Source organism: Elephas maximus, chromosome 5, assembly GCF_024166365.1.
Source record: "Elephas maximus indicus isolate mEleMax1 chromosome 5, mEleMax1 primary haplotype, whole genome shotgun sequence".
Lineage (NCBI taxonomy): Eukaryota > Metazoa > Chordata > Mammalia > Proboscidea > Elephantidae > Elephas > Elephas maximus.
The window spans coordinates 46497002-46785359 of record NC_064823.1 but is presented as its reverse complement, the minus strand read 5'-3'; the positions used below and the strand labels follow the sequence as shown (position 1 = coordinate 46785359).

The window sequence follows — 288358 nt, the reverse complement described above, 5'->3', positions numbered from 1 at the left end:
GTCATGGATTAAATTATATCCCCCCAAAAATGTGTGTATCAGTTTGGTTAGGCCATGATTCCCAGTATTGTGAGTTTGTCTTCCATTTTGTGATTATAATTTTATGTCAAGAGGATTAGGGTGGGATTGTAATACCACTCTCACTCAGGTCGCCTCCCTGATCCAATATAAAGGGAGCTTCCCTGGGGTGTGGTCTGCACCAACGTTTTATCTTTCAAGAGATAAAAGGAAAGGGGAGCAAGCAAAGAGTTGGCGACCTCATACCACCAAGAAAGCAGCATCGGGAGCAAAGCACATCCTTTGGACCCAGGTTTTCTGCACCTGAGAAGTTCCTCAGCCATGGGAAGATTGAGGACATGAACCTTCTTCCAGAGCTGACAGAGAGAAAGAAAGCCTTCCCCTGGAGCTGACGCCCTAAATTTGGACTTTTAGCCTACTTTACTGTGAGAAAATAAGCTCCTCTTTGTTAAAGCCATCCACTTGTGGTATTTACGTTATAGCAGCACTAGATAACTAAGACAGAAACCATCTTAAGAATAGATTTGACACATTGAACACTAATGACTGAAGACCAGACAAGTTGTGGAATGACATCAAGGACATTATACATGAAGAAAGCAAAAGGTCATTAAAAAGACAGAAGAGAAAAAAAAGACCTAAATGGATGTCAGAAGAGACTCTGAAACTTGCTCTTGAACTTCAAGTACCTAAAGCAAAAGGAAAAAATGATGAAGTAAAAGAGCTGAACAGAACATTTCAAAGGGCAACTGAGAAGACAAAGTATTACAATGTACAAAGATATGGAGTTAGAAAACCAAAACATAAGAACATGCTCAGCATTTCTCAAGCTGAAAAAACTGAAGAAAAAAATTAAGCCTTGAGTTGCAATAGTGAAGGATTCTATAGGCAAAATTTGAACGATTCAGGAAGCATCAAAAGAAGATGGAAGAAAGACACAGAATCACTGTACCAAAAAGAACTGGTCAACGTTCAACCATTTCAGGAGGAAGCATATGATCAAAACGGACAGTACTGAAGGGAGAAGTCCAATCTGCACTGAAGACATTATCAAAACACAAGGCTCCAGGAATTGACAGAACACTAATTGAGATGTTTCAACAAACTGATGCAGGCTGGAAGTGCTCACTCATCTATGCCAAGAAATCTGGAAGACAGCCACCTGGCCAGCTGACTGGAAGATATCTATATTTATGCCTATTCCCAAGAAAGGTGATCCAACTGAATGTGGAAATTATGGAGCAATATCATTAATATCACATGCAAGTAAAATTTTGCTGAAGATCATTCAAAAGCAGCTGCAGCAGTATAATGACAGGGAACTGACAGAAACTCAAGCCAGGTTCAGAACAGGAAGTGGAATGGGGGATATCATTGCTGATGTCAGATGAACCCTGGCTGAAAGCAGAGAATACCAGAAGATGTTTCCCTGTGTTTTATTGACTAAGCAAAGGCATCTGACTGTATGGATCATAAGAAATTATGGATAATATTGTGAAGAATGGGAATTCCAGAACACTTAATTGTGCTTATGAGGAACCTGTACATAGATCAAGAGGCAGTCATTTGAACAGAACAAGGAAAAGTGTGTGTCAGGATTGTATCCTTTCACCATACTTATTCGATCTGTATTCTGAGCTAATAATCCAAGAAGCTGAACTATATGAGGTAGAATGTGGCATCAGGCTTGGAGGAAGACTCATTAACAATCTGTGATATGCGGATGATACAACCTTGCTTGCTGTAAGTGAAGAGGACTTTAAGTATTTACCGATGAAGATCAAAGACTGTGCCCTTCAGTATAAATTATACCTCAACATAAAGAGAACAAAAATTCTCACCACTGGACCAATAAGCAACATAACGATAAATGGAGAAAAGGTTGAAGTTGTCAAGGACTTCATTTTACTTGGGTCCACAATCAACACCCATGGAAACAGCAATCAAGAAAACAAACAATGCATTGCATTGGGCAACAGACCTCTTTAAAGTGTCAAAAAGCACAATGTCACCTTGAGAACTAAGGTGTGCCTAACCCAAGCCATTGTGTTTTCAATTCCCTCATATGCATGTGAAAGCTGGACAATAAATAAGGAAGACCAACAAAGAATTGCCAAAAGAATGAATAAATCTGACTTGGAAGAAGTACAGCCAGGATGCTTCTTAGAAGCAAGGATGGCGAGACTTCTTCTCACACATTTTGGACATGTTAAAAGGAGGGATCAGTCCCTGAAGAAGGACATCATGCTTAGTAAAGTCAGTGAAAAAGAGGAAGACCCTCAACAAGATGCAACAATGGGCTCAAGCATAACAACGATTGAGAGGATGGCACAGGACCGGGCAGTGTTTCTTTCTGTTATGCGTAGAGTCACTATGAGTCTGAACTGATTCGTTGGCACCTAACAACAATAACAAACCTGCTAACCTCTAGGGTCATTTACCTAGAGAAATCTTGGGTTTCAAGATCCTAGGTTTTCTCAACCAAGGCCCATAATAGAACTGCTTTTGCTGAGCACTTAAATATCCTGGAGCTCTAGGTATAGAGTTAGGAGTGAAAGGACAGTGGAGTTAGCTGGTTGTTCCTAAACTGTATTGATGTCCTGCAGCAAGATAAAGAGAAACCGAAGGCCGTTAACAAATAGATAGTAGAGCCAGAGAACCTCTTTGTTAGCTTATAAAGAGGCTCTAAACTCCTGCAGTAGAAGAGTGAAGAGCTGAAGAGCAGACTCAGGACTTGATAGGTAGATTTCTAGAAAAGCTCCAAAAAAACCAAAACCAAACCCGTTGCCATCGAGTCAATTCCGATTCACAGCAACCGTATAAGACAGAGTAAAACTGTCCCATAGGGTTTCCAAGGAGCATCTGGTGGATTCAAACTGCAGACCTTTTGGTCAGCAGCTATAGCACTTTACCACTATGCCACCAGGGTTTCCCTATATCTTTAAAATCCCTGAATCATCACACCTGCAAGAGTATTCTCTACAGGCCACCATGAGCAAAATGTTCAGCAATTGGACTGCTGCCTTTTACTGGAACTATCCATGCCCTATGTTTCTCTCAGGACAGGGTCCACCTACAGGCCACTGAGTGAGCCAGGCCTCAAACCTTATCTTACCACCTGATTTGTCAGGACACTTCTGGTGTCAACTATGTCAGTTTAGGCCAGCCCAGAAGCAAATGCCAGGACAGGGTTACACATGCAAGATATTCATTGAGGGAAACACCTGTGAAGAATAAAGCAGAAGGGAGCAGGAGTAGTAAGATCCTTCGGACTACCATGAGGAACTGACACCTGTGAAAAGAGAAACGCAAGGTTTGCCATACTGGTTTAAAGATCTATAACTCTGTAACTCTGGCTTCGATTTCTACATCTCTTAGTCGTGAAGTTGTTGGAAGTAGATGTACATAGAAAGGCCTAACTCAGGGTTAACAGTGAGTGAGTCCTAAGCAACTATTAAACTGTGAGTTCACAGTAAGAAAAAAAAAAAAAAGGGAGAATAATAAGCAGAGCCCCTGAGTGCCCTTCAAAGAAATGTGGTCCCCCTTATTTCATGTGTAGATGGGCAAACATGAAGCTGCCTGTCTAGACATTTATAACAACTCCTCATTCTCATTTAAATGAATGTTAAGCTTAAAATCCATTATGTTGCCCTCTATACTTGAAATAGTACAAGGAAGAAAACAGGATGCACTTATATGCACATGAACTAAAATTGTGTTCTATTTTATTACTTACTAAAATACAAGTCTTCTATTGTTTAATCAGAAAGAAGAAAAATAGAGCTTGTGATAGGAGGTAGGGTAAGGGAAACATATATTGAGCTCTGGCATATGTTAAGTACTACTTTAGGCACTTTACAATTTTTTTGTAATCCTTAACAACAACTCTGTGGAATAGGAATTATTATCCACATCTTATATATAAGAAAATTGAGAATGATAGAGGTAAAACACCTTGTCCATAGTAACCCAGTTAGTTACCAGAAATGATTAGTCATTGACTCCAGAGCCTTGTATATGTCATTAACAAAAAATTAAAAACCTTTACCTCTAAAGATAAACAATGCGAGGATCAGGGAAAGAATTTTTTTAATTGAAATAATTTTATTTCATATATAAAAGAACTATTTTTCCCATTTTGTATGTTCATATATTTAAAAATCTATAATCAATTTTGTTCCTATCCCTGTTAACATCACATTGTTTTAAATAGTTAACTGCTTATATATCTGCTCCTCTCACGTAATGATAAACTCCTCAAGGACAGCCATCTTGTCCAATTTATCTCATGGCCAACCAACTAGAGCGAGGCCTAAATATCATACGTAATTAACATATGTATGTTGAACCAAACAAGAATGGTCAGACAACTTAGGTAATTTTTCTGGTTTATAATTCTCCAGCCATTCTGATATAACAGCTTAGAATATTAGAAAAACGCATCCTCCTTTCCTCCCTGAGACCCACATTGGAGTGGAAAGGCCCTCTCAGAAAGTCCTAAACTCTGTATTCCTTGAGAACACAAAGTTGTTTCACTAACCTTTTTCTTTGCTAGAACAAATACGTGGGTTTGGAGAATCACCAGAGAATCCTCAACCCAAGTACTCATCCCCTAAATTTTCCTCACTAATGGGGTTAAAAAAAGTTAGGGATGCATAAATATGACCGATCAGAAACATAAATGTGAAGAGTGCATGTGATTTGGGAACAGAACATGAAAAGCAACTTCAGAAAATATAACTTTGACCCTGAATTTATAAGCTTACATCATGGTTAAGAACACAGGCTTTGGAGACAAACCAGCCTTAGTTTGAGTCCTGTCTTTGACACTGAGCTGTGTGACCTTGGATAAGTTGCTTAACGTCTCTAATCACTATTTCCTTGTGGGTAAAATGGAGATAATAATAGTATTGTCATGAGAATTAAAAGGAAGAGTAAACATGGCCAGCACATGATAAATACTCATTAAACAGGAAGTTATACTCATTATTATCTTTACTATGCATGCAAATAGCAGCTTCATGTGTCTGAGCCGAATGGTAACAACACATTCGAAACTCACAATTTTAATAGGTCTTTGCATTTTCTCAGCACTTTTCATCTCAGACCACTAAAGCCCTAACTAAAAAAAAAAAAAAAAAACAGTGCTGTCACGTCGATTCCAACTTATAACAACCCAATAGGACAGAGTAGAACTGCCCCATAGAGTTTCCAAAGAGCACCTGGTGGATTTGAACTGCTGACCCTTTGGTTAACAGCCATAGCACTTAACCACTACGCCACCAGGGTTTCCACTAAAAAAAAAAAAAAAAAAAAAATTTTTTTTTTTTTTTTAAAGCCCTAGAAAATATTAATTCTTGTCTATATTATACTAGTAAAGGCAGGAGCACATACCATGGCCTAGTCATTTAACAGAACTATCTTATAGAGAGCTAACCCTATATCTCTCAAATCACAGATAGAACTAAGTAAAACCTTTGCAGAACCTAGGCCTCTCATCTTCTAGGATTCCTCTTTAAATGGATCAGGTTATTTGTTTCCGGTGGCTAAATATTACTTACTGGCAGTGTCAGTCAATGCTGCTGATGTATTACTTTTGGGGGGAGTGTTTGTTTTTTGAAAACTGCTCTCAAGTTTTCTAAATATGAATTTAAAAATCTGTCAGTCTATGTGCCGATAACACAAAACAGATTGTAAATGCAACGGGATGCAATCAAGTCAAACAAATCCAATGAGAGCACCAGAAGGCTTAATATTAGGACTGCTCCTGTTCACAGGCTTTGCTAATGATGGAACAATTGTTTGTGCTGATTTGTAGCTGGCATTGATATGCAGACAGCAACACTTTCATCTACAATCCAGCTCCAAATTTTTTTAATCCTGTCAATGAATTTGCTGTGTCTGCAAAGAGCAACTCCAAAGAACCTTTCTAGATAATAAGAAATGGGAATAGGCAAGCATAGTCTTTAATTTTAAATTCAGGCTGTTAGTTGGAATATACAGTGATTTTTCTCTTTGTCATTGTTTTGTCATCTACTGGGAGGCCCACATCTTAACAACTGGCGTAATTTATACCTAAACGGAGCTTTAAAATACCAGCATCAGTCAATGTTGAAGGGTGGTGGGCGCTAAACTGCAGAAAGATTTTGCAAGGTTCCAAACTTATCTAATATTTCTTTCAGAAAATTAAAAAAAAAAATGCAAATGTGCTCTGACTATTGTTCACATTTACTGTGCAGACTGGGGTTTTTTTTTTTTATATCAAACAGCACCTGCCTCTCTATTCAGAGATGTCTGCGTGAGAGGATAACTGCAAACAACAAAGGCTTCCACTGTGGCAGTGGCTGCGTCATTTTCTTGGAACTTGCCATTATGTTTTAGGTCAGAGATTGAGGTTTGGAGCAGCCAACGGAGCTTTTAATATCAGGTGAATGGATTTTTATAAGAGGTTGGGAAGCTTTGGGTCTTAGAGAGAAAAATGGTGCTTTAAAAGTAGTCACACTTCTTTTGTATTATAATTATCAGTGCATGACGAATCATTTTTTATTCTGTTACATGTGGGCAAGAGGAAATATCCTCTACCTATCTCTGTGGGCTGGCCATTTTAGGGAGTCAAAATGTTCCCATATTTAATCAGTTTCTTCAGAATATGTAATTTACCTAGAAAATCAATCCTGAAACATCACTTTAAAGGGAAGGTGAACAAATGGTACCAATTCATTAATTCGTCCAAGAAGTCATTGCCACATTTTCAATGTTTAAACAGATAATGTTGAGTAATTGGTGATTTTTCCATAATTGCTGTGGGAAAGAGGCTCATGTTGTATAAGTGACCTAACTTCTGAAATAGGAACAAATCAGCCTTTTGTTAAAAATAGAAAGAATGATAAAAATATTGAAAGAGTAGAACAATGGCCTAAATTAAGCTCCAGCTCTGACACCGTGGGTGAGAGTCCAGGTAAATCATTTAATTCCTGAGTTCTGTTTCCTCATCTATAAAGTGGAAATGGTAAGACAGATCCTAACAGGGATGTTGTGAGCAGGAAATGGGAAAATGTTTGGGAAGAGCTTTGCAAATGATAAAACATTGTAAGGACATCAGGAGGAAAAGGAGGAGGAAGGGGAATAATAGTATTAATAATATTTATTAGTATTTGTAGTATATATAACAATGATCAGATTAGTAAATATAATAAAAACTATTATTATTGAAAACAGTAAATCTTGCCTGAAAGTGCTGAAAATTTATTGTTGTTACAGCTTAGGCTATGTCCTTCTTGTGCTCTGGACTAGAAGAAGAGGAGACACACAGGTGCTATACTCCTGTATTTAAAAAAGTGAAGTCTATGATTCTTACCAAAGTGGACCATAGACTACACTAACACAAGTTCTTTGAAAGAAACCACACAGACCTTAAATTAAAGTCACATCTTTCTGAGAAACTTTTTCAAAATCAAAAGGTAGGTTGACAGAGGATCCAATTCTTCAATGAACTTGCGGGATTTCAAATACCTTTGCCCACAGAAACGAGGTCAAGTTAACTTGTCAGGGTCATGTTTCTCTTTCACTGGGTCAGTTGCCCAACAAATCTGAGTAGCTTTACATGAAGTCACGAGAGATTTCATTTCATATATTTTGAACATGTTATCAGGAGGGATCAGCCCCTGAAGAAGGACATCATGCATGGTAAAGTAGCGGGTCACGGAAAAAGGAAGACCCTCAACAAGATGGATTGACACAGTGGCTACAACAAATGAGCTCAAACATAACAATGATTGTGAGGATGGTGCAGGACCAGACAGTGTTTCATTCTGCTGTACATAGGGTCGCTATGAGTTTGAACCGAATCAATAACACCTAACAACAACAACAACATGAAGTCACCAGCCAGTGGCAAGCATTCATTACTATATCTCTGCACAGCTTTCCATTGTTACAGCAAATAAAAATTTTTAAATAATATCCTTAAAAATTTGCAGTAACTGTGGATGCAAAATTATTGTACATTTTTTTTTTTCTGAACCCAACACTCTAGGAAAATAAATATACTTTTAACATTAGATGCACCATACAGACAATTGCCCACACTCACTCTATGGTAAGAAGGCAAGGCAGCTGGAGGACACTTATCAAGAGTCTACAAGATACTGTTCCCTAGTCAGGGTTGGGAAAAAGATGCCACTAGCACATGTAGGTTGCAATTTTTTCCCCACCTTGTGGTGGTTGTGTATTGTGACGGCTTAGATAAGCTGGAGCTACATTTCCCAGAACCCCTTTCCTTGTCCAGTCCTTGGATAGAGTTTGCCACAAGAGAAATTTGCATGAGATTTGAGAGGAGGAAGCGAAGCAGCAGCCATTATACTCAGAAGGTCATTGTTGTTCAAGGCAGGGAGGGACAGACCCAGAGGTACCAGTGGGTTCCAGTTTGTCCTGCTCTCCATATCCAGCTCCCCTACCTGACTATCACAAGACCCAACAGAAATACCAGGCTGCCACCAGACTCCTTTGCAGTGAGCTCACAGAGGCATTAGTCACAAAGAACCAACAACCTTCCAACTTTCCATAGACTTCTATCTCAGCCCCATTCCTGGTCCCACTTTAGCACCTTTACATACCTGGCTTCCTCTAAGCTCTAACTTGTTTACCTACTCTAGAGCTCATTTAAGTCAGGTTCATAAATCAGTCAATTCAAATCATTTAAAAGGGAAAAGCATGGACATCAAAGTCCTACAAATACATGTGTATACCCTCTTTCCCTTTCTAGCTGTATGACTTTAACCTTTTTAAGCCTCCGTCTCCATCTTCAGGGGAAATTGTAGGAAATCCTGCCTTGGTCTTGGGTGAAGAAAACAAAAAGTTTTCCCAAGAGAATTCCTAACTACAACCTAGTCTTCACATGGATTTGGGGCTAGGATTCACTCTACTTGTGTAAGCCTTAAAAACTCCAAGCTGGGAATTAAAGTGGTCCATGGTTGTTAGTACTCCCAGAGCATTTGGAAAGAACAATACAGTTAGCCTTCCAAAGGAAAGCACCTTAAACTGAGGGTACAAAATTTTCCCAAATAAAGTACCAAAAAATAAGACTGCCCAATTAAAAAAAAATCACAAAACATGAAAGAAAATAAGTCACCATTAGTAAGAGTCAACAGAAACAATAAACATCAGATTCTGACCTGCAAAGATTGTGTCTTAGTCATTTAGTGCTGCTATAACAGAAATACCACAAGTGGATGGTTTTAACAAAGAGAAATTTATTTTCACACAGTCTAGTAGGCTACAAGTCCAAATTCAGGGCATCAGCTCCAGGGGAAGGCTTTCTCTCTCTGTCAGCTCTGGAGGAAGGTCCTTGTCATCAATCTTCCCCTGGACTAGGAAATTCTCCATGCACAAAGCCTGAGTCCAAAGGACACAATCTGCTCCCAGCACAGCTTTCTTGGTGGCTTGAGGTCCACCCTCTCTGCTTGCTTCCCTTTCCTTTTATCTCTTGTAAGATAAAAGGTGGTGTAGGCCACACCCCAGGGAAACGCCCTTTACATTGGATCAGGGATGTGACCTGAGCAAGGGGGTTACATCCCACCCTAATCCTCTTTAACCTCAGGCAGAGATTATGATTTATAACACATAGGAAAGTCACAAAATGGAGGACAAGCACACAATACTGAAAATTACGGTCTAACCAAGTTGACACATATTTCGGGGGACCCAATTCAATCCAAGACAGATAGCAAATATTGGAATTTTAGAAGAAATATTTATTGATTCTCTACCTTGTGCCAAACATTACTCTAGGTGCCTGGGATCAACCACATCAATGAGCGAAACTGAATTTCTGCCACTTTGGATAGTGATATTTATTATTTATGTTTAAAAGTTAAATAATGTTTGTTTAAACATTTTAAAGAAATACAAGAGGGTGTCAAAATTATCAGACAGAATTGATGAAGAAACAAAAAGAATTCAAGGAAATAAAAAAATGAATAAATCATTGAAATTAGATTCTCAATGGACAGGATAAGCCAGAAGTAAAAAAAACAACTTAAGAGAGATCTGAAGTGATTATCTAGAGTGTGGATTAAAACAATGGAGAATATGAACAAGAGGTTAAAAGACCTGAAGAATAGATTGAGAAATTCTAAATATATCCAATCAGTGTTTCAAAAGAAGAAAATTGGAGCTGGGGAAGAGGTAATATTCTAAGAGACAATGGTTGTTTTTCCAGAATTGAAAGACATCATTCTTCACACTCAAGAATCATAACAAATTCCAAAAAATCACAATAGGATTTAAAAAACAAAAAAAAGTTTCATTTGTCAAAAAATATAGTTAAATAGAAACTTATTTCATAGCATTTGGTTTAGGTACTGAATTTATTTTTAAAAAGGATGAATTTTAGAAGGTGGAACTAAGATGGCGGAATAGAGACTCTTCTGACGCGAGCCCTCTTTACGACAAAGACCTGAAAAAACAAGTGAAACGAGTATATTTGTGACAAGCTGGGAGCCCTGAGCATCAAAAGCAAGCTTAGACAACGAACTGAGGGGCAGGGGTAGAAAGAGATCATTCAGAAAGGAGAGGAGTTACCAGAACTGACTCACAGGGAACACTCAGGCACCATTCCCGGAGTGGCGGCAGCGGCGGGCTAGTACTAGCATTCGACCGCAGTTTCCTCAGGCAGAAGCAGCCAGCCACACAGCCTACTCACACCTCTGGAATCTGAGGAGAACGGCGCTCTCGGCAAAAGCTAAGTATTTGCATATATTTTACCGCTTACCTCCAACCCCCAAGCCGGGTTCAGTGGCTGAATCCCTGGGCCAGAGATACACCTTGCTGAGTGCCTAGAGCCATCAAACCGGCCTTAGGGAAGGAAAAAATTTGCAACTGGGGAGAAAAGATAATTTGGTAGCTGCATTAACCAGGGGAGCTCAGGACAGAAGCAACTCCTGTCCAGGCATAAACCGTCTGTGGACCTTGAGTACCTTTCCCTTCTGCATGGACCTGTGTGGGCCCACTTTGGGAGAATAGGCCCTTGTTGACAAACTCCAACCATTTCAGCTGTGCGGTGGAGAGGTGGGTGTTTGACGTTTGACATTCCTTTGCCTATTAAACAGGGTCCTCAAATACCCAATCAGGGACCTAAGGACTGGTAACTCCTCTCAGGTCACACAGCCACCTGTGACAGGGGTCCAAAGATATGTGGTACCTCCCAGTCCTTACCACCAAAACCTTTGGGTGCCCATAGTCCCTCTGCAGAACCCACTTACCAGCACTCTCTAGGGAACAGAGATGGGTTTTCCTCAGAGACACTTGGGGGTCAGTTCTCAGCCCCCTGCCTTGTTCAGAGCATGACCCCCAGCTGCAATCAGATACCAGTATATATGCCAATCACACCTACCCCTCTAAGACTGTAGGACAGAGCCTATATCATATACTTGATGATCAGCTACCTGGAAACCTCAGGTGAATTCATACGAGAAAACTGAATGGACTCCTAGACTGATATACCTGATAACAACTCTAGCCACCTGGGGACAGGACACCAGAGCTCCAAAGGTGAAAATAATCAAGCTAGCTCACTCAAGCAACCCATAGGGGTATACCAAAATGAAACAAAGCAAGCAGCCACGACACAGTAAGCAAGCATAAACTAATACAATAACTTACAGATAGCTCAGAGACAACAGTCAATATCAAGTCACGTAAAGAAACAGACCATGATCACCTCAACAGACTCTCAAAACAAAGAATCCAGGGATCTTTTAGATGAAAGTGCATTCCTGGAATTACCAGATGCAGAATACACAAGTTTAATATACAAAACCCTTCAAGACATCAGGAAGGAAATGAGGCAATACGCAGAACAAGCCAAGGAACACACAGATAAAGCAACTGAAGAAATTAGAAAGATTATTCAGGAACATAATGAAAAGTTTAATAAGCTGGACAAATCCATAGACAGACAACAATCAGAAATTCAGAAGATTAACAATAAAATTACAAAATTAGACAACTCAATAAAAAGTCAGAGGAGCAGAATTGAGCAAGTAGAAGCTAGAATTTCTGAACTCAAAGATAAATCACTTGGCACTAATACATTTGAAGAAAAAACAGATAAAAGAATTCAAACAAATGAAGAAAACTTAAGAATCATGTGAGTCTCTATCAAGAGAAATAACCTGCAAGTGATTGGAGTACCAGAACAGGGAGGGATAACAGAAAATATAGAGAAAATTGTTGAAGATTTGTTGTCAGAAAACTTCCCTGATATTATGAAAGATGAGAAGATAGCTATCCAAGATGCTCATCAAACTCCACATAAGGTGGATCTTAAAAGAGAGTCACTAAGAAATATTGTAATCAAACTTGCCAAAACCAAAGATAAAGAAAGAATTATAAGAGCAGCGAGGGAGAAACAAAAAGTCAACTACAAAGGAGAGCCAATAAGAATAAGCTCAGACTACTTGGCAGAAACCAAGCAGGCAAGAAAGCAATGGGATGACATTTTTAAAAAATTGAAAAATTGTCAGCCAGGAATCATATATCCAGCAAAACTGTCTCTTAAATATGAAGGTGAAATTAAGACATTTCCAGATAAACACAAATTGAGGGAATTCATAAAAACTAAACCAAAACTACAAGAAATACTAAAGGGAGTTCTTTAGTTAGAAAATCAATAATATCAGGTATCTACCCAAGACTAGAACACTGGGCAGAACAACCAGAAGTCAACCAGACAGGGAAATCCAAAAAAAACAAAGCAAGATTTAAAAAAAAAAAAAAAAAAAAGCCCAAAACAGGGTAACAGTGATGTTATTATATAAAAGAAGACAAGAATAAAATAATAAAGAGGGACTAAGAAATGTAAGCATACACCTTCCATATGGAGAGGAAGATACAGCAATACAGAGAAATAAAAGTTCGTTTTAAATGTAGAAAAATAAGGGTAAATAATAAGGTAACCACAAAGGAGACAAACTATCCTACTCATCAAAATAAAATACAAGAGAAAAATACAGACTCAGCAGAAACAAAATCAACAACAACAAACAAGAAGAAAGGACAACATCTAAAGAAAATCTACTCAGCACATAAAATCAAGAGGGAAAAAGAAACTGTCAACAACACACAAAAAAAGACATCAAAATGATAGCAATAAATTCAAACGTATTCATAATCACCCTGAATATAAATGGACTAAATGCACCAATAAAGAGACAGAGAGTGGCAGAATGGATTAAAAAACAAGATCCGTCTATATGCTGCCTACAAGAGACACACCTTAGACTTAGAGACACAAACAAACTAAAACTCAAAGGATGGAAAAAAAAATATATCAAGCAAACAACAATCAAAAAAGAACAGAATTGGCAATATTAATTTCTGACAAAACAGACTTTAAAGTTAAATCCATCAGAAAGGATAACGAAGGACACTATACAATGATTAAAGGGACAATACACCAAGAAGATATAACCATATTAAATATTTATGCACCCAATGACAGGGCTGCAAGATATATAAAACAAACCCTATCAGCATTGAAAAGTGAGATAGACAGCTCCACAATAATAGTAGGAGACCTCAACACACCATTTTCGGTGAAGGACAGGACATCCAAAAAGAAGCTCAATAAAGACACAGAAGATCTAAATGCCACAATCAACCAACTTGACCTCATAGACATATACAGAACACTCCACCCAACAGCAACCAACTATACTTTCTTTTCTAGTGCACATGGAACATTCTCTAGAATAGACCACATATTAGGTCATAAAGCAAGCCTTAGCAGAATCCAAAACATTGAAATATTACAAAGCATCTCCTCTGACCATAAGGTCATAAAAGTGAAAATCAATAAAAGGAAAAGCAGGGAAAAGAAATCGAACCCTTGGAAACTGAACAAAAACCTACTCGAAAAAGACTGGATTATAGAAGACATTAAGGATGGAATGAAGAAAATCAGAGAATCCAATGAGAATGAAAACACTTCCTATCAGAACCTTTGGAACACAGCAAAAGCAGTGCTCAGAGGCCAATTTATATCAATAAAGGCACACATCCAAAAAGAACAAAGGGCCAAAATCAAAGAATTATCCCTACAACTTGAACAAATAGAAAGAGAGCAACAAAAGAAACGCACAAGCACCAGAAGAAAACAAATAGTAAAAATTAGAGCTGAACTAAATGAAACAGAAAAACAATTGAAAGACTTAACAAGAACAAAAGCTGGTTTTTTGAAAAAATCAACAAAAGTGATAAACCACTGGCCAAAGTGACAAAACAAAAACAGGAGAGGAAGCAAATAACCCGAATGAGAAATGAGAAGGGCAGTATTACAACAGACCCAACTGAAATTAAAAGAATCATACCGGATTACTATGAAAAACTATACTCAAACCCATTTGAAAACCTAGAAGAAATGGATGAATTCCTAGAAACACACTACCTACCTAAACTAACACAAACAGAGGTAGAACAACTAAATAGACCTGTAACAAAAGAAAAGATTGAAAAGGTAATCAAAAAACTCCCAACAAAAAAAAAGCCCTGGTCCTGATGGCTTCACTGCAGAGTTCTACCAAACTTTCAGAGAAGAGTTAACACCATTACTACTAAAGGTATTTCAGAGCATAGTGAAGGACGGAATACTACCAAACTCATTCTATGAAGTCACCATATCCCTGATACCAAAACCAGGTAAAGACACCACAAGAAAAGAAAATTATAGACCTATATCCCTCAGAATGTAGATGCAAAACTCCTCAACAAAATTCTAGCCAATAGAATTCAACAACATATCAAAAAAATAATTCACCATGACCAAGTGGGATTCATACCAGGTATGCAGGGATGGTTCAACATTAGAAAAACAATTAATGTAATCCACCACATAAATAAAACAAAAGACAAGAATCATAATTTTATCAATTGATGCAGAAAAGACATTTGACAAAGTTCAATACCCATTCATGATAAAAACTCTCAGCAAAATAGGAATAGAAGGAAAATTTCTCAACATAATAAAGGGCATTTATACAAAGCCAACAGCCAACATCACCCTAAATGGAGAGAGTCTGAAAACGTTCCCACTGAGATCGGGAACCAGACAAGGATGCCCTTTAACACCACTCTTATTCAACATTGTGCTGGAAGTCCTAGCCAGAGCAATTAGGCTAGATAAAGAAATAAAGGGCATCCGGATTGGCAAGGAAGAAGTAAAAGTATCTCTATTTGCAGATGATATGATCTTATACACAGAAAACCCTAAGGAATCCTCCAGAAAACTACTGAAACTAATAGAAGAGTTGAGCAGAGTACCCAGATACGAGATAAACATACAAAAATCAGTTGGATTCCTCTACACCAACAAAATGAACATCAAGGAGGAAATCACCAAATCAATGCCATTCACAGTAGCTCCCAAGAAGATAAAATACTTAGGAATAAATCTTACCAGAGATGTAAAAGACTTATACAAAGAAAACTGCAGTACACTTCTGCAAGAAACCAAAAGAGACTTACATAAGTGGAAGAACAGACCTTGCTCATGGATAGGAAGACTTAACATTATAAAAATGTCTATTCTACCATAAGCGATCTATACATTTAATGCAATTCTGATCCAAATCCCAACGACATTCTTTAAGGAGATGGAGAAACAAATCACCAACTTCATATGGAAGGGAAAGGGGCCCCGGGTAAATAAGACATTACTGAAAAAGAAGAACAAAGTGGGAGGCCTTACTTTACCTGATTTTAGAACCTATTATACCACCACAGCCTGGTACTGGTACAACAACAGATACATGGACCAATGGAACAGAATTGAGAATCCAGACATAAATCCATTCAGATATGAGCAGTTGATATTTGACAAAGGCCCCAAAACAGTTAAATGGGGAAAAGACAGTCTTTTTAACAAATGGTGCTGGCATAACTGGGTATCCATCTGCAAAAAAATGAAACAAGACCCATACCTCACTCCATACACAAAACTAACTCAAAATGGATCAAAGACCTAAATATAAAATCTAAAACAATAAAGATCATGGAAGAAAACATAGGGACAACATTAGGAGCCCTAATACATGGCATGAACAGTATAGAAAACATTATAAAGAATGCAGAAGAAAAACTAGATAACTGGGAGCTCCGAAAATTCAAACACCTATGCTCATCCAAAGACTTCACCAAAAGTGTAAAAAGACTACCTACAGACTGGGAAAAAGTTTTCAGCTATGACATTTCTGATCAGCACCTGATCTCTAAAATCTACATGATACTGCAAAAACTCAACTGCAGAAAGACAAATAGCCCAATTAAAAAATGGGCAAAAGATATGAATAGACACTTCACTAAAGAAGACATTCAGGTAGCTAACAGATATATGTGGAAATGTTCATGATCATTAGCTATCAGAGAAATGCAGATCAAAACTACAATGAGATTTCATCTCACTCCAACAAGGCTGGCATTAATCCAAAAAACACAAAATAATAAATGTTGGAGAGGCTTTGGGGAGATTGGAACACTTCTATACTGCTGGTGGGAATGTCAAATGGTATAACCACTTTGGAAATCGATTTGGCACTTCCTTAAAAAGCTAGAAATAAAACTTCCATAGGATCCAGCAATCCCACTCCTTGGAATATCTCCTAGAGAAATAAGAGCCTTTGCACGAACAGATATATGCACACCCATGTTTATTGCAGCACTGTTTACAATAGCAAATTGATGGGAAGCAACCAAGGTGCCCATCAACCAATGAATGGATAAACAAATTATGGTATATTCACACAATGAAATACTACACATCGATAAAGAACAGTGAGGAACCTGTGAAACATTTCATAACATGGAGGAAGCTGGAAGGCATTATGCTGAGTGAAATTAGTCAGTTGCAAAAGGACAAATATTGTATAAGACCACTATTACAAGAACTTGAGAAATAGTTTAAACTGAGAAGAAAACATTCTTTTGTGGTTACGAGAGGGGGGAGGGAGAGAGGGAGGGAAGGTGGGAGAGGGGCATTCACTAATTAGATTGTAGATAGGAACTACTTTAGGTGAAGGGAAAGACAGCACACAATACAGGGGAGGTCAGCACAACTGGACTAAACCAAAAGCAAAGAAGTTTCCTGAATAAACTGAATTCTTTGAAGGCCAGTGTAGCAGGGGCAGGGGTCTGGGGACCATGGTTTTAGGGGACATTTTTTTTTTTAAGTCAATCGGCATAATAAAATCTATTAAGAAAACATTCTGCATCTCACTTTGAAGAGTGGCGTCTGGGGTCATAAACACTAGCAAGCAGCCATCTAAGATGCATCAAATGGTCTCAACCCACCTGGATCAAAGGACAATGAAGGACACCAAGGACACAAGGTGATTACGAGCCCAAGAGACAGAAAGGGCCACATGAACCAGAGATTACATCATCCTGAGACCAGAAGAGCTAGATGGTGCCCAGCTACAACCAATGACTGCCCTAACAGAGAACCCCAGAGGAAGCAGAGAGCACTGGGATGCAGACCCCAAATTCTCATATGACCAGACTTAATGGTCTGGCTGAGACTATAAGGACCCCGGTGGTCATGGCCCCCAGACCTTCTGTTGGCCCAGGAGAGGAACAATTCCCAAAGGCAACTCTTCAGACATGGATTGGACCAGACAATGGGTTGGAGAGGGATGCTGGTGAGGAGTGAGCTTCTTGGATCAGGTGGACACTTGAGACTATGTTGGCATCTCCTGCCTGGAGGGGAGATGAGAGGGTGGAGGGGGTTAGAAGCTGGTGAAATGGATACGAAAAGAGAGAGTGGAGGGAGAGAGCAGGAGAGTAATTGGGAATGTGTAGCAAGGTATATATGGGTTTTTGTGTGAGACACTGACTTGATTTGTAAACTTTCACTTAAAGCACAATAAAAATTATTTTTAAAAAATGAATTTTAACTTCTTTAAAAAAAAAAAAAAAACCAAACCCTTTGCCATTGAGTCAATTTCGATTCATAGCCACCCTATAGGACAGAGTAGAACTGACCCATAGAGCTTCCGGAGCGCCTGGTGGATTTGAACTGCTGACTTTTTGGTTAGCAGCCATAGCACTTAAACACTACACCACCAGAGTTTCCAACTTCTATTAAGTCATCAAAAAGGGTTTGGCAACCTAGGCAGGTTGTTTTTGTTGGCAGGTGCCCTTGAGTCAGTGACAACCCCATGTGGCTTGAATTGTTTTCTAGGCTATAATTTTTACTGGAACAAATCACCAGGTCTTTCTCCTGAAGACCTTCTGGGTGGGTTTGAATTACCAGCCTTTTTTTAGCAGCTGAGTTTTTAACTATTGTACCATCAGAGCTCCTTTAGACACACCTGCGAAGCAATCGTTAAGAAATCATTTCACTCTCAGGGTTGTTCGAGTGCAGGGCTGGCCCTTAAATTTTGCTCCATAGGTGCCTCACTTACCTCATCTTGATCCTGAGCCTGACAGACAAAAATCTGCTTTGGTGGCCTAATAGAATGATCTAGTTGAATATCTAAAAAATAAACTGAGTTATTTTGAGAAATTTTCATACTGTTTTTCTTTCTTTTTTTTTTTTCTTGTTTTGTTGTTATTTTGGTGAAAATTTACAAAGCAAATTAGTTTCTCATTCAACAGTTAGTACACAAATTGTTTTGTGACATTGACTGCCAACGCTGAGATGTGTCAACATTCTCCTCTCTGTTTTTATTTTTAACACCCTGATCCAATGTAAAAAGAGTTTCTCTGGGGTATAGCCTGCATGACCTTTTATCTTACAAGAAATAAAAGGAAAAGGAAGGGAGCGCAGAGTTGGGGGACCTTATACAACCAAGAAAGAAGTGCCAGGATGTCATGGATTGAACTGTGTCCCCCCAAAATATCTGTCAACTTGGCTAAGTCATGCTTCCCTTGTATGATTGTATAATTGTCTACCATTTTACCTTCTGATGTGATTCCCCTATGTGCTGTAAATCCTATCACTATGATGTAGTAAAATGGATTAGCGGCAATTATACTGATGACGTGTACAAGATTAGGTAGTGTCTTAAGCCAATCTCTTGAGATACAAAACAGAAAAGTGAGCAGAGCGACATGGGGGACCTCATACCACCAAGGAAGCAGCACCAGGAGCAGAATGTGTCCTCTGGACCTGAGGTTCCTGCACTGAGATGCTCCCAGACCAAGGGAAGACTGACGACAAAGACCTTCCTCCAGAGCCGACAGAGAGAGAAAGTCTTCCCCTGGAGCCGATGCCCTGAATTTGGACTTGTAGCCTACTGGACTGTGAGAGAATAAACTTCTCTTTGTTAAATCTATCCACTTGTGGTGTTTCTGTTATAGCAGCACTAGATGACTAACACATGGGAGCAGAGTGCATCCTTTGGACTCAGGGTTCCTACATGGAGAACCTTCCAGTGCAGGGGAAGATAGATGACAAGGACCTTCCTCCAGAGCCGACAGAGAAAAAGAAAGACTTTCCCTGGAGCTGATGCCCTGAATTTGGACTTGTAGCCTACTAAACTGTGAGAAAATAAATTTCTCTTTGTTAAAACCATCCACTTGTGGTATTTTTGTTACAGCAGCACTAGATGTCTAAGACAGAATTTGGTACCAAGAGAGTAGGGTGCTGCTCTAACAGATACCTACAATGTGGAAGCGGTTTTGAAACTGTGAATGGAGAGAAGACTGGTCAGGAAGTGAGAAGAACTGTTAACACCAGAGAAGGCACAGATGATGAGAAACAACAGCAGAGGACTGGCAGCAGCAGAACCAGGAAACCAGCACCAGTAAGCGCTGGAGCCAACCCACAGAGCAAGAGAGCTGAGTGACTTCCCGCCAAAGTTTACTGGCAGAGTAGGGTGCTTCCAGACACTTATTGGTGGAGCTACAGGGCTTTGGAACACTTGCCTCAGCAGGGCAGATACAGGCCTGAGGCCTGAAGGCCAAGGAACCAAGGAACCAGGAAGCAGAAGCTGAAGAGACAAGGAACACAGGACGTAAAGCTGCCTCAGTCTCAAAAGGTATGGCCATGACCTCTGGAGTTTCAAAGGATGGAGCCACGATCTCTAGTGTTTCTAATGGTGGAGTTGCCACTCAGATGGACTAGGAGAATGGTGTATCTAAAGCCAAGGGAATGGATTTGCCATGCCAGTGAGCCTGGAAGGCAGAGCTGAAGCCAAGAGCTGAGGGGCCTCCACTCAGAATCCAGAGAGTGTGGTCAATACCTAGAGTCTAGAGGGCAGGGCCATTGTGTAAATTATCTCAGAGAACAGAGGATTATTTTCAAAGCCTTGAGAGCAAATATAATGTGTTCTGATAACTTGCTTGGTGCCTGCTATGCCTTCTTTCCCTCCAATTTCTCCCATTTGTAATGGAAATGTCTAGCTTGTGCCTGTTCTGCCATTGTACTTTGGAAGCAGATAACTTGTATTCTAGATTTCACAGATGAAGGGGTAGTTTTGAATTTTGGACTTAGAGTTGACTTAAGACTTTTGCTATGATATGATTGGATAAATGTGTCTTACATGTAGCAAGGCAATGAATTTTGGGGAGCCAAAGGGTAGAATGTCATGTATTGAATTGTGTCCCCCCCAAAATATGCATCAACTTGGTTAGGTCATGATTCCCAGTATTGTGTGGTTGCCCTCCATTTTGTGATTGTAATTTTATGTTAAAGAGGATTAGGGAGGATGTAACACCCTTGCTCAGGGTGTTGGATCCCTGATCCAATGTAAAAGGAGTTTCCCTGGGGTGTAGCCTGCATCACTTTTTATCTTACAAGAGATGAAATAGAAGGAAGCCCAGAATTGGGGGACCTCATACAACCAGAAAGCTGTGCCAGGAGCAGAGCGCCTCTTTTGGACCTGGGGTTCCCATGCAAAGAAGCTCCTAGTCCAGGGGAAGATTGATGACAAGGACCTTCCTCCAGAGCCGACGGAGAGAGAAAGTCTTCCCCTGGAGCTGATGCCCTGAATTTGGATTTGTAGCCTACTAGACTGTGAGAAAATAAATTTCTCTTTGTTGAAACCATCCACTTGTGGTATTTCTGTTATAGCAGCACTAGATGACTAAGGCAGCCACCAACAGTTTTTGTAAATCAAGTTGTATTGGAACAGGGCCATGCTCATTTATTTGTGCTACAATGGCAGGACTGAGTGTTGCAACAGAAACTGTGTGGCCTACAAAGTTTAAAATATAAACTATCTGGCCCCTTTACACAAAAATTTTCCAAGCCCTGTTGTAAGCCTCCATTGTGCTATTTCTAATCATTCTTGCCTCTTCATGAAAACCAGAATTGTGAACACTTCAATCGCTTCACTTTGGCTTCTTGAGAATAACTGACTGTTTCTGATCAGAAAACACCCTTAGATACCAATAAACAGGTACTTCCTAAACCCAGACAAACTATGACCTTGGACCAAGTCCAAAGGAATAGTCCCGTATTAATGAAGGTAGGGAAAAATGTTATGTGGGATGGGAGAGAGATACAGCCAGAATAAGAAATTAAGAGCGGCAAATAAGATGATGGGGTGAGGTTTTTAAGGACTAAGTTTCCACTATAGTAATAGGGTGCTGCTTGATGTTTTGAAATGGCTACACAGTGCCTGCATTTGGCACTCTTTTGTTTTCTAAAAATTCTCAGTTAAAGCAAGTGTGTTTGTAAGAGTAGTCTGGGCTAAAGCATACAAGGAAAATTATGAGAATCTATTTTCTGTCATCCACCACCTACCTGTGAGTTTGTTGTACTGCAGTGGCTTGTGTGTTGCTGTAACGCTAAAAGCTATGCCACCAGGTGGACAGGTTTCAGTGGAGCTTCCAGGCTAAAACAGACTAGGAAGAAAGTCCTGGCCATCTACTTCTAAAAAATAGCCAATGAAAACCTTACATTTGACTTGCTTGCTGTAGACTGACCATTAGGAAGGGCCAATCGCTGGAGGAGGGCATCAAGTTTGGTGAAGCAGAGAGCCAGCAAAAGGGAGGGAGACCCTATTTATCTATGTTTCTAGCTATCCATCAGTCTATGTATCTATCATCTATTTGCTGTTATATGTCCACAAAAGGAAAAATACTTCTACACTCTCTTCTAGGGTTCAGAAGCAAAAATTAATTGTTAGTACAAGTTTACACTTCCCTTAGGGAATGTCCAGTGAATTAGATAATTTTCAAAATTTGCAAGCAGAAATAAATACCCAAGAACATGAAGGAGAAAAGTAAAAGACAATAACAAATTGTCAGTTATCTGTCATAAACGGCAGCTGCTGGGTCTTGTGAGTAGGAGAGGAAAGTGTACAGACTAATTAGGGAGTGTCTTTCCAGAATACCAATGACTTCCCCAATGTTCTACTTAGCTTGCCATGGACAATTGTCTTTCTCCGTAAATCTACATTAGCGTCTGTAGCCACTGTGCTAGAAATAAAGACTTCAGATATGTGCTTCGTTCTGAACACTCACCGATTTTGAATTAAATTTGAATCATGAATGGTGTATTATTTAAAGGTTGAAAATCTTCATGCAACTTCACTTCAGCAATGAAACTAAAACCCCTTGAACAAAATTCCCGCTTTATAGCCAAGAGTGTCACAGTTTGGTTCCAGTTTAATAAAATTGTCTGGCATTTGTATCTTTAAATGCCTTTAAGCATTTTTTTCTCAAGGGGATATTGTAGTCTATTAATCTATACAACATTGAACATGAAGTGATTAAACAATAGAACCTTGAGCTAATTTGTAAGTGGGGATGGGATATACAGTCCCCAAGGAAGTGTCATGGTTCTGCCCAAACTGAGGAGGAGGGGTACCTCTTTTATCTGTTCATCTTTAATGTCAAATAAGTAACTCTTTTGTCCCAAAAGGGTTTTTAAACCTCCACCCCAAAGAAAATGCCAAATTCACTGAGAAAATTCACTACCCAGTGAGATCACAGAACCAGAAGTATGCATATTAAGGAACATTCCAAAGTGATGATTTTGTTACTAACAAGTTAACACCTTTGTTATGTCTGTGACATCTAGAAGACCTTGTGGGAACAGTTTGTGGTGAGGTGGCGGGGTGTGGTTGGTGGCAGGGGAGGGAGGGCTATCTTAAACAATCATAAATGTGCACAGCCCAGAGATGGTGCAGACCTTCTTTCTTATGTTTCAGTCTGTAGGTATTGTCCCCAGTTCCATCCCAGGGAGCCAAGGCAGGTCCTAGCAGTGCTTTGTCCCAGAAGAAGTTTTTAAAACCTACAGACTCCTCAGCTAATGATGAGAACATGGACTGTGATGTTTTTCACTTGTAATTATGCTTTTGTACAGTGACAGAGTAAAAAAGGGGATCTGAAGAAAGAGCATCCTACCTGTCAACCTAGCGTAGAATAATAACTACCTAGGGAAGTCAAGGAGGACTTAACAGATGCAGTTTGCACTTCATTTCTTTTTTCTTTTTTTCATTTGAATATTTAGCCAGAAATGACCATATTCATAAATACCCTGCACCCAACTCAAATCCAATCAGTGCATAAGTCAAAGGTAATTTCTCTGAAGGAGGATACAAGCATATCAATGTAGTCTAGACCTGGAATGAATACAGATGGGGTAGACAAACAAGGGGTGTCCACCTGGCAAGTTTCGGCCAAGCTTCCACATGTCCTGGATTGAGAACCTACCACCAATGGCCCAAATGTCCACTTGAGCAATTCTAGCATCTTCCAGGAGATCTATAATGTATAAACCACCTTGGCTTTTTATCTATATTCTAATAGGTGGTAGTACCAAATAATAAAACTATATTACATCATATATTGTAATACTGATGCCTTTCTCACTGAATGATTAGAAATATATGAAAGTAGCTACTATGACCTCAGAAGGTGAAGAAGTTTTGGATGCTCTGATAGTTCTCAACTTCAGGAAAACCAGGGCTTCCAACTGGTTTTCTGTGGTTTGAACAACATCTGAGAATTTGCATTTCCCAGGTATACTAAATCAGAATCTACATTTTAACAAGGTCCCCAGGTGATTCTTATGTATAATAAATTTTGAGAACCATGGCTCTACTAGTGGTTCTCAGAACTGGTCCCTGCCAGCAGCATTACCACCTCCTAGGAACTTCTTGTGTTGTTAAGTGCTGCCAAGTCAGTTCTGACTCATAGTGACCCTATGTTCAACAGAACAAAACACTGCCCAATCCTGTGCCGTTCTCACAATCATTGCTATGCTTGAGTCCATTGTTGCAGCCTCTGTGTCAACCCATCTTGTTGAGGGTCTTCCTCTTTTTTGCAACCCTTTACTTTACCAAGCATGGTGTCCTTCTCCAGGAGCTGATTATTCCTGATAATATGGCCAAAGTATGTGAGACATAGTCTTGCCCTCCTTGCTTCTAAGGAGCATACTGGTTGTACTTCTTCCAAGACAGATTTGTTCATTCTTTTGGCAGTCCATAGTATATTCAATACTCTTTGCCAGCACCACAACTTGAAGGTGTCAATTCTTCTTCAGTCTTCCCTATTCATTGTCCAGCTTTTGTATGCATATGAGGCAATTGAAAACACCATGGCTAGGGTCAGGCGCACCTTAGTCTTCAAGGTGACATCTTTGCTTTTTAACCGTTTAAAGAGATCTTTTGCAGCAGATTTGCCCAATGCAAGGCACCATTTGATTTCTTGACTTGTTAGAAACGCAAATTCTCTGCAGGGGTTAGAACCAGAACTAACTGGTTCAAAGCCCTGAGGAAGACAGACCAGTCCATTCTGCCAAAAACAAGGCTGACATGTAGAAGAAAGATGAGACCAAGAAGATCTCATCAAACTCTGCAAATGGCTGTGGCAGCAACTTACAGTAAACAATTTGAGAAGCCCAATGTAATTTATGACTAATAATCCTAAAATACTTGCTATTTCCATACAACTACATATAAGTATAAATTTTTTTAAAAATACAGAAGGCCTGCTATGGGTAGAATTGAGACAAAAGTATTACTGCTGCTATTAACCAATTAATTACAAAAAAAAATGACAAGCCCACTAGCATTTCTACTTCACTTTCATGTGTGGGGTAGAAAGAAATATTCACGAGTCCAATGCTGTGTTTCCATCAGTGACATCATCTTTGATCTTCATTTCAAAATAGCACAAGAATGATGGTTATAATCACAGAACAATACCATAGAGCTTTAGGAAATTTAAAATATTTTTCTATGTGTTATTTAATTTCATGATAACCTTGCAAGAAAGGCAGGCTATCAGGGAAGACATAAAAGCATTAGAAAGGAGAGAGAATGGGGAAAAAAAAAATAAGAAAGGAAGGGATGAGAAGGGGAAGGGAGAGGAGGAAGAAAAAAGGAGGACGTGGGGAAAGACAGGGAAGCTGCATACTCAGCTCTTCCTGTAAGCTGATCACAGTCTTAATCCTAATAAACTTTTTGTACCTCCTAACAGGTGTCGCTCTGAGTTGTAATCGACTCGATGGCAACGGATTTGGTTTGGTTTTTTTTTTTTTAAGAGGTGTTCCAAGGGTAAGATCCATATAGTTCTTTGCATTCTTTAATAATTGTTACACAAATTTTAAGTATTATTATCATCATCACCAATCTTAGCTCTAAAATTTTTATAAACTCCTATGTTAAGTTTGAGGAAACTTCAAAAGTACACCAGTGAGAACACAAGAAAGCACATAGTTGAGAAAGAAACCAAGAACCAACAAGCATTGACTTTCTCTATAGGCCTAATAATCTTTGTTGATGAAGCACTGTGTAGCCAAGTAGTCAGTTTACATTAAAAACAGGGTGTATAAAGAATGAGTTTGCCTCAAAACACCTTTCAGAGACCAGCCAAGGGAAGGGAAATCCCTCCCGTTTTGTCCTCAGTTCAACTCCCAAGATTCCCAACCTCCTCCGTGTGAGTCACACTGCAATTGCATATGATATGCATCTGCATGGATCCCTTCTGTTTCAGCAGGGAATTCAAGCTCCTGCCTGCCTATAATAAGGGGGGGAAATCAGTGCAACAATGTGTCCGGATGCTGAAAAGCTGACAATCAGCAAAAACAGTAGTGCATTTGGCTAATTTTCTTTCTCAGGGCTTTTTACTGTAAAGAAGGTTGGCTTTTCCATGGATTAAGAGAAATTCAACATTTGCATCCTTTCTTGAATTTGATCTCTTTGTTTCCATTTTAGTATGTCGTGGGAAGTTTCCTGTGAATATGTAGACAAGCTTTGTGTTTATTTTAATCAGTTTTTCCTTTTGTTCCCTGCTCTTGACAACCTTAGCCCTCACTCAGATTCTGGTAGAGTAGAACACAACCAAGTTGTAACTCAAGGTTCTCATTTTGTAAGAGGAAGTAGTGGGATAAATTAAGGGATGGCATTTCCTAAAGCAGTCGAGACTCCTATTAACTGGCTAAAAAATGAACTCCTCAAAAAAGAATCAGTCAGTAGAACTTGCTTAGGAAAGAAAAGAAACCCTTTGAGGTGACTAACTCACAGCTTTGGAGCCTCTATATCCACCCAAGTAAAAGTCTCTCCCTTTCCTGTAAATCTTAAATATGGTACTCTACTTTGCTTCTCAGTGAATCACTTTCTAGGTGTTGCCTTATGCAGTGTCTCTACTCCCTCTTACCTGATTTAACCCCAATTTTTTTTTTTTGTTTAATCTAGCTTCTGTCCTTACAACCTTACTGAAACTTACGATGGAAAAAAAAAAAAAAACCAAGGCCGTTACAATGACAGTGGTCACCAATGCCTACTTATTGATACATGTAGTGGATGTTTCTTGGTACTTACTTCACTAAGTTCCTCGGTGTTTATTTTACTGAGTTCCTCTGTGGTATTTGAAGACACTGATCACACTCTCCTTCAAGGAATTTCTCTTCTTTTTATTTTTCATTACACCATGCTCTCCTGATTCCCCTTCTGACAGACCACCAATTCTTAGTGTTCTCCCTATTCTCTTAAATGTAGGTGTTCTTTTACATTCTCCACTTCTTCTTCAATAATCTCAGTAATCCTCATCTCTCCAACATCACCTTTACATGATTTTTACATCTTCATCTCTAGCCTAGACCTCCTTCTTTTTAAGTCCTTACATTTTCACCTGCTCACCTTGATTTTAGAAGCAGCTGTGGTGGACTTCGGGGTAGTAGTTAAGTGCTATGGCTGCTAACCAAAAGGCCAGCAGTTCGAATCCACCAGGTGCTCCTTGGAAACCCTATATGGCAGTTCTACTCTTTCCTATAGGGTCGCTATGAGTTGGAATCAACTTGATGGCAATGGGTTTGGTTTGGTTTTTGGTGGTGGACAGTTCCAACTCACCTCCTGCTGCATATCTGTCTGTGTTCTACTTCAGGGTCTTCTATAATGCCTTATGAGCTGGCTTGCCCCCTTAAATAAGGCCAGCCCACATTGAGATCAAGAGCCAGTGAATAAATACCCTGGACTCCCAACTTATAGGTAGACAATTCTGGGGGACATTCATTGTTCTTTTCAAAGGACCCCTGTTGCCTAGATCATTGATCTCAATAAAATATCCTTGCATTGGCTTTTTCTCTTTCCCTATCTCAGTCCCCAACTTGGTCACACATGCTTTGTGGAACACTTCCCGAATAAACTGCCTGTAGCCAGGTTCTTGTCTCAGACACTGCTTTTTGGGAAACCCAAACAAAGACAATTTGGTGTGGGGGGAAGGGGGGCTACCAAAATAGCCCTGGAAATCTGACTCTCAAATTGAGATTCTGTAACTGGATTATTTTCCATTCGGATGATGCCAATAATCCCATCACTGGTAGTAAGCAGGATGGTGATAACACCTAGCATGCTATATCATTCAATTACTGAGTCTCTCACCAGTAGTGGATGTGATGAAATACAGGTGAAAGGAAACACACTGCACTGAATAATATGGGACATTGCTAATTATAAGGATTATGAAGTTGGTTGGTTTTTGTTAACTGTCTTAAAAGCCTTGAAAAAACATAATCAAATACAGAATAGAAATAGAATACCTGGCTCAAGTCAACTATCAACTCAGTGTACACTGTGAAGATCTGAAGGCCTCCATGAAGGTCAGAGAGGCCTTCAATTCTCACCATCAGAGGGTAGTCTATGTAGAAAATCAGGTGAAGTGTTTAGAACTTGTGAAGAGATTGAACATGTAGCCTTAAGAAGTTTCCAAAACTGAAGTTATGGCCATAGTAGTAAAATCCCGAGACCTGATATGGAGATATTTGGGTGGATTCATTTGGAAGCTTGAGCCCCCAAGTTCTCCTGGACTTTCCAGACTGGTAGAAGCCTCATCCCCCTACTAGAGAAGAAGAAACCTCCCGCCCTTTCCTGATGACCTTGCAAAGACCTTACCTGAGGCAAATTCCTATTAAGATTCACCATTACCTCTCCTCAAACTTTCCAAACCAATAACTAAAGTCATGACTCAATGGGAAAATAGAGCCTCTGCTGCAGAAGGAAATAGCTTACTCACAGAAAATGTAGTACTGGCTTATATGTACTGGCAGGATTGGGAAGAATATGCGTGGGAGTCAATTTTGAGGATCAGGATAGTGAGGCAGTTTATTGACATTGGAATGCTCTTCCATGACTCAGGATTTAACGTCCTTACAAGAACACCTGGACTTAGTCCTAAAACAGAGCTGGGACGCCTTCTTGAAGCTTAGTCACAATTATGGCCTGTAGTAATAAAGATGGAGAAAATGGAAGTGCCTTATCAGAATACCAGTGAAGGATTTGGAAGGCTCGAGGAAGTAAGAGAGGGAACTCACATTCTAACTGTGTTCCTTAGGAGGGGCCAGTAGATATTCCCTTTACTAAGAGAGTAAGGAATAAGTGTTTTATGGTGAGGACAGCTGCTTATATCTTTGAAAATTTTGGCGGCCACGCTTCTCTGTAGGCCAAGGTAGATAGTAAGAAATGATGCCATGGTGGAACTCATCTCCATTGTGTTGGTGAGAATGAGAGTATTCAAAAAAAATCAGAGGCTGGGTTGTAGTTATTTAACAGTCGCAGACAAGGTGTGAGTGATTATCATAACAGGCAGCAAATCTAGAATGGCAATCAAAGTACTTTGACCATAGTGTTCCAAGGGGTGAGACAGATGTGCAGCTGACTACAGACAAAAATCAAGCGCTAGTGTGAGTACAAAGCCAAAGTCAACTTCCACAAAGGAAAATTACAATTATTTGCTCAGTTTTAAGATCCAGTTCTCATACAAAGAGCCAGTCATTAAAGGGAAGGCTTGGTCCCCTTAATAAAAGATTCTTAAAGGTCCCCTTACTTACCACATCAAGTATATACAATAAACATTCCCCCCAATAACCTCAAATCAGTATCAGAAGGGCCTGTGACCATTTTCCAGAGGAAATTGTACACTGTGGAAAGGGGAACACTCTTAACATTTTAAGGACTATTAGATACCCTTCTGAGCTGACAGATACAAGGAGACATGAAATGCCATCATGCCCCGACCTCAGTTAGAATGGAGCTTTGGAAGGCTAGATGAATCCTGGCCAAAGATTATCTTGCAGTGGATCCATAGACCCTTTCTATTGTTATCTCCCTTGTCTCAGAGGGTGTAATTGGCATGGATGTACTTAGTAGCTAACAGAGCACTCCTATGGTTCCCTAAACCTCATAAAGAGAGCCATTATGATACGAAAGGACAAGGAGAAGGCTTTGAAACTGCCTCTAGCCAGCCAAGACAGTAAAACAAAGCAAAAACCATATCCCATGTGGAAATACAAGTTTAATGCTACACTCAAGACCTAAAGGACAACAGGTATTGTGGTTCTCATGAAATCTCTGTCTAGTTAACCCTCTGCAGATGATGGTGAACTACCATGAAATTACCAAATAAGAAGTATAATAACAATGGGGTGATGAAAATGTTCTAAAGCTAGATTACAGTGATAGTTGCACGGCTCTATAAATATACTAAAAATCATTGAATTATACACTTTAAAAGGGGGGATTTTATGACATGTAAATTATATCTCGATAAAGCAGTTTTGTTTTGTTTTAAGTAAAAAAACAAATCCTTTATTGGCTTCCTTTCCTTTTGTCTCACGTTCCTATTTTTCTTTCATTGTTTTCTGGGATCACCTCCCAAACAAACTACTCATACATAGATCCTATTTTCATGTTATATTCTGTGGAAATTAAAACTATAATAGTAGGCGTTTTGGGATTTTGTAAGTAGCATGTACTATACTTTAGAATACTGCTCTGACTCATTTTGGGGTACCTATTTTTTTTTTTTTTTAAGAAGACTGAGGAACCCTGGTAGTACAGTGGTTAAGAGCTATGGCAAGGTACAGCTGCTAACCAAAAGGTCTGCAGTTCAAATCCACCAGCCACTCCTTGGAAACCTATGGGATAGTTCTACTCTGTACCATGGGGTCGCTATGAGTCGAAATCAACTTGACAGCAACAAGTTTGGTTTGGTAAGAAGACTGAAAACTTTAAGTGGGCTCAGAACAAGAGAGGGTTCAGCAATCGGTCCAGGCTATGATTCAAACCTCCAAACCACTCAGACCATAAGTCCTAGAAGACCCAATGGTGATAGTGGTATATATAATGGTAGAAAATTATGCTTTGTGGGGGTTGATGGCAAGCCTCAATAGGAAACTCTCAGCACAGAGTCCTATAATTTTAAAAGGAGGCCATATCTTTTGCAGTAGAGTTTGAGTCACTCACCATGGCACATCAATTGCTATGCAACTTGATCTGCCCATTATGAGCTGGATATTGTGAGATCCACCAGATTTTGTGCTTGTATATTGATTTCACAGTGCCAATTAATCATATAATGAAAATAGTATATACAGGGTCAGGTGTTAGCAGGTCTAGCAGACATGAAAAAATTACATGGATATGTGCCCGTGATCCCCATAGCACTTACCATTATTGTACCAATGCACCAATGACTTGCCCTCAACACACAACTATGTCCTCAGTGAGTTCTCCTTCTCACAGAGAAGAAAAATCTTGGGCCTGTTCACAGTCAGCTCAATGTATGATGTGTGACAAAAATGGGCTGCTGTAAGCACTCGGCTGCTACCTGCAAGGTTGGAGGTGTGAACCCACCCAGCAGCTCCACTGGAGAAAGACCTGGTGATCTCCTGTAAAGATTACAGCCTAGAAAACCCTATAGGGCAATTCCACTCCATCACATAGGGTCTCTATGAGTCAAAATCAACTCAACAGCACCTAACAGCAACAAGTCACGCTGTAGTTCCATTCATGATTGTCCCTCAGGGACAATAACAAGGAAAAATCCTTCCAGTTTGGTGGAGCTTTGAGCAGTATACTTGGTTGTTTACTTTTTATGGAGGATGAAGTGATCAGAGGTTAGGATATACACAGAGTCCTGTGCAGTGGAAAAGGGCTTAGCTGCATGGGCAAGGTCCTCTAAGTAGCAAAATTGAAAGAATGGAGACAAGAATGTCTAGTGAAGAAAAATGGATAAATCTATGAGAAATAGGCACAAAGAGTATGGATCATGTTAATGACCACCAGATAACATCTACCACACTGAAGGCATTCAAAAGCCAGTTGGGAAGAATGACTCATTCTGTGACTGTGAGCCAGCTTCTGCCTATCACCATTTCAGTGCCTGTGCAATAGACTCATGAATAGAATGAACATGATGGCGAGGATGGAGATTAGGAATGTACCAAATACCATAGGCTTTTTTCTCTCCAAGACTGATCTAGTTACTGCTGCAGGTGAGTGTCTGACATGTCAGCAACAGAGACCAAAGTGAAAAATTAGCATGGTACCATCCCCAAGGAGATCAGCCACCACTTAGTAGAAAGTTGAGTATATCCAACCTCTTCAATTTTAGACAGGACTGCAACTCATTTTTACCAGATTTGACACGTATTCTGGCTACCTACTCTGCCCATCATTCCTTTGATATCATCAAAGTCTGAGGGCTTATAGAATTTTGATTTTTTTGCATAGGAAACTACATAACACAGCTTCAGGCCAAGTGTACCAACTTATGATAAAAGAGTAGATTAAACTTCCAGATATCCTGTAATAATTCTACCGTATACTACATTATCCAGAAATATTTGGCATAATAGAATAATAGAATGGCCTTTTAAAAGCCTACGGAAAGTATTAGCTCAGGCTTGACACACTATGAAGGTGGAATACTATGCTCCAGAATGTAGCGTATCTACCAAAATAACAGTCACGATGTGGTATTGCCTTCACAATAGCTAGAATACGTGGGTCAAGGAAGCAAGAGGTAATAGTAGGATTGGCTCTTCACCATCACTGACAATGATGTACTCACAACATTTGTGCTCCCTTTCCCCTCAGTCTTAGGTTCTGCTGGATTAGAGGGCCTAACTCTAGAAAGGGAGAGGACAGGAAAGGAATAGTTACACTAGAAAATATTGCAAGTATTCCACTGAACCTAAAGATATAGCACCTCGTACAAATAACCAACACACAAAAAAAGGAACCCTTTTGCTGACGGGAATGTTCAACCCTGATTCTCGTGAGAAGTTAGAGTTATTATAAAATATGAGTAAAGATGAGTATTCACCATAGTGTACTGTGATGCTTCCATGTCCAGTGGCAACTGGAGCACACACAAGGGCAAAGAAACCAAGGGTTCCAACCCTCAACCCTACCAGAAAAGCAACCTAGATCAGCTTAAGCTGGCCAAGGGTGAGAATTATCTAGTATGTACAATATGTATAGTTGATATATAGGTCTTCTTCACTAGACTATGAGTTTCTTGAAGAAAGGGAATTTTTTTTTTTCAACTAGCCCAATGACAGACACACAGTAAATAGTTTTTTGGTTATGTGTTGTTGCATAACAAGTTTTCCCAAAATTTAGTGGCTTAATAAAATAAAAATTTATAATTCCTCATGACTCTATGCTTTTACTGGTAGTTTTTTTGCTCGTGTAGTATCATGTGAGGCACAATGACAATTGGAAGATTCAAAATTGTTTCACTCAGTTGATATCTAGGAGCTCAGCTTGGGATTTCAGACAGGGATCTTGATCCTCCTTAACACGGGCCTTCCCATACTGCTATTTGGGCTTCCTTACAATGTGGTGAATGGTTGCAAGAAATAGTTTTCCAAGCAAAAAAAAAAGGCAGAAGCTACAGATCTTCCAGGGTCCAGCCTCAGAAGCTACACACTATAACACTATAACTTCTGCCAGTATTGTTGGTCAAAATTATCACAAGCCCAGCCAGTATTCAAAAGGAAAAGAACTATACCTACTCCTCACTTATTGACTATCGTGTTATCTGACATTTCACATTTAGGCATTAACAATGTACAACTGGCAGTAAAATGAACACTGAGGTGTTACACTGGCTGTGATGGGTAAGGTTATGTGTCAACTCGTCTGGGCCATGAATCTCAGGGGTTTGACAGTTATGTAATGATGTAATCTGGCAGTTACATAATGATGCATTCATTCTCTATTTTGTTATCTTAAGTGGTCAGCCTCCATTTTTGCATATTGCTAACTTTTGCATAACGACCTGATCTTTGGAACCTAACCACGTAGATAAGTGAGAAGTGGGTGTAAGCTCCATTTCTTGTAGAGTACATAACCAGATTATATTGCAAAAGAGCATGCAAGGAGGCAGGGCCAAGATGGCGGACTAGGTGGACGCTACCACGGATCCCTCTTGCAACACAGACACGGAAAAACAAGTGAATTGATCACATACATAACAATCTACGAACCCTGAACAACAAACACAGATTTAGAGACGGAGAACGAACAAATACGGGGAGGCAGCAATTGTTTTCAGAGCCTGGAGCCAGCGTACCAGTCAGGTGACCTTTGGCACCCGATTTGGGGCAGAGCCCAGGGGGGCAGATGGCACAAACAAGGGGCCCAGCCCTGGCCCCCGAAATCATTCCGGGAGGGGGCCCAGCCAGTTCGCGCAGGCGGCGTGGCAGCACAGCCAGTGGGAGAAGTCCCAGGGAGGCAGTGACTGGTCTTGGAGCAGGGAGAGCAGTGTCCCAGCCGGGGAGCCATCCCACTGGGATTTTGGCGGGGCACGGGCACGGCATAAGCGCGGGGAGCAGCTCCACCCCCTGAACTGACCCCGGGGGGGGGCCCAGCCGGTTGGCTCGGGCGGCGTGGCGACGCAGCTGGTGGGGGAGGTCCCCGGGAGACAGTGACGGGTCTCGGAGTGGGGAGAGCAGCGTCCCAGCTGGGGAACCGTCCCGCCGGAATTTTGACTGGGTGCAGGTACGGCATAGGAGCGGAGAGCTGCTCTACCCCCCTGAACTAGCCCGGGGGAGCCCAGCCGGTTCGCGCGAGCGGCGTGGCGACGCAGCCGGTGGGGGAGGTCCCCGGGGGGCAGCGACTGGTCTTGGAGCGGGGAGAGTGGCATCCCAGCCGGGATGCGTGGTCGCGGCGCAGGCGCGGGGAGCTGCTCCGCTCGCCTGAGCTGACCTGGGGGGGAGCCCAGCTGGTTCACGGGGGCGGTGCAGCAACGCGGCTGGCGGGATGGGGAGTCCCCAGGAGGCAGCGACTGATTTTGGAGTCGGGAGTGCACCGTCCCAGTAGGGAAACCTTGACGTTGGGCGTGGGGCTGGCAGCGGAGGATCTGACCGTGACTCCAGTGGGCCAGACCCCCCGGGGGCAATCTCCACACAGCCAGCACACATAGGCGATGCGCCTCGCGGAAATCTCAGATATAATAGTCATTCCAAGCAAGACAAGCAACTCTGGCTATATTCTGAGGTGCTACTCTCCTATCTCTCTGATCCCTCCCCCACCCTCCCCAGGCGGCTTCATTAACATCCGAATAGCCTGAGCCAGAGGGAGAACTCTGATAGGGATCTGACTGCATTTTTTTTTAGCGGATTTTCTGGAAAAACTAGTTTCCCAGTGATGGCTCAGAGACAGCAGTCCATATCAAACCACATAAAGAAGCAGACCATGACAGCTTCTACAACCCCCCCAAACAAAAGAATCAAAATCTTTCCCAAATGAAGATACAATCCTGGAATTATCAGATACAGAATATAAAAACTAATTTACGGAATGCTTCAAGACTTCACAAACGAAATAAGGCAAACTGCAGAAAAAGCCAAGGAACACACTGATAAAACTGTTGAAGAACTCAAAAACATTATTCAAGAACATAGTGGAAAAATTAATAAGTTGCAAGAATCCATAGAGAGACAGCATGTAGAAATCCAAAAGATTAACAATAAAATTACAGAATTAGACAACGCAATAGGAAGTCAGAGGAGCAGACTCGAGCAATTAGAATGCAGACTGGGACATCTGGAGGACCAGGGAGTCAACACCAACATAGCTGAAAAAAAATCAGATAAAAGAATTTAAAAAAATGAAGAAACCCTAAGAATCATGTGGGACTCTATCAAGAAGGATAACTTGCGAGTGATTGGAGTCCCAGAACAGGGAGGGGGGACAGAAAACACAGAGAAAATAGTTGAAGAACTCCTGACACAAAACTTCCCTGACATCATGAAAGACGAAAGGATATCTATCCAAGATGCTCATCGAACCCCATTTAAGATTGATCCAAAAAGAAAAACACCAAGACATATTATCATCAAACTCACCAAAACCAAAGATAAACAGAAAATTTTAAAAGCAGCCAGGGAGAAAAGAAAGGTTTCCTTCAAGGGAGAATCAATACGAATAAGTTCAGACTACTCAGCAGAAACCATGCAGGCAAGAAGGGAATGGGATGACATATACAGAGCACTGAAGGAGAAAAACTGCCAGCCAAGGATCATATATCCAGGAAAACTCTCTCTGAAATATGAAAGAGAAATTAAGATATTTACAGATAAACACAAGTTTAGAGAATTTGCAAAAACCAAACCAAAGCTACAAGAAATACTAAAGGATATTGTTTGGTCAGAAAACCAATAATATCAGGTACCAGCACAATACAAGGTCACAAAACAGAACGTCCTGATATCAGCTCAAATAGGGAAATCACAAAAACAAACAAATTAAGATTAATTAAAAAAAATAAAAATAATACACATAACACGGAATCATGGAAGTCAATAGGTAAAAGATCATAATAATCAAAAAGAGGGACTAAATACAGGAGGCATTGAACTGCCAGATGGAGAGTGATACAAGGCGATATAGAACGATACAAGTTAGGTTTTTACTTAGAAAAATAGGGGTAAATAATAAGTTAACCACAAAAAGGTACAACAACTCCATAACTCAGGATAAAAGCCAAGAAAAACATAACGACTCAATTAACATAAAGTCAAACACTATGAAAATAAGGATCTCACAATTTACTAAGAAAAACGTCTCAGCACAAAAAAGTATGTGGAAAAATGAAATGGCCAACAACACGCATGAAAAGGCATCAAAATGACAGCACTAAAAACTTATTTATCTATAATTACGCTGAATGTAAATGGACTAAATGCACCAATAAAGAGACAGAGAGTCACGGACTGGATAAAGAAACACGATCCATCTATATGCTGCCTACAAGTGACACACCTTAGACTTAGAGACACAAACAAACTAAAACTCAAAGGATGGAAAAAAAATATATCAAGCAAACAATAAGCAAAAAAGAAGAGGAGTAGCAATATTAATTTCTGACAAAATAGACTTTAGACTTAAATCCACCACAAAGGATAAAGAAGGACACTACATAATGATAAAAGGGACAATTGATCAGGAAGACATAACCATATTAAATATTTATGCACCCAATGACAGGGCTGCAAGATACATAAATCAAATTTTAACAGAATTGAAAAGTGAGATAGGCACCTCCACAATTATAGTAGGAGACTTCAACACACCACTTTCGGAGAAGGACAGGACATCCAGTAAGAAGCTCAATAGAGACATGGAAGACCTACTTACAACAATCAACCAACTTAACCTCATTGACTTATACAGAACTCTCCATCCAACTGCTGCAAAATATACTTTTTCTTCTAGCGCACATGGAACATTCTCTAGAATAGACCACATATTAGGTCATAAAACAAACCTTTGCAGAGTCCAAAACATCGAAATATTACAAAGCATCTTCTCAGACCACAAGGCAATGAAGCTAGAAATCAATAACAGAAAAACTAGGGAAAAGAAATCAAATACTTGGAAACTGAACAATACCCTCCTGAAAAAAGACTGGGTTATAGAAGACATCAAGGAGGGAATAAGGAAATTCATAGAATGCAACGAGAATGAAAATACTTCCTATCAAAACTTCTGGGACACAGCAAAAGCAGTGCTCAGAGGCCAATTTATATCGATAAATGCACACATACAAAAAGAAGAAAGAGCCAAAATCAGAGAACTGTCCCGACAACTTGAACAAATAGAAAGTGAGCAACAAAAGAATCCATCAGGCACCAGAAGAAAACAAATAATAAAAATTAGAGCTGAACTAAATGAATTAGAGAACAGAAAAACAATTGAAAGAATTAACAAAGCCAAAAGCTGGTTCTTTGAAAAAATTAACAAAATTGATAAACCATTGGCTAGACTGACTAAAGAAATACAGGAAAGGAAAAAATTACCCAAATAAGAAACAAGAAGGACCACATCACAACAGAACCAAATGAAATTAAAAGAATCATTTCAGATTACTACAAAAAATTGTACTCTAACAAATTTGAAAACCTAGAAGAAATGGATAAATTCTTGGAAAAATACTACCTACCTAAACTAACACATTCAGAAGTAGAACAACTAAATAGACCCATAACAAAAAAAGAGATTGAAACAGTAATCAAAAAACTTCCAACAAAAAAAAGTCCTGGCCCAGACGGCTTCACTGCAGAGTTCTACCAAACCTTCAGAGAAGACTTAACACCACTACTACTGAAGGTATTTCAAAGCATAGTAAAAGACGGAATACTACCCAACTCATTCTATGAAGCTACCATCTCCCTGATACCAAAACCAGGTAAAGACATTACAAAAAAAGAAAATTTTAGACCTATATCCCTCATGAACATAGATGCAAAAATCCTCAACAAAATTCTAGCCAATAGAATCCAACAACACATCAAAAAAATAATTCACCATGATCAAGTGGGATTTATACCAGGTATGCAAGGCTGGTTTAATATCAGAAAAACCATTAATGTAATCCATCACATAAACAAAACAAAAGACAAAAACCACATGATCTTATCAATTGATGCAGAAAAGGCATTTGACAAAGTCCAACACCCATTTATGATAAAAACTCTTACCAAAATAGGAATTGAAGGAAAATTCCTCAACATAATAAAGGGCATCTATGCAAAGCCAACAGCCAATATCACTCTAAATGGAGAGAACCTGAAAGCATTTCCCTTGAGAACGGGAACCAGACAAGGACGTCCTTTATCACCGCTCTTATTCAACATCGTACTTGAAGTCCTAGCCAGGGCAATTAGGCTAGACAAAGAAATAAAGGGTATCCGGATTGGCAAGGAGGAAGTAAAGCTATCACTATTTGCAGATGACATGATCTTATACACAGAAAACCCTAAGGAATCCTCCAGAAACTACTGAAACTAATAGAAGAGTTTGGCAGAGTCTCAGGTTATAAAATAAACATACAAAAATCACTTGGATTCCTCTACATCAACAAAAAGAATACTGAAGAGGAAATAACCAAATCAATACCATTCACAGTAGCCACCAAGAAGATAAAATACTTAGGAATAAATCTTACCAAGGATGTAAAAGACCTATACAAAGAAAACTACAAAGCTCTACTACAAGAAATTCAAAAGGACATACTTAAGTGGAAAAACATACCTTGCTCATGGATAGGAAGACTTAACATAGTAAAAATGTCTATTCTACCAAAAGCTATCTATACATATAACGCACTTCCGATCCAAATTCCAATGTCATATTTTAAGGGGATAGAGAAACAAATCACCAATTTCATATGGAAGGGAAAGAAGCCCCGGATAAGCAAAGCATTACTGAAAAAGAAGAAGAAAGTGGGAGGCCTCACTCTACCTAATTTCAGAAGCTATTATACAGCCACAGTAGTCAAAACAGCCTGGTACTGGTACAACAACAGACACATAGACCAATGGAACAGAATTGAGAACCCAGATATAAATCCATCCATGTATGAGCAGCTGATATTTGACAAAGGACCAGTGTCAGTTAATTGGGGAAAAGATAGTCTTTTTAACAAATGGTGCCGGCAAAACTGGATATCCATTTGCAAAAGAATGAAACAGGACCCATACCTCACACCATGCATAAAAACTAACTCCAAGTGGATCAAAGACCTAAACATAAAGACTAAAACGATAAAGATCATGGAAGAAAAAATAGGGACAACCCTAGGAGCCCTAATACAAGGCATAAACAGAATACAAAACATTACCAAAAATGATGAAGAGAAACCCGATAACTGGGAACTCCTAAAAATCAAACACCTATGCTCATCTAAAGACTTCACCAAAAGAGTAAAAAGACCACCTACAGACTGGGAAAGAATTTTCAGCTATGACATCTCCGACCAGCGCCTGATCTCTAAAATCTACATGATTCTGTCAAAACTCAACCACAAAAAGACAAACAACCCAATCAAGAAGTGGGCAAAGGATATGAACACACATTTCACTAAAGAAGATATTCAGGCAGCCAACAGATACATGAGAAAATGCTCTCGATCATTAGCCATTACAGAAATGCAAATTAAAACTACGATGAGATTCCATCTCACTCCAACAAGGCTGGCATTAATCCAAAAAACACAAAATAATAAATGTTGGAGAGGCTGCAGAGAGATTGGAACTCTTATACACTGCTGGTGGGAATGTAAAATGGTACAACCATTTTGGAAATCTATCTGGCGTTATCTTAAACAGTTAGAAATAGAACTACCATACAACCCAGAAATCCCACTCCTCGGAATATACCCTAGAGATACAAGAGCCTTCACACAAACAGATATATGCACACCCATGTTTATTGCAGCTCTGTTTACAATAGCAAAAAGCTGGAAGCAACCAAGGCGTCCATCAACGGATGAATGGGTAAATAAATTGTGGTATATTCACACAGTGGAATACTACGCATCGACAAAGAACAGTGACGAATCTCTGAAACATTTCATAACATGGAGGAACCTGGAAGGCATTATGCTGAGCGAAATTAGTCAGAGGCAAAAGGACAAATATTGTATAAGACCACTATTATAAGATCTTGAGAAATAGTAAAAACTGAGAAGAACACATACTTTTGTGGTTACGAAGGGGGGAGGGAGGGAGGGAGGGAGAGGGTTTTTTATTGATTAATCAGTAGATAAGAACTGCTTTGGGTGAAGGGAAAGACAACACTCAATACATGGAAGGTCAGCTCAATTGGACTGGACCAAAAGCAAAGAAGTTTCCGGGATAAAATGAATGCTTCAAAGGTCAGCGGAGCAGGGGCGGGGGTCTGGGGAACATGGTTTGAGGGGACTTCTAAGTCAATTGGCAAAATAATTCTATTATGAAAACGTTCTGCATCCCACTTTGAAATGTGGCGTCTGGGGTCTTAAATGCTAACGAGCGGCCATCTAAGATGCATCAATTGGTCTCAACCCACCTGGAGCAAAGGAGAATGAAGAACACCAAGGTCACACGACAACTAAGAGCCCAAGAGACAGAAAGGGCCACATGAACCAGAGACCTACATCATCCTGAGACCAGAAGAACTAGTTGGTGCCCGGCCACAATCGATGACTGCCCTGACAGGGAGCACAACAGAGAACTCCTGAGGGAACAGGAGATCAGCGGGATACAGACCCCAAATTCTCATAAAAAGACCATACTTAATGGTCTGACTGAGACTAGAGGAATCCCGGTGGACATGCTCCCCAGACCTTCTGTTGGCACAGGACAGGAACCATCCCCAAAGACAACTCATCAGACATGAAAGGGACTGGTCAGCGGGTGGGAGAGAGATGCTGATGAAGAGTGAGCTAATTATATCAGGTGGACACTTGAGATTGTGTTGGCAACTCTTGTCTGGAGGGGGGATGGGAGGATAGAGTGAGAGGGAAGCTGGCAAAATTGTCACGAAAGGAGAGACTGAAAGGGCTGACTCAATAGGGGGAGAGCAAGTGGGAGTACGGAGTAAGATGTATGTAAACTTATATGTGACAGACTGATTGGATTTGTAAATGTTCACTTGAAGCTTAATAAAAGTTAATAAAAAAAAAAAAAGAGCATGCAAGATGTGAGATAATGTTGCAGCCATCTTTGAAAACATAATGAAGCAATCTACTGCAGCACTAAATAATCTCTTAAAGAATGTATAAGCAAATGACTGAAGCATTGTAATTCCTTATTTCTGTTACTCTTCTCATTCCACTTTTCTCTTTAAGACTATTGCTGTCAATATCTTCTTGTTTGAATACTCACATTTTCTCTTAAGAGCTACTAAAAGTTTAAGCTAATAGGATTGAGACTTAGGTCAGTTCATATAATTTTACTGTGATATTTCTCTTGGTAACAAATAAATGTTTTTTAAGACTGTGCCTCAGGACCACTTTTTTTTTTCTGCTAATTGTTAGGTGAATAAAATACACATCATCACACAAATTAGTTTAAAAAACAAAAACCTGGTTTAGCTCATCAGTGAATATGTGTATTTGCTCACTCTATTTCTTCCACACTCCTAGAATATTTTAATATTCTGACTCAAATTTTAAATTCCTGAAGTTCCAAGGCCCGTGGCTAGTTTTATCACTTTATCATAATATTCAATAAATGTTAACAAGATGATAATTTGGCTTGAGGGTTTAGAAGCTAGGTAAAGGAGTTTATTTACCCTGCTTCCAAGTGTATGCTACAATACTCCTCATAAAGAGTAAAAATGACTAACATGCCTAGATCAACATTGTTTTTTCATGCATAATGAACAGACACACATCGAAAACACTTAGTTTTTGAAGATACATGTGCATTCTTAAAGTTCCCACAAGTCCCTTCTATCCAGGAAGCAGTTTCTTTTAAGACCAGATGGAACCAGTCAAAGGGCCTTTGGTTCAATTAGTCATTTCCTGAGGATACATCTCTATGGTTTCTCTTTTAGAGAACAGTTCCTCTTATTCCCCTTCCTTTTCTTGTTTACTAGAGTTTGTTCTAACTTCTGCCCTTTGACTTGAGTGTTCCAAGGCCTCGTCCCATCTTGCTTGCAGCCTATCTTTGTAAGTAGCCCACTTGTGTTTTTGCCGTAGTCTCCCCCCATCCCAACTCAGCTCTATCTTGATCTTCTTTTTCCTTTCTCCTAGTTTTTACTCATAAACCAAGCCCCAAGCTTAATAGCAAGTTCTCTGTTCCCAAAGTCCTTGAATCAGAAACATCAGCAACTATGTGCACCATCTCTTTGAGTCCACCAAATGACATTCTAATTCCTGCAGCGAAGTTTCTGGATCCATTTATTTGGAACTTGGAACATATCATTATAAAAGTGGAAAAGATTGAAGTTATCAGGGATTTATTTTACTTGAATCCACAGTCAATGCCCATGGAAGCAGTAGTCAAGAAATTAAACGATGCATTACACTTTTCTTTTTTTTATTACACTGGCAAATCTGCTGCAAAACACTCCTTTAAAGTGTTAAAAAGCAAAGACGTCACTTTAGAGACTAAAGTGCACCTGACCCAAGCCATGGTGTTTTCAATTACCTCATATGCGTATGAAAGCTGGGCAATGAATAAGAAAAGCCGAAGAATTGATGCCTTTGAATTATGGTGTTGGAAAAGAATATTGAATATACCTTGAACTGTCAAAAGAATGAACAAATCTATCTTGGAAGTACAGCCAAAATGCTCCTTAGAAGCGAGAATGGCGAGTCTTCGTCTCACATACTTTGGACATGTTATCAGGTGGGATTGGTCTTTGGAAAAGGGCATCATGCTTGGTAAGGTAGAGGGTCAGCAAAAAAGAGGAAGACCCTCAACAAGATGGATTGACACAGTGGCTGCGACAATGGGCTCAAGCATAACAATGATTGGAGGATGGCACAGGACCAGGCAGTATTTTGTTCTGATGTACATAGGGTCACTATGAGTCAGAACCAACTCAACAGCATCTAACAACAACAACATGGTTAGGTTCTTTGATCACAGAAATTCTAATCAACCCATGATATAGCTAAAAACCTGCTATCCAAGAATTGCATTCTAGTAGCAGGGATCTTTGAGTCTTGAGTTATTGGGAACTCTGAAGGTGAGAAGCCAGAAATGCAGCTTTTATAGTGGCCCAGGAAGATGGTTCTCATGACAACATCCATCCATATTCCATGTGTAGTGGCCAAAAAAGCATGTTTCAAGTACAAGCTAGAATTTTTCTGAATACTCAAAATGTCATACCTACTCTTTATTTGCCTTGGTAGTTGACCTTTTGTAACCAGGGGGACGTGCTAGTTCCTTGCTTCAGAAATTTTTTAAAAACTATCTTATTGTATATAAGGAACAAAGGCTTATTATCTATCCCAGGCTCCTGGTCTATAGAATAATATCTGGAATCTGTGTTTCTTAATCTCTATCCCCGCTTTAGATGCCAAACAAAGTAACAGTGGTCGATGCTGAATATGGCCTTCTGGACGCTGCCTAAAACACAGCCAAATATGATTCTACCTCTTCTTTTTCATCTGCTGGCCATTGGAATATTGATTATAGATCCTGTTCTAACCAGTTAATGAATAAAGGGAGGAAGAAACAAAGGACTGTTTTGAATGACAACCCTTTTATAAGCTTGCCAAAACTAAAAAAATCTGAGGTTCACAAGGATATTGATTGAAGTCCCCAATACCCACAAAAAACCCAAATTCACAGCCGTTGAGTCGATTCCAATGCATAGTGACACTATAGGACAGAGTAGAACTGTCCAATAGAGTTTCCAAGGAGTGCCTGGCAGATTTGAACTGTCAGCCCTTGGTTAGCAGCCATAGCCTTAGCCACTACACCACCAGGATTTCCTGAAGTCCCCAATATCAAGGAATAAATTGTATGCCATCAGGGTGTCAGCAGAGCATCAATTCCCATTCCTGAAAGCACAATGTGGAAATCAGTGCTGGCCCTAGTATGGCTGAGTGTTAGTAACAGGTTAAGAAGTGTCTGGGGAGACTTGGATGGCTAAGAGAGCTCTTAGGCCTTTCCCTTATCTTTTAAGAGACAAATCTCATCATTAAATTACAAGTAGTTGTAAAGTTTTCTTTTAGCAAATTCATAAATATGAAAATTGATTCGCATGATCCAAAAGGGAAGTAATAAGACAAATGCCAGGATTGAGATCTAATTCCTTAGGAGCCAGCCAAGAGTTAGAGAAGAAGGCTTATGTTTTAAATAAACACCCCTCCATGGGCCCTAAAATGGGCGCATCTACTGTTCAAAAAATGTTCATACTTGTTAGAGAACAACACATTACATGTCTTTCTTAAGGAAAGTTTTAGAAGCATTTAGATTACAAACAAAATGTGTTCCAAAAAGCATTCATAAATCAGTTGACTGGAGTTAGAACTTTTTTTTTTTTTGCTAAATCCACAGTTAAGGTTCCCAAGTGAACCATAAAAATTCTACTTAAACCATGTGCAGTTGAAAATCCGGACCACCTAACTGTTGAGTACCAAGTCCCAAGTTCTTTGAATCTAAGTCACTGTGAACTCTGAACACAAGGACCAGAGAAAGAATAGCTTTTGCAGTAGCCCAGGAAGATAGTTCCCATGGCAACAAATGTGTGTGTGTATATATGTATATATATATATATATATACACACACACCCTGGTGGCATAGTGATTAAGTGCTATGGCTACTAACCAAAAGGTTGGCAGTTCAAATCTACCAGGCACTCCTTGAAAGCTCCATGGAGCAGTTCTACTCTGTCCTATAGGGTCGCTATGAGTCAGAATCAACTTGATGGCAGTGGGACTCAATGGCACTGGGTTTTTTTTGGATATACACACACACACATATGTGTGTGCATATATATATACACACGTGTGTGTGCTATTCATAAGTCAAGAATCATCAAGATGTATAGCAGAGTATACATGTTATCAAAATCTCCATATGACATACATTAAGTTAAACTTTTTCTATTTCATTAAAAAAAAAGTTTTCCAACTCTATTTGAAATAAAGCTACTTCATATTCAGAGTTTTTTTTCTCTCAGTCCTTATTTTCCCTTCTAAAACTAAAATACAGTTTTTATTCCAATAGTACTTTTCTCCCAGCCCCCTAATAAAACCTATGTCACCCTTTAAACTTAAGAAATCATTCCCCTTAGTCTACCTCTTCCTCAAGGACATTAGTGGTTCTGTAGTAGAATTCTTGCCTTAGAAAGGGAACAGTGGTGGTTGGAATTCTTACCTTCCATGTGTGAGAGCCAGTTTCAATTCCGAGCCAGTGCACCTAAAGCGTAGCCACCACCTGTCTGTCAGTGCTGGCTTGTGTGGTGCTATGATACTGAACAGGTTTCAGCAGAATTTCCAGACTAAGATGGACTAGAAAGAAAGGCCTGGAAATCTACTTTAAAAAGGTTTGTTTGTTTGTTTTTACTTCCAAAGAGACAGCCAATGAGAACCCTATGGATCACAACAGCATGAGAAAACCAGTCATGAAGATAGAGCAGGACTGGGCAGGGTTTTGTCTGTAGTACATAGGGTAGCCTTGAGTGAAGAGCCTACCTACACAAGGGCAGCTAATGACAACAGCCTCTTCCTCACAACGGTTGTCCGTGCTTTCTCCGTTATCAACTTTCCTTTGAGAAACATTTCTGATGACTAGAAACCACTCATTCAAATGTAGTGATCTTCCTAATGCTCCTGTTTGGGTATATCCCAGACCTCTGCCACTAAAAACAAACTCGTATTTTGATGTCCTTCAGAAATAAGTCCTCTTCAACAAAAATGTGGCATCCCTCACATGTTTAGACTCACTCAAGAGATTCCCTATAGAATTTGTTTTTAAGATGGAGTATAAAATGGGGTATAATGTTCTGGAATGTTATGTAGTATCTAGAAGACCAAAATGGAAGGCTATGTTTGTGGTTCTCCTTTCCTATTGCCCCCTATTCCTCTCTATATCCAAGTCTTTTCCCCAGAAAACTTGCTCAGCCATGTACTCTTCCCGAGTTAAATTTTTACACCATATTTTTTAATATGTATTATTGAGATAAGGCCTTGGAAGACTTACATTCTGGCCTAGCAGTGATCTCTTCCTTTGTTGGTTGTCCCCTAAAAGAGCAGGGGGGATTTTATTAGAGTTTCCAGTGGTTTTCATACAAGTCATCATTCCAAGGTGTTAACGGCTATTCTCATTTTCCAGACTTTCAGGATGAGTTATGTTTTAGTGTCAGACCTAGATCAAGGTAAGTCCTCAGTCCTCAGTCCCTAGCCAGTCTCAGGAGGCCCTACATGTCTTCTCATTTCATTTCGTCAGTGTTTGAAGTGTCAGCTGATACATAGCAGAGGAGGCAGACAGAAGCACAACCTCATGAAATGGAGCCTAAGTCTTCCAACTTTTTAGATATCATTTCCTTACTGCCTTAAATTTCATACAGGGCTGCTGTGGTAGTGTACATTATTCCTCAAGCACAGAATACAGCAGTTCTCCCTTCCCACAGTGTCTAAAATATTTAAGATGTGGGCCATCAGCTGAAAATTTATTCCATTCTTTGGTGAACACTGACTGATAATTTAGTTCATATGTAAGATGAACAAAAATTCAATTTTCTATTTTCCATTTAGTCACTGACATATATTAAGTTCTCTCTAGTCTTGGTGCCCTTTTAAAACGTTATTTTTATAGCAATAGCCATCCTGACATTGTTAGCACACTACTGAGAATTATAATTAAAATAATCATAAAAGAGGTATGCAGAGTTTAATTTAGTGATGTTTGCTATTTTTAAAAGGAGAATGCTAATTGGTTATAAATATCTTGCCTGTGGCAGATACAAGTGACAGTTCTGCATAGAGAAAAACAATTCCATAATCATAGACAATATAACATTACCTGAGGACAGCCATCTTGCCTATTCACATTGGCAAGAAGAAACAATGTGACAAACAGTTTAGCTGTAAATAAATTTTCAGGTAGAAGTCTCACCAGCAATGGCCATGCTCTTAGAATAGTAACTATTATGGATTTAATTGTATCCCCTAAAGAAGTTATGTTGAAGTCCTAACCCCTGGTACCTGCCAACATGACCTTGACTGGAAATAAGGTCTTTGCAAATGTAATTTATTACATTAAACATGAAGTTATACTGAATTAGGATGGGTCCTAAGCCAATCATAGCAGTTTTCCTATAAGAAAGAGGAGACACAGAGAGAGACAGAGGGAAAAACGCCAGGAGAGAACAGAGGTGTGCTGTGGCTACAAGCCAGAGAAAGCCTGGTGCTACCAGAAACCAGGAGAGATAGGAAAGGATCATCCCCTAGAGCCTTCAGAGAGAATATGGCTCAGCCGACTGCCCAAATTCAGGCTACTGGCCTCCATAACTGTGAGACAATAAATTTCTATTGTTTAAAGTCATCTACTTCACGGTAGTTTACGGCAGCTGTAGAAAACTAATACAGTCACTATGGACATTTGGGATATTGAGGAATTCCCTTTTTAAGACAAAGGTAGTTTTGGACAGCTGTTGACATTTCATTGACTGGGTAACCATGACGAAATCATTCAAGCATATCTATGCCTTAGTTTTTACTTCTGTAAAAGAGAAAGAGGGGCACCAAAAGAACTAGATGGTGCCCAGCAACCACTACCAATCATTCAAATCAGGGCCACAGTAGATGGACCCTGATAGAATGGAAGAAAATTTAGAACAGAACTTCAGATTACTTAAAAAAAAAAAAAAAAAAACCTTACTGGATCAATTGAGACTAGAGGACTCCCTAAGACTATTGCCCTGCGATACTCTTTAAACCTTGAAATGAAACTAACCCACCAGGTGACCTTGTAGCTAAATAACAGATTGGTTCACAAAATAATATCATTCATAAGTACTGTGCTCCTTTAAAAAATCAACCATATGAGACCAAATGATCAACAATTACTTAAAAAATGAGACTGTAAAGGGGCAGGGAAACTGGATTAATGGAAACAAAACAACCAGAATGAAAATAATGAGAATGTTCATACTTGAAGAATGTAACCAATTTCACTGAACAATTTGTGTAGATTGAATAGGAACTTAAACTGCTGTGTAAACTTTCACCGAAAACACAATAAAATATTATTTAAAAAGAGAGAGAGAAAGAATGAGTGGCATTTGCATTTGAAGCTCTTAAGATCAAGACAGACAGTGTATTATAACAGGTGCACAAGCCTGGAAACCCGTTGCCTGAGTTTGCAGCTGACACTTACTGTCAATAAATTACCTTAAGATATCTTACTCAAGCTCTCTGGGCCTCGTTTTTGACATTTGTAAAATGGGGATGACAATACAACTAAATAAACAAAATTTTAATAAAAGTAAACTTCTGGGAGCCAAGATGGTGAAATAGACGCTTCCGGGAGCCCTCTTTAAAACAGAGACCCGAAAAAACAGGTGAAATGAGTATATTTGTGACAAGTTGGGAGACCTGAGCATCAAAGGAAAGCTTAGACAATGAACTGAGGGACAGAGGGAGGAAAAGACTATTCAGACCTGGAGAGGAGTTACCGGACCTGAATTACAGGGAGCCCTCAAGCACCATTCCCGGAGCAGCGGTGGCGGCGGGCTGGTACTAGCGTTTGACTGCAGTTTCCTTAGGGAGAAGGAGCAAGCCACACAGCTTACTCACATTTCTGGAACCTGAGAAGAATGGCGCTCTCAGCAAAAGCTAAGTACTTGCATATATTTTACCCCACCCCCCTTCACACCGAAGCCGAAGCCGGCTTCAGCAGCTGAATCCCTGGGCCAGAGATATACCTTGGTGAGCACCTAGAGCCATCAACCCGGCATCGGGGAAGGAAAAAATTTGCAACTGGGGGGAAAAGATAATTTGGTAGCTCCATAAACGAGGGGAGCTCAGGACAGAAGCGGCTCCTATCCAGGCATAAACCGTCCATAGACCTTGAGTGACTTTCCCCTCTGTGTGGACCTGTGTGGGCCTATTTCAGAAGAATAGGCCCTTGTTGGCAAACTCCAACCATTTCAGCTGTGCGGTGGAGAGGTGGGTGTTTGACGTTTGACATTGCTTTGCCTATTAAACAAGTTCCTCAAATACCCAATCAGGGACCTAAGGACTGGTAGCTCCACTCAGGTCACCCAGCCACCCGTGACTGGGGTCCAAAGATAAGTGGTACCTCCCCGTACTTACAACCAAAAACTTTGGGTGCCCATGGTCCCTCTGCAGAACCCACCTACCAGCATGCTCTAGGGAACAGAGACGTGTTTTCCTCAGAGACACCTGGGGGTCAGTTCTCAGCCCCCTGCCTTGTTCAGAGCGTGACCCCCAGCTGCAATCAGATATCGGTATATACGTCAATCACGCCTGCCCCTCTAAGACTGTAGGATAGAGCCTATACAACACACTTGATGATCAGCTACCTGGAAATCTGAGTTGAATTCACACAAGAAAACTGAATGGACTCCTAGACTGATATACCTGATAACAACTCTAGCCACCTGGGGACAGGACACCAGAGCTCCAAAGGTGAAAATAATCAAGCTAGCTCACTCATGCAACCCATAGGGGAATACCAAAATGAAACAAAGCAAGCAGCTACGACACAGTAAGCAAGCATAAACTAATACAATAACTTATAGATAGCTCAGAGACAACAGTCAATATCAAGTCGCGTAAAGAAACAGACCATGATCACCTCAACAGACTCTCAAAACAAAGAATCCAGGGATCTTCTAGATGAAAGTGCATTCCTGGAATTCCCAGATGCAGAATACAAAAGTTTAATATACAGAACCCTTCAAGACAGCAGGAAAAAATGAGGCAATATGCAGAACAAGCCAAGGAACACAAGGATTAAGGATCTGAAGAAATTAGAAAGATTATTCAGGAACATAATGAAAAGTTTAACAAGCTAGAAACAATCAGAAATTCAGAAGATTAACAATAAAATTACAGAATTGGACAACTCAGTAGAAAGTCAGAGGACCAGATTGAGCAAGTAGAAGCTGGAATTTCTGAACTCGAAGATAAATCACTTGGCACTAATATATTTGAAGAAAAATCAGATGAAAGAATTCAAACAAATGAAGAAACCTTAAGAATCATGTTGGACTGTATTAAGAGAAATAACCTACGAGTGACTGGAGTACCAGAACAGGGAGGCATAACAGAGAAAACAGAGAAAATTGTTGAAGATTTGTTGTCAGAAAACTTCCCTGATATTGTGAAAGATGAGAAGATATCTATCCAAGATGCTCATTGAACTCCACATAAAGTAGATGTTAAGAGAAAGTCACCAAGACATATTATAATCAAACTTGCCAAAACCAAAGATAAAGAGAGAATTATAAGAGCAGCGAGGGAGAAACAAAAAGTCACCTACAAAGGAGAGCCAATAAGAATAAGCTCGGACTACTCGGCAAAAACCATGCAGGCAAAAAGGCAAAGGGATGACATTCTTAAAAAATTGAAGGAAAAAAAATTCCTACCAAGAATCATATATCCAGCAAAACTGTCTCTAAAATATGAAGGTGAAATTAAGACATTTCCAGATAAACACAAGTTGAGGGAATTCGTACAAACCAAACCAAAACTAAAAGAAATACCAAAGGGACTTCTTTGGTTAGAAAATCAATAATATCAGGTATCAACCCAAGAGTAGAACACTGGGCAGAGCAACCAGAAGTCAACCCAGACAGGAAAATCAAAAAAAACAAAGCAAGATTTAAAAAAAAAAAAGCCCAAAACAGGTTAACAGCGATGTTATTATAAAAAAGAGGACAACATTGAAATAATAAAGAGGGACTAAGAAATGCAATCATACACCTTCCATATGGAGAGGAAGATACAGCAATACAAAGAAATAAAAGTTAGTTTTAAATTTAGAAAAATAGGGGTAAATAATAAGGTAACCACAAAGGAGACAAACTATCCTACTCATCAAAATAAAATACAAGGGAAAAATACAGACTCAGCAGAAACAAAATCAACAACAACAAACATGAAGAAAGGACAATATCTAAAGAAAATCTACTCAGCACATAAAATCAAGTGGGAAAAAGAAACTGTCAACAACACACAAAAAAAGACAGCAAAATGATAGCAATAAATTCATGCCTATCCATAATTACCCTGAATGTAAATGGACTAAATGCACCAATAAAGAGACAGAGAGTGGCAGAATAGATTAAAGAACAAGATCCGTCTATATGCTGCCTACGAGAGACACACCTTAGACTTAGAGACACAAACAAACTAAAACTCAAAGGATGGAAAAAAATATATCAAGCAAACAACAATCAAAAAAGAGCAGAAGTGGCAATATTAATTTCTGACAAAACAGACTTTAAAGTTAAATCCATCAGAAAGGATAACGAAGGACACTATACAATGATTAAAGGGACAATACACCAAGAAGATATAACCATATTAAATATTTATGCACCCAATGACAGGGCTGCAAGATACATAAAACAAACTCTATCAGCATTGAAAAGTGAGATAGACAGCTCCACAATAATAGTAGGAGACCTCAACACACCACTTTCGGTGAAGGACAGGACATCCAGAAAGAAGCTCAATAAAGACACAGAAGATCTAAATGTCACAATCAACCAACTTGACCTCATAGACATGTACAAAATGCTCCGCCCAACAGCAACCAACTATACTTTCTTTTCTAGTGCACATGGAACATTCTCTAGAATAGACCACATATTAGGTCATAAAGCAAGCCTTAGCAGAATCCAAAACATTGAAATATTACAAAGCATCTCCTCTGACCATAAGGCCGCAAAAGTGGAAATCAATAAAAGGAAAAGCAGGGAAAAGAAATCAAACCCTTGGAAACTGAACAATAACCTACTCAAAAAGGACTGGATTATAGAAGATATTAAGGATGGAATAAAGAAATTCAGAGAATCCAATGAGAATAAAAACACTTCCTATCAGAACCTTGGGACACAGCAAAAGCGGTGCTCAGAGGCCAATTTATACCAATAAATGCAAACATCCAAAAAGAAGAAAGGGCCAAAATCGAAGAATTATCCCTACAACTTGAACAAATAGAAAGAGAGCAACAAAAGAAATCCACAGGCACCAGTAGAAAACAAATAAGAAAAATTAGAGCTGAACTAAATGAAATAGAAAACTGAAAAACAATTGAAAGAATTAACAAGACCAAAAGCTCGTTTTTTGAAAAAATCGACAAAATTGATAAACCACTGGCCAAAGTGACAAAAGAAAAACAGGAGAGGAAGCAAATAACCCGAATAAGAAATGAGAGGGGTGATATTACAACAGACCCAACCGAAATTAAAAGAATCATATCAGATTACTATGAAAAACTATACTCAAATTTGAAAACCTAGAAGAAATGGATGAATTCCTAGAAACACACTACCTACCTAAACTAAGACAAACAGAGGTAGAACAACTAAACAGACCCATAACAAAAGAAGAGATTGAAAAGGAAATCAAAAAACTCCCCAAAAAATAAAAGCCCTGTTCGGTCCGGATGGCTTCACTGCAGAGTTCTACCAAACTTTCAGAGAGGAGTTAACACCACTACTACTAAAGGTATTTCAGAGCATAGAAGAGGACGGAATACTACCAAACTCATTCTATGAAGTCACCATATTCCTGATACCAAAACCAGGTAAAGACACCACAAGAAAAGAGAATTATAGACCTATATCTCTCATGAATGCACATGCAAAAATCCTAGCCAATAGAATTCATCAACATATCAAAAAAATAATTCACCATGACCAAGTGGGATTCATACCAGGTATGCAGGGATGGTTCAACATTAGAAAAACAATTAATGTAATCCACCACATAAATAAAACAAAAGACAAGAATCACATGATTTTATCAATTGATGCAGAAAAGACATTTGAAAAAGTTCAATACCCATTCATGATAAAAACTCTCAGCAAAATAGGAATAGAAGGAAAATTTCTCAACATAATAAAGGGCATTTATACAAAGCGAACAGCCAACATCACCCTAAATGGAGAGAGCCTGAAAACGTTCCCACTGAGATCGGGAACCAGACAAGGATGCCCTTTAACACCACTCTTATTCTACATTGTGCTGGAAGTCCTAGCCAGAGCAATTAGGCTAGATAAAGAAATAAAGGGCATCTGGATTGGCAAGGAAGAAGTAAAAGTATCTCTATTTGCAGATGACATGATCTTATACACAGAAAACCCTAAGGAATCTTCCAGAAAACTACTGAAACTAACAGAAGAGTTCAGCCAGAGTATCAGGATACACACAAAAATCAGTTGGATTCCTCTACACCAACAAAATGAACATCGAAGAGGAAACACCAAATCAATGCCATTCACAGTAGCCCCCAAGAAGATAAACTACTTAGGAATAAATCTTACAGAGATGTAAAAGACTTATACAAGGAAAGCTACGGTACATTTCTGCAAGAAACCAAAAGAGACTTACATAAGTGGAAGAACAGACCTTGCTCGTGGATAGGAAGACTTAACATTACAAAAATGTCTGTTCTACCAAAAGCGATCTATACGTTTAATACAATTCTGATCCAAATCCCAACGACATTCTTTAAGGAGATGGAGAAACAAATCACCAACTTCATATGTAAGGGAAAGAGGCCCTGGATAAATAAGCCATTGCTGAAAAAGAAGAACAAAGTGGGAGGCCTTACTTTACCTGATTTTAGAACCTATTATAACGCCACAGTAGTCAAGACAGCCTGCTACTGGTACAACAGATGCATGGACCAATGGAACAGAATGAGAATCCAGACATAAATCCACCCAGTTATGAGCAGTTGATATTTCACAAAGGCCCCAAAACAGTTAAATGGGCGAAAAGACAGTGTTTTTAACAAATGGTGCTGGCATAACTGGATATCCATCTGCAAAAAAATGAAACAAGACCCATACCTCACTCCACGCACAAAAACTAACTCTAAATGGATCAAAGACCTAAACATAAAATCTAAAACAATAAAGATCATGGAAGAAAACATAGGGACAATGTTAGGAGCCCTAATACATGGCATAAACAGTATATAAAACATTATAAAGAATGCAGAAGAAAAACTAGATAACTGGGAACTCATAAAATTCAAACACCTATGCTCATCCAAAGACTTCACCAAAAGAGTAAAAAGACTACCTACAGACTGGGAAAAAGTTTTCAGCTATGACCTTTCTGGTCACCACCTGATCTCTAAAATCTACATGATATTGCAAAAACTCAACAGCAAAAGGACAAATAACCCAATTAAAAAATGGGCAGAAAATATGAATAGACACTTCACTAAAGAAAACATTCAGGTAGCTAACAGATACATGAGGAAATGTTCATGATCATTAGCTATTAGAGAAATGCAGATCAAAACTACAATGAGATTTCATCTCCAACAAGGCTAGCATTAATCCTAAAAAACACAAAATAATACATGTTGGAGAGGTTGTGGGGAGATTGGAACACTTCTACACTGCTGGTGGGAATATCAAATGGTATAACCACTTTGGAAATCGATTTGGCACTTCCTTAAAAAGCTAGAAATAGAACTACCATAGGATCAGCAATCCCACTCCTTGGAAAATATCCTAGAGAAATAAGAGCCTTTACACGAACAGATATATGCACACCCATGTTTATTGCAGCACTGTTTATAACAGCAAAAACATGGAAGCAACCAAGGTGCCCATCAACCAATGAATGGATAAATAAATTATGGTATATTCACCCAATGGAACACTGCGCATCAATAAAGAACAGCGAGGAATCTGTGAAACATTTCATAACATGGAGGAAGCTGGAAGGCATTATGCTGAGTGAAATTAGTCAGTTGCAAAAGGACAAATATTGTACAAGACCACTATTATAAGAACTTGAGAAATAGTTTAAACTGAGAAGAAAACATTCTTTTTGTGGTTATGAGAGTGGGGAGGGAGAGAGGGAGGGAGAGTGGGAGGGGGCATTCACTAATTAGATAGTAGATAAGAACTACTTTAGGTGAAGGGAAAGACAGCACACAATACAGGAGAGGTCAGCACAATTGGACTAAACCAAAAGCAAAGAAGTTTCCTGAATAAACTGAATTCTTTGAAGGCCAGCGTAGCAGAGGCAGGGGTCTAGGGACCATGGTTTCAGGAGACATCTAAGTCAACTGGCATAATAAAATCTATTAAGAAAACATTCTGCATCTCACTTTGGAGAGTGGCGTCTGGGGTCTTAAACGTTTGCAAGCAGCCATCTAAGATGCATCAAATGGTCTCAACCCACCTGGATCAACGGACAGTGAAGAACACCAAGGACACAAGGTAATTATGAGCCCAAGAGACAGAAAGGGCCACAGAACCAGAGACTACATCATCCTGAGACCAGAAGAACTAGATGGTGCCCAGCTACAACCGATGACTTCCCTGACAGGGAACACAACAGAGAACACCTGAGGGAGCAGGAGAGCAGTGGGATGCAGACCCCAAATTCTCGTATGACCAGACTTAATGGTCTGATTGAGACTGGAAGGACCCAGGTGGTCATGGCCCCCAGACCTTCTGTTGGCCCAGGACAGGAACCATTCCCGAAGCCAACTCTTCAGGCATGGATTGGACTGGACAATGTGTTAGAGAGGGATGCTGGTGAGAAGTGAGCTTTTTGGATCAGATGGACACTTGAGACTATGTTGGCATCTCCTGCCTGGAGGGGAGATGAGAGGGTGGAGGGGGTTAGAAGCTGGTGAAATGGACACGAAAAGAAAGAGAGGAGGGAGAGAGTGGGCTGTCTCATTAGGAGGAAAGTAATTGGGAGTGTGTAGCAAGGTGTATATGTGTTTTTGTGTGAGAGACTGACTTGATTTGTAAAATTTCACTTAAAGCACAATAAAAATTATTTAAAAAAAAGCAAACTTCTGGTTTAGGGCAACTTGAAAAAAGAGAAGAGAGGAAGATGAAAGTGAGCAAGTAAAACTCTTAGAGGAGAATTTAAATTATACGTTGAAAATAGTCGTAAAAACAAAGTTTTCTTTACAGGTTGTATATAATCTTGAAAAAAATGCTGAAGAGTCAGAAACAAATAACAACTAGCCAGTTACAAATTTCAAAAATAGGATTATCTCAAGGAAACAGACGAGCACCTACAGGGAAGGGAAAAGATGGGTAAGAAAAGAAAAAAAAAAAATGTGAAAGTAAAAATCACAAAAATTTATGAAAAAGAGAATAAAATGGCTTTCTAGAGAAATGAAGGGGTAGCACAGAGATATAGAGATGAGACCCAAAAGACACAAACTGAGAAATGATGTCAAAAGTAGTTTGACCAAACAATCAGAAAGACATCTTCCATGTTCTAAAAAATAGTGGAAGAGACCTGACCATGAAAGACCAAAAAAAAAAAAAAAAAAAAAGCCAAAAGTCCTGGAACCTGTTGAAACTGCTCTGGATTAAAGTAGACTAAAAAGAATGCATAATCCTTGATATGACCCTAAACTTTTTTTGAAAGTTCAAAAGGCATTGGAACCGCACTGGACACTTGGATATGGACTATGTATTAGACGATAGTATTGTGTCAATGATAAATCTCCTGAGTGTGGGTAATGGTATTGTGGTTGTGTAGGGGAATATTTTATTATTAGGAGATATATACTGAAGTATTTTAGGGTAAGTAAAGTGAAATGATGCCTGAAATTTATGAAGTATTTCGGGGTAAAGTGATAAGATGACTGCAACTTATTATTAACAGGCTCAGGTTAAAAAAATGTGATATAAGGGAAAGCAGATAAAATAAATGTGGCAAATTGTTGACAACTAGTGAATGTAGATGAAGAATATACACATGTTTATTATATTATTGTTGTAATATGTCTATAGGTTTAAAGTTTTTCAAAATAAAATTTCTCAAAATTAAAAGTAAAACATCATTCACATATAACCTTTGAATAAAAATTTGTGATAAAAAAGGAATGTAACATAATGACCTTTCAGATATGCTCATCATCAACCCAGGGTCCTCCCCACCTAAAACATCAAGAAAAGGAGAATGTGTGAAACTGAATCAGTACTACTTGTTGATTAGTTCTGCAAATAAGAACACCCGGTTCTTTGGAGGTTAGTGCTCTTCTTGTAATGTGAGCCGCAAGGTTTCTCTACAGCCAGTCTGGACAAGAGCAGTTACTCTGTGGTATCTATTGGGAAACCTCGAGAGAAAGAAAATGGGAACTTCTACATGCAAATTTAACTATGGTTAGAATAAACTAGCCCTTGACTGATGTAGCAGCCTAATGCCTTGACCAGACAAGTGAGGGGATAATCAGGCTGATACAGAGAGGTGTCTCATGGCTCCTGAGCAGATATCGTGGTCTTGGTAGTCTACTATATCTCTTAAAAGTGAAGTTCAGATAATTGAGCATTTTTTAATTTTCAAGAGGCTAACTTCTCTAATAAGATGAAAAACATTTAAAGGAACCATCCCCAAAAGGGGTAATTTTTGCTTATGAGGAAACATCCTACCATTAAATTAAAATGATAATGGACAACAGTTCTGGCAAGGACATAAAGAAATGGTACTTCAATACATTTCTGATTTTGTTGTAAATTGGCACAACTTTTGGTAAATAGTTTGGCAAGATGTTTCAAGAGTTGCAGAAATATTCTTGTTTTTGAATCACTTCTCACAATTTATAAGAAAGTAAGAAACAAAGGAGGAAGAAGTAAGCAAGAAAAAAAGGGAGAGAGGGAGAAAGGATGACCTACATAAAATAAGAAGGCCATTTCAGAATATTTATAAAAGCATAAAGGAAGAAAGTGGAGGGACAAAGGGAGACAGAGAAAGAAGAAACAGAATGTTCAAAAATGTTGGAATGTTTAATTTATGACACAGAACATTAAGTACATGTAATATTTTGCAAGCCTGAAGACTATGTAGCCAGAAGGAGAAAGGCTAACCTATAGTATCAATCGAAGCCTAGAGAATTAAAAATTGCATCTACATTGTATTTCAACTATGTAAAATCATGTAAGGCAGGAGAATATGATATGTTGGTTTATGAATAGGATGGGAATGGGGTTTATCCTTTTAAAACCCCCATTGTTATTGTTATAAGAGTAGACTTAAGTTCAGTGATATCTAAATGTGATATGGCATGGCCTAGGGTTCAGCAAAGACTACTAAGTTGAGGAATCAATAAATAGAAATTCTTCACTTCTACTGCAGACTATCTGCATGGAATTATATTACATTCCCCATTACTCCTCAATCTATTCTGCTATAAAGATTTTCATCAGAAATGAAAATAATATTTTCCAGATTAGAAAAAGTATGTCAGTTCGAAAATTTTTTCTTTTTTCTTTTAGATTCGCACCCTTGCAGTATGATTTTTGGAACTGACAACATTTCTATTTCTACTCGTCATTTGGAGTAAGCTCCATTCAGAAGGGTCACCCACTGTACTAGACTTAGGGTAGATGTGAATTTGAATCCCTTTGTGCCTACTAGTTGAGTATCCTTGGGCAAATTTCTTAATATCTCTGCACTTCAGTTTTCCCATCTACAAAATAGGTACAAAAATTATAGCTACCTTTTAGGATTAACATGAAGATTAAATGAGTTGCTGTATATAAAGTTCTTTACATAGTGCCTGGCATGCAACGATGCTCAGTGAACATCAGGGTTCCCTTTAATCCATCACTTTTACATAACAAGCATGAGTCTCAGGGGCTGTCAGATTAAGATGCAACTTTATATACGGTAGGGTTTGCTTCTATATTTAGACCTATTTTGATTATATCTGGAATATTCAATGGGTGATATCCCCTGAAGACATCTTCAGTGTCCTAGTTATATCACCACACAAGATATTACATTAAGCAATATGATAAAGGGTTTTGGAATGTTTTTCAGGAAAAAAAACTATCTGAAATTATATTCAGACAGGTTGCTTCTTGAATCCCACAGAATTTATGTGATTGAGGGTGACTGGAGGGTAAATTGATGAAGCCCTGGTTGCATAGTGGTTAAGAGGTCAGCAGTTCGAATCCAGCAGCTGATTCTTGGAAACCCTGTGGGGCAGTTCTACTCTATCCTGTAGGGTCACTATGAGTCAGAATAGACTCAACGGCAATGAGTTTGGATTTTTTGGTTTGGAGAATAAATTGTGGCCTTCCTGAAACCAATGCTGAAAGGAGTTCACTTCCCTAATACCCCTTGCTATGTTCCCAATACCAACATTCAGGGTTTGGATTGCCCTAGAAGATATTCAGACATTTTAACTATTCTGCACTTTTTTTATGTTTCTAGATAAATCAGTTGTGCAATCAGGGGGGATTCACACAAACTGCTTTAAAAGGCTGGGCCAATTTTCTAATCTAGCCATAATCAGGAAAGTAAGAAGTGGGTCAAGAAAACCCCTTTAGAATAAGCAGAGAATTTGGTGCTAAGAAAGGAAATAAGCATGCAGGTTGGCACATCGTGTTTATTCCTTAGCACAGGCATTCTATTTCAATAAGCAGCCTGAGCATTTATGATGGATAAAACCATATCCAGCCTCAGTGGAGAAACAGGGCTGAAGATGGCACCATCTTTGCTCTCCAGTAGCTTGAACATGCATGAATAAATAAATTACAGTGAACTAGTAAATGAATGCAAAACAAGGTCCTACCAAAGCATGATTGTGAACAAGCTTTAAATCCTAAAGGCTTTATTCCAGTAAGCAGAATTCTTTTGGTTCTCGTTAGTTCCACCAATAACTTAGGCCTTGAACTTTCAACACTTCATTAACTGAAAGAGGCTGGGGCAAACCACTGTTGCAATACCATGACTGCTATTTTTTCACTCTCACAGCCACCAACCGATAGTTACAGAGCTGCACCTCTTGGAGATGTGTTGAGAGAGGTCCAGAGCTCAGCAACGCTCATCCTTTGCTGTCAGGACTGCAATTAGACATTTGAAGTATCTTGCGGATAACTAAATGCTGAGGTCGCTGCCCTTGCAGTGAGGAATAGCAACACTGAATAATTCAGCTTAGTCTTTCTGGTTGACACTCAGCAATACTAGTTATTTGGCAGGTCACCCTAACCTGGGTTGTATCACAAAAGGCCACATGGAACAGCTGTGGAAGCCAATCAGTGATCCTAACACCGGGGTCCCACACGTATTCTGTGCACATTTTACAAGCTCAAGCACCATACACCATAGGCTGGTTTTCTCCTGTGCACTAAAGTAAACATGTTTTCCACTTGTTTAATGGATGAAATATTTTGTATTGGAATAATATTTCACGAAAATGATCTCCAAAACGATTTCTAAATTCTAGGAACTTTAACGATATGCTGATAGAGTAGAAGAGCCTGATTCCTGGAAAATGTCTTCAAATATACATAATCTATTTCTGAAGCAGATTAGAAAGCAATTCTGCTTGGAAGCATCAAAAGTGACTTCCAAATAAGCACAAATGTGGCACGTCATTTTATTACAAAAATAGAAATGACTGTACAAATGTCATATTTTCCTTTCCTAGAACAATACCTGGCATATTGTAAGCTCTTAATAAATATTTGTTGAAAAAATGAATAAATTTTGTCTGGCCTAGGGAAGTAGAATTCATTTGTCCTTTATACCTAACATTAATTTCCTGGTGATATCCACAGATATATTAGGTACAAGTTTTGCTAGCCCAATGAACTATTTCCTTATTACCCAAAATGAGTTCCACAGGTGAGCATCATTGACATCACTTGGGGGTTAGGAGAAATGCAAAATCTCTGACCATGCCTACTGAATCGGAATCTGCACATTGTAGTTTAAGAAGCCCTGATTTAACACAGATGAAATAGTTTCAAAATAAACATCAAAGCCTGTCTTAAAGAGAGACATAAGGAATGTTGTTGATATTGTTAGCTGCTGTCAGTCAAGTTAGCCCAGACTCATGGCAACGCCATGCACAACAGAACAAAAACACTGCCCAGTCCTGCACCATTGCCATGATTCGTTGTTGATTGGACCATTGTAATCCGTAGGGTTTTCACTGGCTGATTTTTTTGGTTGTAGATCACCAGGCCTTTCTTTCTAGTCTGTCTTAAGCTGGAAGCTCTGCTGAAACCTGGTTAGCATCTTAGTCACACACATGTAAGCCTCCACTGACAGACAGGTGGTAGCTGGGCTTCAGGTATATTGTCCAGGAATGGATCCCAAGTCCCCATTATGTAACACAAGAATTCTACCACTGAATCACCTCTGCCCCATAAGGGAAGTGGGTGTCATAAATAGCAAGTCAAAACCAGAAGGGATGTTTGGAAAGCCCAGAATACTACTTTCATATGTGGTATGGTAGATACATGAAGTCAAGTGGCTTTACCCAAGTAACTAGGAGACTTGGGTAAGTTTCTTAACCTCTTTTGGAATTATCTGAAATAGAGGGCCCAGATAGAGGACATCTAATCCTAATGTGACTTTTCTCTTGTCCACAAGTGACTTGGATCTTGTTTCTCACAAATTAACAGGGACATCTCTTTCACTTTAGGTCATTCCAGTTTGACCACTGCATGTGCCTCATGTCCCCCCCTCTTCCGCTCCTCCTGTCTACTTCTCCAGGCACCTGAGACATATGCTAAAAGTATTCTGAATATACTCTCAGCCCATGAAATGTGAAAACAATATTTATTCTGGGAAGCCCTTGCTATTTCAGATAGAAAAGCATTTAGTGCCAATCAATTGGGCACAATAAAATAAATGCCTAATCTTTGTAATAAGGAGCCCTGGTGGTACAACAGTTAAGCATTCAGCTGCCAACTAAAAGATTGGCAGTTCGAACCCACCCACTGGGGTCCCATGGGAAAAAGACCTCATGATCTGCTCCCATAAAGATTACAAACTAGAATCCCTGTGGAGCAATTCTACTTTGTCACATGGGTTCTCTACGAGTCAGAGTCAACTCAATGGCACCCAACAGCAACAATCCTCGTACTATTCCCTCTTCATCCTATTATGTCTCATATTATCAATGGTGAAACAGCCGGATGACTTTTTTTCTCCTCTGTACAAATTTTTAAAGAAATCTTTCATAAAAATAATATTTTTTAGTTTTATAATTTTTTTTCTTTAAACTTAATAAGAGTTTTAAAATACTTTTAAAGGTGATAGCATGGATAAATACTCACTGAGCTTTAAGTAAAGTGAAATTCCTTATTTATTCTCCTAATCTAGAGAGATTTTATATATGTGGCACGCTTTAAGCAAAACATTGATAATAAGTAGAGTGATTGCCTGCAGATTATGACTTAAGGGGCATTGAAAAAAACCCACTCTCACCACCGCCTCCAAAAATATCTGTTGTCCGATGGGATCCTCTGTTTGCATGGTATAAAAACTCTGAACTGGAAAGCCATATTGCTCTAAGCTAACCCTGGTGTGGTGACTTAAAGATGTCTTCAAATTCTTGTTAGTCCTCTCATCAAGAGGTGAGGTCTATGTTCACTCTCTTGAATCTAGGCTGGACCAATCACAGTCATTGACCAGTAGAATATGGTAGAAGTAAGTTTGTGCCAGACTTTTAGAGACCTGTAGCTTCCACTTCCACCTTTCTTGCAACACTCTCTCTTGGAAGCCAGCTGCCATGTAAGAAATATAGCTACCCTGATACCACCATGCTGTGTGGAAGTCCAAGTTAACCATGTGGAAAGGAAGAATCCATACAGAGGCGTGCTCAAATGGCAAATGCATTAGTAAAGCCTTCTTGAAACTTGGAACAGCCCACCTCAATCACCAGGGGAGTAAAACTGAGGGAATGATGCCACCCAATGCCGAATGGAACAGAACTACCCAGCCAAGATCTGTCCAAACTGCTTACCCACAGGATCATGAGCAAATAAAATTGTTGTTCTTTAAAATACTAAGTTTTATGGTAATTTTTTACACAGCAGTAAATAACCAAACACCTGGTGACCAGCTACTTTCTATTTTATTACCTATGGTATCTCTGTTTTTCCTGACTGGCCTGCTCATCCTGCTCTTGCTCCTTTGCTGGGCAATTCTCCTAGGAATCGCCAGTAAAAATTCTAGAAGGAGATAGGCTGACTGGCTTACTTCGTTATCTTACCTCTCTTGAGCAAAACTTTTTGTTTCAATCCATCTCAAGGATCATCAGCTTTTTACGGATAGGCCTTAGTTGCACCAGGAGCCCCGGTGGCACAGTAGTTAAAGTGCTTGGCTGCAAATCAAAAAGTCGCCTGTTTGAAACCACCAGCTGCTCCTTGGAAGAAAGATGTGGCAGTCTGCTTCTGTAAAGATTTACAGCCTTGGAGACCCTATGGGGAAATTCTACTCTGTCCTGTAGGGTCACTGTCTTAGTTATCTAGTGCTGCTTGATTTAGAGAGTAATATTGGAATTATTATTCCCTGTCCTTGAGCAAAGAGAAGGACTCACAGGGATACATCAATGGGGCTCTGAGATAAAGACAATAGATGGGACAATCTTAGAAATTATTTTTTAGGGAAGAAGAATATCTTTTAGGAAACTTTTCACATAAAGCCAACCAAACAAAACACAAAATACTTTCCACTCTTATCTTTTTCTATTAACATTTAGTGGGTAGAGGTTTGTTGGACCAGTGAAGACCCTCCTGACTGTCAGTTACTGAAACCTGTACCAATGAGTCTTAGAAAAGGCCATTCAAAATATAAGACCACAGTTTCTAGCAAATCCTTGAAAAGGTGAAGCTTTTAATAATTCTACCCATTTTTGTGATGTTAATATATGCTGATGATTCTGTAGCCTTCCTCAGATTCGGGCAGACATTAGCTCTGGCAGCATGTTTGTCCACTTCCCATTTTTGTCTTTTTGAATATATCCTGAATGAAACTTTCTTTTTGCTTTACTAAACTTTGTGATGTTTTTTCCCCTACCGCATGCTATAACAGAAATACCACAAGTGGATGGCTTTGACAAAGAGAAATTTATTCTCTCATAGTCCAGTAGGCTACAAGTCCAAATTCAGGGCGTCAGCTCCAGGGGAAGGCTTTCTCTCTCTGTCGACTGGAAAAAAGTCCCTGTCATCAGTCTTCCCTTGGCGTGGGAGCACCTCAGGGCAGCAACCTCAGGTCCAAAGGACACCCTCTGCCCCCAGTGCTGCTTTCTTGGTGGTATGAGGTTCCCAGCCCTCTGCTTGCTTCTCTTAAGAGATAAAAAGTGGTGCAGACCACACCCCAGGGAAACTCCCTTTACATTGGATCAGAGAGGTAACCTGAGTAAGGGTGGTGTTACGATCCCACCCTAATCCTCTCAACATAAAATTACAATCACAAAAGGGAGGACAACCATACAATACTGGGAATCATGGCCTAACCAAGTTGGTACACACATTTTTGGAGGGACATAATTCAATCCATGACAGTCACTATGAGTCAGAATTGACTCAAAGGCAGTGGGTTTGGTTTGGTTACATCAGGTGCCCATTCTGGTCAAATTAGCAGCTGACTTTACACAAAGCATACACAAAGAGCCTGGTGCTTCTTTCCTTAGCAGTACAGTTTATAAGGATGTTTTTTTAGCATGGTAGGCACCTAACCTGACTGTTCTGAATATTTCATAATTAAGGTCTCAGTTCTTTGAATTAACCAACTGTCCAATATTAAAATGCAGACACTTTCTGCCTTTTGTTTACTGGCTTAAGAGAATAGATAAAAGATAGTATTTTTTTTCTAGATATCGATCTGAAAGGCTGTACAAAGACATAAATAGCATAATATGGTGAGGAACACCATATAACAGTACAGGAAGAGGAAGACGGAATGAGCAGGTACATGAAGAATGTAAACAAGAAAGTAGTCTCTAGAAAAAGAGGAATTGAGTAGAAATTTTGGAAAGCATAGAAAGTATAAGGCCATAAGCAGGTTGTTCATTTTATATCATTCTCTGGTAAATTCTAATACTTAAAATCAGCATTTGCACACAAAAAAAATATGCCTATAGAGCCATTTAAGCATTTCATAGACTGTATGCTTCCAGAGTTTTGGAAATGATATTTTCTCTATAGTTTTTAAAGGAATTCCTACTTTAAAATGTATATCATCTTAAATATCAGTGCTATTTGCATACTGTGTAGATGATCCAACACGTTGGGCACAGAAAAGAAAGAGAAACTCACTCAAGTGGAAAAAAATCAATGAACGTGGCCTCTTGCACCAATAAATTTCAAAATCTAGATAAAGCATACGTATTTCTCCTGTGAGAGAAAAGCTGAGGTGTTACCACAAGCTTATATAAAAGCTTTTAAAGAACAATTTCTCTAATGTTAGCTGAATTGATCTTCACTTTATCAAAAATTATACAATTAGGAAATTTAAAACTTTAATTTTTAATGTCTTTTTGATCATATTTGGTTAATTTTATCCATTTTATAAAACTATAATCAGTACTGTATTATACATCCAAAACTATAAAAGCAAGTTTAGTGAAATAGATTTCAAATACAAACCTTGCATTCATGAAAAGAAGAACCCAAGCATCTGATTTCTGTGTGATATAACACCACGGAGACACCAGGATCCTTATACCAGGATTCGGCCTCATCTGCATTTCAATAAGGGCTCTACAGCAAATAAGAGATCTTCTTTAGTCGCTTTTAAGGTTTCCCTCTCTTGTTTAAACCTTCCAATGGCTCTCATTGCACTTAGAATAAATTCCAAATTCCTTCCCATGGTCTACAATTCTTCTGCTTACTTATCTGGCCTCATTTTTTAATATTCTCCACACTACACACTAATCACGCTGGTGTCTTTCTGTTCCTTGAATATGCTAATCTCTTTCTTGCCTCAGGGTCTTGCTTCTTGTTCTTCTTTCTGCCAATAATATTTCCCCCCAGATCTTCATATTACTGGTTTCTTCTCATCATTCAGGACTCAAATGGCAACTCCTCAGAGAGAACTTTTCTTTCCTAACCATCTGTGGGTAGGAGCCTCTGTGGCACAGTGGTTAAGAGCTTGGCTGCTAACCAAAATGCCGGCAGTTCAAACCCAATTTTAACAATTTTCTGAACATTTTAAATTTTCTAGTAGTCACATTTTAAAAATTAAAACACAGGTGAAATTAATTGTAATAATATACCCTACATATTATTTATGTATAACTTATTACATATATTGATAAATATATATTTAATAATATATTTACTAATGTATGCATTGGATATATATGTCCTAATTATCCTTTCTATATGCAATTAATACAAAACTTTAACATATATTTTACATGCTATTTTTATACTAAGTCTTTGAAATTTGGTGTATACTTTATACTTGCAATCATATTTCAAGTGCTCAATAACCCATCTGTGCCTAGCAGCTACCATATTGAATAGTGAATTTCGATAGTGGGAAGCCCAGGTGGTAAATCACAAAGAGCGCAAAGAGTGAATTTGGGAAACAATCCACTGACTCTCTCTGTCAGATCACTTCAGGCAGACTGTCTTACAAATTAAGCTCCTCTCAAGGTAGCCTAAACCCCCGAAAAACCAAACCCATTGCCATCGAGTCAATTCCGACTCATTGTGACCCCATAAGGATAGAGCAGAACTGCCCCATAGAGTTTCCAAGGAGCACCTGGTAGATTTGAACTGTTGACCTTTTGCTTAGCAGCCATAGCACTTAACCACTGTGCTACCAGGGTTTCTACACAAACCTCTCCTCCTGTATTCTGTTAGCCATTCCCTTCCCTTACCCGTTCAAGTGTAGGGGTAATAATAGTGCTATCTCTTGTGATTTCCCTAAACCCTTTCCAAACTTCTATAATAATCTCTTTATAAAACCCTTCTCAAATTACCATAATTTGAGTGTGCCATCTGTTTCCTCCTGGGGACCTGACTGATTCATAGCTCTTTTATTGGGATTTTTCTAAAGCATTTGAGGGCTATGTTCATTTTAAGAATGACCAATTCTAACTGTATGCCTATCAAAAGATAGGGTGATATACCTAAAGTGCCCTACCAAGAAAAAAAAAAATTGCAAAATGATTAATTAGTATTTGATAAACTAAATAATAGCTTAATGTAATTTACAAAGGTACCTAGCCTTCTCTATTTAATGACTCTTGTTCAATAAAATATTAGTATCATAGAAAAGTTGCTAAGTTTTTAAAAGTTGAAACAATCTAAAAACTTTAAGTGTCAGTGTTCTCCCATGTTCTAGACTTCAGTACACAGTATTCTAAAAAGAATAAAAACTCTGGAAGTCCTGACAGGTTTTACACTTTATGAATCAAAATGTCCTCCTTCAAAAAGAGTGTGATACATAAAAAGATCTAGGTAAGTAAAATAAATATTTGGTTTATTTACCTTACATTATTGATTTCTAAGGTTTATCTTGATTGAAAAAGACTGCTAGTTCTAAGAAGGAAATTATACATAAATTTCTTTCTAAGTGGTAAATAATATGTATATGGTGTCATGGATTGAATTATGTCCCCCCAGAAACGTGTGTATCAGTTTGGCTGGGCCATGATTTCCAGCATTGTGTGGTTATCCTCCATTTTATGATCGTGATTAGTGATCATAAAGGGTGGGATTGTAACACCACCCTTACTCATGTCACATCCCTGATCCAATGTAAATGGAGTTTCCCTGGGGTGTGGCCTGCACCACCTTTTATCTCTCAAGAGATAAAACGGAAAAAGAAGCAAGCAAAGAGTTGGGGACCTCATACCACCAAGAAAGTAGAGTACCTTCCCTTGGAGCTGGCACCCTGAATTCAGAATTCTAGCCTATTGGACTGTGTGAGAATAAACTTCTTTGTAAAATCCACCCACTTGTGGTATTTCTGTTATAGCAGCACTAGATAACTAAGACTTATAGAAAAATACATTTGGCAGTTTTTTTTTTTTAATAAAAAATGTTATTCTGTTCTCATTTGTGGAAGAAAAATAATCTATCAATTGTATATGTAAGCCATTTGGGGACCATTTCTAAATACTCTTTTGTGAGCTAAGGAAATGTCTCTTTTATCACAAAGTATAATAATTTCTAATTTTTTATGAAACAGATTTTAATTGTTGATTCTTTTTTAGATAAAACCAGATTTTTTTTTTTTTAATGTTGCCATTGTAGATATTCTCCTTGGCTAAAGAAGTTGTTCCTGGGACAGGTGGAAAAATCTATGCCAAAAATGAAAAGTATTTGGGGTTCATAAATTGACCTTAACCTAAAGTAATGAAAATATTTTCTCCTCTAAATAAATAAAATGGTTGTCTTTTTTCAGTGATCAATATGGTAGTAACCACAGTATGCAAAACATATTTGAATGAGATCCCAAGTGGCATAGTAGAAACAAAAACACAAAACCCATTTTCAAAGCTAACTTCTATATTTCTCCTGATGCCAACCAATACCCTCTATGTTTCTGAAACAGTTGGCAGATATCCCTAGCACCATGGCATCATGGGGGTAGCCAATATTCTTGTGGCTAAACTCAAACTGAGATATTGGTTAAAATAGAATGGGGTATGCAGAGGTTACTCCTTAAAGCTGTAGTTTTCACTGAGCATATGTGGATTCATCTGAAGGAACTCAGATTTTAAGGACAATCACTTGTGAAACCACAAGAAAGTTACTCCAAACCTCAGCCCCTTAGAATTGGCCACAAAAGCCCAGTTTTGAATAACAGGTTTCTGTCAAACAGTAAATCAGGCTTCATGTCTTCTACCATCTTCTGCTTCTGCTCAGAGGGAAACATTAGTTTAGAATGTTAAGAGATTAGCTTGTTGAATAAACTGTCTCAAGAGTATTTCTACACTGCATTTACAATTCATTTTCTTTTCTGGGAACGGGTCCAGTGAATTACCCAAAATACTCTCAAAACTGTTTATGCAAATATAGCTTGGTCAAACATTAAGCAAAATTTCACCTAGCAAATGCAGTGACCTAGATTTTTAGGTCACCCTTCCTCAGTAAAATACGTTGACAATTACGGAGGAAAAGAGCTTTGTTACAAAGAAGGAAATCTTATGGCACAGAACTTTTGGGGCTGGAAATTAAGTAACAAATAAAAATATATGTATAGCTAGTATCTCCATACTAGAAGACTACAATGGGAAGTCAAGACAGGCATGATACCATCAGAACTTTCTAAATGTTTCTAATGATAAAGACGTCATGTGGTTTGGCAACTATTTTTATAAATATTAGAACTAATATTGATGTTGATGATAAAATCATGTGGTTTAATAACTACTCTTATAAATATAAGACCTAAAGTGTTCAGGACCTCAGAAGAATAGAAGAGCTTGAATGTGACAAATACTGTAAGGTGACTATTTACTTATCATTTTTAATGTGCATTTCATTTTATGTCTGCAATAGTGAGGACTGTAAAATATACATGAAACCTCCAGGAAGAATAATTCCAGTAGAAATTTATTCTAAGAAAGAAAATTTTGTTAGTTATAAACTGAGGTAGAAATTTTTTGTAATAATTCCAAGGGAAAAAAATACAATTACGAGAGTTGTATGAATCTACTTAAAGAAGTGTGGTGACTTTTCCAAAAATTGAGCAGTAACTACAAAGTGGTAAAGTCAGAGTGACACTGAACAGGAGGCAAGCTGCTATTCACTTTCAGGTTAAAAAATCATATCAACAGAATTTATTCAAAAAATCATACAAAAAGCCACTAAAAAGGTTGAATTATTTTTCCTCAAAATTATCTTTCCTAAAATCCTTCAATAAGAAACATGTTATTGGCATTATTTGTTGTTGTTGTTGTTAGGTGCTGTCAAGTCGGTTTCAACTCATAGGGACCCTATGTACAACAGAAGGAAACACTGCCTGGTTCTGTGCCTTTCTCACAATCATTGTTATGCTTGAACTCATTATTGCAGCCACTGTGTCAGTCCATCTCCTTGAGAGTCTTCCTCTTTTTTGCTGACCTACTTTGGTGGCGTAGTGGTTAAGCGCTATGGCTGCTAACCAAGAGGTCAGCAGTTCAAATCCTCCAGGCGATCCTTGGAAACTCTTTGGGGCAGTGCTACTCTGTCCTATAGGGTTGCTATAAATCAGAATCGACTGGACGGCAGCTGGTTTGGTTTTTTGGGGGTTTTCTACTTTACTAGGACACCCTGGTGGTATCGTAGCTAAGTGCTACAGCTGCTAACCAAAAGGTTGGCAGTTTGAATCCACTAGGAGCTCCTTGGAAACTCCACCAGCCAGTTCTACTCGGTCCTATAGGGTCACTTTGAGTCATAATCGACTCGATGGCAATGGGTTTTTTTTTGTTTGTTTTTCTACTTTACTAAGCATGATGTCCTTCTCTGAGGACTGATCCCTCCTGATAACATGTCCAAAGTATGTAATATAGTTGGCATTATATTACACAATTATTCCTCATAGTGATGTTAACACTGTATCTTTAAGTATTTAATTTCAATTTTTGCAATAAAAAAAAATAGATCCACAACAAGTTATCAAGAAATTAATATTGTTGTTGATTGGTGGTTACTTTCTTTTATATTTATACCAAATAAGATTTCAGGTTCCAGAAATCTGCTTATACAAACCAAATCTTGAGTCTCTTTGGGAAAAGGGTGTGTACTCAGTAATAATGTTAATATCAGAGTGTGAAGTACATTCTTTCTTCTGGAATGAAAACACTTAAGGAGTGCATTTTAAAATGTTCGTAAAAGGCAAACTGCTTGCCCATTTGAAAAACTCACTGAAGAAATTAACATGCGAATAGTTTTAGCTCTTTATTTTTAAGTTCCATTGTGTGAAGTCTGACTTTGTTCCTCGTTTGAGGGAGAGAGACATTTCAAACGACTTGTTTGGAAGAGAAACATGCTTCTCTGTTGCCGCTCAGGCCTGGCGGTGTCAGCTGCTTCCCGTCAAGAAATGAAATGTTGTTACCTTGAGGGAAAATCTGCTTTAGGTCATAATTTTCCTGTTTTAGTATTTGTTCTGAGTCCTGAGGAAGTAGAGTAAGTTCTCAGCTAAAAAGTAAGCCTCTTTTCTTCACAGCAAATATATATTAAAAGATACATAATTCAACAGAAATGAAGAAAATAGCCTTAAAGTTTAGTTTTATTTTGTTTCAGGTTAGCTCTTGCTTTCCAACAAGCCATAATCAAATAGTGTTTTTTTTTTTTTAATATTTTTTACATTTTACACTTTGGAGTCAGAGGAGGCCATACTTAGTATTTCTTTACATACTTCCTATCTGTTTTCTTACCTCTTGCTGCTCCAGAAAATTGTTGCTCCCACCCCCCTCCAAAAAAAGGCTAAGCTTATCATTCTATCTACAAATTTATGTTTGCCTAATTTAAAGTTCAGAACTTCTGTTTTTTTCCATACAGAATTAATGATTTCACTCAGCAAATATTCTGTCTTGCTTTATATTTTCTGACATAAATTTCAGATTCTTAGTAACTTTCTATAATACAATCATTATTTATGATATTAGCATATTTCGTCCCCATTTTTAGAGCATGCAGAATTAAATGTTTTGGGCTGTTTGTATTTTTAAAAAAAAAACAACCATTGCTGTTAAGTCAATTCCAACTCATAGCAGCCCTGTAGGACAGAGTGGAACTGCCCCATAGGGTTTCCAAGGAGTGGCTGGTGGATTCCAACTGCTGACCTTTCAGTCAGCAGCTGATCTCTTAACAACTGTGCCACCAGGTCTCTGATACCTTAAAAAAAAACTTAAATTCAAACTAACTTTAAAATAATAGCTGATTATAAGAACCATATTACTTATAAACTGCTAAATAAAATTCAGCATTTTTTTATCAAGAAAAATTTGTGAGTTGTTAAACATTCCTTGTTATTCTGTTATAGATCCCTACTTTTCATAAAACTAACACATAATTAGTTTTTCATGGACAGTGTGGCCAGATCGTCTACTCATAAAGTTTCTCATACCACCTAAATATCAGAATTATCTGGGATTCTCATTTAAAAATGCAAACTAAATCACACTCCAGCTATAGGAGGTGAGCATCTCTTAGAGTAGAATCAAAAGCCATCTTTTTAAATAAGTTTCCCAGGAAATTCTTATACATTCTAAAGTCACCGTCATTGAGGCAGCTCCCTCCATATCATGAGAATAAGGGGAAAGTTGAGTTTTGTTTAGTAGTGTTGGTCATCTAATCTGATATAGATATAAATATGGATACACATACACACCTGAAAATTTATTTGAAAATAATTATTATATTTGATGGATATGTTAGTTAGGGTACCAACTAAACTGATATAATACAGAGTTTCCAAAATACAATGCTTTAGACAAAAGAGAAATTTCGTTCTTTTTCATATGTGGTCCAGGGTGAGTAGATGGCTTCAATCCAGGAGGTCATTAAGGATACAAGTTCCTTCCACCTTGTTGCTCTAACATTCTCTAGGGTATAATCCTTATCTCCGTGGCTAACACTGGCTCATACCATCATGTCCACAGCCAGCTCAGAGGAAGGGGAAGGAGATAAAGTGGAGGACAATAAAACTCCTTTTAAAATGTGATCTAGAAGTTGTATACATTACTTTTACCCATTGACTAAAACTAAAAGAGGAATTAAAAACAAAAAAAAAAGTTTGTAGGAAAAATAAAAGGTTGTTAGTTTGTAGAAAATACATACAAACAGTAAGAGCCCTTCCACTTTCACCAGAAACTTAAAAGAAACAGAACATTGCTTAGTCTTAATTAATATATGCATATGTGCCACAGTCAATACTAATAAATCTTAACATTGCTATAAATAATTAGGTATAGCTATTTCTGAGCCTATCCTCTTCCATCTTTTCATGAAAAATGTTTGATATATTCCTATCTTGGAAAAGAAAAAAAAAGTTCCACTAACTGCCTGCTCAAATTTTCAATTCACAACCAGAGAATGAACCAGAAATTTAGCCATTTGATCCATGAAATGCTAACTGGTTAGCTAAAGTGGCAGGGGATTTGACTTGCATAACAAAAAATTCCGAGAATAGATTATTCTCAGGGTCAGCTAGATTGAGGTACTCAAATGATGTCACCAGGGCTCACTCTCTATCATCCAACTTTTTTTTTTCTACTTTAGATCCATTGTCACCTAGGTCCGTCACTCATGATAGCTGATAGAAACTCCAGGCTTACATTCTATCCTTAGAGCAATTCCAACAGAAAAAATATACCTCTTCCCAGTCCCAGAACTGAGTGTTATTGCCTTTGATTTATCTGGCTTACGTATGAACATGTAGTTCATCTCAGAATCAGTCACTAAAGTCAGGGGGATACAATGTTTGATTGGCTAGGTCTGTGTCAATGTCAAACTTCTGAAGCTGGGAGCAAAGTCAGATTCACCTAAATCACCTGTAATGACAGAAGGAGGGAGGATAGTTCCCCTGGGAAAACCAGGGAGTGGACCTAGAAGGAATGGATTCTGGATAGGCCAAAACACAGATGTTTGGCTGTACAACATGTGCAAATCTTTATTCCTATACATAAAAATGCAGAATTGTCCAAGCCTGTATTAAGCAACAATATCATTCAGAATAAAAAACATATGCACCACTCAAATTTTATCCAGTTACTATATCCAGCCTGAGTTCAGACTCTATTGTTAATGTGCATTCCTCATGGTTCAGGAACCTATTGTAAAATGACACATTTGAACATTTCCAAAAAACATACACAATATTCATTTGTAGGGAGGAAACAGAATAACCTCCATAAAAACACCTACTTTGAAGCAAACGGGGAAGGGAGGGCCATACAATTGTAATCAGTCTTTAGCATTTATCTTGGACAGTGGAGTAACAAGAAACCCCTGTCTTTCTTTTGAGAGAATTCCTTGGTCAGCTTTTCTGTCTCCTCTTGGGTCTGTCTTCTGGGATGATTTCCCTTGTTATTTGTCCTTTATGGCCATAGGTGAGGAAGACATTGGGGAGGATTTACTTGCTGGTTATCATACCCTAGTAAGAGCCTTGTTTCTGTTGATGCTGGTTTAGGATTCTGCCTGCGTATTGCCTTGGGAACTGAACAATCACAGCCTTCATTTTTGGGTGTTTGAGTTTCTCTGGAAACTCCAGTTCTTTAAAAGCTTAGTAAGCACAATAATCTATTTGTTTCCAGTAAATTCAGTGAGTTAGCAAAAAAAAAAAAAAAAAAAGCCGGAGATATTATTGAGTCCTAATCCTTGCCAGGTGCTCCTTGGAAACTCTATGGGGGCAGTTCTACTCTGTCCTATAGGGTCACTATGAGTCGAAATCAATTCGATGGCACTGGGTTTTGTTTTTTTTTTTAATCCTTGATTCTGTATTCTAAACTGGTTGTTTCTGTCTTCTAACAACTGACCTTATTGTTCCATCTACCTGAGTAAGTGGGACACCTGGGTCTCTGTCTTCCACTTTCTCTCCACTCTCTCCACATTTGCTAGCACTAAGTTTAGATTGGGACAGACAATTCACTTTTTCAAAGTTAATGAGTAAAAAATATGTTAGACTCTTGGTTGTCTTGGATTTGAAGACAAGAGCTACAAGGGTTGCTCTTAGTGTTTTCACCGCTTCTAGACAAGTCAACTTCAACCGCAGTTTGTCCCTTTCTTAGAGGATCTCACCTAATTTCACAAAAAGGAACAAATGCCTTTCTGATTTTTATCCAAACAAGTCCTCTCATCCTTAGCCTCAACAAGCACATGATCTTAGTTTTAGATAGAACAGAAAGCTGGTTAATCAACTGTTGTGCCAATTTCTCAGTCAAAAAAAGAGGTCCATAAATTAGCCTTATTGGTTTTGATTGGCCTGGCTTGGGTATACATTTCCCTATCTTAATAATTCCTGGGGGGTGTTATTCTCTGATTAGCTAAGAATAGATTACCACAAGTCCACCCTTGAAGCTGAAGGTATACTTGCTCCATCCAAACCTTGTGGTTTAAAGATTTATTTTCCAAGGACAAATCCCAGTGTTACTACCTGACAAAAGGAGGAGTGGATCCTGAGCAGATGAAACAGTAATCATAAGAAAACTGAATACTTAGTGTGTCTGACAAGGCTCTGTATAACCTGGCCCCATCTACTTTACCTACTTACCCTTAGGGCTAAGGCCACACTGGCTTTATATTATCTGTCTTTCTGCTTCTGGACCTCCCAGTAGGCAATTTCTTCTACCTGGAATGAAGTTCCTCTCCTTGTGTCCCATTTGATTGGTTAATGTGTACTTATTCAGCTCAATTATCACTTCCTCAAGGAAACATTAACTCCTAAACTAGGTTTTATCCCTCCATTTGTATTTCCCTACAACCCCCAAACTTCTTTAATTGTGTAATTAATTTTAGCTCTATGAGGACAGAATATCTCTGTTTGTAGGTGAGAAAATAGTATTCGGTGAATGAACAAATGAAGTGCGTGGATGAGTGCATGAAGGAATGGGTGAGATGAAGGAATACGTGGTGTTAGAATAGTTTTGTTCATCCCATTAACCTCTGTATTTCTTGATCTGGTTTTCCTTCAGCTCACTCTCAGTTGTACACCAAAACTAATGTCTTCCCATCTTGGATGCTGACTATTGCCTAACAGAGAAGATGATTTAGTTGCCTAACAAGCCTTGACTATGAAGGAAATTTGGAGTAAAAATAATTTCCAATCAGATACTTGTGAAGATATACCAGGCTACTTAGTGCAAAGTGCTCATACTCTGAAAGAGACAGACCTCAGTTCTAGTGCTAGCCCAGCAATTTTTGCTCTTTGATTGTAGGAATTTATTTACTCTTTCCCAGCCTTTACCTGTCTATAAACTGAAGATAATAATCTCTCCCTTGCAAGCTTATTTTAAGAATATAACAGTAATGTATGCTTTATGCCTAGCACACAGTAGAATACAAATCAATATTTGAAATGTATTGTTATGGTTATTTTTGGATCACAAAATTGTCTTTATATTAATAAGCGTGGATTAGAGGCCATAACCATCATTACACATCACTCAGATGAAGATTCTCTTAGTACTATAGAATACCTTCATTTTGTGTTTCACAAAACACCCTTGTGTGTTAGAGGAAAGTTGCACCAAATTTTATACAACAGACAGCACTCCAGCCTTGTCTGAAACACCAGTGTTTAATTTGTAATACACTTTACGGACCCCATTCCTCACTCTCTAAGGCAATGGTACCAATGTCCTAGGGTAAAAACATCACAAAGTTTAGTAAGGCAAAAAGAAAGTTCTATTCAGCATATATTCAAAGAGGCAAAAGTGGGAAGTGGTCTTCCCAAATCCAAGGAAATTACAGAATAGACAAAAGTGGGAAAATGGACAACAATGCTGCCAGAGCCATGTCTACCTGAGTCCAAGGAGGGTTACAGAGTCATCAGTATATATTAACGTTACAAATGGGCAAAACCATTGAAAGCGTCACCTTTTCACAGATTGGCTAGAAAATATGACCCTACATTTTGAATTATCTTTCTTAACAATCTTTTGTACAAGTTTTAGTAAAGACAATCAGGAGAGTCTTCATTGGTCCAACAAATCTTACTATTCACTAAAGGCTAACAGAAAAAGATAAGAGTGGAGAGTATGTAGGTCTTTTGTGCTCTGTTTTATTATTTGTTTATGTGAAAGATTATCCCAGCTATTGTCTTTATACCTTAGGGCCCAGTTGATATGTCCCTGTGAGTCCAGCTCCAGCGGGGTTACATTCTCTATGTTCAAAGACAGGGAATAATGACTCCAGTATTATTTCCTAAATCACCAGTAAATCAGTTGCCTTCCAGTCAATTCTGACTCATGGAGAAGACTCCATGTGTGTCAGAATAGAACTGTACTCCACAGGGTTTTCACCGGCTGATTGTTTGAAAGCAGATCACTAGGCCTTTCTTTTGAGGCATCTATGGGTAGACTTGAACCTCCTAACCTTTGGGTTAGCAGCCAATCACATTAACTGTTTGTACTATGCGGAGACTCCAAGAAGTCTAAAGGGCCACTAGAGGAGAAAGATGGAGAGGGACAAAATAAAATTAAGTATTTTAGTTTGTGTCAGTAAATACAGACTATAGCCTGATTTCGCAGAGATATATGGTAACAATTCTCTCAATTCTTGGGACTAAATCCACAAATTTACCTTCACTGTAAGAAATGTAATGAGAAATTTACATTGAACAAATTGATCCTTCTCCTTTATAAGACCAATCCTCCACCTCTGCTTGTTAGCAGAGTGATATTTCTAAAAGAGTCCACCTTTCAGAGACCTAGTTCAGTAAGTGTCTTTTCTTCCTTGTACCTTTAACCATCCCCCTCAGCTGGCTTTCTCCCATTAGCATTTAAACAAGCGCAACTCTATCCCATCTTAAAAAATGTTTTCCTCAACACCATACCCCCTGTAGCTACCTTGCTATCTCCTTCCTCTTTAAACTTCTTTAAATAGTTGTCTGCATTCATTATCTTTGTGTCTTCACTTTCTGTTTATCCTTCAACCTCAGGCAATCTGGCCTCTGGTACCATAAAAAAAAAAAAAAAAAAAAAAACCCCTATGCCATCATACTCTATTGAAATTCACTTTGTCAAGGATTGCAATGAATACACCACTGTTATATCCAAGGGACACCTCTCATTACTTGTCTCAGGTGACAGCTCAATAGTATGTGGCTCCGCTGACCAGGTTATACTGTTCTTCATGAAACCTCCCTTAATTGATTCCCACAACACCGCACACCTCTTCTTTCTCTCTAACATTAAGGCTGATGTTCCTCAATTTTTCTCCTGAAACTCCACTTTTCTTCTCACTCTGCACACTTTGTGGGTAAGGTTATCCCTTCTCAACTGCCATCTTTATGCAATGAGTCACAAATTTATAACTCAATTTTCTGGGATGTGCTCGGGTGCCTCAAACTTAACTTTTTATTATTGAATTTTTTTTCTTTCTTTTTAATTTCCCACAACCTGCCATCTCCCATTCCCAGGCTCCTTCTCTTCCTGTGAACTCTGTTTCTAGTGAAAATCACCACAAACTATCTCAGCCAGGCCAGAAGTCATGGTGACAACTTTGAGAAACTCACCTCTTGATTCACTCCTTACTATGCTTCATTTCTTCTACCTCTGCATCTCTTTATCTATCCATTTCTCTCCATCCCTCCTGCCTAATCTCTATTCCAGGCCATTCTAATTTTCTAAAGAACTTCCACTGTCTCCTCACCAGTGTCCTAGCCTCTGCTACTGTATTCTCCCAAGCTATTCTCGCTGCAGCTACAGAGAAATTTCCAAAGTCCAATGCAGATCATTTCATTTATCTTTTAAATCCCTAATTGATTTCCCATTGTACTTAGGTTATAATCCAAACTCTTTCCCATGGTTTGTAGTGTCCCTCATAACCTGCTCCCTGCAAACTGCTGCAGCCTAATATTTTGCAGTCTCCCTCTTGATTTTCTATACATGTCATTTGGAATTTTTCATTTCTTCAAACATGTCATGCTCTCTCATCCCCCTGTTCTTCATACAGTCTTTTATCTCCACCAAGAACAAATACTCTGACTTCTCACTTGGCCTGAATAATTCTTATTCATCCTTAAGATCTCAGCTGAAATTTAACTTCCATGGGAAGTTTTCTCTGAGCCTTCAAGTCTGAGTTAAGTACTGTTCCTATTGCACACCTGACATACTTTTCTTCATACACTTATGTTTTATAATTGTCTGTTTACATGTCTGTTTTCCCACTATAAGCTCTGTGAGGGCAGAGGACACATCTCTCTTGTTTACTATTATATCCTGGAATGAGAGAATGAATGAATGATTAAGAAGTATAATGAAGTAAGAACAGTGCAGTGAGCCATCGCCACATAAATTTAATTTTAAACATAGAATAAGTCTGGGAAAGCATAGCATAAGAAATGTTACCACTAATGTGATGGTGCAAATGGCTAAGCTTAGCTACTGACTGAAATATTCATGATTTGAATCCACCCAGAGGTGCCTCGGAAGAAAGGCCTGCTTCCGTAAAGTCATGGCCTTTGAAAACCCTATGGAGCACATTTCTGTTCTGAAACATGTGGGGTTATCAAGAATGAGAATCAACATGACAGCAACTGGTTTAATATGAAACATCTCTAAGTATTAAAAGCTGATATGTCATTCTTATAACACCCTATTGTGATATGTTCTATGGCAGTATTTCCATCTATTTGTGATACTTCTGTGTCTTGAGCATTTCTGAGCAGCCTCCATGACGATGCACTTCGACTCTGTATGGTTATGGTCTGGCACTGATTAAAATGTCTCAGGAATGTGAAAATTGAAAGACACATGATGCATTAGTCTCTCAAAGCATCTCAATAAACTATAAGTTAGAAATTCAAACTTGAGCAACCATTTATGGGTGGAAAATTAGAACAGCAGTCCTTCAATTCTAATATTATATATATGTATTGCTATTTGAGATAAATGGTATTTGATTGGAGCCCTGGTGGTGCAGTGGTTAAAAGCTGTGGCAACCTACAGCTGCTAACCAAAAGGTTGGCAGTTTGAAGCCACCAGCCACTCCTTGGAAACCATATGGGGTAGTTCCACTCTGATCTGTAGGGTTACTATCAGTCTGACTTCACACAACATCCTACTGAGGAGCAAGGTAATTTGAAAAGTCAAAACAAAAAAGTGGAACCTATTAATTTCCTTGTCTCCCCAAAGTTCTGCTTTTGAATGTATGTATTACCAAAACCCACACCCCCTTCACATGGGCTACCACCTACAGAGTCTCTAAAATTTCAAAAGAGAGAGAGAGAGAGAGAGAGAAAGCAGACTACAGTACTACAGTATAAAATAATTATTGACACCTATACTTAACAATTCTATAATAAATGTATTCTGTATTAGCCTTTTTTTCCTAAATACATAGGATATATGTGTTTAGATAAAGCATTATTGCTTGGTAAGCAGCCCTGTTAGAGAGCATTGTTATTGGCAGAATAGTATAGAACTTGTCTTTTCATGAAACTGTTTAGAGCAAAATATTTCATTCACTCCAGATTTTGTGCATGAAGTTTCATTCTGAGTTTTGGTTTCATTAGAAAATCTGTGGGTTTGAAACTCTGACTTAAAGTCAATCCACCAGCCCCACCCCCTTCAATCTTACTCAATAAAGGGGAATTATTTAAATTAATTTCAGATATTTTTTTAAAAATTGTTTTCTCTTTATGAAAATGTGAATGTATGTCTTATTGTCCTAAGAATTGGCTTCATTAAAAATGCATATGCACACACTCTAGTCATTCACTCTCACATCCACATGTCTTTGTGGCTTGAGAGGGGAGAGAGCAAAGAAGAGCTTTAATATTTTATCTTTCATGTTTTTGAGTAACTCGTTCTTCATTCCTTCACAACTGTGTTAAGGGAATAGATTAACTTTCACCTCCCCACATTTGAAATGAGCAGAATTCTTACTGCAGTGGGTGTTGTTGTTAGGTGCTGTCTAGCTGGTTCCCACTCCTAGTGACTGTATATACCACAGGATGAAACACTGCCTGGCCCTGCACCACCCTCATAATCTACCAGTTTTACCCCAACCTTACAATCCTACAAATATTCCCCTTCGTGTAGAGTTCTCCTCTGTATCTGTGTAAGCATAGACAAGCAATCAAAATGTATCAGCATAAGATAAATTCTTGCAAGTTGATTAGAGCTTCTTTTCTGCCCCAATGAAGGTATTAAAGTTGGCTCATTTGTTTCCCTTTTGCATATGGAGAAACTACTGAAGTTTTGAGGCTTGAGAATTTATCACGTACTCTGTGACCCTGGGTAAGTTACTTAGCCTCTCTAACATGTCCCCTCATGTGTTACAACAAATAGAATAGGGATTATAACTGTTTTACCTACTTCTCAAGATTATTATAAATATAAAATAACATGTGTTTTTGTAGATTTTTAATGGCAGAGTCTAGACTAAAATCCTAGGCCCTGTAACTTACATCAGACTGAATTTAACATTTTTAGTAAGTTTGCTTTTACTAGTTCCTATTTCTAAATTTCTTGAATACCTTATTTTCTGAATTCACACTACCTTGACTTTTAATGGCAATCTTTATCCATAAAAATTATGACTTTACCCTTTTCTGAGTTTTAGATTTAGAGAAAGATTCTAGTTCATGTTCACTAGTAGACAGTGCCTATTGGCCTTTTACAATTTAAGGGGATTCAGGAAAGGTTTCCTCATTAAAATATGGCATCATGACTACTAGGATCAGCACCCATTTAATGACTACCACCCTATGACGCTCCTACCCTTCCCCCATACAACCATACATAGCCCTTCGTGCTTGAAAGTTCTGAGATTAAATCTCTGAAGACCTCTGTTTAACATGTAATTGTTATCTGTTGGTGTGTGCCATCCAGTTGATTCAGACTCATAGGGACCCTATATGACAGAGTAGAACTGCCCCATAGGGTTTCCAAGGAGTGGCTGGTAGATGTAAACTGCCAACATTTTGGTTAGCAGCCTGAGCTCTTAACCACTATGCCACCAGGGTTTCAATTGCTATCTAGATTGGGGTAAAACTTTGACCTATTATTAATCCTTAACTTGACCCAAATGAAGAGATCAGAGTTCTAAGGGAATCGGGGCAGAGATTGAACAGAAGGCAAAGAAACTGAGAACACACATTCAGAGCTGACTAGTCAAGAAGAACCTGAGGGGAGGCATATCTTGAGGTGCTGGTTGTTTTAAATAGTAGAAGTGCACCTAGCAAGAAAGTTAGGAGACAGTGAGATTAAGACTGTAAGGAGAATGGCTTCCTTGAAGAATGGGTATTAGTGAGTTCTCTTGCATTATACCTGCACCTGTGGGTTGACTTTATTACATTTAGTGATTTTTTTTTCATGAGGGGGCACCCCTAATGTCTTCCTACTCCCATTCAGCAAAAATGTATTAAATGACTGCTACCATCTCAAAAAAAAAAAAAAAAAAAATTTTTTTTTTTTTTTTTTATAACCATCTCCAACCCCGTAATTTTGCCTCTCCTTGGTTTACCCCATAACTGAATAGTGTTCCTGGAACATTTTAGGACAGTACTCTTCACATGTAAAGTTTCAATATGATGAATCTCAACGTCTTATCTGGTCAATCTACAAGCTCTTGCTGTTATCCTACTTTCCTCTTTGTGGTAATGAAGCTTCTCCAATAGCCCTTGTTTCCTTACTTCTCTCCACCCAATCTAACTAGGGTCAGTGATCATAAGATTTCAGAGAAATAAAATTTAGGGATCCCCAATGAAATGCTATTTTAGGACTTGTTTTTGATGTTCTGATTTAGTGTGTGAGTGTGGTCTTGTGTGTTTCTTTTCACCTTGTACCTCATCCTCTCTTTCAGAAAACCATTGCTTTGTGGGCATTGCTTGGATATAATTTATTCTCTGGGGGATAGAAGTTATTGTAAAATACAAAACAGTTGTCTGGCAATCAACCTATGTTGAACTTAGAGGCATGCCTAATTACTGACAGATCAAGGAGGTTCTCTGCCAAATAGTAATAATATTGTACACTGAGATGTAAAATAAGAAAACAAATTAAACAGAGGTTAGTAGTGCAGCACTTTACGGGAGACTACTCTTCCCCTCATGATCAACAGGATCTGAGCTGGCACTGAGTCAGATTTCATTAGCTTTTCTCACATATCTCTGGAAAATATGAAAATACACCTTAGAAGATTTGAAGAAAATTGGGCATCAAATAATGGTTACTCTACTTCCTTTTTAAAATTGTATCTTTCTTCTCCATACAAAGTATCTATAGAAAAGGGAATAATTTAGCTCATGGGGGGCGTAAAATTAGTTTAATCAATACAGCCCTTCCTTTCAGGAAGAATTACACTAATAGTTAGCATGATAACTTACAGTACACTCGCAAACTAGTCCATGGCCATTATTTTGGAAAAAGAGAAAAAAAATCAATTTGTCTAATTGCCAAGAATACAGGAATGGTTTTAAAACTTTAGACAAAACTGACAAAACTCAACCAAAAAAATTTCTCCATGAGAACCAAAACCCCAAAATAGTCTTCACAAATTGAACTCAGTCAACTTCTAATACTTTTACCCCACCCCACTCCTGGCATCAGGAGATAAATCCTATCACTTATACTTTTTCCTAATTCTTCCTTTTCACTACTGATAATCTGAGTGTTCTTAGACTGCTGATTATCTCTTCCACAAAAGAGATTTATTGTTTGCCTGCCACAAGACAACTCAGAAGGAGATGGATTTAATCAACCTTAAACACAGACAAGGAGTAACATGCTGGGTCTGTGCAAAGGTGTTTGGGCTGCACCTGACTGCAGAGAGATACACAATGCACAATGTTTGGTCTTCATCATGGGATGCTATATGAATGATAATGATATGTGTCTATTAGCTATTAATACTATGTGTAAACGTTTTCATTGTATTTTCACATATTAGGCTATACCAGTGATTTTCAAGCAGAGCTGTATACCTGATTGCCTGTGGATCTTTTGAAAAGTATTATTACCCAGCTGCACTCTAGACCTCATTAATCAGAATCCCCAAGAGGCTGGTGGAGGCAGAGGAATGGAACCTGCTCATGTGTATTTTTCAAAAGCTCCGGAGGTGATCCTGGTTTGTTTTCCCAGATGAAAGCCTTGGTGCCATCACGTTCTGAGTATTTATCCCTAAAGACCCACTTCATATGAAGGATTTCAGTAGATGGCGCTCTTTCCACCTGCCAGTTTCCTTGCTTGGCGGGAATGAACCCTAAATCATTCATGAAGTCAGGAGCAGATCAAAGATGAAATTCCCTCTTTGCCACATCAATAATGAAAACATATGGTAGAACTTATCTTTACGAATAACTTGTTATGTTTAAGTGGTTGTGGATGGTATCGCAATTGTAATCATGTTTCCAAAGAACTCAAGCATGCCAACTTTCTAGCATAAAACTGGAAACTAAAGAAACAGAGGAGAGCACAAGTGATTAGAAAAAACAAATAGAGATTTATGTAGAAGATATTTTGTTATATGGGGGAAGACATGGAGGATACTAGAGTTATTGCTTAAAAAACTAATTGTGTGAAAAAGTTATCATGGGACAAACATAGATGTCTGTATGTACTAAATTGGGGGACAGCACAGTATACCCTGTCAGAACATAAGCTTTAGATTCAGACAAACCTAGACTTAAACTGGGTCCAGTTCTTTAACTCTGATCAAGTATAAAACAATTAAGTCTCAATAAGATATTACCTACCTCATTTGGCTTTAAAATAAGCATTAAATTCAAAGAGATAATAAAGCATCCCAATGCTTGTTACATAGCAAGGCCCTAGGTGGTGCAAACTGTTAATGCACTCGGCTGCTAACTGAAAGGTTGGAGGTTTGAGTCCACCCAGAGGCACCTTGGAAGAAAGCCCTGGAGATCTACTTCCGAAAAATCAGCCACTGAAAATGCTCTGGGGTCACAATGAGTCAGAATTGACTTGATGGCACCTGGTTATTGGTGGTGGTACACAGCAAGTATTTAACAAGTAATAATTTTTTTTTTAATACCTTTAGAGTGCTAAGAAATAAGTAAATGCAGCTGCGGAGATTTTTTTCCCTACAATAACCATGAATAATAGAAAATAATTCTGGTTTCCAAGGAAGATTTCTGTAGCAGCCAGTACTATTGATGATGAGGAAAATTTAGAGGTTGATGAGTAGGAAAAAAATAAAAGGATATCTTTGGTATAATGAAAAAGCCTGAACTTAGATTCACAAACCTTGGGTTTTACAGGATGTGTGACCTTGAGAAAGCTATTTAACCTCCCTTTTCTCATTTATAAGATGGGAATTATATTAATGGTCATTTTGACCATGGCATGTGATTTTGAATATTAAATCAAACTGGTGTACAGGAAATGCTTTAAAAACTATAAAACCCTATATAAATGCAAAGTGGTGCAGCAGTAATTAAAACCCACTGCTGTCAAATCCATTCAGGCTCATATTGACCCTATAGGGCAGAGTAGAACTGCCCCCATAGGGTTTCCAATGCTGTAAATCTTCACAGACGTGGATTGCCACATCTTTCTCCCACAGAGCAGCTGGTGGGTTTGAACAGCCAACCTTTTGGTTAGCAGCTGAGCGCTTAACCATTGTACCACCAGGGCTCCTGTGGAGGCAGTTACTAGCTGTAAGTTAAAATTTATTTGATTGTTGAAGTTAGTCATTAAAGTTTAAAAATTAGTCTCTCAAAAGAGAGTGGGATACTAAGTCACCAAATTTGATATGAATAAGAGTAATTACTAGAATGTGAAGTTAGAATTTATGAAGAAAAGAGAGGCTCCCCAGATTGTTAGAGACTGATACTATCAACACATCTGCAATACCTCTGCAAGAATTTGGAAGAGTGTTGTCCCACTAACAATCCTGGTATTCTTTTTATAATGCCTTTGACAATACTTTAACAGAACTTGACTTTAGAGTTTCATTTCTAGGAATCCTCTGATATTTCACTTTATCCCCATTAAATTAGCATATTGGGTAGCTCTTGCTTTGAACAATTTAGGAGTATTTCATTTGTAACTGCTTTTTTTTTTTTTTTAATTTCCAAATCAAATTATATAAAGAGAAATCAACCAGATAAAACAAGATCAGAATAAAGTAAGTAGAAATTACATTAAAGAAAGAGAATCTATCAGGACTCTTTAGATAACAAATGGTTTTTACTATTAATAATAATTTATATTTATAAAAGGCTTGTTTTTTATGTTTAAATTTTCCATCTTTCTTTCTCTGTTAAATAGGTACCTTCACATGGTGTGAAGTAAATGTGACCAGAAAAAAGAAATGAGAAAGGGCCCTTTACAGCAGTGATTGCTGTGCTTCTAAACACACACAGAATCCTTACCATGTCCTGTTTCAGAAACAGGTTTTCAGATAGAAAACAATAGGCAACAACTTAATGATTTTGTTAAACTACTATAATTCTTTCAAAGTAGTATGTAGCACAACATTTTCTCTCTGTTAAAAAGAAAATCAAGTCCTCAAAGAAAATTTCCAATTCTGCAGGTGGAGAGGAAATTTAAAAGGCACCTATGATTTTTACTGTTTGTATAACACAAGATTTTTTTTTATAACACAAGAAATTTGCATTGTAAAGCAAGCTACTGTGGTCAGCTCTTTAATGGACAGCAGCAGACAGGGAGCTGACTCCACCCTAAGCAGCTTAGAGACTGAGCAACTGAATTAGACAGCAGGTGCCCAGGCCAATCAAACCAATTTTCTAACACAGAAATAGCATGTAGTGGAACTTGTTCTATTAGTCTTTTTTTCTCCATTAAGGAAGAAAGGATTTCTCTGTGTGGAAGCAGTGCTACTATTTCTAGTTTGTGAAAAATGGTAAGGAATTTGTTGACAATTGACTGTTGTTAAAACAGCAAATTATCTTTTAAAACTAGATTAGCCACACCTATAGGAGGAGGAATCTCAAGAATGCATACACTTTATAAAAGCTGGCTCTGAATTACCCATACAGACGTGCACTAACGTCCAGTAAACATCTGATTACGCACACTAGATCCTTTCTGTCTCAGAAATCACAGCCAAGAAAATGGTTTCAAAAAACCAACAACAAAATAAAATCTGACTAAAACATTTTGCACTTGAAGCTCTTCATTGTTTTACTTCCTTTTGCTGTTAAAAAGTCACAATAACCAAGAAGGGTAATGTATTTTCTTTTAAATTAACAAATGTCATGGTGGTTAAGAGTGAGGTGGGGTATAGAGAAGGAGTTGGCAAGGTTCAGGGCCTGTTGCAAAACCAACTGCAAGTCAAACATGATCCCAGGTAGACAACCACTTGTTACAATGGGGGAGGACAAAGGAGGGTGTTTAAAAGATGAAATGAGAAGGAGGCAACCTTAAAGATCATTTTACTAATTATAAATAACTGCAGATACTTATACCAAACACAGGTGAGCATAGTATTTTCCATGTTATTAAGTGTAAAATATATGGATTCTCTTGGCGGTGTGAATGGTTAAAGCACTTGGCTGCTAACGGAAAGGCTGGAGGTTTCAGTCCACCCAGAGGCACCTCAGAAAGAAAGGCCTGGAGATCAACTTCTGAAAAATCAGTCACTGAAAGCTGTGTGAAGCACTGTTGTACTCTGACACACATGGGGTCCTCATGAATTGGAGTTGACTTGATGGCAATTTTTTTGTGTGTGTAAAATATATAAGTACTTATATATTTCTAGTTGGTCAAGAAAAACTACTGGAAGTAGGCTGTTTATTATTGGTAATAGTAATAACTACTGGAGCATTTGCCTGGTGTTCTATTTGATCCTTGCTACAACTCTGCAGTTTTACAGGGCATCTAACAGATGAGAAAACTGATACAACGAGTTCAGAAACATGCTCAGGTTTACAAGTTAGCAAGCCACGGAGTCAGGACTCACTCAGGTCTAACTCCAAAGCTGATGCTTCTACAAGTGTGCTGTACTGTGCACCAGATACATGTATGTCACAGTTTCAAGGAGCAGTAACAATTGCCAAGACCTCAATGTCACATTAGTGTACAGCTAGAAAAGATGAAAACGTATTAGGAAATACTTCGGAAAAAGTGAATGATTTTGCTTAGCCGGTGCGAAATCACAAATCCGATTCAACTTTGTTTCAGAATGGAACAATGTTTCCATAGAACATACTTAAAAGGTTTTTCTTAGTAACAATGTGACCCATGTGAAGAGTTCCTTTTTTAATCCTTTTCAAGAAGGAAATCGTCCAATTTCATAAAATTAGAGGAAGATTTCACTTGTAATTTCAGAGCAAATGGGCTTCGACTTAAGGACACTTGTCACTACAACGCAATAGTCCCATAAAAGATGTACTCAAAATATCTATTTAAATTTTGGAGTCAATTATGCGAGAATCTTGAAGATGGAGGGGACCCCCCCCCCCCGCCAAACTACTATCTGAAATAATATGACCAACATGGGCTTTGGAGCCCTGGTGGCGCAATGTTTAAGAGCTCAAAAGGTTAGCAGTAGGATCCACCGGCTGCTCCTTAGAGACACTATCAGGCAGTTCTACTCTGTCCTATAGGGTCGCTATGAATCGGAATCAAGTGCACAGCGAGGGGCTTAGTTTTTTCTTTTCTTTCTTTATATGGACTTTGTTCTTAATCATATCTCCAAAAGAAAGTTTATGATCAGAAAAAAAAAGTATTAGAAAAGAGAAGTAAAACCACTCTGTAAGATAAAAAGTTACTGTTCATGGAAGGGTGTAGTTAGAGAGTCTAGAACGTCAGTGAAAACTGGCTGTCCGTTATTCATAACTGAGTTCTTTATGGGTCATTTCTTCATTACTTAATTGTACGGGTGGAACTTTCTTCAAAATAGGGGCTCTTGTGGGAGTAAGCTTAGGCTTTTGAAAATGCAGGTTTATTTCTTACAACCGAATTAAGCGAAATGTGGAGAGGTCACTGAGAAGAAAGTCTTCTGGGATCTGACAGAATCCCTGTCCTTCCCAGCCCACGTGGCCAAAGTAAACAGAAGGTGGGCGGGGGCGGAGAGAATCAGGACCCCGTGTGTTTCCTAAGTTGTCCTGTCTTTAAAAATACAGACCCCTAAAGCACTAAGTGCACGCCTTTTGCGAAAGTGAGGAGGGCTTCTGCCGAACAAGATTAAAGCTACAGACAAGCGAGGACGCCTGAGTGAGGGCGGGGCGGGGGCACCTGGACCCACAGGGAGTGGGGTGCCGGCTTGTGCCGGGGCGCGGACGGAAGCGGGCGCACCCGGGGGCGTGTGCGATGTTACCTGTCAAAAGGTGGTGGTGATGGCTAAGTTCGAGAACGCGGGGGCGTGGGCCGAGTGGGTGCGGCGGAGCCTTGGGGGGGAATACCCGCAACGGGACGGTGTGCCGGCCTGTGCGGGGGCGCGGACGAAGGTGGGTGCGCGCGGGTGTGTGTGCGCGGGTATCTGTCAGGTGGTGGGGAGTGCGAGATCAACAAAAAGTTCAAAGACAAATCCACCGTCTCACACCACTGTTCCGATACCCACATGCTCGCTCCCCTCCTCGCCTGTCCTGCTCTTTCTCCCGGGAGCGAAGACCCGTTCGGGGGTCCCGGGTTTCTGGGGTCTCGCCGCGGCGGCCGCGCCCGAGCCGCGGAGCCCGGGGGGCTGGACCCTCCCCGCGCTCCTCCTCGCTCGCCCCCGCCCCGCGCTCATCCGGGCGCGCCGCTCCCCCCGAGCCGCTCCAAGCTTGAGGGCAGCCCCGGCCTGACTGCTCGCCCTGTGGTCCGGCCCCCCAGGTACCGCCGGCCTTTGTGCGGGGAGCCCCGCGGCGGGGGGCTGAGAGCCCGGGAGCCGGCGCCGAGGCTCCCAGGGCTGCGGCGGCGGCAGAAGCCCGGGCGGAGGAGGAGGCCCGGGCGGCAGCGGACGAGACCCGGCGGCAGAGAGCTCGGGCGCCGCCGCCGCCTCCTCGCGAGCGCCGCGCGCCCAGGCCCCGCTCGCATGCGAGTCACGTCCGCCCCCTCGGCGCGGCCGCCCCGAGACGCCGGCCCCGCCGAGTGATGAGAACAGACGTCAAACTGCCTTATGAATATTGATGCGGAGGCTAGGCTGCTTTCGTAGAGAAGCAGAAGGAAGCAAGATGGCTGCCCTTTAGGATTTGTTAGAAAGGAGACCCGACTGCAACTGCTGGATTGCTGCAAGGCTGAGGGACGAGAACGAGGTCAGAGCGCTTCTCTTATGCCGCGAAACTCTCCCTTTCCTCTCCCCCTCGTTTTCTCTCGGGCTTCCAGGGACCGGGGAGCAAACCTTGAAGTGTCACCCACAAATACCAAGAGGGAAGAGGGAAGCTTCACAAATTACTGGAGCCTCTTCAACATGGCTGACAAATATAGTTTTAATTTCTATCCCCCCCCCAACTTTAAATCTGCAGTTCTGTGTTCTCTCTTCTCTCCTGCTAATGCCCCTCTCCTCCTACCCAGGAAACTTACACTGTGTCTCCCATGGGCTGTTTTCCCGGCCTTTTATCCTCTGGAAAGTGGTTTTTCTTTGCTTTCTAAAATAGTTGCGCTTGGGGGGGGGGGGGGCACTACTTTTCCCATTAATCCTCTCCCCTCGTTTCCTTCGTGTGAGTCAACCGAGTCTCTTGTTTATCCTAAACCACCCCGGAGACAACACTAACCGGGGGTTTTTCTACCCTTTTATCTTCTGTAGGGTCTGGGTCTAGGGCTGCCTCTGACCTTTCCTACCCCCGTGTTCCCTTCTTCGGGGGTGCACTAAGCGAATGTCACCGGGAGTGGAATTGGAATGCACTAAGTGGGGTTTTGTTTTTTTCTTAAGTCCGCGCATTTTGTGCTGAGCGAGGAGGAGAAAGAATAGTTTCTCCGGTCCCGAAACAACACCAGAACCCACTTTCTGAAGGTCCACCAGCCCTGCGCTGGACTGTACCTTCTAGCCTAGGGAATATGTGTAAGAGAATCTATGGGCAAGTGTGTGTCCTGGCTTTGTGCTTCTCCCAAATCAGCTTCGTTTGGTTCCCTGGTAAGTGACAGGCAGACACAAAGGCAGGCGCAGTCCGGGGGAGGGGGCGGCGGGCGGGGGGAGCTTAGCGTTTGAGAGTTGGAAGACTGCAAGGTCAGGGGCGCCGAAAGAAATGAAACCCAATCCCAGCGAAGAAACGGAGAAGTGGAGAGCAGATTTGTAACAGTCCCATCCAAATTTCTTTTTCTCTCTTGGCTTCCCTTTTCTTTGGTCTGTTCTTATCTTTCTGTGTCTCTTCTCTTCTCTCACAGGCTAACACTCGCATCTTGCTGAATCTTTGCACGGGGCTGATTGTCTAGTGTTTTTAAGCTCACAGGGTTTCTATGGAGAGTTTTCTACCTATGACAAAATAAAGTGTGGCCTGGATAGACTCCTGGACAGGTGAAATATGAAATATGTGTTATTTGCTGGTTATTGCCCTCACCATATACTTTTAATTGCAGTCAGTGATTCCCCCCCGCCTCGGTCTAGTTAATTTTAGGAATCGGAAAAAAAAAAAAAAAAGTTATTTTTCAGCTGTATCCCTAAAAGGTAGTAAAATTTTTATATTTGCCTGTCTGGGGAGTAGAATACATCCCTGAGTGTAAAATCTCAAATTGCACATTGTGCTTTTCCCATTCCAATTAGGGGTAATAATGGCAAATCTAAATCCAAAAAAAAGAAAAAAAATCAACAAAAGACCCAAAATAGGAATAAAAGTGTATCTTTGAGGAAGTTGTGAATTACACTTTTTTTTTTTTTCCTTAACAGTGGGTATGATTGCCTGGCTAATGAAATCATTACACTTGCATTCTAATGGAAAGCTGAAATACTGGAGGGGAGTTATATTCCTTTATATGTTTGCATGTATGTTTCAGAATAGTTTTGGAGTAGGATCTAAATTTCAACACAATACTGTTAATTTTTAATTCTGTTAAGCAGAGAAGTATTAGTAAAGTGTAGGAGAGTCAAACAAGTTTAGAAAGCATGTGTATGATTAAAAGATGGCTGGGGGAAAAACTACAATAAATGCACGTTACTCCATAAATCAGATTTCTAAAACCATTTGTCCTCGTATTTCACTTTGTAACTCTGTGTTGATTTCTACAAGAGCAGTTAAGTTTGCTTAAATCATTGCTACTAGAGGTTCTTTCACATGATTGCAAGGGAGGAGCATTACTCATCTCTGTGGAATAGAGAACTCATTAGTTAGTTAATATTTGCCCCAATATAATAAAGAAAACATTTTTTACCGTTTGTTGAAAAAACTATAGTTATTCTAGGAATTCAGAATTAAAAATAAATTCCATTTGCTAATAGGCTAGTATCTAAATACTGTTTGGTGACAACTTTCACATGTGTGTATTTGAGCTGTTCAGCTAATAATAGGTATAATATTTTCCACTCAAATCGGTACATGCAAATACTTATATTTGTTAACGATTTTTATGTGACCATAATGGCTTGTTCTTTCCTTTCATCAAATATAGGTTCTTTTGTTGTTTTATGCATCCTGTTTTTATGTTAAAAGTAGCCATTAATTAATACCCTATAAGGGATTACTAAGGATCCAGTGATTATCAGGAGGAGATGTGTGTTAAAAAATTCACCAATTTGAATAAACGTAACACTTTTTCCTTTGTTAGAAAAGAGAAATTATTTGGCTCAGTATGGGATAGTTTACAATACAAGGCATAACCTTAGTTCTTCTTTATTGTATGTGTGATAGTCAATATATATTCTTTTATTTTTTGCATACCTGGATGTTCCAAAAATATCATAGATAGAACTGTCTTTGTTGAAAGGCTATTGATAATTGAATTTTAGGGGAGTGATAGTAGACAGTGACAAGATAGTTTTTCTTCTTCTTATTTTTTTTTATGACATAGTTTTGCTTATCTCCTTATTGAACTAATGATTAATGGGAAATAAACTTGGAATGAGGGAAATCCCTTGCTTTGGTTGAATTCACACATTTGCCAAAGTTTCTTAAGACTTTAACTAGGCCTACCATTATTCTGGCCCATACCAGGAACCAGAGGGACTGATATGATTTCCATGCAGTGTCACATGGTCCTAGACATTAGCATGTCAACATAATTTCTAGAACAAGTGAAATGCACTTGCTGAGGAGTTGTTATGACAGATTTACAAAGTCCTGTGTTGGCACAGGACTTGTATTAGGTAACAAAACCTGGAGTCAGTGTTTTGGTTTCACTTGCTGAAGTTAAAATTTCTCTGTCTATCCCTCCAAGACTCCACCCCTACACAGTGTGTAAGCCAAATGTCACCAGTGAAATGTATTTCCTTATATGCTAACCTTGTTTAAAAGCCTGTATGATTCATAGAGACACACCTAGCAGAAACTCTATTTACCATCCTGTCCTTACCCAAATTCAAGTTAGTAAATTCTTATGTATTCTTATTAATTTACCTTGAAATAAAATAAGTCATCAAAAGCCATTGGTGTTTGATATTAAAAAAAAAAAATTCAGATCCAGTTTTGTTGCTTTAATTTCTCATACTGCTAGTTCAGTTATTGTTTTTCTTTTTTTAAATAGCATTTGTCTTACCTAGTCATCTCAACTGCTAGAAGGAATTATCTTTATTTTGTAAATAACCATGTATACTCTTTTACTATAATTTAAATATTGTAAGTTAATGTAATTTTTCCTATCATGGGGACAAGTTAAAACTTTGGACCAGCTGTTAGTGTTAGTTTATCAAAATAACATCTTTTTCAACTATTATGCTACCACTGCACAGTTGTTCTTAGCGTAGTAATAGCATCAAAGCCAGCAGCAGGAAAATAACTCACAAGCCAACCTTACATTTGGAGCCTTAACTGTGAGAGAGTTGAATTGCCAGTAGCGCTGGTGGTTATCTTGGAAACTGTGCTGAAGAACAGAACCACAAATGATTTTGCCAAATATACAGTATTTACTTGGTCTAGAGCGCCAATTTCTATTTTGACTCGCTGCCAAAACTCAGTGAGTAGTCTAATATTATTTAAGGAGGTTGTAACAGTACATCTGTTGATTTGGTATATGGTAGGAGACAAGGATTCTAGAAGGGGAAAGAGTAAAATGAGAACACATGAATCATTGTGACTGCAAGCCAAAAAGAATCGTGCGTAACTGCGTTTCCAGTGTTATTCTGACTCTGTATTGCACATTGCAGAAAATCCCTGACTTAATATGGACATATAGACTTTCCTCAATAAAATGGATATGGGTTGCCCATTTCAAAGTAGCAAATTCTATTAGCTTTAATTTATGCTTTTTCCACTTCTCATGAAATGAGTAGTTAAATGTGCCAGGTTTCAAGAAGTAGATAGTAGGAGGATTTTCAATACTTTATGTAAAAGTAAATTCAATGATAATGTTATCCTACCTGCAGTAGTGGTGTTCTATTCAGAATCAAGATTAAATGCATGACATAGAAGTAGTTAAAAACAATGTCATTTAGGTGCATAAGAGAAAAATAACGTAAGAGGTCTTGGTGATGGCGATGATAGTAATGACGATGATGGTGTTTTTTCTTTAAATATAACTGCTACAGTCTATGGCAATGGTAGAATGTTACTCCAGTGGTAACATTTTGCAAAAAGATAGTATAATAGCTCAGCCAGGATATTGACATGGATATAGTCCACCCATCTTTTCCAGATTTCCTCAATTTCACTTGTACTAATTTTATCTGTGTATTTAGTTATTTAGAATTTTATCACATAATCATGTATTTCTAAACCTTTTTTTTTTTCTTGAAAACAGAAAAAAATTAACACTTTTACTCCATGTGATTGTGCTGTCATGACTTATCAGAGGGTATCTCAGAATATAATTTTTTTTTTTTTGCCTAAAAGTTCTTTGCATAGAATGGCCTTTGTGTTCAAATTTTTACAAGTTGTTTTAATGCCTTGTGAAACTATAAGTTGGTGTCATTTAATTCTTATAAAACCTCTAGAGGTAGGTACTATTATTATTATTATTTTTACTTCAGGATGAGAAAATCGAAGCTTAATGATGTTAAATAACTTGCCCAAGTTGATACAGACAGTATATGGCTTAGCCAGAATTTGAACTTGGGCAGTCTATCTTACTGCCTCATTGACATTAATAGTTAACAGTGTAGCTCTAATATAGGTTGCTATGAAAAATCATGAAAGAAAGCTTAAAATGCATATGATTGTCCAGTTAGAACTTGCATGTAAATGTTCATAGTAACAGTATTAATAATTGTTAAAAAGTGGAAATGATACAGATTAACTCATGAGTGGATAAACAAAATGTATATCCATACAATGGAACGTTATTTGGCAATAAAAAGGAATGGAGTACTGATGCATGCTACAACATGGATGAACCTCGAAAACATTATGCTAAATAAAAGAAGCCAGTCACAAAAGGAGACATATGGGATGGTACCATTTATATGAAAATGTCCTGAATAGGCAAATCTAGAGACAGAAAGTAGATTGGTTATACTAGGGATTGTGGGAAGGGGTTTCTTTTGGGGTTGATAAAAAATGTTCCAAAATTACATGATAATGGTTTCACAACTCTATGAATATACTAAAAACCACGTGTACGTGAATTATGTCTTAAAGCTCTTATCAAAATGCATATAATTTGCTTTAGATATTTGGTTTGAGGAAGTATCTCATGTATCATGCAAAAGAAATGTAGATATATTTCTATCTTAGCATGTATTTCTAAGAAAATGGCATCAGTGAGTTGTATGTGACTAAAATGCCTGTTTATCATTAATGAGAAGGATACTTAATCACAGAGGAGTTCACCAGTGTGCTTAGTGGTGAAAAAGAGTCTTCAAAACTTATATGGAATTATGTATTTGACAGGCAATGGGTTAGGCGGCTTGGTGAACAGAGCTTAATATGTAATTGCAAGAAACTTTTGAGAGTGTATCTAATCATCCAGCCATTTTCCAATTAATTCAGAGGATGTTACCCAAATGTTAAAAGGTATATCTACAAACTGATGGAGGGACAACCCTCCCTCCCCACTGTGGAAAAACTAGTTTTGCCTCCAATTTCATACTCATTCAATAGTCCTGATCTATAAACGTTTCTGTTCTTTGGATTTTCCCTTGAACTGGTTGTAACACCTTACTGGTTTTCTCATTGAATTAAATAATATTTTAACAATGTGTTCCTTTAAAAAAAAAAAGTATGTCTACAAAAATTACCATTCTTTTTTAAACTGCTGCAAAATGTGTAGTTTAATCTAGAAATCAAGAGAAGTCTCTAGATTGCATGTTTCAGTAGCAAATTCCTAGAAGATCTTTTGGCATTAAAATTTCTTGTCTATGTGAAAACAGGAGGGCACTGAAGGACATATAGAGTAGGTTTTAAAAACTTTGATTTTGTTAACTGTTTATATTTCCACTCGGCTATTACCATATCTTCGAAACCCTGGTAGCGTAGTGGTTGAGAGTTTGGCTGCTAACCAATAGGTTGGCAGTTCAAATCCACTAGGTGCTCCTAAGAAACCCCATGGGGCAGTTCTTTTCTGTCCTATAGGGTCGCTATGAGTTGGAATCGACTCAACAGCAATTTTTTTTTTAATTATATCTCAGATTTTAAAATAAAAATGACAAAGCATCTCACAGGGTTTAAGGATACAGTTCTGTTCCTGTCTGCTGGCAAAATAAAGGTGAGAAGAGAATTGCTCTACAGCAGTCATTGTGATGCCAGGACTAAGTGGGAAATAGCTGGGGTCAGAATGATGATGGCTCTCTCCATGAGTTGCTACACATGGCCACAGTATATACAAATACCAGCAGGATTTTTACAGAATTGTTAATGGCAAAATGAGTGCATATTTTTAGGACTACTCCCTATGAAATGAAGACTTTTAGTTTTGGACCCACAGGGTAAAATACTTTGGATTGGTTGTGTTTGAATTTCTGATCTTATGTAATTTTAGATACCAGTCATTTTTGTTGAGCAAAGCTTCTCTCCCTTTTTATTCTGAATGTTAGATTGCTGCCCATTTGATCCCATAGCGTGGTGACTGGTAACCAGGTTGGAAGGGATTCACTGATCTAGAAGCATCAGCTATGAGGTTCAGAGACAAATCTAGTGTATACATGTTATATTCAATAGGAAAATGTCTTGGTTCCATATAATTTCTATTATGATCACTTTTTCAAGACATGGTTGTAGAAATCACCCAGAATTTTTTTTTTTTTTTAATTTTAGTGTGCTTAAGGTGAAAGTTTACAGTGTAAATTACTTTCTCATTCAAAAAATTATACACAAATTGTTTTGTGACATTGGTTGCAATCCATGCACTGTGTCAGCAGTCTCTTTCCACCCGGGGTTTCTTGTGTCCATTCCTTAAGTTTTCTTGTCCCTTCCTGCCTTCTTGTCTTGACTTTTAGGAAGTTGTTGTTCATTTGGTCTTATAGCCCATTTGGTCTCATAGGCTTTATTGAACTAAGAAGCACGTTCCTTATGTGTGTTACTGTTTGTTTTATAAGCCGAATTTTTGCCTAGGAGCCACAGTGGTTAGGAGCTATCAGATGCTCCTCAGAAACCCTATGGGGCAGTTCTGCTCTGTCCTGTAGGGTCACTATGAGTCGGAATCGACAGCAACGAGTTTGGTTTTTCGGTTTAACCTTAGGCTGAGAGGTGGACTTCAGGAGTGGCGTTAGTTCTGAGTTATCAGGGTGTCCAGGGGCCATAATCTCAGGGGTTCCACCAGTCTCTATCAGACCATTAAGTCTGATATTTTTATGTGCATTTGAATTTTGTTCTACCTTTTTCTCCTGCTCTGTCTGGGACTCTCTATAGTGATCCCTGTAGAGCCATAGGTGGTGGTAGCTGGGCACAGTCTAGTTTTTCTGGGCTCAGGCTGGTGGAGGCTGTGGTTTATGTGATCCATTAGTCCTCTGAAATAATATTTTCTTTGTATCGTTGTTTTTTGTTTTGTTTTTTTTTCATTCTCCTTTACTCCAGCTGGGATGGGACCAATAGATGTTTCTTAGATGGCTCCTCGCAGGCTTTTAAGACTGAAGACGCTACTTACTAAAGTAGGATGTAGAACATTTTGTTTATGAACTATGTAATGCTGGTTGACCTACATGTCCCGTGAGACCAAGGTCCCCAACCTCAGCCCCAGTAACTCTGTCCCTCAAGGTGTTTGGACATGTCTGGGAAGCTTCTACAACTTTGTCTTGGTCAAGTTGTGCTGACTTCCCCTATATTGTATGTTCTTTCTCTTCACCAAAGTTATCACTTGTCTACTATCTAGTTAGTGATTTCTCCTCCTCAAGCCTCCCCTCGTAACCATCAAAAAAATTTTTTTGTGTGTGTTCGTAAACCTATTCTTCAGTTTTTATAATAGTGGTCTTATACAATATTTGCTATTTTGTGATTGACTTATTTCAGTCAGCATAATGTCCTTCAGATTCATCCATGTTGTGAGATGCTTCTCAGATTCATCATTGTTGTCATTGTGTAGTATTCCATTGTGTGTATTACCATAATTTGTTTAGCCATTCATCCACTGATGGGGCAGTTAGGTTGTTTCCATCTTTTTGCGGTTGTGAATAATGCTGCAATGAACATGGGTGTGCATATGTCTATTCGTGTGACAGCTCTTATTTCTCTAGGATGTATTCCTAAGAGTGGGATTGCTGGATCGTATGATATTTCTATTTCTGGCTTTTTTAGGAGGCACCATATTGTTTTCCATAGTGGTTTACCATTTAAATTCCCACCAGCAGCACATAAGAGTTCTAATCTCCCCACAACCTCTCCAATATTTGTTGTTTTCTGGTTTATTATTATTATTATTGTTCCAGTAACATTGGGGTGAGATGGTATCTCATTGTAGTTTTGATTTGCATTTCTTTAATGGCTAATGATCATGAGCATTTCCTCATGCATCTGTTAGCTGCCTGAATTTCTTCTTTGGTGAAGTGACCTTCTACTTTTTAAGAGTACTGGCATAGCACCTGCTTATAGGTTTGTTTTATATTTGTGGCAGACACAAACTAGACACTTGCATTAGAACGTTTAACCCATCAGGATCTTGATACAGTGATTATTTTGGAAAGCAATAATGTAGAATTGTAGATTCTTATCTTAATAATGTAAAATTGTAGGTTCTCATCTTGACTAGAGAAATAAGTAGCTCGTTTGCTTTTACTCTCTCTTGTTTTCTCTTAAAAATTTTGAACCACCTTAGCCAGCAATAAATTTTTGTACTGGAAAACTTGTACTTTTCAAAAAGTTGTTCATTAGGTTTGAGTGTAGTATTCCAACTTTGCTTTTTAAATGCACTACCAAGAATTGTAAACCTTTCAAACAAGCATATTTTGATTTGTTAATATTTTTGTCTTTACTTTTTATAAATAATTAGTATGGAGGATATACTGTATTCAAAGGGGAAAATAATAGGACTGTGAATTTTTGCTAATGGGCCATTCTCTTGAAGGGAAGGAATTGCCTATGGTCAGGCATTGACATAGGTAGGGGATCTGACATTAAGGTATGCCATAAGTAGTATTGATGTTTTTCATTTGTTACTTTTACTATTTTGAGATTTGTCAAAGTTTGTTCAGTGGGTGCTTGAAAGTAATGATAATTTTAGTTGCTCTTGTCATTTCTTATTAGCCATTGCTAAAACCTGTCTTGTTAAATCTTACTTTTCTTGATAGAGTATTAAGTCAAGTACATGTCCAGATTACATTTTAATGGAAGCTATTCACCCACTTCACAAAAAAAAAAAAAAAAAAAATTAATGTAGGTTTTTATAACAGTAGCTGAAAAACAAACCTGTTGCTATTGAGTCGATTCTGACTCATACTGAGCCTATAGGACAAAGTACAACTGCTCCATAGGATTTCCAAGACTGTAAGCCTTATGGAAGCACACTGCCACATCTTTCTCCCATGGAGCAGCTGGTGGGTTCGAACCACTGACCTTTTGGTTAGCAGTCACGTGTTTAACTACTTTGCCACTAGGGTGTCTTTTTATTACAGTATTTTCTCTTCAAATTAGTATAATTTTTGTCTTGCAGGATAGAATAATAAAGGCTTAAATAATGACAGTGAAAATCAGATGATACAACATGGTCTCTGAGTAATTTCTCCTGTTTTTCTTCTATGTCTGCACTAAAGAACAAGAGCACCCATAGAAAATACCTTAATTATTCCTTGTGCTGGGTTTAAAGTACCTCAATTTGAAAATAATACAATGATACCACACCCCCAGTCCATCTCTAACTTAGCCTTATTCTTATTAGTTTTTAAAATCTGTTCTTTTAGCACTTTCTCATTTTTGTTTGAAGTCTCTTACTTTGAAGTTATAGAATTTTCATATTTGCCATTGACTATAAAGCCCTCTCAGCTCTTTTATAACCTTTCATGATTTTTGCATTAAAAGGATCTTAATTAATTTGGATGATTATTAGCTTTTTGTTTGTTTTACTGCATACATCAGAACAAGAAATGCCTGATAGTTCATAAAATTATGGGGATCATCTTAAAAAGTAAATTTAGTTACTAAAATGTTTATTTACATTCATAATATATCAAACATAACTGGAGACAGGAAAAATACCACTTAGAAAGTAAAGGAACAAAGAAAGGAAAGAAATCTGGGGATGAGAGGAGGTAGAAAGTGCATTCAGAATGTATTGTTGCAATTATACAATTTGCCCTAAATTGAATTACCTGAACTAGGCAGTTAATTTTGACACTGTCCTCCTGTCAGGAGTTAGTTAAAGACGGAAAGGAATGAGGTGGAGAGTGAAATTTTTGGTTATTCCAATTCTACGTCCCATTAGTGTTAAAAAAAAAAAAAAAAAGAGAGAGACATGAAGACAAAAAAAAAGAAAGATTACCCTAGAGATAATTTCTTGACGCCAACATGATTATTTTAGGGCCAGAGAAGTAGGTTTCTTTTTGGAGGCTATGACTCTATTTTGCCTTCCAATTACGCGCGGTCACATCAACATTTGACACGTGGGCACTGCGCGCATGGCCGCGCTATTTACAAACACCATCCTAGGATTTCAGAGACTCTTATGTAACAGCTGAGAGAGTACGGCTTTGTGTGTCCGTGGGCGGAGGAATCGGCACAGTTCAATTCATAGTCAGGGAGCCCTTGCCTGGCCCTAACGGGGTCATGAACAAGGTGTCTAGGTCAGGATCCGCTTAATGCGCGGTTTTCCCACTGAAGTGTCAAAGTTTGTGCCTAAATACAGGAGTAATTTTTTTTTCCTTTTTTCCTGCAGCGAATGGAACCAGTCATGCCAAACTTTTTTATGATTTTGGGAAACGGGGACATTTACGGGCATGCCTTGATTCTGATTGTAATTTACCGTGCCACTGTGACTGAAGTGCGCATGCCTGCCGCGCAGTCTCCCACATGCTTTTTTTTTTTAACTGTATTTTGATATTTTAAGTGTCTTATTTGAGAAGTAAGAGAATTCATAATCTGTCATCCAGAACTGTACACTCTGACCACAGAAATCTCAGGAAAATGCTTTGTTGATCGTTCTCTGCATCCCATCCTATACCCACCTCTCCCAACTTCTCTAGCCCCTCCCACCCCCGCTTCCCTCAACCCTTGGCCATTATTAATTCCACATCCACACTTGGGGGTTTTAAATAAAATTTAGGGAATTCTTTCTTTCCAGATAAATTTTTAGAGTTTTTATTTGTATTTACCAATAAAAAGTAAGTCTTGGGAGTAAAAAAAAATCAAAGTACGAAGAATTTAAGTGTCTTATTCTGTGTACCTGGTATTTTTTACTGGTGCTATTCATGGGGTCGCCATGAGCGGGGGAGCACGACTTGATGGCTGCTAACAACAATATTCCTTGGAAATTGTCGTTAGGTGCCCTGGAATCGGTTCCGACTTATGGCAATCCTACGTACAGCAGAGTGAAACACTGCCCAGTCCTGCACCATCCTCACTGAAAATTAGAGTATTTAAAATATAAGCAAACTTTGAGTTCTTTCGGGTTGTATCTAAGGATGATTCTATATGGATGTTATCACTGAACACCCAAAAATAGAAGCCTTCATGCCTCACAAAGAATTAAAATTAGATCCTCAAAAGAATTTATAGTTAACTGAAGTTGGTTTCTATGAACTATTCTTTCATAGAATTAAAAAAATTTTAATTACATTACCGTTCTAAAAAGATCAGAATCTCTGAAATGTGGTATTATAAATGAAAGAAATTTGTTTAATTTTTTAATAAGGGGTTCTTTCCCAAGAGATAAACTAAGTACCAAATCTGTTTTGGTTTAAGTGATGTTTGGTAAAAGAGAATTTTAGATCTAGAATAATTTAGAGATTATCTGTCCAATTCCATTATTTACAAATGAATCTCAGAAGTTAACTTTTAGCCACTTAACATCTGAATCTGCTCTCATTTGGAAGAAATTACTAAAAGAGTGACTCATTTAATAAGTACAGTGAAATCCAAGGATGGGAGTTTTTCGCCTTTGTTGTTGAGTAAAAAGTCCTTCTGGATTTCAAAAGATATAACTTATTTAATGTTTACCAAAAAAAACCCACTGTGATTCTGACTCATAGCGACCCCATAGGGTTTCCAAGGCTGTAAACCTTTACAGAAGCCGGCTGCCACATGTTTTCTCCAGCGGAGTCACTGATGGTTTCAAACTGCCAGCCTTTCGGTTAGCAACCGATTGCTTTACCCACTGCACCACCAAGGCTCCTATTTGATGTTTAGCAATTTTAAATTATTATTGTATATTTATGATGCAATGAATTAAGATATGATAAAAGGTTATAGACTTAAGAAAATTCTTTTTTGTTTGTTTTATTTGCTTGCTTTTCATTGTTTAGGCCTGGAGATGATGTATTTCTCGTTATCACTTTAGGTCCAAATAGTGAAAGCATGTGTGACATTACTTATGAGTAAACTTTCCATGCCTGAGCACTCTTGAGCTTTTACAAGAATTACCTAGGGCAATAATATTCCTCCCTCTTTTTATTTGTTGAAAGTAAATAGTACATGGGTACAAACTAAAGTGCTCAGGATGTAATAAAGGCTACAAATTCATGTATTTCTGCTAAGAATGGGATTTAAGTATGACTTTCATTTAACTGTACTTCAGTTTCACTTGAAGTGGCAAGCATGCAGTAAGCATTGATTTATTTGATGAATGGATTGCCTTCATAAAAAACAAGACTGAGTGGTAACTATCTCTGTATTATAAAATATCAGACTGGTAGGTTGAGTGTGAAAGATGCATACCAAGGAGCACTGTGGACATTTTAGGCCATTTATCCCTTTTCAATTACTCCTGAGTGTGTGTGTATGTATAGATGTGTGTGTTGAGCTTCTGATACACGAAATATGTCTTCATTGGTAGAAATAGTTAATTAAACAGACCATAGTACAAGTCTCTATCTATGAACATAAAATGAAAACATACTGATATCGTGCATTTTTTTTTCAAATATCATGAAGGAGCACAAAATCCTGAGGGTCTTTGTATAAACTACCTGTATGTGGTCCTTTAGAAAAAAGTCGAGGCATCAGATACATGCTGACACACAGAAACAGACAGCTGGTATGGTGATGTTATGATTGGTGCCAGGGTGCTCCCTCTTGCGTAGGAGTTCTAGGTCATCCTGACAACTTGCCATGTGCTCAAGCACACGTGGCTTTAATGTTTACAAACACTGTTCCAGAATTCTGAAGAACAGTGATGTAACAATGGGGTAGGGGACAAGCGGTCAGTATCTCACAAACTGTTTAATGACCTGGATCATGAATATCGATAGAGGAAGAGAAATCACCCATTATAGTAAAGCTTGACTGGAAGGGAAACATGGGAGATGCCTGAAGCAGGCTTTCCCCCAACCCTCACATTATTTATTTTAAGTTATCATCACCACTACCCGAAAGGCACTTTCTACTTTGAACTTAAAATAGTAGCTTTTAACCCGGACAAGTGAGTAAGCACTTTAGTATCCAAGGACTGGAGGTGGGTGACAAAGCTCTTAAGAGTGTCACTCTCTTTCAAAACCTAGCTGACTCAGACTCTTTTAGAAGTTAATGTAGTAACTTAACCATCTCTAGTAATGTTGCTACATACCTACATGGAAACAGACAATTGGAGTTAAGTCTGCCATTTTCTGTTGTTTTAACATTGTTTCCTACCCATTATGTATTTGTTTTGTTTCTGAAAATATGCCATTTCTACTACATAAAGAAATGGCCTCCAAAATCACTGAATACGTTTGTGTAGAACCGCTTTGCTTAACCTTAGATTTCTGCTTAAGAGCCTATACCTGCAGTAACAGAGGGGGGATGACCCCTCTTATCTGACAGAATCATGAGAAAGAGAAGGAAAAGGTAAGTGGTAATTTTGGAAAATATGTAATAATAAAGTGGTGCTATTCATAGTTGGCACAGTGGTTAAGAGCTTGACTTAAGAGCTCGGCTGCTTACCAAAAGGTCAGCAGTTTGAATCCACTAGCCGCTCCTTGGAAACCCTATAGGGCAGTTCTACTTTGTCCTATAGTGTCGTTATGAGTTGGAATCAACTTGATGGCAATGGGTTTCATTTTTTTGTTTTTATTTGTTCAGCTAAATGCCAGCAACTGTGTTTAACATAAAAAAGTTTCTAAAAGGGTGAGAGGAAAATGTGAAAATAAGTGAAATATGAAGAGTTTTCAATAAAGAATGGTCTGTCACAAAATATGAACATTTTAAAAAGATCTGTTTCAAACTGTCTTTCATACTTGCAACAAATTATCAAAGATTTTTTCATTTGCTTTCTCTTGAACTTTTAACAGCTTTTCCTGGACTATAAGTTTAATTTTGTGTGGGTATATGGATGTGTGTGTTTGAGTATGTTTGCATATTTTAGATTTAGATGTGTATAAACTAGAGATATTTCCAACTACCTACAAGACATTATCACTCAGATTCCCTCCACCTTCACTTCAACGTTAAAAAAAAATCATCAAGTTTGCAAAAAGCAATTTATTTCTAAACATAGCATCATAGAATTTTTTGTTTTGGAGGGGTGATGGGGGGCGGGGGGAAAGAACATTAAACCAAAACCAAACCAGTTGATGTTGAGTTAATTCCAACTCATGACAACCCCATATGTTACACAGTAGACCTGTTCTGTACAGTTTTCTTGGCTGTGATCTTTATGGAAGCTGATTGCCAGGCCTTTTTTCCATGGCACCACTGGGTGGGTTTGAACTGCCAGCCTTTACGTTAATAATTGAGCACAAATTATTTGAATCACCCAGGGACCTTAAAAACTCCGTTACCCATCCATTGCATTTACAAATGAGAAAAATGCAAGCATGGGAAGGTGTAGACACTGGATTCCAATTGCATGACTGGCTATTTATAATTTCAATATTAGCCAATATTTACTTAGTTCTTTGTGTTACGCACCATACTAAGCACTTTCCAGAGATTATCTCATTTAATTTTCATAACATCTCTATTTCAGGTCGTATTATTATTCCCATTTAACTGAGGAAGAAACTAGGACATAGAGTTAAGTAGCTTCCCTACAGATTCTGAATTATCTTTCACATGCCCGTATTACAAGTTTATCACTAAGCCCTATAAAGTATTTTACTGTGTTAGTTTGCTTTGCCCCTTCTTTTCTATTCCTACTTCCCTCCCCCATTCTTTCCGCTGCATTTCTTTATGGCTGTAATTTCTCCATTGGCCTTCTCACCTGTGTTACCTTTCTTTCCCACCTCTTCCAGCTCTTTCTGCTTCTCACATTTTCCTTCCAGAGGAGTTTACAACTGGGTGGTGTCAAACAGCCTGGGCTTTAGAGTTCGGAAGATCTTGATTTGAATACTGACTTTTCTTATAGACTGTGTATGTCTCATTCAAGTTGCTTCAGCCTCCCCGAATCTGCTCCCCAAACTGTAAAATGGGAATTGCTCATAACTCTTATCTAATGGCTTGCTGAGTGGATCAGATGAGTTAACATAAAACATTACTTGGCAAAATTGCAGTAACAGAATAAATATTTGCTTGCCCTCCAAGCATTTATTGAAGCTCTATGTATCAGGAAAGAAGAGTGCCATCATTTTTGCCCTTATAGAGAATATCTATATTTATAGGAGAGAATCAATGCTGCAATCACTTTTATCACAATGAGATTGGAATTATCAGAACGCTCAGATTGGTCAATTTAGGAATTTCCCAGACTGCTTCCAGCCCTCTACTCAAAGATGTGCTTCCTCAATTGCCTGAGTGCTCCAAGGCACTAGAGTTGACATTGCTTTCTTGACAGTGGAGCCCAACTGAGAGACTGCATGAGTCTAACAGCATAGTCTCTGAAGAATGCCCCAAGGGGAAAGAGCTGAAGGATTATTTCCATCCCTTTATTTTTTCAACCAGAATACAAATCATGAGCCTATAAGTATCATCTGTTCACCATTTTCTTTTACTTTCCCTATTAAATACAATGAAAGGATACAAGCTTCTCCTTAGAAATGTAAAACAGCAGCATATATGATTTTAAATCTACCAAGAATCACAGATGCTACTTGTTCTTCCCCTATTTCATATCCCAATTTTAGGAACAGGAATAGATACCTTGAAATACCTTGCTTAAAGATAGATGACAGATTGCCTCCATGTGCTAATCCCAGGAGCTTCCCATGAGAATGGGTAACCCTTGCATTGTGGTGTCAGAGAATTTTGTGCCCCATGTGAAAGATGCTTTGAGATGTGCTGGTCTCTCAAAATAGTTAGCAGTTTAAAATATATTTGCCATTTATGTGTCAGAAACTGTCTTTCTTAACCAAGATCGTAGTTTTCCCGAGAGCCAGGATCACATCCTATGTGTCTATTTAATCCCCCACGGTAATTGGCATGCAACAAAGCACATAGCAGACCCTCAGTAATACTTACTTACAGACTGGTTGCTGTGTATAGGTTGGGGATGTTCTTGAGTACCATTCTAAGTCTGAACTATCATTTTTGGGAAATAAGGAACACACATAGGGACCACTGTCTTCCAAACCACTGTCATATCACACTTTGAATATGGCAGTATCCTTCTACCTTTAATTTCTCCCCCACCTTTCCTTAGTCTTTTACCCAAACAGCAACTTAGGAGACCCTTTTAAAAAATGAAGACAGGTCATACCTCTTTTCTGCTCAAACCATTGATGGATCCCCATCTCACTCACAGGAAAAGACAATACCCTTTCCCTGGCTTTCAAGGTCTCAAATGAGCTGGCCACTGTTTACATTTCTGATTCCATTTATTACTGTTCTTTTCCCTCACTCTACTCTAATCTCAGTGACCTACTTGCTGTCTTGGCAACAATGAGCATCTTCTTACCTCTAGGGGTTTGTATTTGCTGTTCCCTCTCCCTGGAACACCCTTCCTTCAGATATCTACATGGGTTGCTCCTTCTCCTCCTTGTCATTTCTCCTTATGTTACTTTTTCAGGGAGCCCATCCTATATAATTCTTTACCTTGCTTTATTTTCTTTTGTAAGTTTTATTATCATGGGGCAGAGTTTTTTTTGTTATTGTTCCTGGTTTTTTTTTTGTAAATTTATTTGTTGTCAGCTCCCCTAGTGTATATGAGTTCATTGACATTGTTTGAGTCACTGACATATAGACTTGGCACATAGAACAGTAGCTAGCACATGGTAGTTACTCAGTAAATATTAGTTGAGTGCATAAATGAATGAAATGTTAAAAAAAAAAGGCAGTTATATACATTTATTTTTACTGATTTTCTCTTTAAGGCTACCATGTTGTGTTTTCTGTTTCCCCTCATCAGAAATTAATCATAGATAAAATAGCCATTGAGCACATACAGGTGAAATTAGACATTCCCATCAAGGTGTCTTAAAGGAGACAAGTGCCCAGGAGCTTCTGGGGCCAAAGAAACATATGTAGCTAAAATGTCATACATATTGGTAACTGTATTATTTTCTGATGTTATTATAATTGGATATTTCAGTTACATTGTGTGTTTAAAAGGTTTTTGTGGCTACTACAAAATATAAACATGATTTGCTATACTATTTCAATAGGAAATACATTCCAAGTTTTAAAACAACTGATTTATAGACTGTTAGAGCCCAAGCCTTCTGCAAGGTGAGCACTGCCTGTATTTTTTCTTCTGGTTACTTCCTTTCATTGTGTGGATACCAGCTTCCTTTTAGGCTGGGAGAAATAGCACTGTTTCCAGTATCACCTAGCATCTACTATCATGATAAGATAATATCTTTCAACTAGTTCTTTAACTCAGAGTTGGGGTGTCATTGACATTTATTTCATAGTGAAAAGTACTTGTATGTAGATGTTTCTTCATATCCCAGTTTTCTACTTGTTTGAAATAATTTATTCATTTGAAAAGTGGCCAAAATTAATCCACAATGTTTTATGTGGGCTTTTCTGCTCAAAATCCAGTAGAATTTGTGTGATTTGTAAGTCCGACGATAGGAGTTCAATTTCTGCTTTGTTCAGAATGTTATCTCCCGTGTCTGGTACAGTGCCTGACATAATAAGCCCACAATCAACATTTGTTAAATGAAGGTCAATACTTCTAGAGAATTCTTATTCCAAAGATTTGGTAGCATGAAATGCCAAAATAGACCAGACGCTTTCTTCCAGATGACACCATTTATTTTCATATGTTTGCATTTATGTCTTTTAGAAGTCTCTCCTTATCTTTATCCAAGTCTTATCTCCTTCATTTGTCCATAGCACATGCATTCCTTGGACAGGCCAAACAGGACTGTCATCATTCTTGGTATTGCAAAGCACTGTTGTCCTTAAATGAGATCTTTATCTTTTCACAGGCATAGCCTATGCTATAAAACGAGGGATTTACACAATTTCTTTTTAAACATTTAATTTCAGATTCATATATATGTATATCTACATACACACACAAACACACATAAAGAGAGAGAACAAGCAAACACATGTCTCAAACATTAAACAAATATTTGTTACACTGCATTTTGCAAGTGGCCTTGTAATTTTAAGAAAAAAAAAGTAGTGTTACATTCAAATATCTGTTTATGGGAAACATTTCAGAAAGATGAAGATTGAATTTAGGGCTTCTTATAGATTGTCTTTATATCTTTTGTAATAGTTTCTCATAATATGAGAATATGAGTGGCCTTAAAACTTGAAGCTGATTAACCCTTCACCCAATTTAAAAAGCACATCTTTCAGTGAGAAAACAAGTAATCATCAGAAGTGTTCTAGTAGACCATTTTTGGTAATGGAATTAATATGGGCGATTAAGAACTTTTTCAAAGTTGGCTACATTGCACCTGTTATGCAATGATTCTGCTTTTTGGACAGAGCAGAAAGCAAGGTCCCATAAACCAAACTTTAAATACCCATCTGGAATAGTGATGTGAAAAGGAATCCTGCTTCTCAGAGTTCTGAAGTATATAAATTTTGTTCTTAAGAGAAAGTGTACTCCTGAATGCCAGTATAAAGGATAAAAGGTATAACTGTCTTTAATTACTAAGATAAAAATGTGTATTAAAGTACCATTTACTATGTGCGCTTTACCAAAGTGATAAATTCCTAGATTAATCTTTTAAGAAAAACTCAAGCTTCTTAAAAAAAACTTGAGATAATAATGAGTCATTTTAGTAAGTATAGGAAATAAAGAAAGTTTGGTTTTGAAAACGACAGACTTGCTACCAGAATGTGAAGTTGATGAGACTAGGAAATTGAAAAGCATTTGTTGGTTTCTTTTACTTCCTTACCTACTTAGTGAATACATGCTAAGTTTCCATTTATTTAGATACTCATATAAACCAAATGAAACCTGTTGCCAGCAAGTCGATTCTGACTGAAGTAAATTAAAATGTATATGAAATCAGGTTAATATTCTTAGGAGAATTCATGTTAACAAACTGATGTATAAACAAGTCATACTTTTAACAGAGATTAGTATTGATTTGAGATTTCTTTGGGATTTAAATTTAATAAAATATTGCTTATGGTTGGATGTGTAGAACCATAAAACATTCTACCTGTATCTGTAAAAATAGCATATATCATTTCTTAATAGAAGGTAGCAGTGACTTAAATAAGAATAAACAGTCTCTGTCAACAAATTGGCAAAATAAACATGAACTCAATATGCTAATTCTGTTTTCACCAAGAGCTTCAAATTGTTCTATAACTGTAGTACATATATGAATACAATTTTATGAGTATCAAAGAGAGTTGGAAAAGGGCAAATATCTATATCTTGATATATGTGTTCATGTGTGTATATATACTGTGTGTGTGTGTGTGTGTGTGTGTGTGTGCATAGAGAGAGAGAGAGCACTGGTGGTGCAATGATTAAATGCTCAGCTGCTAACCAAAGGTGAGCAGTTCAAGAGCTAATCAGCTGTTCTGTGGGAGTAAAGACCTGGCCATCTGCTCTTGTAAAGATTTCGGCCTAGGAAACCCTATCGGGGCAGTTCTGCTCTGTCCTGTAGGGTCGCTGTGAGTTGGAATCAACTCAATAGAACAACACACACAAACACACACACACATATATATATATATGTATATATACGACATTACTTGATAAGCTTTAAAAGATATTTCACCAGTGCTTTCTTCTAAAGAAATCTATTTCTACATTGTAAAAACCCTTTTTTGGAAGCAACTCACCAGGATCACAGAATTTCTAGTCACTAGTGTCTCCTTAGAAAGCTCTTTAGAATGCTTCTTAGAAGTGAGGATGGGAAGAACTTCAGCTTGCCTACTTTGGAGATGTCATCAGGAAAGACCAGCTGCTAGAAAAGGATATCATGTTTGGCAAAGTTGAGGGAAAATGAGGATAACCTCCTTTGGATTGAAACAATAGTTGAAACAATGGACTAAACACATCAAGATCATGAAGATGGCACCAGGACTAGGCAACATTTTGTTCTGTTATACATAAGGTCACCATGAGTAGGAGCTGACTCAAGGGCAACTAACAATATCAGCAAGTGTCTCCTAAGGTATGTTTGGGAAAGAAGACTTGGTATATTACTAGGATTAAATATGGTAAAAAATTAAAAATAATTTATTTAATTAAAAAACATAAACTAGGTAAAAAAAAAAAAAAGTGTGCCTTATGGGTACCTATAGTGTTTTCATTCAGGTCCTCTTTCTGTCACTCCATTTTTCAACCTGAAGAAAGAAAAATAACCTAGTCTCCGTAATTGACCCACAGTCTTTCTTGCAATAATTAACACCAATCTTTTGAAAAAGGTCTGAGGGGTGGAATTGGGAGGCCTAGGAGGTAGCTAATAGATGCAATCCTATTGGCTTCACGCGATGCCCATGATACCTCAAAAGCAACAAGCATAATACACTATTTACAGATTCCATATTTTTTCTCAGGGTATTCAAGATTAAAAAAAAAAAAGAAAAAGTCTTGTTTTCTTTCATGTGAGGATTTCGCCCCTCATCTCTTCTCAAAAAAAATAAAGGTGCATCCTCTTCATTTGGGAAATGACTGCTTATAATAGAAAGCTGTTTGCAGTCAGCTGTTCCACTTAGATGATTTATGTCACCTCTGACCTGCTTTCTGATAACACTTTACTTCATTCATGGCTCTGGAGGTGACCTGTGTCCCCTGACCTGGCGTAAACCTGGAGTGTGAAGTCATTTCAGTGGCACTTGCTGGAGGGAAGGTTGATATTCCACTGTAACTGTCTACAGTGAGGACTGTAGAGCAGCTGCTTTCCTAGTGAGACCTGATGTAAGTTCATCTCCCTGCTAAGCTCTTCAATATTGGTAGTCTGTCCCAAGATTAAAGAGAGTTTTCTAGCATGCATGAGACTTTTCTGGCTTGTAATGGCTCCTGAGTTGAAATAACATGTAGATATTAAAACAAAACAACAAACAAAAAACCCAAATCAGTCGTCATCTAGTCGATTCCACCTCATAAAGATCCCACGTGTGTAGAATAGAGCTGTGCTCCATAAGGGTTTCAATGGCTGATTTTTAGGAAGTAGGTCACTAGGCCTTCTGGGTAAAGTTGAACTACCAACCTTTTGGTTAGTAGTCAAGCGCTTAACCATTTGCACCACCCAAGACTCCATATGCAAATACTAATAGTTGTTTGTTTCCCATCCCTTGTACTGACACCTTTTTGGGCATTAGCATAGTTTGTACATTTCTGGTCTGCTGACAATAGTGATCACTCTTAGTAATGACCCTTTCACATGAGAATAACGTGTTCCAGCTGTCTAGGTTCTCATTCACTCCAGGTCAGTAACCACTGAGACACTCAGTATTGATTGTCCATGCCTGATAAACCCGAGTGAATTTGGCATAAACGCCTTTTCTCAGACAAGCTCCTTTAAAGGCAAAGTCAGTGGGTCTTTTTTTCCAAACTCCACTTTGTTCAAATGATTTTAAAATGTTGGTTTTGTTTTTTGACTGTCTAAAAATGCTTTCCCAGATTTCAAAACCTCAGTCATTATACATGGAGAAAAGTAAAAATTCTCACATGTCTGTTCTTCTATGCCCCTATGCTTGCACATGTATAAAATATATGCAGGCATGTTCTGTGATTATTACGCTCTTTTTTTTTTTTTTTCTGTTTCCCAAGTGTTTTCTTCTTTTTTAAAAAGAGTTTTTTATTGTACTTTAGATGAAGGTGTACAAAGCAAATGAATTTCTCATAAAAAATCAATACACATATTGTTTTTTGACATTGATTGTCAACCCCATGACATGTCAACACTCTCCCCTTCTCAACCTTGGATTCCCAGTCACCAGCTTTCCTATCCCTTCATGCCTTCCAGCCCTTGTCCCTGAGCTGCTGTGCCCATTTAGTCTCATTTTGTTTTATGGGCCTCTCTAATCTTTGGGTGAACCTCAGGAGTGACATCATTACTTAGCTATAAGTGTGTCCTGGGCTGTACTCTTGGATTTCTCCAGTCTTAGTCTAGTAAGTCTGGTCTTTTTTTTTTTTTTTTTTAATAGTTTTTATTGTGCTTTAAGTGAAAGTTTAGAAATCAAGTCATTCCCTCACACAAAAACTTACATACACCTTGCTAAAAACACACTCCCAATTAATCTCCCCCTAATGAGGCTTTTTTTTTTTTAATGAGGCAGCCCGCTCTCTCCCTCCACTCTCTCTTTTCATGTCCATTTTGCCAGCTTCTAACCCGTTCCACCCTCTTCTCCCCTCTAGGTAGGAGATGCCAACATAATCTCAAGTGTCCACCTGATCCTAGAAGCTCACTCCTCACCAGCATCCTTCTCCAACCCATTGTCCGGTCCAAACCATGTCTGAAGAGTTGGCTTCGGGAATGGTTCTTGTCCTGGGCCAACAGAAGGTCTGGGGGCCATGACCACTGGGGTCCTTCCAGTCTGAGTCACACCATTAAGTCTGGCCTTTTTATGAGAATTTGGGGTCTGCATCCCACTGCTCTTCTGCTCCCTCAGGGGTTCTCTGTTGTGTTCCCTGTCAGGGAAGTCATCGGTTGTAGCTGGGCACCATCCAGTTCTTCCGGTCTCAGGATGATGTAGTCCCTGGTTCATGTGGCCCTTTCTGTCTCTTGGGCTCATAATTAATTACCTTGTGTCTTTGGTGTTCTTCATTCTCCTTTGATCCAGGTGGGTTGAGACCAATTGATGCATCTTAGATGGCTGCTTGCTAGCATTTAAGACCCCAGACGCCACTCTGCAAAGTGGGATGCAGAATGTTTTCTTAATAGATTTTATTACACCAGTTGACTTAGATGTCCCCTGAAACCATGGTCCCCAGACCCCTGCCCCTACTATGCTGGCCTTCAAAGCATTCAGTTTATTCAGGAAACTTCTTTGCTTTTGGTTTAGTCCAGTTGTGCTGACCTCTCCTGTATTGTGTGCTGTCTTTCCCTTCACCTAAAGTAGTTCCTATCTACTACCTAATTAGTGAATGCCCCTCTCCCACTCTCCCTCCCTCTCTCCCTCCCCCCTCTCATAACCACAAAAGAATGTTTTCTTCTCAGTGTAAACTATTTCTGAAGTTCTTATAATTGTGGTCTTATACAATATTTGTCCCTTTGCAACTGACTAATTTCACTCAGCATAATGCCTTCCAGGTTCGTCCATGTTATGAAATGTGTGAATTCACAGATTCCTCACTGTTCTTTATCGATGCATAGTATTCCATTGTGTGAATATACCACGATTTATTTATCCATTCATCCATTGATGGGCACCGTGTTTGCTTCCATTTTTTTGCTATTGTAAACAGTGCTGCAGTAAACATGGGTGTGCATATATCTGTTCGTGTAAAGGCTCTTATTTCTCTAGGATATTTTCCGAGGAGTGGGATTGCTGGGTCGTATGGTAGTTCTATTTCTAGCTTTTTAAGGAAGCACCAAATAGATTTCCAAAGTGATTGTACCATTTGACATTCCCACCAGCAGTGTAGAAGCGTTCCAATCTCTCCACAGCCTCTCCAACATTTATTGTGTTTTTTGCATAATGCCAGCCTTGTTGGAGTAAGATAAAATCTCATTGTAGTTTTGATCTGCATTTCTCTAATGGCTAGTGATCGTGAACATTTCCTCATGTATCTGTTAGCTACCTGAATGTCTTCTTTAGTGAAGTGTCTATTCATATCTTTCGCCTATTTTTTAATAGGGTTATTTGTATTTCTGTAGTTGAGTTTTTGCAGTATCGTGTAGATTTTAGAGATCAGACGCTGATCAGAAATGTCATAGCTGAAAACTTTTTCCCAGTATGTAGGTAGTCTTTTTACTCTTTTGGTGAAGTCTTTGGATGAGCATAGGTGTTTGATTTTTAGGAGTTCCCAGTTATCTAGTTTTCTTCTACATTCTTTATAATGTTTTCTATACTGTCCCTATGTTTTCTTCTATGATCTTTATCGTTTTAGATTTTATATTTAGGTCTTTGATCCATTTTGAGTAAGCTTTTGTGTATGGAGTGAGGTATGGGTCTTGTTTTCATATTTTTGCAGATGGATATTCAGTTATGCCAGCACGACTTGTTAAAAAGACTGTCTTTTCCCCCATTTAACTGTTTTGGGGCCTTTGTCAAATATCAACTGCTCATATCTGGATGGATTTATGTCAGGATTCTCAATTCTGTTCCATTGGTCTATGTATCTGTTGTTGTACCAGTAGCAGGCTGTTTTGACTACTGTGGCGATATAATAGGTTCTAAAATCAGGTAAAGTAAGGCCTCCCACTTTGTTCTTCTTTTTCAGCAATGGCTTATTTATCTGGGGCCTCTTTCCCTTACATATGAAGTTGGTGATTTGTTTCTCCATCTCCTTAAAGAATGTTGTTGGGATTTGGATCGGAATTGCATTAAATGTATAGATCGCTTCTGGTAGAATAGACATTTTTATAATGTTAAGTCTTCCTATCTGTGAGCAAGGTACGTTTTTCCACTTATATAAGTCTCTTTTGGTTTCTTGCAGAAGTGTACTGTAGTTTCTTCGTATAAGTCTTCTACGTCTCTGGTAAGATTATTCCTAAGTAGTTTATCTTCTTGGGGGCTACTGTAAATGGCATTGATTTGGTGATTTCTTCTTCAATGTTCTTTTTGTTGGTGTAGAGGAATCGAACTGATTTTTGTATGTTTATCTTGTATCCCTATACTCTGCTGAACTCTTCTATTAGTTTCAGTAGTTTTCTGGAGGATTCCCTAGGGTTTTCTGTGTATAAGATCATGTCATCTGCAAATAGAGATACTTTTACTTCTTCCTTGCCAATCCGGATGCCCTTTATTTCTTTATCTAGCCTAATTGCTCTGGCTAGGACTTCCAGCACAATGTTGAATAAGAGTGGTGAAGAAGGGCATCCTTGTCTGGTTCCCAATCTCAGTGGGAATGCTTTCAGGGTCTCTCCATTTGGGGTGATGTTGGCTATTCCTATTTTGCTGAGAGTTTTTATCATGAATGGGTGTTGACCTTTGTCAAATGCCTTTTCTGCATCAATTGATAAAATCATGTGATTCATTTGTTTTATTTATGTGATACATTACATTAATTGTTTTTCTAGTGTTGAACCATCCCTGCATACCTAGGTGTATGAATCCCACTTGGCCATGGTGAATTTTTTTTTTTGATATGTTGTTGAATTCTATTGGCTAGAATTTTGTTGAGGATTTTTGCATCTACGTTCATGAGGGATATTGGTCTATAATTTTCTTTTCTTGTGGTGTCTTTACCTGGTTTTGGTATCAGGGATATGGTAGCTTCATAGAATGAGTTTGGTAGTAGTCCGTCCTTTTCTATGCTCTGAAATACTTTTAGTAGTAGTGGTGTTAACTCTTCTCTGAAAGTTAGGTAGAACTCTGTGGTGAAGCCGTCCGGACCAGGACTTTTTTTGTTGGGAGTTTTTTGATTGCCTTTCCTATCACTTCTTTTGTTATGGGTCGATTTAGTTGTTCTACCTCTGTTTGTGTTAGTTTAGGTAGGTAGTATGTTTCTAAGAATTCATCCATTTCTTCTGGGTTTTCAAATTTCTTAGAGTACAATTTTTCATGGTAATCTGATACGATTCTTTTTTAATTTCAGTTGGGTCTGTTGTAATATCGCCCATCTCATTTCTTCTTTGGGTTATTTGCTTCCTCTCCTGTTTTCTTTTTGTCAGTTTGGCCAATGGTGTATCATTTTGTTGATTTTTTAAAAAAACAGCTCTTGGTCTTGTTCTTTCAATTGTTTTTCTGTTTTCTAGTTCATTTAGTTCAGCTCTAATTTTTATTATTTGTTTTCTTCTGGTGCCTGTGGATTTCTTTTGTTGCTCTCTCTCTATTTCTTCAAGTTGTAGGGATAATTCTTTGCATTTTGGCGCTATCTTCTTTTTGTATGTGTGCTTTTATTGATATAAATTGGCCTCTGAGCACCACCTTTACTGTGTCCCAAAGATTCTGATAGGAAGTGTTTTCACTCTCATTGGATTCTCTGAATTTCTTTATTCCATCCTTAATGTCTTCTATAATCCAGTCTTTTTTGAGCAGGGTATTGTTCAGTTTCCAAGTGTTTGATTTCTTTTCCCTGCTTTTCCTGTTATTGATTGCCACTTTCATGGCCTTATGGTCAGGGAAGATGCTTTGTAATATTTCAATGTTTTGGATTCTGCTAAGGCTTGCTTTATGACCTAATCTGTGGTCAATTCTAGAGAATGTTCCATGTACACTAGAAAAAAAAGTATAGTTGGTTGCTGTTGGGTGGAGTGTTCTGTATATGTCTACGAGGTCAAGTTGGTTGATTGTGGCTTTTAGATCTTCCGTGTCTTTATTGAGCTTCTTTCTGGATGTCCTGTCCTTCACCGAAAGTGGTGCGTTGAAGTCTCCTACTATTATTGTGGAGCTGTCTATCTCACTTTTCAATGCTGATGAGTTTGTTTTATGTATCTTGCAGCCCTGTCATTGGGTGCGTAAATATTTAATATGGCTATATCTTCTTGGTGTACTCTCCCTTTAGTCATTCTATAGTGTCCTTCCTTATCCTTTCTGATGGATTTAACTTTAAAGTCTATTTTGTCAGAAATTAATATTGGCACTCCTGCTTTTTTTTGATTGTTGTTTGCTTGATATATTTTTTTCCATCCTTTGAGTTTTAGTTTGTTTGTGTCTCTAAGTCTAAGGTGTGTCTCTCGTAGGCAGCATATAGACGGATCTTGTTTTTTGATCCATTCTGCCACTCTCTGTCGCTTTATTGGTGCATTTAGTCCATTTACATTCAGGGTAATTATGGATAGGTATGAATTTAGTGCTATCATTTTGATGTCTTTTTTTGTGTGTTGTTGACAGTTTCTTTTTCCCACTTGATTTTATGTGCTGAGTAGATTATATATTGTCCTTTCCTCATATTTGTTATTCTTGATTTTGTTTCTATTGAGTCTGTACTTTTCCCTTGTATTTTATTTTGATGAGTAGGATAGTTTGTCTCCTTTGTGATTACCCTATTATTTACCCCTGTTTTTCTAAATTTAAAACTAATTTTTATTTCTTTGTATTATATCTTCCTCTCCATATAGAAGGTGTATGATTACATTTCATCGTCCCTCCTTATTATTTTAATGTTTTCTTCTTTTATATAACATCAGTGTTACCCTATTTTGGGCTTTTATTATTATTATTTATAATCTTGCTTTGTTTCTTAGGATTTCCTTGTCTGAGTTGGCTTCTGGGTGCTCTGCCCAGTGTTCTAGTCTTGGGTAGATACCTGATATTATTAATTTTCTAACCAAAGAACTCCCTTTAGTATTTCTTGTACTTTTGGCTTGATTTTTATGAATTCCCTCAACTTGTGTTTATCTGGAAATATCTTAATTTCACCTTCATATTTTAGAGACAGTTTTGCTGGATATATGATTCTTAGCAGGCAATTTTTTTCCTTCAATTTTTAAAAAATGTCATCCCATTGCCTTTTTGCCTGCATGATTTCTGCCGAGTAGTCCGAGCTTATTCTTATTGGCTCTCCTTTGTAGGTGACTTTTTGTTTATCCCTCACTGCTCTTGTAATTCTCTCTTTATCTTTGGTTTTGGCAAGTTTGATTATAATATATATTGGTGACTTTCTTTTAACATCTACCTTATGTGGAGTTCGATGAGGCTCTTGGATATATATCTTCTCATTTTTCATGATATCAGGGAAGTTTTCTGTAAACAAATCTTCAGCAATTCTCTCTGTATTTTCTGTTCTTCCTCCCTGTTCTGGTACTCCAATCACTCATAGGTTGTTTCTCTTGATAGAGTCCCACGTGATTCTTAAGTTTTCTTCATTTTTTTAAATTCTTTTATCTGATTTTTCTTCAAATATATTAGTGCCAAGTGATTTATCTTCGAGTTCAGAAATTCTAGCTTCTACTTGCTCAATTCTGCTCCTCTGACTTTCTATTGAGTTGTCCAATTCTGTAATTTTATTGTTAATCTTCTGAATTTCGGATTGCTGTCTATGGATTTTTCCAGCTTATTAAACTTTTCATTATTTTCCTGAATAATCTTTCTAATTTCTTCAGGTGCTTTATCTGTTTGTTCCTTGGCTTTTCCTGTGTATTGTCTCATTTCCTTCCTGATGTCTTGAAGGGTTCTGTATATTAGACTTTCGTATTCTGCATCTGGGAATTCCAGGAATGCACTTTCATCTAGAAGATCCCTGGGTTCTTTGTTTTGAGAGTCTGTTGAGGTGATCATGGTCTGTTTCTTTACGTGACTTGATATTGACTGTTGTCTCTGAGCCATCTATAAGTTATTGTATTAGTTTATGCTTGCTTACTGTGTCATAGCTAATTGCTTTGTTTTGTTTTTGTATACCCCTATGGGTTGCTTGAGTGAGCCAGCTTGATTATTTTCACCTTTGGAGTTCTGACGTTCTGTCCCCAGCTGGCTAGAACTGTTATCAGGTATATCAGTCTAGGAGTCCATTCAGTTTTCTTGTATGAATTCAACTCAGGCATCCAGGTAGCTGATCATCAAGTGTGTGGTACAGGCTCTGTCCTACAGTCTTAGAGGGACAGGGGTGATTGGCGTATATACCGGTATATGATTGCAGCAGGGGTCATGCTGTGAACAAGGCAGGGGGCTGAGAACCGACCTCCGAGTGTCTCTGAGGAAATCGCATCCCTGTCCCCTAGCGCATGCAGTTGGGTGGATTCTGTAGATGGACCATGGGCACCTAAAGTTTTTGGTTGTAAGGACTGGGAGGTACCAGTTATCTTTGGACCCCTGTTGCGGGTGTCTGGGTTACCGGAGTGGAGCTACCAGACCTTAGGTCCATGATGTGGGTAGGTGGGGACCTTGTTTAATAGGGAAAGCAATATCAAACATCAAACACCCAGCTCTCCACCACACAGCTGAAATGGTTGGAGTCTGCCAACAAGGGCCTATTCTCCCAAAATAGGCCCACACAGGTCCATACAGAATGGAAAGGTGCTCAAAGTCCACAGACAATTTATGCCTGGACAGGAGCAGATTCTCTCCTGAGCTCCCCTGTTTGGTGGAGCTAGCATATTACCTTTTCCCCTGAATGTAAATTTTTTCCTTCCCCAAGGCCAGGAGGATGGCTCTAGGTGCTCAACAGTGGCTATTTCTGGCCCAGGGAATTCGGCCGCTGAAGCCTGTTTGGGGGGGGCGGGGCGTGTTAAAATACACACAAGTACTTAGCTTTTGCCGAAAGCGCCGTTCTCCTCAGGTTCCGGAGATGTGTGTGGGCTGTGTGGCTGGCTGCTTCTCCCTGAGGAAACTGCAGCTGATCGCTAGCACCAGCCCACCGCCACCACCGCCGCTGCTCTGGGTATGGTGCCTGGGGGCTCCCTGCGATTCAGGTCCAGTAACTCCTCTTCGCTTCTGAATGGCCTGTTCCTCCCCTTGCCCCTCAGTTCATTTTCTAAGCCTCCCTTTGAAGCTCAGGGTTCCCAGCGTGTCACAAATACACTCATTTTATTTGTTTTTTCGGGTCTTTGTTGTAAAGAGGGCTCACTGGAAGCGTCTGTTTATTGTGCCATCTTGGCTCTGCCTCCCCTAAGCTCTTCTTTTTAAGCCATATAGTTTCTTTGTTTTACTAAGGAGTTAAATTATTGTTTATTTCAGAGCTTATTTTCTGTGCTCTGAAAAGATCATGACACTCTACTTTCTGAAATATAAATATATCATCTACTACTTACCTCTTCCTATCCCATCATCGCAAAGAATATTTCACATTCTCATTGATTAGCCCTTTTATAATTCTTTTCTAAGAATTCTTCCATTTCTTCTAGGTTTTCAAATTTGTTAGAATACAATTTTTCATAGTAATCTGATATGATTCTTTTAATTTCAGTTGGGTCTGTTCATTACATTGCACCCATCTCATTTCTTCTTTGGGTTATTTGCTTCCTCTCCTGTTTTTCTTTTGTCAGTTTGGCCAGTGGTTTATCAATTTTGTTGATTTTTTTTCAAAGACCCAGCTTTTGGTCTTTGCTAACTCTTTATCAATTGTTTTTCTGTTCTGTATTTCATTTAATTCTGATCTAATTTTTATTATTTGCTTTCTTCTGGTGTCTGAGGGTTTCTTTGTTGCTTTCTATTTGTTCAAGTTGTAGGTATAATTCTTTGATTTTGGCGCTTTCTTCTTTTTGTATGTGTGTATTTGTAGATAAAAATTGGCCTCTGACCACTGCTTTTGCTCTGTCCCAAAGGTTCTGATAGGAAGTGTTTTCATTCTCATTGGATTCTTTGAATTTCTTTATTGGATGCTTGATGTCTTAAAAAATAAAGAAATAAATAACCCAGTCATTTTTGAATAGGGTATTGTTCAGTTTCCATGGGTTTGATTTCTTTTCCCTGCTTTTCTGTTACTGATTTCTACTTTTATGGCATTATGATCAGAGAAGATGCTTTGTAATATTTTGATGTTTTAGATTCTGCTAGGCTTGCTTTATGACCTAGTATGTGGCCTATTCTAGAGAATGTTCCATGTGTGTTGGAAAAGAAAGTAAACTTGGCTGCTGTTGGGTGGAGTGTTCTGTATAGGTCTATGAGGTCAGGTTGGTTGATTGTGGCATTTAGATCTTATGTGTCTTTATTCAGGTTCTTTCTGGATGTCCTGTCCTTCACCAAAAGTGGTGTGTTGAAGTCTCATATTATAACTGTGGCACTGTCTATCTCACTTTTTAATGCTCTTTGAGTTTGTTTTATGTATCTTACAGCCCTGTCATTGGGTGCATAAATATTTAATATGGTTATATCCTCCTGGTATATTGTCCCTTTAGTCATTAATAATGTCCTTCCTTATCCTTTGTGGTGGATTTAACTTTAAATTCTATTTTGTCAGAAATGAATATTGCCACTCCTACTCCTTTTTGATTGTTGTTTGCTTGATATATTTTTTTTCCAATACTTTGAGTTTTAGTATGTTTGTGTCTGTAAGTCTAAGGTGTGTCTCTTGTAGGCAGCATATAGACGGATCGTGTTTTTTAGTCCATTCTGCCACTCTCTGTCTCTTTATTGGTGCATTTAATCCATTCAGCGTAATTATGGGTAGGTATTAGTTTAGTGCTGTCATTTTGATGTCTTTTTTTGTGTGTTGTTGACAGTTTCTTTTTCCCACTTAATTTTTTTGTGCTGAGTAGTTTATATATTCTTTTCCTCTTTTTCGTTGTAGTTGACTTTGTTTCTGCTGAGTCTCTTTTTTTTCTTGTATTTTATTTTAATAAATAAGATCGTTAGTCTCCTTTGTGCTTACCTTAATACTTACCCCTGTTTTTCTAAGTTTAAACCTAACTTTTATTTCTTTATATCACCTTGGCTTCCTCTCCATATGAAAGATCTATGACTACCTTTCTTAGTCCCTCTTTTTTGTTTTAATGTTGTCTTCTTTTACATAATGACATTGCTGTTTCCTTGTTTTGAGCTTTTTTTTTATCTTGATTTATTTTTGTGATTTCCCTATCTGGGTTGTCATCTGATTGCTCTGTTCAGTATTATAGTCTTGGGTTGATATCTGATATTATTGATTTTCTAAGCAGAGAACTCCCTTTAGTATTTCTTGTAGTTTTGGTTTGGTTTTTACAAATTCCCTAAACTTCTGTTTATCTGGAGATGTCCTAATTTCACCTTCATATTTGAGAGACAGTTTTCCTGGATATATGATTCTTGGCTGGCAGTTTTTTTTCCTTCAGTGCTTTATATAAGTCACCCCATTCTTGCCTGCATAGTTGCTGCCAAGTAGTCCAAGCTTATTATTGACTTCCTTTGTAGGTGACTTTTTGTTTATCCCTAGCCGCTCTTAAAATTCTCTTTTTAGCTTTGGTTTTGGCAAGTTTGATTATAATATGTCTTGGTGACTTTCCCAATTGTGAATTTATTCCTTCTCCAAGGCTGGGAGAATGGCTCCAGACATGCAACAGGACCTACCTCAGGCCCAGGGAAATCGACATCCACTGAAGCCGGCTTGGGGGCTTAAAATATATGCAAGTACTTAGCTTTTTCCAAGAGTGCCATTCTTCTTTGGTTCCGGAGGTGTGAGTACGCTTTGCAATTGGCTGTTTCTCCCTGAGGAAATTGCAGCCAGATGCTACCACTGGCCCACCAAAGCCTGAGGGTTCCTGGTGATTCAGATCTGGCAACTCCTGTCTGCTTCTGAACTGTCTCTCCCTCCCCCTACTGCTCAGTCCATTTTGTAACTTTGCCTTTGATATTTAGGGCTTCTAGCTTGTCATAAATATAGTTATTTTACTTGTTTTTTTGGGTCTTTGTTGTAAGAGCATTCACCAGAAGTGTCTGACTACTCTGCCATCTTGGCTCTGCCTCCTTATAATTCTTTATAATTCAAATCCTCATGTTTATTTCAACTTAAAGTTTACTTTCCCTAACCACCTCCTGTCCTAGTTTAATCTTTATTCCTTGTTTCCCTCTATAGCCAGTTTTAAGGTAAAGTTTATGATTGTATAAATCATTACTATTATGCTCATTGGAAACCCTGGTGGTGTAGTGGTTAAGTGCTACAGCTGCCAACCAAAGGGTTGGCGGTTCGAATCCACCAGGCGCTCCTTGGAAACTCTATGGGGTAGTTCTGCTCTGTCCTATAGGGTCGCTATGAGTCAGAATCAACTTGACGGCACTGGGTTTGGTTTTTTTGGTTTATTATGCTCATTTATATTTTATATTCATATTTATATTTATACCTAGCGTATTTTAAAATTTATATTTATACCTAGCATATTTTAAAACCCTTAAAGTTTCCAGCACCCACAAGCAATGATCTATATATACTCTTTGGCCAAGTCTTTTGTTATTTTATATTTTTGGTGTATATGTGCATGCATTTGTATGTGTAGCTATGGTGGTGGTGATGGTGATGGTGATTTGTAAACAAAATCAGAATTATATAGTTTTAGAATAGTTTTCTTTTTCGGGAATTTCTTAATTATATCTGCTTTTTCGTGTTATAAGTAATGTATATCAAAGCACAGATAGCACTTTTCCCCATTTCTTTGCACTCTTACATTTTAGAATATCTGGTAGTAGACAGCCAGCACTTTTTTTATTTTGGTTTCTACAACACCGAGGTTGCTAGGTGACTTTAATCCCTTCCAACAAGAGGACAATCAACAGTGACAAATGCCTGTTCTCTTCAGATGTGTATATCCCACCTAGAAGAGATGGCAAATAAAAAATGATTTAAAACATTTTTTTTAATGTGCAGTTCTGCATATACCGTCTCCCTAAATTTCTGTAAAATGGCACTGTCTTGGTTATCTAGTGCTGCTATAACAGAAATACCACAAGTGGATGTCTTTAACAAACCAACTTATTTGCTCACAGTTTAGGGGGCTAAAAGTTTAAATTCAGGGTGCCAACTCTAGGGGATGGCTTCTTCTCTCTGTTGGCTCTGGAGGAAGGTCCTTGTCTCTTCTGAGCTTCTGCTCCTAGGGGATCTTCAGGTGGCTTGATGTGTCCCTTCCCCAATCTCTGCCTAGTCTGTTGTTTTTATCTCTTGTGAGAGATTAATTTAAGACACACCCTACACTAATCTTGCCTCATTAACATAACATAAAATTTATTCCCAAATGGGATTATAAACCAAAACGTGTTGCCATGAGTCGATTCCCACTCAATGCGATTCCAACTCATAGTGTAACACTATAGGACAGAGTAGAACTGCCCCATAGAGTTTCCGAGGAGCACCTGGTAGATTCAAACTGCAGACCTCTTGGTTAACAGCTGTAGCACTTAACCACTACACCACCAGGGTTTCCAATGGGATTATAGCCACAGGCAAAAAAGCCCAAAAAACCTTGCTATTGAATGGATTCTGAATCATGGTGACCCTATAGGACAGAGTACAACTGCCCCACAGGTACTTGTGCTGATTTCCAGGGAATTTAATATATAAAATTTTAACTTATGAAAATGATAATTACCTTTTCATAATATGTGCCAAAATTTTGGTATAAAAATATTAATTTGTATTACTCATTTATATAAGATTATTGAGTCTTAACTGTGATAGAATTTACAGCTTTTTATATTAAATGTCTTCTTAGGGATATATATATATATATATATTTTGTCCTGGGCATTATATGAAGTTTAGCCTAATATTTTAATTTTTATATGATTTGATAATCTTGTAAAAACATATAATTTTGAAAATATTAAAATTTTTCTATCTTTAAATTTGTATTTCTTCTACCAAATTTCCCCCATCATGTTGCTTTCTAGTTACTGTCAAAGTTAAATATTACATACTTTCCAGTAACAAGTGGTAAATTTGCAAAGACTGTCCACAGTTGTTTAATACCTTTTTTTAAATTTCTTATTTAAGAATCAAACATACAGCCAGAGCTGTTATGCAGCAGGTGCACATGAGTGTGACTGTGCTGGTGGTTACTGAAAGACTTCCAAGGTAGCTCGTGAATTCTGCCACCCTAAGGTACCACTGCTCCTTCCTCGTGACTCCCTGGATATCCCCTACAGTCCTGCAACTAAAATAATACCTGGCACTGTAGGAGGCCTCTGGGACCCTCCTCCAACACTGTGACTATACCAAGGTTAAATATTTTGATTATCATCCCTGTATATGGCAAGAGAATCATTATTTATTTGTCTTTAACTTGATGTTTGTTAAACTGTTTTTAAGAATGCTTTCTTATAGAAGTACTTTATGCCATGTTAATGACACTTTCAGTTTTGCAAAATGCATAAATGTTTTAAACAATCCCGGTAAACATAATTCAAGAGTTTTTCTCTGTGTTTTGAAATTATTCAGTGTAAACGTTCCTTTTTTTCTCTTCTTAAAAGAAATTTTTATTCTTGCCCTAAATGTTCCCTGAAACCATGGTCCCCAGACCCCCGTCCCAGCTACTCTGTCCCTCAGGGTGTTCGAGTGTGTTCAGGAAACTTCTTAGTTTTTGGTTTAGTCTAGTTTAAACATTCCTTTTTAATGAACTAGGTAAAATGAGAATGTTTGAGCAATTTTTGGAGTTTTTCACTCTGACTTCTTTGCCTTTTTAAGGGAAATAAGATTTGATGAAATTTCCTTGTTTAAATGTTTAGAATAAAAAATGTAGGCAGTGTTGTTACTGAAGTAGGGCTGCATTTTAAAATGGTGACAAATCAAATGTCAGCAGTTTTATAGTAGAGTAACAGTTCTATTTTATATGCATTTTGCCATCTCATCAAACACTGAAATTTTTCTCATTGATCCTTTGATGTTTGTATTGATGATAGTAATGACTTTAAGCCTTAGGTCATATAGCTCATATAACTTAGGATACCCTTGCACGGGTATATTCTCTGGGCTATGAAGAATTTATAATATATAATAAATAATTTAAAATTTCATCATTTTGCTTCCCGTCTGTTTTTAAGAAAGTATGATGGCGAGGTCAATTTGAACTTACATACTGTCATGGATTGAATTATGTTCCCCCAAAAATGGATGTATCAGTTTGGCTGGGCCATGATTCCTGGTATTGTGTAATTTTCTTGTATATTGTAAATCCTGCCTCTATGATGTTAATGAGGGAGGATGGGCGGCAGTTGTGTTGGTGAGGCAGGACTCAGTCTACAAGATTGGATTGTGTTTTGAGGCAATCTCTTGAGATATAAAAGAGAGAAGCTAGCAGAGAGACAGGGGGACCTCATACCACCAAGACAGCAGCACCAGGAGTAGAGTGCCTCTTTGGACCCAGGGTCCCTGCTTCGCTTGAGAAGCTCATCAACCAGACGAAGATTGAGGTCAAGGACCTTCTTCCAGAGCTGACCAAGAAAGAAAGCTATCCCCTGGAGCTGACACCTTGAATTTGGACTCTAGCCTCCTTTACTGTGTGGAAATAAATTTCTCTTTGTTGAAGCCATCCACTTGTGGTATTTCTAGATGACTAAGACATATACTTTCCTAAAAAAGTAGGAAAATGAACTGAATTTTTAAGATCTATGTTAACGCTATAGATTTCAGACAGTTTTAAAAAAGCATTTAGTCTATCAGTTTATTGATCCTCAAGCTATGGCTGTTATAAATGAATATAATTAGCAATTCAGTCTAAATAAACCATGCCTCATTACACTGAAGAATCCATTATGTTACTTTATAATATGAAATCAGGAAATCTAAATAGAACATACTTTTAAAAAATGTCTTTGGAATCAATAATTAAGTATTGTGACTATCAAATACAGTTATATATTGCAATTTAAAAGACTAGTCATTGTAAAGTTTTAATATATGTGTATTTAAATTGGGATAATTCTGCCAAAATAATTCTGCCCATGCTTGTATGCTCTATACATTTGCACAGTGCCTTTTTTTCTTAATATATGTATTTTTTTACCTATGTCAAATTAGACAGTGTCTAAGCCATAGAGTCATAAAGCTTTAAAGCTAGATTGAAACAGACATAATTCAATTCAATGCTTTACACACTTCTCTAGCCCTCAGTTTTCTTAAGTGATTGACTGAAGATCATGAAGTTAAGGAGTCTTGAAGTCAGAACTTCAGTTTGATTTATATTTTGGTGGTGCAAGTAGTTAACACACTCATCTGTGAACCAAAAGGTTGGAGGTTTACGTTTGCCCAGAGGTGCCTCAGAAGAAAGGTCTGGCTATCTACTTCCAAAAAATCAGCCATTGACAAGCCTATGGACTGGCATAACGGGATCACCATCTGCAAAAAAAGGAAACAAAACCCATATCTCACACCATGTACAAAAACTAACTCAAAATGGATCGAAGACCTAAATATAAAATCTAAAATGATAAAGATCATAGAAGAAAATATAGGGACAATGCTAGAAGCCCTAATACATGGCATAAACAGAATACAAAACATAACAAACTGCACAAATACCAGAAAAGAAACTAGATAACTGGGAGCTCCTAAAAATCAAACACTTAATGCTCATCAAAAGACTTGACCAAAAGAGGAAAAAGTCACCCTACAGATTGGGAAAAAATTTTGGCTATGACATATCCAATCAGCATCTAATCTCCCAAATCTACAAGATACTTCAAAACCTCAACAACAAAAAGACAACCCAATTAAAAAATGGGCAAAGTATTATGAACAGGCACTTCACCAAAGAAAACATTCAGGTGGCTAACAGATACATGAGGAAATGCTCACAATCCTTAACCGTTAGAGAAATGCAAATCAAAACTACCCCAAGCAGGCTAGCATTAATCCAAAAAACACAAAATAATAAATGTCAGAGAGGTTGTGGAGAAACTGGAACACTTATACACTGCTGGTGGGAAGGTAAAATGGTACAACCGCTTTGGAAATCAATTTGGTGCTTCTTTAAAAAGCTAGAAATACAAATACCATTTGATCCCACAACCCCACTCTTTGGAATATATCCTCAAAAAATAAGAGCCATCACACAAATAGATATATGCACACCCATGTTCATTGCAGCACTGTTCACAGTAGCAAAAAGATGGAAACAACCTAGGTGCCCATCAACAGATCAATGGATAAACAAATTATGGTGTATTCATACAATGGATAAAGAACAATAATGAATCTGTGAAATATCTCACAACATGGATAAATCTGAAAGGCATTATGCTGAATGAAATTAGTTGCAAAAGGACAAATATTGAATGAGACCACTATTATGAGAACTCAGGAAAAGGTTTAAACACAGAAGAAAACATTCTTTCATGGTTACGAGGGTGGGGAGGGAGGGAGGGAGGGGGAATTCACTAACTAGATCAAAAACCAACCCAAACCCATTGCCATGAGTGGATTCTGACTCAGAGCAACCCTATAGGACAGAGTAGAACTGCCCTATAGAGTTTCCAAGGAGTGCTTGGTGGATTTGAACTGCTGACCTTTTGGTTAGCAGCCATAGCATTTAACTGCTATGCTACCAGGGTTTCCTAGATAGGTATTAAACAAGAATTATCTTAGATGAAGGGAAGGACACACGGAATACAGGGGAAGTCAGCCCAACTGGACTAAACCAAAAGCTAAGAAGTTTCCTGAATACAACCAAACACCTCAAGGGACAGAGTAGGAGGGGCGGGGGTCTGGGGACCATGGTTTCAGGGGACATCTAGGTCAACTGGCATAACAAAGTTGATTAAGAAAATGTTCTGCATCCCACTTTGGTGAGTGGCATCTGGGGTCTTAAAACCTTGCGAGTGGCCATCTAAAATGCATTAATTGCTCCCAACCCACCTGGAGCCAAGGAGCATGAAGAACACCAAAGATACAAGGAAAATATTAGCCCAAGAGACAAAAGGGCCACATAAACCAGAGACTCCATCAGCCTGAGACCAGAAAAACTAGATGGTGCCTGGCTACCACCAATGACTGCCCTGACAGGGAATACCACAGAGAGTCCCTGATGGAGCAGGAGAAAAGTAGGGTGCAGAACTCAAATTCACGTAAAAAGACCAGACTTAATGGTCTGCTTGAGACTAGAGGAACCCCAGAAGACATGGCCCCCAGACTTTTTGTTAACACAGAACTAAAACCATTTCTGAAACCAACTCCTCAGGCAAAGATTAGACTGGACTATAAGACATAAAATGATACTTGTGAAGAGTGTGCTGCTTAGTTCAAGTAGGTACACGAGAGTAAATGGGCAGCTCCTATCCAGAAGCGGGATGAGAAGGCAGAAAGGGACAGGAACTGGTTGACTGGACTTGGGAAACATGGAGTGGAAAGGGGGAGTGTGCTGTCACATTTAGGGATTGCAGCTAGGGTGACATAACAATATGTGTGCAAATTTTTGTATGAGAAATTAACTTGAGCTGTAAACTTTTACCTAAAGCACAATTGAAAAAAAAAAAAAAGAAAACACAGTGGAGCATAGTTCTATTCTGATGTGCATGGATGGGGACACCATGAGTCAGAATCGACTTGCTGGCAACAGGTGGTGGTATGATGATCCCTTCTGCCAGCCCACTTCAGTTTGTTTATGGAGTTATGGGAGAGAAATTTATTATGGGGTTAAGGTCAAAACTAAGCTCCCACTGGAATTACTGTCCCACAGTTAACTGTATAAATACAAATGCCAAAGCTTAAAGTTCTCTGGAGGAAATGGAAATGACAGATGAACCATTGAAGTCAATGAACACCCTCTCTTTCTTTACCCCTTTTCTACCCTTTACCCTTTTCTTTCACTCCACTCTATAGAATTTCCAGAGGAGGTCTCCATAATGCCTGGAAGTTGAAATGGCGATTCTGTTGTAGAGAATTATATTTTCTATTTTAGGGGGTGAAAAATAAACCGTATCCTCCCTGGCTTTCCAGATTAAGATTTTGGGGATATCCTCCATTGGTTTACGCTAGCCCAGTCTCTGACCAAAGAGGCCAAGTATCAAAAGTGTCAAAGAAATATTTAAGTGTTTCAGATGCAGAGAATTTGTATATGCTTTTTCGACTTGATGTATTACTCAGTGTTTTCTTCTAATGTGGATTTTTCATCTTGTTTTATAAAAATATTTAATACTTCAGTTTTTTCTTTTTTGTTTGTAAGAGTAATATAAATTGATCTGATAATCTTCATACAATGTCAAGGGAATTTATACCCATACCTCTGCAGTCCTGTGTTGGGTTCTTAAAATTCTCTGTGCATTGGCAATACTATGTCACATGGTTTATAACTGCGACTTAATATCTCAGCTTTGTTTGGCAATTTTATTTCCATAAAGATTAATGATTAGGAATAACCTTATGGGGTGTATATTTGTTTGTTACTTAGTGGAATTTGTTCTGTAAATGCTTATTGAATTCTTCCTGGGAGTCACCACTTGGTCCATGTTAGGAGTGCCAAAAAAAAAAATGTTGCCATCGAGTCAATTGTGACTCAAAGTGACCCTATAGGACAGAGTAGAACTGCTCCACAGGGTTTCCAAGGAGTGCCTGGTTAGCAGCCAGCTCTTTACCATTATGCCACCAGGGCTCCAGGGAGTAAATATACACAAACTCTTTCTCTAGTTTTCTTCTTAGAGCTTTAACAACTGGGTAATGATTTTTTTTTTAAGCATTAGTAGGACAGCCATTGCTGCCAAGTAGCTGATACTCTGAAATAGCACTTCCGTTTGCATATCATACAGTTGGGATCATTTACTCAAAGAAAGGTGTGTGTGTTGTGTATAGGGGGAGAAGAACTATTTTGTGGTTATATCTTGCTTAGGTCAGTAACCTGCTGTTCAATGAACTCCATTCTGACCCCATTTAGACCTGGAGGAGGATTGCATCAAGAGGGGAAGCAGCCTAGGCAGCATTAAAACAGGAAGGAAACACCTATTGCTGGTAAGCTTTAAAGCAGCAAGGGTGGACTAGTAGCACAAAGGGGAAAGGAAGGACTAAATCCAGGAGGATAAATGTAGTTCCCTCTTTGTAATGGAAGTATTTGATAACTTCTGATTGATGATGGATCCATCCATTGAAAGGAGAATGAACTTAAGCCCAAAGAGAAAGATTCCTATATGAAGTATATGGCTTTGTTGGTATATACATGTTAATAGACAGAGTGAGTGATTCGTAGAGAAGAGATTATTTTTTTGAGAGAGAGAAAAATGTCAGCTTCTAGGGTTTGAAGTACAGCATGATTTACCTTTCACCAAAATGAAATGTTTTCCTCATTGCATATCCTATGAACCAAAGAAGGTCGTGATGGTGGCTCAGAACATAGGTTCTGACCGCCCAGCCACCTACTAGGTGTACAAGAAGGTACACAGCTGATGGTATTGTGAAGATGAAATGACTTACTATCCATTCAATACATTTTAGCTATTTCTGTTGTTATTGTTGTTTGCTCATCTACATCTGGAAAATATTGCAGAAAGTAGATATCATTAGTTTTTAGAACACTGACTAGTTGATAAAGACAAAAGATACTCGAATAGGCTTTTATTTAGGGAAACTAAAAGAAATCTGTCTAAGAATCACATTATTCTCAGAAAGAAATCTACTTTGACTATGAAGTTTATTCATTCAATTAAAAATGTAGACGTGTGTGGGAGTGAGAGCATTGGAAGTGTACTCATACATAGGCTTTCATTCTTAAATTTCTTTTTTTCTCACCATGGCTCTGACTTCACCAGTTACGTTTCATGTGTTTAGTCTGTTTTGATTTCTATGTGATTTTTTTTTAACATTTAATATATCAGAAGGGGAGAGCTCAGCGTGTAAGCTGACTGACAATGTTTTGCATTTTCTTTGAGAATATTTACTTGAGCATCCTAAGTAGTGTCATTAAGCTTCTCTTTCCAAACCACCCAAGCACGTTAGTCATCATTGTGTTCATCCTTGAACGTTACCATATTGAAGACTTTACAAAGCTGAACAAAGCCAGGCTAATTGACCTTTGAGGCGCTGTTTCTATAACAAAAGACTATGGTCTCTCAAGGGTATATATTGTATTTGTTTGGGCTAGCCTCTTTTTTACTAAGGGCCAGTTTTACACATAGAAAACTGGAACTTCATGTTTCTCCTTGATGGTTTGCCAGCTTGGTTTCCAGCCAACCAGATAACAGCTTGTAGTGACACTCAGTCCTCTAGGACTCCCAGTATTGCGCCAGCCCTTAGGGGGCAGTCCCACAAGTCTGCTTGCACTATTCTATGAGCCAAGGATGCCGCTGGTCTGCATATCCTGAAGTAGAGATAAAAATCTGATACCAACCCAAGGGAATTACCACTAGTGTTCTGATTCAAGTTTAATGAATATATTGTTTTTACTGTTCAAGGTTTGATTTACTGTCTTAAACAGAAAAGGAAAAATCTGCTCTGTCTTCCTCAGTGTTTGACCCAATGAGTTGCTAAATCCAGCCTTAGGAGTCTAAGCATATTCAGGGAATGCCCCTCTTCTAATCTTAGCAATAGTTATTCGATCATTTCTAAAAAAGTGAGATATTCAGTATCTCCGGCCCGGACCTCCTGAACTTCTGTGCCAGATATTCACCTGCCTGATGATTATTTGAATACGTAGATTTCCTCAAATACATTATGTCAAGAATTTATTTAGCCATTTCAGATTTCTTTCTGGAATTATCTTTTTCTCATTAATACCATCCTTCGTCCAGGCAGCCATTCTCATCACTGTTTCTTCTTCCTCTCTACATGTAGGATGTTACTGAATTCTGTTCACTTCTTAATCAGTAATGTTTCTCCACTTGATGATTTTATTTGTGTTTTCTCTGCCATTTTTTTGCTCAGACTCTTATCATTTTACACCTGAAGTACTGCAATAAGCCAATATCTTGTATAGGATAATTTATAAAATTTAAATCATCTACCACTTCACATCTACTAAGATACCTATAATCAAAACAACAGACAATAATAACAAATGTTGTTGAGGATGTAGAGAAATTGAAACTCATACATTGCTGATAGGAATGTAAATGGTGTAGTCACTCTGGAAAACAATTTGGCAGTTCCTCAAAATATTAAACATAGAGTTACCATGTGACCTAGAAGTTCTACTCCTAGGTGTATATCCAAGATAACTGAAAACAGATGTCCACACAAAAATGTCCTCGTAGTAGCAGTATTCATAATAAGCAAGATGTAGAAACAGTCCGAATGCCCATCAACCGATGAGTGGATAAAGAAAATGTGGTCTATTTATACAATGGAATAAAAAACAATGATGTACTCATACATGTTACAACATCAGTGAATCTTAAAAACATGATGCTGAGTGAAAGAAGCCAGACACAGAAGGCCAGATATTGTATAATTCCATTTATATTAAATGTTCAGAATGGGAAATCTATAAAGACAAAAAGTCAGTTTTCAAGGGCCAGGGGAGGGCAGGAATGGGGACTAAATGTTAATGATTACTGGATTTCATCTGAGGGGATGAAAATGTTCTGGAATTACATAGCAGTTATGGTGACACAACCTTTAAATATAGGAAAAACCAACGGGGTGAATTTTATGTTCCGAATTATATCTCAATTAAAAAAAAAAATCCCTAAATCTTAAAACCTGACATTTATGCTGCCATGCTTCTAAAGAAACAGCATGTCCCAGTCTCAGTTAACTATTTCTAGCTATGAGACTCTCGGAAAGTTAAGTGACTTCCCTTCTTGATTTGTAAAATAGGGATAGTATTACCTACCTCACCAGATTTTTGTGACTATTAAATGATATAACATATATAGTGCATTTAGCATTAAAAAAAAAAAAAAAAAAAAGGTTGCCATCAAGTCGATTGCGACTCATAGCAACCCTGTAGGACAGAGCAGAACTGCCCCATAGGATTACCACGGAGCAGGCTGGGAGATTCAAACTGCCAACCTTTTGGTTAGCAGCCAAGCTTTTAACCACTGTGCCACCAGGCTCTGTGTCTAGCATAGTTTCTAGCATTTACTAGCCAGATGTCCATTGCCATCGAGTCGCTTCCAACTGTTAACCACCCTATAAGACAGAGTAGAACTGCCTCATAGGGTTTCCAAGGCTGTAATCTTTACAGAGGGGCCTTGGTGGCACAGTGGTTAAAAGCTTGGCTGCTAACCAAAAACGTCCATAGTTCAAATTCACCTGCTGCTCCTTGGGAACACTGTGGGGCAGTCCTACCTTGTCCTGTAGGCTCCCTATGAGTCACAGTCGACTTGACAGCAATGAGTTCAATCTTTACAGAAGCAGACTGCCACATCTTTCTCCTGTGGAGCAGCTGGTAGGTTCGAACCACCAATCTTTTGGGTAGCAGCCAAGCACTTTTAACCACTGTGCCCCCAGGGCTCGTTGGCATTTTCTAAATACCCAGTAAATGTTACTGCTCTTCCTTTGGCATGTGTGCCTTTAACAGCTCCCAATACCATTCCAGGTACAGCCCCAGCTCCTTTAACCCTTTACCAGCACTCTCTACATTCTGGCTCAAATCTGCCTTTCCAATTTTTAATGCTCCTTGGTAGAAATGCTTCAGGCAGAAAGGGCTTTTTTGTTTCCCGCAATTTGCTATGCATATTCCTGCCACCTTATCTTTGCCTGAAAACAGTGCTGTGCCTGTTCTTCTGTCTTTCTCTGGATTTCACCAAGTCCTTAAAACTCATCAGAAGATGTTCCTCATGCTTTAAGCTTTCTCCCTTGTTTCAGCTCATGGTCATCTCTACCTTTTGTAGCCCCAAGGTTTTCTCTACATCTTTGTCCAATGAAGCCTTATTTAGATTATATCTTAAAGTATGTCTTATTAGTCAATCTTTTTGAAAGTGTATCTCCAATCTCTCCAGCTAAATTAAAGCCCCCAAGCAAAAGGAACATACGTTACGCTGCTTTACCTTTTCCATAGGACTTCAGCACCACCTTGACATTGCGTATACTGAATATTTACCATTAATAAGTTGGAGTCCCTGATTGGTGCACACGGTTAACCCACTCTACTGCCAACCAAAAGGCTGGAGGTTCAAGTCTACCCACAGGTACCTCAGAAGAAAGACCTGGAAATCTACTTCCCAAGAATCACCCATTGAAAACTCTATGAAGCAAGTTCTACTTTGACACATATGGGGTCACTGTGAATTGGAATTGACTCGACAGCAACTGATACTTATGTGTTGTTAGTGCTAAATCTCAACAAGCACAAAGGCTTTAAACTAATGATTCCCAATCCTGGCTGTACCTTAGAATCACCTGGGGAATAAGTAAAAATGCTAATGCTTAGGCTTCATCTTAGCCCAGCAAATCAGGATCTCTGAGGGTGATGTTCAATCTTCACACCTGGATAATACTGTTACAACCAAGGTTGGGAACCATTGGATTCAACAGATGAAGTAATATAAGCCAGTGTTTCCCAGCCTGATTGATTGTCACAATCAAGATGGAGAGAGCACTGGTGTGGGTAAAGATGCTTTGTGCATTGCAAAGTGCTCTACAAATATCAGACAATGTTATTATGGTACATTTGGAAGTGTCAGTGCTTTGAGGAAGATTCTCTAACCCTAAATTGTTTAATAGCTAACAAAAGAGCTTACCCGTAATAGCTTTCTGAATAATAGCTTTCATACCAGATGCGTAAGCCTTGTTCCTTTTGCTAACTTAAAAATATTCGAACTCTGTGTCTTTTCCAGGTTAGCAAACATTCAGCAGCAGACCCTCTCAAGATTGTCTACTTGCCCTTCTTCTTGTTGAGCTGCCACACTTGGAAGCAGGAGATGGGCTCAGCAGCAGCCAACAGGCCATGATCCAGAAGGAGCAGTGAGGGATAGAGCTGCTGGTAAGACACAGGCATGAGAAGTTTACAAAAGCTTGGCTCGTTTGTGAGGAGTATAAATTTACTCCCAATTTAACATTTGACTTCTTTTCCATCCTTCAAGTCTAAGTTACTCAGTACTCTCTCAAATACCTTTATCTATACCTGGGACACTTGGCTTTTAAGATCTGTGAATCCCCTAAAATCATGTACTCAGTTGTATGTATATGTACATTTTTCTGGGGAAAGGGACAATTTTTATCATATTCTCCATGTCTATGCATTTTAAAAAGAGAGGTAAGAACTATTCAAATATAGCTACCTGCATGGAGAAATATATCTATAACCACTTGTCACAACATTGCTCTCCTCTATTTTTACCTCACTTATGGAGACCTAGTGGCACAGTGGTTAAGAGCTACAGCTGCCAACAAAAAGGCCGGCAGTTTGAATCTACCAGCCACTCCTTGGAAACCCTGTTGGGCAGTTCTACTCTGTTCTGTAGGGTTGCTATGAGTTGGAACTAACTCAGCACACCTAATAACAACAACAACATGGCCACTTCTGTCTCCATCTTGCTAAGGACCAAAAATTTGGTATTTGTGGCTCTTCACAGGTCTGAAAAGTGAGTACCCACCAGGCCTATATAGCCAGGCCTCACGACAGTTTGGCCCCGTGGAAGTAGCTGAGACCTAAAGCATGAAACGCATGCTTTAGGAGTGCCTTTGTCATTCTTTACACAATTTTCTGAAAATATAAATAAAGACACAGAAAGGATATACCAAATTCTTTTTTTTTTTAAATCATTTTCTTATAGTTGGTCTTAATAAAGTTTCCAAGTTATGGGATAATTCTTGTTTATTCCTTCCTGTTCTCTGTCTCACCTCCCAAACCCGACTTCTAATTTGTTCTAAATGCCATTGACCTGCTAGTGAGTGTAACAACCTAAGGGTTATTTATCAGACCGTTATAGTTTATGGGGATGCACAAAAGTAGAGAACTGTTTTTTTATTCCAAAATATTTATGATGAAGACTAGAACAAATTTACTATCTTACCTGTGTTTGTACCATAAGCCAATTAAAACCGTAGAGATATTATGGGAAAGAAAATGGAGGTTGGGCAGAGGAAAGGAAGAATTTGGAATTTTCTTTCTTCTGTAACTTTTAGCAGGTAGTTTAGCTTCAGATTCACTATTTCTTGTTTGTGCATTCAGCATAACAGATCTTCTAAAAAGCCTGTGTAGCAATAATCTCTGCCATCACTCCAGAAGCCTGAGGATATAAGTATCCACTCTGCCACCTGATACTTCTTAGAGACTGACCCAGTGCTGGGAAATTCTTTCCAGTGTGTCCTCAATTAAACTCCCATGATTCCTGGATGTTGCCATTTTCAAGTCATACGGCAAGTGCCTCTGCCTAGATTACCTCTCTGAGCTGGGAATTTGAAGTCACTATGAGAGAAAGAGAGCTCAGCACAGTAGTGACTCTCAGAATGAAAATTTTCCCCTTGCATGTTAATGTTTTTAGAGTAATCATTGTCACTGAAAATAGACTTCCTCTTTCCCCTCTCTTGCTGGAAAATCTTAGGTAATTATGAATAAAGCATTCTTTACTTTTCCCTTCCTCCCTTGATGAATGTTTTACCTTGCACTGTGAGGACTGTGGCCACTCATTCTGTACTTGTCTTTTACGTGAGAACTAAGAAAGCATTTCTAAGATGGAATTTTTATCTCGTTAGTGGTCATTACATTAGTCAGAGATTTTTTTCTTCTTGGAGGTGAAGGGTGGGTAAGCAAGGAAATATGAAAGTTTAGGAAAAAGTTTAAGATAAATCACTAACAAGAGAAGAGGACAAGGCATGAAAATATTAGTTTTTTTTTTTTTGTGTAAGAAAGAAGATTTTACAAGTTAAGTCCCTCAGAAGTTATTACCTCTTATCCAAAAGGAATCTTATTTTGTATTGAGATTTTTACAATTGGATAAACTGAGGAATTATTTCCAGTAGGAAATAAGCCTAGGACCTTATTTTCAGTAATATTTACCAGCAGTGTTTATGAGAAAAATCACTTAATCTTCGTTTTATTTGGCAAGGAGGAAAACAGGTAATAATGGATGATAATGATGAGATTTTCTTATAGATTAGAGTCTGGCACATAGTAAGTTTCCAATTTTATATTAGTATTTTTTTTAATTATCATTACTATTATTGTTATTTAACACTATTATTCATGTTACTATCCATTTTTTTAAATAGTGAACTCAGTAAAAATATATTTATTGGGTACTTATCAAATACTGAACACTATTCTAAGAGCTGGGAATGCACTCATGAGCAAAACAGACAAAAATCTCTGTTCTTACAGAGCTTAGAATCTAGACTGACTGCCGTAAACAAGATAAATAAATAAAACTTTGTAATATATTAAATTCCCAAAAGTGCTAAGCATAAAAAAATTAAGCAAGAAAAGAAAACTGGGGGCATAACAAGGTAGAAATAGAAGATGGAGTTGTCAAGGAAGGCCTCATGAGAAGAATTTTTTTTTGAGTAAAAACCTGAAAACAAACCATGAAGTTATGTGGGAGAGACCATCCCAACGAGTGCAGAAAAGCATTTGTAAAAGTAAGTATGGACCTAGAGTAGTAAAAGGTTTTCACAGGGTGACTCAAAGAGAATCAGAAAATCTTACACATCTTAATTTTATACCACCAATCAGATTTACACATATGCCCAAGTAAGTGCTACAATGAAGAACTTTGGAAGTTCAAGTAATGGCAAGGTCAGTCTGGACTGAAACAGAGGGGACTTCATAAGGGAAGGTGACAGGGTGTGGCCTGGACCTTGAAGAATAGGAAGAATTTGGATAGATAATAAGGAATGACATTCTAGTGGAGAGAAGTAGAGGGGAAACAGCATGAGATGGAGTGAAATAAGAATGTTAGCTCTTAGGGCAGGGATGGCGCAGAGGTCAGAGGGTGGGGTGGCAGAGGAGAAGCTGCCCTACCCTGAAAAGAGTTCATGTTGGCAAATAGAGAGAAGATGGAAAAGAAGGGTGTGGCCAAATTTTGTAAAACCCTAAATCTAAGATAAAGATTGCATGTTATCCTACAACTACTGGGGAGCAATCGAAGCAGGTGAGTAGCAAGATGAATTCATGTTTTTAGCAGTGCTATTTTTTAGATAAGGTTTAGAAAAGTAACAAGAGATGGAGGAAGTCATTGCAAAATGCAGTAATTTGAGAGTGAGATTAAGAATATGGATTCTGATAGAGATAAGAATGGAAAGGGAGGATATAGATTTGATATATTTTAAGAAAATCGTGAGGATTAAATTATTTGCACGTGGGAGATAAAGGAGAAGAAACTTGGCCTTAGAGTTTTAAAATGCCCAATTAAGTGTTGACACTAAACTAAACAGGCAAAATAGAGTATATTGAGTGTTTGAATTCAAGATCAGTGAGGGTGAGACAATTCAATATAGATATTCTAAAGACTACTGAAGATAAAGTTTTCTAGTATTTTACATTTAAAATTCATGTAAATAGTAACATAGTACCAAAATTCTTTGAGAATATATGTATCCAATTTTTATTTTTTAAATACAGTTTGAGTAACAGAATCATAACATAATTTCTCAAAAAGCGACCCTTAGGCATTATCTAGTCCAACTGGCTCATTTTGTGGAAAAATAAAAAGGGTATCCAGAAATGTTATGTGATTCCCCTAAGGTCGTGTCATTATCTATTGGCAGAGCCTGGATTAGACCCAGGCCTCCACATATTTAGAGCTTTCTCCCAGCTCTCCATGCTATCTATAAAAAGTGTTATTGATTTGTATTTTGCCCGTTTTCTTGTGGAGACAATGGTTAGAAGTTTTGGATTTGCCAATTAGCAGTATCTTATTGCCATTCTTCTAATTAATGGAATTTTTACCCTCTGGCATGGAACAGAAAGGTAGAAATGTAATTTATTTAGAAGCTTCACTTTTCTTGACTGACTTAATAATTTTCTCCTGCTTATACCAAAAAAACCTATTGTCAATTTCGACTCTTACTGACCTTTATAAGACAGAGTAGAACTGCTTCATAGGGTTTTCGAGAAGCAGCTCATGGATTTGAACTGCCAACCTTTTGGTTAGCAGCTGAGCTTTTAACCACTGTGCCATCAGGGCTCCTTTCCTATTTGTAGTCATTGTTAATGTTTTATGACTTAAAATGTCATCTTTCTTTCTCTTCAATAGTTTGAGAAGGAGTAAGTATTTCTAATGCTATATATTTTTTTCTGATTGTTATTCAGAAGGGAAAAGAAAACTTATCTCAAATTTAAACCATCATCTGGACTTTAAAACTAAAATTGCAAATGTTCCTCCCTTACAGACCATTCTTACGAATTAAAATCCATTGTCATTGTTTTAGCAAACCAGATCAAGTTATGCTTTGTGAGTCACAGGTTTTTAAAATCAAAATTGACCCTAAAGATCATCTACTGTAGTGCTCTTCAAACTGAACTTTCAGACTATTATTCTGCTACCCAGCTGTTATTTAATGTTTTCTTATTTTAAATAATTATCAAGAGAGTTGAAATATATTTAAAATAGAAAATATTTTTCTGTTTATAATAGCTCTGCAATTCTGTCTTTGTACATGTCTTTACTTTCTCCATTGCAGGTGCTACAATATGATACAAATCATGACTGAACTGTGTGGGAACTTTGGTTGTATATAGTGTCTTACATATATGTTAAGGCCCAGTAGTCGCTAAATTCTAAGAGACTGAATTAGAAAAGACCATTGGTATTCTCATGGGATTGAGCTGAAAATTTTGGCAATCCCTAAATTCACAAATAGCACTATGGCATTTTTTGCATTAATGCATGTCCACATCTGACTTGTACTTTGAGTTTAGAACAAGTAAGCCATATTAAAATAGACTGTACCCAGTGAAAGTCATTTTCACCATTCTTGTGTTTCAGTTTCCCCATCAAAAGGTGAAGTATCAGTTGCCTTTATTGATCTCATAGGATATTTTAAGCAGAAGTGAGAGTCTCGGTGAAAACACTTTGTATTCTAAAAGAAAGTTGCAATGCAAAGAAAGGCCTAGAGATGTTTACCCATCTTTACAGGTATTAATCTGACCCTACCTTTTTCTCAAAATGTGCAAATAATGTGAGGTGTCTTAGCTGAGACGGTCAAGAGACAAGTAATGATTTTCTGGGAGAATCCGTGATCATATGGTACATCTTGTGTATTTGTATAAGACTTTCATAATTTTCCTGCCAAGGGCACATAACCAAAACAAACAAACAAACTCGTTGCCATTGAGTTGATTCCAACTCATAGCGACCCTATAGGACAGAGTAGAGTTGCCCCATAGAGTTTCCAAGGAGCACCTGGTGGATTTGAACTGCTGACCTTTTGGTTAGCAGCCATAGCACTTAACCACTATGCTGCACATACTCTCCTAAAATTTTGTTGGTGGTCTTAAAAAAGGACTTAAAAAAAAAATCTTAGCCATTATTCTTCTCAAGATCTTGAATCCTCATCCACATTTGCATGTGTGTGCATACACACACACACACCCTTCCCTAAATCACCCCCAAAGTTGCTTCCTGCTTCTTAAAAAAACATTGAACTTGTTCAGTATGAACTTCTTTTGAGTTCTTTTCTACCCACACCCCCAAATTCAGCTTATCCACATAGCTACGTTTCTTACCATTCCTCAGAATCTTTTCACTTTTCCATGAATTAATAATTTCCTAATGGATTCCTCTGCTTGCATTCTTACATTTTTTCTGAAGGTCATTTCAAAGTGCCGCAGTGTGCCGGTTCTTCAATGCAGATATGACTTTGTATACCCCTCCTTAATACCCTGTGAAGGATACCCATTGTCATACTTGTTATAGCAGCAGAAGCTCACCCTTCCTCCAAAGTTTTTGCAATTAAAATAGAGTTTATCTGGTGAATGCAGAGCTGGGGGGAGGGAGCTTTTGGAGCCAGCTATCTATCCCCTCTTCAGTCAGTATGGTCTTGAGCAGCTTTGTCAACCCCAACGTCAGGCCCCAGTGGTCAAAATGGTGAAGCAGGTGTAGGGCAAGGAAGATTTTCAGGTAGCCTTGAACAATGCTAGAGATAAACTTGTAGTATTTGACTTCTCAGCCACATGGTGTGGGCCTTGCAAAATGATCAAGCCTTTCTATCACTCCCTCTCTGAAAAGTATGTCATTGTGGTGTTCCTTGAAGTTGATGTGGATCACTGTCAGGATGTTGCTTCAGAGTGTGAATTCAAATGCATGTCAACGTCTCAGTTTTATAAAAAGGGATGAAAGGTGGGTGAATTTCCTGGCACTTAATAGGAAAAACTTGAAGCTACCACTAATGACTTAAGCTAATGATGTTTTCTGAAAACATAATCATAATTTAACATAATCATAGTAACTTTTATTTATAAAAAAGAAAGATCAAGTGCAAAGATTATATGCTCAAATGCCATCTTATTATAAATGACAATAAAATATTCATTCTACCCTTTAACAACAACAACAAAAAGCACCCTAGGAATCTTAAAAACTCAGTTTTGAAAACTGCTGGTCTGCAGGAAATAGAGGTCAATCTCTGTGCTTGACATTCCTGATCTAGCTTCTGATTATTCTTCAGCCTCCTCTGTCACCATGTTGTCTCAGAAATTCTGTGGTGTAATAATTCATAACTCATTTTTAATAGATCGTGAACATTACATTATTTTCTCATACTTTCAAGCCTTTATACCAGTTTTTCCTCCTCTTGTGAACTGTTTTTTTCACCTAAAGACTCAGTTCAGATTCCATACCAGGAAAGCCTCAGGTTTGTGGCACTCATGTTCCTCAAACAGCACACTATAGTCTTTTGTTTGTGCCTGTCCTCTCTAAAAACTATGAAATACCTAGGACAAAGACTGTCTTAGCTTCTTATTCCTAATGTCTTACACAGTGTCTGGTTACATAATAGGCACTCAGTTACACCCTTCAAAAGAACCAGTTAACTTCATGATCTTTTTTATATCTTTTATTTATCTTTAACCCCAATTAGCTCCTTCTCAGAATAGATGCAGCACCCGGCCTTTAAGGAGGGTGGGGAGGTGGGAGTGAGTAGTTGGAACTTCAAGTGTTGAGGCTTGCAAAGTTAAATTATTTCAGAACTTGAATCTCAGAGATCTCTAATTGTATCTAATGGTTGTGGAATATTTGATACTTTTTTTTTAAGTCTATTATGGTAAACTATAGCATAAAATTTGACATTTCATTCCTTTTTATGTGTACAGTTCAGTAGCATTAATTACAGCCATCACCACCATCTATTTCCAAAACATTTTAATCACCTCAAACAGAAACTCTGTACCATTAAGTAATAATTCTTCCTTCTCCCTTCCTCATCCCCTAGTAACCTGTAATTTACTTTGTCTCTATGAATTTTCCTATTCTAGATAATTCATATAAGCGCAATCATACCATATTTGCCCTTCTGTGTTTGGCTTGTTTTGCTTAGCATGTTTTCAAGATTCATCCATATAATAGAATTCATTCCTTTTTATAGATGAATAACATTCACTGTATATGAATATATCACATTTTGTTTATCCATTCACCTGTTGATGGACACCTGGAATGTTTCTGCCTTTTGGCTATTGTAAATTGCCATTCCAGTGCTGCCACGAACATTGGTATTACAATTATCTGCTTGAGTCCCTGCTTTCAAGCCTTTTAGGTATATATCTAGGAGTGGAATTGCTAGATCATTTGGTAGTTCTATGTTTAACTTTTTGAAGAACTGCCAAACTGTTTTCCAAGCAGTTGTACCGTTGTACATTCCCGCAAGCAGTGGTTAAGGGTTTTAATTTCTCTGTATATTCACCAACACTTTTTACCTCCTGATTTTTTGTTAATAGCCACCCTAGTGAGCGTGAAGTAGTATGTCATTGTGTTTTGATTTACATTTCCCTAATCAACTCCACAAGGAGCCCTAGTGACACAATGGTTAAACACTGGACTACTAACATAAAGGTCAGTGGTTCGAACCTGCCAGTTGCTCTGAGGGAAGAAGACCTGGTGATCTGCTCCCGTAAAGACTACAGCATAGGAAACCCCATAGGGCAGTTTTGATCTGTTCTACAGGGTCAGTATGAGTCAGAATTGACACGATGGCACGCAACAATAACAATCGACTTCGTGGTAACGGACAACAGTGACTAATGATGTTGTACATCTTTCATGTGTTTATTGGCCATTTGTATATCTTTTTTGAAGAAATGTCTGTTCAAATCCTTTGCCAATTTCTTAATTGTCTTTTTGTTGTTGAGTTGTAGGATGTTTTTGTTTGTATATTCTAGATATTAAACCCTTACCAGAAATATAGTTCATGGTTCCCAAATATTTTCTCCCATTCTGTAGGTTGTCTTTTCACTTTCTTGATGACTTTTTTTTTTTAATTATACTTAGATGAAGGTTTACAGAACAAACTAGGTTTTCATTAAGCAATTAGTGAACATATTGTTTTGTGGCATTGGTTACCAACCCTACAACATGTCAGTACTCTCCCCTTCTCAACCTTGGGTTCCCTATTAACCAGTTTTCCTGTCTTCTCCTGCCTTCTAGTCCTTGCCCCTGGGCTGGTGTGCACCTTTAGTCTCTTTTTGTTTTATGGGCCTGCCTAATCTTTGGCTGAAAGGTGAACCTCAGGAGTGACATCATTACTGAGCTAAAAGGGTTTCCAATGTACATACTCTTGGGTTTCTCCAGTCTCTGTCAGACCAGTAAGCCTGGTATTTTTTTGTGAGTTAGAATTTTGTTCTACATTTTTCTCCAGCTCTGTCTAGGACCCTCTATTGTGACCCTGTCAGAGCAGTCAGTGGTGGTAGCTGGGCACCATCTTGTTGTGCTGCTCTCAGTCTAGTGGAGGCTGCAGTAGTTGTGGTCCATTAGTCCTTTGGACTAATCTTTCCCTTGTAGCTTTGGTTTTTTTCATTCTTCCTTGCTCCAGATGGGGTGAGACCAGTGGAGTATCTTAGATGGCCACTCACAAGCTTTTAAAACCCCAGACACTACTCATCAAAGTAGAATGCAGAACATTTTCTTTATAAATTATGTTATGCCAGTTGAGCTAGATGTTCCCTGAGACCATGGTCCCCACAACCCCTATCCCAGCAGTTCGGTCCCTCAGAGAGTTTGGATGTGTCTGTGGAGCTTCCATGACCTTGCCTTGGACAACTTTTGATCACAAAATTTTTTAATTTTGAGTAAGTCCAATTTATGTTTTCTTTTGTCACTCATCCTTCTGATGTCATATTTAAGAATCCATTGCTGAATAAGAGGTCTTAAAGATTTACTCCTATGTTTTCTTCCAAAAATTTTATTATTGTAGCTATTTATGCCATTGATCCATTTTGACTTAATTTTTGAGAGGTAGGGGGTCCAGCTTCTTTCATTTGCATGTGGAAAACCGGTTGCCCTAGCACTGGTTCTTTCCCCCGCTGAATGAAATTGGTACCTTTATAAAAAATTATTGACCAGAGACATATGTATTTATTTCTGGACTCTCAGTTCTATTCCATTGGTCTGTGTATCAAACCTTATTGCCAGTAACACCCTGTAGCTTTGTAGGAAGTTTTAAAATTAGGAAATGTCAGTCTTTCAACTTTCTTCATCTTTCTCAAGATTGTTCTGATTACTTGAGGTCCCTTGCCATTCTGCTGGCATGGTGGTTGTTAACCAAAAGCTTGGCAGTTTGAATCCACCTGGTGCTCCTTGGAAACCCTATGGGGCAGTTCTCCTGTGTCCTGTAGGGTCACTGTGAGTCAGAATTGATTTGACAGCAATGGGTTTTTGTCATTCCATATGAATTTGAGAATTGGCTTTTCCATTTTTGCAAAGGGGTTTTGGGATTTTGATAGGGACCACTTTGTGTATTGACATAATATTAACAATATTGTCTTCCAGTCAATGGACATGATGTGTCTTTTCATTTATTTAGATCTTCTTTAATTTCTTTCAGCAACATTTTATAGTTTTCAGTGTCTAAGTCTTTCACGTCCTTGAATTATTCCTAGTTATTTTATTTTTTTAGATGCTATTATAAGTGGAATTGTGTTCTTAATTTCATTTTTAGATTATTTATTACTGTTATGTAGGAACACAACTGATTTTTGTGTGTTGATCTAGTACCCAGCAACTTTGCTGAATTGTTTATTAGCTCTAGTAGCTTTTTTGTGGATTCTTTGGGATCTTCTATATATGGGATCATGTCATCTGTAAGTAAAAAAAAAAAACAAGATAGTTTTATCTCTTCCTTTCTGATTTGGATGCTGTTTATTTATTTTTCTTGCCTAATTGCTCTGACTAGAACTTTCAGTACTATGTTAAATAGCAGTATTTAAAGCAAGCAATCTTATCTTCTTCTTGCTCTTAGGGAGAAAACTTTCAGTCTTTTACTGGTGGATAGCTGTGGGTTTTTTATAAATGCCCAGCATTGATGGTTCAGTGGAAGAATTTTCACCTTCTGTGTGGGAGATCTGGCTTCTATTCCTGGCCAATGCACTCATGTACAGCCTCTATCTCTCCCTCGATGTATAAGAAGGGTAACAAGCACCCAGGAGGAATCTCTAAATTTGCATCCCCCCGTTTCATTGATGGAGGGAGGTGGGAGGTGGATGATCCCCAGCCAGCCTTATCTGGTGCTCCTTGGACTGTGCTTGGGAGCAAATGCCCTCCCCAACTAATATCACACACAAGTAAAATTTTGCTGAAGATCATTCAAAAATGGTCGCAGCAGTACATCGATGGGGAACTGCCAGAAATTCAAGCCAGATTCAGAAGAGGACATGTAACAAGGAATATCATTGCTTACGTCAGGTGGATTTTGGCTGAAAGCAGAGAATGCCAGAGAAGTGTCTACCTGTGTTTGATTGACTATGCAAAGGCATTCAACTGTGTAGATCATAACAAATTATGGATAACATTGAGAAGAACGGGAATTCCCGAACATTTCATTATGCTCATGCAGAACCTGTACATAGATCAAGAGGCATTCGTTCAAACAGAACAAGGGGATACTGTGTGGTTTAAAATCAGAAAAGGTGGGCTTCAAGATTGTATTCTTTCACCATACTTATTCAATCTGTATGCTGAGCAAATAATCTGAGAAGCTGGACTATATGAAGAACAATGCATCAGGATTGGAGGAAGACTAACAACCTGTGATATGCAGATGACATAACCTTGCTTGTTGAAAGTGAAAAAGACTTGAATCACTTACTTCAGTATGGATTACACCTCAACATAAAGAAAACAAAAATCCTTATAACTGGACCAATAAGCAACATCATAATAAATGGAGATAAGATTGAAGTCAAGGGTTTCATTTTATTTGGATCCACAGTCAAGACCCATGAAAGCAGCAGTCAAGAAATCAAATGATGCATTGCATTGGGCAAATCTGCTGCAAAAGACCTCTTTAAAGTGTTGAAAAGTAGATATCACTTTGAAGACTAAGGTGCACTTGACTCAAGCCATGATATTTTCAGTTGCCTCATATGCATGCAAAAGCTGAACAGCGAATAAGGAAGACAGAAGAATAACTGATGCCTTGAATTACGGTGTTGGTGAAGAATATTGAATATACCATAAACTGCGAGAAGAATGAACAAATCTGTCTTAGAAGAAGTACAACCAGAGTGCTCCTTAGAAATGAGGGTGGAGAGACTTCATCTCACATACTTTGCACGTGTTATCTGGAGGGACCAATTCCTGAAGATGGACATCATGCTTGGTAAAGTAGACGCACTGCCGTCGAGTCAATTCCGAATCATAGCGACCCTATATGACAGAGTAGAACTGCCCAGTAGAGTTTCCAAGGAGCAAAGTAGGAGGTCATCAAAAAAGGAAAATCCTCAGTGAGATAGACTGACACAGTGGATGCAAAAATGGGCTCCAACATAGCAGCAGTTGTGAGTATGACACAGGATCAGGCAGTGTTTCTTTTGGTTGTACATAGGGTCACTATGAGTGGGAACCAACTCAACAGCACCTAACAACAACAAACTCCCCTTGCTACATCTGTGTCTTAATGGATGCTTATGTATTTCTTTGATGCAGAACAGGTTTCAGCAGAGTCTCCAGAGCAAGGTAGACTAGGAATAAAGGCCTGATGGCCTACTTCCAAAAATCAGCCAGTGAAAACCCTATGGATCACAACAGCCCAATATGCAGCCAATCATGCGGATTGTTCAGGACCAGGCAACATTTTGTTCCTTTGTGCATGGGATTGCCATAAATTGGGAGGCTACTTGACAGCAGATACAACAGTATCATGTTGAGGAATTTCCCTTATATTCGTAGTTTGTTGAGTGTTTTTAATCATGACAAGTTGATGAATTTTGTCATTCTTTTCTGCATTGACTGAAATGCTTATGTGTGTGTGTGTTTTCCCCCTTTGTTCTGTTAATGTGGTGTGTTACACTGATTGATTTTCTTATGTTGAACCACCATTGCATTCCTGGGATAAATCTCACTTGGTCATGATGTATAATCACTTTAACATGCCCTTGGATTCAGTTTTCTAGTATCTTGCTGAGGATTTTTGTACCTGTATTAATAAGGAGTATTGATCTGTAATTTTCTTTTCTTCTAGTGTCTTGATTTGCTTTTGATGTCAGTGTAATGCTGGCCACATAGAATGAGTTAGGAAGTGTTAACTCCTGTTTCTTTTAAAGAGTTTAAGATGGGTTGCTGAACTTTTCATCCAATGTTGAACTTTTCTTTTTTGGGAGGTTTTGGTTACTGATTCAGTCTCTTTACTTGTTATAGGCCTATTGAGATTTTTTATGTCTTCTTTAGTATCAGTAGTTGTTTCTTCTAGGATTTTGTCCATTTCATCTAGTTTATTTTAATTTATTGGCATACTGTTACTTTTAATTTTTTTCCCTAAAGTATCTACCCAAATTCAGTTGGTTATTGTTGGGGTTTGTGTTTTGTTGGCTGTTTTGTGAGACTTTATCTAAGGATGCATTCAGGGTTCTAATTCCAATAATATTGATGACAATAAATACCTCAGTATACAAAAATAAAAACACAACAGTTGCCTTAGAGTCAATTCCAACTCATGGCGACCCCATGTATGTCAGAGTAGAACTATGCTCCATAGGATTTGCAGAAGGCTTTTCTTCCAAGGTATCTCTGGGTGAGCTCCAACTACCAACCTTTCAGATGGCAGCCAAGTGCATTAACTGTTTGTACCACCCACAGACCTGTCTCACCATAGAAAGAGAAATTTGAGAGATATGTGGATGATGATGATATTTGATAGCTCTTGCTCTTGTTGTTAATTGCCATCAAGTTGATTCCAACTCATGGCGACCCCATGTGTAGAATTTCTCCATAGGGTTTTCAAGGCTGTGACCTTTTAGAAGCAGTTCACCAAGTCTGTCTTCCGAGGTACCTCTGGGAGGGTTCAAACCACCAACCTTTCAGCTAGTAGTAGAGTGCTTAATCATCATTTATGCCACCTAAAAAACTCCTAAATTTTTTGATGTCTATTAGGTTTTTTGTTTTTTTTTTTGATGAATAAACTTGCTCAAGACGTTGTTTAGGAAGACATGAACACAGGAGATGTTTTTAAAATTACAGAAAGTTAGTTGATGCTATCTTTTCTTACTAGCAGTGTTTTTTGTGGTGTTCTACTTTTCACTTTTAGGGAAGATGATGAAAGTGGTTAAGTGTACTTTCAAATGGAGGCTCTTGTGGGAGGCCAAGTATTTCCCATTGCTGTCCAGGTGCTTTGTGATATTGTAGTGGGAAGATATGCAAACTTGCAGGGCTCAGTCAATATGCTAGATCTCTAAAGAACATTTTAGAAAAGACTTCTGAGCTCCCAGTTCCCTACCCAAATAATAAAGTGATTATTAAAATCCATAGCTATATGGGAGGGCAAAACAAACTTCTCACGTCAAATGCAGAATTGAAGATAAACATTTAAAATGTATTTTACTGAGAACAAAAAAAAATTTATAGACTTTTGTCACATATTTATTAACATGTATACAACCAGATGATCGCGAAAAGTTTTCTCTTATTCAGTTTCAGACTTTTTTTTTAAGATAGAAGATATTTTTATTTGTTTGATTTGTATTATAGTTGCCTCTTCTCCTTTTTTCAAAAATTCTACTTTCGAAAAGTCAGTCACTTTTAAGACATTTTAAGAATTGAAATTACTATGATACTTATTCTCTTAGTTTCTCTAGAGTAACAAGGTGGAAATACCTGCCTAAATGTATTTAATAAATATTTCTTTTCATTGAGTGAAGGGACCATTGTCCCGTACAGAGAAAAATATCAAAATGTTTTTTATACTTAGTTTTTATTATGATGTAGTAGATACTTCTCGTCATTAATATGGGTCATACAACTGAAATATATCATAAAATGCTACGTTCAAATCTTTATTGAGGCTAGTTAAAGGATACAGAAAGAGGAAATAGGGAGAAAGAAGTAGCCAGGAAATTAAAAGGAGAACAGAATGTTTCCTACATCCATAAGAATCTAAGTGTTTATAAAAAAATTGCTATTCCTATCATCTGGGAGGAATTTTAAAGTTCTTAAAATGTATTTTATTTTAATTCTTCAAATACATTTTAAAGTTTGAAGAAACGAATTCCCTTTCCATACATGCAGAAATGCTCTTTTCAGTCTTTGTAAAAAGTAAGATGTCTAGCCCCTTCTTCGATTCTTCAAAAATGGGAAACTCACTAATTCAGTACATTTTTAGAAGGTTCTATAGTTGAGTATCATGGTGATCTAGAATATGCTACCCTAGGTCTTTTGCTGCATCCCTTTTCACTTGTTTTTATTAGGTGCTGTTGAGTCAATTCTGACTCATAGTAACTCCATGTGACAGAGTAGAACTGCTTCACAGGGTTTGTCAGCTGTAATCCTTATGGTAGCAGATGGCCAGGTCTTTCTCCCTCAAAGCTGCTGGGTGAGTTTCAACCGCCAGCCTTTCAGTCAGCAGCTAAGCACTTAACCGTTGTGCCACCAGTCTTCCTTCTTTTTCAGTTACTGGTCCCTTAAATATTAAAATTTGGTATTTGGTATTTTAGACATGATTAGATCATCGTAGAGTCCCTCTCTGGATACTGCAAATCTATTAATATAGTCCCAGAGTACACTTCCTTTTTTTCACAGCAAGACCATATTGTTTAATCACATTGAAGTTTCAGTCCCCAAACTCTTGTTTGTGGTTTTTTTTTTTTTTTCACATAACCAGCCGATCACTCAGTGATCATAATTTTCTAGTGTTCAAAGATTCCATATTTAGTGTGTTAAATTCCATGTTGCTACTTTTGGCCTGCTCTCCTTTAAGCCTAATGGAATTTATGAAAATCTTTTTTCCATTCAATGTCTTAGTTTATACACATATACCTTCTCCTTCTCTCTCTCATTTCCTCTATAGATTTTGCAACATGACTTTTATGTTTTCTTTGATATTACTGATTAAAATGTTGATATAATTTCTTTTTAAAACGTGGGTTATCACTGAGAGAACAAGTCATAATTTTTTAATTAAAATCCCACCTAAAACTTAGAACAACTTCCATTTGTGAAGTACTGTATTTTCTCTATTTTTAACTTTCTCCTCTGGAAGGTGAAGTCATTTCATATCTTACTTTGTAAAAGAAAAGGATCCACTCTCAAGATACAATGCCATAGTTTTAGAACTTTTAAAAGCTGGTTTTATATTTGCAACTGGTAGCCCTGGGATTTTTGCACTTTAAGGTAGGCAACTGAAGAAGGTTACAACGCAATCCTTAACCATTTCCAAAAAAAAAGACAAACATTGAACTATTGAACTGGCCTGGTCTTGCCAAACTTAAATTTTTTGAAGGCATTTGCTCAGTGATTGGACACTGTGATGAATCATGGACTTAAGCATGTATTAGAAGGTAGGCTTGAATGTGTAGAAGCAATTTTCTCACTTAGGAATTTGTGGTTACTTTTGCCTTTACTTAAGGAAGAGAAAACACTGTCCCACTGGATCTGCAGATAATCCACTTTTCATCTCTGGCCCATTGGTAGACTTATTTTCCACATAATCAATTTATCGGGAATAATAGATAATAGAAACACGAGAATGTCTGGTCCAAACCAAAAACCAAACCCATTGCTGTCGAGTGGATTCCAACTCTTAGCAAACCTATAGGACAGCGTAGAACTGCTCCATAGAGTTTCCAGGGAGCACCTGGTAGATTCAAACTGCTGACCTTTTGGTTAGCAGCCGTAGCATTTAACCACTGTGCCACCAGGGTTTTCATGTTTGGTCTAATGAGGGTCAAAAGATATAAGGGCACAGTGGTTAAGGGCTTGGCTACTAACAGAAAAGTCAGCAGTTCAAATCCAACAGCAGCTCTGTGGGGGAGAAAGATGTGGCAGTCTGCTTCTGTAAAGATTTATAGCCTTGAAACCCTTACAGGGACAGTTTTATTCTGTTCTGCAGAGTCCTGGTGGTACAGTGGTTAAGCATTCAGCTGCTAACCAAAAGTTGGCAGTTCCAATCCACCACCTGCTCCTTGGAAACCCTGTGGGGCAGTTCTACCCTGTCCTATTGGATTGCTGTGAGTCGGAATCAACTTGACAGAAATTGGTTATAAGGTTGCTATGAGTTGGAATCAATTTGATGGGAATGGATTTGGTTTTGGTTTCGATATTGGTAGGAGGAGCTGTGAATTTGTTTTAAAAGAACTTTAGAGAAAAATGGAGCCCTGGTGGTGCAGTAGTTAAGAACTCGGCTGCTAACCAAAAGGTCAACAGTTCAAATTCACCAGCCGCTCCTTCGAAACCCTATAGAGCAGTTCTGCTTTGTCCTATAGGGCTGCTATAGTTCGCAATGAGTTGGAATCAACTCCACTACAATGGGTTTTTTTTTTTTTTTGAGAAAAAAAAAATGTGAATAAATTTTAAAATTCCACTATTGTTTCCCTAAGCCTCAGTTTGTCAACTATTTTTATTTGGGAAAATCCCTTTAAAAGTTTTATTTTGCGAATCTACTAAATGGTATATTTATTAAAAATTTCTGCTACATCCCTACTCTTTGTATGTTCATTTAACTACTGTCTACATTTTTACCTCATTTACTCCCTTTTTTTTAAGTCTTTAACTAGGAGCCTTAATAGTGCAATTGTTAAGCATTTGGCTGCTAAATGAAAGGTGGGCAGTTCAAACCCAGAGCTACTCCATGAAGCAAAGACCTGGTCATCTGCTCCTGTAAAGATTACAGCCTAGGAAACCCGACAGGGCAATTCTCCTCTGCCCTGTAGGGTCACTATGAGTTGAAATTGACTCAGCACTACACAAGAACAACTCTTTAACTGCTCTTCATTTTCCTCTAGGGTCTGGGAAAACTTCTTCCTGCTTATTAGTAAATGAGGTCAAAGGCTGTTTCTTAGGTATGAATATATATCATTTTTGACTCCGAGGTCATACTTTTAATCAGAATGAGAAAGAAGGTTGACTTTGATTTCAGGTGTTTATGCTTGTTTTGTTTTATGTTCGACCCCCAAGTTTTATGGGTATGAGATAATGACGTCTTAAGACACTTGATAGTACTAGGATTGAAACCCCTGTTGTTGAATACTTCTGTCCTTTAAAGTCTGAGAATTCCCTTTAAATCCAGCTATTTATCTGAATCATTTAATACCTGCAAATCAAGAATTTAATTTGGAAACATTACATGTATACATTTTTAAAAGTTGGATGAATCAGCCTTTAAAACAAAATCACCTCTTCTTCTTCAAAAAAGGCACCATTTTCTTTCCCAAACATATAATTGAGAAGAAATCTTTTCCTACTGAAGTGGGTCATGTTTATACATCTTACTTGTTCACTTGTTAATGCAAGGTATTCCCTACAAAGTTTATTTTCATGCATTAATATTAAATAGCACAATAGATATAAGGCAAAAAAAAAAAACTGATTTGAAAATGGTAAATTGTATGTGTGTGTCTGCAATGGTGCTATGTTTATGTTTGTTCCCATTGTAGTGCTCAGTTACTATAGCTTTTAATAAATAAAATATTGATAATATTTAAACAGATGTCTTAATAAATAGAAGTATTGTTCATTTGTGAGAATTTGTTGTTTTTTTTTAACTTTATTTTACTGAGAATTTTAGACTGCTAATTATGGATTATGTTAAACCAAGTATAAAGTAATAGAAGGTCACTTCCAAGGTGGGGCTAGAGTTGAATTTCTGCCAATATAATTAAATCTGTTATCATTAATAGGACACCTTTATCCAAAATCTATGATTACCAGTTTCTGTCCTCGAGGTTTGTATGACCCTGAAAATTACCGCACATTTTGCCAGATAACACCTGTCTCCATTTTCTTAATAATACTTGACATATTGTGCACATAGACATATGTCCAATGAGCTAGTTGCCTGAGCTACAAATACACAAAAATATATCCCTACGTAACTATCTCCAAACTTTAATGTATTATTACAGAGGACTTACACAGACTGTGGATAAATAACATGTATTTATTTTCTTTAATGAATGGGTAATGCTAAAAATAATATGAAAAGCTGATTAATTCTGTTTTTCCTTGTCCTTGAGAAGCCTGAGTCTTCAGAAAGGTGAGAGGGCTGCTTCTGGGTGGAGAGGTGAATTAATGGTGTCACTACAAATACCTCTTTAAAAAACCAAAAATTGCCGTCGAGTCAATTCCAACTCATAGTGACCCTATAGGACAAAGTAGAATTGTCACATAGAGTTTCCAGGAAGCACCTGGTAAATTTGAACTGCCGACCTTTTGGTTAGTAGCTGTAGCTCCTAACCACTATGCATTAAAAAAAAGCCAGTGCCGTTGAGTCGATTCCGACTCATAGGGACCCTATAGGACAGAGTAGAACGGCCACATAGAGTTTCCAAGGAGCGCGTGGCGGATTCGAACTGCGGACCCTTTGGTTAGCAGCTGTAGCACTTAACCACTACGCCACCAGGGTCTCCCACTGTGCATTAGGACCTGTGACTCCTAATTCTTTTTTTACTGTTAATACTACCTCTGACAAATCTGCAATACATGGTTTTTCTCTTGTAATCATTTCATAAGCTCTTAGGTATGACTAGGAAACCCTGTTGGCATAGTGGTTAAGTGCTATAGCTGCTAACCAAAGAGTCAGCAGTTCGAATCCACCAGGCGCTCCTTGAAAACTCTGTGTTGCAGTTCTACTCTGTTGTACAGGGTCGCTATAAATTGGAATTGACTCTATGGCAACGGGTTTGGTTTTTGGTTTTTAGTTATTACTAAGCTTAAAGAAATACAGTAAACATTTTTTTAAATTACTCATTGTTCTTCAGTATGTTGGTGTTTGTTTTCTTCTCTGAAATTTTGTTTTCCCTCAAAGGCAATAGTTTATCAGCTTCTTCTAAATTACTGGCCTCTTCTAAAGATACCTAGTATTTTTCGTAACATCGTAAATTCAATCCATGGCTACATTAAGCCTTTATTTTGCACCATACTCTTACCTACTTTTTAGAGCCAGGCTTGGCTTTTTCTCTTTTCATTATTTGTAATATACCGAGGAGAAAGTACCACTCTTTGGGTTCCATAGTTTTTGAACAGAATTACTGTCAACAAAGTAGTGGATATCTTATTAATGCCACAAAGATTTTATTGTGAAGACATGGAATGACTGTTAGCTATAGCAGGCAAAATGAAAACAGTAAATATAACATTTTCTGGAACAAGGCAAAGTATGAGTAAATAAAAGTATCAAGTATAATTGGATATACCTGGCCAGATGTTTGAAAATGTCTTAAGAAATGTCTTTGGAAACATTTAACTGTATAGTCATCCATGTAAATTGAAAATGGCCTGATGAGCATTTCAGTTCCAGCTCCTGGAACGCTTGGACTTATTTCTGTTTGGATTCCCAGCACTGTGCTTGGCATATGGTAGATAACCAGTAAGTGTTTGCTGGATGAAGAATGATTATCATTGATTTATTGAATAAGGAAGAGCTGGAAATGTGGTATTTCTCAGTATCATATAAGATTTGGGAAAAAAATAAGCGCCATATGATCATCTTATACTAAGAATTACTTCCAACCCTATATACCCCCAAAAAAACAGCGCTGTCGAGTCAATTCTGACTCATAGTGACCCTCTAGGACAGAGTAGAACTGCCCCATAGAGTTTCCAAGGAGTGCCTGGCAGATTTGAACTGCTGACCTTTTGGTTAGCAGCCATAGCACTTAACCACTATGCCACCAGGGTTTCCCCAACCCTATATAGACCACAAAAATTCATATTTGGCTTATATAATTTTACCAAAATACACAAAGCACCAAATTAGTTTAGAGGACAGTTGGAAAAGAAAGTAGTAGGAGAGGGTTTTAAGCTATGAACGTAATAGAATAATCATATTCCCCCAAATTTTTTTTAGTATCTTAAATAATACTTTAATCAGTTGGGAGTTGAATGTGCTTTGTGTCAGAGAAAGGCCTTTGTATATTACATCACACAGAACAGGAGTACCCAGCTTTGGGAAACACACTTACCTGAACTCTTAAGTAGAGTACTGATGCTGCCAAGCAGTAGGCGACACCGAGTCAGAGCCATGATTAAAGGTGTTGAGGAAATGTCTTGGGCAAGATTTGAGTAACTTTTGTTTAATTATAATGGGGAATCCACAACCTCTGTGAAGTCATTCCCAACTCACTGAAGCAAATTTATTCCCATTCTTTTTCTGTGTCTCCAGAGCATGTGGTACACATGTAATCTTTTAGAGAACTAATCCCATATTATCCTTTTGATGTTTTAAGCATCTCCCTTGTCTACAGGTTAGAATCTCATGTTCTTAGTACATACCAGGTACTTAATAGATATTTGAATGATTAACCATAGGGTTGCTATGAGTCAAAAACACCTCGATGGCGATGAGTTAGTGCCTAAAAATATAGACATCATGCAGTATCAGGCATAGAGTTGATCGTAAAAAGTGCTCTCAATTGCTCAGAATAATTTACTAATGGAGAGGTCTGTTAGCTTTCTCTTCTTTTTCTGTGCTTGGTAAAATTTAAATAACATGAGAAAGATTTATAGGTTTCTTGGAAAGTTGACAGAGTTATCTGTGAGTATACTGGGCTCTGGGCCTGATTACAGGGTAATAATTTGAAATGTTTAAAGATTTTATTCCATAGGTATAAATTTATTTAGGTTTTATACTCCTTCTTGAGATGATTTCAGCAGTATATATTTCCCTGTAACACCATTCAATCTATCTAGGTTTTTAAATTTATTATCTAAAGTATGTATCATTTTATTATTCTTTTAATAGTCTCCGTTTATGGAGATAAGGAGCCCCGGTGGCCCAGTGGTTAAAGCGCCTGGCTGCTAGCCGAAAGGTCAGTGGTTTAAACCCACCAGTTGCTCTGTGGGAGAAAGATGTGGCAGTCTGCTTCTGTAAAGATTTACAGCCACGGAAACCCTATGGGCCAGTTCTATTCTGTTCTATAAGGTCGCCATCAGTCAGCATCGACTAGACAGCAATGGGTATATATGGAGATACGTCATCTCTGTCTACACAAATTTTCTTTAGTTATGTGTTTTGTTTTGTTTTGTTTTTAATTGTGTTAGTGATTGGTTTTTCTATTCACTGGATTCTTTTTCAAGGAACCTACTTTTGGATTTATTTATTAAGCCATATATATATAATTATTAATCTCTTGTGGTTTGTTAATTGGTTTTTCATTCCATGCTCAAGTTTGCTTTGTTTTGTTTTCCCAAATTACTGGGTTAGGATGCTTACGTAATTTATTTTTATTAAATTTCATTTTGTTAATAAAAGGTTTTAAGACTCTAGTTATTTCGCTACAGCCCATGCATTTTGAGATGTGCTGTACACATTACTATTATTTTTAAAAATTCTTTATTTCAAAGTTTTGCTCTCTTCTTTGAGCAGAGTTATTTAGGAAAAGAAATAAGAATCTCCTTAGCTTATTCTCCACTTGACTAATTTTATTATCTGCAAGCATTAATTCTGTTTTTTTTGCTTCTCCTGTTTTGTATTTTTGCTGTGGAATTATGACAACTAACATTTTGCTTAACTTTGCTGGTCCTTATTAATGTCAGTTTTCTACTTTAATCATTCATCTGTTGTTTCAAAGAGGACATACACTCAGTCCGTGACTTACGATGGGGTTCAGTTCTGATGATTCTGTCTTAAGTTGGTTCTGACGTAGGTCAAATACCTTTTTTTTTTTAAGTTTTCATTATTGCCTTTTATTATCAATATCTTTATAAATCTGGTATTTGTTTTGGGAGGGTTGACATAAGAATGATAACATCAGCAAATTACATACTGCAACATTGTATGTAGTGCATACTGCTAACAATCTGATGTACCCCCCCCCCCAAAAAAAATACAGTCCTAAGTGCTGTACTTCCTAAATTGGGGACTACCTGTATAAAATGTTTCCTTGGCAGGTTAAGGCACATGAAGTCTTAAGATACATTTCTAGAAAACTAAGCAAATCATGTCTGAAAACATGTTCTTCTGTCTGGTAATATGCTTATTTTTTATTTTAGTCGAAGCGCCCCCGCCCCCCCCATTGTTGTTGTTGTGTGCTCTTGAGTCGAATCCGACTCATAGTGACCCTATAGGACAGAGTAGAACTACCCTGTGGGGTTTCCAAGGAGCCGCTGGTGCATTCAAACTGCCAGCCCATAGGTGCCATAATGGATTTGCCCTACACACACACACACGCACGCACACACGTACACGTGCACACGCGCGCGTGCACACACAGTCTTTGAAGGAGAGCTGGTTTACCTAACCCTGTAAAAGTGTAAACATGCTTTTAGTGGAGTATTTAGAACATTATCACTGTGAAGCATTTTTTCTATTTGTTGAAAATATTGTTAAAGAGATCAGCTTTTTGGAATTGTTTTCTCTCTCTTTTGCTTGTCCTGCCCTCTAGTCTAGGTTTATAATGTATGATCTCTGACTTCCTTTTTTGTTGCTTCAGCCCACCTAGTTGGGGAAGAGCTATATCCCATTGGGACCCCGGCCCCTACCCCGTAAGCCCTAATGTCAAGATGACCCCACTCTGATTGAGAAGCCAGGTTAGAGAGGAGTCCTATCTCTCACAGATGTTCTGTCTGGTGAGTTTGTGCATATTCCCTTTCCTCGGCACTGCTGCTTTGTGGTGAAGTAAGAGATACCTATTTCTCCAAAGCTTCCCTCACCTTTACCCCTGCTCTTGTACGTTAGAAGGGGACTCTTTGGCTTGGAGGACATCTTCCCCATATCTGTGAGCCTGCCACAGAGTAAGTAGCTCAGTGAGAGATACCACAGCACTGTTGAGTTTCTATTTATTGTGGCCGTTTCCCTGTCAGCCATGGTGCAGGGATGGAAGACTCCAATGGCAAGGTTTCCCTGTCTCCTGTTAGCTCTCTCTACTCCAACCATGCCCTCCGAATAAGGGGTTCTTGGGATAGTCTGCGAGGGCTTTCTTTACTTATTTTTTCTATAGCACTTCACAACTAGCTTGGGAAGAAGGTTTATGATTAGGCTCTTGGTGATACCCTGTAATGTGAATTCATCTGCATTTTATCCAGAAATTCCTCAAAATTTTTACCTCTCAGCTGATACTATTCCCTGCTGTTTTAGTGATGATGCAGGATATTTTCCAAATTTCTTTCCTTGATTATTTTAATCAGTTACTGGGAAGAGAGCGTTGGGTGCCTGCTCTTATGTTGCTACTTCTCTACAAGACCTCAGCCTAATTTCGTTCCTGAGCATGATGGAAATTAGCTCCTTAAATGGATTTAATGTTGAATATTACTTTCAAGGAAATTTAAATAGAAAGTAGGCTTTTCAAGAAGAGAGAATAAATTATCAGTCAGTCTCACAGGGACAAAAATAAGCCAAATCTTTTAAAACACGATTGGGAATAAAGTTTTTTACATTTCAGACTTAAGGGGAACTCTTCAAATGAAACCGAAGAGCTAAAATCTTTCATTTATGGGGATTCCAAACCTTAGCTTATGGGAATCTATAAGCTCCCTGAAAATTTTACATCAAGTTTGCTAGAAGAGGGACCAGTCGCTTTCATAAGATTCTCAAAGAGATCTCAAAGCTTAGGAATTAATGCCATAATGTATGAGGAAATTAAGACAGAAATTCATCATTTTATGAGTCTTTAGTGTGGATAGTGTCATAGATTGAATTGTATCCCCTGAAAAATACATGTATCAATTTGGCTAGGGCCACGATTTCCAGTATTTTGTGGTCATCCTCCATTTTGCAATTGTAATTTTTTGTTAAAGAGGATTAGGATGGGATTGTAACACACTTACACAGGTTACATACCTGATCCAATGTAAAGGGAATTTCCCTGAGGTATGGCCTTCACCACCTTTTATCTCTCAAGAGATAAAAAGAAAAGGGAAGGAAGCAAAGAGGGGGGACCTCATGCCACCAAGAAAGCAGTGCCGGGAGCAGAGCGAGTCCTTTGGACCTAGAGTCCTTGTGCAGAGAATCTCCTAGTCTGAGGGAAGATTGATGAGAAGACCAACAGAGAAACCCTTCCCATGAAGCTGATGCCCTGAATTTGGACTTTTAGCCTACTTTACTCTGAGGAAATAAATTTATCTTTGTTAAAGCCATCCACTTGTGGTATTTCTGTTAAAGCAGCACTAGATAACTAAGACAGATAGTAAACTTAATACTACATGGGACTTCTTTTACACAAACATGAAAACATTAAACAATGCCATTCTTTATTGCATAAACGGAGAATGGAGTGAAGAACTGAAACTGGAGGTGCTATGGATTTGATATGATTTGAAGTGCATCCAGAATAACTAACAGGTTTTAAGCAAGGTCCTAGATTGCCTAGTTCCTCTGGTATGTTGAAAGTGGAAGGAGGAGGGAATTCTGAAAGACAAGTGGAGAGGAGCATTCAGTTTATTTTGGCCATGCTTAGGTTTCAGTGTCTGTACTCAGGGAACATAAGAAGGAACTAAAATGATCAGTAGTGATGGCAACTCTGTACTTCTATGGTTTCAGAGGGGAAAGAGCCCAGCCACTTCCCTTTAAGTCAATCTTTTCTGCTCTTGAAGCCATGAAGCCACTATAAATACCTTCAGTATACAATTAGGCATTAGTAGAATAAATAAAGTTCACAGGGATATGAACAAAATTTAATTTACTCTTCTGAAGTGTCAGAATATTTTCCTATGCTTTTTATTTTGGTGGGAACTGGTAGATATTAATTTCTGAACAACCCAAATGGCCATTACTGAGCAGGATTCCCCAACATATCCCTCTGAGTTACATATTGAGTCCTCTGAAAAATCAATTTCCTATACTGGGAAACTCTAGTTTTCTTATTTATTTTTATCGTCCAATTATTTTTCTTACCTTTATGTGAAGTACAAGGGACACATGGAGATTTGATTTTTACGTGCAACAAGTTAAACTAAAAAAAAACTAATCAAGGCATCTCTATTTTACCACTTAACCTTTTTATAATCTTGAATCTTTTCCAACTATCGAAAAGTTGCTGAGCATGCCCAACTTTGTTTACTAGCTTATAGAATGAAGAAGAAGAGTAAAGTAGGAAGGGGCTAAGGGCATAGTGGTGCATAGATAATGTTTCCAATTAATCTCAAACTTTTGGATTAATTTAGCATTAATTCTTTTCTGTGGTGTCTTCCTGTTTTTGACACAGTGACCTGCCATAACAAAGAGGAAACAGCAGGAAACTTGGTACCAATTAAAACCAGTCTCCTTCCACCAAAGAACTGAACTGTCAGCAAATGTAATGCCAAGTTCAAATAGTGATAAGTGTTTTAGAGTAAAACAGGAATAAAGGGGCAAAGCTATTAAATTTTAACATCTGCTGGAAAACAATCAAAGTGCACGCCAGTTTAATTATGTTTGGTATTTGATAAGATACAATTTGCACTGCAAAAATACAAATAGATACTCATGCATGGTGTATATTTTTGGGTGAAGGGTGCTTCCGGTGGAACTGAATACACTGGGATAAATGTCTGTGTGAGTATTGTTTATACGTTAACCTTCAGTGTTCACTCCAGGTATGAGTTGTTCAGCTAGGGCTATAAAGTTTGTTCCAATATAACTCCAAGTTAAGTCTGAGAATATTAAGAATATCTGAAGTTTGAAAATTTGTTTTAGGATGAGTCAAGTATAATGCTAGATTTCTAGATCAAAAATGAGTCTTCAGCCCTATATGGAAGGAAATAAGAGCCCGGTGGTGCAGTGGTTAAGTGATACACCTGCCAACCAAAAGGTCGGCAGTTCAAATCCATCAGCTGCTCCTTGGAAACCCTATGGGGCAGTTCCACTCTGTTCTCTAGGGTGGCTATGGGTCAGAATCAAAGGCAACAGGCAACCCTGACTGAGAAATTGTGGCCGAGCCTGGGCTCAAAGCCCACCTACTTTGCACCTTTATGTTACACAGTCAGCTGGATTCACTTCCAGGCCTAGAGGCTTAAATGCTGTGTACCTATTTATTCAGGTCTGTGGCTGAAATGATGTACTTCCAACAACTTTCTTGTAACTGAAATAATACCTATTCCAGGTTGGTTTGCCACAATGGATACAAAACAGATATCTGACAGCAGATTTCTCCCTTATTTCGTGTGTTTAATAGAATTAAAATCTGTGGTTTTATACATCCACAGTGAGAATATTATAATAGGTCTCTAAGAAAATTCAGAAATGTTAAATTTGTAGCTAGCCATGAAATAACTGTTTTAAACAGAAACAGAAACCTTAAAAAGTTTATTTATAATAATCTGAGTAGTGCTAAGATTTCCCCCCTGTAGTTGAGGTATAATATTTGTAGGTATTTTACTAGCATTTAGGTCAGTAGTGTCACTGGGGGACATGGGGGTGAAGACTGAACTAGGTGACACTGTCAGAGGGGTGACACCAAAATGGCTGTCTATAAAATTTTTGTGCAGTATGTTAGCAGAAATTTATTATAAAAAATAATATATAAAATATCCCTGTAGTTTTAACAACAAAAACATTTTTTGTAAGCCCAGCTTACATGTGTCAGTATAGCTTACAAGGCTAAAACTCTATGCTAATTCATTTTTCAACACTTCTAATGCCCTGGGGTCAGAGCTGTCATTATTACCCAATTACAACAACGGTTCAAGTCACATGGTTTTGTCTGCATGTGCTACAAGCACACACTGTTTTCTTGCTGCCAGTATTTTTACAGTCAGTGATTTTGTCAGATTTTCTGGTGTTTTAGTTACAGTATTGTAGAACTTAGTATTTGTGAACCTGTATCAATAACTTTTTTGAGACTGAAGTAATAATTAGAGGAAAAGGCATGATACGCGAGAATTACGATTTATGAGTAACATTAGTACAAAAAACGTTACTAAGGATTCTGTATGATCTGGTACGGGAGGAAGTCCATGGGGGCATGGGGCACCATGAGTTACCACACTGGGTGGCACAATCCTAGTGACACCACTGTTTCAGGTTTATTTTTTTACAGTAAAGTCAACCCACCCAAAACCATTGCCGTCAAGTCAGCTCCAATTCATATCGACCCTATGGGACAGAGTAGAGAACTACCCCATAGGGATCCCAAGGAGCACCTGGTGGATTCAAACAGCCAACTTTTTGGTTAGCAGCTGTAGGTCTTAACACTACACCACCAGGGTTTCCGTGAAGTCTATCAAGAATAATCATATCTATTCTATTTTCATACAGTCAACAAGCAATATTTGAATCCCTGCTGCTTACCTGTGCGTGCCAGCCTCTGAGATGGGGGAATTTACCCCTACGAAGTTAAGAAAAACTGAGTCAAAGAAGTACAAACCTTGTTAGTGGTGACAAGGGGGATCACCAAGGGAATTTAGGGCTTCAGGGCCCTACGTGAGGGACTTGCACTTTTCAGCCCATGTGTGAAAAAATAATAAACTCTGAATCCTCTTTATTGTCAAAGTGGTTTTGCGAGAATTTTTTCTTCTATAATGTTGAGACCTGTGTTGTGAAAATAAACATGTTTGAGAAGAGACTTAAACTTGATTCTCCTTTATTGCTAACTCAATAACTAGGTGTCATTTTTCCTAAGTGATATTTTATCTACACCTACAATACTTTGTAGAACTGTTTTGTCCCTGTTATTTATGCTCTTAGTCACTGAAATCAGTGTTCCTGTTTCTATGGTGGCACAATAGTTAAGCTCTCAGCTTCTAAGCAAAAGATTGGCAGTTCAAAGCCACCTAACTGCTCTGCAGGACAAAGATTTGGTGATCTCCGTCTGTAAAGATTAGTCAAGAAGACCATATGAGGCAGTTCTACTCTATCACAGGGTCACTATGAGTTAGAATCAGATCGACGGCACCACCAATAACAACATACTTCGAAAATATTTCTGAATATCTACTGTGTTAAAAGGTACAATTGCTAAGTATTTTAAGATTCCTATAAACCAATAAAAGAGAGAATATGTATATACAGAGTCATTCATTCATTCAAAAAATATTGAGTGTCTGCTTTCTGCCAGGTATAGAATTAAGTATTGTAGTTATGACTGTGAAGCCCACAGACACAACTCTTAAGCAAGGAGTTTAAGTCTGGAGAATGCAGATAAAACAGTAGGCGAATACAGTATAGTCTGTTAAGTGCTATGATGAGGAGAAATATACGGTGTGCTTGGAATATCCTGAAGAGCATTTGGAAAGTCATTCTACATGAATACCAGAATAGAATAGAACGAGTAAAAGTTAATTTATCCAAAGTGAGAAGGTAACAAGGAGAAACATGGGGAAGATGTGTTACAGTCAGAGGGGCCAGCATATGCAAAGGCTTAGTGGCAAGAGAGAGTGTGGTGTGTTAAATGAACTATAAATTAAGCATATATCAATATGGAATTAGGCAAACTGGATGAGAGAAAAGGTTGGAAAGAAAACCAGGGCTAGATCTTAAAGGCTTTAGGGCCATATTAAGGGGTATGATTTTTACTGAGGGCTAAGAGGTCCTCTTGAAGGCCTTTAAGTGAATAGAAGTGTGACTATGGTCAGAATTGGACTTCAGTGTAGAGAATAGGTAGAAGGTGAACAAGACTTGAGGCAGGAAGTCCACTTAGGGAGTTGTTGAAGCAATCCAGGAATGATATAGTGGCAGCATGACCATAATGATTTATGGATTTATGGATGTGATCATTGGGGTCGTGTGGCCATGAATCTCAATGGTTTGGCAGTTATGATGTACTTGGCAGTCATATGATGTTGTGATCACTTCCATGATAAGATTTGATATAATGTGACCACCTCCATTATGGGATCTGCTGTGAGTAGCCTGTCAATTGAAAGGGAGTTTCCTTGGGGTGTGGCCTGCATCCAATAAAAATGGGCAAGGCTTGAGGGGTTCTGCTGGATCTGGATACTGCAGCTGGCTCCTATTCATCTGGCCTCTGGTTCTTAGGACTTAAGCTAGCAGCTTACCTGCTGTCTTGCCAGCTGATCTTGGGTTCCCCAACCTCTGTGGCTACATGTTTCTGGAGAGGCCTCTATCCTGACCTGCATGGGCTTAGCATGTTCTAGCCTCTACAGCCATATTAGCCATTTTCTTGATATAAATCTCTCTGTATATATGTTTATGCACTTTATTGGTTTTGCTTCTCTAGAGAACCCAGCCTAAGATAATGGATAATTTATGGATTTCATAAATAGTAAAAAGGTAGATTCATAGTATTCAGTGTTTGGTTGGATGTGTGTAAGAGAGAAGAAAGAATTAAGCATCTTAAGTAACTGGGTAGATGATGGTACCACTCAGTCTGATAGGGAATATACAAGAGAGGACAGGTATAGCAGTGTCTTAGTCATCTAGTGTTGCTATTACAGAAATACCACAAGTGGATGGCTTTAACAAAGAGAAATTTATTCTCTGTCTAGTAGGCTACAAGTCCAAAGTCAGGGCGCCAGCTCTAGGGGAAGGCTTTCTCTCTCTGTTGGCTCTGGAGGAAGGTCCTTGTAATGCATCAGTCTTCCCCTGGTCTGGGAGCATCTCAGCACAGGGACCTCAGGTCCAAAAGACGCGCTGTGGTCCTGATGCTACCGTCTTTGTGGTAGGAGGTCCCCAGCTCTCTGCTTGCTTCCCTTTCCTTTTATCTCTTGCGAGATAAAAGGTGGTGCAGGCCACACCCCAGGGAAACTCCCTTTACATTGGATCAGGGATGTAACCTGGTAAGGGTGTTACAATCCTACCCTAATCCTTGTAACATAAAATCACAATTAAAAAATGGAGGACCACCACAGAATACTGGGAATCATGGCCTAACCAAGTTGATACATGCTTTTTGAGGGATATAATTCAATCCATGACAAGCATGAAAGACAATGAATCCAGTTTTGGATATGTTGAGTTTGAGTTGCTTATAGGATATCTAAGTACGAATGACTAGTACACAATTTGCATTCAAATCAGAAACTCTGCTGAGATCTAGAAATAGAGATCTGAAGATTGATCATGGGAATAAAATAGGTCATCCAGCAAGTGGTAATCTCTCTACCTCTCTGGTCATCTGCTGGGTCACTTTGGTGACTTTGTTTCTCTTTACAGTCTCTAAATTCTGGAGTCCCAGACCCAATCTTGCACCATCTTCTCTAACTGTATTCTCTCATCTTCTTGCTTTCAATACTGTTGATTGGCTGACACATTATCACCAGCTTAGACCTCTTGCTTGAGTTCTGAACTTTTATACTCAACTGCCTGCCTAATGTACCCACTTGAATGATGATACGCATCTCAAACTTTGCTTGTTCAAAACAACTCATGATTTTCTCAGTCAGACATGTTATTTCCTATTCCCCTCTGTCTCAGTAAATGGCACAATTATCAATCCTGTGTCCCAAGCTGAAAAATCTAGGCATTATCCTGGTTTTTTCCTTTTCATTCACTCCTTCACATCCAATCCATTATCAAGTTGTATTGGTTCTGCCTCCAAAATGTATCCCTAAAGCCGTCTACTTCTCTGCATCTCTACTGCTGTACCCTAGTCCAGGACATGACATCCTTTTTTCTTGGATGACTGCAGTCTTTCTACTTCATGCATTTACTCTTGATACATCAGTTCATTCTCCACAAAACTACCAGAGTGGTCTTTTAAAGGTTCAAATCAGATCATGTCACTATTCTAAATATTCTCTGTTGGCTTCCCAGTGGATTTAAATAATAACCCAAACACCTTACTCCTATCTTTATATATCTCTAACCTTATCTTAAAACCGTTCCCCTTCTCTCTTGCTCAGATATGCCAAGCTTATTTATGTGTCAATGGCTTTGTATTTTTGTTCCCTTTGACTGGAATGCTCTTCCTCCAGCTCATCCTATCACTGGCTTTTCCATTCAATTCAGATAGAGGTCACTTGCTCAGAGACATTTCCTAACTGTACTATCTAAATAGTCCTGTTACCTTCCCTCTATCCTGTCACCTGGGTTTATTTCCTTCATAGCACTTATCAGTCTGAAATTGTCTTATTTATTTGTCTATTTGATGGTCTGAATAAACTTCGCTAATGAAGGAACTCATACTATCTTGTTCACGCCTATATTCCCAGTACCCACAACAGTGCCTTGAATATAGCTATCCGTTGAATAAGAATAACTAAACTCCATGATCTGCCCCTAACTTAGGTGTAAGCTCCCTGAAAGCGCTATGACCAAATATCATTGTTTATCATAGCACCTACATAGTACTCAGCTCACAGAGAAGTCTCAATAAATGATGAGTGGAAGTATAGTTTTCAAAATAAGCATCAAAAATGTACCACAAAAGTTAAGCATGTATAGTGATAAAGGATATCATGATTATATTTATAGAAAATGTCTCATGAGTCGTTTTAAAAAATCTAATTTTCTTAACTAAGTAGCATTTTAATAGAAAATAATGGATTATTTTAGTGTCTCTCTGTAGTGACATCTTATGATCACTTGCCAGAAAATTAATGAAAGAGCTTTTTAAACTTTGTGACATTTGACTTATATTACTGAAAAGCCTGAATTTCTTATTCAGCACAGTGTACTTTCCATTATTGAAAACAAATTAGCTAGGAGGTACTTTCAAATGTTAATAAAATTAGTTAGCTGTGTGGCAGGCCTCCAAAGTTGGAAATGCCAGAGTGGACTCTGAGGAAAAATTTAGGGTTTTGAAAGCATTTTGAATGAAGAAACAGAATGGAATACAGCATTTCCCCAGCATTGCTTAAATAATGCCATTTTAAGCATCATCTCAAAGCATTGAGTGCAGTTAATATGAGATCAGCCAGTTCCTTTTTTCCTTGGCTGCAGCGATTTCACCATCTCTTCATGCTGCATCTCCACACAAAGAACGTTTAAACTTGCTAAAGACTTTGCTTTGAATCTTAGGAAACTGAAAGAGGACCAGAATGCCAATTCAATTCTGGGATTCTAACTGGTAACCTTGTTTGTCAGACCGGTGTTGAATTTTATGCAATACCATAAATGGGTGGTTTGAGTAACATTTTAACAGTAAGTCAATACCTCTGAATAGAAATGTCTGACAATTCAGAGTTCTATTTTCTCAAAATGTGACCAAAGTAACTTTCCCATTAGGGAACTGCCACCATTTCCTTCTACCCTGTTCTCCCCACATAGCAGTTAACTGTGACTTTAATGCTCTCAGATAAAATAAATTTGGCCTTAGAATGTTTTATGATCTTTATTACTAACCAGAAGTTTTAAAAGAAAATGTAAAACATTTCCACAGTTAATATTAGAGTTAGTAAACTTGGAGTTTGATTAGAGTTTCTGGGAGAAATGGAAGAAGGCAAATAGAGTTGAAATTAATACTTTTAAGGCAGAAGACTTAAAAAAAAAAATGAATGTTTAAAATATGTTTACTCCACTGTATCCTTTGCAGCATGTGGAGTTTGGGAATCAAAAGGAAATATTGTTATGAATTTTAATCAAAATTCTTTCATAGAAATGTTATTGCTTCTGTTTACTACAGTCCCATAACCTTTATGAGTTGATCTGACTTCTTTTTCTTTATCCTAATTCAGTACTTATTTTAACTTGGGGAATTAAAAAAATTTTTTTTTATTGTACTTTAGATGAAGGTTTACAGAGCAAACTAGTTTCTCATTAAACAATTAATACACATACTGTTTTGTAACATTGGTTGCCAATACCATGATATGTCAACACTCTCCCCTTCTCAATCTTGGGTTCCCCCTTAGCAGGTTTCCTGTCCCCTCCTGCCTTCTCATCCTTGCCCCTGGGCTGGTGTGCCATTTAGTCTCATTTTGTTTCATGGGCCTGTCTAATCTTTGGCTGAAGGGCGAGCCTCAGGAGTAACTTCATTACTGATCTATAAGAGTGTCCTGGGGCCATATTCTCAGGGATTCTCCAGTCTCTCTTAGACCAGTAAGTGTGGTCTTTTGTGTGTGTGTGAGTTAGAATTTTGTTTTACATTTTTTCCAGCTCTGTCTGGGGCCCTCTATTGTGATACCTGTCAGAGCAATCAGTGGTGGTAGCCGGGCACCATCTAGTTCTGCTGGACTCAGTCTGGTGGAGGTAGTTGTGATCCATTAGTCCTTTGGACTAACCCTTCCCTTGTGTCTTTGGTTTTCTTCATTCTCCCTTGCTCTAAATGGGGTGGGACCAGTGGAGTATCTTAGAAGGCCACTCATAAGCTTTTAAGACCCCGGATGCTACTCACTGGAGTAGAATATAGAACATTTTCTTTATAAACTATGTTATGCCACTTGAGCTAGATGTTCCCCAAGACTTGGGGACTTATGTTATGGTGCCATATTTGTAAGATGGTAATTAAAATCAGAATTCTTACACCCACTGAAAATGGAAAAGATAAAAAGGGGAAAAGAAAAGCTGCAGCGTAGGGGGTTGGTGATGTTTTAAGTATACATTGCTTCAAATTTACATGGTACATTCCATATTCAAATATAATTGAAGCGTAATAGTAATAAAGCCACAAGTTAAGGCAGAACATTGATATAATATTTTCTAGTCAATCGTGTTTCTCTAACAAATACTTGTTTTTTTTTGTTCTATGAAAGCTGCCATAAACTTGGATAATTCACTGATCTGTTATTTGAAGCCATTTTCAAACAAGCTGCTAATTTATCCTTTAGCAGATTTGGTTATAGTTGTGATAACAAATGTATATATGTTGGTCAAGCTGTTGGCCATATCAGCCTTAAATGTATTCAGTGTGACATGTGAATTAGTGATATCCCCTAATAATGCTATCCAAAAAAACAAATCAAACCCATTGTTGCCGAGTCTATTCTGACTCATAGCGACCCTATAGAACAGGGTAGAACTGCCTTATTTGGTTTTACAAGGCTGTAATCTTTACAGAAGCAGACTGCCACATCTTTCTCCAATCTAGCAGCTGGTGAGTTTGAACAACCGTCCTTTCGGTTAGCAGTCAAGTGCTTAACTACTTTGCCACCAGGGCTCCTTAAGTAATGCTATCAAACAAACAAACAAACAAAACAAACCCATTGCCATCGAGTCGATTCTGACTCATAGCGACCCTATAGGGCAGAGTAGAACTGCCCTATAGAGTTTCCAAGGAGCACCTGGTGGATTAGAACTGCTGGCCTTTTGGTTAAGCAGCCGTAGCACTTAACCACTATGGCACCAGGGTTTCCAAGTAATGCTATAGTTATATGGAAGTTATTTTACAGGTAGTTAAGTCTTAAAAAAAAAAAAATTTTTTTAAGTCTTATTTTGAATTCAAATGTTATTTTTAATGCAGACATATGTGTAAGTGTATTTTTTGTTTTTCCCGAATGCTTAGATTTGGTGAGTTTAAAATCTTTTTTTTTTTTTTGTATGCTCTTTTTCTCTTCTTCCTTCTTGCCCTTCCCTGTATGCTTTATGAAGATATGCATCAGTACTGTGCTACATTAAAGGAACAATCACCCAGATTAGACACTGGAAGCAGATTTTTAACTTAACTTCAAAGACATAATTTAGATGGTCTATTTAGATGTGGCAGCCTGGATCCGTAAAGGTTACAGCCTTAGAGACCCTATGGAACAGTTCTACTCTTCCTATAGGGTCACCATGAGTTGGAATCAGCTTGATGGCAATGGTTTTTTTTTTTTTTGGTTTATTTAGCTCACACCAAAAAAAAAAATTGATTTTCTCTGTATTTGGCCAAAACATAGTTACACAAGATAGTTTAATATACATAAAATTTCTGCTTGGAATCTGAATTTTCCAGTTTGACTGTTTTCATTTCATTTTTTTTTTTTAAATTGTGCTTTAAGTGAAAGTTTATAAATCAAGTCAGCCTCTCACACAAAAACTTACATACACCTTGCTACACAAGGGTTGTTTTATATTCCATTTAACACTGGTGCTGGAGACTGTCCTATGTAATACATAGCATATTTGGAAGGATTTAGAAGAAAATAGGTTTTGAGGCCATGTCCAGGAAAATTCTTTCCCTTTTGTTAAAGAGTGAAAATTAGAAAATAATTATAAAAAGCTAAGTTTTTTGTTTCTGTTTTATTTATCCCATATTATCCTTATTTATTAAACGAATACTTCATACTGCTGAAATTTCTCAGCTGTAATCTTATTTATATTATCTATACCTATTATGGAAACCCTGGTGGCGTAGTGGTTAAGTGCTATGGCTGCTAACCAAAGAGTCAGCAGTTCAAATCTGCCAGGTGCTCCTTGGAAACTCATCGGGCAGTTCTACTCTGTCCTACAGGGTCGCTATGAGTCGGAATCGACTCGACAGCACTGGGTTTGGTTTGGTTTTATACCTATTATATAAAAACTTACCTAACACCAATCCTCATGATTCTATATTTATTTTATGATATGAGATTGGACAGTTAGAGGTTGGTTTCTTGATATGGCATGTGGGAATGCAGAAGTAAAAAATGGTTGTTTACAAGGTTTCATCTTAAAACTAAGGTCTTATTTGTCATATATTTATATGAGTATATATACCCATTGGTATTAACTAAATAACTATAACTCTTAAAGCTATCAAGAAAAATTAAACTTGCTATTTAATTATAGAGTTATGAGTTATTGTTACAAAATTCTTATTTAGCTTTGAGATTCTGAATATTTTCACCAGGACAGAAGAGAGTTTGGGCTACAGGCAGGAGACTTTTCTAAGGAAGAGCTGGAATAATTAGAACGGTAATACAACTAGAAGAAACAAGAAGATGGGGAAGATAGTTCTGTTTTTACAAGTTTAGTTTGATGTTAAAGCAGGACTTGTATGTGTGCACGTCCTTGGCTCTTGAAGATGCACTTCTTTGCGTCTAAGTTATGAGGGATGAAATAAATCTGTTCTCTCCTAGACCAGAGGTTCTTATCAATGCCTCAAGATCTGTGCACATAAAAATTATCATATGCATTTAGACTAGGATTTCCCAGCATGTGCTATTCCATAGAATGTTGGTTCTGCAGGATTCTCTATAAACGTTGATTCTGTACCCAACTCTGTCATAGCTACAGGGTCTCTATGAGTCAGAATCGACTCGATGGCAACGACAAGCACACATGTGTAGTCATAGCACATTTTCAGAGGTTCCATCATCATATTAAAGGCTTTGAGGCCACATATTAAAGAAACTTTTAAAATGCTTTTCAACCCAGTTTTCCTTGCTTTGCCACAGAACTTTATTATCCCTCACAGCCTGGCCCTATCTTTTTAGAAGTGCATATTAACATCCCATAGAACCAGTGTTCCATAGATCATATTTGATGTGACTCCACTCAGGTAGGGTGGGTATGCATGTGTGTCCATGCACCTATACATGTAGACATATCTCTAGTTTATTTGGGTGCTTTCAAAGAAACAAAACAGAGATATTGAGATACTAAGATGTCACTTGAAAGTGGTCGCCACTGCCCAGGATTTGTTCCTTAACACTGAAAGTCCTGAAACCCAATTTTATCTTTCTTTGATCTTAGAGTTGACTGGATTCAGGGAAAGTGATTTGTTTTCATCTGACTCATTTGAGATTGATGTATAAACAAAACTATATATTATCAACTAATAATCAGAAATTCACTTTTCTAATAATCAAAATATTATTTATGTGTTAAAATGTGGTGAAAATTATACCTCCCAGACCAAAAATAGTGTTTGTAATAACTTATTTCATTGAGACCCCAGTAGGTACCTACCTATCATTGCCAGTTTCACAGAATCTTGGAGTTTTAGAACTTAAAAAAGCCTTAAGTATAATCTTGTTCATTTCCCTCATATTACATTATAGAAATTTTTTAAATTGAGATATAGGGAGGTTATGACTTGCTCACATATCTGTATCCAAACTATAACCCAGCTTTCTTGTTCTAACTAGCTATTCTTATATGTATATATCTTATCTTCCCAGTTAAATATTAAGATCCTTAAAGGTAGAGACCATATTTTCTACTACTTCTGAATCCCATAGATTGTGTTTCCAGAAGTTAGAACTCTTTTTAAAGAAAAAATAATTTTATATTTTTATTTAGTTTCTATTTTTATACCATCTAAAATGTGTAATATAATTTTGGGTGATCTAAAATGTTTATCAGATCTTTTAGCATAATGCATAAGGTCAAATATGAGAATAATCTTCATAATGTATGGGGATGTGTTTCTGATGAGTACATGGTTATATGATGCTCTTTTAAAGCATCTATAGAGTTGATATTTCTTGTTTTTCTAATCTTTTATCCATTAGAGTTTATTTTGCTTTTTCTCTCCTGAATAGACTAAAATTATTTATATTATGGAACAATGTTGGCAGTTCCTTATAGGACTGGTACATATTGAAATATTTTAAACTAAGAGCCCATTAATTGACAATGGGTTTAATGGATTTACATTATTAATCTTTAAGTAGAACATTCACCTTCCCTCAAGAATAACTTTGTAACCCTCTACGAGTTAACCAAAACACAATAATCACAAATTGTTCCAAAATAGAAAGAAGAAAAATGATTAGGCTGTCTTAGTAACTATAGCAGATCAGGACTAGATCAATGTGGAGATGGAGCTGTTTTTAAGATTGTACAAAACTTCTCAGAAATACAGATGGCATGCCTTTTGAGGCAATGTGGAAAACAAAACACCGAGAAGGAGAAGATATCATGAATACAGTACAATGCATAATTGCCAAAAAGCTTGTGTTACAAGGATCCTTAATATGGAGTTTTTCAATAAAATGTTAGGTATGCCATTGTTTTGTTTCACATTAATGTTTTAGAGCCCCCTGGGTATGTGAAAATTTAGTTGATTCTAATATAGTTATCTTCTACATCTTGATAGTTTTGTTTCTCTTTCAGTTCCTGATTTTAGGGCTGAAGACATGGGAAAATGTATTTGACAGTAGAGAATTAACACATTGATTAATTGAGATCATCTTGGTGAATTAGATGTTTATGATATAATTTAACTACATGAAAACGTACTTCAAAGTTCACTGTCTCAATGAGATTTACCCCAACCACAATATTTAACACGGGAACCTGTAACCTCTCCCCACTACTCTGATCCGCCATACACTGCCCTATTCTTTCTTTACTTTTTCCGTTAGCAGTCAGCATCTTCTTACCATACCGTGTGTACCTAACTTACTTATTATGTTTATTGTTTGTTTATTGTTTCTCTCCTCACTAGAATATCAAGTCCAAGAGGGCAGGGATATTTGCCTCTTTGTTCAGTGGTATATTGTAAGTGCTACAACAGTGCCTGGCATATAGGATATGCTCAGTAAATATTAGTTGAAGGAAAGGATGAATTCCTTGATAGGTTATTTTTTATGATGACTCTACCATTGTCATCATATAAAAACATTGAATGATTATGAACTGTCTCTAGAAATTATATGAAGGTCTTATATATTACTAGAAATCAGTATGTAATGATTTTCTTGAAAAATTTTACTTCAAGGTATAAACCAAAACCTACTGCCATCGAGTCGATTCCGACTCATATCGACCCTATAGGACAGAGTAGAACTGCCCCATAGAGTTTCCAAGGAGCGCCTGGCGGATCTGAACTGCCGACCTCTTGGTTAGCAGCTGTAGCACTTACCCACTACGCCACCAGGGTTTCCATACTTAAAGGTATAGGAGTTAATATTTTTTTCCTATAATTGCCTCTCAAACATGCTGTAATAGCCTACTCCCATCCCACTCTCCCTATAGTATCTTCTTGACCAGATTCCGTAATTTTGACAGTATCTTTTGGTTATTAGAACAATTTCATTCCAATATTTAAAATGCAGTCCTATTCATTTTTAAACTCCCAACTTAAGACTGATTCAAAGCTCTTCTCCTTTCCCCAGCACAGGCTTAAACTCTGGCTCCAGCACTTGAAGGTGAGAGTGAGTGAGTCTCAGTTTGAAGAATCCTTCCAGGTCTCTCTTTGAAGCACCAGTCCCTGGAAGTTTGAGCAGGGCTGAGGAAAGATGAAAAGGGCTTAGGGCTCCTTATGCACCTGAACAAGGCTGTGGGCCTTTGGATGTTGCTATTTTTATGGTTGTCACTGGCTGTTGGATGCCCTCTGTGTAGCAAGAATCCATATACTGGCTCCTTCTTGGCAAACATGGGAGGTTCTTCAGAGCGGTCTACAGGGGCTCTCACTGCACAGATCCCTGATATGGGATCTCTGTCTCCCCTTCATCTTTTCTATCACCATACCCATTTCTGCTTTGCACACAGAGTGTTCACCCTACAGCCTCTTTCTGTAGGAGTCTGCCTACTCAGGGTATCAGCAAGAGAGATCAAGCCCAAACAACTTCCAAGAAACTTCTACAGTTTGTGCAGTACATTGTATTAAAACTTTAAGTTTCAAGCATTGGTTAGAGCGTGGTGCCCAATTAAGGAAAACCATGTCACAGTTATCCATTCTAATGATGAGAGTCGACTGAAATTGAAAAATCTAAATCATTTTTTACAATTTATAGCAAAGAAATGATGGTTGTGACAATTTACATTCCTAATTGTGTTTTGATGACCTTTTCCCTCAGCCCATACTAGTTTGGTGAGAGTTGGAGAGGCCAGGAATAAACCCAAATTTAATAAACAATCCTAGGATTAACAGATATACAGATAATCGAAAACTGACAAAAGACCATGTCCATCTTACCAATTGGGAAACTGGTTGGTTGGCATGGGTTGCAAATTGTGAACAGGTTTATTTACAAACTGCCAGATGTCTCCAGATTTTAAATTCAGACCTCTGTCTCTAAGCCTCTTGGGCCTCTAATCTTCATTGACATTCCTCCTGAATTCTCTCTCAAATAATCTAAGTCATTAAATGTTTTCTGTACTGTTATTTTATGATAAGAAACAAATTTTAAAACTTTAAACATGGGGATTAAATAATCCCTAATGAGGGTTATGATAAACCTGACAGGTTTATCCTTATCTAAGCGCGTGCCACGTGTGTGCAGTTACTTGTTTAATGCACTTCTGGAAATGCACGAACTTTCTCTGAGGGCTCTGACATGCTTGTGTGTTCACTAGTCCTTTTTGTCGATGCGTGAAGTGCATGTTTTTAGATGTCTTAATATTAAAACTTACAGTTCTTATAAGATGAGAAATATAAAAGTCAGTTTTGCCATAAAGCATTAATTCAGCTCATATGCTCCATACTTCATGTATCTATAAAGCATTGAATTTCAAGTTTAACATGGGATCTATATGTACCTTGGATACATCAATTTTGCTGTTGAAAATAGACGTTTTAGATTGACTTTTAAAAAATTTTAGCCTTAATACTATTGAATTACATATTAAATATGCTAATGTTAAATTAATGTTTTTTTTTAATTTCATAAGTACTGTCCTATAAAAAACACTTTGCTTATTATTAGAATGGGACTTAGCAACCATATCAATATTACATAGTAGGTAAGAAAGTAAAACTAAATGGAGGGAATTTGGTAGATGTAGAAGCTAGGGAATCAAAATTTTGGTCAGGAATTTAGAGCACTGGCCATAGGAGTATCCACTACTTAATAATAAAGTCCCATTGTGCTGCACACAGCTTGAAATAAGTGTATAATTGACACAAATTATGTCCGTTTTGATAGGAGGAACTAAAATAGTTGTGGGGGAATGGTGCCATTTACACAGGAGATGTAATCAAATATATTATCTTTATTGAACCTTTACCGTGTCAAGAACTAATTGATCTCTAAGACCCTGAGTTAACAATAGGGCCAAAGTCTGTCAGAAGAGATGACAAAGATATATACTGTAATTCCCTAAGGCTGATGCTGAAACACTTCGACTTTAGTAGATACGGTCCCCGTAAGTAAGCAATTAAGTATTTGTCCCCAATAACTTGAATATATTAATAGCAGAACTCGTCTGACGATAGTGGAGTATTTTATATATGCTTTTTTTTCCCTAATATTAGAACATGAAATTGGAAGTTTGTTATAGAGAATATGGCAGCTATGCAGATCTATATATTGACTTTTATACCCTTGAAAAAAGCTGACATGAGATGTAAATGATGTGCATTTTTTTCTCTTAGATAAGTAAAAAACACACTACGAACAAAATCAATAAACCAAAAAATAAAAGTAAAGACAAAATCCCTCTTCACAAATTTTGAACATCACCTACCACTTTATGCGGCGAGAGATAAAGCTACCATTCTCGAGTGATTCAGAAAGAGTCAAATGTTGTTAAGCTAAATTACAATCCTAAATGGATATTGGTGAAATGGGATGCTGATCCATTTGCACACTAATGTGCTCTTTTTAAGTCATGCATCATGGCATCTTCAAAGAGGCCTGTCATAATGATGATGGATTAGACTGCAGAGTCAGTCCTAGATGCAGTAATTGTTTCACAGATGCTGCTGATGCGACTTGAATCTATAATAAATTATTGTCAGAGATGCAGTAGAAAGAGCAAAACCAAATATCAAAAGATAACTGCTCTAGCTAAAACCCGTTTTGGTCTTAGGAAACCAAAATTTTAGCCACTAGTCACCAGACCTGTATTTCCAGCTGAGATAAACATGCTTTGTAAGTGTGCACCTCCGACAGAGAGGGACAATGGTGAAGTACCTGGCGTTTATACTTGAAGCTCAGGCTGAGGCTCAGCCAGCATCACCCACTTACCCGCTTGACTAACTTACGAGAAATTATTCTGGCGCATTAACTGAAACTGTGGGGTGACCATAAGGTAAATAGTGCACATTCCTGTTTATAGGAAATTACCTGGCTATAATTTGACCTTTAGAGTTTTAAAAAAAAAATTGGAGGTATTTATAGTAGATAAAATGACTCTTTTTGCTTCCTTAGAATGCCAAACTTTATGAAGCGTATTGGACTATTGAAATAAAGGGATAATAATAGATTATTTTTTGGCTAAAAAAAAAAAAAAAAATGGCAGTTGATTTGATTTCTACTCATAGCAGCCCACTAAGGACAGAGTAGAACTGCCCCAGAGGGTTTTCAAGGAGTGGCTGGTGAATTCGAACTGCCAGCCTTTGGATTATCAGTCATAGCTCTTAACCACTGAGTTACCAGGGCTCCTATTATAGCTAGCAGGATCTAAATTATGATATTTTTCCTTCATTCTAATTTAATTAACCTGCTTTATACGTAAATAAGGAGCTGTGGTGGTGCAGTGATTAAGCACTTGGCTGCTAACCAAAAGGTCGGCAGTTCAAACCCAGGAGCTGGTCTGTAGGAGAAAGATATGGCAGACTGCTTCTATAAAGAGTACAGCCATGGAAACCCTATGGGGCAGGTCTCCTCTGTCCTATAGCATCATTATGAGTTCGAATCCACTCAACCGCAGGTTTGTTTTTTTTGAATATAGGTAAATAATAATTTCAATTAAAAAAATTTAAAAAGCCAAAGCTGGTTTTAGAATTTGAGTGTTATATTTTGTTCATTCTTCAGGTTTAAATCACCCTGTTTTCTTTTTGGTAAGGCTATCAAGAAACCGCATATTGTACCACATAATAAAAAACTATATGTTGGTTTTGAAAAGGAGCTAATTACTACATTTTGATTAGCAAAGATAACTGTTATAGTAAAGCAGATAAACATATGCCATGACTTTTCCTAGGTTGAGGGTTCAATAATCAGAAAAGTTTCCATAAGTCATTTGTTGAATACTGGTAGTCTGAAAATGCACTCTGTTGTGTTTTTTATGTATTCTCTTTGTACTTGGTGACTACTGAGAACATTTCTACTTAGGATACTAGTTCTTATGCCTCAGTGAGGCAGGTATATATTTTTGATGAACATTCACTGTCATCCTTTTAAAACCAACTGACTTAGTGGAGCATGTTTTCCTTTCTTACTAAGGCAAGAGGGAATAAATTTACATTTCGAGAGAGATTTGGATTGGATGGTATGCAGACACTGACAGCTAGAAGTGCTTTTCCCCTCTCCTGTACTCCTATGGCACTTAATAGTCCCCTCTCCTGTACTCCTATGGCACTTAGTATGTCTTGCCATAAACAGAGTCCCTGGCAGAGCAGGGCATGTATCACCACACCATAGCAATTACACTGAGTAGGGGTTCAACTTGTGCTTCACTGAATAAATAAACGCACTAATAATTGTTGGGGTTGGGCTCCAGTTCCCTCAATGACATTAGCAGGGGAGATTTGTAAACCGTCCTCAAATATTTTGTAGAAAAATCATCAGCAACCTAGCTTTGCAAAGATAAACTGAAACATAGCAAGGAAATGAGCAGAATAACCTTTTGTGGCATCTTCAAATTTTATGTCCTAAATGTTTAACATTTACCTCTTCTATTCACATTCACATAAAGAAATGATACTTTGGGGAAATAGACATAAAATGCCCTTAATCACGCTAGTATTTATGGGCCTATAGACATGGAACCAAAATACTTCCTTTTTTTATCCTAAGCCTGGAAAAATCATCAAAATTTGGCAAATTGTGAATTTAATAACAAAATGAAACCTACCCTGTGAATTACACATTTTTTTTAGTAGTACATGATGGGAAGAGCGTCTGTCATGCCACGACAAAAGCTTACTTAGATCTAGCCCCTGTGGGAGCCACTATTTGATAGCTAACCTTGGGCAGATTCCTCAGTTTTCAAAAACATCCGTAAAATGAGAGAATGGACCCAGATCCTTTCTTATACTCAGTAATTTTTTCTATATTGTTTAGTCCATCTTCGTTATCATGTATCATCACTCATATTTCAATATGTCATTTTAAAATTACTTAGCCTTCCAAAAAGCTAAAATAATTCTATGAGCAAGAGCTCTTTGTCTGGTACTATTCTGGAAATAACTGAAGGCTACCAAAATAATAATGGCATGCATCTAATTTAGGGCAACTTTCATTCTATTTGCTTATCTATCTGTCTGTCTGTCTGTCTATCTATCTATCTATCTTAGTATACGTTTAAGGTAAAAATTCCATTCTACAGTAACAAAAAAGAATTTCAAACACTTGGCCTTTTTATAATTCAACAAAAGCCTAATCCTTGGCATTGAAATGCAAAGGAACTATTACAGATTAATTTTTAGTACTGTGATTCTCTTGAAGGCTCTAACAATGGTGTGTTAAAACCAGCTTGTACTGGCTCATGAGTGCAGATTGTGAAATTTTCAGAAGTTTTGTGAGCTAGAGGTTGATAGCTTGAAATCAGCCATGACCCATAATAACATCTACTAAGGAACATGTTAAAACCGACTATTCATTTTCAGATTGTAACTAAATGCTATAAGGTCCCTGGGTAGGCTTAACCAATCCACTTCCCAGGCTTTCACATATGTTCTTCTACCTGTGCTGTTGCATAAAAATGTCATAAACTGTTTCAGAAAAAGAACAGTGTCTTGTTTTTTTATTAACTAATAGCCTCTTAGGTGAATAACTGTCCCTACTGTAAAATTACTTCTTGTTCTGAGATAATAATTCTTTCACATCTAGAAGATGATTTTCACAGATACAATTTTAATGGGTATAAGCTATTTTGCATACAGTGAATTCCCATGTACAAACCTCCAAGAGCTGATATTACTTTAAACAGTGTTTGAATATTCAGTTGCACAAGGGGATAGTATCCTGATTGGTATTGTACACCATGTAACATAATTAAATGTTCTCTGGTTTTTTTGGTTTAGGAAAAAAAAGATACTTAAACTTAATTTAAAAAAACTCAAACATAAGAATTGGTTTAAATTTTCTGAATCAGATTCATAGACCAGTATCAAATAATCTTCAGATAGCAAATAATCCTCATCCTAAAACAGAAACATATTTTTTCTGCCCTATCTGAACAAGTTAACCATTCAATTTTTCACATCTGATGGTTTCACTGAGGAAAGGAACTGCTGTCACAGACAGAAGAGTTCTGATAAGTTTGAATTAGTGTCTAAGAATGACTGCTGTGTTTAAATCTCCATATTAAAATAAATTTCATTTTAAGTCACCCTCATTTCTTCTTAGGAGCTATTATTATGTTCACAAAGGATTTGCAAGCCCCATCTATTGTAATTTTTCCCTTGACACTTTAAAAAAGTCCACAGTTATGTGAAATGGATCATAATAAAGAATGTGTGTTGAACTTTTAGAATATTTTCTACCTAGAAAATTAAGCAAAAGAATGTGAATTGTGTACTGAACCTGCAAATTTTATATATCTTACCATCAATGTACACGTATGTTCATAGAAATACCTTTTTATTGGTATATATACGAATTGATTTTACAGTTGTGAAAATAAAGCATTTTAGTTGCAGAATTTGGAAAGTTAATTGACCTAGACTCTGAAGGATTTTTCTGGGCATTGTCTCTATACTCCTTAATTTTTAAAATGGCATTGACCCTGATTTTAGAGAAGCCTCTTACAGCAAAGATTACAAATCTACATTCATAATTACAAATCTACACTCATAATTCTAAAATCTAACATTTATTATATGTGATGGGTTATTGATGACTAGAATATTAGGCTAGCCCAGAGCTGTCCAATTAAAATATAATGTAAGGCACATATGGAATTTTAAATTTTCTAGGAGGTACCTTAAAACAAGTAAAGAAACAAGTAAAATTAATTTTAATGATATTAAAAAATTTTTTTTTTATTTTACTTAACACAAAATACTCAAAATATTATTTCAACTTGCAATAAATATTTGAAAACATTGAGATTTTACATTCTTTTTTATCACACTAAATCCTTGAAATACAATGTGTACTTATACTTACAGCACATCTCAGTTTGGACTAGCCACATTTCAAGGATTAGTGGTTATCTATATATTGGACAATGCATAGCTAGCCCATCTCTTAACATGTAGAAGGAAGGTCTAGCAGAACTAAAAACGTTATTTTGCTCTGTTGCTTTTCTGTAATTCCACCAATAGTCTCTTCAAAGCAATTTAGACTTTTACTACCAAGCATTTCAAACCTCTTCCAGTCTCTACCAATTACCTAGCTCCAGAGCCACTTCTGCATTTTTAGGTATTTGTTATAGCAGCACCCCACTCCTAGTTAAAAGAATTCCATATTAGTTTTATAGGACTGGCATATATAGCAGTATACCACAGACTGGGTGGCTTATAAGGACATCACAGTCCTGGATGCTTGGAGTCTAAGATCAGCGTACTGGCCTTGTTGCTTCCAAGGCTTTCGGGGAGAAACTATTGCATGCCTCTCTCTCAGTTTCTGGTAGCTCCAAGCAGCCACCAGTCACATAAAAGTGGGGCCCATTCTACTCCAGTACGACCTCATATTAACCTGATAAAATCTTCAAAGATCCTATTTCCAAACACAGGCCATGTTCACGGGTAGAGAGCTGAGGATTTCAATGTATCTTTTTAAGAGACACAATTCAATCTATTTCCGTATTTGAAATGTCATCATTATCTCATACTATATTTCTGTGTGTGTTTGGATCTATTTCTGGGCCTTGTTTTCCATTGATCTTATTAAACACTGTACTGTTTATTAAGGAGCCCTGGTGGCGCAGTAGTTAAAATGCTTGGCTGTTAAGCAAAAAGTCACTGGGTTGAACCCACCAGCCATCCATGGGAGAAGGATGTGGCAGTCTTTTTTAATTTACATATTTATATATGTAAATTTTCCATAAAGATCTCCATCCTTGGAAACCCTATGGGGCAGTTCTACTCTGTCCAATAGGGTCACTATGAGTCAGAATCCACTAGACAGCAGTGAACCCAGTTTTTGGTTTTTTATTGCTTATCACGTGCCTGCACATGTTGTTTTTAGTAGCTTTTGGCCACTGCCCTACCCACACTCCATTACTATTCTTCTTCAGAATATTCCTGGATATTCATTTAATTTTTCCATGTGAACTTTATAATCAGTTTCTTTAATTTCTCAGAACATCTGCTAGTATTTTTATTGAAAGTGCATTAAATGAACAGATCACTTTGACAATTATCTCAGAACCTATTATACCTTTCTACTTGTTTTATTTGTGTGTTTGTGTGTACCAGCAGTGTTTTAAAGTTTTATTCAAATAAGTCTGCATTTCTTTAAAGTTTATCTCTAGTGTTTTAAACATATTTTGGTTGCTATTTTAAATACAGTATTTTATTTCAGTAAAGCTTCTGACTAGATGTTACTTTTATATGTAAAGGCTATTGATTTTTTTTCTCAGCTAGTTTACTAAGTTCTCATTGACCGTAACAGCTTTTCAGTTCATTCTTTTGGTTGACCAGCATACAGTCTTATTATCTACAACTGGTGATAATTTTAGTGTTTCTTTCCAGTGTTTATATCTTCTTTCTTCCTCTGTTTCATTGGTCTTGGTTGGTAAGCAATGGCTGGCTGTTTTAATAGGGCTTTTTTTAGACCAAAGGGAAAATAGTCCTGACTTTTTTTCTACTTACATTTTAAAAATAAATTTAATGAGAAACACTGGCAAAGTAAAGCATGACTATATCATGAGTGGGGAAGCAGTCACCTTGTACAATGGATTATTTAAGTTCTTTAGTGCCCATTTCCCCGTTTTCCTTATCATTTGAACTTTAAAATCTTCATCAGTACTGGTCTCAAAAATGGTTGAGTAAATGAATGAATAAATAAGTGAGTAAATGATGAAGTGACTGTAAGACAAGCAAATTTGTTTCAACCTAGTGAAACTTTTTATGGATGCTCACTGTATGCAAGCCAAAAAAAAAAAAAAAAAGTAGTCTCTATTCTTAAAGCATTCATGTCCTAGTGAGAGAAAGTAAACAAATCACAATTGAGTGTGGTCAGTTCAGCAGTAGCTCTTGTACAAGAGGTAGAAGAATCTTAGCAGTGTGAGTGATTAATCTTCTTGGGGACTTAGAAGGAATCCTAGGGGAGTGATATCCGAGGCAGGTTTAGGGGGCTGCATAGGAGTCACAGGGCAGATAGGGAGATGAAGAAGGCACTTGAGGCTTATGGAACAAGAAAGGCATGGAGGTAGTTTGTTATGACTAGGCATCTATTAGCTGTTGTTATTTTTGGAATATACACTGTGAGAGGAATAGGAGGAGAGAAAGACAGAAACCTGTGTATGAAAGTCATTTGTATTAAGCAAGAATTATCAGTAGAAGTGGGCAGCCAGCCTCAATAGATATCATAAAATCACCTAGAGAGGGCATTTAATAAACTAGACTTTTCACTCCTATACTACTCCAGGGTGCTGATAACATTGAAGGGAATGTGCCTTATCTCACAGGTGTGTTTGAGTGGAAGATTTGAGACCACTGGTGCAGGCGATATAAAACAAAGTGTGTTGAGCAGGCTGTAACATCAGACTTGTATTTTAGAATATTCTCTTTAGTAACAAGTTGAAGGGAACCTTGAAGAATTGGGGGAAAATGCTAGGCTGGGCTATGGGAGAAACCATTTCAAAAGCTAGAAAATTGATAATGAAGCAAGATAATGTACATCTGAGCTCACAAGTGAAGATGACTCAAGGAATATATAGGAAGTAGAATTGATAAGGGAATCCCTGGGTGATGCAAATGATTAATGTACTTGGCAGATAACTGAAAGGTTGGAGGTTTGACCCTATCCAGACAACACTCAGAAGAAAGGCCTGGCAATGTGCTTCTGAAAAATCAGCCATTATAAACCCTATGGAGCATAGCTATGCTTTGACACACATGGGGTCGTCATGAGTCAAAATTGACTCAGTAGCAACTGGTTTTAGAATTGATAAGACTTAGCAGATAACTGGATATGTGAGGTGCTAGAGAAGGCAGATACTGGATTTTGACAAAAGGAGTTATTTGGAAAGGAAATTGATACTATTTACTAATACAGTGTCAACTTCCCACATTAGCTGGTGATTTTGATCACCCCTGTTCTCCATGACCATAAATATTTGAAAGTTGCTGAGAAGACCAGAATAATCATTTCCTGTGTTTTCACTGAAACGTGAAGTATTACAGTTTTCCTTGTCTAGTATTTTGATATTATATATGCCACTATTATTCTTTAAGATGTATTATTAGTGTTAGATATATTAATGCACTTTAATTTTTGTTTCCATGTTCTTTAGAATTCATTCAGAGGGCAGCCTTGTGGATGGCCCCGAAGCAAGCCTGATGGAACAGGATAGAACCAACCATGTTGAGGGCAACAGACTAAGTCCATTCCTGATACCATCTCTTTCTGCCATTTGCCAGACAGAACCTCTGGCTATAAAGCTGCAGAATGGAAGCCCGTTAACTGAGAGACCTCATTCAGAAGTAAATGGAGACACCAAGTGGCAGTCTTTCAGAAGTTATTATGGAATACCCTCTATGAAAGGAAGCCAGAATAGTCGTATAAGTCCAGACTTTATACAAGAAGGTAGGGGGTATTCCAAGTGTTTGCAAAATGGAGGAATAAAACGCACAGTTAGTGAACCTTCTCTCTCTGGGCTCCATCAGAATAAGAAATTGAAACAAGACCAAACGGCTAATGGAGAAAGAAAGAACTTCGGGGAAAGCCAAGGAAGAAATCCAGGTGAAAGCAGCAGTCAACCAAATGTCTCCAATTTGAGTGATAAGAGAGAACCTGAGAGTATAGCTCAAGAAAACGCAGTTAAAGATTTAGCCAGTTTTTCAACACATAACTGCAGTGGGTCCGAAAATCCAGGGCTTCAGATTCTGAAAGAGCAGGTGGAGAAGAATGTCAACTACCATGACAGGAACATTGTATTACTTCTTAAAAACAAGACAGTGCTAATGCCTAATGGTGCTACAGTTTCTGCCTCTTCCATGGAAAACACACATGGTGAACTCCTGGAAAAAACACTGTCTCAATATTATCCAGATTGTGTTTCCATTGCGGTGCAGAAAACCACATCTCACATAAATGCCATTAACAGCCTGGCTACTAATGAGTTGTTGTGTGAGATCACTCACCCATCCCATACCTCAGGGCAGATCAATTCCCCACAGACCTCGAACTCTGAGCAGCCTCCAGCACCAGTTGCAGTGGTGACTGAGGCCTGTGATGCTGATAATGCAAGTAAACCACCTGCAATGCTCGGTACCTGTCCCTTTCAGAAACCAGAACAACTACAACCACAAAAATCAGTTTTTGAGATATGCCCATCTCCTGCAGAAAACAGTAACAACCGAGGAACCACAAAGCTAGAATCTGGTGAAGAATTCTGTTCAGGTTCCAGCAGCAATTTGCAAGCTCCTGGTGGCAGCTCTGAACAATATTTAAAGCAAAATGAAATAAATGGTGCTTACTTCAAGCAATGCTCAGTGTTCACTAAGGATTCCTTTTCTGCCACTACCACACCACCACCATCACAATTGCTTCTTTCTACCCGCCCTCCTCTCCCACGTATTTCTCAGCTTCCTTCAGAAGGAAAAAGCACTCTGGATGATGGAGTTTTAGAAGAACACCGTCACTACCCAAACCAAAGTAACACAGATCTTTTAGGGGAAGTGAAAATAGAGAGGCCCCCAGAGGCACCACCATCCCAGAGTCCTAACCCATCTACACATGCATCCAGTCCCTCTCTGATGCTTCCAGACAGGCCTCAGAATAACTGTGTTAACAAGAATGATATACGGACTCCAGGGACAACGGGTATTCCATTGTGTTCTGAGAAAACACGACAAATATCAGAATATCTCAAGCATAACTCACCAATTCTTGGTAGCAGTGCAAATCCACAGGGCCACTGCCAGCAGTTAATGGGACACAAAGAGCAAGAGATTCTGAAGGGTCAACATAAGGAACATGCACGAGAGCATGAGCTCTCAACACAGTCCTATTTGAAACCAGGGTGGATTGAATTGAAAGCCCCTCATTTTCATCAAGCAGAATCCAATCCGAAATATAAAGAGGCATCATTGCGGTCAATTCTTCTGTATGAATCCCACCCTTCCAATCAGATGACCTCCAGACGATACACTGGATATTCCAATGTGCGTGGGGGGCTCCCACGGCAAGCTTATGTCCAGAAATTAATGCAGCTGGAGCAGAGGTCACAGATGTACCAAGCTGAGTTGAATCAAGGGCAGTCGCAAGGTACAGTGGACCAAAACCTCCAGTTCCAAAAACCCTCACCCCAGGTGCACTTCTCCAAGACAGACCCTTCACCCGAAGCTCACAAGCAGTCACTGTGCGCTCCAAGACTTCATTTTCAATCAAGACCAGATCCCCAAACTCAGAAACTCATACCCATGTCATTAAAACAGCACTTGAATCAACAGGCTTCAGAGGCTGAGCCTTTCTCAAATTCACATCTTTTGCAGTTTAAGCCTCATAAGCAGGCAACACAAACACAACCATCCCAGAATTCACATCTTCCTCAAAACCAGCAACAACAGCAGACATTACAAATGAAGAATAAAGAACAAATGCCTCAGACTTTTTCACATCCCCAGAGCAACAGTGATCAGCAAAGAGAAGGATCGTTCTTTGGCCAGATTAAAGTAGAAGAGTGCATTCATGGTGAAAATCAGCATTTGAAATCAAGTGAGTTCCAGACTCATAACACCCAAATAGGACTGGAGCAAAGGCAGAATATGAATAGTAGAAATGCCCTTTATGGTCAGATCCTGAAATCAAATACAAGCAATGTACAGCTTTCTTGTGGGAACAATACACACTTAGTTCCAGAGAAGAAAGAGCAGACCATAAATACTGAACTTTTTGCAGGAAACAAGACTCAAAACTTGCACCACATGCAATATTTTCCAAATAATGTGACCCCAAAGCAGGATGTTTCTCATAGGTGCTTTCAAGAACAGGAGCAGAAGCCTCAACAAGCTTCAGTTCTACAGGGATATAAGAGTAGAAACCAAGATATGTCTAGTCAACAAGCTGCACAACTCGCTCAACAAAGGTACTTGATGCAAAACCAAGCAAATGCTTTCCCTGTGCCTGACCAGGGAGGAAGTCACATTCAGACCCCTCCCCAGAAGGACATTCAAAAGCACGCTGCTCTAAGGTGGCACCTCTTACAGAGGCAAGAACAGCAGCACACACAACTGCAAACTGAGACTTGCCATAATCAGATGCAAAGGCCCATTAAAGTTGAGCCTGGGTCCAAGCCCCATGCCTGTACGCGCCCCATGTCAGCACAGCCAGAAAACAAAATGTGCAAAAAAGTAACTAAGCAAGAGATTGCACCTCAGAGCTGTGATAATGTGCAGCAAAAGAGCATCCTTGAGACTATGGAGCAGCATTTGAAGCAGTTTCAGGTCAAATCATTATTTGACCATAAGGCTCCTCCGCTCAGATCACAAAAGCAAGTAAAAGTTGAAATGTCAGGGCCAGTCACGGTGTTAACTAGGCACACCACTGCTGCAGAACTTGATAGTTACACCCCAGCTTTAGAGCAGCAAGCGACACCTTCTTCAGAAAAGACACCAACCAAAAGAACAGCTGGTTCTGTTCTCAATAATTTTTTAGAGTCACCTTCCAAATTACTAGACACGCCTATAAAAAATTTATTGGATACACCTGTCAAGACTCAATATGATTTTCCATCATGCAGATGTGTAGGTAAGTGCCAGAAATGTATTGAGACACATGGTGTTTATCCAGAATTAGAAAATTTATCTTCAGATGTGGGATTTTCTTTCTATTTTTTTTTTTTAAATGTTGAGCCTGCCAGCAGTTTGTAAAGGCTCATGAAAATCTGAAAGCTTACATTTCTTTGTCTTTAAATTACAGATGCTAGTGCTGAGAGAAAGAACTTCACTTATAATTTTTCCAAAGAGTTAAAACAATTGTGCATGTTAATTTTTTCCGTTGTGCATGTTAATTCAGACCCTTTAAAAATATAAATGTATCTGTTTCAGATGAATTGATCATTTAACTCTTTATGTCATCTCCTGGAGAGACAGCCAGGCAGTAAGAAATATCCATTAAAATGAGAAGATAATGTCCATATGCAAACTTATGAAGGAGCTTTTAATATTTTTTTTAAGTCCAGGTTGAATGTATTAGTAGTGTTGCAATACTAATTTCTGTATAAGGGGGAAATTACTGTCTTCAGTTTTGGTGAATTGGGAGAAATTGTCATGCTGAAGTTCTGATACTTACCTTTCTCCATTTATACACTTGAAACATTTGTATTATATATATTCATTTGATTCCATTTTTTTCTTTAAAATTTCATTCTTTTGGTTAAAAGTGTGTTCTCTCTCTTTAAAAAAAAAAAAGCACCTTTTGGTTAAAATTCTGGATATGTGTAAGTCCGTAAGGAATAGGGAAACATTTTTGCTGATGGATGCAGATACATGTGTGGATAGAGAAGAACTTACAGCTCTCACCTTGAATACAGTAGAAGAGATCTGAAAAAGCATAAATGTTAAATTAGTGTGGCTAGTGGTCTACCCATCCCATGCTTTCCCTCTTACAATGAGATACCCTACACTTTATAGAAGGGCTGGAGGGAGAATCCACACTGCCCCTCTCTGTGTGGGGTTGATATTAAGTTTCCTCACGTGGCTAAGGTGCCACACATGTCATAGCTATTATTAGGTAAGTTATAATTCTCTTCATTTCCTTCTTTTATTGCCCTGACCCCATATTCTCACTTTCCTGTCTTCGGTAGTTTGTAACAGCCTCTTTCTTTTACCTGACTCTCTCTCCAGTACTTTCTCTCGTCATAAATTGCTCTAAAGTACATACAAATATGGGTCTGGATTGAATATCTTATTTTTAAAACAGAATAATTAAATGTAGAGAAACAAGATGAGAAAAAGAGATCCTTAACAATAAACTGAGGGTGGGATGGGACAGCAAATTTTATTTGTAATCTTTTAACATCTGAGTGGCAGGCAGGCATCTAGTTAGCTTTAATTATTTTTTTCAGCTTAAGAAATTGGGTTGTAGTTGATACTACATATAATACATTCTAATTCCCTCACTGTCTTCTTTTTTTAGTTCCACTTACTTGGTTTACAGTAAACAATTTTTTATCCCATATCTGAAATGTAATTTAATATATTTTTATCCAGCAGCCACTACGTACATATACTTAATTATTTGGCACATTTTCTAATAGATCAGTCCATCAATTTACTCATTTTAAAGAAAAAAAATTTCAAGTCACATTTAGGGCCCTTAATGTACACTTGGGGGATAAGCTTTGTGGATGTAGCCTTTATATTTAGTATAATTGAGGTCTAAAATAATAATCTTCTATTATCTCAACAGAGCAAATTATTGAAAAAGATGAAGGTCCTTTTTATACCCATCTAGGAGCAGGTCCTAATGTGGCAGCTATTAGAGAAATCATGGAAGAAAGGTAATTAACGCAAAGGCACAGGGCAGATTAACGTTTATCCTTTTGTATATGTCAGAATTTTTCCAGCCTTCACACACAAAGCAGTAAACAATTGTAAATCAAGTAATTATTAGTAGGGTTAGCTCTTCCAGAGTTGCCAACACTACACACTGTGCTATTCACTGGAGAGTCACAATATTTGACAGAACTAATAGTCAGCTAGCTGGCACCAGCTGCCCACTTTGAGGTGGGTGCCAGAAAACCCAGGCACAAACAAGCAGCCAGCCAGCCTGCCAGGCACAAGGGTGCTGGCACTGGCTGCAAAGAGAGGCCCCACCCTGGCTTTCCCATTTGATGATAAAGCCACAAAGAGGAAGGGGCGGGGAGGGTGATGCATAAAAAAGGAACCATTGAATAAATTCACCTAGAATTGTAAATGAGTAGTTATCTCTGAGTTGATCCTTCTTATAAACAAAGAGCAAAGGTGATATGCTGAATAGAAATAGAAACAAATTTTATTAATAGCTGAATTTTTTTTTTTTTACAGTCAATTACAGGTATGCAAGTATTTACCTGAATCTCCACAATTACTCCTGCAGGTAGAAGACTCTTATGAGAGAGATAATCAATGCAGAGAGGGACTCTCATATAGGTATCTATAGCACTGAGCTGTTACTGTAGTAAGGTGCCTTTTCTTGAAGCAGGTAGGCAGTATTATCACGAAAATACACTAGAGGACATTCTAAGCAGTTAAGTCTCATTCTTGCTCCATTTCTAAATTCCTCATTTCTAAATTAGCATTTAGAAATTCACTAAATAATGATTTAGTGGCCTGGCAAAAATAGTGAATTTCCCTAAGTCCCTTTTTTTTTTTTTAATTAGCAAGTCTAAGTAGTGCCTTGATTATAAGGGAGAATAAAGCATTTCCAATAAATCCTTCATATTAAATGTGACTGGATAGTAGTTCTTTGTCAGCCCCCTATTAAAAAGTTAGCGATTCTTTGAAAACAGTTATAACTAAAATCTATTGTGATTCCCCCAAATTTAAAATATCTAAATTTAGTAGAGGAGAAAAGCAATTAGTATATATTTTATGCTTTGTGAAAATGTGTATAGAAATAAGCTTTCCCACTATTTTCACCCAACATATAATTTACAGAATAGTTCATTACAATTAGTGTATTTTGATACTGATGAAAAACAAGACTTAAAGACTGTTATCCAGTTTGCTTCCCTTAGACCTGTTCACAAAAATAAATTAAACCATTCATTTCTCAGGATGTGGTCGTAGAATAAAATTATGCTCAAATGTTCAATATTTTGGTTGTCAATGGATTCATTTGCTGATTGTGTATGTGTGTGTTTCTGTGGATTTCTTTAAGGTTTGGACAGAAGGGTAAAGCTATTAGGATTGAAAGAGTCATCTATACTGGTAAAGAAGGCAAAAGTTCTCAGGGATGTCCTATTGCTAAATGGGTAAGTGTGATCTGACAAGGACTTTGGTCTTCGGGCTTGGGTACTTTGGTTTATTAATCCAACCCTGAGAACTGGATTACCCAGATCAAGTCATTTATGCCACAAAAGAGAAATACTGTTTATTTTATCATGTCTTATCTCTTGTGAAGAAGCAGATTAGTTTTAAAATCATGAGCAAATTATTTAATGAAAAAGATTTTATGGTGAGTCAGAGGTTCATTCTAGTGCCTACTAAGAGTATAATTCTTCCTGGAATGTGAGGAAGTGACCCTTAATTCTTTTAATGTCTTCAGTTAATCTTTATATCGTGATTTATGAACACCTTTAACTTTATGAAGAAGACCTGCATGTCTTTCATCTAGCTCTGGCTTTAGTGCACATGGCATTGCCCTCACTGCACTGGGTATGATCTACTAAACATACAGGAATAGTTCAGCATGTTTCTCTGCTCTGACACTAGGGTTAAGCCCCCATTTTACAGATGGACAGCAAAAGGCAAGTTGCAGGTCCTGGTAAATGTTACCCTGATTGTGTCCAAGACATGAAAAAGTATACCTACATGAACCAGTGCTCTTGTCTGCTGCAAGTGACCCTTGTTTTGTTTTGGTTGGGGTGGGGGTGTTTGCACGGAATGGTGATTGGCACAGGTGGTTCGGAGAAGCTGCAGTGAGGAGAAGCTGCTGTGTTTGGTGCGGGAGCGAGCGGGCCACACCTGTGAGGCTGCGGTGATTGTGATTCTCATCCTGGTATGGGAAGGAATCCCTCTGTCCCTGGCTGACAGACTCTACTCAGAGCTCACGGAAACACTGAGGAAATACGGCACTCTCACCAACCGGCGGTGTGCCCTGAATGAAGAGTAAGTGATGCCTACGGGCTCTTCTCTGTCAGGCCACTGGTAGAAAGTCTAGTCTTTGCTTTAAGGAAAGAGAGTTGAACCTGAATTTATAAAACAGGGATCAAAATGCATCCCAGTCACGCATTAGGAAGTTGTATTTGCTAACATAATTTGCAGTGATGTTTTCATTAACTATTTTTTTTGTAGACTGAGGAAGTGTAGCCATTAGTAAGGAGCAGTCTACTAGAAGTCTACCGTTCTGTACCCACAAGGCCTTAATTATACCATGAATGTGAAAATATTTGTGTGCCCACTTGCTACAAGGGGCAACTCTTTTGTTCATAGGATACCACATTCATAGGATACCACATCTATGATGTAGTATCTGAAACAGCAAGTCTGGTGAGAAACTTTGGCATTCTGAGATCAAGAACTTTAATATACATGTGGCAAACAAAAATCCAAGGCCATTTACTGTTAGCATTCTATGGGACTCCTTTTTACTTCAATTCAATCCAATTTATTACTTCCACAATACTAATAAAAATTGCTTCCATTTTTACTGCTGCTTAGCAATAGAGGAATTAGTGGCTATAGATATGCATTACTCCCTAGGAATATAAAAATTGGCATAGGAGGGTGAGGGAATGTAGTTGAATATATGTTGTCCACGCCAGTACTAGTGTGTTTTTTGTGTGTTTTTAATCTCATCCACTTGTAGGAAGTCTGAATCTTCACTTGTAGAAAACTTCATTTTTACTATTTCTCTTAGGGAATCTGCTATTCCTGTTTAATATCAAAAGAATATAAGCAAATTCACAATGCTACACTGAAATCCTGTAATAATTAATGAAATCCTACTCACTATTGGTTCTAAAGTAATTTTAATTTTGCATTTCTTTCTTTAGTCTCCTTTCTTCTACTTCTCCCTTCTTTCTCTAAATTACAAAATAGTTTGCTGAACTTATGGAAATACTCATGCTGCTCATTGTAGCAACCCACTGCTACCCACAGTTGTCCTCTTGTTAGCTATAACTGGTATGGTTTTACCAACTTTAACACAGGTTAACACAGGTTCTATCTCTAGGTCATGGGACAAATCAATCCTAAATAATCTATTTAGAAAAGTTATTCTTCCTATATGAAAATGTGACTTTGTTTTCTCTGGTAATTATGATTCAGAAATATCAAGATGTGTATCTGACTATTGCAAATCCACTTTTACAAATGATAAGTTTGAAGGAGAAGTTGCTGCTTCATAAACTCACGGCTCCAACTTGTAATTAACTGCTTTAGATGTATTCAGAGGCATTTAGACTATGCAAAGGTATTCGACTGTGTGGATCATGACAAATTAGGGGTAACATTCGATAAGAATGGGAATTCCATAACACTTAAATGTGCTCACGTGGAACCTGTATATAGACCAAGAGGCAGTCACTCAAAAAGAACAAAGGGATATTGCATGGTTTAAAATCAGGAAAGGTGTGCGTCAGGCTTGTATCCTTTCACCATTCTTATTTAGTCTGTATGCTGAGCAAATAATCTGAGAAGCTGGACTATATGAAGAACGAGGCATCAGGATTGGAGGAAGACGTATTAACATCCTGTGATATGGAGATGACAAACCCTGGCTTGCTGAAAGTGAAGAGGGCTTAAAATACTTACTGATGAAGGTCAAAGACCACAGGCTTCAGTATGGATTACACCTCAACATAAAAAAAACAGAAATCCTCACAACTGGACTAATAAGCAATATCATGATAAATGGAGAAAAGGTTGAAGTTGTCAGCATTTCATTTTACTTGAATCCACAGTCAATATCCATGGACGCAGCAGTCAGGAAATCAAACGACGCATTGCATTGGGCAAATCTGTTGGAAAAGACCTCTTTAAAGTGTTAGAAAGCAAAGATGTCACTTTTGAGGACTAAGGTGTGCCTGACTCAAGCCATGTGTTCTAGATTGAATTGTGTCCCCCAAAAATATGTGTATCAATTTGGACATGTCATGATTCCCAGTATTGTATGATTATCTACCATTTTGTCATCTGATGTGATTTCCCTATGTGTTAGAAATCCTACCACTATGATGTAATGAGGTGGATTAGTGGCAGTTATATTGATGACATCTACAAGATTAGATAGTGTGTTAAGCCAATCTCCTTTGCCATGTAAAAGTGAGCAGAGAGATGGTGGCGGGGGGGGTACTTCAGACCATCACGAAAGCAGTGCTGGGAGCAGAGCACATCCTTTGGACCTCAGGTTCCTGCACTGAGATGCTCCCAGACCAGGGGAAGACTGATGCATCACAAGGACCTTCCTCCAGAGCTAACAGAGACAGAAAGGCTTCCCCCGGAGCTGACGCCCTGACTTTGGACTTGAAGCCTACTAGACTGTGAGAGAATAAATTTCTCTTCGTTAAAGCCATACACTTATGGTATTTTCTGTTATAGCAGCACTAGATGACTAAGACACCATAGTATTTTCAGTTGCCTCATATGCCTGCAAAAGTTGGTCAATAAATAAGGAAGACTGAAGAAAAATTGATGCCTTTGAATTATAGTGTTGGTGAAGAATATTGAATATACCTTGGACTGCCAGAAGAATGAACAAATCTGTCTTGGGAGAAGTACAGCCAGAATGCTCCTTAGAAGGGAGGATGGCAAGAGTTTGTTTCATGTACTTTGGACATGTTATCAGGAAGGACCAGTCCCTGGAGAAGGGCATCATTCTTGGTAGACAGTCCACAAAAAAGACGAAGACCCTCAGTGAGATGGATTCAAACAGTGGCTGCAACATTGGGCTCAAACATAGCAACGATTGTGTAGGTGGTACAGGACAGGGCAGTGTTTCATTCTGTTGTGCATGGGGTTGCTGTGAGTCAGAACTGACTCAACGGCACCTAACAACAGCAATAAATGTAGAATATTATTTCATTTACCCTAACTTTCTTTGTTCCTTTTGAAAAAAAATATATATGTAGGTACCCTTAATTAGAAAGAAAAAAAAAACGTAGGCACCTTGGGTTCATCATGTTGGTGACTGCATTTCTTTTTCGGGAATTTGGGAACACTGCATTGTGTTTTAAAAGACTTCCTCTTTGTCTTGATATGAAGTTCTGAATCATTGAACTCTTGTGAAAATAACAGTTGTTTTATTTAAATAAATTCAAATTATATTTCACATTCAGTATTACTGATTTAGTTTTCATTAATATATCTGACAATTTCTCCCTGGTAATTTTTCTTTAATCTCCAATTAATGCCATTGCCTGAAATGGAATCTACATACAGAAAGAACTTTTATTTAAGAAATTTCCTAAATTTTGTTATTTTGTGTTTGAAAGACATGAGCCATCATTGGACCAGGGTCTAAGAAAAGTTATTATTTGTTTAACTGTCTGAATAGGAGGCGAGTACAAAACTTTTTATTAAAAGATGTGCTTCAAATGTTAAGATGTTTTAAAAATTCAAGCTGTATATTTTTTGCATATCTTTGTCTAGAGTTTCAAGGTAAAAATGAGTATTGAGATGAAGTTTAAGCTTGGGTATACCCATACTAGAGGAATTCTCAAAAAAAAAAAAAAAGGAAAAAAGAACTACGTAATTAGACACTTAACCAATGACAATATAGACTTCACTCAGAGCTTTTGAAGTTTTTCTGCCCCATAAAACTTTTTTATTATATGTCTGGCAGAAGTTAAAATTATGGCTTTTTGCCAAGAACAGAGGGCAATCTCAGACTGGGGCTGTGACTCATAATTTAATATTTAAAGCCGTGTGAACCTCCTCACAAATCCTTGTGCCCTCATGCATCATAACCATTCTGAGTCCAAAAAAGAACTGTGAGAGCATCTTTCATAGGGAGAGTAAAAAAAAAAAAAAAAAAAAAAAACCCTAATTTTTACATTTACTTTAAGCCAAACCAGCTGTTTCCCCTTTAAAGATTTCCCTTTGAGATTCCCATTTTATAACTAGGCCTAACCAATACTTTTTTGGCAAGTAAGAGTTGTGGGAGTGTATCTCTCATTATAGGGAAGCCAAAGCAAGAAACACCTTCTGCCATGGTGGGTGACGTTAAACTTTTTAAGAAATGTTATAAAATTTTCAAACATACACAAAAGGAGAGAGTACAATATAATGAATCCCCATGGACTCAGCATGCAGCTACAACCTTTATGAACGTTTTACCAATATTGTCTCATATATTCCCCTGCCACTCGCTATTCCCACTCCCACCTCCATGAGTGTTTAAAAGCAAAACACATTCTTTAAAAATGACAATGATTCCTTAATATTATTTAATATTCAACCATGTTCAAAGTCCCTGACTGGAATGTGTTTCAAAAAAAAAAAAAAAATCAAATGTAAAAAACTGTTTTTGAGAAAAGAAAGTCCACAGCTTGCATTTGATTGAGGCTTTGAGGTCACAGTTCATGCTGTCTTCCAATAATTATTAATAGAACTTCCTTTCACTCTCAGAAGTGTTCCAGTTTGAAAGATACCATGACACCGGTAAACCAAACCCATTGCCGTCAATTCGAACTCATAGCCACCGTACAGGACAGGGTTGAACTGCTCCATAGGGTTTACTGGAAACTCTGGTGGTGTAGTGGTTAAGTGCTACGGCTGCTAACCAAAGGGTCAGCAGTTTGAATCCGCCAGGCGCTCCTTGGAAACTCTGTGGGGCAGTTCTACTCTGTCCTGTGGGGTTGCTATGAGTCAGAATCGACTCAACAGCACTGGGTTTTTTGTTTTTTGTTTTCCTTTTCTAATATAAACATTTACAACTACAAGTTTCCTTCTAAACACTTTGTTTTTGCATCTCATAAGTTTTGATATGTTGTTTTTTTTTTTCATTTTCTTTCACCTTAAAATATCTTCTAATTTCCTGTGTGTATGTTTGATTATTTATGAGTATGTTATTCAATTCCCACATACTTATGAATTTACCAAATTTGCTCCTGTTACTCATTTCTAATTTCATTCCTTGTCATTGGAGGACATACTTTGTATTATTTTTTCTTTTAAATTTATTGACACTTGGCCAAACATATGGTCTATCCTGGAGAATGTTCTATGTACACATGAGAAGAACGTGTATTTTCCTCTAGTTGGGTGGAGTGTTCTATAGATATCTGTTAGGACTAGTTGGTTTACAGCATTTTTCACATCTTCTGTTTCCTCGTTGATCCTCTGTCTGGGTGTTCCGTTCATTATTGAAAATGGGATATTGAAGTCTCACTATTGTTGAATTGTCTACTTGTCCCTTCAATTCTGTCAGTTTTTTGCCTCATGTATTTTGGAGCTCTGTCATTAGGTGCATATATGTTTATAATTGTTATCTTCTTGATGGATCAACACTTTTATCAGTATAAAATGCCCTTCTTTGTTTCCAGTAACAATTCTGTCTTAAAGTCTATTTTCTCTGATATTACTCTAGCCACTCCACCCTTTTTCATTATTGTGTGCATGACATATCTTCTTCCATCCTTCTACCTTTAGCCTGTTTGCATCTTTGAATCTAAAGTGCTTCTTTTATAGACAGCATGTAGTTGGATTTTTTTTTTTTGTACATCCTTCCAATCTCTGCTGTTTAGCTGGAGTGTTTATTCCATTTACATTAATGTATTTACTGATAAGATAGGATTTATGTCTGCCGTTTTGCTGTTTGTTTTCTATATATCTTTAGTGCTTTTTTGTTTATCCCTCTATTTCTGACGCTTTCTTTGTTAAATGGATATTTTCTAGTGTACCATTTCTCGTGTTTCTTTTTTATTACATTTTCTGCAGCTATTTTCTTAGTGGCTTCCCTTGGGATTATAATTAACATTCTAATTTGAAGTGATTTAGTTCAGATTAATACTAATTACAGTACTCTACAAAAAATTTTCTACTGTATAATTCAGTTTACCCCCTCTCCTTTGTGCTGTTATTGTCATACAAATTACGTCTTTATACACTGTGTGCCTAGCAACACAAATTTGTAATTATTGCTTTATGCAGTTGTTTTTTTAATGCACATATACTCTATAAAGTATTTACCTTCGTAGTTACCTTTACTAGTGCTCATGATGTCTTAATGTGGATTTGAGTTACTCTTTAGTATTTTTTCCTGAAGGACTCCGTTTAGTATTTCTTAAGGCAGGTCTGAAAGCAACCTTTTAAATAATAAATAAATCTAGAAATGTCTTAACGTATCATTTATTTTTGAAGAACAGTTTTTGCTGGATATAGAATTCTTGGTTGACAGTCCTTTTCTTTTAATTCATTAATGTGTCATCCTACTTCCTTTTGGCCTCCATGGTTTCTGATGAGACATCTGCTATTCATCTTATTGATGATCATTGTATATGATGAGCCACTTCTTTTTTGCTGCTGTCAGAATTCTCTCTTTGTCTTTGGCTTTCAACAGTTTGATTATAGTGCTTCTAGGTATGGATCTTTTTGAGTTTATGCTAATTGGATGTGCAGATTCATATTTTTCATCAAATTTGTGAAGATTTTAACCATTATTTCTTCAAATATTCTTTTTTGTCCCTTACTCTCCTCCACTTCTGGGAATCCCATTGTGCATATGTTGGAATGCTTAATCATGTCCCACAGGTCTCTGAGGCTCTTTTCATTTTTGTTTTCCCGTTCTTCAATTGATGCTTGCTTCCTTCGTCCTGCTCAGATCTGCCATTGAACTCCTTTAATGACTTTTTCATTCAGTCATTGTACTTTTCAACTCCAGAACTATTATTGCTTCTTTATTATAACTTCTGTTTATAGACAGTCTGTATTTAATGAGACATTGTTCTCATACTTTAGTTTTTAGACGTGGTTTCCTTCATTTATTTGAACATATTTAAAATAGCTGACTTACAGTCTTTGTTTATTAAGTCTGACACATGTCTATTAAGTCTAACATCTGGGCTTTTATGCTGATAGAAGTTACTATTAAGGGACAGTGCTTAGAAGTGTGAGAGGAGCTTCTAGTGTGCTAGTATTTTACTTCTTGGTTTGGGTACTAATTACTTAGGTGTAGTGCATTTGTGAATATGTATTAAGTTGTTTAAGTAATATGTACTTTTCTGTATATGTATTGTACTGCAATAAAACATTGCTTCAAAAAAAATATTGTATTTTATAGTCAACTGACATAGCTCTTTTCTCCGTATAGTTATGCCACACATTGATACAGAGTTAGATTAGACTTCTTTTCAAACTCATTTTGCACTAATTGTTGCATGCAGACACTGAAAATATGAGTATGGCAGCCTAGATAATTCTATCTATACCCATGAAAGTGGTCCATTGATTTCTCAGGAGAACCTGTGCCTGTCAGGGGCTGGACCCAGAGACCTGCGGTGCCTCCTTTTCTTTTGGTTGTTCATGGAGCATGTACTACAATGGATGTAAATTTGCCAGAAGCAAGATCCCAAGGAAATTTAAACTGCTTGGGGATGACCCAAAAGAGGTTAGTTTATTTCCTATTGTATAATCTGTATTTTTCAGAGAGAGTTGATAAGAATAGATAAAATTAGCAATATGACATATTCTGTCGTGCTCCTATTAACAGAGAATAATTCAGTCTCATAGATGAATCAACCAAGTTTTGGCTAAACTATAGACACATACTATAATTCTGTAAAAATTTTACGTAATAATTACTATGTTATACCAGTAATAAACTCTTCCTACTTATGACTTCTATTTATTATCTTAATGTTAATCTATACCATACTCTAGCTCTTTGAGAATTTTATCCATATTTGAATCATCCAATAATTTAAGTTATTCTAAGAATTATTTCAACTATTTGAAATGCTATTTTAATAAACATTTTTTTAAATATAGAATTTGGAAATAGACTAAGTCAAGCAAATGCTTTCAATAGCTCATCTTCTTTGGCAGCTAACTAGAGAGAGAGTAGAGGATGTGACCTCTATAAAACCATATGACTTCACTCTTCTAATTCAACTGCCAGCATAGACATATACTTATAAAATGCCAAATAACTGCATACCCATTGCCGTCGAGTCAGTTCTGACTCATAGCGACTCTATAGGACAGAGTCGAACTGACCCATAGAGTTTCCAAGGAGCGGCTGGTGGATTCTAACTGCTGACCTTTAGATTAGCAGCCAAGCTCTTAACCACTGCACCACCAGGGCTCCAGAATATCTGCATACCAAGTAGAAAGTCAGTTAATCTTATGAAAATACCAAATAGCTAGATAGTCAATAGTACACACAAAAATAGGTGATAGTGTATACTTTTCACTTAGAAGTAGTCATGTTTTTAAGATGCTTTAGTTACTTATTAAGAAAGGCATTAAATATTGTGTTTTGGATCCAAGATATAGGGGAAAAAAAATTACTGATAATCCCTCATATATACAGAATAGATTTAGAATTTAATATGTAGATTCATTTTATCTAGGAAGAAAAACTGGAGTCTCATTTGCAAAACCTGTCCACCCTTATGGCACCAACATACAAGAAACTTGCACCTGATGCATATAATAATCAGGTAAGTGTTTAAGTATTTGTTGGCAGTGACTGGAATTATTTACTTATTTATTCATGATCCATGATCTACTTCCAAATTTTGAAGCAGTAATTTTCCTGTATTCTTCTGACTTCTATTCTTTAATGTTGAAGCTATTGCAATGTTTTCTGTTTCTTTAAACATTGCACCATCCAAAATAACATATTTTTGCTATTTTTATCCATAAAGATACTGAGATTTTAAGGCTCACAGACTGTTGTAACTACTAATCTTGTTCTCGTACAGATAATTTTGTCTCTGTAAGCAGTCTTTGGCATGGTCATTAAATCGAAATTAAGTTGGTGAGATCATAGGTTCTAACCATCTACTAACCATTTTCATAGGAAGTCCAAAACTGAAAGCTTTGAGAGTAATGCATTGTAAGTATACACACATCTCCATATATATCATATTTTGCTAGATCTTCTTCTTTTGCATGGCTTTGGCTCCATGAAACAAGCACAGACCTTTTTTTTTCCCTCCTACCTTATATGTGTTCTGAGTTATACCTACTTCAAAAAGCTAGGTAATTTGATCAGAAATTGTACCTGGAAGGAAGAAAAAGGCTATAAGTCTTCACTCTTTCAATGACATCAACAACAAGCATTACGTGAAAACCTATTATAACCAGACACTGTGTTTAGTCACTAGGGTCATATAGATGAAGAAGGCAGGTTCTTTGTCTTTAAGGAGCTCCTTGTAGAAAAAACACAGACAGTAAAATAACAATTACAGAATAATATGGTAACTGCTAGGACAGAAGTGTGTGCACATTTCTGAAGGACAAAAAGGATTCACGCTGAGAGTAAAGTAGAAAGCAAAGGTCATGTATGACTTTGGATGCCATATACAAGTCTTTGAACATTATCTTGTCGGTAAGAAGCCTACCACTGAGTGTTTTAAGTGTAAGTTTGGGTTGAGGAGGTGAAGTGATTTAATTTGTATTTGAAAAAAGTCACTCAGCAAGCCAAATGAAATATAACCTACATATAATCTCACATCAGTGTAAAATTAAATTAGAGAAGAATGAAGCTATCGCAATCATCGGGCAGGAGATTTTAAAGTCCTAAACTAAAGAAATGGCAGTAGTGATGGAGAAAAGGAAATAAGTATATGAAATATTTATGGTGAAACTTAGAAAACTTGGTAACAAATTAGAGGTGAAGATGAGCAAAATAGAGAATTCAAAGATCTGCCATATTTCTGTCTTGGACACGTGGTTCTATTAACTATGAGTAAGCAAGTTTGGGGGGGAGTTTGGGTGGGAGGTAGTGGGGAGATGGTGAATTTTATTTGGATGTGTTGGAACCGAGATGGGTCTAGGATGAAGGATCAGGAGAAAAATTCAGACAGCACTGTCGACTTGGGAGTGATCAAAATGCAGGAAGTATTTGAAGTTGAGTACAAAGGAGCAAATGCAACTTTTCAGAGTGGAGATTATAAAGAGGAGAAGGGGTTGGTGATGGGATTGTGAAGTACATCAATATTTTAGGGTTGCATGGAGTAAGAGAAGCCAGTGAAATAAGTGCTGAGAGTAGGCATCAATGGAGTAGGAGAAAGATTTAAGGGAAAGGGGGAGACTGATAGATGGGGGAATGATTTGGAGGTTATGGGAGAGTATCCAGAGACAGTACATAGCAGGAATAGGGATGGGGAGGTGTGAAGGGTGGTAATCTGGCAAACATTGTCATTTACTTGACAACAGTAAAGACTCTAATAGTATTAGATTAGTTTACACAGCAGAGATAGACAATAGACCAATCCTAAATAATGATTTAGCTATTCTTCTTTTCCATTGCGCACTTTTACACTCCCCCAACTCTTGTCTCTCTCTCTCTCTTCCTCTTTTCCCCCTTTTGAGGGATTCACCAATTGCCATTGAGTTGATTTCGACTTATGATCACTCCAGGTGTGTCAGAGTAGAACTGTGCTCCACAGGGTTTCCAATGGCTGATTTTTTGGAAGTTGCCAGGCCTGTCTTCTGAGGCACCTCTGGGTGGACTCAAACCTCCAACCTCTCGGTTAGCAGCCAAGCGTGTTAACCATTTGTACCACCTAGGGACTTCTATTGAGAAGACTGATTTAATTACAGTCAGTTCATAAGTTGTTTCATTTCATAACAAGTTTTTAGAAATGTGTGTGACTGAAAATTATTTCAAATTTTAATATTAGTGAGATTAATATTGTTATTTTATAGTCTTACCTATTTGAGTCAGTATTTCAGAAAGGTATAAAGAATGCTTTAGTACTGTTGTAAAGGTTTAATTCTGCGGGAGAAATACACTGTAATAAACCAAGCTATGAAAAGAAGAAAATGAACTGAGTCTATGTTGCCAGATTTAAAGTTTGGCCATTGTCTGTTAAATGAATATTTTAATAGGTCCTATTTATCAAAAGAGTCCCTGGGTGGTACAAATGGTTAATGCTCTCAGTTTGGAGGTTCAAGTCTACCCAGAAGTGCCTCAGAAGAAAGGCCTGGCAATCTTCCTCCAAAAAATCAGCCATTGGAAACTCCATGGACCACAGTTGTACTCTGACACATATGGGGTCGCCATGACTCAGAATTCACTCAAAGGCAACTATTTTTTTAATTTATCAGTGGCTTTAGCTGGGGAAAGGAGCCCTGGTGGCACAGTAGTTAAGAGCTACTGCTGCTAACCAAAAGGCTGACAGTTTGGATCTACCAAGCACTCCTTGGAAACCCTGTTGGGGCAGTTCTACTCTGTCCTATAGGGTAGAACAAATTCTCTGTTGAGAATTGACTCAACAGCAACAGGTTTGGTTTGGTTTTAGTTGGTGACGGGGACAGAACAACGAAGTGTTGCTTTTCTTTTTATTCCTTTGAATATTATTATAGACTGTCTAGGTTTTCTCATTTTTTATTCCCTTTCTTCATGCCTCTCCAGTGGACGCATATCTGCTCTGATATTTTTCTATGGTTGTCTTACCATTCAACTGTAGATCTGAACTAGCAAATTCAAATCTCAAAATTATATGCTATCCGTGATATGTAGCGATTACATTTTAGACTGTTCAAGAGAACTTTCTATGGTGATGGAAATGTACTATGTCTATGCTGTTCAATATGGTAGCCACTAGTGACATGTGGTTATCGAGCACTTGATATATGGCTAGTACAAGTGAGTTAATGTATTTATACTTTTTAAATTTAAATTTAAATAGCCACATTTTGGTTACCATATTGGACAACACAACTTTACAACATTAGAAAGCCATGCATTTATAATTGTCTTCCAGCCACTGGAATGGATTTCCAGTAATCCATTTACAAACTCCTGCATAATATTTTTCTGTGAGGTGGCATAAGTCTGTCTAACAACAGACTGGATTCTGTGTATGTTTTTATCCAAGGAACAGAATGAAGTTAACTAGACCACAAAACCAAAAAAACCAAAAAACAAACCCATTGCCATCAAGTCGATTTCAACTCATAGTGACCCTATAGACAGAGTAGAACCATTCCATAGGGTTTCCACGGCTGTAAATCTTTAGGGAAGCAGACTGCCACTTCTTTTTCCTGTGGAGTGGTTGTTGCTTTCGAACCACCAACCTTTTGGTTAGCAGGCAAGCAGTTTAACCACTGTGCCACCAGGGCTCCTTAACTAGATCACAACATGGACTAAATAGTCACAAACCACACATGAAACCGAGTGGTCACCACCCTTACTTTTTTAATTTGTCCAGGTCTGTATTAAGGCTAGATATAAAAATGTGCTGTGGAACCCAGTGGTCAGTAATATGCAAGCCATCAAAAATTTTATCATGTTGGGAGTTCAGCTTCTAGGCAACATGGTAAAGTTTTTGATGGACGAACAAGGGCTAGATTATGTTAGAATAACAGGGACTAGACTTACCTTTAACAAGTAAAAAGAAAAAAATGGACAAGATATATGAAGCAATGGTTTTTAGACTGGGACAAAAAGCAGCATAAGACAGTGACATCAGAGAGAAGGGAAATAAAAAAAAAAAGGAAAATCCTATGATTATCTCAGTTTACTTCCTGGAGAGAGTATTAGGATCCAGAGCAGTGAGGAAGAATCCAAACAGACCCCAGAGTTATCTTGAAGAGACAAAGTTCAGAATTTGAGGAGGACAAGGTGGCTAGAATTCACAAGTCAAAGCTGCAGAAATGTTCCAGAGATCTGCAGAGAATTCTGCTTGAGTCTTCTTCAGGTGATTACTGAACAGTGCATGCATGTGAAGAAGCTACCTAGCTAGGGAGAAAATCATCAAAAATAAAAAAAAGGCAGAACAGAGGACCTGGAATAGTTCATTTTCCCACCATCGTAATCCACAATGCATCAAGTAGAGTATTCAGAATGATACTGCTTTGGTAGTACAAGCAAGCCAGCCATAAAATAAAAGGTGTTCTAGTCCCATCTAAAAATGCTTAAAACCAAGCTCTGAAAGACTCACACTAGTTCCAAGTAACTTAACAGCATCTTAGAACAAAGATTGTAAAAAATCCAACAACCAACAAGATAAAATTTATAATGTCTAACATCCAATCAAAAATTACCAGACTTATAAAGAAACAATTATGTCCCATAAAAAGAATGAAAAATCAATCAATAGAAATAGTCCCAGAAATGACACAGACGATAGAATAAGTAGATATGGGTATCACAATACCTATCATAAACATATTACATATATTCAAGAGGCAGGTGAAAGCATGTGCATGATAAAGCTTGGAAGATATTAAAATGTCCACATCGAACTTCTAGAGATGGAAAATATACAATGCCTGAATAAAAAGTACACTAAATCGAACTAGCAGCAGCAGATTAGTGAACTTGAAGACATAGCAATAGAAACTATCCAATATAAAAGAGAAAAGACAAAACTGAAAAAAAAAAAAAAAGATTATCAATGTCCTGTGAGGGACAACATTATATATATATATATATATATATATATATATATATATAAAATTAGAGTCCCAGAATGAGGTGAAGGATCAGAAAAATATTTAACTAAATAATGGCTAAAATCTTTTCAAATCTGTTAAAAACTACAAAGCTACAGATCCCAGAAGTACAGCAAACCTTCAGTGCTGGGGGGAGTGGGGTGGAAATGGAGAAAACTACACTAAGGCACATCATAATCAACTTCCTTAAAACCAGTGATAAAGACAAAATCTGAAAAGCAGCTGGAGAAAAAGGACATATTATGAACAGTGGGGAAGAAAGAAAAGTCAGGAGACTTCATGTCAGGAAAAAGAAAAATGCAAGGAAAAAAATAGAAGAGAAGCATCTTTAAATTACTAAAAGACAAACAAAAACCAGATCCAGAAATGTATAACCAGTGAAAACAACTCTCAAAAGTGATTTTTTCATTCATACAAAAGTTGAAAGAATTCATCAGTGGCAGACTAACACCACAAAAAAATATTAAAGAAAGTCCTTCAGGAGAAAGAAAGAAAATGATACCAGATAGTAATCTAGATCAACACAAAGGAATGAAGAATGTCAGAAATAGGAAATATGTGGGTAAAAAGACTTTTATTTTTACCTTTCTTTAAAAGATAAATTGCTATATTAAAAATTTAATAACAATATATTATACAGCTTATAACAGACGTAGAACAGAGATGGAAGTATACTGTAGTAAAATTCTTATACTCTGTGAAGTGGTATATTACTTGATTGAAATTCTAGATAGTGCAAAAAGGCAAGAAAACTTAAAAAGCATATAGATTGTGAAGAACAAAATATAACTGCCCTTTTTTGAAGATGACATGATTGTCTACACAGAAAGTTCCAAGGAATCTACAATAAACTCCCAGAATTAATAAGTGAGTTTAGAAAAGTTGCAGAATACAATGCCAGTGTCTTAGGCTGGGTTCTCTAGAGAAGCATATATATATATATATATATAAATATATACAAAGAGATTTATCTCAAGGAAATGGCTCACACAGTCGTGAAGAGTGGCAAGTCCATGGGTCAGGCATCAGACTAGGTTTTTCCTGACTCACGTGGCTGCAGGGGCTGATGAACCCAAAATCAGCAGGTCAGGTGGAAGGCTGCTACCTCACTGGGTTGCAGAAACTGGCAAATCCCAAAATTTGCAGGTCAGGCAACAGGCTACTGGCTCACATCCCAAGAATCAGAGGTCAGAGGATGATGAGTTGGATGCAGGATCCAGAGCAAGCTTTGCCAGACCATCCATATATATTGGATGCAGGCCACACCCCCAAGGAAACTGATTGGCTTTCAACTGATTGGCTGCTTGCATCAGATCACAAAATGGAGGATGATTACATAATATCTGCCAAGTCACTGAGAATCATGGCCTACCCAAGTTAACACATAACCTTAACCATCACAGTCAGTACAAAAAAAATCAGTTGTATTCCTATACACTAGCAATGAAAAAATGAAAAATTGAAATTAAAATAACTACTAACAAAATAACATGAAAAATTTTAAATTCTTAGGCATACATCTGAGAAACAATATAAGACCTGTACAGTAAAAACTACAGAACACTGCTCAGAGAAATTATAAAAACCAAAAAAAAAAAAAAAAACCGATTGCCATTGAGTCCATTCCAACTTACAGCGACCCTATAGGTCAAAGTAGAACTGCCCCATAGGCTTTCCAAGGAGTACCTGGTGGATTCGAACTGCTGACCTTTTGGTTAGCAGCTGTAGCTCTTAACCACTGGAGAGATATACCATGATAATGGATCACAAAACTAAATATCATTGAGATGTTAATTCTCCTCAAATTAATTTATAGATTTAATACTTCAATGCAGTGCCAATCAAAATCTCAGGTTTTTTTAAAGTGATAAGGCAATTCTAAAATATACGTGTGTGTGTATATATATATATGAACACACATACGTATATGTATACACATACATGGAAATGTAAATGACTTGGAATAATCAAAACAACTTTTAGAAAGAACAGAATTTGAGGATATATACTACCTGCTTTCAAGATTTATTAAAAACCTATAGTAATCAAGACAATGTAGTGTTAGCATAAATATATACTAATGAATCAGAATAAGAGAGTCCAGAAACAGACCCAATATGTATGGTCCATTGATTTTCAACAAAGGAAATTCACTGGAGAAAATGATAAGATTTTTATCCAGTGGTGCTTGAACAGTTGGCTAGTCACACAGGGAAAAAAAATTAACCTTGACTTTTAACCTCACACCATATATGAAAATTAACTCCAAATGGATCCATGTATATAAAATTCTACAAAATGCAAACTAAACAATAGTGACAGAAAACAGATCAGTAGTTCCCTAGGAAGAGGAGGGTGGGATGGGGTTGGGAGGGATGAATTGTAAAAGAGAAAGAGGAGACTTTGTAGAGATGGATATGAATATTATTTTGATCGTGTCAGTAGTTTTATGGATGTGTACACATATCAGAATTTTTAGATAGTGCACTTTAAATATATGCTACTTAATGTATGTTGATTATACCTCAATAATGTTTTAAAATAAAACCTTTACAAAGTTTTGACAAGTATTTTATCAAGGTATTTTCTCTATATTGTGTCATTCCATTGTGTTTCTGGATGTAAAATACGTATTTTTTTTAAAGTTCTAAATAACCTGCTTCTCCGTTCTCAGACACACACTTTTATTTTTCAGATTGAATATGAAGACAGAGCACCAGAGTGCCGTCTGGGTCTGAAGGAGGGCCGTCCATTCTCAGGGGTCACTGCGTGTCTGGACTTCTGTGCTCACGCCCATAGAGATTTGCACAACATGCAGAATGGGAGCACATTGGTAAGTGGAGGCCGAGAACAGAGCAAAGGCCGAAAATTAGCAGCATTTGGTTAATGTGTTCTCTGCACATGTCACTGCACTACAGCGTTTTCCTAAGTGAATGCTGTTGTGTGGTGACCTTGTTTGGTGTAACTAGTACTCTTCATACACTAGGAAAACACTGTTCACAAGTGCATAAGAATCATGGGAATTCTTAGTACTGATGTAAACCAGTGACTATGCATTGTTGTTGTTGCTGCTGTTAGCTGCCATCGAGACAGCGCTGACTTACGGCAGTCCTATGCACAACAGGATGAAATGTCACCCAAGTGCTGCACCGTCCTCATGGTCATCAGTAGGCTGAAATCAGTTGTGGCTACCGTGCATTCTAAGTGCCCTCCCACCTAGAGGGCTTATTTCCGAGCACTGTACCTGGGTGGTGTTCTGTGGTGATTCATGGGGTTTTCACTGGCTGATTTTCAGATGTAGATTACCAGGACTTTCTTCCTAATCTGTCTTAGTCTGGAAGCTCAACTGGAACCTTTTCACCGGGGGTGACCCTGCTGGTATTTGAAATACCAGCAGCATAGCTTCCAGCATCACAGCAACACACAAACCACAACAGCATAACTGACAGGTGGTGGACTGTGCATTACCAGCTACAAATAGCTGCCAAAAAATCCTTCATACTTCAGTGTCAGCTATCTGATAGGCTGTAATCAGCTTACACCAGACAAGGTACCAATTCACCTGGCAGAGAGAAATACAGATAAGAAATGCAAAGGTGAGACATTGTCACAGTAACCACTGTAGAAGGTTCAGAGTGCAAAAGAGCCCATTATGACAGTACACATATTACAGTGAATGAAAGGGATTGGGTCTTGTTAGTTAGAGGCTTTAGTGAGGGGAAAAAGGGGATAAGATCTTTAGGTTCAAGCAGTGTTTGATACCTACAAAGCCCAGGGTGTGGCTTTGCCTGTAGAGAGGCATGATGCAGAGTAAAGAGTGAAAAAAGGAAGTCAAGAAACTATAAATTAATCAATCTAATGGGTCATCGACATGGACGTATTTGAGGAAAATGGCCAATGAGACATAAGATGACAAACAAAAGCCAGGCATTAAAGTCATCTTAAAGGGTAGAAGAGAATTCAGGGTGGTAGTAGGCAAAGCTGAAGGAGTTTGAGGAAGCTGATATGAAGTTTTTACTGAGAAGAAGAGAAAGTATTGGTTTAATGATCTAGGCAGAGCAGGGCTTGGAAAACTTTTTCTGTAAAAAGCCAGATAGTAAATATCATGCTTGGTAAAGTTAAAAGGTCAGTGAAAAAGAGGAAGATCCTCAAGGAGATGGATTGACACAAGGGCTGCAACAGTGCGCTCAGTAAGAGCAACAATTCTGAGGATGGTGCAGGACCAGGCAGTGTTCTGTTCCGTTGTACACAGGGTCACTGAGTTAGAGCTGACTCGACGGCACCTAACAACAACAGTAAATATTTTAGACACAGGGTCTCTGTCACTACTTTTTTTCTGTTTGTTTCTTTAACCATTTAAAAATGTAAAAACACTAATTTTGCTGGCCAAACTAAAACCAGCTGTGAAGTAGATTGGCTACAGGCCATAGTTTGCCAGCCTCTGACCTGGGGAGCAAACACAAGCCTTACTATCTGCCCTGACATCTGAAATCACCACTAATGATGTATTGAGCACCTGCTCATTACTAGGAGCCTATGCTACATGATAGGAAGTGGAAGAAATAAGAGCTGGAGCCCTAGTAGTTCTGGAGATAGCCATGTATCATTTCAACATGATGACAGCAAGTAGGCAGAGGATGAGAACAATGTTTAGAATGAAAAGGAGCTTGCTTTACTAGGTCACAAGTTCTGTAAGTACTAGATATGAAAGAACTGAGTAGGAATAAATATGTGGGGAAAGGTACTAAGGTGCTTTGAGACAAGGATTTGGAAGACTTTTATGTGTAGGTGTGTTAGTCATCTAGTGCTCCCATAACAGAAGTACCACGAGTGGATGGCTTTAACAAAGAGAAATTTATTTCCTCACAGTAAAGTAGGCTAAAAGCCCAAATTCAGGGTGTCGGCTCCAGGGAAGGCTCTCTGGAGGAAGGTCCTTGTCCTCAATCTTCCCCTGGTTGAGGAGCTTCTCAGGCACAGGGAGCCCAGGTCCAAAGGACACGCTCTGCTCCCTGCACTGCTTTCTTGGTGGTATGTGGTCCCACTCTCTACTCACTTCCCTTTCCTTTTTATCTCTTGAGAGATAAAAGGTGGTGCAGGCCACACCCCAGGGAAACTCCCTCTACATTGGATCAGAGATGTGACCTAGGTAAGGGTGGTGTTACAATCCCACTAAATGGAGGAGAACCACAGAATACTGGGAATCATGGCCTAACCAAGTTGATACACACATTTTTGGGGAGACAGAATTCAATCCATGACAGTAGGAAATAAAAAACTCATTTTACTGCCATCTCATATTAAACTTATTTATATGCTAAGTCTGTTATAACCACGATCAAATTCCTTTCAAGTCTATCTTTCAAAGATTTTATATTGCCTTATATTTTAGATTAACCGTGGTCACACTCTCCACATTGATCAAAAATCAACTAGTGTTTAAAAACTAACAAATAATCTTTCACCAAAAACAACATAGTTGTGGCTAGCAAAAGAAACAGGACACCATTAAATTATCCAGGCAAGAGAGAGCTTTTTTTTTTTTTTCAGAGTACCATCCTTGTATGTAGTGCTATCTCAGAAAAAATGAGAGAAGAGAAACAGTAAGTTGGGTTTAACAGAGTACAGAGAAAGAAAGAAGAAAAAGAAAGGTAGAAACAATGTTAAGTTACATATTAACGTACATCTACCAAATCTCCAACTTTTCATTATTTAGATTTTCACTCTGGCATCATGTGAAAATGTCTTAAACATAGTGAAGGAGTCAGGTATGAGGAAAGGTGTGAAATTTCCCTGTGTTCAAGAGTATGAAATGAGGCAAACATGATACTACCAAAAACAGAGGAGGTCATTTGGTAGAAGAAACTTTAAGCTTCTTTTTCTATCACATCCTATTTTTGAAATGTGAAAACTGGGGAGATTCATTTTGGTGGGAGTACTGCTTCTTCCCTTCGAATCAGAAATGAACATGAAGAATTGAGTTATCACAGATAAACTAAACTGCTAAACTAAAAAGTATGGTCAATGTGAACTTGTCTTTACCTCCCTGTACCATTTTGATGCAATCTTTATCAATAACACATGTACAGGATTTTATGGTAATATGCATGCCACTGACCTAGTCCAACTAGGCCACTACCACAAATTTAATACTGAGAGAGAAACACACACACACACACACATATACATATGCATTTCTTTTCTTTTGGACCTGAAACTAAGACTGTACTATCTTATTTCCCTACCAGGTATGTACCCTCACTAGAGAAGACAATCGAGAAATTGGCGGAAAACCTGAAGATGAGCAGCTCCATGTTCTGCCTTTATACAAAGTCTCTGATATGGATGAGTTTGGGAGTGTAGAAGCTCAGGAGGAGAAAAAACGAAATGGTGCCATTCAGGTACTGAGCTCTTTTCGGCGGAAAGTCAGGATGTTAGCAGAGCCTGTCAAGACATGCCGGCAAAGGAAACTAGAAGCCAAGAAAGCTGCAGCTGAGAAGATTTCCTCTCAGGAGAACAGCTCCAATAAGAACGAAAAGGAAAAGTCAGCCTCGTCACGTACAAAACAGACTGAAAATGGAAGCCAGGCTAAACAGTTGGCAGGTAAATGTAATGTGAAGCCATGTAGATATGTGTGCCGTGTGATACTTGTTATTACAATTAAACGTTAATTTTGTGATGTTAGTATCGGTTATGGTCTTAGCTCTGTACCAAAATCTTCTCTAAAGCAGCAAGGGCCAGGCTTTGCTCTGGGAGATGGAAATGAGATACTGCACCATCAGTCCCAGCTCGATGGAGAAGCCTGGATTTTATTCTATGACAAATTGCAAAGTTGGATAACAGCTAAGGGATATGATGAAATTAGTCTTAATCTGGCCATGTTAGATAAGCCAAGTTAGAAGTAGAGGAACTAATAGTTCGGGAACAGATATACTGAGCCAAGAGTGAGACAGAGATTGAATTTGGGTTGCAGCGATGGAGATGCAGCAAAAATCATGGAAGTGACATCTTCTAAAATGAATATCAATGGGATTTAGTAACTAAACATTAGAATGAAGGAGAAGAAAAATTCAAGGAAGACTCCAAAGTTTTAAGTCTAGATATGATTTATTAAAATCATAAGTTTGAAAATAAGATTTATGGTGGGGGAGAGGAGAACAAGATAGCTTTCTTTAGACATGTTGAGTCTGCGGTTTAGGAGGGATATCCAAATGTAATAATTCTCCTACAAAACTTTTATCCACCAAAATAGGTTATGCCAATAGGAGTAGTAATACAGCATTATTCGTCAGTGTTGTTGCTGTTGTTAGGTGCCATCAAGTCAGCTCTGACTCACAGTGACTTTATGTATAACAGAATGAAACACTATTCATCAATAGCAAGTTGATATTTTCTTTCCAAAGGAAATATTAGCTGCTGTATATATGCAGTTAATATGATAAAAGCTCACAGAACGAAGTTAAGGTCCATATTCCAATTTTGGAGACGGTATTGGCTTTGTCGTTAAAAAAAGAAAAGTATCTTTTAAATTTAGTGTACCAGTTTGCTTAGAACCAACCATCTTTGGGGTATATTGACCTCTGCTCACAAAGTCATATTTACCTACTGATTCGTTTTCAAGTTCAGAGATACCAAGTTAAGTAATTTAGAACAATATGCTAAAGGTGCTTAATAAACATTTGTTGATTGGTTGAGTTACTAAGTAAATTCTATTCACTTCCTAATATCTCCTACAGGTTAGCCGTCACGTACAATGGGATAGAAGTTTTTCTCTAGTCCATTCTAACAGATTTCTTCAGATAACAATCCCTTCATTTCTCAGGGCTGCCATTTCAGCTCCATTTACTTGTTCCTAACTCATATACAGTTGGTAGGAGCCAGAATTGACTCAATGGAGATGGAGAACTCATAACTTTTCTTTTTAAGTGAGGTCACGAAACAGAAGTATGACTTCTTAAAGTTTCACTTACAAATCTGAAAGGTTCTTCAACATTCCATCGACAACGGTGTAAAGTTCCTCTCTGCAAAGCATGTTAATGAAAAATGCATTTGCTGATTATGTAAGATGCCTTGTCTTTTTTTTTTTTTTTGCCTTATAGCATTGCTGAAATCTTCCGTAACAAATCATATGTTTCTTTTAATTATTTAACAAATTTTATTCAATGCTAGGCAATGAAGAAATAAAATAAGACATGGTCCCTGCGCTTAGGACTACACAGTGCAGAGTGGGAGGACTAAGACCAGATCATTGCAGTACAGTATGACTATTGCTTTATTTGGTTCATGTTCACAGTGGGTATTACAAAAGCGCTAGAAGGTGGAGGTCACAGGATTTCTTGAGGAAGAGATAACTAAACCAAGGAAGCACAGGGAGATGTCGTGGCGGGGGAAGTTATTTCTGATAGGGCTGTGGCATGCTCTAGACAAAGAAGCTCCAGAGAACATGATGCTTTCAGTGGAATGGCTTTTGGATGTTTATTACATTTTTTTCCTCACTTACCAGACTGTACTGTTAATGAAGTTTACCATTTTCATTTCCAATGCTTTAGACACACAAAAAAATTATGCTGGACAGTAATCAGAACCCTGACTTTGTCCTTGTCCTTGCTTGATGGATGTTGTATAGTCCTGGTAGGGATTCTTACATAAGATTAAGTTTCCTCATTAGCCTTCATAAAATAATAATCAAACATCTTTGTCCCTTCTCTCTCTTACCCTGTCCACAGAGCTTCTGCGGCTTCCAGGACCAGTCACGCAGCAGTCCCAGCAGCCTCAGTCGCAGCCTCAGCAATCACAGAAGCAGCCACCACAACAGCCCCAACAGCCGCAGCGACCCCAGCAGCAGGCCCAGCAGCAGGCCCAGCTGCAGCAGCCCCATCACCCCTTGACTAGTAACTCTCAGTCGGAGGCTGTCAACTCTTACTCTTCTTCCGGACCCACCAATCTATATATGAGACGGCCCAATCCAGTTAGTCCTTATGCAAGTTCTTCACACACTTCAGATATTTATGGAGGTGCCAACCCAATGAACCTCTATTCCACCTCATCCCAGGCTGCAGGATCATATTTTAATTCTTCTAATTCCATGAACTCCTATCCTGGGCTTTTGAATCAGAACAACCAATACCCAGCATATCAGTGCAATGGGAACGTATCAATGGACAACTGCTCCCCGTATCTGGGTTCCTATTCTCCCCAGTCTCAGCCCATGGATCTATATAGGTATCCAAGCCAAGACCCTCTCTCTAAACTGAACCTACCACCCATCCATACACTATACCAGCAGCGGTTTGGAAATAGCCAGAGTTTTTCTTCCAAATACCTGGGTTATGGAAACCAAAATATGCAGGGCGATGCCTTCAGCAGTTGTACTATTCGACCAAATGTACACCACGTAGGGACATTTCCTCCTTATTCCACTCATGAGATGGATAGCCACTTCATGGGAGCCGCCTCTAGATTACCACCCCATTTGAGCAATCCAGACATAGACTATAAAAATGGAGAACATCATCCATCTTCTCATATCATCCATAACTACAGGGCAGCTCCAGGCATGTTCAACAGCTCTCTTCACGCTCTGCCTCTCCAAAACAAGGAGAATGACGTGCTTTCTCACACAGCTAATGGGTTGTTGAAGATGCTTCCGGGTCTTAACCATGACGGAACTGCTTCTGCCCAGGAAGGCTTGTACAAATTAAATGATGCTAGCAGTCAGGAAAAGCAGCCTTTGGTGCCAGGTCAGGGCGTGGCTTCTGCTGCAGAGGACAATGATGAGGTGTGGTCAGACAGTGAGCAGAGCTTTCTGGATCCTGACATTGGGGGAGTAGCTGTGGCTCCAACTCATGGGTCGATCCTCATCGAGTGTGCAAAGCGTGAGCTGCATGCCACAACCCCCTTAAAGAATCCCAATAGGAATCACCCCACCAGGATCTCGCTTGTTTTTTACCAGCATAAGAGCTTGAACGAGCCCAAACATGGTTTGGCTCTCTGGGAAGCCAAAATGGCTGAAAAAGCCCGTGAGAAAGAGGAAGAATGTGAAAAGTATGGCCCTGACTACGTGCCTCAGAAAATCCATGGCAAAAAAGTGAAACGGGAGCCCCCTGAGCCACATGAACCTTCAGAACCCACTTACCTGCGCTTCATCAAGTCCCTTACTGAAAGGACCATGTCCGTGACCACAGACTCCACTGTAACCACATCTCCATATGCCTTCACTCGGGTCACCGGGCCTTACAACAGATACATATAATGTCACCCCTTTTGTTGGTTACCTCATTTGAAAAGACCACAACCAACCTGTCAGTCATGTAGTTCTCGTGACGTGGGCAGTAGGGAAAGGACACAGTATTCATGGTAAATGTGGTGGGAAAAACCTTGGCTCACCAGCAAAATAGAGGTGACTTTACCGTAGCACTTAATTTCCACTGACTTCTAAGTGGTCACAGATGGCATCTAGGAAAAAGACCAAAGCATTCTATGCAAAAAGAAGGTGGGGAAGAAAGTGTTTTGCAATTTGCATTTTTAAACACTGGTTCTATTATTGGACGAGATGATATGTAAATGTGATTTTCTTTTTTTTCCCCTTACAACTCTACACATCTGTGACCACTTTTAATAGTATCACGTTTGCATAGTCATGGAACACAAACAAGTACTGTAGCATTACAGTGGCAGGAATCTTAAAATACCATCTGGTGCTGAATACATGATGTACTGAAATACTGGAAATACGGCTTTTTAACATGCAGTTTTTACTGTAATCTTACTAGTAACTTTTATTTATCAAGATAGCTACAGGAAGTATAAATGAATAGACAGCAAAACACTGAATTTGTTTGGATGCTCTAAGAAATGGTGCTAAGAAAATGGTGTCTTTAATAGCTAAAAATTTAATGCCTTTGTATCATCAAGATGCTTCAGTGTACTCCAAAGCCCTTGAATAATAGGGGTACCTTTCATTCAAGTTTTTATCATAATTACCTATTCTTACACAAGCTTAGTTTTTAAAATGTGGATATTTTAAAGGCTGCTGGATTTTGCTCATCCAGTGATGTCCTTGTAGGACAATAAACATATATATGTACATATATATTTACATATATATATGTACATACATGTATATGTATAAGTATTTTAAATGGTGTTTTAGAAGCACTTTGTCTACCTAAGCTTTGACAACTTGAACAATGCTAAGGTACTGAGACGTTTAAAAAAAAAAAAAGTTTACTTTCATGTTAGAATGCAAAGTTGATTTTTTTTTTTTAAGGAAACAAGGAAGTTTTGAAAATGTTTTTCCTTTTAGCCATGCATCTGCTGATGAGCAGTGTGTCCATTTTTAATACAGCCAGTTAATCCAAAACGGGGCTTACTGGATTCACAGGAAGATGTCAGTCCACAAAATATGTTTTTCTGGTGCTCATCTCTCATGCTATACTGTAAAACAGTTTTATACAAAATTGTATGACAAGGTCATTGCTCAAATATGTACAATTTTAAGAATTTTCTATTAACTGCAGGTATTAATTCACCGCATGCTACAGACTCAACAAAGCTAGTTCACTTAAAAAAAAATAGGCCTGTGTTATTTCATCGATCTGTATGCTCTTCCAAGACCTGAATGGCAGTCTGCCTTTGTGCTGATAATATGTGCATTGTGATGTTGTCATTTCTTAGCTTAAGTGTCCTCTTTACCAGGAAGATTGAGCAGACTGATGCCTGCATAAGATGAATAAACAGGGTTAGTTCTGTGTGAATCTTTTGATTAAAAAACAAAAAACAGGCAGCTGGTTTGCTGTGGTGGTTTTAAATCATTAATTTGTATAAAGAAGAAGTAAAAGAGTTGTATAGTAAATTAAATTGTAAACAAAACTTTTTTAACACAATGCTTTAGTATTTTAGTACTGTAAAAAATTTTAAATATATATAAATATATATATACATTATATATATATATGGGTTTGAAGCAGAATTCACATCATGATGGTGCTACTCAGCCTGCTACAAATATATCATAATGTGAGCTAAGAATTCATTAAAGGTTTGAGTGATGTTCCTACTTGTCATATACCTCAACACTAGTTTGGCAATAGGATATTGAACTGAGAGTGAAAGCTTACAGCATTGTGTACCATCAGTTTTTTCCAAGTCTTTTTTTATTATTATTAAAAAAAAAAAAAAAAGCATACCTTTTTTCAATACTTGATTTCTTAGCAAGTATAACTTGAACTTCGACCTTTTTGTTCTAAAAATTCAGGGATATTTCAGCTCATGTTCTCCTTATGCCAACATGTCACCTGTGTTTATGTAAAATTGTTGTAGGTTAATAAATATATTCTTTTTCAGGGATTTAGCCCTTTTATTTTGAATCCCTCCTATTTTACTTGTATATGTACTGATGTAACTAAAACTAACTTTGTAAATCTGTTGGGTTTTTTTATTGTAAAGAAAAGCATTTTAAAAGTTTAGGGACTCTTTTGACTGTTTCAAGCAGGAAAAAAATTACAGTAAGTCCCCGGATTACGAACATCCCAATTTATGGACAGCTTGTACTTGCCCTTTAATGTTATATAAATTTGCCCTCACTTTGAAATAACTGAAGCAACCCTCAACTGGCAACAAATTCTTCATCACCATCACCTTCACCTGCTGCACATGCAGCTTTTAAATAAATTCACTGAAACGCCCTCGAGTCTTTTCTTGCACTAAAGTAAGGCCAAATAAGAACCGGATGCACCTGTCCGACTTACCTGTCAATTTGACTTCAAGACACACTCAGGAAAGGATCTCGTTCGTAACCCAGGGACTGCCTGTACATGAAAATAGAATGCACTGAGTTGATAAAGGGAAAATTGTAAGGCAGGAGTTTGGCAAGTGGCTGTTGGTTAGAGTCTGTTAACTCTCTAAATAAAGCTTTTTTGAACCTGTAGTAGGTACAGGTGCAGAATCCATGAGGCTTCCCTAAACCAGCAAGCACTGAGAGTTATGGTGTGCAATATATTGTATTACATTGTGCTCTAAGTACAGTTTTGCTTACTAGGATTTCAAATAAGTTCTTAGTCAAAGGAGGCCTCTCAGTTTATAACATGACTTTTGTCTTTTGAAAAAAATTGGCTGTATCCTCTTTACACAGAAACATCTCAACAATGTTTGTATACACCAAACCACATGATTTTAATGTCCTGCATACACCATGATTATGAACGCAATGTATCCGGTTACTACATGGGCGTTTATGTTAGTTTTGAGTCTGCCATCCCTGATGACTATTTGGTTTCTGTATCTTCCACTGTCATTTGTCAAACTGCTGGCCAACAAGCAAAGGAAGTGCAGTTTGGGGAGCTGGGGAGACGTTAGGGAAAGGGGGGAGAGGGAAGTGAGTTGCATATTGTAAATATCAGATCTATAATTGTAAATATCAAACCTGCCTCAGTTAGAATGAATGGGAAGCAGATGTATAATTTGCTTATATAGGAATATCAGGTTGACTATATAGCCATACTTGAAAATGCTTCTGAGTGGTGTCAACTTTACTTGAATGAATTTTTCATCTTGATTGACGCACAGTGATGTACAGTTCACTTCTAAAGCTAGTGGTTAACTTGGGTAGGAAACTTTCAGCAGTTTGACACTAAGATAATGAACTTCTGTGTGCATTTTTCTATGCTTTTTTAAAACTTAGTTTCATTTCGTTTTCATGAAATGTTTGGTTTGTCCATAAAATCTGAGGATGGTTATAAATACTGTAAGTATTGTAATGTAATGAATGCAGGTTATTTGAAAGCTGTTAATTATTATATCATTCCTGATAACGCTATGTGAGTGTTTTTAATAAAATTTATATTTATTTAATGCACTCTAAGTGTTGTCTTGCTAAAGCTTCTGTTTACTGCCTGAACAATTTGCTACCTCACGTAGGGAAAAGGGAATGAAAAGAAAAAAAATTTTTTAAGATAATGAGTGGCACAAACAGTCAGGTGCTCAGCTACTAGCCGAAAGGTTGATGGTTTGAACCTGCCCAGAGGTGCCTCAGAAGACAGGCCTGGTGATCTGCTTTCAAAAGGTCACAGCCTTGAAAACCTTACTCTGCACCCATGGGATCACCATAAGTTGGAAATGACTCGATGACAGCTAACAGCAACAGGGTTCATAATGTTAAACTCTAAAAAAAAAAAAAAAATGAAACTCTACCTAAGATAATATTCAAAAAATTAAGGTCAAGGTATTTCTCTGGTTACTAGCCCAGATACTCAGCCTACTTTTTAGGCTGACATTTTAGCCTGTTTACTTTCCATGCGTTGTTATTGTTGCCGTCAAGTCTATTCCAACACATAGCAACCCCACGTGTGCAGAGTGGAACTGCTCCATCGACTTTTCAAGGCTATAGCCTTCTGGAAGCTGGAAGCAGATCGCCAGGCTTGTCTGATTCCGAGGCAGCTCTGGGTATGTTCGAACCCCCGACCTTTCAGCTAGTAGTGGAGCACATAACAGTTTACACCACCTTGCATGTGTAGACAGTGTAAATCGGGAACAGTAGTAACAGTTCTCCTGGCCTTAGACTGACTGCTCCATTCAGTGTGCCGTCTATGAGGACTATTACGGACAGCACGTACACTCGGTTTGAGTTTGTATTGCCCAAGTCTAAGACCACCTCTGTTTTCAATGCAATGGCTGCTAACTAAAAGGTCGGCAGTTTGAATCCACCAGATGCTCCTTGGAAATTTTATGGGGCAGCTCTACTCTGTCCTATAAGGTTGCTATGAGTTGGAATCGACTCGTTGGCAATGGGTTTTTGGCTTTGTATCTTCCTCCTTGCCCCTGTTTTTCTCCCCAGGGAGAAATTCCTCTTCCTGCCTATCAGAAAGGCAGGCAAGTGAGTGTCAGGCAAGTTTCAGGCAAGAGGAATGGGGCGAGGTGTCCTGGAAGACATCAGACAGATGTGGATGTCCTCATCCAGTCCCAATGGCTTCAAGGGGCTTCAGACTAATTTTGTCGTCTTGTCTACCTGTTCTCTTCCCTGTGAATCACCCTGACACAACAAAAATGAGATGCTGCTGAATTGCTCCCTAGAACCACAAGATATTTATTAAAATACTTAACAGTTATATGAGTCTTCCAACCCTCCATCCTCCCCAAATTGTCAGAAATTTCATCATGCATGAAGTATGGGAATTCCCTTTCTCGTATTTCCCTCCCTATTTAGCCTGGGCCAAATTTGAATTAAATAGGGAACGGCTGCCATTTAGTAACCTTTGAGCTCATCAACCCTGAGATTCCTCTAGGACTTTGCTTCAAGCCAGGATATCAAGTTACAAAGTAGTGATCTAATGACTTTCTTTTTAACTTCAAACCACTGGGCACATTATCAACCCCCATGTCACCATCATCATCCCACTGAACCTTGCTTGAGAACCACTCCCACTGTTCGCATTCACAAGTCTCCACTGCCCAGGGCAAGCAGGATATGGAACTCAGCAAGCTCAAAAGTTTTTACTGCTAGAGCCTCACCCTGAATGAGGCTGGTGATTCTTGCCAGCTGTAAATGAAGGTGCAGGCAGGCCTGCTGCTTGTGAGCGTTCAGGTGGACTTCAATGGGAGGGTGGGACACTGCAAATGACAACTGAGCCAACATTCACAAAGCCTTATTGACCCCTTGCTTCCCCTGGAAATAACTGCCAAGAATGAACCCCTTCATGCAGGCATGCATGCACATAGTCTCCCAGTCACATAGCACCACTTGCTCCTTCCCTCTGTCTCTTCAGTCAGTTTACAGTTAAAAAACAAAACAAACTAATGTAATTCTAGCTTTGCTGTGACTCCTGCCTAATTCCCCTGCTCTGCACTTCATCAGCTGCGGGAAACAAGATCAGTGAGAAAAGCCGTTATTCATCAAGGCAACCACCTACCTACTCCTCAAACTGCTAAGAATTTCAAACTGGTTTTGTTGGTTTAATGGCCATCTGGAGCGGAGTCTCCCGGAAAAAAAAGGAAAGTTGAGGGAGCACATTTTCTCTCCAAGATCAAGGTAAAAGGAGGACACTTGTCACATGAAGGCATTTGCTCACTAACTTCAATCCCTGGGCTTCTCAGGTAGCAGAGTTGAGAGCTCTCTCTCTGCCTCCCTCCCTCCTGAGAAATACAATTTCAGCCTCAGGTTGTTGTCAGAGTAGCAAGAACACACTGAAAAGAAAATTAACTGCAGTGACAGACAATTTCGGTTTTACCAGAACTGATCAGTTTCAAAAGAACAAAGTAGTTTGTTCCCATATATTCTAGCCCACCCTCTCTCTTACCAGATAATTTCTTAAAAATTTCTCTGGTTGTCTAGTCCAGCATCCAGTCTTTAAAGGAGCCATTCTCTTCTTTGCATATACACTTGATGGCTATGCTTTCTTTGGGTGTTTCCTTTTAGATTGTTTCAAAAGGAATTTCTCTATTTCACTTTGACATTTAACTGTCTAATCAATTCTTAATTCAAACTGAAATGAGATTTCTACTAAGGTGTTCAGTGAAATAGTAGTTACATAAAGACACCCCATATCTGCCCTCCCAACACAAGAATGAATTCAGATCATTTAAATTCACTGAAGTAAGGATTTATTGGCATATTCACTGAGCACTTGCTCTTATTTCTTGCATAGTGTAGTCACATGACTATATAAAAATCACCTAAGTAGAAGTTTAGATAGAAGAGATGCCCAAGGACTGAGCCTTAGACCATTCCAGTGTCATAGTTTGAGAAACAGAAAAGAAAGCCACAACGACAGCGGCCGGGCATGGACAGAGAGAAATGTCCTAGAAACCAAGCGAAGAAAAAGCTTTAAGAAAGTCATGCTCAAATGTGTCAAATGTTCTGAGAGGTCAAGATGAGGCCTGAGAATGGACAATTAGATTTAGAAACATGGAGGTCACTGCTGACACAGAAGCTGTTTTGATGGAATGTTGTTGTTGTTATGTGCCTTCGAGTCAAGCCTGACTCATAGCCCACTTCATGTGACAGAGTAGATAGAACTGCCCAGAGGGTCTTCTTAGTTGTAATCTTCATGGAAAACTGCCAGGTCTTTCTCCAGAAGAGCCAATGGATGGGTTTGAACTGCCAACCTTTTGGTTAGCAGCCTAGCCCTTAAAACATTTGTGCCGTCAAGGCTCCTTTTGATAGAATGGCGGGGGCCGCCTTGGTTAAATAGTGCTGCTGTAACAGAAATACTACAGGTGGATGGTGTCAACAAAGAAAAGTTTATTCTCTCACAGTCTATTAGGCTAGAAGTCTGAATTCAGGGTGCCAGCTCCAGGGGAAGGCTTTCTCTCTCTGTCGGCTCTGGAGGAAGGTCCTTGTCGTCAGTCTTCCCTTGGTCTAGGAGCTTCTCCACACGGGAACAAAAGACATACTCTGCTTGCTTCTCTCTTTTATTATCTCAGAAGAGATTGACTTAAAACAATTTAATTCTGTAGATCTCATCAACATAACTGCTGCTAATCTATCTCATTAACATCATAGTGATAGGATTTACAAGAAAATCAAATCAATCACAAAATGGAGGACAACTACACAATACTGGGACTCATGGCCTAACCAAGCTGACACATATTTTTGGGGAACACAATTCAATCCATGACAGGGGCGAAAGACTAACTGAATGGAATTTGAGAATTGGAGAAGAGAAACTTAAGTCAACATAGGTGGTTTTTTCAAGGAATTTTGTTATAACAAAGGGAGGAGAAAAGAAATGAGGAGATATCTGGAGAGGAAAGTAGAATAAACGAAGGGACTTTTTAAGATGGATATACTGAAGCATATTTGTATGCAGATGGGAATGATTCATAGAGAAGAAAATTGATGATGCATGAGAAAGAATGAGGAAGAATTTCCAGAATTTCTGTACTTAAGTACGCAAGAAAACCAAAAACCAAACCCATTGCCATCAAGCAGATTCTGACTCATGGCGACCTGGTGTGTTACACTGTAGATCCACAGGGTTTTCTTGGCTATAATCTTTAGGGAAGCAGCTCACCACGCCTTTCTTCTGCAGTGCCACCAGGGCGGGTTCGGGCCACCAACCTTTAGATCAGTAGTCAAGAGCAAACCATCTGCACCACCCAGGAACCTTGAGTAGGCAAGAGATTTAAATAAGAGGACTGATGAGGAAATTGAGCCTAAAGACTCAAGCACTTTGGCCAAGGAATAAGGCAATGAGGGGCAGAGCCCAGATCTTCCTCCATTTCCTCCAAGACTTCTCCTGAATCACAGCTGTATGCCATAGAAAACCCCACTGATTTGCTAAAATCAACTTCTGCATCAAATAAATGTCATTTTATTACTATCAAATATGCACCCCAATTCTTACTAAAGTGGTTTATTTTTCCTTAAACAGAGATGCTGGTAGGTCTTTCATACATAAGGGCTCATTTATACTTATAATAACTTTATACAGTTTTAGCTCAGGTCTCAAATGCTAAAAAATCATTTTAAGATAAAAAAATATGTAAATCTCTCTCTTACCTCAAATGCGTACATGCTATTGTTTCCTTAGGAAGCATTATCATCATATATGATACAAAGGCGCAGTGCAATCTAGTCCCAGTTATTGTAGAACTTGAATAAGGGTAAGCTTTACAGAAGTTTATTCCTATTTTGGAGTCTCTGGATGGTACAAATGGTTAATGTGCCTGGCTGCTAACCTAATGGTTAGTGGTTCAAGTTCACTCAGAGGCACCTCAGAAGAAAGGCCTGGCGATTAACTTCAGAAAAATTAGCTCTTGAAAACCCTATGGAGATCAGTTCTACTTTAACACACATGGGGTCACCATGAGTCGTAACCAACTCAATGGCAACCAGTTTTATTTCTGCTTCATTTTTGCATACACCACCACTGTAAATCTTAGGAAGCTACACTGTATTTTTACTCAAATAATGTGTACCTTCTACATTTGTCTGCCAACCACTCCCTCCCTCCGAGAGGTATTTTCATAAGCGCCACTATGCCAATTTTTTTTACATGTTCCTGTAAAAAAATTAGCATAGTGTGCTCATGAAAATACATCACGGTTGGCAAACAAACATAGAAGGCATGTGTTGTTTGCATAAAAAAAGGTAATAAACAAGTGAGAGGGAATAGAATATTAAATACATTTTTTAATAAAGGCCTATGAAGTGAGTTTCAGTTGAGAATTAAGGGTAAACTGTAATATGGTTTTTCTTGGCCACTTCAATCACAGTGACTGGTTTACTTAATAATTATTATTAAAACCAAAAAAATCAAACCTGTTGCCGTTCAGTCGATTCCGACTCATAGCGTCCCTATAGGACAGAGTAGAACTGCTCTGTAGAGTTTCCAAGGAGCAGCTGGTGGATTTGAACTGCCAACCTTCTGGTTAGCAGCCACAGCTCTTAAGCACTGCGCCACCTAATAATTATTATTAGATATTGTTATTTATCAAATCATCTGACCTCTTTAAGCTTTGTTTACACATCTGAAAAATGAAGAATAACACATCAACTGCTATGTTGTTATGGATATTAAATTATTTACATAAAATAGTGTGTTACATAATGCCAGGAACAGAGTAAGCACTCAAAAGCATAGCTTGACACCACTTTCCCCCTCTTCAATTCTATTTCAGGTAATGGGGCCGTTAGGAGGAAAGCCAGGAAATTGGCCCTGCCTCCATCTTGTCATTATCATTAACAAAGCAAGGCACTGTAGTTTCAGAAAAGATACAGCATGATGTCTGCCTTCAAAGACTCTAGCACACAGTCAGGGTGACAGGGCTTAGACAGTGTCCATAAAAAAAAAAAAAAAAAAACTAAACCCATTGCTGTCAAGTCCATTCTGACTCATAGTGACCCTATACGCATATCCAAATCCCCTCTGTGCTTCTCACTGCCTTGAGGATCAAGTTTAACCTCCTTGCCAAGGTTACAAGGCCCTTTATTATGGGCCCTGATTTGGGCTCTGGCCACATCTTTTGTCGCTCCTCCACAGCACACACTTAGTCCCATTTTACACTCTAGTAATTCTCTTTATTATTACTAAGTGTAAAATAGGTCTAAGTGTGTGCAGTCGAGGAGCAACAAAAGATCTGGCCAGAGCCAAAATCCTCTTTGATGCCCTGGTGGCACAGTGGTTAAGCAGTCGGTTGCTACCAAAAAGGCTGGCAGTTTGAATCCACCAGCTGCTCCCTGGAAACCCTACAGAGCAGTTCTACTCTGTCCTATATGGTCACTGTGAGTCAGCATCAACTCGATGGCAACAGGTTTTTTATAGGGCTGCAGCTGTTGCCCAGCTACCTCAGTAGGTAGAGCATGAGACTCTTGAACCCATGGGTTTGAGCCCCATATTGGGCATGTACTCTCTTTTGGGGCCCTGGTGGTGTAGTGGTTAAGAGCTCAGCTGCTAACCAAAGGTGTTCGAATCCATCAGCTGCTCCTTGGAAAGTCCTACTGTGTCTTATAGGGTCACTGTGAGTCAAGATTGACTTGAAGGCAATGGGTTGTTGTTGTTGTTAAGTCTTTTTAGTTCCTCTACCGGGGAAACTCCTTATGGAAACTTTCACTAACTCCTCAAATTTGGGTTGTATTTCCCTATCTCCCCTTTCTTGCCATTCATCAGGCTATGGCAACGGCTTGCGTAGCTCTCAAAAGCAGGCACTAGGGTCTCTCTGTGCCTTGGTTTTACTCTCCCCTTCCCTGCCCACCACTATCTAACCTAGTACGTGGCATGAAAGAGGAGTTCAAATAATGCATCATATTGTCCTGAAAGAATGAATTATGAATGGATGTTTATTGATACAGGACTGCGTAGGCTTAGAGCCCAGTGAAGGCTGCTGCTCTTAAGAGATACAGGAGGTCAAAGAAGGGAGACATCACCAGAGACTGAAGCAGGTGACACTTAAGCAGCCTGGAAAGACACAAAAGCTTTTGTGAGAAGAGAGGAAGGGGAAACTCAAGAGTAAGTCCTTGAATACAGGGGGCGGGGGGACAGGGATGAACAAAATCCAAAACAAAAAAGAATAACTAGAAACTACAAAATAATCCGGAGATTTGATCTGCTCAGTTCATCAAAATATGTTAACTCGGGGCCAATCTAAGTTCAGGGCAGTCTGAAAGAGAAAACAACACACATGAAAAAACTGCCATCCTTAAGAGGTTTATGACGCAGAGATGGGGATGGGCTTCGGTATGAAGACCAAAATAAGAGCATGCCCATTAGTAGGTGCCAACTAAGTGACTAAACAAGCCTCACAGGTATTCATATGAAGAGGACTGCACAGGGAAGGGCTGGTTCCAGGGAAGGCTTTGAGGAAGAAGTGAGATATGAACTAGACTTTGAGGCGTAGTGGTTAAGGGCTTGGCTGCTGAACAAAAGGTTGGAAGTCTGAGTCCACCAGCTGCTCCTTGGAAACCCTGTGGAGCAGTTCTACTCAGTCCTATAGGGTAGCTATGAGTCAGAATCAACTCAACAGCAATGTTTTGTTTTGTTTTTGAGCTATGGAGGATAGGCAATGGACAGAGAAATACTGTCTGATACCTGTTGCCATCGAGTCGATTCCAACTCATAAAGACCCTATAGGACAGAGTAGAAATGCCCCATAGGTTTTCCAAGACATGCCTGGGGGATTCAAACTGCAGACCTTGTGGTTAGAAGTCAAACTCTTAACCAGTACGCCACCAGGGTTTCCGCTGCCTGATAAGCCCCATATTTTAGGAGAAACTCCCTCTAACAAATCGTAGGATGGGACCCCTCTCCTCTGAACAATATTTTTTTATAATTAGCAAAAGGACTCAGAGGCAATGGGGTATAAAAAAAAAATTGCCTTTAAATAAACCCAAGTTTGAATCCCAGCTCAATTTTTACCAGCTGTGTCCCTTGGGGAAACCCTGGTAGCGTAGTGATTAAGTGCTACGGTTGGCAGTTCGAATCCATCAGGCACTCCTTGGAAACTCCACAGGGCAGGTCTACTCTGTCTTATAGGGTCGCTATGAGTCGGAATCAACTCGATGGCAGTGGGTTTTGGGTGGGTGCCCCTTGGTGAGTTACATAAGCTTTATAGCAGTTTTTTTCATCTATACCAAATGGAAGAGTAGCACCTCCCTCACAAAGGTGGTGGTGAGGATTACATGGATTACACTGAGAATGTGCCTAGCAAGATGCATGGCACAAATACAAAAAAAACAAATCTGTTGCCATCAAGTCGATTTTGACTCATAACAACTGCACAGGACAGAGTAGAACCACCCGATAGTGTTTTCAAGGCCATAATCATTATGGACGCAGACTGCCGCATCTTTCTCCTATGGAACCACTGATGGGTTCAAATGGCCAACCTTTGGGTTAGCAGTCGAGTGCTTCATCACTGTGCCAAAATAAGCCCTCCATAAATGTAGCCTTTTTCTTTGTCCCTTCCAGATAATTTAACATGAGGCTGCCTGTTGTGTCAAGTCGATTCTGACTCATAGCGACCATATAGGACAGAGTAGAACTGCCCCCATAAGGTTTCCAAGGAGTGCCTGGTGGATTCGAACTACCGACCTTTTGGTTAGCAGCCATGGCTCTTAACCACTACACTATCAGGGTTTCCAACTGGAGGCTGCAGGGAATATGAATTTGTAGTTACCACTTTAAAGTTATCCTTTCAGACAAGAGGAAGTGTAACAGAAAAAGGAGAGTCAGAAGAAAGTTGTCTTTTTAAGAGAGAATCTGACCTGCAGAGGCAATTAAGCAAAGGCTACAATCATAAAACCCTGGAGGGCATTGTTATTGTTGTTGTTAGGTGCTGTCCAGTCAATTCTGACTCATAGCAACCCTATGTACAACAGAAGGAAAACACTGCCGGGTCCTGAGCCATCCTCACAATCATTATGCTTAAGCCCATTGTTGTAGCCACTATGTCAATCCATCTCATTGAGGGTCTTCCTCTTTTTTGCTGACTCTCTACTTTACCAAGCATGATGTCCCTCTCCAGGGATTGATCTCATCTCACAACATGTTCAAAGTATGTGAGACACAGTCTCACGATCCTTGCTTCCAGGGAGCATTCCAGTTGCACTTCTTCCAAGACAGATTTGTTCATTCTTTTGGCAGTCCATGGTATAGTCAATATTCTTCTCCAACACCACAATTCAAAGGCATCAATTCTTCGGTCTTCCTTATTCATTGTCCAGTTTTCATATGCATAGGAGGTGACCGAAAACACCTTGGCTTGGGTCAGATGCACCTTAGTCTTCAAGGTGACATTTTTGCTTTTCAACACTTTAAGAGGTCTTTTGCAGCCAATTTGCCCAATGCAATGCGTCTTTTTATTTCCTGACTGCTCCTTCCATGAGTGTTAATTACAGATCCAAGTAAGATGAAATCCTTGACAACTTCAATCTTTTCTCCATTTATCATGATATTGCTTACTGGCCCAGTTGTGAGGATTTTTGTTTTCTTCATGTTGAGGCGTAATCCATACTGAAGGCTGTGGTCTTTGATCTTCATCAGTAAGTGCTTCAAGTCCTCTTTGCTTTCGGCAAGCAAAGTTGTGTTATCTGCATAACGCAGGTTGTTAATGAGTCTTCCTTCATTCCTGATGCCCCGTTCTTCTTCATATAGTCCAACTTCTCGGATTATTTGCTCAGCATTCAGACTGAATAGGTATGGTGAAAGGATACAACCCTGACACACACCTTTCTTGACTTTAAACCACGTAGTATCCCCTCATTCTATTCGAATGACTGCCTCTTGATCTATGTACAGGGTCTTCATGAGCACAATAAAGTGTTCTGAAATACCTCTTCTTTGCAATATTATCCATAATTTGTTATGATTCACAGTCAAATGCCTTTGCTGAGTCAATAAAACACAGGTAAACATCTTTCTGGTATTCACTGCTTTTAGCCAGGATCCATCTGATCTGACATCAGCAGTGATATTCCTGGTTCCACAGCCTTTTCTGAATCCAGCTTGAATTTCTGTTAGCTTCCTGCTCATGTACTGCTGCAGCTGCTTTTGAATGATCTTCAGCAAAATTTTACTTGCATTTGATACTAATGATATTGTTCAATAATTTTCATACTTGGTTGGACCACCTTTCTTGGGAATAGGCATAAATATGGATCTCTTCCAACTGGTGGCCAGGTAGCTGTCTTCCAAATTTCTTGGCATAGATAAGTGAGCACTTCCAGCTCCACATCCATTTGTTGAGGCATCTCAATTGATATTTTGTCAATTCCTGGAGGCTTGTTTTTCATCAACACCTTCAGTGCGGCTTAGACTTCTTCCTTCAGTACCATCGGTTCCTGATCATACACTATCTCCTGAAATGGCTGAACATTAAGCAATTCTTTTTTGGGTATACTGACCCTCTGTATTCCTTCCATCCAGAGGGCATAATATATCTTTAAAGGGAACAGAGAGACAAAGGAAAGGAAGGAAAAGTGTTTTAACTGACATGAAGCTGATGATGTTATAACAAGAGCTTTCTCCAAATGGTTATGGCTTGAAATAAAAGGCAGGGGACTGGAAGACAGGGGGAACGTTTTTTCTTTTCCTCTGAGCTGAGGAAATGAAAGATCTAAACCAAGAGTTAAATGTGGGCAAAATGTATAAAATTAGCAAATAAGGCATTTTTTAAATAAAAATTAAAGGTAAAAGGAGAAAGGACAAATAGGGTACATCCTGCCTCACAAAAGGACAGGTCATTTGGGAGATAATACAGTGAATACAGCCCTTTGCTGGTGCCAAGTGGGTGTCTCTCTCCTTGCTCACTGATAATCTCCAAATGGATACAAAAGTCAGAGTCAAAGTGAGCCTGCAATGTATCAAGCGCATAGAAATGGGAGAAGGCCACATATTGGCCCAAGGAAAACCAAATAAGAAAAAAATATTCATCTTTCTGAAGAGTGTGTTAAAAACAGCTTGGAATTAAACACTGTAAGTCCCAGGATAGGAGATTTGCCTCTAGAGAAAAGTTTCACAAATACACTTACCACCCAACAGAGGAATCCAGTTCTCAATTAGGGTTGATTCAAACCAAGGTCACCACTTCCTAAAAAGAAATTGAGAACAGCTGGTGTGGAGTTGACCTCTAGCTGGGCCTACTGACCCATGACTGTTGGGGCCCACAGAAACAGGACGTGGCCAGAGACCATCCTTCCTGACTTGATCCTGAGGCCCAAATCTGTAATGCAGAGGCCACGGGGCCAGGCCCAGCTCCTCCTCTTCTTTTGGACAAACCACATGCACAGTTTAAGACAGGAAAGAGGCCCTAGGAAACCGGCCTATCACTTGGTGCAAAGAACTAAAAAAGCTAATAGAGAGCCATCTCTAAATTAGTACCAGCCCTACATGCCCCCCCTTACTGTTGTTGTTGTTAGTTGCCATGGAGTCAATTCCATGTGTGTAGAGTAGAACTGTGCTCCACAGGATTTTTTTTTTCCTTGTAATTCACTCAGATTTAACGACCCATTCTGTATTTTGCTATATACAGTAAGTACCTATAACGTGCCAGGGACACTTCCTGCCTTCAAGGACATTACAATCCATTCGAGTAAGTAAAATGTGAATAAAGGAAAATTTAAACTCATGGCCACGGCGAGTCAGTTATTGTGGAACTTGAACCCACCCTGAATGATAGCCTGGCCCAGTGACCTTCCCACCACGACTGCAACTTCCCAAGAATCTTTTCCAAGTATTTTGTTCACACTGAAGATGGGAAGAGAGCATCACACCAAGTGAGAGCTTAGTCACCAATACCAAAGTCAACAAAGCACAAATTTGCTTGGCTTCCCACAAATATTCTCATGTTTAACTTAGTGCTTTAGCTTTAAAGCAGAGAAAGAACAGAGTCTCTCTGGTGATGAAATCTCACTGGTCTTCCTTCCTTGCCAGAACACAGTGGGAGGATTCTTGCTGCAACCTGCTCTGCTCACTCCGAGATGTAGATGTCGGTTGATTCCCCAATCTGGGTATTTCTTCCCCTGGAACAATGAGTAGACTGTTACCCAGAAGTGGCTAAGAGAACCTTCTCTGGTCTGGGTTCCTTCTTTTGGTGTTTCCTAGTTCTGAAATTCTGAGCCTCCACCCCTGTGATCTCAGGAATCTACCATGTCTGAGGCCTACCTCACCAGCTCATATCAGAGCAGCCCCTTCCTCATTCCATGACCAATAGTCTGATGGCAGAGAATTCTTAGCCATGCTCTGCAGTTGTTCAGACTTGAAAGTGTACAGTCTTCATCAAAAGTTTTTTTTTTTTTAATTGTACTTTAGATGAAGGTTTACATAACTAGCTTCTCATTAAACAGTACACATATTGTTTTGTGACATTGGTTAACAACCCCTCGACATGTCAACACTCTCCCTTCTCGACCTTGGGTTCCCTATTACTAGCTTTCCTGTCCCCTTCTGCCTTCTAGTCCTTGCCCCTGGGCTGGTGTGCCCCTTTAGTCTCGTTTTGTTTTATGGGCCTGTCTAATCTTTGCTATACCAGGCGTTCCTTGGAAACTCCATGGGGGCAGTTCTACTCTGTCCTATAGGGTCGCTATAAGTGGGAACCGACTCGACGGCACTAGATGGTTGGGTAATCTTTGCCCGAAGGGTGAACCTCAGGAGTGACTTCATTACTCAGCTAAAAAGATATCCAGGGGCCATACTCTCCTGGTTTCTCCAGTCTCTGACAGGCCAGTAAGTCTGGTCTTCTTTTGTAAGTTAGAATTTTGTTCTACGTTTTTCTCTAGCTCTGTCTGGGACCCTCTATCGTGATCCCTGTCAGAGCAGTCAGTGGTGGTAGCTGGGCACCATCTAGCTGCACTGGACTCAGTCTGGTGGAGGCCATGCTAGTTGTGGTCCAATAGTCCTTTGGACTAATCTTTCCTTTGCGTCTTTAGTTTTCTTCATTCTCTCTTGCTCCCTAAGGGTTGAGGCCAGTGGAGTATTTTCGATGGCCGCTCACAGGCTTTCCATAGGGGTTTTAAGGCTGTGACCTTTAGGAAGCAGATCACCAGGGCTGTCTTCTGAGGTATCTCCGTGTGTGTTCAAACTGCCAAGCTTTAGGTTAGCAGTCCACTGCTTAACCGTTTACACCATCCAGGGACTCCTCACCTACTTTTACCTAAATGCATATTCATTTAAAATAGTTTCTTAAATGCAAAAGGCTAAGGCACTTGACTGCTAACCAAATTAGAGATTGAGTCCACCCAGAGGTGCCTCGGAAGAAAGGCCTAACAGTCTACTTCTAATAAAATTTAGCTACTGAAAACTCTATGGACAGAATGGATATACATAAAGGGACCAATGCTCATTGGTGGTTACCAGGGATGGGTATGAGAGGGGGAGGTGGAAGGGCTATTGAGATAGTAGACACTTGTTATTTTTGGTGATGGGAAAGGTAGCAGCAAATGTGGGTGAAGTGTACACATCTTGACCAAGGTAAATAATGTCACTAAGAAGTGCACAAGAGAAAAGGATGTCTTTGGTAAAGGATATGAAAACATAATTTTGCAACAATACCAACAACCAAAAAATACATATGTGGTTATACAAATATGTATATAGGCATATGAGTATAAATATGTGGGTGTATACATGTGCACAGACGGAAGTATCTATAGGCATTGGTATACAGAGGTATGCATATGCATACATGTGTATTTGTATACATAATAAACCACATAGAGGACACAGGTATAGATACTTCTTAGACATAAACAATCACCTCATGAGATTGATTTTCTGGGTTTGAAGATGTAGGGCCATAGTCTCGCAGGACAACTTGAGTAAGTGGCATAATAAAAAACCCAGTGCCACTGAGTCGATTCCGACTCATAGCGACCCTATAGGACAGAGTAGAACTTCCCCGTAGAGTTTCCAAGGAGCGCCTGGCAGATTTGAACTGCCGACCCTTTGGTTAGCAGCCGTAGCGCTTAACCACTTTGCCGCCAGGGTTTCCAGTGGCATAATACAGTTTATAAAGTACAGGTTTGACATCCCAATGTGGTGAGTAGTGTTTGGGGTCTTAAAAGCTTATGAATTGCCACCTAGGACACAACTGTTCGTGTTCATTCATCTGGAACAAAAGAGAAAGAAGGAAACCAAAGACGCAGAGAACAAAGTAATCTGCAGCATTAACAGTCTACACAAAGCATGGCCTCATCCACCCTGAGACCTAAAGAACTAGATGGTGCCTGACTACCACTACCCATCATTCTGATCTGGGCCCCAATAGATGGATCCTTATAGAATGAGACAGAAATGTGCAGAATTCAAATTCTTAAAAAGTCTAGGCTTACTGGACTGGTTGAGACTAGAGGACTGCCCTGAGATATGATTTAAACCTTAGACTACAATTATCCCTCGAGGTCATCTTTAGCTAAATAACAGGTTAGCTCATAAAATAAAGACTATCACCCATAAGTCATGAGCTTCTTAAAGAAAAATCATCTATAGGATACCAAATGGACAAAAATTACTCCAAAGTGAAGAAGAGAAGGTAAGGGAGCAGGAAAACTAGAGTACTGGTAATGGTACAACCAGAATAGAATGAATTAGAATAATGATACATTGTGAACAATGTAACCAATATTACCAAATAATTTGTGTAGAAATTGTTAAATGAGAACCTAATTTGCTATGTACACTTTCACTTTATATACAATAAAATATTAATTAAAAAAAAAAAACTTCTACAGAGCAGAGTTCTACTTTGACACCCATGGGGTCACCATGAGTTGTCAACTCAGTGGTTACTTTTTTATGGGAGACAGAAATTAGAGTAATGGTGACTAGAAGAACAGGCCTGGTTGATTGAGGGACCTGGGTTCAAATGAGGGTTTCATCAATTATAAACTTGTTTGTTTACCAGCAAGCTACTTAACTTCTGCATGTTTATTTATCAATAAAATGGGTGTTATGATACCCACACTCCAGTAAACTGTTGAGGGGATCAATTGAGATAAAGTATGTCAGTTCTTAGCATTGTGTCTGTCACGTAAGTGCTTGATAAACAGTAGATATTGAAGGTTATTATCCTTTAAATCTTGAATTTCACCTAAAAAAAAGATTAATTTCAAACTAAAATGTGTTTAAAAGTTTCAAAAGTTAACAAAACTCAATTACAACTTTGCTCAACATGGATGAACCTCACATACAAAATGTTGAACGAAAAAAGCCAGACGCAAATATATACAGTTTTATTTAATCTATGTGAATTTCAAAAATAGGCACAATGAATCCATGGCATTAAGAATTCAGAGTAGTTCTTACTCTTTATAGGGAAGATGGGGGGGGTGGTGGGTAACTGGCAGAGTCACTGGCATCAGGCAGGGCAGCTTCCAAAGGGCTGGAAATGCTCTGTTTCTTTACCTGGAAGCTGGTTACATGGGTGTGTTCCCTCCATAAAACTCACTGAGCTATGTACTAACGACATGTGCACTTCCCTGTAATGTTGTACTTCGTTATAAAGTTCACTAAACAAAGTTTTAAAAAGATAACAAAGTCCTCGTTTTTCCTCTCATATACTATAGGAATCTAGGTCTTCGTTAATTCAACAAATATTTATTGAGCAGCTACTATGTGCCAGGCACTATTGTAGCTACAGGGCAATACATCAGCAAATAAGTCAGAGTCTCTGCTTTTGGCTCTGATGGAATCTTTCATATTTAGGGAGGGCAGGGGTGGCAGCACAGTAGAGTGGAGAGGAAAATACTGTCTAAAAATGCTGTCTCTTAAGTTTCAGTTTCCTCCTCAGGCAAATGGACATAAAAAATATCCTGCCTACTCTTCAGAGTTTATTTATGGATCCTAAACTTTACCAGGAAAAGAAAAAAACTTCTTTCCTAAGATTTCACAAAGAACACACTTTGATCTTGTGAACAACGTCTTCAGTGATGTCCTCATAATAGATACTGCAAAGGCTATTCCTTGAGTCCACATAAAGCTCTCTCTAATTCTTTCCTTTGCCTTCTAGTGGAAGTTTCCAGTTACATTCATGTTTTCTAAATCCTGAAATCAGGGATCATGCCAAAAAGCAACTTCAATGGAGAGTGCACTCAAAAAATATTACAATTTCCATCAATGCCCCTCAAGGCTACTCCAAAAATAACTCATAAAACCTAAATTGAAAATGCAGTAGCTCTGCAAAGATAAACTAAGAAAAGTCAATCCTTGAGTGCTGCCTTCCAAACACATTACCAAATTGAAGCTCCTCCAATATTTTTTCATTTATTCATACCTTCAACAAACATTTATTGAACACAGACCATGTGGCAGACACTGTTCTAGACACTGGAGGTAATACACATACATATATATATTATATATATAACGGATGTCACAAATCAGTCGCTCATGCACGGCAAAGCAAAAGTAACATTTTCATGGTAACGATTCAAAATGGAGGTCCTAGACAGCCCTCAACGTTAACTCAATTGAGCATCTACAATATTCCAGGCTTTGTGGGGGAACCACAAAGAGAGTTGGAAAGAAGGATAAATATGACACATACTCACCTACTATAGGCTCCTTTTTAAATACAACTGCAGGTTGTTGTTAGCTGCAGTCAAGGTGACTCCGGCTCATGGTGACCTTATGTCTACCAGAATGAACTGTTGTCCAGTCTTGTACCATCTTCATGATCATTGCTATATTTGAGTCCATTGCTGCAGCTATTGTGTCAATCCATTTCATTGAGGGTTGTCCTCATTTTTGCTGACCCCTCTCCTTTACCAAACATGATGTCCTTTCTAGCGGTCTTTCCTAATGATATATCCAAAGTAAGCAAGTCGGTTCCGCCATCTTTTCTTCTAAGGAACATTTTGGTTGTATTTCTTCTAAGACTGATTTATTCTTTTTTTGGCAGTCTACAGTATATGCAATATTTGTCTCCAACACCACAGTTCAAAAGCAACAATTCAATTGCAGGTAGAGAAAGTTATATTCAAGGAGTACTCAGGTGCTTATGGATAGTGAGTGATGGCATTGATGACTAGTGCTAGTTCTAATCTTTTCAGGTCAAGGCACAGAACTTTCTAAAGATTCTACTTTCAGTTTCAGGTAGGCTATGATATTATTTAAGTGTTTGCAGCTTAGGAAGTTTCCAAACTAGATGCTCAGTAACTTATAAAGAATTTCAGTACAGGCCAAATACTGATCTAAGTATCTCACATGTATTAACTCATGCAAACCTAACTAACTGCCATTTAATGGAGGTATGAATATTACTTCTATTTTATAATTGACAAACTGAGACACAGAATTTAAATAATGTTCTCAAGGTCACAGAGCTAATTAGTGGTTCCAGAGCCTGTTCCCTTAAACCACCAGACAGGAAGGAACACAGATGTGGAGGAATTATGTTATATAATCAGAGCAATAGAATCTTGGTCTGACCAATCAGTACAGTCAGAGGCCCAGTACGTCAGCCTTGTACCCAGCTGTCCAATTTACAGCATAGTTTCTAGGAAGCCACATACATATTAGCCCCATCCAGGCCTGTCAGCACAGTCCTGTGATAATGTCCTGGCTCCATTATTGAAAGGGAAAAGATACCCTGCCCATTATTTTTCCATTCCCTGGCCAAGGGGTCTAGGTCAGCAAGAAAGGGTGAGCGGAAGGGAAAGACAATAGCCTCAGATCTAACAACCCGCCTCAGGATGGTGAATGAAACCCTCCTAGGGCTGTGGACTTCTCTGTGACTCTCTCAAAGTGTCAGTGGAAAACATCACACCATGACGTTATGATACCTGGGATCCGGTTCTGTTCAGCACTTTAGGCTCTGAATGACAAAAGCAAAGAGTGTGGGTGCAGGTGGGTGAGTGACTGCCTGGTACACACGTAGCAGCTGGTGATGTCAGAGAGCCTCGCCTACCCCTTAGAATATTAATTAAACGGAGGTGAGTCACTTGCTTTCGTGATAGCCATTCATAACCAGAATTTTAGAAAAGGGAAAACCCCAGGGCTGCACAGAATGACAACCTACACCGGAAGAACAGAAAGATATCCAAAAGCTGCTCGCCGAATCTACCCATGAGATCTTTCAGAGAAAAGAGGGTGTTCAGCTTCTCTGAGTCACTGTTAATGTGAGCCATCTGGAAACAGAAAGAATGACTCAAGAGAGCACTACTACTACTGGAAATGGGGTCAAAGCAGAAGGGTTTTGGGGACGAGGCTGAAGGATGAAGAAAGAGATAAGAAAGTGCATTTCCTCAAAGTTGATGTTCTTCTCAAATCATTACTTAATGATGACACCAGCACTCTCAAGAGGCCAGAGACTCAAAAATGGCCAAATTCCATCTACCTTAGAGTTTCAGGGACTGAGCCCAGAAATAAAAGAGCTTTCCCTCACACTCCAGTGTGCCCAGCATCTATGTTTGAAAATTAAAAAAAAAAAGAAAAAAAAATTTTTTTTTTTTTGAAAATTAGGGAGAGAAAAATTAACCAGGCTAGGCAAAGAAAATGCCCTACCTGCTTTCTCTTCCATCTTCTACACATGGCTTCAATATACAACTATGGATGCCAGGATTAATGAGGGAACTGGGGCAGGGGGAGAGAGAAGCTAGACTAAAAATAGTTCCTTTCTCCACTGGGAAACCAGAAAGTTCAAAACAAAAAACTTCTACCTGCTACTCTGTTAGAAAATGTACGTAAGTCTAATGGCCAGTAAAAAGTTGTTGGACAAACATCACCTCTTTGGGTGATGATTAGACTCCCCAAAAACCATGTCACTTATGGTCTTCTTGAGACCCAGGAAGAAACTTGCTGTATGAGGACAAGAGCCTGGTCTCAAAAGGAATACCATAGCTTTGTTCTCAGACCTGTGTTAAAATTCTGGTTCTGCCATATCTGAACTGGGAGACAAGTTACTTAATCATTCTGAGCCTTATTTTCCCCAGTCTGAAAAATGGAAATGGCCATCTTGCAGATTTGTTAGAAGAATTAAAGGAGGTGATGTGATATGCAAGGCATAAAAACTAGCTGTCATTTTAGAACGGAGGTGCTTCTTTTCCAACAACCAAATGAAGCCACCTCCTCCTTCCTGCCCTGCCCTCTTTCCCGCCTCCACCCAAGAGCAATCAGTACCAAATAAAAAGCTTGGCCTAGACTTTTACATTTATTACATATTTTTATGTGTTTCTGATTTGTCTGTATTTATCCCTACTAGAAAAAATGAAAATGACAAAGAGAGAAGTGTGTCTGAGCACATACCTATTCCAAAGTATAGATTCAATTCTCCTGGGGCATGTCCCCATCTGGCCTCAGGTGCTGCCAGGAGTTTTGATCTCAGTAAGAAGTGGGCCGGATTCACTTGACAGAGGAAGGGACAGTCACTTAGAGTTTAGAGTAACTGCTTCTAATTTTTACTTGACTTTTTCCCCAAATGGACCTGGGCAAGTTTATTTTCTGCTTCAAGGTGAGGAAGATTATATTTCTGGTTTTCTGAAAAAGGTAATATAGGTTCAAGAGCCTGAGACGCACAAAACCCTAAACCCAAGAACCTGTTTTGTTCTCACAAATCGTTGATCACATCCAGGGATGACTTCATGGGTGTGTAACCAGTGCAGTCATTCAGGGCCCCATGCTCAGAAGGCCCCTTACTTGGGCCATAATGCTCTGTTGTCACTGTCTTGAAATTCTTAATGATTTTATATTTGAAATTGTATTTTGTAAAGGAATTCTGATGGGACAATGTAGAATGTGCCAGAAGCTTGAAGCCTGGGTGGTCCTGCATCCTGCCACCTCCCTGGGATGGATTATCTACTGAACACACTGTCAGCTCTGTCCAGCCCAAGTCAACTACTGCCCTCCATCCTCAGCAGGAATGAGCATGGGATCAGGCAAGGTTGGAGTCAGGCAAGTGAGCATCTTGCGGCAAAACGTAGAAGAGACTGTTCTCATGTTCCTGTGATAGCACTGTGGAATGTCTTGTGCATGGCTGGCCAGAGGCTACATTTTAGCAGGGGCAAGCCTTTCACCATCCCTAATCCAGGTTCTGAATTTTGTCATGGAGGTTTTAAGATTCTTGGGGTCTCTATGGATTGGGGTTGTAGGCCTGTTGGAAGGGGACATGCCTAGTCTGACTTCCCTAGACCCTGTCCCCGGTGGCTGGTGGGAAGAAGAAACCACCCTGTATCCCAAAACATGGGTCCAGGGTCTATACTTGCCTTCTAGTATCCCTGTGCCCAAGAGTGCTCCCTCAGCCAGCTGGGAGGATTCTCTCTTCCTCCCTTCAACCTTCCTAAATCTGGGGCTTATATTTGTTTCTTCTAGGAAGTTCTAGGCACCCTCTGGGGATAAGCCAAGAAATCCCAGTTGCATAATTTTGGTGATTCTACATAAGTTAGATGCTCTGATATTTGCATTTTAAACTAGATTGTACAATTTACAGACGAATAGTAAAATTTATGCAGATAATTTAAAATTTTAACTTTTCTTAACTTAGAACATTAAACAGCAAATAAAAAAACACCAAGACAAGTTGATTGAAGAAAGGAAGAAGTTTATATGCACCATTAGTAGCACTTTTTTCCTACTTTTTTGAACAAGGGGCCCCACATTTGCATGTTACACTGGGCCCCACAAATTATGTCAATGACCTGATTACATCATTCAATCAACAAAGAAATACTGAAGTCTTTTTATGAGTGTCCTCTGATCTCCTTAGCAGGAAGGAATAATACTTTTCTCTATGCCTCAGAGCATTTCACTTATATCTCTATTTTTATTTATTTACTTATTTTTAAATTTTATTTTGCTTTTGTTGTTGCTAGTTGCCATCGAGTCAGTTCGACCCCATGTGTACAGAGTAGAACTACTTACTCCACAGGGTTTTCAAGGCTGTGTTCCTTTGCAAGCAGATAGCCAGGTCCGTCTTCAGAGGCATCTCTGGGTGATTCTGAACCATCAACCTTTCAGCTAGTAGCTGAGCGTCTAACCATTTGTGCCAGCCAGACTCCAGGATTTCGCTTTTGCTACATTGTAAATTCTCTTAAGTACAAGGACTGTACCTTACTCATCTCTGTTTCTGACCTGACACTAGTGCAGCGTTTGGAACATAAAAGATTCTCGATTTAAATATTCTTAATGACAGAAGGAAAATGCTGGTGGTGTATCGGTTAAGAGCTACAGCTGCTAACCAAGAGGTTGGCAGTTCACATCCACCAGGCGCTCCTTGGAAATCGTATGGGGCAGTTCTACTCTGTCCTATAGGGTCACTATGAGTTGGAATTGACTCAATACCTTTTTTTTTTTTATGACAGAAAATCAGAGAAACAAAGGTATTATCTGAAGTGCCCTCAAGGAGCTTATCATCTTGTTACAGAAATAAGGACAGACAAAAGATAAATCTAAAATTTCCATGTTTAGCCCAGATTCTTCTCCTGATTGATCCAGCTGCTTACTGGACGAACACCTCCATTTGGATAACCCATTAATATCTCAAAATCAACATGTCTAAAACTTGATCAACCTTCACTTAAACACCTGTTCTTTCTCTTCCTGAGATTTATATCTCAGCAAGTGACTCTACCTTCCACCCTGTTACTCAAGCAGAAATTTTGGCCTCACGCTGAACTCTTCCCTCTTCCTATCCTCCATATAAATTAACCTTCAAATCTATGCATTTTACCTACTAAATATCTCTTGAAATTTACCTGTTAAATCTGTTCAATTCCAGCACATTTCCATTACCCCAGTTCAGAACATCACTCTCTATTGCCTGAATTATAATTGTCATTCATTCTCCCTGCTTCTATTAATTGCCTCCTCTTTAGTTATGGAAACCATTTAATTTACATACAATATCTTGAAATATTTATTGACTGATAGGCTGATTTCATTATATTGGTGAAATGATAAAAAATTTTACCCAAAAATTGTTTTTAAAATGATAAACCTCTATTTTGTTGCATCCTAGCACAGAACGTAGATATATCTAGTTGAAAACAGGAGCTACATTAAAAGAGCATTCCCGTAAGTCAAGATACTCTGAAGCATAAGTTTAAAATTTAAAAATGAAATTGTACACTGTGTTAGACTATGTTCTCTAGAGAAGCAAAACCAGTGAGACACACACACACACACATAGACAGAGAGAGAGAGAAAGATTTATATCAAGGAAATGACTCACATGTTTGTAGAGGCTGGTGAATCCCAAGTCCTTGGGTCAGGAGTCAGGCTGGAGGCTTTTCATGACTCATGTTGCTGCAGGGGCTGACAAACCAAAGATCAGAAAGTGAGATGGCAGGCTGCTGGCTTACAGGCTGTGGAGGCCAACAAATTGGCAGGTAATATAGTAGGCCACTGCTTCAACTTCTAAGAACCAGAGGTCAGATGATGATATGCCAGATGCAGAATCCAGAGCAAGCAAACAGGCTTTGCCAGAATATCCATATATATATTGAATGCAGGCCACAGCCCTAAGGGAATTCCCCTTACAAAATCAGATCACATCATGGAGAATGACTACATCATTACATAACTGCCAAATTACACCATTACATAACCGTCAAACCACTGAGAATCATGGGCCAGTCAAGATGACACACAATCTTAATCATAACATATGCCACATGAGACCTCTTTATTTCCATTCTTCTCTTGCTTTAGTACAGAAAAATTTCAATATTCTGTTTCTAAGCTTTTTTTTTTTTTTTTGACAATAGCTCCAGTTTGCTTAAAAAAAAAAATCATATTTTTTGGTGTTCCATTTGTTAAAATGCTTGAATTAAAAATTCTATATTATTGGGGAAAAAAACTGTCAACCACACAAAAAAAGACATCAAAATGACAGCACTAAAGTCATACCTATCCATAATTACGCTGAATGTAAATGGATTGAATGCACCAAAAAAGAGACAGGGAGAGGCACAATGGATAAAAAAGAACACAGTCCGTCTATATGCTGTCTATAAGAGACACACCTTAGACTAAAAGATACAAACTAAAACGCAAAGGATAGAAAAAAATATATCAAGCAAACAACAATCAAAAAAGAGCAGGGGTAGCAATATTAATTTCTGACAAATTAGACTTTAAATTTAAATCCACCACAAAGGATAAGGAAGGACACTATATAATGATATACCAGGAGGATATAACCATATTAAATATTTACGCACCCAACAGGACTTCGAGATACATAAAACAAACTCTAACAGCATTGAAAAATGAGATAGATAGCTCCGCAATAATAGTAGGAGACTTCTGCACACCACTTTCAGTGAAGGACAGAACATCCAGAAAGAAGCTCAATAAAGACACAAAAGATCTAAATGCCACAATCAACCAACTTGACCTCGTAGACATATATGGAACACTCCACCCAACGGCAGCCAAGTACACTTTCTTCTCTGATGCACGTGGAACATTCTCCAGAATAGACCACAGATTAGGTCATAAAGCAAGCCTTAGCAGAATCCAAAACATCAAAACATTACAAAGCATCTTCTCTGACCATAAAGCCATAAAAGTAGAAATCAATAAGATAAAAAGCAGGGAAAAGAAATCGAACACATAGAAACAGAATAACACCTTGCTCAAAAACTACTGGGTTACAGAAGAAATTAAGAGTGGAATAAATAAATTCATAAAATCCAAGGAGAATGAAAATACTTCCTACCAAAACCTTTAAGACACAGCAAAAGCAGTGCTTAAAGGTCTAAAGGTCAATTTATAACAATAAATGCACACATCCAAAAAGAAGAAAGGGCCAAAATCAAAGAATTATCACTACAACTTGAACAAATAGAAAGACAGCAACAAAAAAAACTCTCAAGCCCCAGAAGAAAGCAAACAATAAAAATTAGAGCAGAAGTAAATGAAATAGAGAACAGAAAAACAACTGCAAGAGTTAACAAGACTGTAAGCTGGTTCTTTGATAAAATTAACAACATTGATAAACCATTGGTCAAACTGACAGAAGAAAAACAGGAGAGGAAGCAAATAACCCAAATAAGAAATGAGATGGGCGATATCACAACAGACCCAACTGAAATTAAAAGAATCGTATCAGATTACTATGAAAAATTATACTGTACCAAATTTGAAAACCAAGAGGAAATGGATACATTTCCAGAAACACAAACGGAGATAGCACAACTAAATAAACCCATAAAAAAGAAGAGATTGAAAAGGTAATTAAAAAACTCTCAACAACAACAAAAAAAAACTGTGGCCCTAATGGCTTCACTGGAGAATTCTACCAAACTTTCAGAGAAGAGTTAACATCACTACTACTAAGTAGATCAGAGTATAGAAAAGTATGGAAGACTCCCAAACTCATTCTATGAAGCCAGCATATCCGACACCAAAACCAGGTAAACACACCACAAACGAAATTACAGACTTACATCCCTCATAAACACAGACCAAAAATCTTCAAAAAAATTCTAGTGAATAGAATTCAACAACTTATCAAAATAAATAAATAATTCACCATGACCAAGTGGGATTCATACCAGGTATGCAGGAATGGTTTAACATTAGAAAAACAATTAATGTAATCCATCATACAAATACAACAAAAGACAGAACCATATGATCTTATCAATTGATGCAGAAAAGGCATTTGACAAAATCCAACACCGATTCATGATAAAAACTCTCAGCAAAATAGGAATAGAAGGGAAATTCCTCAACATAATAAAAGGCCTTTATATAAAACCAATAGCCAACATCATCCTAAATGGAGAGAGTCTGAAAGCATTCCCCTTGAGAATAGGAACCAGACAAGGATACCCTTTATCACCACTCTTATTCGACATTGTGCAGCAGGTCCTAGGCAGAGCCATCAGGCTAGATAAAGAAATAATGGGCATCCAAATTGGTAAGGAAGAAGTAAAAGTATCTCTATTTGCAGATGGCATGATCTTATACAGAGAAAACACTAAAAAATCCAGAAGAAAATTACCGAAACTAATAGAAGAATTCAGCAGAGTATCAAGATACAAGATAAACATACAAAAATCAGTTGGATTCCCTATACCAACAAAGAGAAGGTTGAAGAGGAAATCACCAAATCAATACCATTTACAATAGCACCCAAGAAGATAAAATACTGAGGAATAAACCTAACCAGATATGTAAAAGACCTATAAAAAGAAAACTACAAGACACTACTGCAAGAAAACAAGAGACCTACCTAGGTGGAAAAACATACCTTGCTCATGGATAGGACGACTCAACATTGCGAAAATGTCTATTCTACCCAAAGCGATCTATAGATACAATGCAATCCTGAGCCAAATTCCAATGACAGTTTTCAATAAGATGGAGAAACAAATTACCAACTTCATATGGAAGGGAAGAGGCCTCGGATAAGTAAAGCATTACTGAAAAAGGAGAACAAGTGGGAGATCTCATGCTACCTGATTTTAGAACCTATTATACCGCCGGCAACCCTGGTGGCATAGTGGTTAAGTGCTACAGCTGCTAACCAAAGGGTCGGCAGTTCGAATCCACCAGACGCTCCTTGGAAACTCCATGGGGCAGTTCTACTCTGTCCTATAGAGTTGCTATGACTCGGAATCAACTCAGTGGCACTGGGTTTTGTATTATACCGCCACAGTAGTCAAAACAGTCTGGTACTGGTACAACAGCAGATACACAGGCCAATGAAACAGAATTGAGAATCCTGACGTAAATCCATCCACATATGAGCAGTTGATATTTGACAAAGGCCCAAAGTCTGTTAAATGAGGAAAAGACCGACTCTTTAACAAATGGTGCTGGCATAACTAGATATCCACCTGCAAAAAAATGAAGCAAGACCCACACCTCACACTATGCACAAAAACTAACTCAAAATGGATCAAAGACCCAAATATAAAACCTAAAATGATAAAGACCATGGAAGAAAAAATAGGAACAACATTAGGAGCCCTAATACATAGCATAAACAGTATACAAAACATTACTAAACAGGCACAAAAACCAGAAGATAAACTAGAAACAGGGAGCTCCTAAAAATCAAACACTTATGCTCATCCCAAGACTTCACCAAAAGAGTGAAAAGACTACCTACAGATTGAGAAAAAGCTTTTGGCTACAACAGATCAGATCAGCATCTAATCTCTAAAATCTACATGATAATGCAAAAACTCAACTACAAAAGGGCAAATAACCCAATCAAAAAATGGGCAAAGGATATGAACAAGCACTTCACCAAAGAAGACACACAGGCAGCTAACAGATACATCAAAACTACAATGAGATACCATCTCACTCCTACAAGACTAGCATTAATCCAAAAAAAAACACAAAATAATAAACGCTGGAGAGAATGTGGAGAGATTAGAGCACTTATATACTGCTGGTGGGAATGTAAAATGGTACAAGGACTTTGGAAATTGATTTGGTGCTAGAAATAGAACTATCATACAATCCAGTAATCCCACTCTTTGGAATATATTCTAGAGAAATAGGAGCTCTCACATGAACAGATATCTGCACACCCATGTTCACTGCAGCACTGTTTACAATAGCAAAAAGATGGAAGCAACCAAGGTGCCCATCAATGGATGAATGGATAAATAAATTACAGTATGTTCACATAATGGAATATTGCTCAACGATTAAGAACAACGATGAATCCGTGTAACATTTCATAACATGGAGAAATCTGGAAGGCATTATGCTGAGTGAAATTAGTTAGTTGTTATAAGAACTTAAGAAAAGTTTAAACACAGAAGAAAATTTTCTTTGATGGTTATAAGGGTAGGGATGAAGGGAGGGGGTATTCACTAATTAGATAATAGCCAAGAACTATTTTAGGTGAAGGGAAAGAAAACACACAATACGGGGGAGGTCAGCACAACTGGACTAAACCAAAAGCAAAGAAGCTTCCTGAATACAACCAAATGCTTCAAAGGCCAGAGTAGTAGGGAATGGGAGTCTGGTGACCATGGTTTCAGGTGACATCTAGGTCAACTGGCATGATAAAATATATTAAGAAAATGTTCTGCATCCCACTTCCGTTGAGTGGCGTCTGGAGTCTTAAATTCTAGCAAGTGGCCATCTAAGATGCATCAATTGGTCTGAACCCACCTGGAGCAAAGGAAGATAAAGAACACCAAAGACACGAGGAAAATATGGGCCCAAGAGACAGAAAGGGCCACATAAACCAGAGACTCCATCAGCCTGAGACCAGAAGAACTAGATGGTGCCCAGCTACTACCAATGACTCCCCTGACAGAAAACACAACAGAGAATGTCTGATAGAGCAGGGGAACAGTGGGAAGCAGACCTCCAATTCTCATAAAAAGACCAGACTTAATGGTCTGACTGAGTCAGGAGGGACCTCAGAGGTCATGGCCCCCAGGCCCTCTATTAGCCCAAGACTGGAACCATTCCCGAAGCCAACTCTTCAGACAGGGATTGTACTAGACTATAAGACAGAAAATGATACTGGTAAGGAGTGAGCTTCCTGGCTCAAGTAGACACATGAGACTATGTGGGCTGCTCCTGTCTGGAGGCGAGAAGAGAAGGCAGAGGGGGACAGGAGCTGGTTGAATGGACAAAGGGAATACAAGGTGGAGTGGAGGAGTGTGCTGTCACATTAGGAGGAGTGCAGCTAGGGGCACATAACAAGGCGTGTATAACTTTTTGTATGACAGGCTGACTTGATTTGTAAACTTTCACTTAAAGCACAATAAATAAAAACAAAAAAAAAAATCCACATTATTTTAAACAAAATGCAGTTAGAAATTAATGGAATTGTCTACAAAAATCTTATAACCAGTGTAAGCCAGGTGGATTTACAAAGAAGTCCTTCAAAGTCTTAGTTTCTTCCACAACCCAATTTATGAGAAACAAGGAAAGAAAACCTAAGTTCAGCCATGTTTGTGTATTCAACGTCAACATCATAAAAAGTAGTAGTTACTCTGTAAACATAAAAAATGTCTTTTATGTTCTGCATCCCACTTTGGTGAGTGGAGTCTGGGGTCTTAAAAGCTAAGTGGCCATCTAAGATGCATCAATTGGTCCCAACCCACCTGGAGCAAAGGAGAATGAAGAACACCAAAGATACATGGAAAATATTAGCCCAAGAGACAAAAAGGGGCCACATAAACCACAGACTCCATCAGCCTGAGACCAGAAAAACTAGATGGTGCCCAGCTACTACCAATGATCACTCTGACAGGGAACACAACAGAGAGACCCTCATGGAGCAGGAGAAAAGTAGGGTGTAGAGCTCAAATTCACATAAAAAGAGCAGACTTAATGGTCTGACTGAGACTGGAGAAACCCGAGAAGACATTGCCCCCAGACTTTCTGTCTGTCAACCATTCCCGAAGCCAATTCGTCAAAAAATGGATTGGACTATAAGACATAAAATGATACTCATGAAGACATGTTTCTTAGTTCAAGTAGATACACAAGACTAAATGGGCAGCTCCTGTCTGTAGGCAAGATGAGAAAGCAGAAATGGACAACAGCTGGTTGAAGGGACATGGGAAATCCAGGGTGGAAAGGAGGAAAGTGCGGTCACATTATAGGGACAGCAACTAGGGTCACATAACAATGTATGCATAAATTTTTGCATGAGAAACTAGAGCTGTAAACTTTCACCTAAACACAGTAATATATATGTATGTATTTTTTTAGTTGGCAAATAATACCGTTTAACTACAGTTATAAAGTACGTGTGCCCATAATCAGTTTCAAGTACATTTGAGTTCCATAAATTTCTTAGTTTAGTATTTAAAAAATGTCTACACCACATGTCTGTGCTTCAGCAAAATTTATATTTCTATAACCACTAAAATAATTTCTTGTTCAATGTTGAACTTCTAAACTGAATCTGCAATAGCATTCACAATAATTCACATAATTGTTCACCTTGTGTAAGGAAATTCAAGGAAAATTTGTGGTACCTGATATGATCTGAAGTGACCAACTTGAGGACTGGGTTCAATTCCCTGTTTGCAGTTCCGTTTTCACCCTAGAGGCAGCCATCTTCCATACTGTTCCTAAGAGAGGAGTGTCCGCTAATGACGTACCTACACTGCAACTCTTCCCTGTCACAGATCGTGTAATTGCTGCACTGTAACCAATCTAAGAAAGATACGTATACCTCTTTAAGCCAATCGCCTTACAGAACTGGGCACAGGAAACCCCACCCCTTACAAGTTCCGCTTTAGGAACTGATGCATCATGAGTTTCTGCCACAGAAACCTTTGTTTTAACGGGTTGCCACCACCGGAAGCCCTGCCTTAAAATGATTGACTACCAATCGAGTAATGCCTTTCATTGATTTAAGCCTGTGATTATCAATCAAGTAATGTCTTTCAGTGATCTAAGTTTGTAAATACCAATCAAGTAATGTGTTTCATATCCATTTTTCTCTTATAAAACATCACCGCTGAGTTGCCATTTTGAATTTCTGGATTCCTCCACTTGGGGTTCAGTTTATCCCCAGCTCAAGTTGTCATTTTCTTTCAATAAGTTTCTAGATTTTACACTAGTCAGAGTACAGATAATTACTCTATGACAACCTTCAACTGAATGAACTTCCAAAGGTTTACTATGATTCCATCAATTGGATTTAAAAAAAAAAAAAAAAAGAACCATAATTGGACTTAACTGATTTTCTATTTGAAACATCTGATGACACTCATATAAAACTGGTGTCTAACTGGCTGGGAATTTCTCTTCCGCTAATGGAGCCAATATATTGGTAGTTATTACTTAACATTTTATATGCACGCCAGAATTGAAGCTGAACAACGGAGCAGTCATTTGATCTAACGAAAAGTCATGCTTCACAGAGTGAACGGTAAATGAACTTTCTGCAACTGTGCGTATAAGTTGTCGTCATACAGTTTCTTATAAAAACAAAGTTTTGAAATAGATGCTGATTTTTCAGTAAGATTTCTCTCCTCTGGTTTTCATTTGGTTGGTGCTATCACATTGCACAAGTTATCCAATCAACATCAACTTTCTCAGGAAACGATAATTTAGTACTTAATATTTCATTAAACATCATTTTGGTTTTTTTTTAACTCATTGCTACTGAAAGGGTTTACATCAAAACAAAAGAATGTCTCCAGATAATAAAATTAAACAAAGTTATCGACTTAGACCATACAATAAATGACAAAACCACTGTAGCAAGTATTGAGATTTCTCTTTATATGCCTTACAGCAAGACAACCCGACTTCTATTGTCTACACCTTAATTCATTTACATTTAATGCTGTCCCTTGTTTCACACTGATCACGATGGTTTACTAGATCTCACAGGCTTGGTTCATGGCACAATAAGCTAGTACATCATGTAAGATAGCGGTTTCAAATACTTCTCCCATCACTCCCTAAAACTTAAAAGACTTAAATGTAGTTAGTCATTGTACTGCTATACCACGAGGGTCTGTATGCAGGCTTTGAAAGGGAGGTGTCTTTCAGAATTAAGTACATGTTAAAATGAGAAGTCTCTTCACTGACACATATCAAACACTACTAGAAGAGACCATGGTAGAAGCTGGAAGTATAAAGTTCTTAATATGTTAAAAATCAAAATCTAGGACAAATGCTAGAAAGGACAGAACACTAGTACAAAGTCAAACCAGAATGCCTGGTTACCCAACTCGTACTCAATCCTTCTTCCACTGAAGCCAGAGTGATGTCTCCGAAATGCAAATTTGATCTTGTCGCCCCCGTTATTAAAACATTTCAATGGTTCATTATAAGATAATCTTCAAACACCTTGTGATAAAGCCCTTCATGATTTGCACCCCCGATCTCTTACCAAAGGGGTCCTGGTGGTGCAGTGGTTAAGTGCTCCGCTGTTGATGGAAAGGTCGGCAGTTCAAACCCACTAGCTGTTCCATGGGAGAAAGATGTGGTAGTCTGCCTCCATAAAAATTTACAACCTTAGAAACAGTTGTTGGGGCAGTTCTACTCTGTCCTATAAGGTTGCTATGAGTCAAAATCAACTTGACAGTAATGGGTTTTTTGGTTTTTTTATCTCTTACCATCCCTCACCTCATATAGTACAGTCCAACCCACTTAGAATAAGGAGAAAGGAAGAAGTATAGCGAGAACTAACTCAATTTACTAGTCCAATAAACTACTGTGCCATGATTTTCTTGAAAGAAATAGGATATCTCACCTGTGGGCCTGGCTTACTCTTCTTCTGAACCCCAAGAATGGGTAAGGAGTCTTTCCTATCTGCTCTCATGTGCTTGTACTTTCTCTTTACTAACACTTAGTTCACCCCATTATAATTGTCTATTTTCTTCTCTGATTCCTCTGTTGAGCTCTTTATAGGTGCCTGATAAGGCACATCCAACATGGTATGCCTTGTTTACTGTTATATCATTAGCATCTGGTACAGTACACAATTAGCCCTCAAAATATTATTGAATACACAAGTAACAGTAGAACACAATATACAGTCAGTTCCAAATTAATAGTGTAGGCAGACAACAACTGCTCAAAGAGTACAAAGGAGTAAGGGTACTCTTGAGATTCATTAGACTTCACTGAAGATATATTTGCTCCAGGTCTCAAAGTACAAATAGTAATAGGCAGGGCCTTGGTTAGAGTTAAGCTTAGAATTGGGTTAGAGTTAGAATGCAGTGGGATGGGGTCTGGGAAATGATGATTGGAGCCGTTTGCCAGCAGGGTATACATAAGAGCAGGGGGTAGAATTGAAAAGAACAGTGGGGAGCAGATTGTAGAAGGTCTTGGATTCCAGGCTATGGCATGCCTTATAGGCATTGGGAAGCCATTGACAATTTGTGAACCAGAGAGTTCCACAATACAGATAACTGGATTAGTGTTGCTAAAGCATAAACTTTGGGAATCCTGCAGCTCTACATTTCCAAAAAATACTTCCTTAATTTAGACTCATAGCTGCCCCTGCCTTCCATAACCACAATCTCAAACCCACAGAATCAAAATAAAATAGACAACTAATTTCTGGGGATGCCCAACAGATTCCTGGGAAGTTGAAGCATACCATTTGGGTTTCTGAAAACACAATGCACCCAGTGTTAGCACCTCAGTAATTGGGAAGGGACTTGAAATCGTCCCAGGTCCCTAGGTGGCACAGTTTGTCCTTGACTATTAACCAAAAGGTTGGCTGTTCGAATCTACCCAGCAGTACTACAGAAGAAAATGCCTGATGATATGTTTGTTAAGATTACAGCCAAGAGAACCATATGGAGCAGTTCTACTCTGTAACGCATGAGATAGTGATGAGTCAGAATAGACTCAAGGGCAACTAACAACAACATACTTCATTTTAGGCAGTACTATTCAGCTAGTTTCTCAAATATGAATTTGAAAACTCTCGTTATATAGCTAAACAGAGGTCTTCTCATTTATTTGCTCCTTACTCTGAAGGCTAGGGAGTCCCTGGGTGCTGCAAACAGTTAAGCACCTGGCTACCAGTTGAAGGTTCGAACCCATCCAGAGGTACCTCAGAAGACAGACCTGATAATCTGCTTTTGAAAGGTCACAGCCTTGAAAACCCTATGGAGCCGTTCCACTCTGCTCACTTGGGGTCACCATGAGTTGGAATCAACTGGATGGTAACTAACAGCAACAACAACAATCGAAGGCCAACTTCCTCTGGCAGAAACCTCTTGTCAGTTGAATGGGAGCGAGGGTGGAGGTGTAGAAAGTTTCTCTCTCTCTCTCTCTCACCCTAGAGCCAAACAAGTCAATTCAGTGACTCAGAAGTGAATTATTGACTTAGCACAAACCAGTCACCAGCCATGTTATTAAATATAGTGCTCTGGTAATGACTGCCCCATTCCCTGTGCCAGGGTCCAACCTCCTGCTGACCAGGCTGCCTTTCATTTTGAATTGAAGCACCAATTAAAGGAATCCAGAATGGCTGTTTCTCCATTAACACAAGCAACATTTTATCATGTACAGTCTGCTTGGTTGCCCATATGTATCTGTGTTTCTAGCCATAACACAAGAACACATGTGGCACATCTGTCCTTGTGAAGTACCAATGCACGTGACAATTTGGGTGGAGTTCACATCATCAATTCAAAAGGCAAAGGGGAGAAAAATGGTAAATTTCACAGTTCAATAGTAAAATGATAGTACCCTGTTATTTAACTGACATGGCCAACAATCCTGTCTTGAAAATATGCATCTGATAATTTTCTCTTACACCCAAGGACTTTGACCTTGCAGAGACGTAACCAACAATTTTGCTCATCTGGAGACACAGCAGACAATTTTATTTTCCACAGTCTAGATTGGCAATTTGTTCTTGAGAAATGAAGCTGACGGAGTTGTACCCATCAGTCACCACCAAAATGTATTTCAGCTAAGATAATGGAGCTTAAATATTTTTCCTGCCTTTAAAATAGCAGCCTATCCCCAAAACTTCTCATCATTTTCTATTTTTGGATAAAAGAAAAACAAATACAAAAAAGTTTGTTTATGACAACGGAAATAAATAATTCCTCACAGCTTGCTTGCATATAACACCTTGTTTTCATCAGCTATTTTCTACTCCCTGTTTTAAGAACTTGGATGGTGGTTTGTTTTGATGCAAAAAATGTGTCGATCTCATTACAAGAATGATTCCCATATACATTCCATACATTGTTGCAGAATAACCAAGGTAGCGTAATCCACTTTATTTGAATGGAATGTAGACATTGAGAACTCAGTGAGATATTGAGGATATCTCTTTTGCTCAGAAATCTAGAAAATGAGCCAGAACTAAAAAAATTAATAGAAGTACAATCATTTACAACATCATATTTTGACTACTATATTCCCAAAGAAACAATGCTGAGTGAATTAAGTCAGACACACAAGGACAAATACTGTATGATCCCACTTATATCTAGAATAAGCAAATGCATAGAGACCAAAGTGGTTACCAAGGGCTGATCAGGATGGTGGGGGAATGGGGTGTGTTGTTTAAGGGGTACAAAGTTTCTGTTAAGGGTAATGGAAAAACGTGGAAATGGTTAGTGGTGGTGGTAGCACAATATGATGAATGTAATTAATGTCACTGAATTATATATGCAAAATTGGTTGAAATAGAAAATGTTTTGTCCTATATATTTCACCACAATAAAAAATAAATAAATAATTTCCCAAAGTAACCAACCTACCAGTCCTCAGTGTTTCAGGAGATTTGACCTCTTAGCAGCCCAACTTTGAGTCTCCCACCATCACCCACCTTAGTCCAGCTCTGCCATTGACTTGACATCGTTGCCCATTGTTCTCCTCTTGCTATGGGATATTCACAGGTTAATGGAGACAATTAGAGGAACATAGAGGAGAATGAAATCTTTCCTTGATAGAAAGAATAACATGGTTATCTTTTCTTTTATACTCATGCTGTTTCTACCTCATCCTCTACATATGGAAGCTATGAAGCCGGAAAAATATTACTAGATCAATACAAGTCAATAAGCAGTAGCTAAGATATATTAGAAACTTCCTAGATGGCTCTAATAAAAATTTTTTTTCCTTTTGGCAAGTGGATTAAATTCCCTTCAATAGCCATAGGGCCTATGCCCTCTATTCTCTTTAAGAAAGGTATTTGATGCAAAGTACTTTATTAGCCATTTTTAATTGTAGCATACACAAGGGGGCCAGATGCCCTTAAGAATCTAGCCTTTGTAGGAGGGCTTCCAACAAAGCTCCTCCATCGCATTCCTCCATCCTCTCTGGCTCCGCCTTCACCCACGTCTTCCTGCTGTCCCCCTCCATGGAGGGAGTTTTGTTTGCCATGAACAAGTCTGCTTATTATGAACAAAGGGAAATTAGGGTTTCCAGCCCCTGCCTCCCTTTCTCAGAGCATCTTCAGACAAGAACAGCTGCTCAGCATCTGTGGGAATTGGTTTTATTAAAGACACTGTGTGGGGGTGGGGCACTGATTCAATCTAGTGGACAGGAGAAGTCAGAATTGCAGAAAGCTGCACTAGTGCTCTTGGTGCTCCAGACTGTGAAAGGAATCATGTGGCTCCTCACGCAGAGGCCACATGAGGGCAATGAAGAAACCACAATTACTTCCCTGAAGATCCTCTCACCAGGGCGGTAACTGGGCACCCCATAGTACTCAGTTTTAGCCACAGTGATGAACAGCCAGCCTGTCACTATGTGTACAGAAGGCATCCTGAAGCTAAAGATCTGGGTGACTTTTGAATTGATTTCTCATAATGTGATCAATAAGATGCATCGTTAAACCCAACCCAACCACCCACCAAATCCTGAAGACATAGTTCTTACAGCTCTGTGAAAGAGCACATGGAATTCTGAGTTCACTGCTTATCCACACCTATGGGCAAGGGAAAAAAACACAAATACAAACACTCCCACAGCCCAATCTCCACATCTTTCCATACAGCCCTGTTTTATTTCAGCTTTTTCTTAAACTGGCTTTTATTTGGGGTCAGAGTCTGGGAAGGCCCTCGTGAAAAGCACATACTTCTTAAGAAAAACTGATTCTGATTTTGTTTTAAATGTAGGCCGTGTGGAGGAATCTGGGGCATAAAGAAAAGTGTGCAGCATTGCGGCTATTGCCACCTAAAGCTTAAAGGAAGAAATAAGGCTCCACATTTCCTGTGCTTTTAACTTCTCACCCTCCCTGATGAGATCCCAAGTCGTAATTCTAAATTTCTTAGGTGCTCAATAAGAGAACCTGACTGCCAGACCAAAAAACCACTGAGAAACGCTTGATGGGTTGGAAAGTGTGGTTAGTTTGTTCTTCAAAACTATGAACTTGAAAAATAACTTAGATCACAGAGGCAAGCACATGCACTTTCCCTAGAAACGGCAATCCACATTTGGTTGCTGGAGAAATGGGCTTAAAATAGCCGATGTGGCTCATGACCCTCTCCTCCCCAGCTACAGCTGACACCTCACAAAAGGGAACTACATTAGTTTTCCAAGGTTGCTGTAACAAAGTACCACAAAGCGAGTGGCTTGTAAGAATAGAAATTTATTGTCTAGTTCTGGAGGCTAGAAGTCCAAATCAAGGTGTTTTCCAGGTTTATCCCTTTTGAGGGATCTGAGAGGAAAACTGTTGCATGCCTGTCTCCTAGCTTTTGGTGCCTCCAGGTGTCCCTTGACTTGCAGCTGCAGCACCACAGGGGGTCCTTCCTCTGTCTCCCTGCCTCTGTGTCCTTCTCCTCCTTTATGAATGACACCAGCCTCATAGGATTAGGACCCATTCTACTCCAGTATGACCTCATGTTAAGCTAATAGATAACATCCTCAAAGATCTTATTTCCAAACAGGCTCACATTTACGGGTACAGAAGTTAGGATTTCAGCATACCTTTTGGGGGGGGCAATTTAACCCATAATAGCAATAAGATGTAAACCAACCACAGTGATGCAGTGCTGGAAGTGCTCACTCATCTATGTCAAGAAATTTGGAAGACAGCTACCGGACCAACCAATGGACAGGAGGAAATCCATATTTGTGTCCGTTCCAAATAAAGGTGATCCAACAGAATGCAGAAATTACCAAACAGCATCATTAATGTCACACAAGTAAAATTTTGCTAAAAATCATTCAAAAGGGGTTGCAGCAGTACATCGACAAGTGAATGGCCAGAAATTCAAGTCAGATTTAGAAGAGGCCGTGGAATGAGAGATGTCATTGCTGATGTCAGATGGGTCTTGGCTAAAAGCAGAGAATACCAGAAAGGTGTTTACCTCTGTTTTATTGACTATGCAAACTCATTCACCCGTGTGGATCATAACAAATTACAGATAACATTGCGAAGAATGGGAATTCCAAAACACTTAATAGTGCTCATGAGGAACCTGTACATAGATCAAGAGGCAGTCATTCGAATAGAACGAGGGGGTACTGCATGGTTTAAACTCAGGAAATGTGTGTGTCAGGGTTGTATCCTTTCACCATACGTATTCAACCTGTATGCTGAGCAAATAATCTGAGAAGCTGGGCTATATGAAGAAGAGCGGGGCATCAGGATTGGTGGAAGACTCATTAACAACCTGTATTATGCGGATGACACAACCTTGCTTACTGAAAATGAAAAGGACTTGAAGCACTTACTGATGAAGATCAAACACTTTAGTATGGATTAACCCATTGCTGTTGAGTTGACACCTCAACATAAAGAAAAGAAAAATCCTCACAATTGGACCAATAAGCAATATCATGATAAACAGGGAAAACATTGAAGTTGCCAAGGATTTCATTTTACTTGGATCTACAATCGATGCTCATGCAAGCAGCAGTTAAGAAATTGAAAGATGCATTGCATCAGGCAAATTTGCAACAAAGACCTCTTTAAAGTGTTAAAAAGCAAAGATGTCATTTTAAAGACTAAGGTGCACCTGACCCAAGCCTTGGTGTTTTCAATCGCCTTATATGCATGAGAAAGTTGGACAATGACTAAGAAAGACTGAAGAAGAATTGATGCCTTGGAATTATGGTGTTGGTAAAGAATATTGAATATACCATGGACTGCCAAAAGAACAAACAAATCTGTCCCGGAAGAAGTACTGCCAGAATGCTCCTTAGAAGTAAGGATGGTGAGACTTTGTTTCATATACTTTGGACATGTTATCAGAGGGACCAGTCCCTGGAAAAAGACATCATGCTTGGTAAGGTGGAGGGTCAGGGAAAAAGAGGAAGACCCTCAGAGATGGATTGACACAGTGGCTGCAAAAATGGGCTCAAATATAACAATGATTGAGAGGATGGTGCAGGTTCAGGTAGCGTTTCGTTCTGTTGTACATGGGGTCGATATGAGTTGGAACTGACTTGAAGGCACCTAACAACAACCTAACAATGACAATGTAATATACAGGCATGAGTCGCTTAACATCCAGGATACGTTCTATGAAATAGGACGCTATGTGTTTTGGATGTTGTGCGAACACCGTATTATTTTCTTATGGCAACTTTGACATAGTGGAAGTGTTCATTACCAAGGGACAGGGAGGGCCCTAAGTTCTGCTCCTTGCTGGGTCAGTGGCTGCATTTTGGGGAAGCAAGGGCACTGCAAGACCACAAGCTGAGCTGGAGGAGCCCAGGGACTTTAGGCGATGCCCTGAGGCACTCAGGAAGGCATTAGGATCTTTGGAGGCCCAGACAGCCCTGCAGGCCCAGCTGGCTGAGGATCAGGTCTAGGGGTGTGATGCAAGCCCAGGGTAGGTTCCCCAAGCACGAGCTGGTCCAAGGCTCAAAGGTGACGGCTCACCCCTCACTACGTCTTGTTACGTCCACGACATCCCATTCTCTGACTGGGATTTCTGAACTTATGGGACCATGGGTGTATATGTGATGGGATATTGCCCAAATGATCCTTATGTGATGCATGACTGTAATCCATCGATCAGTTGACAGGGGAGTTCTTTAGGGTGTGGTCTCCAACTATAAATAGCTATTTGGAAGAACTTTGTCTCTCCACTCTTCTTGTCAACTAGCCTAAGGATCTTGGGACACAAGCCTACAGAAGTCTCCAGTGTGCTGCCTGACCAATGAATTTTTTAATTGCTGGCCCCCCACAATCCAGTGAGTACATCCTTTGAAGTAAATCTCTATAGATATATATCCATATATTTCACTGGCCCTGTTTCTCTAGAGAACCAAAACTAAGTTAGCTAATAAGTGCTAAATTATAATGGTATGAACATACTAGGATTGATAATGGTTAGAGGTGAACATAAGGTCTCTGGATGGTCCAAATGGTTTCCATTCAGCTACTAACTGAAATGGTGGAGGTTAGAATCTACCCACTGGCATTGCAGAAGAAAGTCCTGGCAATCTACTTTCACAAGATCACAGCCATTGAAAACCCTATGAAACACAGTTCTACTCTGAAACATATGGGGTCACCATGAGTTGAAATCAACATTTTTTTGGCTTGTTTGTTTGTTTTGTTTTGTTTGTCGAGGTGACCATAAAAAAATTAAGGCTGAGAAGTCATAGAAATTCTGTGGATGGTGTGTATCCACAAACATTGGGAAATTGTGGGTTTTAGTCAAATTTACCTAAATCTTCAAGAAACAGAGAAGCCCCAAGTGACATCTGAGTTATACATCTATTTCCTTGTTAATAGCTGGAGCTACAAATGCATCACTAGTCTTCTGTGAAATAAATGAGACAAGTTATAAAGAGCTAATATACTAAAATTACATAACAAAGTTAGGATGTTAAAATTAGGCCAACACCAATTATATTGGAAATCTTCCCTCTGAATAAGGCAGAATGCTTAGTGATAGAGCTCATGAAAACAAGCCTGCTCTATACACTGACTAAAAAATAATTTGTTCTGACATGATATGTGAGACTGTTTGCTTTTATACCTACCCAAAAGTAATAATCAAAATTAAAAAAGAAATTTTCTCAGGATACCTACCTTTAAAAATTCACCATGCCAATAACATCTAAATCAAAACTGTCAACAAAAGGAAACCATAAAAAAAAACGCTAAAATAGGTCAGCATTATTTTGAGGAGCAAAGATTGAAGCGAAAGATGTTCGCCCATCTAATTACTGGGCATTTTTCAACCTGCTTGACTTTCACATTAAAAATGAGCTCTAACATATTCCACAAAGTGTCAACCCTGTTTCCTAAGCCTCCAACCACTCTTTTATCAGGAACCACTTACCATGACATCTAAGATTATTCATCCCAGGATGCACTTGACTTATCAGTAAAATCATCACTTGAAAGGGAGCAATCATATGCCCTACAATCATACAAGTAGCTGGGAGGTGACAAGTCAGAAGTTAAAGAAAACTAGAGTTATATTGAGGTCAGCTTCAAAAGGAACTCCTTTTCCCCCCAAATGAAAACTTTTGTTTTTTTCCTGATTATATAAAAAAGTTTGTTGTAAAGTTAAAAAAAAAAAAAAGGCAATAGAGAAGAGAATAAGTAAGAAGGTTAAATATCACCTAAACCCACCAGACAGAGATAATCATTGTTGGTATTTTGAACATCTTTTTAGATGTCTTTTTATGGCAAAAACATAATTGTAAAATTTTACATAAATGAGTTCACAGTTAGTCCAGGCTGCTTACCACCCATAAAGGTGTATCACAGATATTTAAATTCATGTCAATAAACATACATCAAGATGATCATTTTAATGGTTTCATAATAATCCCTGGTATGGATATGCCATCGTTTAAACAATCACACAATTACACTCTTTCTATTTATTTATTTATTTTTTGGTTACTTTAATGTTGCAATGAAATACTTGTATATGTATGTGCATGAATGCTTGCACCCTTATCCAATTACCTCCTTAGAATAAATTTTAGGTAAAGGATTACATGTGGGAATTGAGGCTCGGAGAATTAGCCCAAAAATATGCTGATATTCTGGCTACTGCTATTGCTGTGAGTAATAGAGTCTTTGTCTCTGACCTAGGAGTTTCATGTCTCTGCCAGCATCCATGAAAGTGGCAGTCTTATTTGTTAGCTTGTAAGTGGGGTAAATTCTCACAACAGTGACACTTTTATGACAGTGTTGGTTATCCCTTGCCAACATAAAGTACTACCTCCCTCCTCCCCTATTAGGCTGATCATTTTTTAAAAAATAGAATCATTTTTTATTTTTAGTGGTCATTCCTATTTCATCTTTTGTAACCACAATTCCATTAAGTGTCATCTTTTTTGTATAAATTTGAAAGAGTTCTTTGTATATGAGGAATATTGATATTTTTTCTGTTAACACATTTGTAAAATAGTTCATCTTTCAACCTACACGTATTTTTTCTAAAGTCAAATCTAAAAATCGTTCACCTCATGGGTTTTAGACTTTGATGTTATGCCCTATCCTCTGCAAAATGTGTGAATACTGCCATGTTTTTGCAGCAATTCAGATGAGCCACAAATTTCCTGACTTATTTATCCAGTTAGGTTAAAGTGAAGGGGTTGCACAAAGCAGAGACAAATGCTTCACATCTTAAGGTGGCTTCCTTTGTCCACACCCTAATATACTATCTGGGGTGGGGCGGGACCATGTAGCCCAGTAACACTATCCTGTCCACACTGGGGCACCATAATCCTTTTATACTTGGGAACTTACATCCCTATTGAGAAAGGCTTATACAAACAATCGCTGTGCTTAACAATTCCATTTAAGGGAGCTCTGGTGGCCCAATGGTTAAGAGCTCAGCTGCTAACCAAAAGGTCGGCAGTTCGGATCCACTAGCTGCTCCTTGGAAACCCTATCGGGCAGTTCTACTCTGTCCTATAGGGTCGCTATGAGTCAGAATCAACTTGACGGCAAGGTTTTTTTTTTTTGACCAGGCTATTGAATCAAATTCAGTTTGGCCACATCTTCATCCCCTTTACTTCTCTTTTGCAGACTTCTGGCTATTCTCATATTTTCTTTGTCCAGAAAATTTTAGAGTCATTTTGTAAGGTTCCCCATTTCATTCCCACCCACTATGCCAGTTAGTTGTTAATTAGGATTGCATTAAAAATACCATTTAATGTTCATGATCATTAGCCATTAGAGAAATGCAGATCAAAACTACAACGAGATTTCATCTCACTCCAACAAGGCTGGCATTAATCCAAAAAACACAAAAATAAATGTTGGAGAGGCTGTGGAGAGATTGGAACACTTCTACACTGCTGGTGGGAATGTCAAATGGTACAACCAGTTTGGAAATTGATTTGGCGCTTCCTTAAAAAGCTAGAAATAGAACTACCATACAATCCAGCAATCCCACTCCTTGGGATATATCCTAGAAAAATAAGAGCCTTTACACGAACAGATATATGTACACCCATGTTTATTGCAGCACTGTTTACAATAGCAAAAAGATGTTAGCAACCAAGGTGCCCATCGACGGATGAATGGATCAATAAATTATGGTATATTCACACAATGGAATACTATGCATCAATAAAGAACAGTGAGAATTCTGTGAAACATTTCATAACATGGAGGAACCTGGAAGGCATTATGCTGAGTGAAATTAGTCAGTTGCAAAAGGACAAATATTGTATATGACCACTATTATAACTTGAGAAATAGTTCAAACTGAGAAGAAAACATTCTTTTGTGGTTACAAGAGGGGGGAAGGAGGGAGGGTAGGAGAGGGGCATTCACTAATTAGATAGTAGATAAGAACTACTTTAGGTGAAGGGAAAGACAGTACACAATATGGGGGAGGTCAGCACAATTGGACTAAACCAAAAGCAAAGAAGTTTCCTGAATAAACTGAATGCTTCAAAGGCCAGCGTAGCAGGGACAGGGGCCTGGGGACCATGGTTTCAGGGGACATCTAAGTTAATTGGCATAATAAAATCTATTAAGGAAACATACTGCATCCCACTTTGAAGAGTGGCACCTGGGGTCTTAAACACTAGCAAGCAGCCATCTAAGATGCATCAATTGGTCTCAACCCACCTGGATCAAAGGAGAATGAAGAACACCAAGGACAGAAGGCGATTACGAGCCCAAGAGACAGAAAGGGCCACATGAACCAGAGATTACATCATCCTGAGACCAGAAGAACTAGATGGCGCCTGGCTACAACTGATGGCTGCCCCAACAGGGAACACAACAGAGAACCCCTGAGGAAGCAGGAGAACAGTGGGATGCAGACCCCAAATTCTCATAAAAAGACCAGGCTTAATGGTCTGACTGAGACTAGAAGGACCCCGGTGGTCACGGCCCCCAGACCTTCTGTTGGCCCAGGACAGGAACCATTCCCAAAGCCAACTCTTCAGACATGGATTGGACTGGACAATGTGTTGGAGAGGGATGCTGGTGAGGAGCGAGCTTCTTGGATCAGGTGGACACTTGAGACTACATTGGCATCACCTGCCTGGAGGGGAGATGAGAGGGTGGAGGGGGTTAGAAGCTGGTGAAATGGACATGAAAAGAGAGAGTGGAGGGAGAGAACGGGCTGTCTCATTAGGGGGAGAGTAATTAGGAGTGTGTAGCAAGGTATATACAGGTTTTTGTGTGAGAGACTGACTTGATTTGTAAACTTTCACTTCAAGCACAATAAAAAGTATAAAAAAAAACTTTAAGAGGAATTGCCATCTGAACACAGTAAATATTTGCATATATTTTTTCAAGAGTCCTTTACTATCCCTTACGTTATGGTTTTCTTCATACTATCCCACACATGTATTGGTAAGTTTGATTTTAGGTATTTTTTTATTGATAATTTTTTAAACAATATTATTGCCCATTATGTTTTCTAACTGGTGTAGTTAGTATATGGAAAAGCCATAGATTTCTGTATAGTTTATACCCAGCCACTTAACTTTTATTGATTAGTTGCAGATAATATTTATATCTGTAACAGGTAAGTAGTCAATAGTGATTAATAGTTTAGATTCTAGAGTCATATTCTCTATGTTCAAATCTCACCTCCATTTTTTATTGACTACCTGATTCTGGGCAAGTTTCCTCAGAGCCTTAGGTTTCACATCTGTAAGATGAGAACAAGGATAGTATCTATTTTATAGAGTTATTATGAGGATTAATTGAAAAAATTCACAGTAAATAATTAGTGCAATGCCTGGCATAGAGTATTTTGAATAAATTATATCTACTTGTAGAAGTTATTATTATTGCTACTATTTATTGAATGCTTAGCAAGGGGTAAGCACTGTTCTAAGCATTTTACATGTGTTATTTCATTTTAAGTAATAAGAATAATAATCTTCACTTTTGTTTCCTATGCTTCAGAACATGGATACCAAGAAAATGACTGAACTTTTTCAGAAGTCTGTGAACTGGTAATAACAGGAGATGTTCAAAAGATAAGCCAATGATTCTCAAAATAGTTGTTCTGGGACCAAAAGCATCAGCATTATCAGGTGTATTAATTTTCTATTGCTGCCATAACAAACTATCACAAAGTTAGTGGCTTAAAAAACAAAAGCATTGTCTCACATTTTCAGTAAGTCAGCAGTCTAGGCATAGTGTGACTCAGATGGTTCTCTGCTTAGAGTCTCACAAGGCCAAAATCAAAGTGTTAGCAAGACTGCGGTACTCTCTGGATGCTCTGGGAGTGAATCCACTTCCAAGCTCATTCAAGTTGTTGGCAGAATTTAGTTCCAGAGAGAATTGAAGCCCCTGCTTCCTTGGGCTGTGGGTAGGAGGTCATCCTCAGTTTCTTGAGGCCAACCACATTCCTTGGCTAGCGACCCCCTTCCTCTATCTTCTAAGCCAGCAAGTGCAGAGTGAATGCTTCTCTTGTAATATCTCTGACCTCTCCTTCTGCCTCACTTCTCCTGTCTTCCTCTTCTGCTTTTAAGGGCTCATGTGATTACACTGGGCATACTCAGATAACTCAGGATAATCTCTCTACTTTAAGGTCAGCTGATGAGTGGCCTTAATTTTATCTGCGAAGTCCCTTCACAAGCACACCTAGAATAATGTTTGATTGAATAACCAAAGGATGGGATTCTTGGGGGTAGATTGGGAGGGTAATCTTTAGAATCCTGCCTATCACAAACTGGGAAGTTTCAGAAATTCAAATTCTCTGGCCCCATCCCAATCTAACTGAATCAGGAACTCTGGGAGTGGGGCTTAGTAATCTGTGTTTTCACAAGTGCTGTAGCTGATTCTGATGCATGCGAAAGTTTGAGAACCACTGAGGTAAGTAGATGGTTGAAAACATATGGTTTGATATCAAAATTTAAAGTTCAGCCAAGAAAGTCTATTTTCAATTTTTAAGTGAATCTCCAAGAAGAACTCACCTTAACAAATTATTTTATAATACATGACTATATTAATTACATTATATCAACTATTACTGTTTTAAATGTTATTCAGTGGTGATAGATCTCAATTTAATTTTTAATCAATTAAACTTTTGTCCTCCACCCCTCTACAAAAAGTTCTTAGCCTTCTCTGGGTAGTTCAAATGGTTAATAGACTTGGCTGCTAACTGAAAAATTGGAGGTTTGAGTCTACCCAGAGGAACCTTGGAAGAAAGGCCTGGCAATCTAGTTCCAAAAAATCAGCCATTGAAAACTCTATGGAGCACAGTTCTACTCTGACACACAAGGGTTGCCATGAATCAGGAACCACTTAATGGCAACTGGTTTTTTTTTTTTTTTTTTTTCCTTTAAAAAAAGAGTCTAGCTTAAGGCAAAAAGTCTTTAATCATAGAGGACAATATATAATTAAGAACATATAAGGAAATTCATAAAAGAGCCTAGAAACTCCTTTAACTCTAGAGATTTAGGGAATCTCAAAAGGACTTTCCAGGCTCTATTAATTTCTTATTCTTTGCCTTCTTGATTTGCTCTTTTATTTCTGATTTCTTTTGACTTCTTCTGAAGTTTTGAGTCTAACTTTAAAATTAAATGAGATTAATGCAGAAGAAACCTGGTACCAAGGGCAAGAGGAGGAGAGAAGACAAACGTTGGCTGTAAAATACAAGCCTTTAGAGTTGGCTTCTCAGTTGGTCTGAGTGAGTGTACATAGTTTGCAAATGTAGGCTAGAGGGAATTTATTTCCCCACTAAAATACTTAAACCCTTTTATTCTATATAACTATATTAAACACTTTGAAGACATTTTAAGGGAGGCACTGGTGGCTCAGTAGTAGAATTCTCACCTAACATGTGGAAGACCCGGTTCAATATCTGGCCAATTTGTTTCATGTGTAGCTACCAGCCATCTGTCAGAGGAGGCTTGCATGTTGCTATGATGGCGAACAGGTTTCAGCAGAGCTTCCAGACTAAGACTAGGAAGAAAGGCTTGGTGGTCTGCTTCCAAAAATTAGCCAGTGAAAACCCTATGGATCACAAGAGTCTTATCCACAACCAATCATGTGGATGGCACTGGACCTGACAGTGTTTCACTCTGTTGTGCTTGGGATCACCGTGAGTCCAGGTCAACTCCTCGATGGCAGCTAAAAACACCACCACCAACAAAGACATTTCAAAATGAAAGAAGAATAATGCGGCATAAACCCTCTTCGCAAATAAAATTCCAAAGGATTGACATAGCTGCTTTAGCCTATAATAATAAACAATTTTCATTCAAATTTGTCTATTGTCTTTAAATTTTGGGGGTGTGCAATCACAGCTTTATATTAAACCTGATATATGAATTACTATGGAATGTCTTTTTGAATTTCATTTCATACACCTTGAAAAATCTACCAAAACCTCAGTGGGCAGTGGGCATATCATTGATCCCTTTTATCATATCTCCTACCATAGGATCCAGATTCTGGATCAACTTCCCAAGCCATCACATGGCTAGCCTATATCCATAAATTTAATTGAACTAGTCTATCATGTTTTTGGAGCCCTGGTGGTACAGTGGTTAAGAGCTCAGGCTGCTAATCAAAAGATTGACAGTTTGAATCCTTGGAAACCCTATGGGCCAGTTCTATTCTTTCCTATAGGGTTGCTATGAGTCAGAATTGACTAGGCTGGCAACGTTTTTATTTTTTTTTTAAATCATGTGTTTTCTTGTTGTTTGTAATTTCTAAAACACTTAAAACAGCTCTTGACCATCAGCCTCAAAAACTCCAGGAAGTGTCCATGCAGAACTCCCCAGAATCATCTCTCACACTGCATTCTCCCCACAGGCATACATAGTGAGGGCTGCTGGGGATGAAGGCCCAGGTAGATGATGGAAATTGCTTAGAGACTTGAGAAAGGAGTGGTCTCCCTTCAATGCCTTTGTAAAAATACCCACCACTAAAGCAATCTCACCATTAAACTTGTCACTTAAGGAGGAGATTAGTTTAAAAGAATACAAAACGATCCTTCTTGCTAACCTTTTCCTTTCCCTCGTGTGTTTCTGAAACAGAAACAGTTACAATTCTATTTCAAGCTTTTTAAAAAAGGCTCAACCTCATCCCCTTGGCATTAGACCTGGTTTATCACTTCCCCCTGCAGGCATTTACACAAGAGGATTGCACATTAATGTGGCATGTCAGTAAATTGAGAGTCTCAGAGTTAAGGGTTAATCAAAACAATTTAGGTGATAACAGTTAGCTCCCTGGAGATCCTGAGCCCTCATCAGAAGCTGGCTGCACATGAGAGGGGAAATAGGAAAAAAAAAAAATGTTAAAGTCAGGGCTCTCTCGGTAGAAATCTCCAGGTCTCAGCTGGCATCCAGGCTCAATTATCGGCTTTTAGCTTAGTGGAAAGTCAAGCCTCCCCAAACCCATTGGTGCTCCAGGCATTTTATTGGCTCGTTAAATATAAGATTTTGCTTTTCAGCTCCAGCCAAATGTGATATGCTATCCAAACAGAAAGAATGATGAGAACTGGAAGGAGCTGACACATGCGCCTTCCTTTCCCCCTTTCTCTGTGCTTCTCTCTTTCCTCCCTGGCCCCCCATACACTTTATTGCTATCACAGGATTCCTGCAGAAATAAACAGCAAGAGGCTCATGTTTTCAGCATGTATGTTAGACTAAGTCAATGAAACATAGTTCCTACCTCAAATGGCATACAAAGTAGATGATACTGAAGAAAACAAACCCAAAGGACAGAAATATTACTAAATAATTGTGATTAAGCAAACTAAAATGCTTTAAATCATCGGTGGAGCATGAGACGATGATATTGGAAAGCTGCTTGATGAGATTAGAACTCAAGACAAGCTCTTCCCTCAAATATCCATCCAAACAAGGGATAACTTACTCCCTAGATTAATTTAGTATGTAACAAACCTTCAGCTCATTTTGGAATACTGACTTGGTAGGTGTATTCATGGGGATGGGCTTTTCATGTTTAAGTCCAACACAATGGGAGCAGAGGAGAATGAAGACGGATGTGCTGGGGTCAGAACCCAGCAGGCCCCAGAGGTCCCTGTGTCTCTGAACACTTCCAGATTCTTCTCCCTTTTAGAAGTAAGCAGCTTAGAGGAACTGAAGAAACATATCTTAAAACAGTCTTCCGGACCATTCACATGCTACTAGATTATTTAAAAAATAAGTGTTAAAACAATATACCTGATATGAGCAAAGTTGCAGTAAAATGTAGTACATCCATGTGCTACTTCTGGCACTGTAAAGTAATAAAATACCTAATTGATAAAACTCTAAGAGCAATCTCGCAATAATGCATTACGAACCAAATGGCTTTTATACCTTTTGACTCAGTGATCCCACCTGGAGGAATTTATCTAAAAATAAATACATAAATAGAACAAAAAGCCATTTACTATAGTTTCTGTACAAAAATTATGGAGCTCCTAAGTAGTTAGCCCACAAAGATAATTAAGAAATTGCCTTCACCTACAAAGAACTTACTATCTAGTGAGGGAAGACAGGGGCATAAATAATTGCAATATGATGAAATAAATATGTCACCTGAGATATGTGCTAGGTACAGTAGTAACACAAAGGAGATGGGGGTTGAAATAAAGGGGTATTTATTCAACACATACTATAGAGCACCTCCTAAGTGCTGTGGTAGACTCTGAGAATAAGAAATAAGCAAGACAGATAGTCGCTGCATTCAGAATGCCCAGTCTAGTGATTCCAAGTAAAAAGAATGGCAGGTACAGTGGCCCGTAAGGGATGGTGTAACCCATTGCCACTGAGTCGATTCTGACCCATACCCTCTCTATAGGACAGAGTAGAACTGCCCCATAGGGTTTCCAAGGCTGTAATCTTTATGGAAGCCGACTGCTACATTTTTCTCCTGTGGAGTAGCTGATGGGTTCGAACTGCTGACCTTTTGGTTAGCAGCTGATTGCTTAACCACTGCACCACTAGGGCTCCTAAGGGATGGTGTATCCTGCTGCCATCGAGTTGATTTCGACTCATAGTGACCCTGTAGGACAGAGTAGAACTGCCCCATAGGGTTTCAAAGGAGTGGCTGGTGGATACGAACTGCCAACCTTTTGGTTAGCAGCCAAACTCTTAGCCACTGCACAACCAAGACTCCTTCATTAGCAATAGATAGTAAGTATTAAGTTCTTTATAGAGTCATATTTCCTAAGAAACGCAACTTCGTTTTTGTCACTACATATACTAGGACAAGTAGGGAACCACAAAGCTGAGTGTGGAGGCAGGGCGATCGAAGATAATCATAACTGCTTTAGAAAGAGTTCATGGATTATTTTCAGAATAATGTAGTTCTATTCCCCAACAGCATTTTTGAAATCTTTTGCTGGCAACAAAGGTTCACATGCTGAGGGTGGTTGAGCAAGATGCAAAGTGATTCCTCAGTTGCTTTTGAGGTGTTTTTAAGTTCATACCCCGTAAACACATATATTTCCAGAGGGTTGTGTTGTTTCTTATTGTTTAACCTTTTAAGGGTTTACATACCTGTAAAATGTCATTTAATGTCACTGGGATTCATGAAAATTGAAGTTTTTACTTCCGGTATAAAAATAGAGGTTATCATCTACACTGAAAAAAAAAACAAAAAGAATGAGAATGGGTCCTCTCTCTCAGTGGCAGTTTTCACCAGAGGGACAACATCGGTACAACTGTGACAGTGTTGCCAATATTGAAGAAAAAGGGTCAAGTCTCAAACTTCCTCCAGTAAGGCAAAAAAAAAAAGAGGTATTGGGCAAGAATTTCTGGAGTTTCAGATTAGTGTAACTATGAAGGCTAAGGCCTTTCTACTGAAAATGGGGTCTTCTAACCAGCAGCATCAGCACAGGGCTCCTTAGAACTACATACAGAACTTCAGGCCCCAGCCCAGACCTGCTGAACCAGAATCTGCATTTTAACAATTGGCATTTAACATTAGCACATTAAGGTGTGAGGAGGACTAAACTTAAATTTTAGCTTTTTGGGGCACCGTTATTAACATTGTTTTTTTTAATTTCCTGAAAAACACTATATAGTCCCTTTTTATAAACTGTTTTATTACTCTTTTTAGTACAACATGGCCATTTTATTTTACCTATATAAATATACCTCTGATGTTGTTGTTTTTCTTACGGAAAGTTCATTTGTTTTTACTTTTTTTTTAACGACTCACTTTTAAGAAACTAACCATCATTTAAATTGAGACAGGAAAATACTATATGTGATGGAACTTACAGGTAGCCCATGCATAGTACAAACGACACTGTTGAGGATTTACTAGGAGGCAGAATTGACACGACTGTAGTGAAATTGGATATGGAGGCAAATGGAAATGGAATTGCTAAGAATAGCTCCCGGATTTCTGGTTTAGGCAAGTGGGTGGATGCTGGGACCTATTTGCCAAAGGAAGACAGAGAGTTTTGGAAGGAAAAGTTATGAGTTCAATTTTTGGACCTACTGAGTAGGAGATGCCTGTGGTTTTCCAGGTGGGCATGTCTAAAAGGCAGCTGGATATACAGGTTAGATTTAGGAGACAAGTTTGGACTGGTCATGTATACTCAAAGCCCTACAGCATCAGCATTGAGGCCGAGGACCTCTACTCTCTATCTCTACCCAACACGGGCTGTTGAACAACACTAGTGCCACTAACGTCCTCCACAATGTCTGTGCCCTATGAACAAAACTTACTGTGTCCGTCAGACATTCTGTATCCACCAGGAAAACATTATTTTTACTCTTCTTCAGTGAAGAGTAAGTCCAGTCTTAGCAAGCCCAAGTGGGGCAATTTTAGGAAGTCTGGACCACAGTGGGCTGGATCCAGGCAGGACAAATACAGATCTCTGATGCTATCCTAAACCAGAATAAAGACTGGATTTCTCTTCCAAATTCTCTAGCCCAAAATGAGAGGTAGCCGTAGCCATTTCACTGACATGTGCATGACACTACATTTCGCCTCATCTCTTGTGCATCACTCTTTTCTATGAAACATTCCCTGACAACTGCATTGGTACCTTTGCTTCTAAAATAAATATTGGTCTTAGACTAAAGTAGAACTTAGCCCCAAAGGGTAAAGTCTGGAAAACTGCAAGTGAGGAAAAAAAAGAAACATATTAGGTAATGTCTCCCACAAGTCTGAAATCATAAAAAAAGAAAAAAAAAATCTTTCAGAGAGAAGTTAACTTTTTGCCTTAATTTACATATCTTTTTAGTCTTAACACCTAACATTCCAGCAAGTGACTACATTTTAAAAACTTGGTTCATTAATAAAATCAAGTTACCTCAAAGAAACCATTTGGCATGCTTGAGTTGTTGAATTTTTTAAAAAAGTTATCTAGTATACAATATCAACTATAGAACTTACTGTGATAATTTTTCTTTTATAGACAGCACCACCTCTAGACACCAAAACTGATGCAGGTGCAGGAGAAAAACTGCCTTCACATCTACTTCATAATGTTTCTTTAATTAAAGGAGATATTTAAATTCTAAATACAGACTCACCTTATTTAAAGCAAGAATGAAACAGCACATCTTGGGCAGTAGGTTTTGTTTTAGCTGAGCTCAGCAACTTGGGGGATGCTTTCTCATACCCAGAGAAGAAGCACTTATTAATAGGAAATAATATTTCAATGTTGAAATATGGAGGTTTCATTTGGGCCCAATGTCTTGCCTCAGATACCCAGCACTGTCATCCAAATCAATATAGGAGGAGAAAGTAATTGACAAAAACTGTTGCTCAGTGACCACATGTCTTCTACATAAACTCAAGAATATCCAAACAGATTAGTCCGTTTTGCTAGGCAACTTTCCAAATAGCCATCTGCTTATGTATACAGGAAGATCAAATGAGACCACAAAGGTGGGAGGTGGGATGCAAGCATTCACCAGGTGGGAAGAACTTGGACACAATAACATCAGCTGCTAGGGCAGCTCCTTCCTAACATGGCCTCCTCTGTCAAGAAGAAAATATGTCATAGATATCACATAACCAATGTTTCTATAAGCTTCCTTTGGTGATGACAGGTGTGGAAAAATATGATTTCAAAAGTTAGGTGGATGAGAGTTTATGGTCATTGCCCATCAGCTGTATTATTTCACAGCCTTCGTGTACTGAGCTATAGACACTATTCCAGGTACTTCAAATACATGATCTCATATTGTTCCTAATGAGTGAAGTTTCAGTTATAGAGACACAGATCATTCTCCCTTTCCTCTCACATCCTTATCATTACATTCTAGGGAGGGGTAACCTTCATAAGACAAGATGCTGACCTACCAGGCCACAGCCAACTAGAGCAGAGGGCACCCCTGACATCAGATAAGCTGGGCCACTCAAACTCATATTTGTAGGAATTTGGAGTTGGATTTAGATAAACCAGGTTGGTCTCTGTTGAGCATTAGAACTGATAAGTGCGGTAAAACCAGGTCGGACTTATTTGTAAGTCTTTGAAAAGAATGAAGAATGATGCAGAAACAAAAGCCTAATTGGCCCTAACAGATACTGACGGCCTCAGAAGTCACCTTGATGCCTGGCTCTGATTCCTGGATTCACATCCTATCCTTGTGGGCTCATAAGATAACCGGCATCCTTACAATTATTTCCCCTTTATTAAATTCTCTTGAATGGATTTCATTCAATACAACACAATGATCTCTAAGACAGTATTCTTATTCCCATTTTTCAAAAAGTTACCCACTGTCTGAGAGTTTAAGCAAGTTGCCCAAGATCATGCAGATAGTAAAAACTGGAATTCAAGTCCAAATCTATACGACTCCAAAGTTTGTGCTTTTTGCTACTAGACTGAGTTACATCTAAACATTTCAACATACCGTGGCGTCTGCAAAAGTTTTCTGAATCTACTCAGCTAAAGTCTTTGTGATTTTCAGAAGTTATTGCTGGTTTTCTTAGAGTTTAATATTAAAAACAATTGCTTCTTGGAAACAGATGAGTGTCCATATTTTCATCTACATCATTAAGTTAAGGGAAGTAGAATTTCCTGCTTTCTAGCAGAGCTGGCCTTCTTTCAAGGACTTCAATTCTAATTGCTTTTGCAGAACACGTATACTGCTGGTAACCTACCTCTTCTCAAACAAAGATTTCATTTTTTTGGTCAATTTTCTATGCACAATTTATCATCACTAGACCATCCTTATTGCTTATCTTTATGGACTGTTTCCCAGAAGAAACTGACATATATTTTTTCTCTTTTTAACTCGCCATGGATCCAGAGTTACTCATGTAACTTCTCAACAGCTCAGCTTTAGAGTTTAGTTCTTAGCCTTCCTTTATGGAGAAAGAAAGCTCATTCAAGTGATCCTATTACTATTTTGAGCTCTCTTGGCTCTCGTCCTGGGATGTAAGGCCTCATCACCCTATGTAACTGGTTGGTTCACAAGAATCTGGACTTGGGCCACTCTTTGATTAGGTGATTATGTGCATGGTTTAGGTTAAGATGTTTTTATTGTAGTTCAAGCAAAAAAACCATCATAATACTTGCTATAAATCCATCAATATTGGTTCCTTTAAATTTATTTGTTACACTCATTACAACACCAACAACAATTTTTTAAATCATCCAGATGAGGCAAGCAGCTTCGAGCCAAACCCTTCTAAGAAACACTGGCTCTGGCTGATCCTCCTACACCAAGCAGAATAGGCTGCATATTCTTCTGAAATTATCCTTGACAAGGTAACCACAGAAGGGGCCACAGATGGACTCGACCCACCTCTAGGTGGAGACAACATTCTAATGAAAGAAAATCAACCTCTTCCTCCATCCTGGGGGATCGAACCCAGCTCTGAGTGCCTGCATGAACGTCAATCCTAAATATTCATGATGAATTTGCATTTTCTTTTATGCTCTCTGTAAAAGCCCACCTCTCCAAGCTGCCTACAGGCAGTCTTGGAGGCAGCAGTCCCACTTGTTCCTTTCCTTGTGCAACAAAATAAAGACGTCTTTCTGATCTCTCACCTTGGCCTTTTGTTAATTGGCTGTAACAAGTCATGCTGAGCAAAACCCGGGGTTTTCACCCAGCAACACAGACGTCTACCATTTTAATAAATCACCTTTTAGATTTTCCATTTCCTTTAGAAAAAAAAAAATTTTTTTTTTTTTTGAGTTCACCTAACTTGTCAGGAAGCACTTTTCTGCATTGCTAATTCTTCTTATCATTTGAGTGTTAACTTTGCGTTGCTATATCCACTGAGGTTGGATGTTAAATTTTTAGAGTGTTTCAGTTAATTCTTTAAATAATGCTAAACCTGGTAATTAAGTAGCCTGTTAGTTGAAAATCTTACCCTCACCCCCTGTCATGGATTGTGTACCCCAAAAATATGTGTCAACTTGGTTAGGCCATGATTCCCAGTATTGTGTGATTTTCCACCATTTTGTCATTTGATGAGATTTCCCTGTGTATTGTAAATCCTATCACTATGATGTAATAAGTTATATCGAGGAGATCTACAAGATTAGATAGTGTCTTAAGCCAATCTCTTTTGAGATACATAAGAGAGAGGCAAGCAGAGAGACAAGGGGACCTCATACCATCAAGAAAGGAGCAGAGTGCATTCTTTGGACCTGAGGTACCTGCGCTGAGATGGTCCCAGACTAAGGGAAGACTGCTGCATCACAAGGACCTTTCTCCAGAGCCAACAGAGATAGAAAGCCTTCCCCTGGGGCTGGTGCCCTGAATTCAGACTTCTAGCCTACTGGACTGTGAGAGAATAAACTTCTCTTTGGTAAAGCCATCCACTTGTGGTATTTCTGTTATAGCAGCACTAGAAGATTAAGACACTTTCTTACTACAAGTGTTGACATGCACTTGTCACATGTAAACAAAACCAAACTGGCAGTGGGATAGCAATCAGAATATTATGAGTTTCTTTTATTTGCCTGGAAGGGGTAACAGTGCAGCCTAACCTCCAGCACCCATCTCTTCCTTGGCAGTAATGTAGGCAGGGATTTTGAGAGTTTTCTTCATACTTAATCAGGGTCCAAAAGCAAGAGGAAAAGCAGCTGGGGTCACTGCAATGGCACATTTTGTCAGTAGGAGACATGCAGCACAAATTTAAACTACTATTTTCTAGGCACACCTGAAGTTGTGTCTCTAGCACCTCCGAGATAGGTCTCAAACATGTTACAGAAAAATCCAGGATGGTATCTCTCCCCTCTGACCACAGTGGGATTAAGCTGAGCTTCAGAGGGACCCGAGGTTACATGCGTTTCTGATGCTTTGTGGACATCTTTCATTTTTTCTTCTCTGGACACTTCTTTTACCCTCAGTCAGGGCTTCTGGAAGATCTGTGTGCTTCTTTTGGCTGGTGGAGAAGGCACAGTGGTTTGGGCCTAGAGAAATGTAAATCTGAGCAACCAACAGCCTATTACTTAAAAAAAAAAAAAAGTACACTTTTTGAAACAAATCAGTTCATTTCCTTATCAAACCCAAATACATGGAATCACACAATAACAAGAAAAGAAAAAGGGGGAGGGATAAGAGGCATCCTATATTTCATAAAGTGTTAATGCTGACCATCCCTAAGCCTTACTTTTATAGAAGACTCACTGCTAACATTTTATAAATCCCAGCATTTAAAAAGCTAGGCAATTTGCTATTTTGTTACTGTTGCAAAGAGCTACACTGTACTAAATCCACCTGTTCTGAATCTTTCTTGATTCTCAGAGAAACCTATCTCTGCCCAGCTCCATTCTTCTGGGTCACACACTTCATTCTGATGTAGGCTTCTCCCTTCCATGAAGGTCTCTATTTTAGTCTTCCTGGAACAGCCTCATGTTCCCCTTTTCTTCTTCCTTTTATAGTGGTGACAATGATATCACTCCTAGCTGGTTCCTAAACTCTACACTAAGTGAATGATTCATCCTGAATCAGTAATCTTGCCATTAAAAGCTCAGACTATTTTGAACCATAACCAACCTTGTTGGTTAAGATTGTGTGTCAACTGCCTGGGCCATGATTCTCAGTGGTTTGGCAGTTGTGTGATATTGTGATCACTTCCATGTTGAGATCTGATACAATTTGATATAATGTGTTCACCCCCATGATGGGATTTGCCTTCCCTACATGCAATGCTATTGCCAAAACTACCATCCATGGACTTAAAAAATGCCTGATCCACCATTATGGTATCCTACATAGCACCACCTTGGATCAAAGGACTCACTTCACAGCAAATGAAGTGTGGCAATGGGCTCGTGCTCATGGAATTCTCTGCTCTTACCATATTTCTCATGATCTTGAAGCAGCTGGCTTGATAGAACAAAGGAATGGCCTTCTAAAGACACAATTACAGCACCAGCTAGGTGGCGATTCATTGCAGAGTTGGGGCAATGTTCTCCAGGAGGCTATATATACTCTAAACCAGCATCCAATATATGGTACTGTGTCTCCCATAGCCAGGATTCATGGGTCCAGGAATCAAGGCATAGAAATGGCAGTAGCACCCCTCACCATTACTCCAAGGGACCCATTCACAAGACTTTTGCTTCCTGTCCCTGTGACCTTATGCAGTTCTAGAGGTCTTAGTTCCAAAGGGATGAATGTCCCACCTGGAGACAAATCACTGATTCATTGAATTAGAAGCTAAGAATGCCAGCTGGCCACTTTGGGCTCCTTACGCATCTGGATCAACAGGCAAAGAAGGGAATTACCATAGTGGCTGGTGTGACTGATCCTAATATTACATAATGGAGGTAAAGAAGAGTATGTCTGGAATATAGGAGATCCCTTAGGGTGTCTCTTAGTACTACTATGCCCTGTGATTAAATAGAAAACTACAGCAACCCAATTCTGACATGAATATTAATGGCCCAGACCCTTCAGGAATGAAAGTTTGGGTCACCCCACCAGGCAAAGAACCAAACCCGCGCTTGCTGAGGGCAAAGGGAACACGGAATGGGTGGTGGAGGAAGGTAGTTCTAAATACTAGTTAAGACCACTGCACCAGTTGGAGAAACAAGGACCGTAATTGTTGAGTATTTCTGCTTTGTATATGTGTCTCAAATATTTTTGTTTTCTTCACTTATAAAATACAAGATGTAAACAAGGCCAGTATATTTTTGGTTATTGTGTTCATTGTATCACGTCAGGTGCAAGTATGACTTTATAATTGTCTTTATTCGGAGATTATGTATGGTTTCAGGAGATGTGTACAGATGCCAAGTTGACAAAGGGTGGACAGTTACGGTTAAGAGTGTGTGTCAACTTGGCTGGGCCATGATTCTCAGTGGTTTCGCAGTTGTATGATGTTGTGATCACTTCCGTATTGAGATTTGATATAATGTGATCACCACCCCCCCACCATGATGGGTTCTGCAGTGAGTAGCCAATCAGTTGAAAGGGAGTTTCCTTGGGCGTGTGGCCTCCATCAAATATAAGTGGATACTCTGGCAAGGCTGGTGGGCTTTTGCTCACTCTGGATCCTGCAGTTGGCTCCTATTCGTCTGACTTCTGGTTCTTGGGATTTGAGTTAGCAGCTTACCTGCAGTCTTGCCTGCTGATCTCAGAATTCATCGATCTTCACAGCCTGTGAGCGAGAGCCCTGCTCTCTGCCCTGCCGATCTTGGGTTCTCCAGCCCCTGCGGCTACATGAGTCAGTGGAAGACTCCAGTCTGACCCATGGACTTGGGATCTTCTAGTTTCTACAACTGTATGAGCCATTTCCTTGATATGAATCTTTCTCACTATATATATTTATACACTTTACTGGTTTTGCTTCTCTAGAGAACCTAGCCTAAGACACCAACATAGATTTAATGCAATCAGTCCATTTACCCAACAGTTACAGTCATACTCAACACATGTGCTAGGTAAAGAAGACTCATTAAGGAAGGAACACTATTTGCCAAGCTTCAAAAAAGTTTTAACCTAGAGATTTACTACAGTTAGTCTGTTGAGAATGGTAGACAGTTTTAAAGTTACCAATGACCACCAAAGACTAAAGCTTTCCTCCTCGTTCTTCTTGATATGGCTGTCCATCTCTCTATTCATTTCCTGGCTTCCATGGCACCCACAGTACTGGGTTCATTTCACTCGAATTCCTTGCACTGCACCTTTCATGTTCCCTTCATGGTTTCTACTTTCACCTGTTTCCTCAGGGAATTTATTCATTGGAAGCATCACCAATTATCACCTACATGGGGCTTTTTGGTATTATTTGGGAGTTGTAAGTACTAGAAAGCTAATGTGAACAAGCATAAATGTAAAAGAGATATTTAATTTAAGGATCCTAGTCAAGAATGAAGCTGAATCTTGGAAATACCAGGCATCAGGGAACCAAATTCAATGTGATTTTTACCCATTCTGCTTTCTTTCCCTGTGGGACAGTGTCATGGTGCCATTTTTCTTTGTGCAGTCTGAGTTTACATCTTTTTGGTTCCAGAGAGCAGGAATATTGGGCTGTAATGTCTTGGTCTCAATTCCCAATTTCTGATGAAGGGTACTGATTGGCTCAGCTTAGGCTGAGTCTTGAATAAATCAGTTACGTCTGGGGGTAGTCAAGGAGAAGGTCAGGTGCTAACCTTGGACCAATCCAGTTGGTCACCTGCAGATTTAATCTTCCCCTCTGGCGACCATAGTTTGCTAGATGTCATCACATACTGCCTTCTCAAAGTTAACAAGCCTGAAACTGACCTCATCATTTCCCACCCAAACTATATCCCCCAATGTTACTACTTGCGAATAAATCATTCTTCCAGCTTCCTTGGTTAGAACCTTGAATCATCCTGTCTTCTCTTTTTCTCCCTCTCCTCTGCATGGCTATCATAAATTTGATAATATTAATATTAATAATAGCTAATACTTATTGAATAGTTACTGTGTGCCACTAAATGGAATATACATTGTCTCATTTAGTTCTCACAGCAAACCCATGAGGTAGATAGTATTAGTAAGGCCACTTTACAGATAAAGGAGACCAAGGCTCAAAAAGATGAAGTAACTCGCCCAAGATCACACAGGTACTAAGTAATAAATCTAGGGTGCAATACTTAAGACTGTTTAACTTCGGGACTCAAGCTTTTAACAATCAGACCATACTATCACCTTTCTTCTGAAAGATTTTGTTACTTAATATCCTCAATATCTCATATCCTACAAATCCCTCTTCAATCCTCTTGTCCACCCACACAAACAGCCCTGGCACTGCCTTTCCCCTACAGCTGTTCCGAGTTCTGAAACTCCCATAGCAACTTGGCATCAAGTGTGAGAAACCCAGACTTCATCAGAGGTTCCAGTGTTACGTTCCTCGACAGTTGTATGTTAAAATCCCTAATAGTTGTTCAGAGCTTTAAAAAAAAAAAAAAAAAAAATCAGTTAATGTGTTAGCTCTGTTTTCCCTTTAAATCATTTAATTCTCTGAATATTCCACATTTTCGTGACTGTCCAGATGCCTACAAACGTCCCCCAGCATAAAATCCTTTAGATGAGTTTAACTACTTATTTTTGGCCTAAGTTACGGATATCTTGTTTTCCTTAAATTGGATGCCCCTTGCCTTAAGACTTTTATCTACTATTCCTAGGAAAAACTTGCAACATAATGTGCCTCAATTTTCTAAAATAATACTTCTCTGAAAATTCAACTCAGGTAAACCCTCACAAATCCACCACCACTACACATTTTCCCTTGGGACATAACTGTATTGATCTCCCCTCACACACAACCTCTGCTGATCTGTGTTAAATTTCAACTGATTATGGTCAGTAGCTGTAGTAGGCAGACTTTAATATGGTCTCCAATGTTCCCTGCCTCCTGGTGTTCATGCCCTTGTGTAATCTCCTCCCCTGAGTGTAGTCTAAACCTAGTGATTTTCTTTTAACCAAATAGAATAACCAATAAAGATGATGGGATGTCTTACTAAAGATTGTGACTTCTGTCTTGCTCGTAGACTCCATTGTCTTCTCAGCCCGCACACTTTGATGAAGCAAGCTGCCATGTTTGAGAGGTCTACATAGCAAGGAACTCTGGCCAACACCTAGCAAGAAAGCGAATCCTCTAAAAAATCATGTGAGCTTGGAAGCAAATCATTCCCTGGTCAAGTCTTGGGAAGATCCTGAAGTAGAGGACCCAACTACGTTGTGCCCAGGCTCCTGACCTGCAGAAACTGTGAGATAATAAATGTGTGTTGTTTTAGGCTGCTAAGTTTTGTGGTAATTTGTTATGTAGCAAGAGATAACTAACACACTAGTAAAATTAAAACAATCAAAATTTCCCTCATTACACTATTATGTAGGAGCTTCACATAGTTGACTTTGGGGTTAAAATTATTACAGTAACAATTTAACTTTCATGTGTTGGTCAGTTGATAAGCTATTTTTGCTCATCCTTGGAATGGTTCCAGTCCATGGCTCCCAGTGTCCTTTACTAGAAACAGGAAAAGAGGTGAATGCACATCTGTGGCTGTTTTCCCCTGAACACTCCAAACTCTGGGAAGTGGGCACAAATGTGCTGCAGAAATAATGATGAAACTTCTCAGTTTGAAGGGCAGTCTTACTATAATTACTCATGTGAACGTTACCATGGGACTACTTGCCGAGGTCACTCAGCATTCATTTGCCTAAATATTGCATGCTACAAATTTAAGTTCCAAAACTTAGAAATATACTAGTTTACATCATTAATGAGAAATGAACTCCGAAATTAATCCCAAAGTAAATGCAGATTCGGTTGTCAAATAATCTACGCACTATCAGTTGCAATAAAGAAATTACGATTAGCCCCTTCTCATCCTGTTATAACAACTTTGGTCTTAATGCCCATTTTCTCAGGACCAGTGAAGTGTAAAAGGGGCACCCGCTCTCTAATGGTGAGATTAATTTCCTTAGATGCGAAGTTGTTATACTCCTATTTTCATAAATAACAGGAAGATAATAGTTTTTGTGAAATTATTTTCTTGGAATGAGAATTTTTACATTGATCCTATCATCAAAGGTTGATGTTCTATATAAAGCAATAGCCAAAATTCTGTCTGTGAGGAACATAAACAGAAGCCTCACTGTTTCTTCCTTTCTCTCCAATAATCACCACCTTAACTATATATATGTATATATGGCGTGCACACACACATAAACAGTCAAGTATAATAATGTCTGCAAGTTAGATGTTCCATCCTAGGAAAGGAAAGGTGGTAGATGCCAAATGCAAATTTGAATATAAAAAGTACCCCCTTTCTTCAGGAAATAAGTAATAATCAAACTTGAAATTTCATTTTAAAACTGGACACTTTTTGTGTGCATGCAGATATCAGGAAATAATTCCTTGTTACAAATCTCCACTTCTATGCTGAGGCCAACTCTTAACGCTCCTCAAAAAATATGTTCCCTGTGTTTGTAAAAAGTTCCCATGGGATGGACAATTGGTTAGAGAGGATGACTCTGTGCCACAAAGTATTTGGCCACCATCAATTCCAGCTCCCATGCCACCTGTTTTCTCTGGAATTCTGTCTGTTTTAAATCTTGCATTCAATGCACATTAGAAAAAAGTCCTGAGGAATGGCAATCCCAATTCGCTGCACTTTTTGTTTCACACCATGGGAAAAACATCCACACTAACAGACGCTGGTATAAAGACAATGTTTTTAAAAGCTTGGCTAGTTTATGTTCCTCCCATTTGCTCAAAGTACTAACACATCAGTAACACTGATCACTGAAAAGTTTAAGATTGACACACTTTCACTGTCCAAGATAAGTGTTAAGGGGAAATAGCCACACATTGGCATTCTCCTCTTTCCTGTTCCTAGAATGGTATACTGGGAGCCATAGACTGGAAGCACTACACGCATGAGCAAAAAGAGTCCACTGTCTGACTCACATGTAACAATTAAACAATTTTGCCAAAATAGGTTGCTGGGAGACAATCACAAGCAGCATCTTTTCATTTAAAATGTTAAGCCACACAGTATTTTACTGGACTTACATTTGATCTTTAATTCATAGTCACATCTGGCACAGTGGTTAAGAGTTCGGCTGCTAACCAAAAGGCCGGCAGTTCAAATCCACCAGCGGCTCCTTGGAAGCCCTGTAGGACAGTTCTTCTCTGTCCTATAGGGTCGCTATGAGTCAGAATTGACTCGACAGCAACGGTTTTAAAAATTTTTTTTATTACCAGGTTGGGCACTAGTAAAAATCAAATTTGGTTTGAGAGCCTACCAAGAAGTTTTTGTTACAGAAAGAAATCTCCACATGAAGAATACTATTCTGTGTTAAAACAATGTTTTAAATTGCTATTAGTTGGAAAGAAATTTACAGCAAAGAATGGTATGTAAGGTATATCTGCACTTCCACAGTCATGACAACACAGTTATTTTTAAACGCATATATCATGAAGGGGCAAATGCAATCATTTCTGCTTTAAAGGTGATAAAATACACAGGAAAGCTTGGCAAAAACAAAAATTAGGCTTGCATTCAGAAGATATAGTCTCAAGTCCGGAGACCCTGGATGGCACAAATGGTTAATTAAGCTGAAAGGTTGCTTGTTCAAAACCCCCAGAGGTGCCTGGGAAGAAAGGCCTGGTGATCTGCTTCTGAAAGGCCACAGCCTTGAAAACCCTACGGAGTAGTTCTATTGTGCACACATGGGGTTGTCATGAGTCGGAATCTAGTAGGTGGCAACTAATAACAGTTTCAAGTCAGTCACCACAATCTGCTCACTGTGTTGCTTTAGGCAATTAACACCTCTGGACCCTACACTTTTCATCACACATGCAAGACTCTTTCTACTTTGAAAAGTTCTATATTCTACATTCTCTTTCAGATTCCAAAAAGCAGCTTGCAATCTACAGCTATTTTATGTTCTTCAGATTTCTGAACGACAATAAAATCTACTTTTTAAGTGGTTAGGTATATTTTACAGGCAACTACATTGTAATGTAATTGTAAAATATATTTTGGTAATTTGTTTTGAGGAGCAGGAGGATGGACGCCAAGTTGGGTAATGGTAAAGATCAAATTATAGTATGAAAGCCTACCAAGAGTTCTAAATCTTCCTGAGTAAACAAGTTTTAGCTTGTTCTGAAAACTAAAGAAAAAAAAAAAAGAAAGAAATCAGAGGAGAGTCATTTGATATTGTGGGAAGAAAAGAAAAAATACTAACTTTTCTCTGAGAAAAATATCCTCTGAAACATAGTAGTTTAGAGTAAATGAAGTTTTAAGTGCAACAGATGTCCTTTAAACTATTTTTCATGAGAGTTTACCCAACTCAACTATTTATATTAGATCCACATGGACTGTTTTTCTTATTTCTCACTACATATCATTCTTTTTTGCCCTCTACCACTCCCTAAAGATTATTCAGGTCTTCAATCACTACGTGTCTCTTGGCATTTCTATTCTGAAAATCAAAATATGTTATTTCTACTTTCAAGTTCAGAAGGTCCAATCTCAATCATGGAATTGATATTATCAGTGATAATGAACCCCATATAAGAAGCCACTCTGGAACAAGAATTTTGGCCCTCTGAGCCCTGGGTCTATTTTCATCACTAAGCATTTCATATGCTTATTTTTGCCTCATACGCTACAAAAAAGTAGCAGTGAACATGTGACGATCAGCCTTAATCTTTTCATAATTGTAGCATTTTGAAAATGTAAGTTAAACTTTTCTCTGGGGCATTAGAGGAATCTTGTGTAAGAACTATCAAAGAATCTTAAGCATTACTCCAATAATAGAGGAGATCCCTCCCAGAGAACCTTATTCTATGGGTATCACTTATTCCCTTGGGAAAAAACAAGTAACACTAATCATTTATTCAAAAAGCATGAAATATTCTAAAGAAAAAAAAATTCTAGGATGCATTAAACAAGTATATGGAATGCATGAAGAATGGGGTATCGATTTCTTTCTTTTATACTAGGCAGAAGTTTACTGTATTTATTTTAGGGCTTCATAGCAAAAAGATAATAAAACTTTAGAAAGGATTTCAAGAAAAAACTCAATGACAAATAGAATTCTAATAAGTAAGGATTATGCAACTTGAAAAGAAGAAATTGAATTCTTAATTTTATACCTTGAGATCTATGAGGAGTTCTCTGAGTATGGTAATCAGATCCATAAAAAAAAAAAAATCAGATCCATAGATACTAAAAAGCACTAGATATTTAGGTTAGATATGTTAAGCTTCCTTTTGGGGGGGAATTCTTGAAAGGAATAGATTCTTCCATTTCAACGATACGATACAGGCTTCTAGAACAGAGCAGACAGATACCCCTCAAAATGCTTTAACTGCGGTAATAGAGCACTGACTTAGGATGCAGAAGGCTTGTGATTTCCAGGAACGCACTTAACATTTCTTATCTTTACTTAATGTAATAAGTAAAATGGAAAGAACAATCTGTCTTCCTCATAGGATGCTGTGTCAATTTAATCCAACTTCATGAATTGTTACTGTGTGAAACAAGGATGCAAAAATTATCATGATATGACCTCTGCTCTCAGTGAGTTTATTATCCACTGGGAGAGACACTATGAACAATTTGAATACAAACCAGAAGGACCTGAGTGCTATAATGGCGGAATAAAAATAATGCTATGGGGACCCAGAGAAGAAAATAATTGATTCCAACAGGAAGGGTTGGAAAAAGTTTCAACAGAAAAGATAGCAGTCGAGCTGGGCTTTGAGGATAAGGAAGAGCTCAAGAAGCACTGTGTACAGTGGAAAGAGGGTTAGGTAGATTCAGATTCAAAAGCCCAGAGTTCTGGTTCCTTTTCTGTCTTCACTGTTCACTAGATGTGCGCAGGACCCTCCTCCACGGAAGGAGTCATGGGCGTGTGGTTTTGCCTGAGTTGCTGTGGGTTTGGACAAGAGGTTAAATCTACTTGTTGATTTCACTGTGGGCTTAGCTGTTTTTGCCCATCTGCGGGTAGGAATGCTCCCCAGGCACGAGATTCTGGCCTGAATCGGACTATTCATGCTCTACTTTCCAAGTGGGGACAACTCCTGCTTCAGGGTGGTCATCTCTGGTCTTGCCAACTGCAAAGCTCTTCTAATAGAGGACCACAGATGCATACCTGCCATCCAGTTTTAGAGACTTAAATTGGATAAAAGTCATTGTTGGGCTTTTTTTTTTCCCCATGATTTAAAACTGTACTAGTTTTACTATTTTATCCATTTTTAATTTAGGTTGCTATTGGAAGCTTTTAAAAACGTATCTATCTTTTCATTTTTAACAAACAGGGAAAGGTAGCATAACAGGGGTGGTCTTACAGCTAGCCCTGCCTCAAATAAGGAAAATTTGTACATTTTCATCCAGTGTTGGCTTAGTATAAATACTTTCAGTATAAACGATTTTCAGTTTAGATTTCTGATTCTAATGTGGCCTAATGCCTTAAAATAGGATCGAATATTCAGGATCCAAGTTTTGTAACTAAAACTAAGAATATCATATATACTGGATAAAAACATTAAGATCTAGTAGATAAACAGGTAAAGAAAATTACATAAAATATTCACTAAAGACACTATAACTAGTAAATATGTAGGAAAAGCTTTAAATGTATTATGAATAATGATTGTAACAATAATAATAAAAAATACTCTATCTTAGGAAAGATAATAGAGAAGAAACTAGAAATCTCATAGATTTCTACTGGCAATATAAACTGGAATAACCCTTATGAAAATCTATTTGGCTGTAAAATGTTCTTATTCTCTGACTCCACCTTAGGGAATTTATGCTAAGAGCATGATTGCAAAGAGGAAAAAACTCTTTGTAAGTTTATTGGGTTACTGCAAAAATCTTGTAAATGATACTCCTGTTTCCATCCTTGGCCTCCCCCCTCCTCATAATCTATTTTCAACACAACCGTCAGAGTGATCCAGTCCTCTGTTTAAAACCCCCCCAGTGGCTCCTCATTTTACCAGAGTAAAAGGCCAAGTCCTTACTATGGCTTTTGGGGCTCCATATGATCTGGCTTCCTGCTACCTCTCTGGCCTCATCTCTGCTACTCTCCCCTCATTCCTTGTACTGCAGCCAGAGGCCTCCTTGCTGTTCCGGGAACAAACCAGTTGCACTCCTGCCTTAGGATTTTTGTTCTTGGTGTCAACTCTGCCGCAGTCCTTATCCACGAGACCCATGTGGGCACACTCGTTTTTCTTCAATTGTTTTTTTCTGGTTCAACTTCCCAGTGAGGCCTACCCTGATCTACTCAATTTAAAATTTCAGCTCACTTCTCCTAACTGAGCCAAACCTGGATTCCTGACGCCCTCCCCCTTAACCCTGTTCTTAAAAGTACTGTTGTTGTTGTTAGGTGCTGTCGAGTCGGTTCTGACTCATAGTGACCCTACGCACAACAGAACGAAACACTGCCTGGTCCTGCACCATCCTTATAATTGTTGTTACTCTTGAGCTCATTGTTACAGCCGCTGTGTCAATCTACCTCGTTGAGGGTCTTCCTCTTTTCCGCTGACCCTGTACTTTGCCAAGCATGATGTCCTTTTCCAAGGACTGATCCCTCCTGATAACCGGTCCAAAGTATGTAAGAAGCAGTCTTCCCATCCTTGCTTCTAAGGAGCATTCTGGTTGTACTTCTTCTAAGACAGATTTGTTCGTTCTTTTGGCACTCCATGGTATATTCAATATTCTTCGCCAACACCACAATTCAAAGGCGTCAATTCTTTAGTCTTCCTTATTCATTGTCCAGCTTTCACATGCATATGATGCGATTGAAATTACCATGGCTTGGGTCAGGTGCACCTTAGTCTTCAAGGTGACATCTTTGCTGTTCAAAACTTTAAAAAGATCCTTTGCAGCAGATTTACCCAGTGCGTGTGTCTTTTGATTTCTTGACTGCTGCTTCCAAGGCTGTTGATCATGGATCCAAGTAAAATGAAATCCTTGACCATTTCAGTCTTTTCTCCGTTTATCACGATGTTGCTCATTGGTCCAGTTGTGAGGATTTTTGTTTTCTTTATGTTGAGGTGCAATCCATACTGAAGGCTGTGGTCTTTGATCTTCATTAGTAAGTGCTTCAAGTCCTCTTCACTTTCAGCAAGCAAGGTTGTGTCATCTGCATAATGCAGTAAGTACTACCTATTTATTTACTATGTTTATAGTCTGTCTTCCTAGCACAAAATACAATTTTACATATTCTGTACTGATGTATCCTAAAAACTTGGAATAGTGCCTGGCACATAAATTTAGGCGATATATAAACAATAGTTGAATGCTGTGATGGTTAATGTTATTCATCAACTTTGCTAGGCCATAGTTCTCCAGTGGTTTGGCAGACATTATGTAATCATCCTCCATTTTGTGATCTGATGTGAGCAGCCAGTAAGTTGGAAGGATAGTTTCCTTGGGGGCTTGGACTGCATCCAATATATATCAATGTTCTGGCAAAGCTTGCTTTTTGATACTGCATTCATCTTTTCATCCTCTGGCCTGTGGTTCTTGGGACATGAAAAGCCTTCAGCCTGCTCCCTGGCCTGCATATTTTGGATTCGTCAGTTCCCACAGCCTTATGAGCCAGCAGCCTGCTCCCCGATCTGCAGATTTTGGGTTTGTCAGCCCCTGCAATCAGGAGAATTCTCCAGCCGGCTGCCTGACCCACAGATTTGGGACTTGCCAGCCTCCGCAACTGTGTGAGCCACTTCCTTGAAATAAATCTCAATCTCTTTCTCTCTCTCTCTCTATATAAATACACTTCACACGTTTTGCTCCATTAGCAAACCCAGCGTAAGACATTTGGTAGCAAGAGTGGTTCTAGAATTGGTTTTCTGAATTGGTTCTCAAGTCTGGCTAGACTTAAATACACTGATGACTCTAATTCCAGTAAGGAAGAGGGCACAGCTAATCCGTGGCATGAGCTGGCAGCAGAAATATGTAAAATATCACCACCATTGGATCAAACATTTGTGAGAAACAAGGCTCTGGGTGATTGTGTATTTGATACCTTTCAACATTTCTTTCAAACTGAGAAGTACAGAGAGGGTGGTTGGTTAATAATGCTTTCATTAAACAAAGTGGTGAAAGAAAGAGATGAGCTCAGGGCTTCAGAGTCAGCTCAAGTGACACATAAAAGACCTGAAAGTTGCCACTTGTACCCTGAAAGAAAGCCTTATTTCTTGTAGTAACAGCTGATATTGCAAAACATCAAACTCAGTATTATCCTAAGGGTGGGTGAATTACAATGTCAATTAAAGTCCCAACCTCAAATGGCGTTTGAAGTTAAAGTGAAAGCATTACTTGGGAAGAAATGGGACCCTGAAACTTGGGATGGGGACATACGGGCAGATAATGAGGAACTGGGGGACACTGAGCCCCTAAATTCTGTTGAATCACTTCTGCCAACAGAACCAGATATTTCACTCCCATCTGAAGAGATTACTCTATCTTTGTCTGCTAAGCCATCTTCTCCAGTAAAACCATTATCCCTTCCACCCCCATATGATGAGATTAACCCAGCCGTGATGAAGAGTCTGTGTCTGAGACATCGCCTGGGGCAGCACTGGGGGCATTGCCTGGGGCATCGACTAAGGG

At 38.5% G+C, this 288358-nt stretch overlaps 1 protein-coding gene and 1 pseudogene across 1 annotated transcript; both read left to right on the top strand.

The window, feature by feature from the left end:
- Positions 1-89463: 89463 nt before the first annotated feature.
- Positions 89464-220060, top strand: TET2 (tet methylcytosine dioxygenase 2). The gene is made up of 11 exons (XM_049885592.1): positions 89464-89755; positions 135530-135675; positions 185223-188680; positions 190343-190433; positions 191795-191888; positions 192536-192744; positions 200035-200185; positions 201150-201239; positions 208904-209041; positions 212454-212808; positions 214932-220060. Exons 3-11 carry the CDS (start codon positions 185269-185271, stop codon positions 216455-216457), a joined length of 6066 nt encoding a protein of 2021 aa, XP_049741549.1. The 5' UTR covers positions 89464-89755; positions 135530-135675; positions 185223-185268; the 3' UTR covers positions 216458-220060.
- LOC126077531 (thioredoxin-like) lies at positions 141719-142036 on the top strand (annotated as a pseudogene).
- Positions 220061-288358: the final 68298 nt, after the last annotated feature.

Coding starts and splice junctions, on each gene's coding strand:
- TET2 (XM_049885592.1), top strand. CDS start 185,269: ATGGAACAGGATAGAACCAACCATGTTGAGGGCAACAGACTAAGTCCA. Junction 200,186..201,149: donor TTGGGGATGACCCAAAAGAG/GTTAGTTTATTT, acceptor CATTTTATCTAG/GAAGAAAAACTGGAGTCTCA. Junction 209,042..212,453: donor TGCAGAATGGGAGCACATTG/GTAAGTGGAGGC, acceptor TTTCCCTACCAG/GTATGTACCCTCACTAGAGA.